Source organism: Kryptolebias marmoratus, linkage group LG8 (genome assembly GCF_001649575.2).
Source record: "Kryptolebias marmoratus isolate JLee-2015 linkage group LG8, ASM164957v2, whole genome shotgun sequence".
Taxonomy (NCBI): domain Eukaryota; kingdom Metazoa; phylum Chordata; class Actinopteri; order Cyprinodontiformes; family Rivulidae; genus Kryptolebias; species Kryptolebias marmoratus.
In genome coordinates this window covers 25,050,911-25,316,091 of record NC_051437.1, presented here as the reverse complement: position 1 = coordinate 25,316,091, position 265,181 = coordinate 25,050,911, and the positions used below count along the sequence as shown (strand labels likewise).

Below are 265,181 nucleotides of genomic sequence, written 5' to 3'. Positions count from 1 at the left end.
TCGTAGAAAACTCTCAACTTGGCCGGGAATGGTGTTTGGAATTTGATCTTTTTTTCCCAGAGGACCCGCTTCGCTTCAGTGTATTCACGTCGCCGCTTTAACACGTCTGGAGCATAATCGTGGTCCACTATGACTTTTCTCCCCGCCACTGTGAAGCCTTTCTTTTGCCAGGCTCGTTTTAGTACTTCGTCTTTTACCTTAGATGTGTTGAACTTGACTATTATGGAACGTGGGGGGGCTTCAGGCGGAGCTCTGGGCCCCAGAGAGCGGTGAGCTCTTTCTATGTTCAGGTCGAGTGAAGCCGGAATGTCCAGTTTATCTCGGAGTAGGTTGTCTATGAAGGCTGAGATGGACGGCGAGTCATCCTCCGAGCCCTCTGCAATGCCATGGAGCCTCAGGTTGTCCCTTCTCGATCTCCCCTCGAGATCCACCAGCTTAGCCTCGAACTCGTCTTGTACTTTACTTAGCTTGATAGCTAGCTCTTCGAGCTGCTGAATTCTGTTCTCCGCTTCTAAGATACACGTCTCTGCCTCTTCCAGTCTAATGTTCACATTCTTTATCTCCTCTTTAAGCTCTCGGAAGCCATCACCATTCTCTTGACGTGATTCTCTTAGTTCTTGGAGAATAGTTTGTAAGTTAGCTGTCTCGTTAGCTGAGTCGTTAGCCGCTAATGAAGCTTCCGAGTCCGAGAGGTTAGCCATACCTTCTTCGTCCGTTTCTTCTCTTACCGTTGATTTTCGGGACACCAAAGTGCTCTTTGATTTGGATTTGGGCATTCCGGCTCACTTTTATGTTTATTTTACATCCCGCATTTGTAGTTAATTTCTGCTTTTTTAAAAAATTGTCGGGGAGCCACCTGGTTAAGCTGTCGCCATCTTGCTTGCTCACCCGGAAGTCCTGATTTCTCTTTTTGATTCATTTTTTTAAAATCATTTCAGATTGTTTCACTCTCAGAAAAATGAGTGTTTCTGCTGCTGATTTTGACTTTATTTCACAAAACAAACTGCAATGAAATGTTTTTAATCTTGAGAAAAGAAAGAAATGAGGCCTAGCATTACTTCACTACGAGTATGTGTTGTAAATGACTCTCAGCTACTACCACACCAACTTTTAGCCAAATAATAAAAATTGACAGTTGGTTGTGGCAGCCCTCTTGAATTGGGTTGACTCCAAACGTGGATTCAATGATTACTTTTTGAAAGTTTGATTAATTCAAGTTGCAGCCGATCAATGAAAAATGATTTCAGTCTTATTTGTCATCTTCATTTTCTCTGTTTGATGGGTGGTTTTAGGTTGGCAGAAATAAAAAGATTTTAAAGGTATTTGGAGGAATAGAAGCTCCTGACACATTCATTCTGCCTGAAGGTTTATATATATATTTTTTTAAAGTGAATATCTTATTTGGCTTTTTTTTGTCACCAAAACTGAACTCGGGAATTGTTCGCATTATAATTTTTTTTAATGTTTACATTTTTCCTTCTCAGATCATCAGGAGGGTGAATCTTTCCTTGGTTCTGAGGACGTTCTGTTTTAAGAGTCAAACAGCCACGCCTGAGCTGTCAAACCCACTAATCCTCGGGTTTTTCTTTGTCTTTCTCAGAGTACGTCGAGAGCATCGGAGACGGAAAGACCGAAGAGTTCAAAGAGGCTGAGAGGAAGAGGATCATGGAGCTTGTAGACAACTTCTAATCTCTTTTTTTTTATTCCCGTTTTCCTCTCATGCACACAAAAAAATTGCCTTCAAACAAAAAACCATTTACATGTGAGCTCATTAAGGCCCAACACAGATTCATTCGGACTTAGCGAAAATAAAGTAACTTCCAGTATTCATTGTCCTCTTGGTTATCTTTTTATTTTGTTGCCTTACAGCCTGGAATTTTATTGGATATTTACATTGATTAAAAGGAACAATTCACAAAAAATAAAAAAGGCACCCCAGATTGTTGAAACTAAACAGTTCAACTTTGTTTAAAATAATTCCATAAAATATAAACTGAAACACGTTATGTGCAAATGTATTCATCTCCTTTGCTTATCTCCTTTGAAGCCACATAGTTAAAATACAAATTATCTGTGAGCAATCAAAGTGTCAAATGATACATCTGTTGTAACAGCTCCCAGAATCAACACCACTTCCACACCTTGAAGTAGTTAGAGCTTTCACCGAGCGTCTGCTTCATGGACGAGTGGCAGGAAAATCTGAGATCTGAAAGAAAAAAAAATCTTCCTCAAACATCAAGAACATCTCGTCTGAGGCAAATCTACCACCTCTCATCATGCTGCGAACACCATCCCCACAGTGAGGCATGGAGGTGGCAGCATCATGCTGTGGGGATGTTTTTTACTCAGCAGGAACTGGGAAACTGGACAAAGTTACAGGAAAAGATGGAGCAAAATACAGGGAAATTCCTGAGAGGAGCATTCTGGAGTCTTTCAGAGGTTTGAGGCTGAGACGGAGGTCCACCTTCCAGCAGGACAGTGACTGTAAACCCACAGCTGAGGCAGCACTCCACTGGTTGAAGGAAAACCGTTAAGTCCTGGAATGGTCCAGTCAAACCCCAGACCTCGGACACAAGCAGCAGCCATCCAACCTGAAGGAGCTGGAGATGTTTGATCATGAAGAACAGACAAAAAGTTCAGTGGTTTAATGGTTCAAGATGGTGGAGACGGGCCTGAAGACACTTGATGCTGAACCTGCTGCTAAAAATATAGTTTTCCAGATAATTTCCATATAGTTCTGTAAAAAATATACTCAGGCACCATTTTCCAGTTTTCTGCTTTTAAAAATAATTTAAAGTGAGTTATGTTCACTGTTTATCTTCATTAATCTGAAATGTATTTGTAGAATTATTAAGTTTTAATCAAATTAAAAATCCAATTAATTTCCATGTTGTAAGGCAACATAATGGAAAGGGGGATGAATACTTTTCAACCCACTTTGTTAATAATTTGAAGAGATTTAATAGTAAATACTGCATTAGCTTTTTTACTCCTCTGAAATCAAAGTGTTCAGAAAAAATAACTGAGAAATAAATTGATAATTTGAAGCTTTATTTAATTAAGCCGTTTTGGTCAAACGGGTGACAGTTTGTGGCAGCTTGTAAAAATCTAATGAAGAGTGGGCTGGAGCTGTCAGTACTTCTAATCACAGGGTGAGGTTCTGAATCCTGCAGAGATCTAAAAACTATCCTCCCTGTTCTCTCCCATGTACCCTGGTTTGCTTGTTGTTGTTTTTTTTCTCTCTTTTTTTTTTAGCTGTAAAATATTTTCTATTAAAACATTTGATACTAACCTCCCGATTGAGTCTCATTAATGTCACAGTTTACAGAGTGAGACACGCGCAGCATCCTGATGAATCTCATTACACTTATACACTTGATTACCGCTGCACAGAAGCACCGATGGAGACGGCGAGTCGTGTTAACAGCTTTCCTCCCAGCAAGAGGATCCTCGCAGAAAGGCAGCGCTGCTTCTGCTGCGTTTCATCTGAAGCCACCCACGGACGGATCCCAGCAGCCTCCCCGAGCTCTCGCCCCACTGCTGTTCGTCTTTGTGATGCTGCTCACATCAGTGTGGAGGTGTGTTACAGTACAGCTGTATACACAAACACATCGGCTCTTATTCTTCCCTGTTTTCAGCTCCAGACTCATTGTACCTTTGCTGGCTTTAAGCTTAGCAGCTCCAGAAAAACATATTCCAATTACTTTTGCATTTTAAATCAGCGCAGGCCTAACGATGATGATGTTTTGCATGAACATGACCCACTTAAACATCCTTTACCAACTATTTTTAACCCGATATAAATCTTGACATCGTTTTGACGGCACAGTAGTGTCAGATAAATTGCAGAGAACAATTTACTAAAAATATATATTGGATGATTTGTTTTTATCTGACTACAGCCAGCTTCATCATGGTAAGACTCATCCCCTGCTGTCACAAATAAGCAGCCGCTGGTGCAGCACTCCATCTGATACTTGACTTTCTAACCCCGCACTGCAGGGAAAAGGCTTCTTACTAAAATTGGAAAGCATCATCTAGATGCAATGTTTTTCTTAGCAAAGCTGCATCAAATGTTAGTTGTTTTGAAGGTATTACAGAAGGCGGTATTTGAATTTTAGAACCTTACATTATACGTCTGATTAACTGATTTAGTTTTGTTTGTATTTTTTTAGTAACAGGTTTAAATATAGAATGAAGAGTTCAGTAGTTAAAAACACTGGAGAAGGTGGGGATTATAACTGAGAGCAATCTTGAATCATAGATAGATCTTTCCTTATTTAAATGATATAACTGCTCATAAATACATTTGACATGTAACAAACGGAGTGACACCACGTGTTGTCAGAGAAGCTTGGTTGCACCCTGGCTTTAATTGGGAGGATTAAAGGATTTTAGCTTCTGTTTTACTTGTTTTAACTCTATCCAAAAATTCAATCTTTACCAAGTTTCAGCAAAGTCATTCCCCACTCATCATTCACATTTCTCTCTTTTTATATATTAATTATCATGAAACTGTTGGGTGGCCCGTCATTGTTTGTGGCTGGGGTTACTGTCATCTTGGAAGATCTGCTTTAGTAAGGGCTAAAGGTGATTATTCAGAGGAACTTTGTACAATTTTACAGAGACTCTTCTCTATAGAGAGGACAAATGAACCTAAACTTTTCCAGCTAACTGACCCTCCACAGCATAACAGAACCACCAGAGGAGATGCCCTGCCTTCAGAGGTCAGCAGTTCAGGTGTTTCCTTCTGGGTTTGTATGAACACAACCCAGACTGATGTACACTTTGTCTAAAAACAACCAAACTGGCTGAAACAAAAAAGAATGATATTGCCAGAGATCCTGGGTTCTAAAAGCACATTTCTGCTTCAGCAGTTTCATCTAAACAGACAAAAACTTTTCCTATCTCTGTGTTAAAGTGGTGCAAGGAGTCTTTTTTTGTGCCGAAGTTGTGTCCAGCTCTCATTTAGTCCACTTTGTTCTCTCTGGATCCCTGATCGGGATTCTTGGCAGGAAGCAGCAGCAGTGCTGGGAGGGAACAGAGGTTACTCTCTGACAGATGCCACATCTGCTGCCTTTCCTAAGTGTCTTTAGAAACTCTAATATCGCTCAGTAACAAGATGGTTCGAGCGGCAGGGTGTCGTTTGCATACTGTACTGGCGGAGGAGGCGCGGCCCCATGCATCTCTTATCAGTGATTATGACTGCAGCATGTTTAACAGCGGTCGTACAGCAATTTCACAGCCGAGGGGAAGGAGAATAATTGTATTTTCCAAATGACTGAGTGAAAACACTGCACCACCATGCTGCTGGGCTCATCTCTTGGTACTGAGAGGAGAAAGTACCGAGCCACTGATAGTGAGCGCAGGGATTGATAAAGTGGGCAAAATGGCCACATTGAAGCTTTGTGCAGAACATCTGAAAACGTGAGTTCAGCAGTAACATCTTTTTTTATAATTTGTACAAAGAGACAAGTTGTGTTTCTGGCTCCTGCGTGAATCTCTGGAATCTCAGGGTCAGAAGTTTTCTTTTTGTTTCAGGATCAAATATATGAACCTCTTAAGGACGTTTTGTGGATTTATCAGGTTCAAACAGTAATATAAATAAAAGCTTCATTTTAGCCCAATATCGGTAAAACTGACATTTATGGCTCTTTATGTTTTGGCTTGTGTCAGTTAGCTGTGGTGGCCATATTTAACTGGGTTGAATCCAGAAGTTAATCAGGATTACAGTCTGAGAGTTTTATGAAAATCCCTCCATATTTTGCTAACAGACAGACACAGCTGGCTGCAATAGTTGATGTCAAAGTTTTAAACACAGATCTTGCACAATTAGTTAGTTCTCATAATATGTGTTGGTGATGACTCTCAGCTACTACCACACCAAATGTTATGCTCAATATCTGTAAGTGTTCGCCATTTTTGTGTTTGCTAACATTGCTTAGCTGTAGCCATCTTGATGATTTAGCCTGATGAGTTATTCAGTGGTAGATGTGCACCTGATTATTACTTCCTGAGATTTTTAATAAAATCCGTCCACTGGTTCATGAGATATTTTGTTAACGCTACAGACAAACATGTACACAAAACATCCTTCGCCTTTGTCAAATGACGATGATAAAAGCCATACTTAATGTAGAGAGATCCAGGTATTTGACTGACGTATTGACACACGAACATCCTTATACAGACACAGGAAGCTTGTTTAATTCTGCTGACAGAGAAAGAAGGTGGTCTGGAGTCAGACAGGCTGTTTACCACCCTCTGCCTTCATCAGCATTCATGTAAAATAAAAGACGACGCAGTTGGAGATTCATCCCAACAATAATCACTGAATGGATTAGAATTCTAATGATAGAAGGTCTTAACTGCAAGAGGATGCAGATTTTTACTTAATAAAAACAGAAAAATGGGATGAAACACATTTGTTTTATCTTTTTATAGGCAAATGAAACCAAAGCACCTCATTACTTATGTGTTTTTATTTCTTAGTATCATTATCGCCTTGTGTTTTTATTAATGCACATGTTCAAACAGGAAGTAATTGATTACTGAGATGCAGCAGCTCAATACAGATGTTATTAATGGCAGTAGCACAGCTGTCCAGCTGCAGCAGCAGGCAGCTCAGCTGCTGTAAACGGTTCTTCATGCTGCCCTCTTTTCCTGCTGGAGAAAACACATTCATCTCCCCTGATTGTTCTTCTGCATGGAAAAATATGTAGCCTAATGACCACCACAGGGGTCAAATAACCACCATTTGTTAATCATCAGGGCGTCGCACCATTTTACAAGCAAAATATCAAGTATCGTCTGTTTTTTGTTTTGCATCTTTGTGTAAAAGTACTAGTTTTACTTTTACGTTTAAAAAAACATGCAAGACAAACTTATTTTTAGGTCCTCTGGAATAACAGCATTTGTTAAAAGAAATTAGTTAGGTAATCTAAACAGAGGTTTATCGTTCTGATTTTAGTAAGTTTTGTAACTTCTACAGAAAAGAATTGCAATGAAATGGGAAATGACATATGTGGCCATCAGCAGCTACTCAAATCAAAATAAAAGCAGAATGTAATCCATTGTTTTTTTGTAACAACCCCAACATTTCCTAAAACTTTCATCCAAATCTGCACTTTAGTTTTTACCTGATCTTTGCTAACAGACAGACAGACAAACCAACGAACACAACCGGAAACAGAACCTCCTTGGCGGAGGAAACCAGAGACAAGTTTTTAACAAAGAGGTTACCTGTGACATTGACCTTTGACCCCATGGATCTTGAAATCAACAGTGATCACCCTTGTCCCATGAAGTGTCCAGCTGTGGAGTTTAACCTTCTTGTTATACAGCTGAACTGTGACCTTGAACCTTGAACCTTGACCTTTGACCAGATCACCACCAAAGTTTAATCACTTCTTCCGTGTATCATTTTTGACATTTCCTGAAAATTTCATGAAAATCCGTTCATAACTTTTTAAGTAATCCTGTCGACAGACAGACAAACAAACAAACAGACGTTACCGAAAACATAACCTCCGTGTCGGAGGTAATAATTGAATTCATTGGTAGTGTTGGACAATTCAGTTTATTTATGTGATGCCAGTTTACAACAACCTCTACTTCCTGTTCTATTTTCAGAAACTCTAGGAACCACAAGTAAACCTGCAGTCTGAGAGCAAAGTGCTCTGTGAGGAAAATAAAGAACAATAAGATCTTTAATATAAGATGGAGCTTGTTTGTTGAGAGCTTTGGATGTCAGGAGGAAGGTTTCTGAATTTTACAGGGAACCAACAGAGAGAAGCTAAAACTGGAGAAATCTGATCCCTCCTCCTGACTCTCAACAGAACTCTGGCAGCAACAATTTGGATCATCTGAACATCCGGCTAATAAAGAACTACAGTAATCCGTCCTAGAAGTGATAAATGCATGGAGAAGTTATTCTGTGTCACTTTGGGACAAGATGTTTCTACTTTTAGTGACATTGTTCTGGTAGAAGGAAGCGGTCCAGGTAACATTTACAATGTAGGAGTTAAAATACATATCCTGGTCAAAAATCAAACCACAAAGCATTTTTGCAAAATACAACTTTTAAAATATACCCCAAGCACAGATTTTTGAAGGAATATGTTTCACATGGTTGCTGGGACCAAACACTGAGCACACATGAGGCAGATCCTAAAATGCTTGAATATTTTTAACTCAGAGTTAAACATATGACAAGCGACAGCTTGCAGGAAGTCCCAGGAACATTTAGGCAGCAACTCGATTCAAGTTATTTTAGCCGCTTACCAAAACATATTCAGTTACAGTCCAAGTTGGATGAAGTAATTGGCAAATTATGTAGGGAAAACTTTCATTTTTATGAATAAATTATTCATGTTTAACACTTTGTAGAGAATTCTTTGTTAGTAATTACTCAGTGAAATAGATTTCCTGATAGACAGATATCACATGTTTATCCCTAAAATCTCCACAACTAGTTTCACAGAATATTTGGGTCTAATCAGTTCTGCTGCAGACGGTTTATGCTTGAACACTTCAGAATTTATCCGACTGCTTTTGTCTCGTGTCACATCATCAATAAACAGTGGTGACTCTGTCGTTGGAGGACAGAGATGCCTATGCTAACGCTCTGCCTCCACTTCCCATCACTCAGCCACAGATTGATCTTTTATCCCTCCACACAAAGTCCTTTCAGAACCAGATCCACTCCAGCTTATAATGATTGTTTTTTTAAACAAGATAAAGGCTTATAAATGGTGTGCATATTTTTGGCTAAACCTCCTGTATTTGCTGTGATAAAATCTTCATCTTCACTTGGTTTTATGTCCGGAGGTTTTCTTGAGGTTTCTAACAGCTTCTGCTTTCTAGTTACATGTTAGACCCTTAATAAGCATCACTTTGAGTGTCTTCAAATTAAAACTGAGACTTTAAGTTTGATTCGAAGAAGTGTGACAATAACAACAATATAAGTCCAAACATGGTCAGAACTGACTCTGTCCGAAATTACAAACGTCTGTTTTATGAAGCAGAAACACATTTATCCTACAATATTCATTGTTTGACATTATAGCTTCAGCATTTAAGTCCATAGATTAAAAATTGTGCCACATTCACTTGTGATTTTTGTGTATAAAGTGACAAATGAAATTGGGAATTATTTGGTCTGACAAGGTGGACAAAATGTACTATAGATACTAAGTAAAGTGTAAAACTAAAAGCATAATGAAATGAAACATTCTTAGGATCACTAAAGAATATAGGCACTGCTACATACTTTTCATAAAGTCCAATAATCCTTGTCATGAAGTGGCTTGTCAGGAGGAATTTTTATCCTTTGCGGTTCAGTGAGTGACCGATGCTGAGGCTGCATTTCAGCACCACGGACAGAGAAACCCGAACTGAACATGCAGCTCAGAACAGGAAGTTCTGTCTGAAGAGAAAACTTACACATCCCGAGTTTATTTAAATTCTGACAGCTCTAATTTAAATCCCACACACCCACTCACACTTTAGAATAGGCCTAATGCTCGTCCGTGGAAAATGAAATAAAATATGTCAATGTTTTAATATATTTATTCCGAAGCTGCCTTTACATAAAAAAACGACTTTCCATAATAATCATGGATCCTGGTTAAGTTTAATGTTACAGGGTTAGGAATACGGTTTTTTATATCCCTCCTCTCATAATTGATATTCCCCGCTGCAAGCCGCGGTACGCTCTGTTGGGGAACAGTGTCCTTCCGCCGCATGTAGAGCCGACTGACGGGAAGCAGAGCCGCGGTGAGTCAGTCAGCCTGCTGACAAACGACGAGGCTGCGCCGACTTTTCCTCTTCTTCTTCTCTTTATTTCCTCCATCTGCTCAGGAGAACAGTATACCTGGATTTAAAAATAAAGAAACAACCAAACAAACAAGAAAAATCTCCGCCACGCGTTATTCAACCCGATGTGAAAAGGGGGAAAAAAAGAGGGTGAAAAGAAGAGAAAACAGCAAAGCAATGGGAGCGTTCAGGGTGCTGCTGGGGAGTTTACATTACATGGGACTCTGTATGCAACTTAGTGTCTCCACGAGGCAAGCTGGACACCGGGAGATGGAGAACCACATCTCTGGGAACGGTAGGTGTGAGACCCCGTTTTCTTTCAGGGAAGAACATCATAAAAAGGGGAGGATGGCACAGGTAATACCATCTGCTCCCAGGCAGAGAGGAGGAATTAGAGACAAAAGGCTTGAAAGGCTGGTGCTGATTATATGCCAACTGACTGTTCTGGATACCAAAAGTGCTCATTTTCCTTCTTATCACGCGCATAAAAATGAGTTTACGTATGTTCAAGGAGTGCATCAGCCTGGAATTCACCTAAAAAGAAAAGGTTTGGCATAAAAATGAACAATATTACAAACGTGTAGAGTAAAAATCTCCTGAGTTTAGTTATTGTGATATAACCAGATATGTGCAGCTGATGGATTGATGGTAATATTGCCTCGTTTATTTATTTATTTTAGCAGGTGAAATGTTTGAGAACCGGTTCTCATTTACAAACATGACCTCGTGGTGTCCCAAATGAGAGGTATACTAAACACCCTTTCCCTCCAGTTCAGAGCCCCCCTCCCTTCTCTTGCAATAGGAGCTTCCCTAAATGGCCTCCAGTGTTTTTTTGACTTGGCTACATCATGCAGTCTGACAGAGAGAATGTCCAAACCATCAGGATTTTCCTAGAAACTTTGGCTCAGCCTGCCCATCTCTACAGGTGTCACACTGGCAGGGCTAAGTTTGGCCAGACTGACAAAGAGAATCAGATTTAATCTTTTACATGTCATTGAAATGCCAATTCACTATACTTACCTCAGCACAACATACACATTTAAGATTGCATCCCTCCAACAAGACTTTAAAGAAGGAAACAAGGATGCAATGTAATCTGAATTAACGTCAACTTCAAAGTTGGTTACAGTCCCACCAGTGGTAAAATGTGATGAAAAAATATTTAATTGAATATTCATCTGTAATTTTTGTGTCATTTTGCTAACAAGTTGTAACCTTACATAAAGTTTTTTTATGTTGGGCAAAACTGAACTGTTTTCTAAATGTTGCATTAAGAAAACAAATATTTTACCTTCTGCGGAGATGGTGCATACAAGAACAGAAAGAGCCTACAACTATCTGTCTTCACCACAAAGCACTGCACCATGTTTTCATATATTTAAAGAACATGAATAGATGTCCAACTGTAATATAACAGACTAACCTCTAATAAAATGATCAAGCAAACCAATGTGCAGCCTAAAATCTGCTCAGTTGTAGTGGAAACGGCTCGACTGTGTTGGGCTGGGTCTTTTATAAGGAGAGAGTCTTGGGTCTGGGGTCCACACGGGAATGTTTTTTGTGAATCTGTGAAAATCTTTTTTGTTTCAGCCATGCGTCAACATGGAAATGGAGTGTTTGGAGCCCCTAAATGGTATTTTCCAGAGTGAAAACATCTTGAAACGCCACCCTTGTGTTTTTGTGTAGACAGACTAAACACAGCTTTTTAAAAACTATGATGTCTTAGACCCACCTCTAACTTAACCTACAACCCAAAGCGTGATAAATATGTGGACAGTGACAACATTAATGACCTACGTTGGTGTAGATTCTCAGTCATCCAGGACGTGACCGTCCTAAGTGGTGCAGTTGAAGACAACTGGACTTCTTCTCTGGATTCTTGAAGATATTTCTCATCCAAAAGGCTTCTTCAGTTCTGGTCCTGCTTACATTTGTGTTGCAGATGCTTGTTTCTCAACTGCAGCAAAACTCTTGTATTCACCACCCATCTTCTTCTTGTGTATACAGTTTAAGTCTTAGACTGTATGGGATAAGACCTCCAGTCTATGATACATATATATATACAGTGACTTGTAAGCTTTATGTGTATGCTTCATGTCTTGTTTCCTGTTTCCGGTGTATTTTTGTGGCAGCGTTACAGCACCACATACAGGCCTGGCATAGTTACTATAGCATTTTGCGTTGGTTTCTGTCTGTGTGGATTAATATTTGTTTCTAGAAACAATGCCATGTTTACTGGACTATTTTTTTTTTTAGAAACAACACCAACAACAACAAAAAAATATTGTTTTGGAAAAAAAACATTCCCATATAAACAAGGCCTTAATATACATCATACTGTTCACTGAGTCCTTGTGGATGTCTCTTCCCCTTTTTCCGATGGTTGGTGTCAAATATTCAGAGAGTTGGTGTCTGTCTCTGTTGTTTCATCTCTGGTCAGTTCTGAAGGTGGCTTTTATTCCAGCAAAAAGCTTAAGATTCCATTTGCTTCATACTGGCGATGCCTCTCATGGTCACTGTAAAGATGTCTGAAATGTCGGCTACAGACACTCCTTGCACACAGAATCATTTTGGAGATTGATGTTGTTGTATTTCAGCTTGTTTGCATTTATCATCTTCCTGTATGAATAATACCTCACAGCAGGCTGGTTTATCTGCAACATAAAGAATGCACATCTGCTTTTTCAGACTGAATAATGTGTTTGAAGAGATATTTCGTGTTTTGTCTTACAGTTAGAAAGCAAGAAAACAGGAGGGCAATAAGAGATTTAAAGCTCTTGCAGTGTGTTACCACTCATGTAGTGTAATTCCTAATTCTTAATTGAAACTCTAAATGGCCTTGCACTGTAATAATTAGCAACGCACGGAGCATATTACAGTGGTATAGAGTTAAGTCTGATGGGATTTTCTGATGGAATGCTGTTATAATGATTCACAGGGTGGGGATGATGAGGGGATAAACACACTTGAACTCGTGTAACACCTTTATTATTTGCAGAAGAAATGTTCCCATATTTTTCTGGCTTGTGTGAGGTGAGTCACATCACTCATACAGTGTAAGAACAGGGCCAATTTAAGAAGACTGTGAGACTTTCATTTGCTTTTCTGAGACTGTGTTGTAATTTTGGCTGGTCTTGCTGTTTTTTTTAAGCCCCCGAGGGTCATAATTCATCCTTTTTTTCCCACTGTCACTGCAGCAGCTAGAATAGAAATGTGAGGACAAAAAAAGTGAAGAATGAAAGAAGAAACTCTGTGGCTACAATCTACTTCTGCTCAGACACTTTTTTCTTAGTTGATACTTTTCAATTAACTCCCAATTAGAAGCAAGTGAGGCAATTATTCCACCCAATCAATTGCCTTAAGTATTCAGCGAAGGGTAAATGAGCCATTCTGCCAACAGGATGCTCAAACTTTCTAAGAAAATAAGAAAACAGAGACCATGCTAACAATTAGTGGTGGGAGTATTTAAGCACCTCACAATTTGATTGTGATGCAAGGGGTGTGATGCGATTATGAAACAATTATCGATGCATCTCATTTATCTATGATTATCAACTTTGTGAATAAACACTAGGAGGCAGCTGGTAAGCTTATGATGTTTATGTAAAACACTATACTTGAAATAGAATCTACCGCACAGCAACTCTGCAGACCCTCCTAAAGTAGCAGCACAGATTAACATTAACACAATCAGTTGTTGGCACTTGAAATTTGATTCAGAATCTTTCATGTCTGTCGATGCTGTGCATCTAAAAATAGATTAAACCCCCACCCCTACTAACATCATAAAAATTTCTATTTATCAGCTTCCATCATTAACTCTTCTTGCATCTCTCTAGATTAGAATATAAGGCTCACCTTTTTATGGGTTAATAAAAAGATAAACTTTTAGCTCACTTGACAGTTAAAACTAATAAATCTTAGCCCAGGTTTTATATCCTCACCCTTTTTTGACCCCCATCACCAGAGAAACCAGCACCATCCTGACTCCCATTATTAGATTGGATTTAAACCATTTTTTCTGATTTACCCATGCAGTGAATCCTTGCTGCCTGCTGCACAGCCTTAAAGGCTTCAAGCTTGGCTGCTCCTACACTCTATATCAGTATTCGAGAGGAATTGAATAGATGGATGCACGAGTTTAAATCTGGCATAGATGCAGCCAGTCTGCTGTGGTTAAGCCTTCTTTCCAACCCTCTCCTTATCAACTTAAATGACATTTTCCAAAAATTGGTATGTTGTATAATATGCAGTCTGGAGAAGGGGGACTAAAAGCAAACTGAAGCATCATGACATCATATTACCATTAGATTATTAAATATTTAACCACAGCCAATGCAGTATGGCTGTCAAACAGGCGGCAGCAGCTTGCAGGGTTTATTTGTGTCTTCTACTGAATCAAACACCAAATGTACCTGTCTGCTCCTCTTCTCCTCCCACTCTCTTTCAGTTCATGTGTAATGGTGGGCGGTGTGCTGACATGACAGTGGGCTCCCATAAATTATCACATCAGTGAATTCAGAAGAACAACTGTCATGAAAAACTCGGTGATGTGCACTGGTTTTCCTGTCCCACGTACGCTTGACAACATTGTTAACTGAGCCATCTAATGTGGACAACGATCCAAGAAGCATTAATAATATCGACTTTAGCTGCAATAATTATGCACACAGTTGCTTTGTCACATTTAAGACTTTTATTTGCATTTATCTAAATGACAGGAAACTGCAAAAAAGAGCAATGTTTGAGTTTCCTCCATTTGTTCCTAGGTTGGTTAGAATTCAAGGAATATCAACACAGGAAATAAATGGATTACTTTGTTTCACAAAACAAAATGTAGTAAACTTTATTACCTGATGTGAATTACTGCTTGATGTGAGTCATATTTGCATGAGTGAGTTTAGTAATGAACATGATGTTTGACCAGTAGATACCGGGGTGTTTGGCTCTGTTAATATAACAGACTTATATACTCAAAGAAATATGACTCGAGTCTCGGCCAGATACTAGGAGATCTCATCTTGTCAAATATAAAAACAAAGCCACATTTTGAAAACTTTAACTTGAGTATACATTACTAGCCATTATGCTAGACTAATCTAAGCTAATTAGTTCTTGGCTGTTTTTGAGCCAACTCTAAATAAAGGTTAACTTGTCCAAAAAATCTTTTTTTTCACTTTAAATTTTTACATATTTTATCTGGTAAAATATTTACCTCAAGACTCTTTCTGACAAAAGTGCATTTTTGAATTGGTCACATTATTCTTTTTTTGCTAGTAAGCAAAATTGTCAACATAATTGACATAGTTGTTCATTAATCCTAATCAGTGGATTCAAAGAGTTTCGTATGACAAACATAAGCAGTAAATCAAACAGTTAGAGCTGAAAACAATGTTGATTTGACAAAAGCATTTACTAAAATATCATGAGCTGTGTGGTGATATAGTTGAGTAAAAGCTGATATGTTTGGGAGCACAAGCATTCGATGTGCTTCAGTTAGGCCTAATTTGACCTCTGATTGATTGAGATTTTGTTAAGGATTTTAATTGCTCCAAGCAAACAACTTTCCATTTTGACATTTTGGGTTTTTTCTGCATTACAAATTTATAGTTTTAATAGATTTTTTTAAGCTGAATGAATGAAGTGAAACATTATGTCTGCTCTGTCTAATTCCATGGCTACTGTTAGTTTTCACTACCAACCTGTTATCTAGAAAACAGTCTTCTCACCAGCACTATTCCTTTTGTTCTTCTTTCTAAATTTTACTCCTTACAGCTAAATCCTTAATAGCACTTTTAGAGTTTTAGTCTCAGAACTCTGAGTAATGTCCTTGGTTAAATGGAACAAAAAGTCATTGCTGGCATGAAGAACAAGACATGACTCACTTTATCAATATTAAACCAAAACCACAAACTTGGATGTTGCATAAAGAAATAAATAGAGAATTGACTCTATACACCCAGGAGACACGTTTACTGTTTTCTTTGTAGTTTAAAAATCACCTGGCGAAGGTGAAAGTGATAATGTCTGTGTGTGCATGTTCATTTGTTTTTAGCATTAGCAAAATATCTATGAACCAGTAAACAGATTTTAATGAAACTCTCAATAAGTAATCAGTGAATGTACATCGACAGTTAATGAACTTTTGGAGTCGACCCCAGTCAAGATGACTACCACAGCTAAGCGACCTTGGCCAAAACAAAAATGGTTATAACTCAGTCATGTTTCCACACTGAGCTACATTTTAGTGTAGTCATTCCTGAGAGTTATCCTTATTATGTCAAGCTCTAACAGATCATGCAAGAACTCTTAATATTGGTTGAGATCCTGCAGAACACTGTTTGCAAGTTTTGACCAAAATAGCTATAATTTCATCCGTTCTCGTCATAAAATGATCTTAGCTTAAAAATCAGGCATGAAAGGAAGCATTCATTATGCATTCAAGGCCTGCTAGGCATTTAATTTATTTAAAATGTGTCAAATAATTTTAGTGTTCCAACAAGTAATCATATCAACACATATTAACTGAAAACTGGGTATTTATTTTATTAGCAGAAGCATTTTTGAGATGCAGTTATAAAACCATTTATTTTAAAAGCTGGTGGCTTGTTTTATCTGCAAATATAGGACTTTATTTTGCATTGCAAAGATAATAAAATGTCATATTTCCCAGATGTTCTTTCCGGTTTGTGTCGCAGACTAAATGTCATCAGACATTTCCTCCGTTTGCTGCTGTCACTAACTGTCCCACTCAGACAAAGACACAAATAGAAGAAGAAGGTAAGTGTCAAAACAGACAGGAAGGATGGGTAAGGAGAGAGGGACAGGATGACAGTTTTAAAGCTTGTTGGTGCTCAGCGGTGGGTAGAGCCGATGTATTTAGGTCCTGACCTCACTATATGTTCCACACTGAGAAGACAAGTGCTGCAGGGCAGCCTGTGATAAACTGCACAAAGGAGAGAAATTATTAAAGCAGCTGCACCTTTCCATCCCACAGTACACAGCTTGGTTTTCTCAAGACTTAAGAGTCAATTTTTCACACATCTGCTGGCTTTGTCTGCATATCCTTTTTTGGGAAAAGAGTACTCAAATCTGTAAGCCACGGCATCTCACAAAATTACCCGCTGCTTTTGCTGCTTTTTGCCGTTCACTACTCTGATTCATGCTGTAGTTTTGTGTCAGCTCTTACAGTTCAAGTATTAAGAGACTGTTTTTCTTCAGATGGCTGCTACAAGATGTACTCAGACATCCCATGGTATTTTATAAGATCGCACATAACGTTATTTTAACATTTCTCAACATAAGATGATCTTAGTTTGAAACTACTTCAATTAATTAATTAGGATATTGATGTAAATAGGTAATGTGTGCAGAAAGTGAATAATTTCTTTTTTGTTGTTGTAAGTTGGATCTTTTGTAGCGTTCAGGAAGGACATCATCTGAGAGGAAAACAGTTTGTCTTTATTTGTGACACGCCCGCTCAGTTATCAGTCTGAACCGGAGAAGAAACATGGAAGCAGTTCACATGTTGTACTCACTGCTTGACAATGTGGACTCAGACCTTTTGTGTCCTCCATCATTCTTAGCTCTTCTCCTCCATCCCTTGCTTGTCACTGTCGGCGGTGTTGCGCCTAATAAACCTGAATCCCCCCACCCCCGTCACAACGCTCTCCTCAGAATTGGCACAAACAAGCTGCCGGGTCAGCCGGCAGTCAAGGACTCTTCCTCTGTCTTTCTCCACAAGTGCTGTCTATTGCGTTTGTCCTTCTCTTTCTTGCAAACCACTTCACTGGTGTGTGTGAGTGAGTGTGAATTGGCTATACTTTAAAGGAAAAATGATTGCGGGTAGTTTTCAACAGATTGGTCCAAAGCTATAGTTTCTCTTAAGTGTCCTTCTATAGCCGAAACTCATCTCTGGGACTCATCGTCCAACTTCGTGTGTGGATGAAAGCTGACTTTGTGGGAAAGATGACAAAGGCAGCTTTGAAACAGAAGATCCAAACCTTTTATATTCAGTGTGAGTGTATCTTTGCATGGGTGCACGTAGTGAATGTTAAAAGATGGAGAAGGGGATAGAGTATTCCCTCTATTGCACTCGGCGTGATAATGTTGGGAAGAAGCGTTTGGCTGTGAAGACGTGTCTGAGAGAGTGTTGCTTATCTTCTATTAGACACATTACTGCCAATGTTACCATCAAAGTGGAAGGACACACACACTCTCTCAGAAAGACGCACAGATTCAGAGAGAGAGAGAGAGACAACACACACTTCTCCTGGGGAGGCACTTGGCAGGAGTCATCTGTTGGCGTTCTTACTGAGGGAGAAAAGAGAAAGAGGAGGAGGTGGGAGACGGGCAGAGAGGAGAACGTGATGTATCTCTGGTCCAGGATCAGTCATTTGCAGCCTGAAAGAGCTCTTCAGCCTCCAGCAGGCTGCCACATAATTTCATGAAGTGTCATTGTTCCCTGGAGAGTCTTCGATTTGTGCTATTTTCTTCAGACTTTGCGACTGTATCTTTAAGTTAGTTAGTGAGGCATTGATTACTCGAGACTCATATTCAGAAAATAGAGCTGTTGAAGTCTGTAAGTTGGTGCTATATGTAGTAAACATCTAATGCAAGAGTGAATTACTTGTGACACCTCACAACCCGTCATGCAGTCAAACAACAAAAACATCAAGATTTAAATGTCTAGCATTCCTTGATAGAATGCATATTGCCCGCCACCTTCATACCAGTTTTAGATTTAAGTCCTCTTCTGTTGAAAAAAAACAAGGTTGTCAAGATTTGTTCAAACTGTGAATATAATGTTATGCTCAACCTCATGCAATTTTGCTAGATGTGATGCAAAAAAAAGTTGTGAGTGATGTGTTGTGAGTGACTCTCAGCTTCTATCACATTAGATTTTAACTCAATATCTGTAAAATTGACTCAGTCATCTTCAATCAGGCTGACTCCAAAAGTTAATGAGTTGAAGACATATATCCAATTTGTTTTTTTGTTGTTTTTCTGAGAGTTTCAGTTAAATGTGTCCAGTGGTTCATGAGATATTTTGGTAACAGTCAGTCAAACGTACAGACAGGGGCAAAAACATTATTGTCCAGCTTTGCCTTTCGGCAGTGGGTGATAAATATCACACATTTATTGCACTTTGAATGAATCCAGCAAACACAAAAAGATGCATTCTGTACACAAATATTACAGCAATGCAACTACAGGGTTTCTTCATCTGTCACAGTGGTGAAGCTATAATTTGCATACGCCCACTCATATTATTGGCAACCATCTAATGTCTATGTTTTAGGCTGGAAAACACTGTCCATCAACACAAATATGAACATAAATGGGTAATTCAGCTGAATCTGAGAAGAATAAACTATTTATTTCTGTGATGAGCAGCTAAAATTCTACAATAAAAGAATAATCCTTTTATTTGAAAATATATTTTTTTTATTGACCCTCATAACAACACATTAACAAAAATCCAGGAAGAAGCTTGATGTCTCTAAAGTAGAATTATACTGGAAAGGCCAACCACAGCACAGTCTATGCTAATGTAACAAGAAATTTTTGAAGCTGTCTTGGTAGGTGCAACATGGAGTCCTTAGTTACTGCCAGCAACAGACCATGGATTTCTGAAGAGAACAGCTAAACAGAGCCAAAGAGTCAAATGTTTTGCAATAAAAAGAATATTGTATGGCCTTTTATAAATGAGCATCATGCATATTAGCTGATAAACCATTGAAAATTGTCTATGCTGTCAGAAAAAATGTTCATGACTCAATAATATCTGTGCTTTACCTTTTTTATTGGCAATATATATATATATATATATATATATATATATATATATAGAAATATATATTGAATAGAAATAGCACCTAGAAAGATGGCGGTCATGAATCTCACCTAACCATCGTTCCATCGTTTTTTATTTTAGTGCTTGCCTTCATGGGAAGCCACAGCCCTAACCAGCTCACTTTCCCTCCTGCGTCGATGACATTGACCTGCTGAAGAATGCTTTAGGCCGTACAGAGTCCAGCTGTCTTTGTGACTTCTTTCTCTGAATTATAATTTTTGTTTTAATCTTTCACAAACAAGTGCACTCTCCTGATCACAGCATCAGACTCTTAACCTTTTACTATAAATAAAAGTAAATTCTGCTCTATAAGAAGTGGCCTCGTGTTCTTTGAAATCAACCCATCACACAATCAGCAGGCTTCCTGACTTGGAGAAAATGACTTTGAAGATTGCTTTAATGTGTTCGCTTCCTGCAACGCCTTTCGTGTGGCTGACATCAAAAAAGCATTTACATTTTGATGATTTTTTTTTCCTATGAGCTGTTTTGTAGAGAAGCGCGGAAAGGTTATGATATGTATACAGCTCACAGTCAGTCAGGCTTTTTGGTATGTATGATACTACCTCTTCTACCCCAACCCCCAAATGACAATGTCCCAGTCAAAGTCCAGACCTTCAACCCACTGAAATGCTGTGCATCAATTAATTCCCCTAAACTGCAGCAAGGTTGCTAAAAAAGTGGGCTAAAATTCCTCCACAATGAGTCAGGAGACTGATAAGATTACTTAAAGCTATTTCTGCTAAAGGTGGTTCTATAAGCAGAACAAAATAGATTGTTCTGCTTATATTTGTGTCTTTTGCTTTTGGCAGCCAGTGATAAAAATGTCAAACAGTGGTTTGTTGCAGCTTCTCAAATGTGACACGTAGCTGATTTTCTGTTTTATACAACTGTAAATAAAATAATTGTGGTTTTAGAAATGTAGATAAAACGAGCAATTTGAAGCTCAGTGGCTAAAGAGAACTGCAGTGCTATTTATTGTGTTTCACAGTTCATCGGTTTACAAGATAACTTGATATATTTATTTAGAGGCAAATCTAATGATTTTAGTCCTAATAATGAAGATTTGCAACTCAGAAGAGCAAAACACTTGAGGACACTGTAGATATTTGTTAGGACGACAAACGCCATTTGGGGTCCAACCAACCATTAAAAAATCACACTGAGAAAACAGATTTACTCCTTTGGAGCTTGTTTTTGTATGTGAGTGTTTCATTCTACACTGCCCACAGGTATCAAGCTATCCAACGCAGCAGTCCTTTGTAAATATCATGCAGTGCCTCAAACATGGCCAAGAGCCCATTACTTGGACATGAAAGGCAGAATATGTGAATCACTGGCAGCAGGCTAAAGAAAATGACTGAATTCAAGTGTTTTTGTTTGTTTAAGCATGTGTTCAACCCCCCCAAAGGTACAAGAAAGCAGTGTATGCTGTTTAATTTGGCTCAACCAGCCCATATCTGGAAAGTCATTCATAAGCTACAGTCAGTCACACAGGCTTGCTTGTAGTAGAGAGACTCTCCAGCACGGTGTAATTAGAGCTGGTCACTGCAGAAATGCTGTAATGGATAACCCTGTCTGAAAATGGCCACGAGGCAGCACACATTATCGAGCACGCTGCTTGTGTGCAGGTTTGTGTGTCTTTCCAGGTTTACAGTGACGGCATTTTCTTGCTTTGCTTTGTTTAGTTTCAGTTTTTTAATTATGTGCGCGGTAATGAGTTTAGAGTTTGAAAGCCCTGTACCTTTTTAATCACCCGCTGCTGAAAGGCGAAGGCGGGCAATAATGTTTCTGCTCGTGTATGTGTATGTTTATGAGTCTGTTACCAAAATATCTCGTGAACCAGCAGATGAAATTTGATGCAACTCACAAAGCAATCCTGCAGATGCACATGTACCTATGATTAACTTGTGAGGTTAAACCAATTCAAGATGGCTGCCACAGCTAATCAACCTTAGCCAACACAAGAATGACTTTAACGCAAGTAATTTCACAGATATTAGATAGGATAATTTTAGTTTAAAACTCAGGCATGAAAGGCAACAAGCAGTATTCGTCCCTTTAAGAAAAGCCAGGGCTTTAATCATTTAGTTTTAGTGTTTAATATTTAGTAAATTCTTTTAGCAGAGCTTGACTTTTTTTTCTTACATCAGTGTGAAATCTCATGAAAATAAGTTGTCGTGTTTTAATATATTAGTTATCTTCAATCTGCAGCTTTTCCACTGAAAATACATCAACAATCTACAGTATTATTGAACTGTTTACAGAGGTAACAGCTGCTGAAATACTAGCTTGTATTTTTAATTTACTGATGATTTAAAGCATTCATTGGTAGTTTTGGCTCCATCAAGAAAATTCTAAAATATTTTTAATTAAGTTAATAAAATGTGTGTAAATATTTTATGCTTTTAAAAATTATTTGTTTATTCTTTTATCTAAAGGAGACACATTGCTTCAGACAGAAATGTTAAATTATGAGTTTCTGGAAGGTCGAACAAATCTTCCTTTTTTAAAAATTGCTATTTACAGTTTTTTTTTCCAGCTCATTTTGTTTTAAATGTCACATATTTGTCACTTATGTTAGTGAACACTTTGCTCAGAGAATTGTTGTTTCTTTAGAAGTTAAAGTTACAGAGATGATTTTATGTTGTGTTTGAATAAAACCAGACAGAAGTGAACTGAAATGGTAATCGGCTCATCTCACAGAGAGTCTATGTATGAAAAAGTTTTATAAAATGTAGTGAATTATTAAAAATGGTTTAGATATATTTTATTTAGTGGTTCTCCAAGACAGTTAAAAAGCAGCAAGGCATCCTAAAGCTGGAGAGCAGGAGCCATTACGTAGCTGAGCCCTGCTGAGAAAATTCTCCTACAACACAAAAGGTAAAGCTAAAGCAGCTCCGAGTTGTGCGTAAATGTCCCTCCGGTAAATTTCTGCCTGCATCTGGCTGTGCAGCTCAGAGAGGAAGAGTTGGGCCCACAGAGGACGCAGCTCAATATTGGAGCTTCTTGCCCTGAATATGACACACTATCAATGATGAGAGCATGCTGCATATCCAGTCCAATTGCTACCAGAGGGATGCTTTCACCATGAAACTGCTCAGTGCTGAAGCTATAACCCTCGACAAGGGATTAGTGATGAGAATATGTTGCATATCAAATCACCTTTTGACTGGAGGGATGTTTTGGGCCCGGAGTTGATGGGTCTCAGCAGTCCATTTAAACTCAGACTCAGACTTTCCTCGTCTCCTCTCGCAAGACTTTTTTATGCCTTGCAGACTCGCGGCAGAAGTCATTTGCTTTATTTTCAGTTCATTTTTAGCCATTTTTTTAAATTACCAGACAGGTTTTAAAAGGAACTATCAATATTGCTCCAGATCAGAAAATAAAATTTGGCATCTATTTTCTCACTGAGTTGTGATTTTTTTAAAATATAGTGCCAGTTTGCATTAAATTGTATATTTTGTTATTATTTGACACTAATTAAGGGTGCCAATGTATAAACACTATTCTGTTTGTGATTTTTGTCCATTTCCATGACCTGCAGCTTTGAAAAAGAATAAATAAATTATGCAAATCATACATCAAAATGTGCAGCTCAATTGGGACGTGAGCTATGGCTTTTTGTAACAATACGTTATGTGACATTGAGGAAGTTTGCAAAGAACTGCAAAATATTTCCCTGCACACGTCAACAGGATTTTAACAAAGCAAGTGAGAAAAGCCTCTTTGGAGCTCTACAGCTCAGGTAACTGTAGAAACTTTATTAAAAGTTTAAATGGGTCACAGAAAGTTGGACTTTCCATGCCTGAACTGGCATTTTGATATCTTTACCTGTAGTTTCCAGTTTCATTAATTTTAAAAGATTTTTCCATGGAATGTTCAACTCACAGTTGATGATGTAATATTAGCTTTTGAGTGGTCTAAATAAATAAAAAAAAACAACCTCTTATTCCTACAACTTTTCTATTACATTTGTAAATTATACATCCAAATGTAGGGTTTTTTGTCTTCTTTCACCCAGTGTCTCTCTCGGTGCTTTGGAACTCAAGGTTTTCTCTCAAATCCCCACAGAGTGCAGAAGGTGGAGTGCAAACCTAAGCTTCAGTAATCTTCAGGGGTTTTTTAGCTCAAAGTTTTCTTTTTAAAACTAGAAGTAAATGGTGTTTTTAACTTGTCACATCTCCTACAGAAACACTATAGGGACATCAAAATTACCATCTGTGACCAACAGAGTCTTCTGTTGCTCCGAATTAAAACAAATTTAGGATACAACTTATAGTTTTTGCACAGCGGATGTTTGTTTGAAGCTTACCGGTACTTTTTAGTCTGTTTCTGTTGTCAGGGAGTGAGACAGGTATGAGTTTACCATGGTGACCATAATGAGCCACTGACTGCAGTTTTAACATTTTTTATTTCATCTTTGTCTATTTCTTATAAGGTTTATGCATCAAAATGTAGGCATTTCTTAGTTCAGATTATTACAAATTTGATGTTGGAATGTTGTTCAGTAGCTGCGTTGGTTTCCTTCAAAATTTCATCAAAACGCTTCTAATTTAAAGAGACAACATAGTTTCCAGACACTCAGTCAATTTTAAATTGTATCAGTTTAACAAGTCTTCATTATTTATAATAAAAAAGCTGCTTGTTGAATGAAAAAGGCATATTGTAATTTTAATAGAGCGATTAACAACTAAAAGGGATAATTGTTACCTTTTCTTATTAAAATGTATGGGGGGAAAAACTATTTTAGTCAGTGTTATATTGCCATTAAAAAATTAAGTTAAACTGCAGATGAGGGGCATGATACCCACATGTCAACGTAATTACTGTCTCATTAGAGTTTAAAGACATATTTGAACAGCTAATTTGAAAATGTCAGTCTTTCTGGGTTAAATGTTATCGTGCTTGTAACAGTGAGCCCCCGATAAGCCGTGATGTCTCTCTATTGTCCTGAGATGCGTAACACGTCAAGCTCATTAGCTCATCCAAACTGGAGTTTCAGGAAGACAAACACTGCAAATGAAATCTCCTCCAAATGAAGCTGAGCGTCGCTGCTGCAAACAGATTACAGCCGAGGAGTTGTATTCCCAACGTCGGCTCTGATTAGACCCGCAGAGATGCCACTCACTCTGCTTTTAGAGAGAGATGTTGCCGTGCGACAGCTCGCCGTCTCGCAGGAGGCGTGATGTGTCGTGTTCCTATTAGATGTGACACTTTTTGCACCTGTTATTCCTTTTTAATCTGCAGTGTGAAAGCCATGCTCTCACTTCATTTTTCTGACTTCTCTTCATTTTTATTTTTTATTTTTTAGTGTTGTATCACACTTCTCTCACTATCCTTTTTCTCTTGTTTTTCTTGCTTCTCGTTCTGTTAATGTGATTGAGGTGTTACCAATGTGGGTGCTGCTAACATGTTAGGATAATCAAGCACTGATGCAGAGACGTACCTCTTACATGCGAGGTTTGGTTTTTAGTTTTTGTTAATTTAAAACTTTAATAGAATTTGAAAAGTGGAACAGGTGTTTATTTTCCCACTCAGCTCCTTGTGATGGTATCTTAAGTCCTGAGATGGTTTTAAATAACATTTTAATCAAAAATTATCTTTGCCTTGCTCTGACCTGAATGAGATTATTTTGTAAATTAGGTTTTAAATGACTGTATTAAACAACATTATTATTATCAGCCACCACATTCAAAACACATATTCCAAGATCCAAAGTGACCTACAAGATAAAACAGGAAGTGAAGCTTGCAAAGTGATTAACACCCAAACAGGAGTAAAACCAAACCAACCTCAGAGTATAACTTCTACACATACATTTTATCGGCTTGTTTGTTTTGTGTATTCGTTTGGCTTTGCTTGCTGGTTTTCCTTTCAAATAACATTCATTTAAAAATATGTAGAGCTATCAGGGTCAGTAATTAGTGTTTTTATATATATATTTCTTTGCTTAGGATATTGCACAAAATGTACCAGACTGGTTTATGTAAAAGTGATGCTAAATGAATAAATTGTGAGAAATATCAGTGGATATCTGACTCGATGATAAGTCCAGTTCCTGTCCACCAGCAGCACCACTCCCATCCCTAAATCCTCATTGTAAGAAGCCACTATTTTTGGTTTTCAAGTTTCCCTTTGATCATTACTAATAAGTGAAATCTAAACATATTGGATTCAGTTTGATGGGGTGTGTCATTATAGGAGCTTTAACTGTCTCCAAAATAAGTGAATCTTCAAAAAATATTATGAGTGTTTAAAATGTGTTTCTACCACATCTTACACTGTGCAATCAAGGGTTAGCATTAATTGCATTTCATAAGTAATTGCTTGTGTAATGCGCTTCAGAAACAAACTTTTGTTTGTTTTTGTGCCCTGGATTCCTAGAATTTTTAATTAAAACAACAAACCTGCTTAAACAAACTGAATAAAATCTGCTTCTGAACTAAAATGCTTGAATTTAAATCATCACACTGCATACAGTGCATGTACGGATTGCTTTTACTTTTTATTCTCTGTACTGCCGGTTGCTTCTGGATACTCTGATATGCATTTTGAAATGCTACATTTTCTAAAATGCAGCCCATCGCTCCAGAATCCCTGCAGCATTTCTTATTTATTGGAGGCTATAATGTTTAAAGATGAGATCAAAGATGTAAGAGAAAGGTGGATGGCATTTGCAAAGAGCTGATCTCCTGCAAGCCTATAATGAGCACACAATGAAGGATTGGACAAGTTTAAATTAATCTTATCTTGTGTTCTGACAGTTGTATAATGAGCTTAATGTAAAAATCCTCCAAGTTTTTCTGATCTCTCAGCATCTTTATGCTTAGTATCTAAAGGGCTGAAGTAATCACAGCAAAACTGTCTCATGTTAGCAAAAAAAGTCTTTATTTTGGCTTCTACGAATAATATGCTCAAACTTTTTTACAATCTTACAATAAGTAAGACTGCACTGCAAGTAAATCACTCTGAACACTATCTTGAACTGGTGTTTGCAAAACTAAGATAAGTTTTGAATTGCAGCATCTCAAACATTTTATCTCTGCAGCTGACGACCTTAGACTAGAGCTCTGTTTTATTTTACTCCATCAGATCAAAACTATAAAACCTTATTCACTGCTCATTTTTTACATTTTAAGAAAGCCGGATGATGTTCCTATGCAATAGTTTGTTACAGTTAGCAAATCTCCTAAGTAACACTAATCTTATAAATCGTTTTGGTGAGGTTAGGAACCGTTTTCCATATAAATTAGAATTTAAGAAGTCAGATAGATGAAAAAATATTAAATACATTAGTGGAGGTTGGTCAGACTTGTTACAAATCCAGTTCAGGTGAGCTGACCACCGATGGTCTGACACTCCTGTTCATGCTTGGAGGTAAATTGTGTGTTTTGAAATCAGATGTTAATAACCTGCACTGAATTCAGCAGGTCTGCTTGTGTTTCTGTTAAAATGATATTACATTCAGACATCTGAACCACATTATCATTTTGACATTAACAGAGCCATTTGAGTTCCATTTTTGTAGTTGGCTCTCGATAAGCTTAATTACTTAACAGATGCACTAAAAGAGAAATAAAGACACATATGCCATGATTAATGACTTCACAGAGCTCAGTGTCAGAACGGACTGAAGACTTTAACCTGTAAAAATCCACATTGTGCTGACAGCTGTAGGCTGGTCTCTGCACAGCTTCACTGTCAATTTGACATAAACTCTGAATTTTAATATGTGCTCAGGCTGTTGCCCTCTGATTGATGCGGCACAGTGTAGCAGACAGTGACCACAGTGGGTCTAAAAACAATTAGAACAATTAGTTATTAACGCTACCCTAAGAACTCCTAATGAGGTCCGAACAGTCTCATACAAATCATTTAGTTATTCTTTTATTTATCAGTAATCAGTTAGAGGCTAAATTAGTGTTTATTAAAGAATTCAATGCGATAATCTCTCTTTGTTTTGGCTTAGTTATTTAACATCTCTTGGTTTATAAAAAAACAACTTTTTGGCTCATCCTTTGGATGGGTGGTGTTGTTCACAGACAAAAAACGATGTAGCTGTGAGCATTGAATTCATCCTCTGCAATCCACAGGATGAGGCTTTATAGGTGAGAAAATGATTTTTATAAACCTAGAAGACATCCAGGCCAATAAAATACACTAAAGCCTCACAAACATCAGCATAAAGTTGGATGTTACTGTCTTGTCAATAACCTCCCCAATCACTTCACACTGAGAGGAGGAATAAATTAATTTCATGTTATTCAAGGCAACATCAGACCAATCAAGCTTGAATAATTATTATCAAGTCTGCTGATTATTATTACAAGTTTTTGTGTTGTTGGCAAACAGTGGAAGCTAATGAAGGATTTCATTTCTGCAAAGAGAGAAAGCACTTTGGTTTGCTTTTTTGAAGTGTACCTAAGATGTTCCACTCTTACTGTCATCTCTGCAGTCTTTTAACAATTAAGGTTTAAATGTTTAGAAAAAAACATGTTTTATGCCAAAGTTTTAAACTAAATTTATCCTGTGATGAAAAGGGATGGAATTAAAGCTGTTTTGATCCAATCTTGAAAACGACATTATGCATGATCTCATGGGATACTGTGAGATCTTCTCAGATGTCTCAGAAAATGTGTCCAAAATGACTCTCAGCTACTACCACCCTGAAATGAGCTCAATATCTGTCAATTCTATGACGTCACAGCCATTTTGTGTTGGTTAGGATTGAGTAGCTGTGGTGGCCATCTTTAATTTGGTTGACACCAAAAGTGAATATGTTGGCGATGCACACCCAGTGATTATATTCTGAGAGTTTCACTAAAATCTATCCAGTGGTTCATGAGATATTTTGCTAACAGTTAGTGTTGTTTTTAACAGGTAATGCCAAAGTTTGAAGCAGAGATCTTGCACAATGTGTAGTACTCAGACTGTGTGTTTAGAATGACTTCCAGCTACTACCACACTCAATTTTTGTTCAATATCTGTAAAACAAACAGAGCTATAACCCTTTATGTGTAGGCCAAGGTTGATTAGCTGTGGCAGCCATCTTGAAATGGGTTGACTTCAAAAATTAATTCGGTGTAGATGTAGACCCAAGGATTACTATTTATTAAAATCTGTTCAGTGCGTCATGAGACATTTTGCTAGCAGACGGACACACAAACACAGATACACACACTGACACAAGCAGAAACAGTATCGTCACTTTGTCTTTGGCACCGTGCAATTAAAAAAAACACCAACAGGCCTAAAAGCTTTCCAGCATGTAATGAAATCCAACTCTTCTGCCTCTTCTGTCAACAAAACAAACTCATATCTTCAAGCAGATTCACACTTTGTCTGTTCTGTTACATCTCCTGCCTCCATCTTGCAGAGTATTAAGTTCCCACAATGCTCTCCGTGTCCCCCTGTTTGATTACATTCATTCTGTGATGAAGCTAAGCGGCAGTCTGTCCTGTAATCTGTCTCATTCATCAATGCCAGCCTTAATAGAGGCAGAGAGGAAAAGGAGTGTGAGGAAGGCCTGTGGGTAAACCTCCTGTGACTAGCTGTATATCTGATGATGCGTGTGTGTGTGTGTGTGTGTGTGNACATATATACACTAATATTACAGGGGGTGGGGGGTATTAAACATTTATCTATATGGGGGCTTTAATGAACCTATATACACTTATTTGCACACACAATATACATACATATATCCACATATATATATTGAGCTATCCAGACAGCTAATAAAAAAATATATATATATATATATATATTGAATAGAAATAGCACCTAGAAAGATGGCGGTCATGAATCTCACCTAACCATCGTTCCATCGTTTTTTATTTTAGTGCTTGCCTTCATGGGAAGCCACAGCCCTAACCAGCTCACTTTCCCTCCTGCGTCGATGACATTGACCTGCTGAAGAATGCTTTAGGCCGTACAGAGTCCAGCTGTCTTTGTGACTTCTTTCTCTGAATTATAATTTTTGTTTTAATCTTTCACAAACAAGTGCACTCTCCTGATCACAGCATCAGACTCTTAACCTTTTACTATAAATAAAAGTAAATTCTGCTCTATAAGAAGTGGCCTCGTGTTCTTTGAAATCAACCCATCACACAATCAGCAGGCTTCCTGACTTGGAGAAAATGACTTTGAAGATTGCTTTAATGTGTTCGCTTCCTGCAACGCCTTTCGTGTGGCTGACATCAAAAAAGCATTTACATTTTGATGATTTTTTTTTCCTATGAGCTGTTTTGTAGAGAAGCGCGGAAAGGTTATGATATGTATACAGCTCACAGTCAGTCAGGCTTTTTGGTATGTATGATACTACCTCTTCTACCCCAACCCCCAAATGACAATGTCCCAGTCAAAGTCCAGACCTTCAACCCACTGAAATGCTGTGCATCAATTAATTCCCCTAAACTGCAGCAAGGTTGCTAAAAAAGTGGGCTAAAATTCCTCCACAATGAGTCAGGAGACTGATAAGATTACTTAAAGCTATTTCTGCTAAAGGTGGTTCTATAAGCAGAACAAAATAGATTGTTCTGCTTATATTTGTGTCTTTTGCTTTTGGCAGCCAGTGATAAAAATGTCAAACAGTGGTTTGTTGCAGCTTCTCAAATGTGACACGTAGCTGATTTTCTGTTTTATACAACTGTAAATAAAATAATTGTGGTTTTAGAAATGTAGATAAAACGAGCAATTTGAAGCTCAGTGGCTAAAGAGAACTGCAGTGCTATTTATTGTGTTTCACAGTTCATCGGTTTACAAGATAACTTGATATATTTATTTAGAGGCAAATCTAATGATTTTAGTCCTAATAATGAAGATTTGCAACTCAGAAGAGCAAAACACTTGAGGACACTGTAGATATTTGTTAGGACGACAAACGCCATTTGGGGTCCAACCAACCATTAAAAAATCACACTGAGAAAACAGATTTACTCCTTTGGAGCTTGTTTTTGTATGTGAGTGTTTCATTCTACACTGCCCACAGGTATCAAGCTATCCAACGCAGCAGTCCTTTGTAAATATCATGCAGTGCCTCAAACATGGCCAAGAGCCCATTACTTGGACATGAAAGGCAGAATATGTGAATCACTGGCAGCAGGCTAAAGAAAATGACTGAATTCAAGTGTTTTTGTTTGTTTAAGCATGTGTTCAACCCCCCCAAAGGTACAAGAAAGCAGTGTATGCTGTTTAATTTGGCTCAACCAGCCCATATCTGGAAAGTCATTCATAAGCTACAGTCAGTCACACAGGCTTGCTTGTAGTAGAGAGACTCTCCAGCACGGTGTAATTAGAGCTGGTCACTGCAGAAATGCTGTAATGGATAACCCTGTCTGAAAATGGCCACGAGGCAGCACACATTATCGAGCACGCTGCTTGTGTGCAGGTTTGTGTGTCTTTCCAGGTTTACAGTGACGGCATTTTCTTGCTTTGCTTTGTTTAGTTTCAGTTTTTTAATTATGTGCGCGGTAATGAGTTTAGAGTTTGAAAGCCCTGTACCTTTTTAATCACCCGCTGCTGAAAGGCGAAGGCGGGCAATAATGTTTCTGCTCGTGTATGTGTATGTTTATGAGTCTGTTACCAAAATATCTCGTGAACCAGCAGATGAAATTTGATGCAACTCACAAAGCAATCCTGCAGATGCACATGTACCTATGATTAACTTGTGAGGTTAAACCAATTCAAGATGGCTGCCACAGCTAATCAACCTTAGCCAACACAAGAATGACTTTAACGCAAGTAATTTCACAGATATTAGATAGGATAATTTTAGTTTAAAACTCAGGCATGAAAGGCAACAAGCAGTATTCGTCCCTTTAAGAAAAGCCAGGGCTTTAATCATTTAGTTTTAGTGTTTAATATTTAGTAAATTCTTTTAGCAGAGCTTGACTTTTTTTTCTTACATCAGTGTGAAATCTCATGAAAATAAGTTGTCGTGTTTTAATATATTAGTTATCTTCAATCTGCAGCTTTTCCACTGAAAATACATCAACAATCTACAGTATTATTGAACTGTTTACAGAGGTAACAGCTGCTGAAATACTAGCTTGTATTTTTAATTTACTGATGATTTAAAGCATTCATTGGTAGTTTTGGCTCCATCAAGAAAATTCTAAAATATTTTTAATTAAGTTAATAAAATGTGTGTAAATATTTTATGCTTTTAAAAATTATTTGTTTATTCTTTTATCTAAAGGAGACACATTGCTTCAGACAGAAATGTTAAATTATGAGTTTCTGGAAGGTCGAACAAATCTTCCTTTTTTAAAAATTGCTATTTACAGTTTTTTTTTCCAGCTCATTTTGTTTTAAATGTCACATATTTGTCACTTATGTTAGTGAACACTTTGCTCAGAGAATTGTTGTTTCTTTAGAAGTTAAAGTTACAGAGATGATTTTATGTTGTGTTTGAATAAAACCAGACAGAAGTGAACTGAAATGGTAATCGGCTCATCTCACAGAGAGTCTATGTATGAAAAAGTTTTATAAAATGTAGTGAATTATTAAAAATGGTTTAGATATATTTTATTTAGTGGTTCTCCAAGACAGTTAAAAAGCAGCAAGGCATCCTAAAGCTGGAGAGCAGGAGCCATTACGTAGCTGAGCCCTGCTGAGAAAATTCTCCTACAACACAAAAGGTAAAGCTAAAGCAGCTCCGAGTTGTGCGTAAATGTCCCTCCGGTAAATTTCTGCCTGCATCTGGCTGTGCAGCTCAGAGAGGAAGAGTTGGGCCCACAGAGGACGCAGCTCAATATTGGAGCTTCTTGCCCTGAATATGACACACTATCAATGATGAGAGCATGCTGCATATCCAGTCCAATTGCTACCAGAGGGATGCTTTCACCATGAAACTGCTCAGTGCTGAAGCTATAACCCTCGACAAGGGATTAGTGATGAGAATATGTTGCATATCAAATCACCTTTTGACTGGAGGGATGTTTTGGGCCCGGAGTTGATGGGTCTCAGCAGTCCATTTAAACTCAGACTCAGACTTTCCTCGTCTCCTCTCGCAAGACTTTTTTATGCCTTGCAGACTCGCGGCAGAAGTCATTTGCTTTATTTTCAGTTCATTTTTAGCCATTTTTTTAAATTACCAGACAGGTTTTAAAAGGAACTATCAATATTGCTCCAGATCAGAAAATAAAATTTGGCATCTATTTTCTCACTGAGTTGTGATTTTTTTAAAATATAGTGCCAGTTTGCATTAAATTGTATATTTTGTTATTATTTGACACTAATTAAGGGTGCCAATGTATAAACACTATTCTGTTTGTGATTTTTGTCCATTTCCATGACCTGCAGCTTTGAAAAAGAATAAATAAATTATGCAAATCATACATCAAAATGTGCAGCTCAATTGGGACGTGAGCTATGGCTTTTTGTAACAATACGTTATGTGACATTGAGGAAGTTTGCAAAGAACTGCAAAATATTTCCCTGCACACGTCAACAGGATTTTAACAAAGCAAGTGAGAAAAGCCTCTTTGGAGCTCTACAGCTCAGGTAACTGTAGAAACTTTATTAAAAGTTTAAATGGGTCACAGAAAGTTGGACTTTCCATGCCTGAACTGGCATTTTGATATCTTTACCTGTAGTTTCCAGTTTCATTAATTTTAAAAGATTTTTCCATGGAATGTTCAACTCACAGTTGATGATGTAATATTAGCTTTTGAGTGGTCTAAATAAATAAAAAAAAACAACCTCTTATTCCTACAACTTTTCTATTACATTTGTAAATTATACATCCAAATGTAGGGTTTTTTGTCTTCTTTCACCCAGTGTCTCTCTCGGTGCTTTGGAACTCAAGGTTTTCTCTCAAATCCCCACAGAGTGCAGAAGGTGGAGTGCAAACCTAAGCTTCAGTAATCTTCAGGGGTTTTTTAGCTCAAAGTTTTCTTTTTAAAACTAGAAGTAAATGGTGTTTTTAACTTGTCACATCTCCTACAGAAACACTATAGGGACATCAAAATTACCATCTGTGACCAACAGAGTCTTCTGTTGCTCCGAATTAAAACAAATTTAGGATACAACTTATAGTTTTTGCACAGCGGATGTTTGTTTGAAGCTTACCGGTACTTTTTAGTCTGTTTCTGTTGTCAGGGAGTGAGACAGGTATGAGTTTACCATGGTGACCATAATGAGCCACTGACTGCAGTTTTAACATTTTTTATTTCATCTTTGTCTATTTCTTATAAGGTTTATGCATCAAAATGTAGGCATTTCTTAGTTCAGATTATTACAAATTTGATGTTGGAATGTTGTTCAGTAGCTGCGTTGGTTTCCTTCAAAATTTCATCAAAACGCTTCTAATTTAAAGAGACAACATAGTTTCCAGACACTCAGTCAATTTTAAATTGTATCAGTTTAACAAGTCTTCATTATTTATAATAAAAAAGCTGCTTGTTGAATGAAAAAGGCATATTGTAATTTTAATAGAGCGATTAACAACTAAAAGGGATAATTGTTACCTTTTCTTATTAAAATGTATGGGGGGAAAAACTATTTTAGTCAGTGTTATATTGCCATTAAAAAATTAAGTTAAACTGCAGATGAGGGGCATGATACCCACATGTCAACGTAATTACTGTCTCATTAGAGTTTAAAGACATATTTGAACAGCTAATTTGAAAATGTCAGTCTTTCTGGGTTAAATGTTATCGTGCTTGTAACAGTGAGCCCCCGATAAGCCGTGATGTCTCTCTATTGTCCTGAGATGCGTAACACGTCAAGCTCATTAGCTCATCCAAACTGGAGTTTCAGGAAGACAAACACTGCAAATGAAATCTCCTCCAAATGAAGCTGAGCGTCGCTGCTGCAAACAGATTACAGCCGAGGAGTTGTATTCCCAACGTCGGCTCTGATTAGACCCGCAGAGATGCCACTCACTCTGCTTTTAGAGAGAGATGTTGCCGTGCGACAGCTCGCCGTCTCGCAGGAGGCGTGATGTGTCGTGTTCCTATTAGATGTGACACTTTTTGCACCTGTTATTCCTTTTTAATCTGCAGTGTGAAAGCCATGCTCTCACTTCATTTTTCTGACTTCTCTTCATTTTTATTTTTTATTTTTTAGTGTTGTATCACACTTCTCTCACTATCCTTTTTCTCTTGTTTTTCTTGCTTCTCGTTCTGTTAATGTGATTGAGGTGTTACCAATGTGGGTGCTGCTAACATGTTAGGATAATCAAGCACTGATGCAGAGACGTACCTCTTACATGCGAGGTTTGGTTTTTAGTTTTTGTTAATTTAAAACTTTAATAGAATTTGAAAAGTGGAACAGGTGTTTATTTTCCCACTCAGCTCCTTGTGATGGTATCTTAAGTCCTGAGATGGTTTTAAATAACATTTTAATCAAAAATTATCTTTGCCTTGCTCTGACCTGAATGAGATTATTTTGTAAATTAGGTTTTAAATGACTGTATTAAACAACATTATTATTATCAGCCACCACATTCAAAACACATATTCCAAGATCCAAAGTGACCTACAAGATAAAACAGGAAGTGAAGCTTGCAAAGTGATTAACACCCAAACAGGAGTAAAACCAAACCAACCTCAGAGTATAACTTCTACACATACATTTTATCGGCTTGTTTGTTTTGTGTATTCGTTTGGCTTTGCTTGCTGGTTTTCCTTTCAAATAACATTCATTTAAAAATATGTAGAGCTATCAGGGTCAGTAATTAGTGTTTTTATATATATATTTCTTTGCTTAGGATATTGCACAAAATGTACCAGACTGGTTTATGTAAAAGTGATGCTAAATGAATAAATTGTGAGAAATATCAGTGGATATCTGACTCGATGATAAGTCCAGTTCCTGTCCACCAGCAGCACCACTCCCATCCCTAAATCCTCATTGTAAGAAGCCACTATTTTTGGTTTTCAAGTTTCCCTTTGATCATTACTAATAAGTGAAATCTAAACATATTGGATTCAGTTTGATGGGGTGTGTCATTATAGGAGCTTTAACTGTCTCCAAAATAAGTGAATCTTCAAAAAATATTATGAGTGTTTAAAATGTGTTTCTACCACATCTTACACTGTGCAATCAAGGGTTAGCATTAATTGCATTTCATAAGTAATTGCTTGTGTAATGCGCTTCAGAAACAAACTTTTGTTTGTTTTTGTGCCCTGGATTCCTAGAATTTTTAATTAAAACAACAAACCTGCTTAAACAAACTGAATAAAATCTGCTTCTGAACTAAAATGCTTGAATTTAAATCATCACACTGCATACAGTGCATGTACGGATTGCTTTTACTTTTTATTCTCTGTACTGCCGGTTGCTTCTGGATACTCTGATATGCATTTTGAAATGCTACATTTTCTAAAATGCAGCCCATCGCTCCAGAATCCCTGCAGCATTTCTTATTTATTGGAGGCTATAATGTTTAAAGATGAGATCAAAGATGTAAGAGAAAGGTGGATGGCATTTGCAAAGAGCTGATCTCCTGCAAGCCTATAATGAGCACACAATGAAGGATTGGACAAGTTTAAATTAATCTTATCTTGTGTTCTGACAGTTGTATAATGAGCTTAATGTAAAAATCCTCCAAGTTTTTCTGATCTCTCAGCATCTTTATGCTTAGTATCTAAAGGGCTGAAGTAATCACAGCAAAACTGTCTCATGTTAGCAAAAAAAGTCTTTATTTTGGCTTCTACGAATAATATGCTCAAACTTTTTTACAATCTTACAATAAGTAAGACTGCACTGCAAGTAAATCACTCTGAACACTATCTTGAACTGGTGTTTGCAAAACTAAGATAAGTTTTGAATTGCAGCATCTCAAACATTTTATCTCTGCAGCTGACGACCTTAGACTAGAGCTCTGTTTTATTTTACTCCATCAGATCAAAACTATAAAACCTTATTCACTGCTCATTTTTTACATTTTAAGAAAGCCGGATGATGTTCCTATGCAATAGTTTGTTACAGTTAGCAAATCTCCTAAGTAACACTAATCTTATAAATCGTTTTGGTGAGGTTAGGAACCGTTTTCCATATAAATTAGAATTTAAGAAGTCAGATAGATGAAAAAATATTAAATACATTAGTGGAGGTTGGTCAGACTTGTTACAAATCCAGTTCAGGTGAGCTGACCACCGATGGTCTGACACTCCTGTTCATGCTTGGAGGTAAATTGTGTGTTTTGAAATCAGATGTTAATAACCTGCACTGAATTCAGCAGGTCTGCTTGTGTTTCTGTTAAAATGATATTACATTCAGACATCTGAACCACATTATCATTTTGACATTAACAGAGCCATTTGAGTTCCATTTTTGTAGTTGGCTCTCGATAAGCTTAATTACTTAACAGATGCACTAAAAGAGAAATAAAGACACATATGCCATGATTAATGACTTCACAGAGCTCAGTGTCAGAACGGACTGAAGACTTTAACCTGTAAAAATCCACATTGTGCTGACAGCTGTAGGCTGGTCTCTGCACAGCTTCACTGTCAATTTGACATAAACTCTGAATTTTAATATGTGCTCAGGCTGTTGCCCTCTGATTGATGCGGCACAGTGTAGCAGACAGTGACCACAGTGGGTCTAAAAACAATTAGAACAATTAGTTATTAACGCTACCCTAAGAACTCCTAATGAGGTCCGAACAGTCTCATACAAATCATTTAGTTATTCTTTTATTTATCAGTAATCAGTTAGAGGCTAAATTAGTGTTTATTAAAGAATTCAATGCGATAATCTCTCTTTGTTTTGGCTTAGTTATTTAACATCTCTTGGTTTATAAAAAAACAACTTTTTGGCTCATCCTTTGGATGGGTGGTGTTGTTCACAGACAAAAAACGATGTAGCTGTGAGCATTGAATTCATCCTCTGCAATCCACAGGATGAGGCTTTATAGGTGAGAAAATGATTTTTATAAACCTAGAAGACATCCAGGCCAATAAAATACACTAAAGCCTCACAAACATCAGCATAAAGTTGGATGTTACTGTCTTGTCAATAACCTCCCCAATCACTTCACACTGAGAGGAGGAATAAATTAATTTCATGTTATTCAAGGCAACATCAGACCAATCAAGCTTGAATAATTATTATCAAGTCTGCTGATTATTATTACAAGTTTTTGTGTTGTTGGCAAACAGTGGAAGCTAATGAAGGATTTCATTTCTGCAAAGAGAGAAAGCACTTTGGTTTGCTTTTTTGAAGTGTACCTAAGATGTTCCACTCTTACTGTCATCTCTGCAGTCTTTTAACAATTAAGGTTTAAATGTTTAGAAAAAAACATGTTTTATGCCAAAGTTTTAAACTAAATTTATCCTGTGATGAAAAGGGATGGAATTAAAGCTGTTTTGATCCAATCTTGAAAACGACATTATGCATGATCTCATGGGATACTGTGAGATCTTCTCAGATGTCTCAGAAAATGTGTCCAAAATGACTCTCAGCTACTACCACCCTGAAATGAGCTCAATATCTGTCAATTCTATGACGTCACAGCCATTTTGTGTTGGTTAGGATTGAGTAGCTGTGGTGGCCATCTTTAATTTGGTTGACACCAAAAGTGAATATGTTGGCGATGCACACCCAGTGATTATATTCTGAGAGTTTCACTAAAATCTATCCAGTGGTTCATGAGATATTTTGCTAACAGTTAGTGTTGTTTTTAACAGGTAATGCCAAAGTTTGAAGCAGAGATCTTGCACAATGTGTAGTACTCAGACTGTGTGTTTAGAATGACTTCCAGCTACTACCACACTCAATTTTTGTTCAATATCTGTAAAACAAACAGAGCTATAACCCTTTATGTGTAGGCCAAGGTTGATTAGCTGTGGCAGCCATCTTGAAATGGGTTGACTTCAAAAATTAATTCGGTGTAGATGTAGACCCAAGGATTACTATTTATTAAAATCTGTTCAGTGCGTCATGAGACATTTTGCTAGCAGACGGACACACAAACACAGATACACACACTGACACAAGCAGAAACAGTATCGTCACTTTGTCTTTGGCACCGTGCAATTAAAAAAAACACCAACAGGCCTAAAAGCTTTCCAGCATGTAATGAAATCCAACTCTTCTGCCTCTTCTGTCAACAAAACAAACTCATATCTTCAAGCAGATTCACACTTTGTCTGTTCTGTTACATCTCCTGCCTCCATCTTGCAGAGTATTAAGTTCCCACAATGCTCTCCGTGTCCCCCTGTTTGATTACATTCATTCTGTGATGAAGCTAAGCGGCAGTCTGTCCTGTAATCTGTCTCATTCATCAATGCCAGCCTTAATAGAGGCAGAGAGGAAAAGGAGTGTGAGGAAGGCCTGTGGGTAAACCTCCTGTGACTAGCTGTATATCTGATGATGCGTGTGTGTGTGTGTGTGTGTGTGTGAAATCAAAGCCCCTCTGACTGTATGTTTCCTTTTTATATAAAAAAAAAGCTTATTTAGTGTTAGGAGTGTGTCCGGGAATATTTATACCTTGGAAAGCAGGTGTAAAAGTGTGTTTCTCTGCGTGTGTACGTGCTTCCAATAAGCCAGTTCACTCATTTATCCACGCTGTCAGCCAGCCCCATGAGAGCCTCACTACACAACCTGCAGGGAAGAGGAGGAAGAGGAGGAAGAGCGGGAGAAAATCAGGGAAAGAAAGGTGGAGGAGAAGAAGAAGGGGGAGGTGTGACTTGAGGTGTGGAAGGGAATTTTAGCACTCTCTGCCAGACACTAAGGATCAGTTCCAGCTGTCCTGTCTACCAACAACCAGCCTGCACCTTCCACCCCCCCTCCTTGCCCCTGTTGCTGCCTTTCTGCCTTCAGCAGTGGACACAAAGCCTCTCCCAGCTCTGGCTTTTAACACTGCACATATAATGGGAGGCCATTTGGCTCCATATAAATGTGCGCTTTCAGTCAAACTGAACGAAGCATCTATCATTTCTGTGTCAAAAGAAGTCGCTCTTTTTCTCCATAACACCCACTTCATATGCCACAAAGGTTCCTTTTACAGTCCACTGACTGTAGTGACTCAAACTGTTTTCCTGTGCCCTTCTAAGTAACACAAAGATACAAATACTATACTACTGTGTATTTTAAAGATGTTATTCTAGATTCAGTATCCAACTGCAAAGAATGCTGGATGGTGTACACAACAAATGAATGATTTTCCATAACAAGAGTGTTTTAAAAAACTTAAGAATTGCTAAGAAGTGTGCTTTTACCTGCTCAGTGGTTCTGGGAATTGTGCTATACAGCTTATCAGGAGGTCCTACTGTTTTCCAATTCTGCATGGATAAAAGTGCAGGCTCGCTGCCAAGTTGGCACAGCCAACAAACTGCCTGTTACTTGGGTTGCTGGTCCTAACCAGACTGTGATCGATGTGCAGCGAACAGACTTTATGATTGCTCCGTAGAACTGGATGAACAGCTCATGTGACATTTTCTGCTACAGCTTTCAGATGATGGGGTCAGTAAACTCTGGTCCCTCGTCCTGAGGGACTGCTGGTTCCAGACACCTGATGGGTTTTGTCTCTGACATTTTAGTGTTTGGGGCAATTCATCCACAGGAGTGAAGCCAATTCCATTAACTTCAGCTGCATTTTATTTCAATATTCAAGTGCAAATAATAACACGCTAACTCATTAATCACTGTGTATCGTATGCTAATCCTAACAAACTGAATCCACAGCAACTAAATTTAAAGTTTAAACTTTAAAGTTTGGAAATAGAAAAAAGTCATTTTCTGCACAAATGCAATGTGAATGCTGAGTGCTTAATGAGTTTGGTGAACTTTGCTAAAGAAGGTCAAACTGAGTTGGTAAAACTAAAAAAAAAACATTAGCTCAAAGCAAAACTAATATGTTTCTTTTAGCAAAAAAGGCTAAAAGAAACATAACTCTAGCTAAGAGCTACAAGAAGCAAAAGACAAGCTAAAAGCTAAAAGTAGCTTAAGAAGACAAAAATTATTTCTCTTATTCAGAGAAAATCGGTTTTGAAGATATCTCTGTGTATTTCTACAGGAAAATATTCACAAATAAAGTTAAATATTAAATATTTTAAATAGTTACAAAAACCAAAGCAGCCATTTCTTGAATGAGCTGATTATTTTAATCTATGAATGGCTAAAACAGAAAGTAACCAGTAGTAGTTTTATGGCAAAAAAACGACTTAGAAATAAAAAACAAGAAAACAAATGCTGAAACAACATTTGCACAATTAATATTTCACCACTGATTTAAGTAAAATGGCTTCAAAAAGTAAAATTCTTAAGATTGTATATTTTAAATGTTAAATAACTATTTAAAAATCTAAAGATTTCTTGGTGTGTTGGCATACTATTCATAATAATAATAATCTAGCCTTTGCTCCTACCATCACTGATGCAACAATTATTCATTCGGTAAGAAACAAGAAAATAAGATATTTATTCCTTTTAGCTGTTTTTTTTAATGTACCAGTCATTTCCTGCCTTCTTTCCCCCCAATATAATTTACATAATTTAAACCCCTCAAGTTTACCCAACATTCATTTATTATCTGAAATTGTTTCCCCTTCATATATTTGTTTGAGTGCTTGCTTGTTGAGGATTATTTCGTGTTTGCAAGTACAGAAAACCAGCTGTCCAAAGTCAATCAGACTGTAAGGCTCAGGCTTTATTAGTACTCTGTTTAAAAGATCCAACACAGCAAAATGTAGTTAAAAAAACATTAAATGCTTAAGTGAAAGGCTGTGTCAACCTATTGAAGGCAGTTTAAGTAGTATTTTGTATTAAGTTTTGTACCCAATTGTAAAAAAATAATATTTTTGTCTTTATAATGAAAAGTAACCATATTTCATTATTTGCTTGTGCCTCTCTTGTTCACCTGTTTCTGACGTTTTTTTTTTGCTTGTTTTTAAGTAGTGGGGGAGTAATAACTATGTGATAGTTCCTAGATATTTTCTTTTTTTGGCCCTTTTTTTGCACTTTAAAGTGAGACAGAATGTCAGCGAGATTTGGAACGTAAATCTTAATTAAACAGTGGAAACAAAAACTATGACAGGTGCAGGATCTCAGCATTTTTAATGATGGGGACACTTCCCCTTAGAGATTTCCTGAGGCTGTGCAAACTAAAAAGTGCTGTATTAAAGTTAAATGTAAAGCTGTTTAGGATTAAGGTGAATATGAAGCCATTTTCAGTCTCTTTGGCCCGTCCTCCCTCCTTCAGTTCCATGTCAAGCCCAGCTGGGAAGCCTACCTTTAGCTGCAAACCTGGGGTGCCAGGGTTTATCTTGTGCAGCTGTCAATTCCTATCTTTCTGCATGTGTCTGTGCTGGAGAGGATACTCCAGGGTGCTTTAGAGAAGGGAGGGAGATTAGATACAGAGTGCTGATATCTTGCCCACTATGTGTCTTTTCCTCCGCGGCTGCTGCCTGACCCAGGAGAATAGGCTGGTGGAGGCAGCTTTTAAAGAGGCAGAAGAAGAAAGATGCTCCCTGTTGTGATTTCTGCAGGCCTCGTCTTTTCATTTTTTTCCTCTTCTCTTCTCTCTGACTCTATCTAACCCTTGTTCTGCTTTCCTCTTTGAAACTCTTGTCATTGCTGCACTGCTGCAGAAAACAAGCACACTGTAAACAAAACGGCGAGAACAATACTTTGCTCCATTATATGATTTTTAAAAAAATAAATAATATGAATGCTGATTCAGCATTCACACTATTCTATCCTGTTTTTGTTTTTACTTCAAATATTTTTATAATCTAATTACTTCTCCATACTTTGTGCTGTTTTTGTCATTCACATCTCAAACATTCACCTCATTCAGGAGATGTCTGCTATGACTTTTAATTTTTGTCATTTTTTAGAATATTTAACAATATTTCCAAATATTTATCCACAGAAACAAGTTAAGATCTCTTCAGTTCCTTAAAAGCATTGCTTGTTTTTGAAATCTGCCTCTGTATACTTTTTTTTTTTTTGTCTTTTTATTCTATTATTAGCTTTTAGCTACTGTCTTGCTACTTTTATCTTTTAGCTACCTTTTGATACTTATAGCTTTTAGCTTTATTTAACATTTACTTTTTAGCTAACCCTTTAATACTTTTACCGAACCGTTTGCAGTGTTTAGTTTCTAGCTAGCCATTTGGTACTTTTACAGAGCCCTTTGCTACATTTAGCTTTCAATTACAGTTTGGTTAGTTTTGGCTTTTAGCTTTTAGTTTTTGGCTAGTGTATGCAAAGTCCTTCAGCTCTCAGCATCCTCACTGCATTTTACAGAAAAAGCAATCACTTATTGTTATTATTATTGTTTATTCTTATTACTTTGCAGCTCACTAATCGGCCCTTCATACTGAGCATCACTGTACTGTTAAAACACAAATGTGTCTCTACATTTTGTCCAGTGGTTTCCTTGTGGGAGCTGCTATAGATTCACCTTGGAGATGGCTTTATTGATCGGATTGTCTCTTGGGGTGAGTTAAACACTCACTGCATTCGGTGATGGATTGCTTGGCGAAGTGATTTAATTGTTGTGTTTTTGTACACTGTAATGGTGGAAACAAGGAAATTAAAGCTTTCGGGAGAAGCCAGCATGGGAGGAAAAATACTGCTACATAACAACTGAGACAAAAGATGCTTAAAACAGCTCTAGATGCAGACATATGCACATTTTATAATGTAGCTGTGTACAAACAACAAGGATAACAAAAAAGATGCTAAATTAAACTGAACAGTAAGTGGCATTTGTCATTAGGCGATTTGTACACTATTGTCATCACAACTTATTTTTTATTGTTTTCTTGGCTTTTTTAATACTCTTCACACAGTTACCCATTGAATAAAAAAACGGCTGTCATTTTTGTTCATATTGTGAAAGCCTTTAATGCATTGATCTTATAAAAGACCTAATGAGGGATGACTTCTATCAGGGTGCATTTGAACTATTAGAGGGTTTTTTTTTTGAGCTACTGTGTTGAGGCCACTATTGTGCTTCCATCTGTTGTGTTTTATAATTAGCCTCAAGTGGCACTGATACACTGGAGTAAAGCAGTGATGGAGTGGACAGTTTTGGGCTGAATTTTTCCTTTCTCTCTTTAAAACCCTGCTGTTTGAAAGTGCATTTTGAAGGGATTTTTGATCACATGTCCTTTTGTTTCTCTGATGAGCTTCATTGCACAAATTAGTCGCTATTTAAACTGTTTTTATGATGTTATAATTTAGTCTTTATTGCTTTATTGGCAAACAAACAGAGGAAGTTAAGGGCTTGTCTATCAACACTTTTTTTTTTTTAAAGAGACTAGCTTTTACCTGACAACCTTCCAGCACTTGTTGCTATGGAGGATGAATGCACTTGTAGTAAAATCCCTTTGGGCAAAAGCATCTGTCAGGTGAAAGTAGTGTTGTGTGAAGAAAAAGCTCCTACCATACAGGCATAGGAACATGAGCAAAGACTAAGCATGTAAGTTAGAAACTCTTCTGCCTTTTCCAACCTTTATGAATGACAGAATGGTTCATAAACACGGTGGCATTTACACACAGCTGTTTAAACCTTCATATCTCTGTTTTATGGCTGGTTAGCTCGGCTCCTGCTGCACTGACCACAAACGCCCCGCAGGGCATTTTCATCAAGGCTTGTAGAAGTCATTAAACACCTCACAGTGATGTGTCTTTACAAATACTCCTGGAAGCTGAAATGCTGTTTCACGTGACTCAGAGGATTGAAGTGTGTTTTTTTGAGAAGGAGGCACAAAGAAGTACATTCAATTTGACAATTAGCTATGTTGTCACAGAAAACATTACCTTTATCTTCTCAAATTTGTCTAATAGGTCAGGTTACTTTCACCACATAGACAGCTAGGTTAAATATACAGGAACAAACACCCAGGATTCCTTGCAATGCATATCACCCGCCAGCTTTCATGACATAGACTAAGCTCATCTTATGATGAGAAGAAGTTATAGGCATTTGTAATTCTAATTCGGTATAATTATTACGAGCTGTGTTAGGGCTCAGAGAATTTGTTGTTGATGAGTGTCAGCTACTACAACACCAGCTTTGACCTCAATATCTTTAAAACTGACTGAGTTATAGTCATTTTTGTATTTGCTAAGTTAGCTTTGCAATGGCCGCCATCCAAAGGTTAATCGGATGTAGATGCCTATCCAATAATTACTTTCTGTGAGTTTTGTTAAAATTTATCCAGTAGTTCATAAGATATTCTGGTAATAAAATGACACCCAGATCATGTCTCCTGTCGTCTTTGTATAAACAGCTGGATGTGTAGAATGCATGTCTTTGGTCAAAAGATTTGAAAATGTCTAAGGGAAAATTGTTGTTTATAATCTCAAAAAGCTTGTCTTTTAAAGTGCTTTGAAATAAACTTCCTAATTATCCTACGCCCAAACTATTTTGCATGTATTATGCTGTGAAAGGACATTATTTCATTCTTTTGTTTGCGGGGCTGATGAAGGTTTTGTAGACTTATAAATAGGCAATAGGCACCACAAACTCCAGCTGTGTCTTCCTGCAGTGAATTCATTTGTGATTTCTCATTAGCAAGTCTTAAAAAAAATCCTTCATGTTTCAAAGAGACCAAACAATCCTGTGGATTCTGCTTGCTCAGGCTGGTTTGTCTTTGAGTTAGCTCAGGCTTTAAGCTTCTGGCAGGTTCTCTGCGCAGCCGATGGCAGCTGTTTACCGCTCAACTGTTTAGAAGCTCATTATTAGGGCATGAAGCTTGTTATGAGGCCATGGGAGAGACTCGTTACTTGCTAATTATTTCTGAGGAGCTGCCTGGCAAGTTTGGATGGAAATGAAATGTGAGGTACTCGGAGGAACACGGAGTACGTCGGGGGAGATGGATGCTGCATAGAGACAGAGAGAGGTCAAATGCTTCCACGTCTCTGTTGAGTCTTCATGAAAACATTTTGTGTTTAAGTTTAGTTTGTGGCTGTACAGATGTTGTATTCTGCCTTTTGAAACGTCATCTCATTGCTTTAAATTTAAATCTGCTGTTTTAAACTTGAATCAGGACTCTTCAATCAACAATGGTTGACAACATCTACAACTTGTGGGTTTATTTTCAATTTTAAACACATCGTCATCACCTCTTAATGGCATTTCATCTCGAAGACTTCAAATAAAAAAATATGGCTGTACTAAAGCTAAGTGTCTCATTAATAATATGCCCAGACCTGTGAGAAGTGCTAATGAGGTTATAAACAGAATAATAAAGCAGTTCCTGGACTAGACTGTCCCTCTTTTGTGCGTGGATGGAAATCAATCATGTCAATATATAAAAACACTCAGTGAACATGCAGGATGTGGAGAAGATCCCATTGTAAATCAAATAAATGATGCTAACAGGCTAACCAGTGAAGTTATATTTGAAGTGGCTTTTGAAACAGGCTTTTCACGCAGTTTGTCCCGTTATTTATTTAACAAGAAAATAACTTTAGGGTTCACATATGAGACATCAGATTTAAACTCAGCTCTTATCTCCTGTTTTTCAATTTAAGCCTTGGGCTTTGGTTTGGCTAGATGTAGACTTTAGCTACACTTTTGCTCATTTCTGCTTCTAGGTACTGTTTGTTTTACCTTTTAGCTACTGTTTTGCTCATTTTAGCTTTTGCTACTATTCCAGTAATTTCAGCTTTTAGCTACGGTTTTTAGCCTTTTAGCTTTTTGTCAGAGTTTTGATTGTTTAGTGTTTAGCTACTGTTTTGCTCGTTTTAGCTTTTGGCTATTGTTTGATTTATTTTTCTAACATCCTGCCAGCCTCTTAATTTATGCTTTGTTTGATAGGAAACTATACTTTTAAGAAGAAGAAAAAGCAAAAAGCATAGCAACCATTTACATAGACAAAACAATGGATTTATGCCTTAAAAAATGGTCTTGAGTCAACACTGAGGCTGCATCTAACTTTTACAAACAGAAGCTTAAAGTCAATCATTTAAAAAAAAACTGAACCATTCAAAACCTTTTTCATTTCTTCTGAATCGAAGCAAAAGAATAAAGTACGGTAGTAGAAAGTTTCAGTTATAAAGATCTTTTTAGGAGTGACTAGGAGTCAATCATAGACTGACAAATATGGCAAAATGCAAGAAATAAAGTCTCAGTCTTCTTATCCAGTGGATAAATATACATTTTAACTTAAACTCACCCTGCTTTCAGATCTGGCTGGGTTTACAAAAAATTAAAATACCATTTAGTAGATGTTCAAATTTATTCTGTTCCTGTCCCATTTCTTTAAATCTGATGATAAAGTAGACCAGAGTAATTATATATGAACTTTGTTGATATTAAAGTAAAACTTGTGTTGTAGAATGTGTGTGATGTAAAGCACATACTGCTCTGCTATTTATTTATATATTATTATGTGTGTATATACAAAGTTTTCCATTTGTGTTAGTTTGTAATACAGTACACTCTGCTACAAATCTCTGCAAGTTATATGGGTTTCTAATTTCATCCGTTCATATTCACACCTTCTGCATCCATGTGTTCATTCACAGTGACATGGAGTTACATTTGATCATGTATGTGTGTGTTTGTGGACCTTCAGCGCCCCTGAATCTGACAGCGTTTCTATGTGAGCTCAGTTTTTCAGCTGTTTTGGCCCAAATCCCAGCAGTCGGCCTGCCTCCCAACAGCGCAGGTCAAACACTGTTTTTCCTCTTAATCAAATAAAAAAGGTTAAAAGAAGAGCAAGGCTGCCTGAGCCAGAGGGTTCAAACAGAACACCAAGGACAAGCCTTTTGTGATTCAACAAAACACATTTGCCAATTCTGCACAAGAAATTATTACTGTACCACCCCTTAGTAATAATTCCCACACAGTAAGAGAAGGATTCAGAATAACTAGAGAAACTGAATTTTCTGCTAACATGAAGTGGGAATGTTTTCTTTAAATACAGGTTTTACATCTGGTAAATGTATTATTATTATTATTATGAACAATAATTCCCCAGCCCTGTCAGAAAGTCTGAGTACTAAATGATTTTGCTGAAATTTGCAGAAGCAGCTTAAACTGAGCTGTTGAAGCTAAAAGTAGCAAACAGCTAGTTCAAAGCTAAAAGTGATAAAAGGCTAGCTAAAAGTAGCAGAACAGTAGTTCGAAAGTAAAAGCAGCACATTAAGCCAAAAACAGAGTTTGTCTGTTGAAGCAGATTTCTGAAGGGATTGAAGAGATCTCAATGTATTTCTGTGGGGAAAGTATTTGTTAATAAAGTTACATGATTTAAAAAGTATATAAAGTATAAAAAGTCACAGCACCCATCTCCTGATTGAGCTGAACTTTTTGATATATGAATGGTTGTAATGCCAATGATTGCAAACAATGGATGAAAGAATAAAAACCATGGAAGCCATAGTGTGAATGCTGAATCAGTAACAAGAACAAAGCATCAGATTCTTATATTCAACTTTCTATTTCTCTAAGAAACAACAAACCAGCTGTGCCCCCTTAAGCTTCCTCCGCCCACGTCCACGTTCTGCCTCCCTCCCAGTCTTTTTCACCCACAGTCTCATATTAATTCCTGTTTTGATTCTTCCAATGTATCTGCCGCTCCGAAACAAACAAAATGTTGCTCTAATTAACACCCGCTCATTAATTCAATCTCTGGTGAAGATTTATTTTCTCGACGGTTGTACAAACACATAACCGAGTCTCTTCTTCTCTGTCCCTTTTTTTTCCCCGGCTCATATTAATTTCTCTCCGGAGTCGGACTCGACCGCCTCGCTGTAGCTATAAGCTCTGACTCCAGAAGCTGCCCAGGAGCTTCTGGGATCCTTCTAATGCTTCAGGGCAAAGAGAAGCAAGTCATCAGAGCCTTTTACAGCCTCAACAATCACTCTGTGAACATTAGATATGGTCGTTATTAGGAGATACAGCGGGTCCTAATGGTTCAATAACTGTTAAATAAGAATAAATGTGAAAAATTTGACTCTTTTTTCTCCTTAGTTTTTCAAGACATTTTTGAAGTGTTAAAAGTTTTAAAATCATCAAAACTAGAAAAAAAAGGTGTTTTACTGAAAGATAAATGTTCATTCTCATGTTCTGTAAATTAAAAAAAATTGCTGCAAAGGAGCTATTTTTTCTACATTAGCTGGCCAAAAAAAAAAAAAAAAAAAAAAAAAAAAGAAAAGTGTTGTTAGCGTCACAGCTGAACGGGAAAAGACTGATTCGTATTTCTGAGAACAGTTTCAGAGGATCTGTCTTGTCCTCAGCACTTTTTATGTCTCAGCCCTGAATATTATCTAGAAAAGGGGGACTGTGGGCCTCGTTGCTGGCTGCGTAATGTCAAATCAATACCTGGTGCGTTTCAGGTTTCACAAATGAAAAATACAAGCTGATTTGATCAATGTACAAGAGGGGTGTATGACTGTAGGCTTGTTCTGCTCGTGTAATACAGGAGAGATCCATATGGCAGGCTCACTAAGTGACATGAATCCATGAGTCAAGATGAAAATCAGCTCTCCTTTGACAGAGGACTGACACGTCTTATTGACTGAGTAACTCAGACTAATCTGTGGGTAGGGGTACGTGGCAAAAGTTAAGAAATTATCCAGATTGCATAGGACAGTGGTGTCTAATTTCGGTGCTTGAGGGTCACTATCCTGGCTGCATGTTTTAGAGGATTCGCCGCTTCAACGCCTAATTTGAATGAACTGTGATTAACAGGCTTCTGCAGGACTTGAGGAGGTAATTTAACCATTAATCAGGTGTGTTGGAGCAGGAAACCAACTAAAACATGCAAAGTAATGGCCCTCAAGAACCAGCAATGGACAGCAGTGGCATACAAAGTCGCTTTTGAATAATTAAAAAAAAAATTATAGTATATATATAAGTATATATATATATATATATAGTATCTGGTGTTTACTGTCCCTTTTATGTCAGATACTCTTGTTTACTTGCTTTGTAGTCATAAATGTCAGGAGTAATTTTGTTTTTACTGCACTGTGACTCAAAATTTTTATAATATTGTGGGTGCTAAATTTGATCAGGCTTCTTTTGTCACCTGTGCTGCTATAAATAGCTGCTGCTGTGAATAAAGGTTGAGTTTAATAACTGCTTTTCTGACTTTCTTCAAGCATCTTAGAGTTATATAACCTGTGATGCACATATCACTGTTACACTCAAAATAATTCCAACCCTGCAGAGCACATTTGTACCAAATCAACCCACTAGGAGTTTATATCTTTGAAAAACTGAAAAAGAAAATAAAACTGAAACATGCAGAATTTAGAAGTGAGAATACATCTACAGCCAAAACGGGTCAAATTTGACCAAACTAATTGGTGTTTTGGAGCACATTATGGGGAAAAAAAGCTAAAATATACTCACAAACGATTCAGTCACTTGTTTGGTATTTAGTGTACGTTTCTACCTGCAATTCATTTATCGCACTTTTAATTTCTAAAAGAATACCTGAAACTTAGTGTCACATTTACAATAAAGATCCTTCTCGGTTTGTTTCTATAAGCTTTAATTTTCATCTTTCCATCCTTTAGAGCTCAGCCTAAACTAAGAGCAGTTTTAGTTCATGGAGCATCACTGAAAGAAGCGATCTGATGAACTCTGTCTGCTCTGTGTGTTTTCAGCCATGTTTACAGAGGTGCCTCACGATATGACGGCTCAGAGAGGTCAGGATGTGGAGATGGCCTGCTCCTTCAGAGGAGCGGGAACGCCGTCCTACTCGTTGGAGATCCAGTGGTGGTACATCAGGAACCATCTGGACTGGACGGACCGACAGCCCTGGACAACTAACGAGGTCTGCCTTCTGATGTGAAATAAGTCACTATTTTACAACAACTGTACATAACCTCTAAATCTAACAGAGTGCTCTCTATTAGACTTTATTTTAAAGGACAGTTACACCATTTACTGACTGTTTATTTTAGCTTCAGGATTTATTGTAGAAATGCTGCTGTATGAAGCAGTGAGCAGTACACTACTGTAATGTACTGCTCATTCTCTGGATAGAGGCAATCCTTGTGATTGGTGAAAAAATATAAATATATATATTTCTTACATTTAGTAAATACAGTTTTATCATTGATGATAAAATGATTTAAGACATTTAGAAAAGCACCCGCAGTGTAATGATGCATAAATGTTCAAATTGCTTTTTCATCTTGTGTCTAGGAGTCACTTAGAGCAACTTTAGCAAACAGCAGTCCAACTGTAAATGTTTCTTTAATCCATTTATTTTTTTTGGACGTCTGATGATGTCCACTACAACGCATTTCAAGATGGCCACTACAGCTAATCAGCCTTGGCAAACACAAAACTGGCTATAACTCAGCCCATTTGATAGAAATTGAGCTAGAATTTGGTGTGGTGGTAACTGAGAGTGATTCACAACACATACTCTGAGTGCTTACAGACCATTTGTTTGTTTACTTTCTAGATGGTTCCTGAGGAGGAGACGCCAAAAGATGCCACAAAGATAAGTGTAAGTCTCTGCTCTGTCTGCTGTTATTTTCAAGGGAACGTTGTCATGTTTATTTTTGTCACATGATGAGATAAGACAGAAAATCCTTGTATTTTTTCCTCTAAATGATCCACAGATGTTTAGTCAGATGTAGCCCTCAGCTGAGTAGACGCTGCCGATCGAGCATTAACACCTTCGGCTCATCCTCGGCGGCTTTGCGGTATCGCAGTGTCAGCCAAAGAGCAGGCAGTGGGGGCTTGTGGGTGGTTTAGAAGCCTGCTTGAGAGGATGAGACTTGCAGTGCATCATCTTCAGATTCTAATAACCCCCCCTTCATCTTTATTGCTACAGTGCCTCATCCTTGTGACAAACATGGCCAAGGAGAGGCTGGAAAGTCAGCAGAAGATCTTGTTTATCCTCTTATATCCACAGAGCCCGGGCACTCGCATGGCAGTTAGGCTGTGTGGATATCTGGAATCTAATAAAAAGCAGGAAGTGCCTTTGACTCAGGAAAAGTGATTTAATATATTGACTTTTTATCTTCTTAAAATAACTGCAAAAAAGCAAAGGTAAACAACTACTGTACATCCTCTTTTTTTAAATTATTTTCTTTGTCTTCATAATTACAAAAATAAAATGAGTTCTACTTTCTAGCCATGGGATTGCTGTGTTTCAGCACATAAAAACAACCGCTACATATGTAAAGATTATGCACATTTGCACTGATCATTGGACAGAAACGAGCACAAACAAAACATTGAAGCAGCTCTCTTTGCGCCCAGCAGAGCGACTGCAGCTGATTCGCTGTAATGAAAGCTGCGACTGATGTATGAGTGTGTGTTTGTGTGGGTGGAGTCAGACACTGCAGGCTATGCAAGTGTAAAATTATAAGCTCTCTCTACATAAAAGACTCTGGCTCACATCCATGTAGTCAAACAAAACCGTGACAGATCCATACATCTGCAGACACAAACAGTGAGCATTAAATGCTAAGCTTGTATTACATTCAGCCACAAACATGTAGACGCATTTCAGATCCCAAACCTTCAGCTCCTTCAGGACATCACAGCTCGGACGTTTGCTTTTTGTAACTTTTAACAGTTTGGATATTTTTTTACTCTATTTACAATGTTTTTTCTTACAGAAATGCATTAAAAACTTTGTAGGTTCCTGAAAAGATTCCTTTGTGTTCCTTGAAAACTATTTCTGAATACTTGCTTCATTTTAGCTTTTAGCTACTGTTTTGCAAATTTTGGCTTTAAGCTATTGTTTGGCTAATTTTAATTTTTAACTACTGTTTCACTAGTTTTAGCTTTTAGCTACCATCTTGCTTTATTTTTTTACTTTGCTACTATTTTGACAATTTTATTTTTCAGCTACTCTTTGTATAATTTTAGCTTTTAGCTGTTGTTGTGGTAGTTTTAGTATTTACCGACTGTTTTGCTGGTCTTGTATTTTTAGCCACCTCTTGCTAGTAATAGCCTTAAGCTACTGTTGCTCTATTTGTAACTTGTAGATACTGTTCTGCTAATTTGAACTTGTAGATATTGTTTTAATAATTTTATTTTCAAGCTACCATTAAATTTAACTTTCCTGCCGTTTTGTTAATTTTAGGTGTCAGCTACTGAGTTGCTGGATGTTTTGCTAATTTTGTTTTACTGATTTTAGGTTTTAAATTTTTCCTTCCAAAATTATGCTTTTAGCTACTATTTTGCAATTTTTAGCGTTTGCTCTGTTTGTTTTACCTTTAACGTTCAGTGTCTGCTTCTTCAGCCATCATTCAGCACTCAGCATTCACGCATCTGCATTTTGCAGAAAAATATTTTTAAGTTATAAAAGGAAACAAGTTTTATTTTCTAGTCGTGGATTTTGCTGCATTTCAGCAGAACAAAAATAAAAGCTACACGTGTAAAGACGCTGCTGCACACCAACATGTACGGCATCATAAGAGGGAAGGTGGGGGACAAATGGAGTCATATTTATATCCCGGCGTGTCAGATCTCATGATGCTCCCAGACTCTCATCATCTCAAGAGCGTTACTCTGTGAACTTGGAAAGCTTTTACCTCCTAAAAGTGCTCTCTTCATACTTTCAAAGCTCCAAATAAAATTTGTTCAGCGGCACCTTTGTCTGACTGCGTGAGTGAGAGTGAAGCTGCAGAGTGTTTTCAGCCAATAAGAAATACTAAAAATAGCTAAATGTTAGCTAAAAACTAAAAGTAGGACGACAAATGGCAAATGTTTTTTTCTGACTCAGTTCAAATGGTTGTATTTTCTTGTTTTATCATGGTCAACTTTTCTATTTAGTCAAAAAAAAAAGCAGTTGATTTTACATTTTTTAATATTACAATATTAAGTCATGGTGTTATCATTGTTGTGAATTATTTGAAATAAGAAATATTGATATTTCAATATAATTCTCTTTATATTAATTACAAATATCTATACTATTGAAGATCATGTGGAAAGAATCTGGCGTCATGATCGACCTGGCTCAGCAAATGGTTGCAGTGTGAATAAATTCTGTTTCTCGTTTTACAGCTTCTCATTCCGCTTTTATGTTTTTTTCTCTTTGCCAGGTCGTGAAAGTTGTAGGAAGCAACATCTCCCATAAACTCCGTCTCTCTCGAGTGAAGCCCACTGATGAAGGCACCTACGAATGCCGTGTGATCGACTTCAGCGACGACGCCGGCGCGCGCCACCACCGCGTCAGGGCGTACCTGCAGGTCGTGCCGGAGAGCGACGTCCTCGACGCCAAACACAACAACTTCGATGCCGTGGATGACACCAAGAGAGATGTGGGGTTTGTCGACAGGGAGGCCCACGGCGGCACCAGAGAGCACAGTCACCACCAGAACCACGGGCACCACCAGGAGCAAGGCAAGCGGCCTACGTCGGCCGTCCACCACGGGCACAGCCACGGCGGCAGCAGTCAGCAGCACAAGGCAGGCAGAGAGCTGAGGAAGAGGGACGTGGACAGTAACCACAGCCACAATGACTGCAGCAACGAGCCGAGCTGTGCGCTGTAAACAACTGGTACACCTGAGTGAGACGACACAGAAAGGTTACGTAATGTTGGTCACAGCATAAAAAGCTATTCCTCTCACACAGAGCAGACCTGTAGGCAAATCTAGAAACCACTGAAATGTATGATATGACTTATTAGAAGCACAGAGGTGTGATCTGTGAAGGGAGTGTGGCTTTTTCTTGCTGTGCATTGGTCTGGGTTGGACTGCTCACTGTCTGTAAACTGCCTGTAAAGCCTGGCTTCCCAACATTCGGCAACAAGGGGGGGGGGGCTCACATGTAGATGTAGGCAGCTCCACTGTTTCTGGTATCAGCACCAAAAATAAACAAACAAAAAACAAGGAAACAAATAAGACTTTAGTTCTATTATTAACCAGTGCTTTGTTCCGCTCTTGTATTTTAAATACTGTAAATGACACATTTTTTCATCCTTTCACTGCCTTACTCTGTGGTTTGATGTAGTCTTGGAGGGGAAAAAAAGCATACATTATCAGAGTTTGTAACAAAATCTGTCCTCATAAAATAACTTTTTTTCCAGTCAGTAAAAAAGTCTGCCTAATTTTTCTCCAGAAATGTTAAGTTTGACTCCTGGGCTTTAAACTTGAAGCACTAGCTTAATAAATCTTTGTGCATACTCAGTAATGGATCTAAATTAGCTGTAAAAGCTGCACACACCCAAAAGTTGGCAAGTTATTTCTCCCCATGTTTGCTCTCAGGGGAGAAAAACTTTTCTCCCCTTTTCTTTTGCTTTCTTCAGCAGGAATTCTTCAAGGTCCCAAAGCAGCAGCAGCACTCATCAAGGACAGATTCAGCCTTCATTTATTTTGCTCTGAGTGAATACAGGAGTAGTTTAGAGAGTGAGAGATTTAAGTCCAAAATGAAGGCCTTTACTGGCTCCATTTCCCCCACAGCACTGTTGAGTTACAAAAACATAATTTTTCTTCCTCCCCCCTCCCTTGTGCTGCAGGTTCAATCCATTCTTAGTTGTTTAGCCTGAGAGAAATCTATTCATTTGCTCCATGTTGGCATTGGAAAGGCAGGAAAAGATTAAATCCAAGGCGCTAAATTAACAATTGGATTTGATGTGCCTCTGAATATTGACTCTAAATAAAAAGACAATATATGATGATGGTGGAATGCATACAGGACACAGTGCTGGAAAGAAGGATTTCCCCAGATCATGAAGCAAATGTTAATATCAGACAAAGACAACCTGCGTTCAAAATGCAGTTTTTAAATAATGACTTTTTTTTTATTAAGAGAAAAAAAGCTATCCAAACCAACCTGGTTCTATGTGAAAAAGTAATTGCTCCCTAAACCTATGAACTGGTTGTCCCCCCGTTGGCAGCAACAACTGCTATCAGGCGTTTGTGATAACAGCTGCTGGGCTTCCGATCATCGTCCTGCTGCAGAACCTGGCTGATGGACGGCCATTCTCCTTCAGGATTTTCTGCTGGAGAGTAGAATTGTGGTTCCATGGATGGTCCTGAAGCAGCAAAACAGCCCCAGACCATCACACTACCTCCACCATCATGACTGTTGGTATCATGTTGTTTTTCTCCAATCCAGTGGTAGTTTAATGCCAGGTAGAACAGGATGCACACATTCCAGAAAGTTCCACAGAATATTTTCCTAAGAGTCTTGGTGATCATTGGGGTGTTTTATGGTAAATGTCAGATGGTCCTTTGTGTTGGTTTTTGCCTTGGAACTCTCCTATAGAGACTATTTTTGCACTTTGTCTCTTTCTTCTTGTTGACTCATGAACTCTGACCTTAACTGAGGCCTGCAGAGCTTTAGATGTTGTTCTGCTTCTTTTGGGACCTCCTGGATGAGTCATTGATGAGTTCCTGGAGTCATTTTGGTCGGCTGGCCTTTTTCTCGATTCTACAAGTCTGGGTGCAAAACAGAGCCCCCCCCCCAAAAAAAAAAAAAAAATTTTTTTAATTTAAATAACAGCTAATTCACGATTTTCAATGAGGGCAATTACTCTTTCACATAAGACCAGGTTGGTTTTAATAGTTTTTTTTAATCTTAATAAATCAAATTATCATTTAAAACTGTATTTTTTACTCAGGTTGTGTTTGTTTGATTATTGTTTGTTTGCTGATCTGATATATTTCAGTGTGATAAAGAAGCAAAAACAGAAGAAATCTGTAAGAAGACAGAGCACTGTATGAATATATTTTTGGTAGAACAGTCCTGCTTTCCTCTCCCAGCTTGCCTTTGTTCTTCTCCAGCCCAGTGCCCATCTATTATTTGAATAAAAAAGCCTCAATCCTCTCCACTGCAAGCCTCTAATCCACTTTGTATATAGGGCTGTATAATATGAAACAAAGTTAGTGCATGTTTAGTAATTTTCTTAAAAATAAAAAAAACAACTTTTTCAACCAACATACGCAGAGGCAACATGTTTTTGTCTTGTACAAATTTGGTTTATTTTAAAAGGATGCATCATTGTCTTTTGTAAATATATTTTTTCTTTTACTTTAGAGGTTTTGTCTTTTCAGAACAGTTTTCTTTTCTTGCTTTCCTGCTCTCCAAAAGTGCTGTACAGACAGATGAATGACACATTTTCTTTACAGCTGCTCAGAAAAGGGGTTTCCCCTTATGTATCTTAGTACTTGCACAGTGTTTCTTATAAACTATTGTAAGTGGAGGGCCGCAAATAATGTAACTATATTTTAATGGCCCCACTGATGCAAGCAACTTGGTCTAAGAAGCTTCAAGAGGCCATTTGCTTGTACAACGCTCAAGTCTCGTTTGTAAAAGTAGGAAAGAGTGCAGAATGTGAAGGATGCTTGGGAATCTTTCCCTCTGAAAGGGATCAATTAGGACAAAGTAAATGGTGTTAACATGCTAGATAAAGCCTTGAGCAATGGGAGTGAGAAATGAAAGAAAATTGTTGTTAGAGAAACACTGATATTGACTTTTCATTCTGCTTTATAATAATTTTTATTTTTCAAGGCCATGAGTGGTTTTACCTCTCCGCTGCAGAGGAACAGAGAGGTTGGTTTAGTGCAGCGCGATGGTTACGTATGACTGCTTTCAATTTAATTTTATTTATTTAAAACAGTAATTTTGATTTGATGTTTTGTAAAAAAAACATAAACAAAAAAAAAAAAAAGAAAGAAAAAAAGAGTTCAAGAAAAAGAGGTAAAAATGACATTTCTTCTAGAATGTTTGGTCTCACATTAAGTGTATGCCTTTATCAAACGGAATAAATTGTATATGAAACAACAATAAATTTGGAGTTAACTTCTCATTTATGTGAATTCTGTTCGGAGTTTTCTACATCGACTCTGATTCAGCCTCCAGCTCCTGCTCCGCGTCTGTGTGCATTAAGGAAAAATAACGTTAAGCAGTTGACTGTGTGTAATGGGTGCTGTCAATGCCCCCTCCCACCGCNCCCGTCCCCTTGCCGCTGATGACTAATGGTGCTATTGTCAGCAATGGCAGCAGGATAAATAGCAGCGGCCCAGAATGAGATAAAGAGGAGCTGCACCGTGCTCACTAGCATTAAGCCAGGCCAGCTAAATACAAAACACGAGGCGATCTTGTTTCCCTACAAGCCTCATACGTTCATTACGGAGCAAAGAAGGTGGGGGAGAGGGGGGGCTTCAGGTTATCCTGTCATGGAGAGGAAGTGATAATGGAGGGAACTTTGTGTCTTCTTCAAATACACATGATCTCTCAAACCCTACAGCCATCTGATAACAGAGCTGGGCTCGTGCCGACCAGGTTTCCTGTCGCAGAGGACTTGATTTGGCTGTAGTTACACAACTGTCTGCCCTGGAGCGTTGTCTTGGGTGGGGTGGGGGTGGTGTTTTTTATTGCAACTACACGTCATCAAATTCCTAAAGAACCCACCTTATTGTTTTATTTGTCCTAGTTCTATAAAGTCCCATAAAGACCAATATTTGCGACATGTTGGATCATCTTTTGATACTTGAGATCGTTGTACTGTCTGCACCGATGGGCTGCCCAGTAAAAGTAACAAGTTCTGTTAGGATTATTTAACCATTAGCTTCATTCTTCTTATGTGGTTTGTTAAAAACAGAGAATTGATTCGGCATCATACTTTAAGTAAAATATTAAGGCAAGAGAAGCACAAACAGAAATCTACATTTCTTTTTTTAAAAGGGCTCACCTACACATTACACATTAAGGTTTAAAAATTGATATTGACAAGACATTAGTTAATTACACACAAAAATTTTTTTAAGTTATCTCTGCTTTATTTTTAAGCACACAGCCCTTTTTCACATTTCCTGTGGTTAAATGTGAAATCTAAGGATGTTCATTTAAAAATATCAAGGCTCGATGAGTCATTTCTTTGTAAAATAAAGAAATAACATGAAAAAGAATAACAAATAAAACATTTGCTTTTATAATATAAGCCTGTCGAACATTAAATGAGTTCATGCAGGAGATGTGTCAGCCTTCATGCTGGTTTTGACACCTGCAGCAAAGCTAATGTTTGCCTTTTTGTATCTCGAGGTCTGCATCATAAAGCTCCTGAAGGCTGCTTTTCAGCAAAGTTGTGTTTGTTTTCCTGTTAATGGAACAGGAGTCACTGATTCAGTGGTTCAATAAGGCGTCCGTGTCAGAGATGAGCCCGTGGCATCAATCACCAGCTGGTTGAGCTGACTGACCGGTTAACTGAACTCCTCCCTCAGCAGCTTCAGCACGTTGTCTGAGTACTCGTCTCTCGGCCTGCCCATCCCGCTCAGCTGGACAGGATGGAGGTCAGGGTGGGGCGGCGTGTAGGAGGACGGGCAGTGCAGCTCGTTCAGTGTAAACCAGAAGGTGTCCGGGTCCACCTGGATTAGGTGTCGGAAAACACTGTGAAGGAGAAATAATAATAATAAAAAAAGGTTATCTCTACAGAGAAAGACTTTTCTTTAATCCTGAATGACTCTCAAATTACAAGCTGTTGTTTTTAAAACAGGTTTTATTAATAAACTGACTTGACTTTAACCTTGTTCTGCAGATAAAAAGGCAAACTTTTTGTGGTAAACATTGTAGAATGGGACAAATTCTTGCTGATTTTCTTTTCTGGTGTATTGTGTGTAACATTAGAACAAGTTGCCTGTATATTTAGAATTAAAGGGCTGACATTCCTTAAAGGGATGCATCTCGCCTGACCTTCTGCTGAGACATGACAGTCACAGCTGTTTTCTTTAACCTCAAAAAGATTCCTGTGGGGATCTTTTTCCATCAGCAGCATTTTTTCAGTTTTATATATTTTTAGGAATATTTAAATCAAGTTACTTTTCCCCCATTTAACTTAATTAATCTGAAAGATTTATTGTATTATTGCCTTTAATCAAATTAAAATCCAGGTTGTAAGGCAACAAAATATAAAAGATAACCAAGAGGGATGAATACTTTTGCACCCCACTGTAGATGTCAACACATTTGCTTTCATCTGTTTAATTCAAAAGATTGGAAATTATGCAATTTCCTACTGTTTATTCCAGCTGTTTTATAGCAGCATTCTAAAAACATATGCATAATTATTATACTTAGCCTAAATATTTGCAGCATTGAATAATTGCTAGGGGTTGACACTCAAATACCTAAAAGCAGCAGCTTTAATGAACCGAGGGGCTTGAATCCGGTCTTACCTGAGACAAGCCTCCTGCAGTCTGACGGGCTGTCGGCAGCTCAGGTAGGGCAGACAGGCTTCACAAACAGCATCAAGGTCTGCTTCTCCTAACAAAACCAAACACAAAATGCTTGTTTCTTTTACACAGACATGAGAACATTTATTGCTGCATGTGGTGTTGGTCGGCCGGCCGCTCCTGGGATGGTTCACCGCTGTTCTGCGTTTTCTACATTTGTGGAGAACAGCTTCACTTAAGTGATTTTTTCATTGATTCATGGGTGTGAAACTGAACTTAACTCTCCGAATAGATCACAGTTAGTTCAGGATTTAACAAAAAGGGCAATTACTTGTTCACATAGGACCTGGCTGGTTTGGAATGCTTTTATCCCTTACAAAAAAGCATAAACAGAATAAATCTGTAGGTGTGTGTGTGTGTGTGGAGGGGGTGAGAGGGTTACAGCACTGTATATAAAATACCTTAAAGACAAAATATTTCTAAACTTTTATTTAAATGGCCAAATGAAACAATCCCAGATCTTGAAATGTTGGGGAAAACAAAGTGAGAAAAAGAGAAAGAATAAAAGATGAGAAATAGATGAAAGAGGAAAAAGTAGTCAAAGCCTGGACTTTACCTTTGCTAACTCCTAATGAGCCGAGAGAAACTGCTGAGGTGGCTGAGAAAATTTCACCGCAGGCTGGATTTCACACATCCCCAAGACTTCTCTTTCCTTTCCTCCATCCTTGTTTCCTTGACTCCTACAGTTTGATGTCCTCTGACACACCTGCCTCGGCTCCCTTATCAGCCATTCACCATATTTGTCATAACCTTTCCAGTTCCTTCTTGCTCAATCCACTTGACTTCTCTCCACTCTTTCATCTCCTTTTTTTTTCCATTTCCCCCCCTCTGTATCTCTCTCTTTCTCCGTCTTTCCCAGCAGACATTTAGCAATTCCCTAAGCTGAAAACTGGGCTGCCTTTCAAGCCTCATTTCAAAACATGTCTGTCTCCTTCTCTGCTTACTCTATTTACCGATTCAACCCACACTCGGCTTGAACGGGCCTGCTCGCTGTGAGTCAAGAATAAAAGCAGCAGTGCACATTTCAGAGTTAAATAGGATTATTTAGCAACCTCTTTTATCCTTTTTCTTCCTTCCTTTTCTGGTGCTGCACTTATAACCTGTAGCCCTTTGTGGAATCGAAGTGCTTGGAGGGGAGCGGAGAGGTAAGAAACACCAAAAAGAAGAGGGCTAGTTGCTGTTAGATTTGTGGAACTGCGGCTGAAAGTAGAACTGGGGTTGAAACGTATCGATGGCTTCAGTCAATCTGTGTTTCTGTCTTTCTCTCACTGTGGCGAAGGCTTGGTAATTGGCTTGCTGCAAGCATCCCAGAGGTAAGCAGCAGCCAAATCGGTATTCACACGAGTGAAGCTGCAGCCGCTCGCTGTTTCTCTCCTGCTCTTTCACATTCTCTTCATCGCCTACACCAAATCCCTTCCCTTCTGATAGGAAGGAAGACAGCTTCAAGTTCCAGACAGAAAAAAAAAATAAGCATAAAAAAAATCTTTAAAGCAGAAACTATTTTTTTTTATTTAGTATGACAGAAAAGACTGATATCTACACGGTTCCAGTCAAATGAGAGTTAGACTGCTCTGCGGTGGTTGTGTAGGACTATTTTTCCACTTTTTCAGCTTTACAAAGAGTGTACATCTTCATCTTTATCACCCGCCACCCAAGACCAAGCAGTAAGAATGTTTTTGTTTGTGTCAATGTCTGTGTGCTGAGAGTCATCCTTAAGACATACTACAAAATCTCACAATACAACATGAGATTGTTCATAATATCATTTACAAAGTTTCACCAAACATAACTCCATCCCATCTCATCATAAGAAGATCTTAGTCTAAAAGTCTGGCATGAATCTCAGTGGGGATATGCATTCTTTCAAAGAATGCTAGACCTTTAGTTTGGAGTCTGCTCTTTCAGTTCCCATCGGGTGTGAAAATGGACTCGTTAGGTGTGAGCGTGTCCTGATTTATCAGAAGTGAAGCAGAGGTGTTAGTTGGAGGCAGTTCCTGGATCAAATGCTTTAATGCATAGGTAGAAAAAGGCATTATAGGATTCTCACTACGCTGCGCTTTTCAGGAGGTGACAAAGCTCTCACTTTTTGAGTTTCTAAATGATGTGCAAAGAAAACCTGAGAAAAGCCATCAAGTGCATCGGCACAGAAGTCGTCTGTACCTGCATCCAATAACAGAGAAGAAGTCAGAGCAACTGACACATCGCTTTATATTATTAACACTCATCTTTCTGTTAAAGACCCAGCACTGAGGAATGCACATCACTTGCCTCCTTTAATGCCAGAGTTTTAATCTGAGATCATTTTAAGGTGAGAAAAGAATCCAAACTTTGAAAAATAACTTTATGTGTGATCTCTTGTAACATTACTAGATCTTAGAAACGTGTTCGCACTCAGAGAGGGTCAAGGTTGACTCTCATGCACAATTACATGAAGTTTTATCGCCCTTAGAATAGGTGTTGGGGATCAGCCTCAGCTACTACCACACCAGATATGAGCTCAGTATCTGCAAACTGACAGCTTTGTGTTCTGAAGGCCAGTTGACTGCGGCAGCCATCTTAAATCAGCTGTAGATGCATACCCACTCATGCCAGTGAAAGTCTCAGTTTCAGTCCAGCAACTCAAACACACTGCAGTGAAGAACGTGTTATTTTTTTAATAATATTTCAGGGATGTTTTCCCCTCTTCCCTGAATATGAAGATTTAGGTTTAATTAAAAGACCTGAGGACACTACAGTTCAGAACAGGCTCGTTAGGACAAAGCTGAGTAAAAAGGTTCTTTAAAAAAATAAGCTTATGTCAAAGAAGATTTTTTTTTCTACAAAAATCTAAAATTTAGACAGCCTAATTCCATTTGCACTTCAGTTTTCATCACCTGAATCTGCTGTTGGCTGAGCAAAGTCTGCAGACAGCCCTGTGACACACGGTGTCACCGGCTGCTAACGTTTCATCTGTCAGTGAACGCCATCACCCATTCCACCTCCCCGCTGGGAAGCTGCCCAGGCTGTTAAACTTAAATCCAAACCCCCATTTTATCTCTAAAACACCACTACTAAAATCCATTTTTTAACTTTTCTTCCTTAAACCATCGTGGTCTAGTTCAGTGGCCCCAAACCTTGGAGCCCAGGGGCTGCTGTCCTGCATGGTTCAACTGCTTCCTGCTTCAACACACCTGGTTTAAATAAATGGGTCAATAACCTGCTTCTGGAGAACAGGAGGACATGCAGAGAGGGCAATTTATTCATCTGTCAGGTGGGTTCCAGCAGGACAGTGGTTGTAGGGGACCTTTGGTTTAGTTTGTGTTTAACCATTACAAACCCTGACAACTACTGCAACCCCCAAAAAAACAGCTCATGAAAGAAAAGAGAGACGTAATGGTCATAGGTACTGAAGGAGAACACTATTTATAATCACAGCTTCTGCTTTTAATCTGCAGTATTAAAAGAGCCAATGCATAAACATTAAATCACCCTTAATATTATTCCATTAAAAACATTTTATCTTGTGTTTCGTCCTGCAGTTTTTAAATGAAACGTTCAAAATATGCTTTACATCAAAATGTGCAGCTCGATCAGGAATCCTGCATTATGACAGTGTCATAGTGCACTATAATACTGCACTATGACACTGTTTAAGTTTTAAGATTTTTGGAGATTTTTCCACTTGGAGTTCAACTGACAGCTGATGTGGTCACACCATGTTTTGTCCAAAAAGTCTAAATATTTCAAAACCTTTGCAAACAAACTTTTCTTACTCCCACAACTTTTTGGTACATAAACAAATTATACATTAAAACAGAAATTTGGTCTGAGTTCACCCAGTGTGTCTCTCAGTGCTGCAGGACTTCCACAGATTTTAGTTGTACTTTAGCTGAAAATAGTCTTGTCAAATCTGGAAGTGAAGGGTGTTTTTAACTCATAATCTCCTACAGAAACTCTGCAGAAACGTACAAATTTACATGTGACCATAAATGTTGTTATTCACCATTTTTTGCACAGCCAATGTTTGTTAGACATAATTTTCACTGTTTTTAATGAGCTTGGCAGTCAGGGAGTGACAGACACAGGTGCGTGGTGACCATAAGGAGCCACTGAAAGCAACCTTAATACTTTTTTTTTATCTTTGTTCTCCTTACTTTTTATAGAGTTTATGCATCAACATGTAGGCCTGGTTTTTAAGTGAAAACTGAACACACAAGCATAAAGCAAAGCAAATACAACAAGTCGTGTCTGAAGGTACAGCAGTTAAGTCTGTTTCAGGGACATCACTGCTTGATTACAAAATTAGCAAAGCTACAGGTTAACAATTACACAACTTAAATTATTTTGACACTGAGTCACTTTCAGTAAGGATTTTAAGTTGAAAAACTAAAAACTAAGTCAGACAAAAAGATTCCAACCGCAGCAAACAGAAATGAAAGTCAGTGGCATTCAGTGGGCTTTCTGTAGAGACTGGATTTGCTGATTGCACATTTAACAGCTTTTTGTTTTGCGCTGTTTTGTAGTGAAATGAAGCTTGGGAGAGCAGTTGCTTGGCAGAGGTTATTGTGTGTTCGACTAAGGATTCAGTGGCATCCTGTTGGCTCAGCTGGCTGGGGTTTGAATCCTCAAAGTCATCTTTAAAAATATGCTGAACCTAAAAGCTGCAACAGCCTGAGGGCATTTTCACTGATGGGTTTCTATTATGATTTATGAATGAGAGGGAATGGAATGTATAATTACTTTTTTTTAATAAAACTAAATCTGAAGGGATTGCTGACCTTGATAACAGGAACTGTTTTCTCAAGAATACAAATATAGACAAACAAAATATAGACTCAAGTTCATATTAAATGTAATGACGCAATTTAAAAGCTTCACAAACTACTTTTTAAAATTAGATTATAACTTTACATCTCAATAATAAAACAGAATATAAGAAATAGCACATATTGATTTAGGTTGTGACTCAAACGTGACACAACACTGCCACCTGGTGGTAGAAAAATAAAGTAGATGTTTTAAAATCATCATCAGGTCTGGATTCTTGAAAAATCATTTCCAAGCATTGTGATGTGAAATCAACAACAGAAAGGATACATTTTAAAGACAAACATAAAAACTGAATACATCTGAATAAATGTGCGCTTAAACTTAGTAACAACTTACTTTTTTTTACTTTCAGAATAATATTTTTGTTACTCAAAAGCTGAGATTTGCTCCCCACTGCCGAAGGCAAAGTCAGAACAATTATGTTGTTTTTTGTCCGTCTCTGTTTGTTCATTTGTTTGTGCTGTTAGCAAAACATCTGATGAAACACTGGATTTTATTGAAACTTTCAGAAAGTAATCACTTGAATAACATCTACAAATGAAATGATGAACTTTTGGAGTAAAATCCAGCCAGTGGTTCATGAGATATTTTGGTAACAGATTCCAACAGTTAATACTAAAGGTTTAAACAGCTGAGTAGCACTCGGACTATATGTCTCACCTACAACATAAATCAAAATGGCCAACACAGCTAATCAACCTTAGCCAACACAAAAATAGCTTACCTCCCTGAAGTTTACAAATATTGAGCTAAAATTTCATGTGGTGGTAGCTGACAGTCATTCACAGCACGTACTCCAAGCACTAACAGATCACAATACTGCATGTGATTACACATAATATGTATTTAAAGGTGTGACCAAAATAGCTAAAATTATATAATTTCTCAGCCTAAGAGGATTTTAAAACTCTGGCAATAAAAGTGAAAGGCAACATGCATCCCCTAGAGGAGTGCTAGGCCTTAAATTAAAATATGTAATAAAAGTTACTTAGTGGGGTTTTTCTAGAGAATTTTCCAATAAAGGAAGCACAATCCTTGTTCATGATTAGCTCCCCAGAGATTCCTTACTGAAGATCACAACAAATAACAGCTAAAAGTTAGTTTTATATGTGTTGTTTACTGTTAAGATACTTTTAAAAATGGTTTTATTGCATGAAATAGGTTGGTTTCTGTCCACCATTTGTGATCATTGTGATGTTTAAAACACTAGCCGGTTCAGTGAAAGTGGATGCTGAGTTGTGTTTCTATTCTCTTACCCAGATCCAATCTGTGGCACAGGGAGCCCAGGCCCTGCAGAACAGCCAGCTGCAGTTTGTAGGCCAGGGTGTGCGTGTAGACGGGCCCGGCCTTGGCGCTGATGGGAGCCTGCCGAGCCAGAGAGGAGCTCAGCTTGGGAAGGACCTCCTTAGAAACCCTCCTCCTCAGAAAGTCACCACATGTCTCACCCAGCGTACACAGCACCTGATGTGTGGTGATCAAATGTAAAGACATGTCCCAATGAAGCCATGTGCAAGACTATTTACGGGATAATCAATGTCAAAATCTGTTCATTTCCTTCTGTATAAATACTAATAAAATAGATACAAGTAGTCAGTTTAATTCAAATGAAACTTCTGCTCGGTGGAACGACTGGAGATAAAGTTAGAGAGGCCAGACTGAGATGGTTTGGACATGCAGAGGAGGGACATTGGGTATATTGGTAGAAGGATGTTAGAGACAAAGAGGAGTTATATGGATGCAGTTAGAGGACATGGAGGCAGTTGGAGTGGAGACAGAGGACACAGAAGACAGAGTGTGATGGAGGAGGATGACTCGATGTGGTGACCCCTGAAATGGGAACAGCAGAAAGAAGACGAAGAGAGTTTTGGAGTGGTTGAACAAACCCTGAAGGCTCTGAGGACTGCTAACGGGTCATCAGCTGTGAGTCTCTGGAGAAGGGCCGGCCAGCAGCGATGAGCCATGGGCAGCAGTTCATTTTCCCGCTCACTCAGCACATAAACACACACCTCCAGCACATCCAGCACCTTCAGACACAAACATACAGAACAGCCTTGTTCAACATCTTGTGTGTTTTAGATGATGGAAAACAAACTGTGAGACTCTTATTGGAAACAAAAAAACAGCTGCTTCTTTTCTAAACAAATATTTCTTCCTTGACTCAAGTGCCTCAGAAGAAACATTGTTTCTTATTTACGTTTCAATTGCCTATGATTAATTCATCACAGTCCACTGAGTTTACAGTCATGCTATTAGTTTACCAAATGATTACTTTGAAATTTATTGCAGGTACTGAGGATGCCCTGTGGATGCAATTCTGTTGTTTTGACTCAGCACTTGTTTAGAGGTTGGTTTACTTATTAACTCGTATTAGAATGATATGCTATAGAAAGATAATACGTGCTAAAATTACCTTGTTTAAAATGATTGCTAAGTGCTACCATTAGCAATTAGATAACAGCAATAAGCTCACCAAGCATACCTTAATGAAGGAACCAGAAACATAACATTTAATATAATATAATATAATATAATATAATATAATATAATATAATATAATATAATATAATATAATATACATTTGCTAACTAACTTGATACATGATCAGAGTCATCACAGCGTGGAAAAACAACAACATAATTTCAGAGTATGTATGTATTAAAGAGGCTATTAGACAATGGTAAACTATCTTTACTGCTTTCATTATCCTAAAAACTTCCTTCGCTACACTTTTCACTCCAAACGAAGTACCTTGAGTCGGAGCCTGAGGCTGGGGTCTGACAGCAGGTGAATGCAGCGCTCCATAACATCTTTAGTAATGCTGAGGTGTGAGGGAAGTTCTGGTTTTACATCAGGCCCATCAATATCCTCAGCATCCTCACACTCTGCAGGAGGAGGAACCTCTGAATCAACAGTGAATAAATGTTACAATTAGCTGGATAGGTTAGTGTTAAAACCCACAGCATGAATCCAAAACATTGAATTTGTTGCATCAATCATTCAATAATTCATATTCTCAGCATATTCTTTTATAAATATAACCTACACCATAAAACACAGATACAGTTTTGTTTTACCAAGGTCTTCAGTCTCCTCCACTTCTATCCCAATGCCCTCTGCCAACTCCTTCTGCTTCCTGTAATCCAGCAGAAACTGGCGAACGTCAAACTCTTCCTCTTCAGTGGACGTCTTAGAACTGGTAGACTTCCTGCTCCTGCAGCTTGAGGAGGAAAACCACCTCGCTAAAGGGAGGAAAAAATACCTATGTTGAACACTGGCTCAAAAAAAAAAAAAAGAGTTTTAAACTTTTAAAAAAATCTTTCAAAAACTAAACGTTTTCTGACACTTTCTTTATGCTGGTGTAGATTATTAACGCAACAATAATATTTAATCTGTGTTACCCCTGAGCAAAAGGGAGGGTGTCGTAGAGCCATTTGCTCCAGGCACGTGTAATAAAAATCTCACCCAGAGCCTTCATGAGGGCGTGCAGGACAGAACAGAAGAGAGCAGCTGAGTGGTTGTAGGTGAGATCCAGAGCCATCAGCACATCCTGAACTACGTCTCTGATCAGAGGCAGGAGGCTGCTGTCAGAGTGAGTCAACATCACGGTCAACACCCGCGGAGCCTGGACACAGAGACGGGACACAGTCCTCATTTTTACAGTAATACTGTGAATGCTGAGTCAGCATTTACACTGTTGTTTTCCTGTTTACAGTTTCTGATGTATGTTCTTTTGGCATAAAAATGTACTGAATTTTTTTCAATTCCTTTTAAAACATTGTTCTCTTGAAATCTGCTGTTTTGTTTTCTGAAGCTACAATTTTGCCTTTTGGTACCAATCTGCTACTTTAAGCTTCTAACTATCTTTTTCATACATTGAACTTTTAGTTAGACTTTTTTTTTTTAGCTATCCTTCTGCTACTTTTGGCTTTTAACTTCCCATTTTGCAACTTTAGCTTTTAGCTAGCCTTTTGCTACTTTTAGCTAGCATTTTGCTAGTTTTAGGTAGCATTTAGCTCATTTTGGCCTTTGGCTAGGATTTTCCTTCTTCCTTTCTCGTTTGCTTTTAGCTATTGTTTTTCTTCTTTAAGCTTTTAGCTAGCATTTTTCTTCTTTTAGCTCAAGTTTTACCTTCTCATTCAGTAGCATTCACACTGATTCACATTCTTCTAGCTCTTTGTGTGTGCATGTCTGTACCTGAGGATACTGACTGAGCCTCTGCAGGTTGACGGAGACGTCATTCAGCAGGTAGTCTGAGTTGTCACTGATCAGCTCCTTCAGGGAGGAGTAGCCACAGGCCTTACTGACATCCATCATGGAGCTCAGTGCTGCCTGGCTGACCAGCAGCGTCTCCTCTCCGGCTTTCTCCAGCACTGGGTACAGTGAGGTCATCAGCAGTGGACGGAAGTCCCGCCCTAGAGCCTGAGCGAAGCAGGCGATGCCCTCCAGTTGGATGCACAGCTGCCAGATGTTGCTGTTGAGCTGGTGGATTGTGGAGGTCGATGATGAAGGTGGAGCGGAGGCAGATGGAGAAGGAATCACCTGCAGAGAGTTTGCAGGATTGCTGGTGGCGTCACTCTTAGATATTGAAAGGAATCTGGAAGGGCTCAGCAACTGCAGGAAGAAACCAAAATATTAGTTATTTTATTTTTTAATAAAGATAAATAAACTTAAAACATAAAACAACTGGCCTTTTTTTGTTTAGCACACCACTGAGTAGTTTTTCCTGGTAAAGATTTTTATCATCATAAAACAGATTCATAACTTTATTTTTAAAAATTGTACTTCATCAAATGAATGTTTCAAATTTGAAATTAAAGAATTAACTTTAAATAAGAGCAAGATCACCAAATTCTAATAAGATCAATCTGTATCACACAAAAAGGATTTTTTTCCTCACTTTTTGTTATTTTACAGAAAAATGTAACAAATATGACTTAAAAGAGATGTCTAGACTCCTTCTACACAGACTGAATATTCCCTCTGAATATGTTTCCGCTCTTTTCATATGTTGGATTTTCTGGATTGGCAGCAAACAGCATTCTTATCTACAAGCTAACAGAGAGCTGCCCATGTGTTTCTGCCTCTCTCTGGTGAACGCATCGAGAGATTTCCTCTGCTCACAAATCCAGCCTTAAAAGTGCCGAGTCAGTCAGTTCACACCTTGGAGCAGCTTTCCTCTCTGCTCAGTCTGTTCTGCAAAGATTACTCTAAAGCACAATTCGCTGTAAAGTTTGGAGCATTTCATTTGGACAGAAACACGTGAGTATCAGCAAGTTTATATTTAAAATGTGCCGTGTTTTATAGGCTGAGCAGGTAGTATCACACTTCACTGGAAAATCTTTTAAGGCACAAAATAGGATAAAGAAATTAAAAAGAAAATGAGAATACATTAGTTCTTCATTAAAAACATAATTCAATAAATAGAATCATCTGTTTGCAGCTTAGGAAACATAGCTGATGATAATAATGAGATATTTACTGGCCAATATTTATTCAAATTCACTGCTGAATCAATTTTTTTAAATTTCAGAAATCATTTGACATTTTTAAAAAAACAAAAACATTTACTTTCAAGGCAAGTTTAAGACAAGAAGACACAAAAGTTTCCCTGCTGAGGTTTAGATTTAGAGAAAAAAATGCCTAAAATCCTGAGCATGCCTTGGTAAATCTCCACAAACCACAGATGATGCAGGACCCTCACAGAGGGATAATGTTACTATGTTACTTTGCTGTGGTTTGTTTTCGAATCCTTTTGAACCTGTAAGCCTTCACCTGCTGATCCTGATGGTCTCGGTCCGTCTCCTCACTCACAGTGATCAGGTGCCAGTTAGTCAGACTGGTGTATTCCTCCATGATAGACACCACTACAGCTTTAAGGTCTTCTTTGGAGGCAGAGCCTCCCTGAACTTCACTGTCCAAACACTGACTCTGCGTTGCCAAGGCGATGCCTGCAGCACCTCTGACCATCTCGTTTAGGACCATGGCGGCCTGCTTTCTGTATGCCGAAGACTGGCAGTACAAGTCTAACAGGTGATCAGTCAGCAGGTAGATGTTGCCATAATAACCTGGGCATACAAAGACAATTGCCAAATGTTGTCATAAATAAGTCAAATAAAACATACAGGCGGAAAATATACTTAATTTATATTTACAGATATTTACAACAGCATCCATTGCTTAAAGTTGTTTTTAGATGTACTTTATATTGATTTTAAATGAATTTAGATAAAAATAAAAATACATTTCATTCATAAAACCCATTCTGTGACATTTATAGGAGTATTTACACACATACCTAATGTTCGGCAGATCTCCATGAGTACAGAGAAGATGGTCTCATCTGTAAAGTAGAGAAAATGCTTCCTCTGTATGTGAGCAGCGTAGGAGTCATGAGAGCCTGAGCTTGTCTCGATGGTGTCAGCGTAACTCCTTTCCTCCACAATACGAACATCCATCACATCCAACTCCAGAACCTAAACATGACCATAGAGGGGACCTGTTGTGTTTTTACCTATTTCACAATAATTTAAGATAAACTATAACTTCTTGAAAACAAGAGTAGATAGGCTTCAAACTCTGTAAATGTCTATGTAATGGGTGGAGGAACTTTGCCATCATTTAGGGTCGTGTTAGTGTCGATATTTAAACATAGTAAACAATGTGATGTGGGTGGACATAAAGTCTTATGATGGAACTAAAATAACATTGTTAGCTTGTAAACAGAACATGTAGAAGTGTATTCTTAAGTATGAGATATTGAAGGTCAGAATCCAGTCCCATGGTTCTCATACTGTGGTTCTGGTACCACTGGTGGTCCTCTGGCTCCCTCTAGTGGTATCCATTTTAAATTTTGGTAGGTAGGTAGGTAGGTACATTTATTTATATAGCACTTTTCAGCACGAGGCGACTCAAAGTGTATCAACTATTCACAAGTTAAATAGTTGGTCAGAGGAAGAGCCACCTTTACAATCATACAATGTTTACATACAATAAAAGTGAGTAACCATTGCATGATTGGATTTTCTGAGGTGGTACTTGTAATAAAAAAGAGAACCACTGATCTAATCTAATGCTTTTGTTGTTACATACTTGCATCAGTGCTTTAGAGATTCTCTCCAAATGTGCAGCAGAGTTCAGCACCACAGAGACGAGTGGTCCCAGGACTTTTAGGTAACCCAAAAACACATTAAGGACAAAGAGCTTCTTCTGGTCGTCAGATGTTCTCATCAGTCTGGGCAGGGAGGTGGCCAAAGAGTGGAGATTCTCAGACAAGACGTCGGTGAAGTTCTGACTGGTAGCGCCACTGCTGTTACTGCAGTTCTGATTCCTTTGTGAGATTTGTCTGAGAACAACCTCACACCTTCAGAAAAAGGACATGAGCTTCAGTAAATGTTCTGTATCAGATTTTTTCACAAAGAACTAAGAATCAAAACAAACCTCTCTCTGACTCTAGGCTCCTCATCGTTGACTGCTCCCACCAGTGCTTCCAGCAGTGGCCCAACGCTCTCCTTCAGTGACTGACTGCATGTTGCCAGCAGATGGTCACCCAGCTCCACCATCTCCAGCCTTACCCTCCAGTGAAGGTGGGCCGAGGTGCAGGAGATGATCTTCTTCAGCAGCACAGATAGCTTCTCTGCTGTACTCTTCACCCATTCAGGTGTCCGTTGGACCACAAGCTGTCCGATCCTGCCCAGGTCTTCTGGGGGAGCCTTCTGGGACTTATTGGTCTGCAGCTGGGCATCTTCCATGACCAGCCCCACAGACCTGGACCAAACCTGGATACAAAAAATACAGTGTTGTGAGCAGTTTTTCATACCACAAGAAACTATGAGTGCTTTGTTGGGAAATTTATTGAAATGTTAGGTGTACAATTCTAACATGGTTAGAAGTCAATATTTAGTACATTCTACACAGCTTTAACTCTCTTAGACAAATGTTTTTTTTCCCGAATTATTTAATATCTTATTGAATATTGAATGTATGAAATGTTTAACGGGACAGATATTTGATACCTTGATGGCCCTGACTGTCACTGCATGGCCTTGTCTCAGGTCCCCTGTGATGATCCTGGCTATAGCTGTAGTGATCCCAGGTAAGAAGGAAGCCATGGTGCTGCCTACAGAACATCTCTCATCTGAAGATGGAATGATGTGTTCCTGAGTGCAGTCACAAAGCAGAATTAAAGTCTGAAGGCACTTCAGGGCAGCTGCCTGTATATCTCTGGATTTCTCCTTCTCTCCTAGAGCCAGCAGCAGTGATATGGCAGCACCCAGTCCAGGCAGCATGGCAGGTTCATACAGTCTGAAGATTATATCCCCATAGGCAGCATGAAGCAGCGCATTCAGACATGTGAGGACGGCAGTTTTCAGCTCCTCTGATGTGTCTGCAGGTTTCCCAGGGTCTGTGGAAGAGCAGAGGCAGAGACAGACCTCTGAGAAAATGTCCCGGAGGGTGTCCCAGCTCTGGACACAAGTCCTCTCCAGAATGTAGCTCATTGTCTCAGCCACAGCCTGCACTGTCTTTTCCTTCTTCGCTCCAGGGACTTTGAGGACAAATCGAAGAGGAAAGAGGACATACTCTTGGAGCTGCTGCAAAGAGGCATCGTGGATATCTTTTAACTGACTGCTCAGCGTCTCCACATTGGTCACAGTGGGCTCCTTGGTGAGCAGGACGCAGGCTGGGCGCAGGTAGGCAAAAGCAATCTTTGGATCATTAATCTGAGACATGGTTGGAGGCATCACAGCAGGGGCCACTTCTGTAGGGAAGCATGGAAAGAAGACAGAAATTACAACTTCTTATGCACAGTACAACTTTTGGACAGATATTATTTACATTTAACTCCTTTTATTATCGCTCAATGTTGAAGGCTAAAGAGCACTGATGTTTTTACCTGTGTCTGTCAAAGTTATAATCAAAATGGCTATAAATGCTACAGATAAAGCAAATAATTTTTATTTACATTGTAATCCCTCCAGTTTTTGAGACTGTCTGATTCTAAGAAATTGTGCAAATCAAAATGCACACTAATGTAAAGAAAGATGCACAATTTCTTTTTAAAAAATTACTACACTAGTTTGATTATGACACAAAATACATGACAACACACACAAACTTGCTTGGTAAACAAACAAAATCTGAATTGAAACATTGGTTGGTAATTGGTCTGTGTCGAATAAGAAACTAATTCTCTACATGTTAGCATTTCCCATAAAAAGTGGAGAATAAAGTCTGTTACCAAAATATTGATGGTGATGGTTTTTAGCTCATGATAAGTTGTTTTTCCCCAAAAGTTAAAAAATAAAAAAACATGAAAAACAAACGTTTAAATTATATTTTGTGAGAAACAGCAATCTAATCAAGGGAAAGATTTGAAGACTTGTTATCAATTTTAAAATGCTGATTTCAAAACAGGGAATTAATATCATGCTACTCACTTCTTGGTCTTGAAAGATGCCTGATTAGCTTCTGAAGCTAACCTTCAGTATGAGCAAAATAAAGAAGACGACCTATCTTCGCATTATTAGACATATCGAGAGTTGGCAATGAAACGTCATTAATTTTGTTTAAGTTTAAAAACGTATGTAAAATATTCCACACTGCTGAAGTTGCCGCTGAAGGCTGTAAAACAATCGTCATGAATCCGCGTCCACGGCGCACAAATGTGACGAAAGGAAAAATATTTCCGGTTATTTTCAGAATAAAAGATTAGAATTTTTTTATTCTTAACAGAAAAGGCGCTCTATATGTACTCGTTATGTACTCCCAGCTGGTTTTCTGTTAATACACATTTGGTTTTTAGTTTTATTCGGATACGTGATTATAGTAAAACGTTTTTGTTGTGTAACAAAGTACAGTAGTATTTCATGGAAAAACTAGAAAAATCGCAAAGCATTGCTCTCATCTTCTATTCAGTGGGAGAATATCAGCATATTTTAAATTAAATTAATTTGAATGAACGTCTCTTATAGACACACTTTTAGACAGAAATCAGTTAAAGATGGTTTATAAGAGTAACCTTGTTATTAATTAGCTTACACGTTAGCTGTCAAAACAGCATATGTTTTTGTTTTATTTTGAAAAGGAAAGTTCAGACGGGAAGTCGCTGTTGCTGCTTTGAACATGTTCTTGTTGTTTCTGCTCCGTGTTGTTTCAATTCAATTCAATTTTACTTAATAAAACAGCGATTTCTGTGGTTGTCACTTTTTCTGTCGCTGCAGTGGATGTCATAAAACTCCAGTAATTACTGAGGTAATGAAATTACTAATATTATATTCACAAATCACTGGTAAATGTTAGCCGAAGGAGGGCTAATACTAGCTAAAGCAATCTTCTGATGTTATGGTTAGGTTTCACAGTGAGAAGCTTTTTATTATAGCTTACTTGATGTCACTACAGGAGAGTCCTAAGATTCGTTTTTGAAAATAAAGACCATATTTTTGTTAGGAAGATATGTAAACGTTTAGGTCATCTTGTACCTAGCTAGCTAGACCTCTGTCGTCTTTACTGAAAAAATCTGGACATATACAATTCCTGATAGAAAGAGACATAGACCATTTAAACGATGAAATGTATTTTAATGTAAAAAAAAAGGGTGGGGGGAGTTACATTGTAGTTCTTCTTCACCTTTGATTTATTTGCATATGCTTAGTTCATCTCCTTTTTTAAATTTTCTTTTGTTTTGTAAGGGGTTCCATGCTGGCCACTCGTGTCCCACCCTGTTCCAGGTTGTCAGTATGGACGAAGAAAGCCTTGAGACTGCGATCGCTGCCTATGGTGCCCAGCTACAGCAGGTGGAGATGGCCCTTTCGGCTGGCCTGGACCCCAGCCAGCAGCCAGACCTGCTCAAGCTGAAAGAAGACCTTTGCCAGCTGATAGAACTAACCGAGGCCAGCCTGGTGTCTGTCAAAAAGAGTCGGCTGCTGTCCAGCCTGGAGGACAGCAATGAACTCCAGATAAACACCTCAGAGGCAGCAGCTGACACCAGCAGTGCAAATGGCAGTCTGGACACTGAGTTTGCTGCTTTTTACTCTGAGCTGGGAGAAAGTTCAGGCAGCAGCTCAGACGCCAGAGAGAAGGATAGAGAGGTGGACGGTGGGACAGCGGATTATGAAGAGGAGGAAGACGAAGACGAGGACGTGGAGGAGGAAGAAGACACACTTAGCGGCACCAAAGTAAGAGCACCGTACAGAACGGCGTGGGGGACGCTGGAGTACCACAATGCCATGGTGGTGGGAGCAGAACCCCCAGATGGAGAAGAGGCTCAAGTAAGGGTGCTCTACGTCTATCCCACCCAGAAATCTATGAAACCCTGTCCATTCTACCTGGAAGACAAATGTCTCTTTCAGGATAATTGCAGGTAAAGTGTTTTGTTTTGTTTAATTTTCTTGCTTGCTTGTTGCATTAGTTGAACTGACATGAATCTGCATAATTATAAAAACACTACAAAGTTTGTTTGTATCATTTTTATCATTAAATATCATTATTCCTGCACTTTTATTTTGTATAATTTGCCTTTACAATGAACGGTTTTGCCTGTGTTTAACCCAAACAAGAATAGTATTTTAGTAGGAGCCTCAGTCCGTGTGTGTTTTTTATTGTTAATAAATGTTTAACTCATCTGGATGTCAGTTTCGTGTACATATGGAATTTCTGAATTATTCTCTTAAAATTGAAGGTTTTCTCATGGCGAGGTGGTTTACGTGTCAGAGCTCAGAGAGTTCCTGGAGTGTGACCTCAGTAAACTTGAAGAGGGTTTGGCCTGCTTGGCTCGACATGAGGACGGAATCTGGTATCCAGCCAAGATAAAAGGTATTTCCCAAACTGTTATTAGTCTTTTTCTAAAATGGCTCTAACAAGTCATCAACATATAATTTTAATACATTAATTAGGCAGTTAATCCATTTTTATTTCAGATTTTTAACAATTTATGTTTTATTTTTTTTTTCCATCTTAGAAATTGACAGCGGTTTCTACACCGTCAAGTTTGACTCACTGCTGTTGAAAGAAGCTGTGGTTGAAGCTGACGGCATCATCCCACCTCTGAGAGAAGACGACCCAGTCTCCTCCGACTCTGATGAAGACGACACTGGATATGGAGAGGCTCTGGGATACGCTAAAGGTGCTTGGACGTTTTGCATTAAAAGAAATAAAACAAAACTACTCTGTGGGAAAATATACTTTGGAATGTATTCAGTTTTAAATGTTTCTTGTTTAAAACCTTACTTTCTGGGTTTTTTTTGCCACAGTTCTTGACTCTGCCCTGGAATCTGAAGAAACATTCAACAGTTCTAAATTTGGTGGCTGGGAGGCACATACCAGAGGCATCGGATCCAAACTTATGCTCAAAATGGGTTATGAATATGGGAAAGGTAAGAGTTTAAAGTTCTGAAGTCCCATCAGTCATTTCTGCTGTTCTTAAAAATTTTTAAAGAAACTGCACTGAAGACAAATAACCAAGTTTAGGTTATAAGGGAGAAGCTGGTGATGAACAAAAGGGTCTTTTCTAAAGCAAGTAAAAATTTTGATGTTATTAAAAAGCTAGCTTTAAAATGTATATTTAAATTCAATTTTTATTGTGTTGAAGAGGATGCTTTTTGTGAATTTTGCTGTTATTAGAAGCATTTTGCTGGGATTAGAATCAAAGAACAAATGTTTAGCTGTCAAAGTAGAATTAATTTTGCATAAATGAGAAATTTAATTTACAAATAAGTCACTTGTTCTCTTATAAATGAATAAAAAAAATGCAGTGTGTTCCTTTTCTTGTTTCCTCAGGTTTAGGAAAGCTGCAGGAGGGTCGAGTCGAGCCTGTGATGGCAGTGGTCCTCCCGAAGGGAAAGTCTCTGGACGAGTGTGCGGAGCTCACACAGAGACGCACCCAGAGCCGGACTGCTAAAAACGGCACACAGACCGCCCGTCCAAAACGGCGCAGAAAGCCTCGAGTCGCCACCGGAGAGCGCAAAACTGTCTTTGACTTTTTAAACCACAAGCTGGGAGACAGGAGCACAGATCCTGCAGAGGGGGGTGCTGCCGCGTCGTCGGCAGCGACGGGGGTGGAGGCGTACAGAGCGGGAAGAAACACCAAGAGGACTCTGAACGTGAAGCTGTTTCAGGCTGCTCAGAGGGTGTCCCAGACTGAGAGGGAGATCCAGAAACTGAGCGAGTGTCTCAGCAGGCAGGCAGGCAGGTCAGTTCTGGGACAACAAGGAGTTCCTAAGATTTCATCCATTTAGGTCTAACATTCACACAAAATGTATAAAAACTGTACAATAATCGTATTTGTTCCTCTTTTTTATATTTCTGTACATTTTTTTTTTGCAACCCAACTACTTTTAGCCATTCATCTATCAAAATGTTCAGCTCATCCAGGAAATGGCTGCAGCCACTATTTGCTACTTTTAGCTTTTAGTTGGTCTTTAGCTACTTTTAATTTTTAGCTACCTTTTTTCTACTTTATGCCCTTAGCTAATCTTTTTCTACCTTTTAGTTTTTAGCTTCCCTTTTTCATCTTTAATTGTTAGCTAGCCTTCTGCTACTTTTAACATTTCACCAGTCTTTTGCTATTTTTATCTTTTACTAGCATTTTCTACTTTTGGCTCGTGTTTTGCTTCTTTTAGCTTTAACAACTAAGTTTCAGCTTCTTCAGCAGATTTCATCAGTCATTCAGCGCTCAGCGTTCACATAGTTTTCACCAAAAATGCAATTGCTCTAGTTATTCATGTCATTATTATTCAGCGAACTGAAATATAGTCCCAACATTGTTTCTCTCCTTTAGCTCTACACTAGCAGCTCTAACCTTTAGCATAATTACTGACAGATTAGCAAAGATGCACAGCTTTCATTTATTAACTCTTACTAGAAAAGAGCGATGGGATTTGTGTGAAAAAGGAATTGTAACAGTCTGAGGCTAAACCTTTGCTTCCATAGACACCCGTGTCAGTACAAATCAGCTTTACCGGTCACGTCTCCCCTCCGCTTTCATATCTGTTTGTTGTTTGTGTTTACAAAGGGATGCATCCAGAGTCAAGCAGCTGGAAGAGAAGCTGTCAGCGGCCCGCCGCCTGTTGGCCCAGCAGAAAGCTCAGGAGCTGTCGATCCAGAGAGAGCACAGGAAGGCGGACACACACAAGAAGATGACAGAGTTCTGAGCTCAGTTTTTACAGTTTCCAAAAGACTTTAGTAATGAAAGGATCACTGCCTTCCTGAAAATAAATTATGGTCTTTGGTTTTGTTTTTATAACTGATTTTTTTTTAGTATAATTTCTCTTGTGCATCTCATTTCAGTTATAAGGACAGATCTCTCTTTTTATCAGTATGGATGATTGGTGGGAGTCTAACAACATTCAGAAAAAATCTGTTATTTGTTGTAAACATTTTTTTCTTTGCCGCTACTAAGATCTATATTGTACATTCTCTTGTGTTTCTAACTTTACAACTAAACTCTAGTGTAAAGAAATGTTTCTCTTCTCTTTTTTAAGTGTTCTTTTTATACTTTCCTAGAAGAATTTTCACTCGTTCCGGCCAGCGGCTCCTCGGGTTCTTAGTGCAGTTTACTCTGAGTATCATAGTGATTTTAAAATTACGTCCTCAGGATGTGGAAGGCACACCCACACCTCATATGGCTCATACACAGCATCTTTGAAGCTACAGCCTTAACTTCTTTTAAATAATACATTTTGGTAGTAGCTTGTTTGCTCACAAATCTGACATATACTTTTCTGAAGCAACTGTTTCCACCTGAAGTCTTTCAGATTCAAGTACTTAAACGGTTGGAATTGTAATGTTTGGCAGCTGTAGAGCCTTAATTTTGTTTGTTCTTAGTGTGTATAGTGACAGGGCAAGATTAAAAAAACTCCAAATGCTTGTTCATTAATGACTACCCCCCAAAAGAAACCAAACTCAGCTGAAGTTCAGGGTTAGCCAGAAACCATGCAAGACAGCTGAAGAAACTAAAGTCGATCAGCAAATCGTAACAACCTCACGAGCCCTAAAGGGAAAGAGATAGTACAAAACCGAAGCTAAGGCAGTGCTGACCCTAATGAGATACAGTTTAAGTGTGTTGATGGACCCTGGAAGAATTGAGGATAGCCACACTTGCAGAAGCCCTGAATCTTCCTGTCTACCCTGAGGGAAGCCCCGCTCGCGCGCTGTTCTGTTGAGTGGCAGCACGTTGACTGCTGGTGACCAGAGGGATCACATGGAATTTGCTGATTGTTGGGGAAAATGGCAAAATGCACTGGGCTTGTGAATTTAATGGGTTCCCTCGAGGGTCCGTGCTTCACGCCTTTATGAGCCCCAGGTCTAAGCTTATTGCTGCCGAGTCAGAGACCGATTTACTGTGTGCTGTTTGTAGGACGTCTCCGTGCGCCGCACACTCCTGAAGACATCCGTCTCACGTACGGATGCCAGCAGACCTGGTAGGAGGTTTTTATCATTAATCTGAACATAATTGTGCGATTCAGAAAGTGTGATTGAAAAGCTGATTTGGAGGCCATCTTGGCAGACATTTTACTTGGAAATTCTTTATCACCTGAGGATTGCACAGGTTACTGCAGGCTGAGCTTTCAATGATTTTTTTGAGGATGAATTACTGCTGTACATTTAACCTTGGTAGCAATACATAATACAGCCAAATAAACACTAGGCATTTACCTGATAAGTACCTGGGACTTGTACTGGTTGCATACCGGCCTCAGACCGTTCTATGTATCATTACATATCTGGTAGGTACCAGGTACCTACTTGGACCGGGTTGTATTATGACATGGCTTGTTTATGTTGTTCTAAAGCCATTTCTGAGGCTGGACATTTCAGTGTTTTAGGTCACAAAAGGAAAGTCAGAAAGCTGATGTGAAGCCACTCCATGGTTTTATTAGACATTTAGTTTGGTTTATTTGGATGTCATCCTGAAAGATGAACCTTCACCTGTATCTCAGATTGCTGGACAGCAGAGCAGATGTTCTTTCTGACCCACTTCTTTGACCCAGCAGCTACAAAACACCTTCAGCACCAAGCAGCCAATTTATATGCAGTGTCTGTTGTTTTCCAGACAAATTGATGGAAGAAATTGGTCCCAGATCGGACAGTGATTTTCTTTCATTTTCTCTGAGTCCTTTACCATCTTTTCTGTCTTTCTTCAGTTCAGCTTCCATGTTCTCTACATTTGATGGGGTTCAGATGGATTTCCTTCATTAAGTCCTTTGACATCTTTCTGATCATTCACACATTTGGTCACTTTTGGTGGAGAAAAGAAAAGTTGTGAAGTTTCAAACATCTTCCATTAAATTATTACTCTTCCTTCTGTGGACACTCAAAACCTCTGACATCTTCAATTGTTCCGGTAGGATTTTATCTATAAACTACACAGAAACAAGCACATTTCAGGGAATTTTAATTTACCATAAACATTTAATATTGATTAAATCAAGCAAAGTAACCCCAATAATAATTTTTAAAGCATTCTAAAACAAATAAAAAAGGCATTTTTATTTTATCACTATTGTTTTTCATTTATTTAATTTAAAGTTCTCTGTTTAGGTCTAAATGTACTCTGTCCACATGGATACATTTGCACAATGAAACTAAATGTTTAACAAAATATATTTGAGCCAACATCTTTTTTAATTAGACTTTTACATTTGAATTTGTGAATGGTGTGTAACAAGAGTAACATGGCAACTAACCCAGAAGCTGAATAATGGGCATGAGTGGACGAAGCTTTCATTATTTCATAAATTAGGACGGTGAAAAGGCTGGAGGCAGCATTTAGTATTTTACCTTTGGAAGCTGTTAATGTGATCCTGCTGTTCAGAGTCAAAAGACTGACAAACAGGAGATCCAGATTAGCTAAATTAACTGTTTAGAATATTCTGAAACAAAAGGCGAGTGCATTTATGAGCTTGTTAGCAAAAAATATTTATTGTGCGAAAGCTGAGTTAGGATTCATGTAACTACTTCAAAATACTTTTTTATTCATTTACTGTTTTATTCATTTATATATCAAAACATTCAGCTTTTGGGCATTACGGCTACGTCTTTTAGTTTTTGTAACTTTTATAATTTTTGATAAATTTAAATTTATTTACATTTTTCTCATTGAAATGAATGAAGAACTCTTTAAATCCTTTGAAAAAAAGGCTCTTTAAAACGCTTCTTCAGCATATTCACATCAGTTTTAGCTTTTAGTACTGTTTTGCTTTTTTAATACTGTTTTGCCAATTTTACCGTTCAGCTATTGTTTAGCCAATCTTACCTTTTAGGTGTTTTGTCAGATTTAGCTACTGTTTTGCATATTTTAGCTTTTAGCTACTGTTTACTGTCTTAGCTTTTAGTTTTTATTTTGATAACTTTAGCTTCTCTTCTGATTGTTTTAACTTGAATTTGATTTGCTTCAACAAATTTTAGCAGAGCACATTCAGCACTCAGCATTCATCCTGTTACCGCAATTACATTTCTGTAGTTGAATTTGTGATTTTTTTTTTATTTTAATTTTTTTTACTTTTATGCACTTAAATAACAGAAACTGTGGTTGTGTCCATTCATTTCCAGGCCAACTGTAAAACACATCTTACAGATAGTGTAGAGAATAGGAGAGAGAAATACAGAGAAATATTTTATTAAAAAGCAGCCAGTAGGATTTTCCATCATGGTCATTGTGTTCAAAACATTTAATCACAGGGTTTAGTCAAAGTTATTACACTGAAACATCTCTCCATATCTAAATGAATTACTAAACCCCTTGCATATGTATCTACATTGACCATAATTGAAATTAGGACTGAAGGTGAATTCTTAATCAAGGTAAATGTATTAACATGACATTTAGCTGTAATTTATAACTCAGTGACCTTGTGTGACATTTTATTTTGCTTTCTTTGAGGAGCCGAAGCAGAAGACCTTTATGGAGCTTCACCATCTGGTGTCATACTGTATCTAATTCACCTTTCTGTGAATTTAATACTAACATTATGCATATGAGATCCTTAGTGAAAAGCCTGTCTTATCATTTAATAAAAATTAATTTGTTGCCACCCAAAGACCATACTCATTTACAACCTGGTGTTTCCTTGGAGAACTAGTCGGGGGTGTCAAAAAAAAATATAGTCATAAATGCATTCATTCTTGTTCAAAGAGAAAAGATGTTGACTATTCGAGATAATGGCAATGTTTTTAGAAAGATGTTGGAAAATGTGTGCAGCTCAGAGTGTGTTGGAGATAATTTTTAGCTCGATTTAATGTCTATAGAATTGACTGAGTTGGAGCCATTTTTGTATTGCCTAATGTTGGTTAGATGTGTGTGGCCATCCTGAATTGGTGTAGCTCCAAATGTTAATCAGTTGTAGATGAAGATCCAATGATTAATTTCTGAGAGTTTCAATCTCTTCATGATATAGTTTTTCATTGCTACAAACAAATACATACACAGACACAATTAAAAACATCATTGCCTTCCATCAGTTTCACCTTGGTCAAAGTGTTTTCACATTGAGTAAAAAAGCCATTTTGTCCTCTCTGTAAATCTGCATAATAATCAATGCTTGGTCCTGTGCTGAGCCAGAGGAAATACAATAGTTTGTTGGCTGAGGTCAGAATCGAGGACGTAACTTTGGGTATTCGGGTGTAAAGTTTCACACTTTTTATTCCAATCTGAGTTTTTACTCAGGCAGAACAAAGATATTCAAGCACCGAAGCGAAGAGATGTTAATTAAGGTGTATTCCACAGCGTTACGTTAAACAGACTGCCAGTGAGCGAGTCGCTGTCATGTCTGAAACACACCCAGGACCTTCTCTGTGAAACTCCGAGAGGACAACCTGACCCAGTAACTTATACATATCATTTTCAACGAGACACAAGTCGGAATCACTGCGGTCCTGTATAAATATATAACAGTTCTGTCCAAACGTTCCACCTGCATGGTTTTAGCCACGATAATTAGCTGCAACTCTTTTTTTTTTACTGCCCCGAGCTAAATATATGACAGGAAGCCCCCAGTGAAGTTTCACTGTAGGTCTGAATAAATGCAGGGCTGTGGAAAAGTTTTAAACTTCTCTTCATTTCTTTCTGCTTTGCAATTCAAGGAGGCAGACTTTCTGCTGGTGAAGGTTATCAGTCATCCACGGCATGGTTTCATCAAAGGCAACTAGATGTTTTGAATTTCAGAAAATCTAAAAAAATGTCCAGTTATCTTCGATTGAACCTAATAGGAAAGACTTTATTTTAATTATCCCCCATTGCCAAAGAGTGATAATGCGTTTGTCGTTTATCTCAGCAATCAATGAACAGATTTAAATGAAACTTTCAGAAAGTAGCCACTGGATATACATCTACAAGTAATTAATGTTTGGAGTCAACCCAATTTAAGACGGCCACCACAGCCAACTGACCTTAGAAAACACAAAATGATAATAACTGATCCAATTTTACAGATATTGAGCTAAGATTTGGTGTGGTAGTAGCTGAGCATTACTCTAAAATCTAACAGATAAGATAAGATAAGATAAGATAAGATAAGATAAGATAAGATAAGATAAGATAAGATAAGATAAGATAAGAGTTATGAGTTATTAAAATTGTCAAATCAAATTGTTATTTTAAAAGTTTGACCAAAATGGCTATAATTCTGTAATTTCTCATGTCATGGCATGCGGCGGGTGATATGCATTTCTTCAAGGAGTGCTTCATTTCATCACTGCTGTGTTTTATATAACCATTGTATACTTTGTTTTCTGATGCAAAACATTAAGATGATTTTGCTTGTCATGAGAAAATTGTGACTCTATGAGGACATTAGTCATAAACATAATTTAGTTTAATGCTAAATCTTTTGCCAAAGGTAAATATTGACCCTACAAATCTGAGTGAATTCAGAGTGAACGTTGCAAAAGTCACCAGTGTGACCGTTATATTATAACAATATTGTGACAATTTCATGATTCAAAAACTTTAAAACTACTTGGTGGTGACTGTAATAGTTTTGTTTGTTTTGTTTGTTTTTTGTTTTTTTGCTGTTGTTGTTTTTGTTTTGTAGACAAAAGATGTTTTGTTGGAAGATTTGTTCTTCTCTCTGATCAGCCGTTACATGCATTTGCATCACAAAAGGCTCCAGTTTGTGGAAGCTGCAGGGCATAGAGCTCGACATTTTATTGTGAAAGTGTCTATTTTTAATTATTAGAAAACTAAGTGTTACATCCCAGGTTTTAAGTTTAGACTCTTTCCTGGGCTTCGGCCTCTCCTCTCACTCACATACAGTCTGTCTTCCTGCAGCGCCTCACCTCCCACGTTGTCTCCAAGCTTTTCCTTCAGCAGAGATCGTCTCCATAAAGCTGCCAAACTCCTATATAATAACAGGGCGAGTCTGACAGTTGCTAACACAAGCACTTTTACTCTGTCGTACAAGTTCTGCCATAATTTTCTTGTAGTCCATGGGGTTTGTGGTAATTATGGACCAAATTAAAATATCTCTGTGCAAAAAATTATTTTAAATCTAAACACTGTGAAAAATGGAAGACAAATTTTGGAGTCATCTTATAATCCTAAAATTTAAGATTCAACAATAATGTGTAATATCGCTTATATGACATTTCTTCACATTGGAATGTATGATTATTTGGTTATTTTCTTGAAATAATGTTACAAATAAACACATTCCTTAAACCTGCTGCCATGACACTTGATGTGTTTCAGGCTGGATTATTTTAACAATAAATTACTAAAATGTTTGTTTTCTAAAGAAAAGTCATGTGCTCCTTTATCACAAATCTTAAATTAAAGTCCTAGCATTCCCCAAAGGAATGCATATCACCCACCAGCTTTCATGCAAGACATATAAACCACGATCATCTTTGTCAAATCTTGTAATTCACATTAAGCACAATTCCATGCAATATTGCAAGATCTCACAAGATGACAGAAGACACCAAATTCTAGTTTAATATCTGTAAAACTGATTGAATTATAGCCATGTTTGCTAAGGTTGCTTAGCTGTGGCAGCCATATTTTACTGAGTTGACTCCAAAACCTAATCAGTTACATCCATGAGAGTTTCATTAAAATCCACCCCGTGGTTCATGAGATAGTTTGCTAACAAACAGACAAATAAACACAAACATGGGCACAAAAACATTATCACCTTTTCAGCTCCAGCAGCAGGCATTACATATATAACTAAAGTGAATTATTACAGATGTTTATTTATCAAGTAAAGAAAAAAAGTACATGTGACTTTTTGTGTATGTGGTCATTGAGGGGATGGAGTGCTTATTAAAAACTGTAGAGACTGAAACTAAATATGTAGTTGAAATAAAAATAAGTTGCCAAAAAAAACTATTTGTGTGTTTTATGCTGGAATAAAAACAAACAAAAAACAAAAACAAAACTCAATGTGTTTCTGCCCTTTCAGCAAACAGAAATCTCTCCCAGTGAGGAATTTGGACATGTTTTCACAGAAACAGGATTTTTAGAATGTCTTTATTAATCGTCTGTGAATGTTCATTGTTAACTGTGCTTTTGTCAAGATACTGAGACCAAAATTCAAACCTGTAAAGTCTTATTAAATTCTTGTTCTTCAGTTTCATTCTGTCACCATTTTCAAATTAGTCAAAGTCTATTTTTCTCATTTTTTATCACAGAGTGACAGTTGGAGGAAAGCAGCTAGATGTCAAGATGAAGTGGCACGGTGGGATATTTTCGCTCCTGGACTTTTGCCCTCATGAAGGATTTATATGCCCACGGGGATCAATGAGAGATATTTCATCTTGTTTCTCTGAGGAGAACCTTTTGATAACAACGGATAAAAGCAAAGAATTGTGACATGTAGTTCCTTTAAACAGAAAAAAAGATAAACTTTTCCTTTTGTTTTCTTACAACATAAGACAGCATGTCTTTCTGTCAGTTCTCTTGCTCCTTGATGCACAGAATCTAGATCATTCCAGCCAACCAAGGAGGAAGGAAGAGTCCCACAGATCCCAGAATGCACACCAGCACAAACATCCAGAGGAAAATCCTGTCAATGACCATCGCCACATACTTCCAGTCCTCCTTCACCTGGCAGAAAGAACAAACAGCACAAAGGGACATTTCAAATCTCAAACCAACTTTCTTCTTAATAGACAGCACTTTTTACCTTTCATTGAATTGTCATGAATTATGGATGCTTTTATCACTCTTCAAATGGTCACTCAGTTTTAATTTACAATGAAATTATAAATGTCTTGTTCATTTAAGACTGGCCTCCTCTGACTGGAGTTTGTCAGTACAATATAAGGAATCCATATTTACATTTTTAGAAATCTTTTTCTCTTTTACCTGATATTTGTGTGAATGCTGGCTCAACATTCATACTATTTCTTGCTTTTTATTGTTTGGTTCATTTTTTGCAGTCGAACTACATCTGCATACTTTCAGCTGTTTTATCCATTCATGCATCAAAACATTCAGCTCATTCAGGAAATGGGTGCTATGACTTTTTGTTTTTTTAAGTTTTATACTTTTCAAAATGTATAACTTTATTCACAGCTGCTTTTAGCTACGTTTGCTACTCTTAGCTAGCCTTTTGTTACTTTTGACTTTTTAGCTGACATTTCGCCGCTTTTACCCTTTTATCTACATTTAGAGTCTAGCTAGAATCTTGCTACTTTTGGTTAGTAGCTAGCATTTTGCTGCTTTTAGCCTTTAGCTAGTGTTCAGCCTTTAGCTTTAACAACTGTTTTAGTTTCGTCAGAAAATCTTAACGATGTCGTTCAGTACTCAGCATTCATGCTGCATTTTAACAAAAAATGCTATTTCTCTAATTGACTTTGTTTCCAAAACACTTGAAGATTAGTACTGCATCCATGCTGTCTTTACACAAATCTGATGCTTAATATTTTTCTGTGGCTGCAGTAAAAACTTTGCCTTTTAGTCTTTGCTGAGACTCACAGCAAAAAGCTACACAACAAACGGTGCCTTTAAATTATGCTGTGATTTGTCTGAAGGATGTTTGAGAAGACATTTTAAACATGTCGTGCATTTTCATTCAGTTTGGCACTGAAAGACGTGAAGTCTGTCTCATATTATTTTTTGCTAATTAAATATTTTACTCTTATCTATTTTTGGAAAATAAAAATACATTGTCTAGTACACTTGTTTTTGATTGGGGTTTAGTGGGTGCTAGGAGCTATTTTTGGTATTATTCATGTTATTCAAGTTTTGGGTGCTGTGGCTGTCTAAAAAAATTAAGGCCACTGTTTTGAAAGGTGAAACCAAGCTAATAATTTTCAAAGTTTTATGCAGTAGGCGTAGGCAAATAAGAACTGCCAGCAGCAGAAATTCTTAAAATCCAAATATTTATATTTCAGATGTGTTAGGGGCTGCGGGAGCTTGGTAGTTAGTGCTGTGGTCTTGTATTCCCAAGGCTTCTGGTTTGAGCCCAGGTTGCTGCAGAAATTGTCTGCTTGCTGTGGCGACTGCTGAAGAAGGGAGTAGCTGAAATAAATAGCTGTTCTGGAGATTACAGATCAGGGCTAAAACACAAAGGACTAAAGAGTATATGAATACTTTTGACCACAGACAGAAGAATGTCTGCAGGCTAACATATTAAAATATTAATATCAGAGACAGTAAAAGAAAACATCATACATTAGGCTACAAGAAGATTCTAACTCATGTCAGTATTTGAAAAAATGCAAACATCCTGATACTTAAACACAGACGGCTTCTATTTTGGCTACAGTTTAGTTAAATGACACATTTGTTGCAAGAATTTGTTTGCCATTTTACAAGATGAATCATGCCAGTGCTTCTCAGCCACAGTCACAAATCAGGGATTATATTTTTGGCCCCCAAAATTGTTTCAGTATTTAATCTCAAAGGTAGTCATTGCAAAGTCTTAATGACTGTGCAAAAAAATTCAGAAAATAAGGAACAAAATCTGCACAATATTTCCTCATATTGAGGGTCAATGATTCTTTAAATTCAAAATTTGCGAGGAAAATTTGTGACCAGATGCCAACTACTACGCACGCTTGCTTACCGACCATAATCAGTTTTACCAGACTACAGCCAGCTTTAATTACTATCATGTAATTAAAGCTTTCATATGGTTTTTATCACATTTGGCCAAATGCTTTGTTTACACTGAGTGTGGACCCGCATTTCATAATTACATATCAATATATCTGGGAAACTGAAACTCTTTCAAACTGCATTATTTGATTTAGTTCAGGATAATCTTTTTATGTTTGATTTCATACTTTGCAATAAGTAGCTTAAATCAGTTAGTTCATTTGCATACATTTTATCATTTTAACCTGACAACACAATTAAAATACCAATGGCCTGATGGGAAAATGACTCAAAAAGTGAAAAAGATAGGAGAAAACAGCTGGAGCTGGTTTTAAAAGCTCAAACCTGTGAATTTTCCTGAACTGTTGTCAAGAAATTTGAAATGGCAAAATGAATGAAGCAGAGATTATTTAAATGTGTGGCATTTAGAAACAGAATGAACACATTTTAACATGGAAAATAAAATGTGTTGACTCCTGTAAATGTCTAAAAGAGTCAATCCTCAGCTGAGGAGACTGTCCGTGTCACACAGATCATCATTACTGGAAATTCTCCTGAGAAGTGCCTCGGTAAAGCACACAGGAGGGCAAAAGTACACCGGGGATACAAAGCTGCACTGTGGAAAATGCAGAGTTTTGGAGAGCCAAAACTGGAGAGACAGTTGAAGAGCCATTTGAATCATATTAGTGCTATATATTTATTTAATCTTTAGCAAAAAGTGGAGACCGCAGACAGGCATTCAACAGCAAATATCATCAGAAAGTATGCATGTTTATCTTGTATTCCCTGGAAAATGATTTTGTTTCCAAACAGGCTCAGGTAAGCATTATTTATATTGTATTGTAGGCAGGTGGCCAGACTTCTCCCACCTTTTCCCAAATCACTCAGATACATTCACAGACAGACACAGACTGTACTCAGATACTGGAAATCTCTAAGATGATAAGTACGAAGTTATCTAACGTCTCATTTTAGAAAGAGTTTATTCAGTTTGACAAAGAAATAAATTGCCAATGTGACTGCTGTGAGAGCAAAGATTTTGCAGGAGTTTTCTTGTCCTCTCTCAGTGTAAGCTACAGCAATATATGCATTTTTTAAAGGTGTGTGTGTACACATGAAATTCAGTGGGACTACTTCTGCTGCCTCCTCTGAGTGACAGTTGAAGGTTACCAGTTCCTTGTGTTTTACAAAAAAAATTAATATTTTACTAAGGTCTCCAAGTAGTGTACAGTGCAAAATCTCTTTATACCTCAAAATAAACAAATGAATAAAGCAAATTATAGATGACACATGAATAATAGTGTGAATGCTAGTTAAACATCCACACTATTGTTTTTCTGTTTCATTTTCTCATACGGTTTCTGCAATCTATCTCTTTCTGCTTACTTTATGGTATTTTAGTCATTCATTTTTACCAAAATCTTCAGCTCAGTCAGGACATGGGTGCTTTGATTTTGGGTTTTTAAAAGTTTAATACTCTTCATACATTGATATCTCTTCATTTATTTTAATTAACCTTTTGCAGCTTTTATTAAGTGTTTTGCTACTTTTACTATAAATTAGACTTTTGCTACTTTAAGATTTAGCTCACCTTTCATTATATGTAGCTTTTAGCTTGCCTTTTGTTACTTTTAGTTTTTAGCTAGGGTTCTACCTCTTTTAGCATTAAAAACTCAACAAATTTTAGCAAAATCATCCAGCACTCAGCATTCACACTGCATTTTTGTAGAAAATACAATTTCTTTAGTTGCATTTTAATAACCTAAAATATGATAAAAAGGCAGATGTTTTATTTCCATAGATCTTTATGAATATGACTATTTGTAAACTGCTGTTTTTATTAAGACTTTGTTGGTAACTTTATTAGAAGTTAATTCTCCTTACTTACTGAAAAGTCTGCATCCTCTGCCCTGAGATGATCAGCGATGTATTGAACCCCCTCGATGGCTCGTTGCATAGCTGGTGATATTGTCGGGCTCGGACGATCTAACTGGGTGCTTGCATCTTTGGTGGACACTGCTGTTGGGGTTTCTGGTGAGTTCTCTCTAGAGGGTACTTTTTTCACCTGCTTTGGGCTCCCCTTTACCCCATTATCATGCAGACAGCAGTACTGGAAACTGTGGGAGCGACATCGAGGTTCAGATCCCTGAGGAAGCTGCTCCTGATGGTTGCACATTTGCTCTGCGCTGAAGGAACGACCGTTAAGGGCCAGCGTGCTGGGTCGTTCTTTGGAGGGGTTCTGAAGTGGAGCTAGTGGCAAAATTGGAGGCAAGGACAACTGTGACGCAGACATGCTTGCAGAGTTGTGTCTACGTAACGGTTGTTTCTCTGACAGGACTGAATATTTGCCAGATGTGGATCTGCAGAAGAGGTTGGCATTCAGTGGATGATCCTCGCTGCAGTCCTCACAGGAGGAAGATGGTGAAGAGGCTGAGCAGACGAGGATCCTTGGACTGTCAGATGGAGTCTTTGGGAGTGTATTATCTGTCTGGGTCATCTGTCTTAGCTCTGTGTCTAATCCTATCCAGAAGGCCTGTGAGTTGCTCGTTGTAGAGATCACGGTTGTTCGGTGCATCATCTCTATGAGCTTCTTGCAGTGCTGCTTTGCTGTGCCCGGTGGGCGTTTCATGAACAGGACTCGAGGTACCAAGTCCAAAAACACTCTGCGTACCCAGTGAGGCATGCTGTGTGTTTTTGGCGACCGGTGGTGTACGTTTAACACAAAAACTGTAATTATGATGGAAAGTGTGACAAACACCATGGTGAATAGCAGGTATTCACCAATCAGTGGAATCACTAGTGACGTAGATGGTATAATCTCTGTGATCAGCAGGAGAAACACTGTCAAGGACAGCAGCACTGAAATACATAGGGTAATCTTCTCTCCACACTGTGATGGTAAATAAAACACCAGGACAGTCAAACAGGAGATAAGCAGACAGGGGATGATCAGATTAATCGTGTAGAACAAAGGGAGCCTCCGAATGATGAAGTAGTAAGTGATGTCTGCATAGATCTCCGTGCAACACTCATACTTCTTTGTGTTGTACTTGCCCACAGCGTTCATGATGACCCACTCGCCACTCTCCCAGTAGTCCATCTGGTCCACATCACTGGCCATGCTAATCAGATCGATCTTGGCCCGATCGTACGTCCAAGAGCCAAACTTCATCTTGCAGCTTTGCTGATCGAAAGGGAAAAATGTGACGTCTATGCTGCACGAAGACTTATAAATAGCTGGAGGCGTCCACTTTATGTGCCCATCATGAAACAAATGTGCTTTTGTAAGATGAGTTACTGCAAAGTCACCGTCCGCACTACAGATGAAGAAAGGGACAAAGAGGGAGAAGCACAAATCTGTAAAATATAATTCACATTTTCTTCCAACAAAATCTGTGATGTGAGTTTGCAATTAGAAACACTTTGGATCGCTCAAGGTCTCTTCTTTCAACCACACCTCAGAGTGGACAAATAAACTTGGTTGTCATTTCAAAATATGATATGATTTGAATGAAACTTTAAGACAGTAATCACTGAATCTACATCTTCAACTGATTAACTTTTGAAGTCAACCCAATTAAAGTTGGCTGCCACAGCCAACTGACCATAGGCAACACAAAAATGGCAACAACTCAGTCTGTTTTACAGATACTAAGCTGAAATTTGGTGTGGTAGTTGCTGAGAGTCATTATCATCACACGCTTTGAGTGTTAAGTGATCATTGAAGACTGTTTTTAAAACTTAAAATCAGTTACGGATTATTATTTTTTTATGTATAACAAATCCTAATTAGTATGGTTCTAAAGACTTTTTTAGTACAACTGAATAAATATTTTGCATGCAGATATTGAAGAGAAGATGTTCTCTGTCCCTTAAATCTGTCAGAGCAGCAGGTTCTCTAAACTCTTTTGTTTTAAATGTAGTATGGATGTCTGTTTATTTGTCTAATTTCACTAAACCTTTCATTTCACGGCAGAGTTACTTTCACACACCTGAGCACCCTCGTTACCTTTCTTCACATCATATGACACCATCAACTGAAATATAGGATGAAAGCTACAGCACATAGAAAATCTGCCTTTATCTTTAAATTCAAATGTATCCTCGTCATTCGATTGTTCTAGACAGTTATTTATATAACAAAGTTTAAAATGTTGAGCATGAAATTTGTTTTCCATTTGCTATACATTGTCTTAACAATCATTCCTAAATAGAATTACTGACAGTTATTTAGCAATTGATGTCATGCTTGTTTCTAATAAAGATTTCATTTTGGTTAATTTCTTTAATTTAAAATGAATGAATGTGTATCTATGTCAGACACTCTCACCAGGGGCATTTTATCTGACGCTTGTTGAAACACATCCAATTCCACCTCCTCTTTTATTTCCCATCATAATGTGATACTTTCTATGGTGCTGAATTTTCTTTGTGAGCCTATCCATTAAGGCTGACCTTGTTCACATTTATTCCAGCTAAATTACTTTATGAATTTGGCACAAGACGAGATGTTTGGCACAACAGATTTCTTGTATTTTCCCCCTGCAGTCCTGCCATCTGTTGGAATGAAGTCATCAGCATCTGAGAAATACTTGACACGTGATTTTGTCTTTGAAATGGTGACAATTAGAAGCTTCTGTGTGATGGAGAAGAACTAATTATCGCCCTAATTAACGAAAGGCCATGCAGTGTGTCTGTATGTGTGTTACCAGAATATCTGTTACCAAAAATGTATCTGTGACTAAAATTTGAATGAAGCTAAAAAATATTCATTAGATGTACATCTACAGCTACAACTGATTAATTTTTGGAGTCATCCTGATTCAAGATGGCTGCCAACTGACCCTCAAAAATACAAAAATTGCTTTAATTTTGTCCTTTTTACAGACAGTGACCTAAAATTTGGTGTAGTAGCTAAGATTGATCCCCAATAATTTGAGCACTAACAGGTTGTACAAGATCTTTGTTTAAAACTTTGCCATTAGCTATTTGGAGTCAATTTGGTCTGTTTGTAAATACCTTATGGATCACAGGATGGATTTTAATGAAATTCACAGGAAAAGGAATGCTAGGCCTTTAATTCAGTGTAACTCACTTGTTGTAGAGGACAATATCAGGCCTCCAGATAATCTCAGAAGGTATTCGGATGGAGGTGACATTTTCATATTCCTCTGGGTTCCAGCGGAGTTTGTAATCGTTCCATTCCTGCAGGGAAACAGTAGTCACACTTATAGACTGCAGCATTTTATTTCACTGTACCGTCAGCATTGGTTTTGTCTCTTAGTGTCTTACTTGCTTAACCCAGACGTTTGTTGTCATCATCTGATTCTTTTCATCCTTTAATAGAAATAATAAAAAAACAGAATGAACTGTTTTCTAAATTAATATGTCAGTCAGAACCTGTTGGGATGTATTGTGTAATATGCTAGAAAAAACATAAATCATATATATATATAAATCATATATATATATATATATATATATATATATATATATATATATATATATATATATATATATATAGCAGCCAGTGCTTGATGCAGAAGCACACTGTTACTTTTCTGCTTTCTCCAGCTTTTCCACAGCAACATCTAAGACCCGGCAGTCAGTGAATACACTCTGTAGGAAAAGACAACTTCACCTGGAGTTGACACTCACCAGCAGGCATGTGGAACAAGCACTGTCAGCTAACTCAATGTCAAAAAACTGGAAAAATCATCTTTGTGGAGAGGAAAAGTTGCCTAATCTATATTCTGAGGGCTTCTCTGGGCAGGTTTGTATGGGTGTATTAAAATTGTTTCTATATTAAATCCTCACAACTAGAGTTGAAAATGCATGTGCTTGAAACCAATTGTCTGAAATGCAAATAGAACAAGCATGAATAAAGATGCTACGTTGGCAAGACCTAATGCAACGGAAACACTGTTCAACAGACAGCGCTGAATATTTACTGCCTGTGTTAGCTAACTTGACAACTAAATTTAATTTGGGAGGAAAAATATAATATATTTTTGTTCTGGTTTCATTTCCGCTGATTAGAGATCTTACTATAAATTTATTACTCTTGCTTGGTGTGGCTTTGAAAATATAATAATGAATCTACATAAATAGAATGAGGGTACAAGTGGAAATGAGTCCTTCATACAATTATGCTGCAAAACATCATCATAACAAAGAAAGAGCAGCATGCAGTTTGATGTGCTGAAGCAAATCTGCTGTTTTCATCAAGTTCTCAAACTGATGCATTTACAGTTTAGCTTCTTTTACTTCCTGACAATGACAGAATTGTGGAAAATTTGTTTCAAAAATAATCAGTTTATTGTAAACCACATCTATAGGCATGGAGAGCAAAGACTCAGACAGGATAGTGCTGATGTAAAATTCAAATCTCAATTGATTTCTTTGACAAATTAAAGAAGGTTACACACAATTAATGTTATAGGGAAAAGCTAAAAGTAGAAACATATATTTGGACTTTTTTTATGACATCCCATGCTTTTAATTGATGAAACCTATCAAAGCTGTGAGGTTTCACTCACCACATCAATTAGCTGGGCAATAGAAAGTCCAAAGTGGACTAACACTGTATCTGAAGTGTTCTTCACAGGCCGGGAGAGTTTGCTGTAATTTACAAACAAATTCTGAAGGAGCCTTTCCTCAGCATGGCCACGAGGTCCAACTTGGGTACATACTGCAGAAGAAGAAGGAAAAGAAGAGAATATTAAAAATGAACTAGATAAATTGCATTTTCTGTGAAAATGCAGCATGAATGCTGAGTGCTGAAATTTGCTGAAAAAGTTGAACGTGAGTTGTATAATAGCTGAACTTTCAATGTTAGTTGTAATATGAGAATAAAGAAGAAGAAGAAATACAAAGAGCAGAGGGACAGAAAGAAAAAGAAGACATATAGAAAAAGCTTGAGCACAAAGATGGAAGCATCAGAAACACAAAACAGAAGGAGACAAAAGGAAGTAAAAAATGACCAAAAAGAAAAATAAGGAGACAAAAAAGATGCATAGAAGAACAAAACAGAGACGTACAGAGAAAAAAACGAAAGCGAAAAAGAGGAAAAAGAATTCATAAGGAGACAAAAGGAAGCATAAGGAGATACAAATGGAGCAAGTACCTGAAGTAAGTTTCAAAAAGCACAAAAGTTTTGATCTCAATGCATTTCTAGAGGGTTTTGTACACAAATTTGAATATAAAAAAGATACAAATACCAAAAGTCACAGCACACTATTCCCAACTGAGCCAAACGGTTTGATATGTGATCGATTAAAAACACAAAGTATGTGAAAAAAGGTTTGATCATAGAAAACATAGGGGAGAAGCTATAAACAGGAAAACTAAAGATCTCAATGCAATAGAGAAAGCTTCAGTTTAATACCTCATACTGTATGTGCATACTTTGTACAAGAACCAGATATATCTGCATAGCCTTTTTGAATTGTGTCTCTGTTTTCATATTCATTTTTGAAATAGAATCCAGTATTTCAAATGGACGACGCATCCGTTAACAATACGTTCATCTGCAGTGAATTCAGCTGATGCAGCGAGGCCAAAGAATACAGAGTGTAATGTGAAAGTAGGGTGACCTCTATTATACAGGTGGGGTATGGTTACATGAGACAGTATCTGAGGGATGAGACGAAGTGTGGAGCGTGTGTGTGCATGTGTGTGTGTGTGTGTGGGTGTGTGTAGGGGAGCAGCAAAAGCAGAAAGATGAATCTGAATCGGAGGGCATCCATTGTGTTTCAGTCCATACGTCTCATCACTTCCTTTAGTATCCCTCCTCCCTCCATTTTATTATCATTGGCAAATGTACTCTTTATCTGGGGTCACTGATATTTTATTAAATTTGCCATAAGTACATATTTAAGTGTCTAGTCTTTTTTATTTGAAACTTTTGCGCAAAAATCTATTGTAAGGGAGCTCAGAGGCATTTTTATACGTTATTATGAGTTTAGTTGTGTGACAGCACAAGAAGGAAAACATTGCAGATTCATTTTTATGTTAGTTTTGTTGCATTGTCTTTGATGCTGTAAATAACACTTCAATATGCTCTGCTATGTTAACTTGCATTCTGAAAACTGGAATTCAGGTGTTATGATACTGTCGACCCGCATCTGCTGCCCACTCAATCAAAGCTGATGGACTGTCTCTTTCAGCTGACTGAAAACTGGCATCCACAGTTCTGAAAGGATTCAGATCAATACCTTATTAAATTGATATACTCGCTTTCCCCTCACTTCTTCTGGTCCTGTTTGAAACGGAATCTGTTTGACATGGTTGGACATTAGACAACCTTGAAATGTCACAAATCTTCTTTAGCCTTACTGAGTCAAAGTCACATTTGTTGGTGTATTTAAAGGCTGCAAAGTACAAAATCGAACATAAAAAGTCCTGAACTATAACAACTGGTGCAGTCTGAAAATAGTTTTCCAGATATATTGATATGCAATTCTAACATAGAAAAAACAAAAACCATGAGGAAGCTTGAGTCATGTGACTGACCTACACAATACTGGCAAAGAAGGTAAGCAAATATAGCGGAATCAGATAAGAGTAGAATGAATGTAAAGACGTTTAGATGGAAATATAAGAGTGAATTGTCTGCTAAGTGTGAACTAAAGAAAGATCGGGTAAGACAACTGTCAAGCATATCAGGGATCAAGCAGGGCAGTGGACTGCCATGAAGACAGAGGTCAGCGTTCAAACACTCTGCTTTTACTAAACTTCTGCTAGATCAGTGCATTCTTTTTAACTCTAGCCTAATGCTCAAAATGTTTATAACTCAAATCTGAATTTATCTTCAATCAATGATATGCTTTTAAGCTGCTCATAAGGTGCCTACTTGAATGGGGTAGTCTAGTTGAGGGTTAGCCCATAGCCAGAGTCTTGGCATTTCTTGTTTTTTTGTGCACACTGTCTACATCTTGTACCGTCACAGTGTTGAAACAAGCAGCGTTGGGAGTGTGAATATTATTTTTCAGATGTCTGCTACTGGCATTAATGAGCCAATATCTTAGAAAATACGTACCAAAACATCAAAACTGTTGGACTTCTCCACCCCAAACAGCTGCTCAATAGATGTCGCCATTGTTGATCTATTTTCAGTCATTTCAGCTGTTTCCGTTGGTAAACAAATGCACGGGGTAGTTGGGTTTTGGTCTCAAATTTTGCTGACACATTTTTATACATAAACAATCAATATGAGAAAAACGTTGTGCAGATTTTGTTTCTTAATTTATGGATTTTTTGTTTGTTTGTTTTTTGACTGATCTTCATGACTTTGCCTTGAGTACTTTTAATTTTTTAAAATCAGTTTTATTGCTTTAAAAGCAGCATTTATCAAACTTTTTACCCCACCATTGTTGCCTAAAATGTACACATTTTACTCATAAGCATGCATAACAAAGACAAAATTATGAAACAAACAGTATCCACAACTATTATACAATTTGTACCTATTTAAGACTATTAAAGATGATGAAAAATTAGAACAACCAAAGTTCTGGTGCAAGAATATTGACAAATGTAATTTTTTGCGACATTTTATACAAATGTTTTCAGGCAAAGCAATGTATTCCATTTTATTATTCAGATGTGACACAAACTAGCAACTAAACCCAAAACTGATTTCTTTTGATCAAAACACTCTCTCAGGCTAAGGCAGCAACAGCAGCAAATAAATTGCACACTGCTCTTTAACTAGTCTGATAAGAAATAATAAATCAAGGCTACGAAGCTTGAGTGACAGAGACTGCTTCTGCTCTCATTCAGTTAAAACAAAAACTATAGAAAACAAGCTTTTGTGTCCCCAAGGTTACATGTATTTGTCAGAGATTATGACTCATGCAGTGAATTCAGCCTGAAACAAAAAAGAAAGAAAGAAATCCTTGCCTTTTTAATGAATAGCATAAGGCTGCGACTGGATTGCACAAAGATGACTAAGATTAAGAGCTGAACTTGATTTTATTTCTCAGAAAGCAAGTCCCTCTGCTGCTTTAAAAAAAACAATTTTGTAGAATTCAGCAATTTCAGGGAGAATTAAAAAAAAAGTTCTAATAAAAGCCCAATATTTGTGCTTCTCAGTGGTATATCAGCCAAAACCAACAGTGATCAGGGACGCAGCAGTGTTAGTTCTGAACAATATGGATACTATTTTTTCAACTAAATGTTTATGTTAATGATATCTGAAAAAATAATAAAAGACTGATACAATACTCTAATATGACACAACAAGTAAAAGTTAAAACACCTCTCTCCTTTGTTCAATAAACACCGTACACTCATCCAAACAAAAATAAAAAACTAAATTTGATGCTGACAGATATTAAGTTTTCCATGGATGATACCAGTATACAACACGATTTTTTTATCAATATGTATTTTTCATATACCAATATTTGCTTCAGTTAAAATGTTTTTTTTTTAACAACATTTAAAAAAACCTTTACACTTAAAAATAATATATAGATGAGCATTCTTGTTTGAAAAACCAATTTGTGGGCAGCTGCATCTTCAGTTTCCTGTTTGGTAATTGATTACGTATGTACAGGCGTGATCGTTTGTTAAATTTTTAGAAATGGGCCAATATCAGTCTGCTGATTAAAATGGATGCTATCAGCCATGTCTGTACTGACTCAATGCCTGCACATACCTACCCATCAAAATTGGTTGGTCGATTAACTAGTTGGCCTATTAACCAGTTAAAATGGTTTACCAATTAGTCGGCCAATAGATTTTAATTACCCAACTGATTTTAATAGGCCAATTTTGGTCATTTTCAAATGATCAGGCAATCAGTCTTGGTCTATCCTGCTCAGTCAGTTGGATTGATTAATCTGTCTGCTGATTAATTGGTACATCTCTAAACTGAATACCCCTCCCTGCTCTCTGACTACTGAATATTTTTGCATAGTTTCTTATGTCGTAAAAAAAATCTGATACAAATATATCTGAGGGAAAACAACTTACCCCTTGGAGAAAGTGCAACAAAAACCAAGCACAAACATGTGTATACTTCCATTGTGGCTTCAGTAGTATCCAACTTTACAACTAAACTTCCTCCAACTTCTTCTATTCTTTAATCCTGGAGGTCAGTCATCCTGGAAGTGACCAAACCTTAAAAATCTGACTTGTCGCAACAATTCTTCCCAGACGGTTTAGATCGGGTTAAACAGACAGACAGAGAGGTTATGTGAGTCTGTGTGAGTTCTCCTGCTGGTTCCATTTATCCATCTTTTCAGCTGCCTTTCTGTCCCGTCACAACAAACTGAAGGACTTCTGTCATGAAACATATCGTTCCTGATCCAACTCTTAAAAGTCCCTCCTCGTTCCACTGGAGTCCTTCAACCAAGTGTGGCTCATCTCTCTCCTCTCCACCCTCCTTTTTCCACATCGCTCTCTCCCTCATCTCCCCTCCTCCTCCTCCTCACCTCATCTCTCTCTCTCTCTCTCTCTCTCTCTCTCTCTCTCTCTCTCTCTCTCTCTCTCTCTCTCTCTCTCTCTCTCTCTCTCTCTCTCTTACTCACACAAAAAACACACCTTCATCAGTGCATTCCTCCCACCTCTCTGCTTCCCGCTCTGCTCCAGAATGTGTCCGGTTTTTGCTTTTTTCTATTAAAAATAATGAACTTTTTTGACAGTCTTTGCATGTGTGTAAGGGAGAGGAAAACAAAGATCTTCTTATCAGTGTACACCTGAGCCGTGCAGTTTTTTTTATTTCCGGATCTTCTAATGCAGGCACAGCCACAGCTACCTGTCAAGGTCCGGTGAGGTAAAAAGCTCCAGTGAGTCACAGAAGCTGCTCTCTTCAGATTCCCCTCAGCACTGAATCCCAGGAGCACATCATCTCTGCTCCTCCCTCTTCAATCTTAACCCTACCCTGACCCTCACCTGCTGTCAGTTTTCTTTTCCTCTGTGTAATGTTTCACACACACAGATTATCTTTCCGTGAAGTCTCTCTTTGCCTTCTTAATAAGCAGAGTTTCTTCTAAGGCTGCCCATCTCTTTTTATCATCTGACTCTGAAAGGCGAAGGCGAACAATAATGCTTTTGCCCAGGACCATTAGCAAAATTTCTCATGAATCAGTGAAGGGATTTTAAAGAAACTTTCAGAAAATAGTCATTGGGTTGATGTCTACAACTAATTAACTTTTGGAGTCAGCCCAAAAACAGCTACAACTCAGTCAATTTTACAGATACTGAGCTAAAATTTGGTGTGATAGAAGCTGAGCACTGTCCCCAACAAATACTTTTAGCATAACTCATTGTGCAACATTTTTGCCTAAAACCTTGGCATTAACTAACGGAGTCAACAATGTTTGTCTGTTAGTGAAATATCTCATAAATCACTAGACAGATTTTACTGAAACTCAATCAGAAAAGTATTTGTACATCTACCCAATTGAAGATGACCACCACAGCTAATCAACCTTAGCCAACACATAAATAGCTATACCTCAGTGTACCTTTACAGATATTGAGAAAAAATTTGTGGTAGTAGCTGAGAGTTACAACACATATGTCAAGTGCCAACATGCCGTGCAAGATATTACATGCATAATGTTTTTTCAAGATTTGACCAAAACATCTACAACTTCGGCATTTCTCATCACAAGATGATCTCAGTCTAAAACTCTGTCATGAAATCCTGCAAGTGATATGCATTCCTTCAAGGAATGCTAGGGCTTTAATCCTTAAGATGCATTTACTTTTATTGCACTTTTTCTCTAGCATGTCATGTTTTGATGATACAAAGAAATAAAGAGAAGCTTAAAAACCCTTGACTCCACAGTCATGTTTACAGAAACCAGACGCCAACTCTTGAGTGATGATATTTTTCTGAAGGTGTTACATGATTGAGAGAAACAAAAAAAGGTCTAGGTAGAGGTTAGTTTTGCTGTCGTATGTGTTTTTTGTCAGATCCGCTCCTTTTCAGTGCACCGTGTGCCCACAGAGAGGAGTTCACTCCACAGTGCAGCGCACACATCCATTTCTTTTAACCAAAGACACAGATCTCTTGATCTGATGTTGGCTAGCACTGACCAGACAGATGAAGACAGTGTTCTCGCTGGTTCTCACAGATGTCTGTTTGTGCCGTCAGAGATTCGATTGCCGATTATTCAGTTGGACCGCTGACAGGAGTCTTGCAGTAGTTTGTAAGTGGGACAGCACAGCATCGGGGAGTGAGGGGCTGGAAGAGCAAATCTCACTTTCATTAAAAGAGCAGGAAGCACAAATAGGCCAATACAGCCTCTTGGCTGACACATAAGTTTATCTTACACCCACATGCGGACACACAAGAGCTCCCTCGGATGAAAAGAACCATCTGTGCTTCACTGCGTTTCGATTGATGAAGGAAGATCTCAGGTGGCAGGGGTCACTTTCTCCAGCAGCATCGCCTTAATAATTCAACTAGTCCTGATATTGGAAAACCTGCACTGATCCCCAAACAGATATTTTTTGACCTCTGCCTGAGATGGCCACAATTTAAACACACTTGTTGACCAATAGTGTAAAGCTTTGCACAATTAGGACAATAAATCACAGGTGACTATATAGACAAACAGAATTGCTGCCTGTCACCGCAGGGGAAGGGTAGTGATAATGTTTGTGTGTGTGTGCATGTGTGGTGGTGGTGGTGGGGGGCTGTTCATTTGTTTATACATCTAGCAAAATATATCATGAACCAGTTATCCAAGCCACTTTCTGCATCCTGAGATGCTCCGTACACCTGCCCTGGCACAACTCTGTTGGGTTACGTCAGGCTTCAGCTATCCCTTAAAACCATCATTGGATTATGAGGTGCTAGCACAACTGCCATAAGCATCACATCTGTCCTCTCATCCTGAACACAGTGAAAGCCTTGGCATGAAAACCAGGATGGCCAGTCCTGTTTCAAGGTCTTGATGACCAAGCTATGCAAAACCAAACTTACAGATCACGACAGATTTGGTTATAAACTGCAATGAACACCATTTTCTTTGACCCATTGTATATTTTAAATGTTTAGAAACTGTTATATATCAGACCCCATACCAAAGTTTCCAAGTTTATTAGAAATAGGATTTTACAGTAAATTATTTAACACAGTTCAATATTGCAAGTAGTCATCGTCAATGACTCCAAGGTTTTGGACAAACCCGTTTGGTTACATGTTGGTTATTTCTTCAAACAAGTTTTAATCTATAACTGGTATTGACAAAAATAATTTTATCTTCAACTGCATAGATATGCATGACAAAAAAGCTAGTGGTAGGTGAGATATAGATGTAATCATGCAGCAGGCAGTAGTCAGAGGGGGGATGAATCATTTGTGAGAAGAGTAGCATTTCTGATGCCCAGAATTGTGTAAAGCATCTGGTGTATTGATTGGAGCGTGTTTCAGCTGAAGGCAGCCTCAGTGAGGAGAACTCCCTGAAACAGCCCCAGGTTCTGAGTTCACCAGGTCAGCTTTCACTCAACGTCGCATGTTCCACCGTAGTGATTCACACAGCTTTCCCTTATCGGCATAAACCCACACAAACATGAGGAGGGTTCATCCCATGCATGCATAAACCTATTGCCCACTAGGGTTGCCAATATGATCTGTCAATCATGGCTACACATCACACATAAGCCCCTCTCCACTTTTCCTGCACTGTTTGCAGGAAATGAAAGAATTGCATGTTGCCTTAAAGGGATAAGAGAAGTCTTAAATATTAATAACACAGTTGTCACAGTTTTAGGTTTACTTGAAGAACAGAGCCAATTTGGATACAACAAGCAGCCTGAAGCAGTGAACAGAAACTGAAGCCATCCTGAATGTTGCCAGCAGTGGCAAATATCGACAGTTTTGGATGTTGACCATGAACCCACCTGCGACAGCTGCAGGGAAGAGGTGAGATGACCATCAACAATAATGGGGCCCCTGCAGCATCTGTTCACCACACACACAGTTTTGACAAAATATCCCTGAGTGCACAACTTTTGAAGATCACTTTGAAAGCACTTTCTTAAATATAACTCATCTTCCTTCTAAACCTAGTGAGGAATTTAATTTATAATAAAAGAACTTCCTGAAAATTCAATGCATAGTTTTATGCTGTTGCAACTGAGATCGATATAGTTTTTATGACAGTAAGAATCAAAAGACACAAACAATAAACCAAATGCTGCAAAGATATTTCAAGCTCATTAGAACCGTATTATGATAGGAGGTCATGGATGCAGAATCAATAAAAGTAATCATATTTATATTAATAGCAAACTATTTTAAAATCATTTCAGCACATCACATGTTCCGGTATATCATTTTCAGATAACATGCCTCACATTTTTTAAATTAATATTCCTTGTAAAAATATATATCAAACCCATGAAAGGGGGAAAAAGGTGCTGAAGCAATGTACAACATAAGAAAATGGCTTGTTTTTGAACAATATGCATGTAAACCATGATAGTAAATCTCCAAAATACTTTTTTATTCTAAATTAGCACTATGTAGCCTCTTTAAATGTTATAAAATGTGCAGATTTCTAACAGAGCTTGTTAGCAGGTACTAAGTCAAAACTATAATTAATTTAGTGGTTCTCAAAAGTTAAATTAAACAATGTCACTGACATGAAACCTGTTGTTTAAATAAGACTGAGGTGAATCAAATAGTCAAAAGTCATACATTTTAAAGTATCCATGTTAGGCTATCTAAATACTTCTTTATATTTGGTTAAGTTACACACATGCATATTTTGTATGCTTGCAATTATGTTACAATTAAAAAGACATTCACTGTATTAAAATGGTAATTTACCACAAGCTAATGTATTTAATGAGCTAATGGAAACTGTATGTTAAAACACAGCTACTGACAAAACTGTGTTGCCTTAAATCATTGTGCTTGGAACAAAACTAAAATTGGTTTTATTGAGATTAAACCATACCCACATCAGTACACTCTGCAGTCACTTGAGGGTTAGGGTAATACAGTAAAAGCAGTCAGTACACAATGGAAGCAGCAGCATTTAATTACTGTTGAATTGATCTGTACAGAAATATCCTCAGTTGCTGACTCAGAGTTTTTTATGCAGTGACATGAGAAGCTGACGTCAGCTGAGCTGCACAGACAGCTCAAAGTATTGGTTCTAACCTACCCAAAATAACATGCAGACTGTTAAATCTATTTTACTGGTTAAAAAAAAAAAGTTCAACCAATCAAATCAAAGTTCAACTGTTTGGGATCATTGTGACCCAGAGAAGAAGCAGAAATATTTTACTTTTTTTTTTATTTTTACATTTTCATATCATTCTATGTACATGTGAACACTTGGGGCTGAGCTGATTTCAAAGGGAAATAAGAGGCAGCTGTGTGCTTCCACTGTTCTTCCCAAAGGAACACATTCATTCAGTTTGCTTTGGTAGAGGAATGCCCTCCAAAGGGCTGATTTCACTTAAACGCTTTAAGTGACTTTTTTTTTCCAACAGGTTGCTTGGAGTGAGTTGTGTTTTATAAAAGAACCTAATTAGATTATATATGTTTAAACTGACCAATTTAACTTGATCTGAATAAAATAATCTGTCCTGATATAAACAGCTTAATCATAATAATAGTTTATAGATCTTATTTAATCACTTAAAAAATAAAAACGTCGATTTTAACTCTCCTGTTCTGTTTTACTGCTCATTTATATCTATGCAAGCTTTATTGGTTTTTGAATCATAGAAAGTAAACACATAAAATTGAAAACAGGCTTTTATCCAAGTTCTTTTATATATATTTAAAAAAACTGTTAAATGCAGCTACAGCATTTAATTTAGAACTCATGTGTTGCTTCTATCAAATCAAGGCAGTTTCAGTTGTCATAAAAGCAACAGACAAAGAAAAACCCACAAAAGGAAGGTTCTAGTGAAGTAAATATGAGCCCTCGTTCACCCAGACTATTATTCTGTATTCACAAATTGTTCTCGTTTCAAAGATAACCCATTTGTCTGTGGGAAAATGTGCTGATAGTTTGGTGGTACTGGCTTTTGTCTGCCCTTTGCTCCTAATTCAAACCAAAATGAACTAGCAACATGGCCAAAAATAAACCTCCAGTTTTGCTCACACATTAGAAAAGCAGTAATAAACATTTTCTTTCTGCATCATATCAGTGATATAACTGCAGGATGTGAGATATCTGGGGGATGTGTTTGGAGGATAGTGCTGTATGTGGAGGAGTTTGGTGTGAAGTCTCTGGTGTGTCAGCAAGACTGGTTAGGAAAACAGCTGAGAAGGCTCCTCAGGGAAAAAATTCAAAAGGCCCAAATTTTGGTTTTCTCCAAAAATTCTACCCAGACCTGCAGTTTATTATAAAGACTGCACCAGATGTTTTAAGATGTTTTATAAACAGTGCCTTTATATTTCATTTGTCTTTTATATTTTCAGACTGACAAAGAAAATGAAACATATCATATGGTAATCACTATATAGACAAATATAATTGTTGGTACCCTTCCAGCTCATGGAAACAAAGTTTCATTTCTTGTGAAAAGTGTTTTAGTTAAAAGTAATTGTCTAACATATATCTGCGTGTCTTTAGTATGTGATAGAGTAAACCAAACAATTAAGAAAATAAATGATTTTTCTTTTTTTTTATAAAGAAATGCTAAAAATAGTATGGACAGATTTGTTGGTACACTCTTTGCATTATAGTTATGTTTTAAACAAAGTGTTTGAACTTAGTATTACTGGCACCTTCAAGCCCAGTCATTCAACAGCCACTTAGTTTAATAACAAGGGATTAGAGACACAAATGAAAAACCAATGGATTATTGAAAATGTGTTTTTCAGTTGAGTATTTCATTGGAAATGTCTGAGCTGAAAATTTTAATTCTGTGTGCAATTAAAGTGTTAATGCAGGGTCCTTTATTTGCTTTTCAAGGTCGACTTTTTCCCTTAATCTCCAATTAAAAATGACACAATTATTTTTATTCATACTTTTAAATTATCACTAACTAAGTTGAAGACATCTGCAGATAAATAACTGTCATTCCGTTGATTGAATTTCTTTATAGTGAATGCTGTCTAACTAATTGATAAAAATCTGGATAACATTTTTTGAAAATTTAGTTTATTTGTATAAATGCTGCTACTCACACAATGATGGCTGGTGAAAGGCACCGGCTCCCAGCGACCTGGAAAAGAGAAGTGGGTAAAGAAAATAGATGGGCGAATGGACGGATGGACGAATGGACAGATGGACGGATGGATGGATGGATGGATGGATGGATGAATAAATGCTCCCAGACTCCACCTCACTTTTATCATAATATCAGAATTCTTGTTGCATTCTCCACGGTCATTTCTGTTGAGCATAAATTAGTGTTGCAGGAGGATTTTTTCATTTATTTTTTATTTTTTGGCAAATGAATGTTCTTCATAGGGGAGACAGAGTTGAATTAACGAGACATCACTAAAATGTCAAGTGGGTTAGCGGAAATCTCCGGTGCACATCAGGGGTAATTTGTCTTGGCTGCAGCGAGCATCCCACATGGTGACACCACGATCCTGAGCATCCTTACACGTCTCCAGCTCGTAGCGAGAGGCTTCCTCATTCATCACCAGTCAACTTGACAACATGACACGACGTGCCTGGATGAATTCTAGGACTGTTAGCCTCTGGCCCCTCTTGTAGTATATCCCACCATGTTTTCCAGTATGCATGTTTCTTTGTTTCGCATTTATCCAGCCGCAATCCATCAGTGACATTTTTGACAGAGGGAACATTTCTTGTTGACAACATGCAGCTTTGTCTTCTTAAATAGGAAGCTGCTCTGAAAAATGATATAGCTACAGCTTTATTAATGTGTTGTCTGTTGCTGCAATGGGTTAAATAGTATTACTCAGTTGTAGATGTACATCCAGTAAATACTTTCTGAATATTTCATTAAAATCAGTTCAGTGATTCATGAAATATTTTGCTAACACTTCAGACAAATGTACATGTGTACACACAGACACAGGCAAAAACATGATTGTCTTTTTGCTTTTGGCAGCAGGCAATAACTATGGTTTGGAGAGCTTTAAATAGTCACACATGCATATTTATTTAATCAGAAATGTGTGTAATACTACACATCTTGAGAAAATTAGGTATTTTATCTGCTTGTTCTTCATTTACTCCACACCCTCACTGATTATTCAATATGTTCCTTTTTAACACAGTCACAGTGTCTGTTGATTTGTGTTCAGTGACAGATTTTTGTTTTGTTTATTCTTGTATGTGGACATAAAAATACCTACACACTGGACTATTGTCTCTTACATGTCAGGTACAAGTCAGAAAATAGAAATTTACCTGTTGAAAAAGGGGAGTTGGACTGTGTAGAAGGAAAAAAGTCTTTCAGCCAGAAGATCCAAATTCATCTCTTGTTTGAATCTGTTTTTATGAAGACGTATGTGAAAAACCTGTCATGATGTGTGTTTTTACAGCACATTTTGTGTTTTCTGTCACTGCAAATCATGCACTGAAAGGGATGACATCCTGCAGCCTGGTTTCATAAAATACTGTTGTCATAACATGCCAAGTCATGTTAAGATAAACATCCTATTGTCGATGCATTTTTTTGTCATTTCACACCAGGTTTTCTGATAAATTTAATTTTATTCTGATCTAATCATCTTGCAAGTCAATGTAATGGTATGAAATGGTAAAATGTTGGAGATATGTCACACAAAGTGCAGATTGAGGTGCTATTCTATGTAATGCTGGTCTGACCAAGTATTTAAAATATTTATCTTTAAATTAATATTTTACTAATGCTTTCATCCATTCATTAAGGGTGTCAATGCATAAGCACTGAAACATCCTTAATATATGCTGCTTAAAATTTCTGTCATATATCTCATTGTGCAGCTTTTAAAAAAACATGCAAATTATACATCAACTCTACTCAACTCAGTTTTATTTATCTAGCACTTTTCAAATGCCAAGGTAACTCAGTGATAAGCAATACAAGCAAAAAACAAAGATAACATCAAAATGCGCAGTTTGATTAAGAATATTGTGCTATGACTTTTGTGGATTTAGACCAATTAAAATATAGTAACCATGAAGATTTTGTCAGCAGACTGTTTTTAAATTATTATTATTTTACTTATTGTGGTTTGTTTATGCCAGAAAAACAACAACCATAAATGAGGCAAAGTCAGCCCATTTCTGTGTGTCATGTTTAGCTCTGATGAATTTTTCATTAGACCTAAAGAACTGAAAGGATGACTTCATGTGGAGGGAAGGTTGCGTAACACCCTGGTCCACTAAACATTTATAATGCTTACATCATCAGCTGATATCAAATATGGAACAAAAGCATACCTTCAGCAGCTGGAGCACCAATAAACACAATGAAGCTCATAAAATCTTCTCCTTCAGAAGGAAAGAATGTACTTAACCTTAAGCAGCTGAGTTCCTCAGAGACTGAGAAGGAAGTCTGTGCACTGCTGAGCATTTTGGGCTGTCGACAGCCTGGGGCTGTTGTTTCCTGCTGTTTCCGTATTTACTTTACTCAGCGCTTGATTGGAGACTTACAAGTACAATAAAGCAAGCATCGTCATCATTTAAAACATCTTCCTGTTTGTTGTGGTGAGTGTACACTTTTATCCATTACATGAACTTACTGAAAGCTGTAAGTTGTCTATCATAGTGAAACGTTTGAATGGTTTTTCTGTGGATATATATTTTCAACATGAAGGCCTTGAACACAGATGGCTGGCTGCAGCACTGAATCACTCAGGAACGTCTCTTGGATCTCTGCCTTTCTTACAAATGAGTTTCATAGAAATAAGTGAGGTGACAGTTGAGTACATAAAGTGTGTACTTCCCTTAACAGGACTGTGTACCCAGGAAGTTGCCTTTTCGCATCCTGATTTTAACTTTCATCTTTATGTTTTTGGATATGTTTCCCTCGTTATTTTCCGATCTCTGGGTCACAATCCATCTCATTATGTTGCTCAAAATTCACCTAATTTTATAATTTCAGGACATGAAAGACCAGAGAAGAGTGAGGACCTGCGTGTGTGTGGGTGAGCGTGTGTGTATACCTGGTTTTTACCTTTTTAGGACTTACTGGTATAATTATCTATCTTGTCAGTATCAGCTGTCCTAATGGAGACAAAAGCCCATTCCCAATAGTGGAATGTCATTTTTAGGTAAAGGGTTAGGTAACTGAGTTTAGGTTAGGGTTAGGCATATATTCAAAATATTAGGTTTAGGGTTAGGCTACAGATGTGCATTTAAGGTAATACAAGTAGTAAGATTTTGTAATTGATTCTCTTTTCAATAGGAAACCAGTGCAGAGCTCTATGAACGGGTGTAATATGTTCAAATTTCCTGTTACCTTTGAGAATACAAGCAGCTGCATACAAGCAGCCCCAGCTACAGACCTTGGAAGTACTTGGTACACACCAAACTGTATTATGAACTGCTACCCAGGGAACAGCTTATTATTACTGTAAAATTAACCACAGAGGTATTTGCAGAACATATTTGATTAGAAAGCTTCAATTGCTAAATAGTTTCATGATGAATGCTTACAATAACACTGATGTAATTGTACTAATTTTAAAAAAGATTATAATTTAATTCCTGCACCACAATAACATCTTGCTTTCCTCGTAGTATTAACCTGCTGTGTTTAAAACTGTTTCCTGGAGAAGTCGGTAAATTATCTACAAACAAAAACAGAGTTATCAATAATTGGAAAAGTAACTGAACAAACTGTACCAACATTCTGTGTGGAGCAGAATGCTGTGTACAATCCTCAAAAGAGCTGCTTGCACTTGTTTTTTTTACTATCAGGCATGGCAGCTGCACACAAACTCATGACAGGTGGAATTTGGGGAAATAGACAGTAACAAATATGTTTTCATACACAAAACAAAATAATAGTTAGTAAAGATTATCTCAAAAAGACTTCACAATATGCTCACATACTCAGAACAAAATGCATAAAATTGTGTTTAGATTTGCCAGTAAGACTGTGTGTGCTCACAAAGGCAGAAATGTGCCTATGGATTTTAAATTTATAAATCAGCATGTATGCCTGGTTATAAACCTATTTTTCTGCAAAATACTGCAAATGCATGAGCCATTTAAAATGGATGTTCAAATACCATTTAATTTCTTATTTGCATAAAAATTAAGTATGTGCTACTGAATGCATCATTTAAAACAAAACAGCATCAAAAATGAATTGCAGTTTCACTGAATGCTAGGTTAGGACACTCGTCTGGGATAGTGGTGAAACAAGGCTTTTAATTTGAAAATCCCAGTCCTGGAATCAAGGAACACAAATAAATTTGAGCGAGGTTGGAAAATTAAAAGAACAAATTCTCATTTCGCTCAATTCTACTTAAAAAGCAGATTGCAGTCTAACCAGATGTACATCACACTGGTTTTAGTAATGGAGATTTACCCTCCAAATTTAGTGGGTATAGGTCATTTTTCAGTGTTCAGAGGGCATTAAATGTGAGGTAGCTTAAACTTTATCCTCTGAGTGTTAGTTGACTTTCACCTTGTTTTTCTGCCTGTATGATTAAAGTTGGAGCAACTCAGAGTTGAAGTGCATCAACAAGCCATCTTCATTTTATTTGGTCTAGATCATAAATAAATAAATAGAGTCTAGCATAACTTAGCCATTTGGGAGACTTGTCACAAAAAAAGAGCTTTGCAAGCAAATCTTACACAGATGAGCCTCAGAGTGTTTGCACATGGTCGTGCCCAGGCTGGAAATCTTCTGTGGTGCACAGTTATAAAGCTCCTTTTTAACCATGTTGGTTTTACAAATGTTTCACATTCAATCATTTACACAAACACTTTTATCTTCAGGCAACAAAGCTGATGTAGTGCAATTAGTTTGGTTTGTGGTGATGTTGCATTTATAGGAATAAATCTTTTTGAAATAATCAGTTTAGCGTGTGGGAAACAGCTGGAGGAGAAAGATGTCGAGGAAAAATGTCTTCTAGTAACTCGGCCCTCTGTGATGTGGATCCCAGGTGGAGCACTGCAGGAACTGTAGGTATAGAAGATGCTGTTCGAGTTTTTGCTGCCCTCAGCTGTATTGAGTCCAAGAGATAAAGGGAGTGAAACATTTTTTTTCTTGTTTTTTTTTTTTAGTTTGGTAACCCTATACAGAAGACTAATGATTGTGTTCAACAGTTTTCTTTTTTTTTTCTTTTTTTTTTGCTATAAAAGTCCACTTGGGACCAAACCATAATATTAGTTTTGCTGGAAATAATTTTGCTGGAGTCCCAGGTTGCTCTTAAAATAGATTAAAATAAATTTGTCATACTAAACCCTTTAAAACTGAAATGTTGGTCATTTAAAAGCAGCTTTGACCGTGTGACCAGATTTATATCTAGATCACATAATCACAAACTGACTTCAGCTTTTTAGGTGAAAAAGAGTCCAAAATCAGCACATTTCTCACATTATTTTAAAATCAGAATATTCAAGATGATATTTATGTCTCTCAAGTATTACAACAGATTTTAGCTCAATATCTGTAAAATTGTCTGAATTACAGAAGTTTTTTTTGTTTGTTTTGTTTTCTAAGATCAGTTGGCTGATCTTGAATTGGGTTGGCTCTGAAAGTTGGTCATTTGCAGAAGTACATCCACTGATTGGTTCCTGAAAGTTTCAAGAAAATCCATCCAGTGGTTTTATAAAAATGTTGCTAATTTATTAATTAGTTTTTGTTGCTGCCACGTAAGCCTTTGTTTTGTTTTGTTGTTTTAAATAAATTAGTTTTTTTTTCTTGGAGCTCATTATGAGTCTGCGTGTTGAGTTCGCCTCACTCACACCCAAAAGTTTCAATAAAATTCATCTTGTGGTTCATGAGATATTTTGCTAACAGACAGGCAGACCCACACACAGAGTCACAGGCAGAACATTACTGTCTGCCTTTGTGTTTAGGCGGCGAGAAATAATTACAGTGACATTTATTTCTCATGATTTTTTCTGGTTTTCACCAGCCTCAACAACTGTTTGTCATTTCTGCTATAAACTTGTATTGCCGTTGTTGCTAGGCAACATTGACATTGAAAAGCATTTCAACACCTTCAACCATGAAGACATCAAGGTTCAGACGTCGGACTAAATTACATACAAGCAGATAAACCCCAGATTTATTCACATGAAATGCAAACCTTAATATTTTCAGCACTAAATAAATTGAAATATCACCTGAACTAATTTTCAGGTGCTCTACATTTTCATTTTCTTCTATTGTTATCAGCCTTTCATACGCTGGAGGACTGCCCAGTTTAAAGAGCACCTTATTTAATCGCTTTAATTAAAAGGGGAATAGCAAAGTGCAGCTTGAGTGACTAATCCTGGTCCCCTGATGTCAAGGTTACCACCTGAGGTCGGCTTTACAAATACCTCAGCATTTATTTCATATATAAGAACTTTTTTCTTTCTCTTGAACCAAAGGAGAATTTGTTTTCAGGAAAGAAACATTATATATTATAAAATCATTGTATACTCATGCAACAGTTTCAGCCCATGTTTAGTGCCGATGGTATCAGCTTTGGTCAATCAGTCTATTTTTAGTCATGCAGATTTATATTGTGATGCATTTAATTTTGAGTGCTGTTGAAGCAAAGTCCTCGGTCTTTACCCACCTCTTAATTCATTTGATGAGTCTTGGGCTCTCATGTTGTCAGGCTCTTATCCGGCAGCACTTTTAATTTAATGGAAGTTGTTTTAACGGTGTTAAAATAAAGGAGACAGCTGTTTTATGATTCTTTTTTTTTAATCCAGTAAGGTGCCAAAATCCATCTTAAAATTTTACAGGTTTAATCTTTGGTGTTTAAGTAAGTGAGAAACAGATGACGCTTTAAAATTATACTGAAGGTGACAGAACATTAGGAGAAATAAAAACCTTATATTTGTGAACATTAAAAAAATACCACCTTCAAATTCAAGAGTTTAAAAAAAAAATTAAAGCACCTTTCAAACTATAAATCAAAGCTGGGTGTAGAAACAGTGAGAAGATGCTATCTCATCTGATTGCTTTTGTTTGGCAAACAACCAAAAGACCAATCGGTTCATGAGGCATAGAGGTTTGTGTTCTCACTGCATTAGCAAAGAGTCTCCTCATAAACTGGATTTATGTTCCTCCATCAACAAGATGCTTCCTTTTCACCGTTAAATTTATGGTTGAGCTTAGCTTTCTGCTTCCTGTCACCTTCTCTGCAACACCAAGAGTACGTGTGGTTCAGGAATTATCAGACTGTCATTCAGAGTACAGGAAGTCATATTAAACTCTGGAATATTTTCCTCTCTTGTGATAAAATTAGTTACAGAAAAGATAAAACTTGCATGGACATATACTTGGCTTACAATTCAAATTAAAGGTAACGCAGCCTTCTTAATGAGTTCCACAATGTTTTCAGTTTCAGGAAGCCCTGGCAAAGAAAACTACATCATAAATATAATCTACCTGGCAACACAACACAAATGTGGCAACTATAGATGTACAGCCAGTGATTACTTTTTGACAGTTTTATTACAATCCATGCAGTGGTTCATGAGATACTTTGCTAAAAGACTGACAAATAAACACACACACAGGTAAAAACATCTGTCCACCCATGCCTTTGGCAGCAGGGGATAAAAATGAGGTCAGTGACTGAATTGACTGAATCACCACATTTCTCTATTTATAAATGTTATCTTCATGATGTCACAGGGGAGCATACTGTTTGTTTCATGTTGACAATGTCAGGATTCATTGGACTTGAATAGTAAAAGAGTGATTCATGGAGCATAAAACTTCATTTTTCACAAATGGATTTGTCACAACAGAGTCCAGACCTCAGACCCCAGAGTCTTTGTAATTTGTTGAAAAATCCTTTACTCCTGTTATATAAACTTTTAGAGAAAACTTAAAGCCTCTCTTAATAGAAATAAGGGCTGTGATGTTAGATATGTTTATTAAAACTGCTCTACTGTGAATGTGTGATGGGGTTGTTGCTGGTTTTTTTGCCATGCGGTGTGTATTCACTCAGCACTCATCCCTGCAGGGAGCAGTAAACAATCAAAATATGTTTTGTTTTCATTTAAACGTTTTTGTCCACGTCAGTCATTTGTGAAGGGCAGATCATCTCATTCCTCCGATGCAGACACCAGCTGCGATAATAATTGCGAGGTGAGTACTTCTCTGTTGGTGGAGATGGAGAAAATGGATGAGATATTAAAGATAGATGAGCGATAATTGTGCTGCAGAGCTTGACAAGACTTTTTTAGCTTCCCTATTGTGTTGTCCCTCACCACCTACTGTGGTCTGAGGCTCACATCACAGCTGATGAATTTGTATGTTTTTGTTGAAAACCTAAAGCATGCAAGCTGTTTTGTCTTACATATATAATCAGATATGGAAAAGAAGGATTAGAGTTCTAACAATCAGCATCACTGTAATAGTATGAGTGCTGATTCAGCATTCACACTATGATGTTGGTGTTTTGATTGGGTTTTTTTTGTGTGTGATCTAATTTTTCATAGCTCATTCAGGACATGGATGCTCTCACTTGTGGCTCTTGTAGGTTTAATACTTTTTAGGAAATTTAACTTTTTCCCATATAAGCTTTTAAAATTATCCACATATTTTACCTCTTTATAAGCAAAGTATTTTTTATTATTATTTATTATGTGAGCCAACTGCTCCTCTCAGTCCAGACCTTGAGAAGTTGAGGGACACTTTGCTGATTATTCTTTCCCCAAAAACAAGCTCCGAGCAGTTCTGTTTAATCTGGTGTTAAATGATGCTGAATAATTAATTTACTTTGTTCAGACAGCATGAAAGATATACGAGCAGATAATCCATGCACACATCCGTTCCTGGGAATTCACAAATAGATTCTTTAAAAATCAGAATAACAACCAACAATCTAACAGCAGTTTGAGACGTCACAAGATGTCCCTGATTGTTCTCTGAGACACGATTTTCTCTTCAGGTTTTCCTGCCTCTTGGCTGTGAAACATTATGCTTTAACATGGCTCCTCTCACCAAAATGACTGCATTGTATTTATGAACAATTACAAAAGGACCTAAAGAAATCTTCCACTAAAAGCCAACACATTACATCTGAAGGAGAAGCCTACAGCCTTAGAATTAACTCCATTTCTTTTTGTCAAACAAATCTTTAACATTCATTAGGATGCACAGGTTTCAGGTGATTCTGCTCCTTCTGAATTATCTGTAAACTGTGAGCGCCGTCGGACTTCAGCTAAGATCTGACCCATGCTGTGTACGAACACATCTTTGCCACAGCCTTGTGGCATGTAATGTGGTGTTGAATAATTGGAAAAAAAAAAGACATTATCTGTTCCTGAGCACTTTTCTTTGACCTTTTTAGAAAATGTCATGAGATTAAAGAAAGGTGGTGGAATAAATTGGTAAGGACTTATAAAAAGAGCCACACTGGGATGAGAATTCAACCTCAGTAAGCTGTGATGCTCATCAACAACTGTAACACTTCAGATGTTATACAGAAAAAAAACAATAAATACTGGGACTAATGCACTCTCAGCACCTTGTTTTATGGAGGTTTAATACAAAGTAGATCAGAAAAATACAATAAATTTGATTTTCGAAACCAGATTGATTTTCTATATTTGACTTTCATGTTTTCGTTCTTATGATTTATGTGTTCAGTTTGTTCTTTGTTTCTTTATAAGATGTTCTAGTTTATTGTTTGTGTTTCCCTGTAATTTAGATTATTGTATTGCCTTTATCCCTTGTGTTCCCTGTGCCACTATCCACCTGCCCTCAGTTTAGCAGACTTTCAGTCAGCCTGCCACGCCCACTTCACCTGTTTCTCATTACCTGTCAGTCCCAGCTGTAGCTCATCTTTTGTCACTCACTTGCTGATGGTTCATTGCTTCCTGTTTTCTAGTTCCTGATTGTTCTTAGGTTTCATGCCACAATCAGATCAGCTCCTCCTGTCTTCCTCCTCATGTTCCCCTCTGTTTTGTAAGTTTATGTTATGAGTTTCTGCTGCCCTGTCAGACTTTTTGTTTTTGTTAAATAAATCAGTTTTAGGTTTTTTGAAAGATGGGTCTGTGCTCTGGGTTCATTTCCCTCAAACTTGATATGAAAATCCTTTTTTTATTGGGGTTGGAAATGAAAAAACTGACGAATGTGATCCACATACTCTGCTCTCATTTACCCTCTTTTTCCCATCATAGTTTTCCTGTATAGTTTCTTCACACCTCTTTGGACTAACTACTTCAGCATACTTTTAGTTATTTCAATTATTCTGATATCAAAACATTCAACTGATTTAGGTATGTTGTGGCTATGTCTTTTTTTGTATTTGTTACTTTCATACCTTTTTAAAGTATTTACATTAACTTAATGTTTTTTTTTCTCATAAAAATGTTTGAGGTTTCCTCAGATCCTTGAAGAACTTCAAGAAATCCTCTGGCTTTTATTTTTGCTGCCACTCAGATTATTCTGGATCATTTCGATCAGAATGGACCCTTCTTTAACACAAAAGACTATCTGACCCATGTGTAGGCTCTGAGTGTGCAGCTTTTCACACACTTTCTATCCTCATACAACATAATTGTGTCATAACCTTTAATTTGATGATTTTAATGCCTCCACATCTTCTCTGTATTGAGCTTGATCTCCAGCGCCCTGAATTATGCCACTTTAGAGCCTCTTCTTTTTCACTTTATCTCAACCAGGCCCATTTTTTTCCTCCAAAACTGCTGACTTGTTCTTTGACTTTCCACTTTCCATTTCCACATGTGACAATCAGGAATTGAAACAACCTCTGCCTCCTTCTAAAAGCCTCTATAACGTCAGACTCCACTGGCTTCACTGAAACTCTGTCATGTGAGTCTGAAGCACACATGTTGTTTGACTTTGAGAGAACTGTGGCTCATCTAAAGTACCGTGAAATTCCATTAACTCAACATATGCTAATTGTGCCCCGTTCCACCATCCTCTCCTAATCACAGAATCTGGTCCCCCACAGACACTCTTTAACTTCCACCAGGCTGTTAATTAGAGCTGGAAAATTGCCGGGGCAATAATCAAGACATCAGCAAATTATCAAAATTATCTGAAGTGCAGGGAAGAATAAGATTGTGGATTTAACTTTAGGTATTTCACCTCACATTTACAATATTTATGATGTTCTCTGTATTCTGTGTGCTTTTCTGTGAATTGTGGCTTCTCATATTTTCTCGGCCCATTCTAACATCAAAAAGTTGGAATCATTGCACACAGTAGATTCATATAGACCCACAATTTAAAATAATTTGAAAGGCTCTCCAACCTCGAGTTACCAATTAACTTAACATGCATGTTTTTAGTCTGTTGGAGTAAACCCATGTGTGAAGAGGGAGAACTTGTAAACTCCACCCAGAAAGGCCTGGGGCTGGGAAACAATCCTGCAACCTTCTCGCTGTGAGGCGGCAACTCTAACTACTGCACCACCATACCTGCCCTACTTCTAGAGTTACATTCCATTTTTCTCAAGATCTTGTAACCTTCTTGGGAAAATGTCTCTTTTTCTCAAAAAACACTAACAGTTTCAGGTCAATGTATTCTGGATTTTTCTTCCTGGAATCTGTCAGCTTCATCAGGGAAGGAATAAAAAGTCAATTGATGGTAAAACCTGATCATTTAGTATATTTAGGGAGTCAACTGGTCTAACCTTTTGGATGGAGGGGGCTGATAATGTTGCTGATCTCACACCTTCACCAGCAGCTGAAGGAAGCTCAGGTTATGCCACTGGCCCCGCAGGCTCGTCCATTATTAGACATTAAGCTTGACGGATGCATCATGTCGCTCCTCTGACCCTGATGAATCACTCTGAAACAAAACAAATCTGGATTCATGACCTTTTTCTGCTGCTTGAGTTCAATCGCTATGACAAACTAAAGCTTGTTTAGTTTTTCTCATTACCGTCACTGATAAACACTTCTTTTCATGGATTTTTATTTGTAAGATAGTTATTCAGTTGTTGTCTTACATTCATCGTTAAACTTTGCCATAAATATGATTGTTGATCAGCTGCAGTTCTTCTTCAGTAGACTTCAACAAGTATCTGAATGACTTTTGATCACAAGTTTATTTATTTCTGATTGAATTTCTTCCTTGAAGATTATGCTGTGACAATTTCCTTCCAAGTTTTAGTAATGCTTACAAATCTGTTTACAAAGACCCTCTTCAGCATTCAGTGCCATGAAGTTTACACAAACAATGTAAAAATTGCTGTTGTAAGCTAAAAACAGTTTCCTTTTATTGCCCTCGACCTGCATTTTTTTTCTCTTTTTTCTTTGTCTGCATTTTGTCAAAGTTTATTTAGAGTTCATTTCTGTGTTGCTTCCTCTGCTGAGAAGAATTTATTGAGTTAAATCTACTTGAGCTGAGAGATGTTAATGAACTCAGCAACTCTTCTCATTCTTTAGCTGCTTTCTTTTGTGTCCTAATCATTGGGAAAGCCTTGCTCAAACAAAAAAAGTGCAGTCCTTATAAAATACAGTATGGATTCGCAGTCGTCAGTGTGCCGTTTTAAAGTCAGTCTTGGACGTACAAAAAGCAAGTCTGTGGACTACAGACTTACACCAAGGTGTAAACCACTTAAGCAACTGAAAACATATCAAACATTTCAAAATGGAAAAGATTGTTTGACACAGATTTATATCTGCATGTCTCTGACTAATCTCTAATTAAAGAAAAGGGTTTGAGAGATGTCAGAGTAATCATGATTGGCGTCAGATATTATTAATCTTAAAGTATGAAATGAAGATCTGTCAGCTTCAATTTGTTGCTTTCAGTTTTTAGGACACCATGTCATTTCTACTTTAGTCAGGTGTCCCTTTGACAGTTTCCTAAATCAAGTTTCCACAAAATATTCATATTTGGTTCATGGAGTTAAAAGAAACTTTTTACTAAACAAAAATATATTTTTTTATTTTTTAGACAGACACAATTTACTTATTAGTTTTACAAAAATAAGTGCTGAAGCCTTGATAGCAAATTCAGAAGATAAATTGTACTTTTTTTTTCTTCCAGAGTGGACTTGGTTAGTTTCAATAAAATCCCTGCTTCTGTTTACGCAGCTTCTACAGTGGAAGAAAAGCACTTACTTTGGTTTCCATCCTGAGCTACCAGCAACAAATGAAAAATCACAAAAATATCTTTTATGACACAAATCTACGTAAGAGAAAGGGTTTGCTGACTTCCTGCATCAGAGCCCCCGTCTCTTCTCTGTTAAAAGGTTTGTGTCGTTACCAGCTCTCAAAAGAAATCTGATGCAAACAAGTCAAGGATTTGTTATTCAGAAACATCGGCTTGAAACTCAGACTTCCATCAAAGTTTTTGTTGTGTTCCTGAGGGATGAAATATCTCACAGAAGCTGACCTTCATGACTATTAGACAAACTGGAGAAATTACATTTTCTGCAAAATGGAGTGTGAACACTGAATGACTTTGCTGAAATTTACCTCTTTTCCTCCTTCTCAAATTCAAAAAAGGGTTAAAAACTAAAACAACTGGACTTCTATTCTGTAGTTAAACTTTCTCAGTTCAAAAAGCTTCTCAAACCATCTACAATGTGCAAATCTTTTGTATAACTCTGTACATCTAGACTTCAGAGCTGATTTTTTATGTTTACACAGACTTTCTGTCTCACCAAAGAAATGTTTTATAGCATTTTTCAGCTGGCTTTTTAAGCAACAATTTTCAATATAAGCTTTAATAAACCTTTTTGTACTTTAGCTAGGTAACAACAAAATATCCATTTAGCAGCTGAGAAGCTATAAATTCTCAGACACTTATTTATTGGTCTGTCTGTTACCGACATATCTCATGAACCACTGGAATCATTTTAATGAAACTTTCAAGAAATTATGAATTTACCTCTTTTCTCAGCATAATATGAGCTCAGTCTAAAACTCTTGTATGAAAGGTGAAGGCGATATGTTATTCTTCAAGAAATACTAGGCCTTTAATTACATATTTTAAAAAATATAATAACAATCAGAATCAGTTACTGCCAGTCTGTTCTGTAGCTCTGTATAGTCACATAGAAAGCTATGATGTCAAAGGACATATTAATCTGGCCGAAAATTAAACCAGGAGGTTGCTAGTTTGAACATCTTGATCTTTACTCTGATCCTTCTAATGCTTAGAAGGATTAAGTTTGTGTATCTGACTTCTGCCTTAATAAGTTAGTTGGGGGCTAGTACTGAAAGACAAGTGAGCATCGCAAATCTAAAACTAAAAAAAGGGGCTTTCACCAAACTAATTTGTTTTATATCATATTTTGTGACTGCTGATGCATAAATAGTGCTAAACATTAATCCTCATCAGTCAAAATGGTATTAAATGCAAATAGGTGCTCAGCTCTCCAATTATTTATGGATCTGCTCAAAAAGGTGCAGTCAAACTGTGACTATGCTGTTTAAACTAATATATTCAGCTTCTTTGTCAAGTCAGATTATACATCAATAAAACTGTCAGAATCTTCCCCCAGCCTGATAAATAAATGAACAGAGTTGGTTCTGATAAAAACCCTTAAAGGGAATTAAGGGTAATTAAATTCAGATTAATGATAAACTGTGTGCACTGAAGCAATTAGTCCGAGGTATTATCCCTCCTCAGGAAGCAATATCTGGATTCCTTCAAGTTCATTTTTTTAATATTGTTGACACGAAGTTGGAATATCATCCTAATAAAACCTGTCATAAATAATGCCAGGCTGAAGTTACACACTGATGCTCTCCATCTGCAGATAAGAACTGAGCAGGAAAAACTGCATTTTCTGCAAAAACTCAGAGTGAATGCTGAGTACTGGTGACTTTCCTGAAATTTGTTGAAGAACAAATTAGTCACTGAATTCTTAAAGTTTAAACAAGCAGAGCAGCAAAACCATAACTAAAGACGACAATAAGCAAAACTGCTGCTACAAGCTAAAATCAGTAAAACCGTAACACAAAACTACATATAATAGAACAGTTGCTAAATGCTGAAAATAGTAAAACTAGCTAAAAGCTAACCTTACCGAAATTGCAGCTTAAAGGTAAAAGTAGCTTAAGAATACAAAAATAGAGTAAGTTTGCTGAAGTAGATTTCAGAAAACAATGTTTTTAAGGAACTGAAGAAATCTCAATGTATTTCTATGGAAAAACTTTTGTAAATAAAGTTAAATCATTCAAATAGTATAAAAGTTACTAAAAGTCTTAGCGCATTATTCCTGATCGAGACAAACATTTTAATATATGAATGGTTAAAATAACACAGTGTATGCTGAAGTAGCTGGGTTGCAAAAACCATACTATAAGAAACTATAAATAGAAAAACAACAGTTTGAATCCTAAATCAACATTCACTCAATTACAGAAGCATCTTACCTCACATATATGTTTATCTCAGGTATAAATCCTTCTGTTTAATATATATTACTGTGATATCATATGTTTGCAGTCATGTTTACCATAAAGAGCTGTATTCTATTGAGTCTGATGTCATAACAAAGCAGTAAAGTAATACAGATTGCCTTCTGTCATCTTGCAAAGGCTTTGTCTGAAATGCAGCTACTATGTAATTGAGATATATGGTGGCTAATATGTATGCAACTAATGACCCCCACTCCCATTGTCATTATGTGTGTGTGTTTGTGTGTGTGAGTGTTACAGAAAAAGGAAGGAAGGTGACCTGTCTGTGTTTGCCCTTGGTGGACACTGAGGCACTGAGGACTTATTGCTGATGTTAACCTAACACCACACATAAATAAAGTGTTTACATGGAGACCACCAGACCTGCACACAAACACAGCTGAAATCAAGGACAAGCAGGTAACTTCCTTTTATTATCTGTAAATACAGAGTCAGAAAAATTAATCTAGGCTCCTTTAAAGAAGGGTTTTTTTTGCAATGAGTAAAATGTATAAGAGTAATTTTGTTTCTCATGTAAAAAAACAAATTGAAAGCCACTCAAGTGTGGTAAAATAATATAATGGGACTTGTTTTAAAACCTGTATTTTTATTAGTTTTCTATTTGTTTGCACATCAGTGAAACAACGTTATACCAAAATGTGAACATGCTACGTGTTCTGGCTTCTCATTTGTCAGGACAGTTGTGAGAGTCAGGTCAGTAATGGTTTCATTGATCGTTTGTTCTTCACATCCATCATCAAAGAGTCAGTGTTCAATTCCCGTCTAATGACTGTTTAAACATGGATCTCTCATCTCTGAGTGAATGTTGAACTCAAATATGCTCCAGGTAACTTAACGGTGTTCTTGCTGTGCTGATGCAAAGGAGCAGCAACTCTTTGAAAGATAAACATGGTAAACAACAAAACGCTGAAGTCTTCTGCATGCATTGCTGTGCCAAATTTGCATTTTCAATTCAGTCGATTCAATTTAAGGGTTCTGTGCACAATTTACTTCATAACAGATTAAAAATTTAAAACATGCATCTGCTGGTTGTTTTTGCTCTTTAGTCAGCACTTTGGGTGGTCAAGACACTTTCAAATCCCCATGAGCTTGAATAAAACAAGCGTTAGGTGCTTTGACTTTTATTAATGGACAAATCAATTCCTATTTGTATCACCCTTTCAACGAAAATCCTGTCTTCACAGCTCTTAGCAAATTAACTGCCCTGAGGTTAAGCTCAAAGCGTGGAGATCTTTGCTGCTTCACTCACATTCGCATGAAGGTGTTAAATCGATTGTTAAATGAAATATGTCAAATAAATTTAAATAAAATCTATCTATCTATCTATCTATCTATCTATCTATCTATCTATCTATCTATCTATCTATCTATCTATCTATCTATCTATCTATCTATCGATTCTTGGTTGCCATCTAGTGAAACCTTGTTGTCATTACACCATCCTGCAAATATCTGTTTAACAGCAAAAGATGGAAGCTTTATTATAAAAAGAAAATAGATAGAAATACAACGAAAGTCAACATTTTTAGTGATGTAAAAAGTTTTATTAATGAAGAAGATGAAGGTGCCGTTACATCATGGTGTTGAAGTTAGATGTACTTGTCTGATCTCCAATCAGTTGTTTGGTCATGATGTCAAAGTTAGAGCAGAAATGCCAAAAGGTTGGGGTCATGTTAGTATTAATTAGAACTGGACATGCCTAAACTGGGTAAAATCATCAATGGGTAAATGTCCCGAGGCCACAGAATGTCTTATTTAACCACTTAAGGTCAATCTTCAACTCGTTTATGAAACATTAAAAATAAATGACTGATTTGTGGACTTATAAAATGACTTTCTCTGTGTGAAAATAAGGCAATGTGTGTTAAGGATGGTTCTTGATTGCCCTGTTAGTTTTTTTTTTATTGCATTTCCTCATTTAGTGCAGAGCTGATATACCTACATGAATGATCAACGCACTGCAGGCTAAATACCATCACATCTGGGCAACAAGTCTGAGAGTTCCAACTTCAACAGTGTCTGTTGTGTGATACCAATGCAAAACCCAAGCACTGCATCAAATTTAGCCCCTAATGTTTCTTTACATGTCCAGCATTAAACATGACACATAAATCATGAACATGTTTGCCCAGAAAACATGTCCTGTTAGAATTAGAGAGCTCAGGCAGCATTTACATGCCTCTCAGAAACATTAAAACACTGCAGCTTGAAACCTGTCACGCATGCACGTCATGTTTTATGCACCACTTTGTCTGCCTCTATAGAATAAAAAAAGTACTGGAGTTGACTTTTTGCTGACTTTTTGTTGCCATTTGGTGTATAGCCTGCTCAACACAGTCCTAAAATCAATCATTTATCATGCCATGCAAAGGGGTTCACTGGTTTGTTGTCGTGGACATATCTGTTTTATTTAAGGGGAGTTTTTTGCACGCTGAATTATCAATGTAAGAAGCAAGCCTTTTCTTTTATTTACTCTGCAAGAATCTAACTGATAGCTAAGGGTTTGGCATCATAACACCTCAAGTCATTCAAAGATATAGAGGTTTTCAAGACATTAGGCTAAACAAGTGATAAGATTTTCAAAACTTTGCATTACAAACTCCCACTGTCTTTTTAAGTGGATTTTAAGTTATAAAGGCTTCAAATGCTCATACTATTTGGAATAAAAAGCTAAATGACAATCCACTTTTTTCTACTTATCCAAAAATTTGTAATGTAAAAAGCAAAAAGTAAGGATAGCTTGTAAATTGTTGGTTTATAATCATAAAAGGTGAGAAAACATAAACTTTTTGTTTTTTTATGAGGTCATATTTTTAATTATCTTCTGTATGAATCCGTTTAGCCTAAAATGCTCTGTAATAATGCACAATGAGTTAGTTGGCTAGATGGTCTAATGACGGGTCTCGTGTTGGCACTGGTCTGTCACCACCAGCCTCGACGAAGCAGACCTCCCTGACCTACTTCGTTCCTGGCCATCCCCTCTCCCCACATGAGAGCTCTCCAGTGAAGGACAGAGGTGAAGGAGCGTACAGGTCAGAGTCAGTATCTGATTCCCCTTCAGCTATAAAAGGTCTGACCCTGGCACAGAGTGATGGTCCGGCTCCACCTTCAGGCCCTGTTACACCTGCTAATGAACCTGTAAAGAAAGAAGGCCCGAAGAAGTCCTCCTTGGCCTGAGAGATACTGAAACCACTGAAGGAGCGCTCCAGCTCCTCATGGTCAACGGACGGGATGGAGAGAGACGTGTCGCTCTCTACGGCGGTGGCATCTTGCTGACACCTCTGCCTCCTGCGGTGTCTTCTGCTCTGGGAGCCACTCTCCCTGCAGCTCCCCCCTTGACCAGAGGTGGAACGGTCATGCACTCGAGCAGGTGGAGGAGGAAGACGGAATATGGTGGGCGACTGGTCACCTCCAGCACTGAGTGGCGATGGGGTTTTGGCCACGCTGCTGTCCCAGGCAGGTTGGCTGAGGGGGTGCTTCAGCTGGTGCTGCCAAGACGTAGATGGGCGGCTGTTGCTGCCAGATGGAGTATCCACTGACCTCGCCACAGATTGACCAAGTAAAGGATCTTTCTTTTCCAGAGACTCATCAGAACACAGGGCATCTGCTGAGGATGTCTTCACCTTCTTTTCCTCCTTTACTTCCTCTTCTCCTTCCTTCTCCTCCTTGGTCTCCTCTGGGCTGTGGTAAGGCGGGGCTGGATACGGTTCTTTGGAGTTGAAAAAGGCCTCTGTTTCTGAATGAGTGATGCCCATACGCTGTACGTACACGTTGACCAAGAAATCAAGTTTTCTGTCCATACAAACCACCTACAAGAAGAAAGAAAAACATGCTCAATAGAATTAAAGATCGCAGGCATCCAGTGCTGACTTTCAGCCTTGTGTTTTGAACATAGATTTCTTCAGATTCTTAAAATCTCTTGATTATATTATGAAATGTAGATGATGGGATATTCAAAGTTTTATCAATTTTGTGTTGAGGAACATTATTCTGAAATTGTTTCATACATTTTGGATGTAGATTTTTAACAGACTGGTGAATCTCTGCCCTTTTTTACTTCTGAGAGATTCAGCCTCTCTAACATGTTATTTTCATACCCAGTCCTCTTACTGACCTCTCGCCAGTTCACCTAATTAGTTGCAAAATTCTCTTTCAGCTGTGTCTTATTTGTACCACTTACTTTTACAAGCTTTTGTTGCTCCTGTCCCAACTTTTTCAGATGTATTGATGTCATTAAATTCAAAATTACATTTTTTCCCCAATAAAAACTAATGGTACAATTTCTTAGTTAAAAAAATTGATATGTTTACTTCATTCAATTGTGATTAAAATATGGATTTATGATATTTGCAAACCATTGCACTCAGTTTTTATTTGCATTTTAAACAATGTTCAAACTCTTGAAATTGTGGTTGTAGTTGAACTCATACATATTCTGGTTTTGACCCTGTTGATAACTTAGATTAAACAATCTTACCTGTTTTTCCACTTTGACTAGACGTCCCATCATGCTCTGATCGTCTGCAGCATCCGCATCAACTTTAGGACCTTTACCAACTATCTGGTCAACTCTAGTTTTAATTTAAAAAGAAGTAAGTCTTAGTTATTAAATGAATTATGTATATGCTCTGCCAGAAAACTGTGGATGTTTATCTTAAGAATTTTATAATGCAGAAATGCAGATGAGTCTTACATGAAAACAGATGAGAAATTAAAACACTTAAGATGATGATTTTTCAAAGTCCACATAAATGTGTTTGAAATGACAGCCTTTTGAAAAGTTCTGGTTTCTGGTGAACTGTGTGAATGCATGCATTATGAGACTCAGCAGAAACAAAGCTTGGACTGAGATGTATTTCATCTGGTGCCAAAATGCAACACTTGGCATGCCTTTGTTGTGGTGCTTCATGCTTCATTTCCATCGCATCCTACTGGGGAATCTCTCCCTCTGTCTTTACTATGAGAACAAGCAACTAGCACTTTAAACCCCTGTTGAGTGAGGCCATATGATGAGGCTCATTAATGTAAGCAAACTGCAGGAAATATGTTATGTTTACTTGATCAGTTGTTTTTGGCATTGTCTTGAGGGCAGCTTATGTAAATATACATATGGACTAAGCAAGCACCCTAAATAAGCTATAAAACAGCTGTTTAAAACATGTTCTCCTAATTCTACTGTTCTTTTTTAAACTTTGATTTCATCTGTCAGTATTCTGTTAGCTTAATGAGACAGATCAAGCAGCCCGAGCTCAAAAGGGGTCCATCAGTCAAAATGATGAAGTATGTAACTGCTTCAATATTTCAACTATGATGTCAGGAGAATAATGCTGATAATATGGTCATTCTAAAGGTGCAGTCTATTAACCTAACCTAGGACCTTCAGTGGACTTCTTATGGCGAGGTGTTGTTGGGGGAGGGGGCCCAACAATCATATCTATCCTGGCAAGGCACACAGAGACGATATGAGTGCAATGCAAAATGAATCAAGATGGGAATCACATCAGCTATGAAGAACAACTTCCAATATATTCCATACAACACAGCACATATGGTGAGTCTGACTTGCTTCATGGATGAAAAGTGTATGTATTTCACTGCTGGAATATATTTCTGGTGCATGTTAGACCTTCAGGGCATCAGAATTTGAGGATCCAGATATAACTGGTTTTAAAAAACAGATTGATGTTGAACACATTTGTGAAGGAGTAAACTGTACTGGGATTTTAGATAAAGCTGCTGATACTATACGGAGCTGAATACAACACATGTAGCTGGACAAATGAAACAGGCAAATCAACATGTGTGTATCCACTATGTTAGTGAACAACTGCTATTAATCACAACTGAGTCACTTTTTAAGCACTATTCTACTACTAATAAAATTTTGACATGAAGAAGCTTTAAATGTGAGCATTTACTTGCCTGGACTGCAGGTTTTTAATCCGTGATAGCATGTCCAGATGACCTGCAGAGTACTGTTCAATCACATCCATGACATCATATGGCCGCAAGCTCTCTTTGAACCTCCTCTTTGACACCAAGAACCTCATGACACTGCACAGGACAGGACCTCATTTTTATGCATTCAACACATTAAATTCAAACAAAAATCTAACAACTTTTTTTTTTTTACTTGTTAGAAAAGTACAGATGTGATGTTGCTTTATTGAAGAGTCTCTGAAAGTGTGACAGCAAGCCAACATGTATGTGATCCAGACACTAAAACTGAGTGTTTTCCTTCAGGAACTTTTTGAATGTCTATTTTTAGCTCGTTGTAGCAATTCAGGTCACTAGATGGAAGGAAGAGGACTTCATTATGAATGACCATTATGGAACTGCAAAAGCCAAAATCTTTCCAGCCATCCATTTTTATTACATGCTTTTTTTCAAAATAGTCACAGACAGATTGTAGGGATCCCAAACCCTTCTCAATTTTGTAGCAGGGGCCTCAAATGTGTCTTAAGATTGCAACCGCTGTATTTTGACACCTGCACAAGACCTCTCTTCTGAAAAAACATGAACAGATTTAAAACCATGCCATAATTTTTTTTTTTTTTTTTAAAAACAGGTTCAACTCTGCCTATCTTCATTTCAAAGACGCTGAGATGGATATGATGTGGGTAGAGGCAGACAATTAAATAATGTCCACATCCTAAAGTACAGTTTTGCACGCTGTGAACACATAAACTTATAATGATTTTCAAAAAATTGGTTGAGCAAAACAAACTCACACAGCTCACTGGTCATTTGGTTGCAAACACTCAGAATTCAGTAATACTGCAACGCAAAACTTGCACATTTCGTAACATTGAGTCAAGTTTAAGTCACCAACTAGTCTCCAAATAGTGTCCAAAAGTCGCAGCTCAGTGAGATACTACCTCAGCCAGAACCAGTTGTGCTCACTAACATTTACTGATAAGAATATCTGTACACTTTCTACTAAAAACCCAGGGGTTTCTGTGGAACCTGCAAAAGCTTGAACATGTTAACTATATCCAGTACTAAGTTTGTGTTGCTCTTAAGAAAAATGACCAACTTTAAGTAGTACAGATAAATAGCTCTGCACAATAATAGATTACAGAGTCAAAGAAAGCTACAAAGGCCAACAGTAAGGATCTACGCTGTCATCACTACAAAATAATAATTAAAAGAAAGAATCCTTACCAAACGGCTCTAATTGTAACTTTCAATCCTGGAGGTAATTCTTGGGTGAAAAACTCACAATGGCAGCTCTTATCATCACCCATTTCTTCTCCAGGAAGGCTGGCCTCTGGAGAGGAAAGACAAAGACTTTTATTAGAAATATTTCACTTGTTTCAGACCGACGAGCTTGAACAGTGGAAGCAAAGCAGGGCTGTTACTTTTAACAGTACAGTTATCATGTTGGTTTCAAGTCAGAAAGCCTATCTGTGAGAGCAATGAGCGACCAAAATAAAAAAACCTGTGTAGAGCAGAATTGAAGGATAGTGCTGATGCAATAAAGCTTTACTGAAACCTTTAATGATAAGTTCTCTCTTCCCACCACCAATTATTAAATCGGCATCGTAATTAGCACATTTAGATTAGCCAAAAGGCTTGTGAGTGAATTTTTAAAAGGTGTCAAGACCTGATTACAGAAATAAGCTCAAATCTGGTAGGGAAAGTGAGGTCTTTTCATGCAAAATAAAGCAGGGTTTTGGCTACCTTATATCTGGGTCAGTTTTTGGTTGTCTTGGCACCGCTTGACTTGAACCCACTATTTGCCTAGCCTACTTTTGCTGTAAAAAACAAGCTGTATGATCATTTGTGGGTTGTTTTAAGAGAAATATAAAATAAAATTAATCAAATAATTCCATGCTTGCCCTCAGCTAGACTCATGCTTTACAGCCATCAGTCACAACAGGGAAGAAAAAAAATACATTATAGAAAAAATTATAAAGGGGTTCGTCAAGTCAACAGATTTAGCATGCGGATTTATCAAACCAGGTGAAGCCAACGTGTTTTTTTCTTCTTTATTTTATCAATTCCTTCACAGAAGTCAACCAAAAATATCTTCCCAATGTCTTACTTATTAAACCTTCAATTGCTGCAAAAAGAGAGAGGGGAGAGACATGAAAAAGATTTGTTATGGGTTCTAGTTGAATGACAATGGCAGACAAATCTTAACATGGAAGCAGGTTCGATCCACAAGATCTGGTTCTGTCTTCTGGTTTTTATGCTAACTGTATAGGTTTAAATAACACGGTTAACCAAAAATCTACATATTACAGCTGAAACTGAAGACATGTCATGATAACTTGTCTAACCTGGAGAACTCTTCAGTCCAAAGTCGTCGTCCTGCATTTCAATCAGCACTTTAACATGTCATGAGGTGGAAGAAGAAAAACAGCTAATGAGAACTGGTTCAAATTGTTTTAAAAAAGCCAAAGCAATGATGAAGGACAGAAATATAGCTGTTGATAGTGATACAGTGGCCTGAATGATATATGAATGTACAGTATATGCACTGTATAGCTGCAGTAAATGATGGCCGGACACCTCGACATCCAAACAGGTGGGCCTCTGTTTGTTGTTGAAATGCCTCGGTCTTTGGACACTTGCAGGAGACCCAACTTGGAAATGTTCTCACTCATGACAACTGCTTTATTTACTTGAAAAAGACTACATCTATATGAATTAAGAACTAACCTCCTTCTAAAACACTTAAATGGTAAGTTTTTGATCTGACATGGAATCATGTACTACTCTGTTTCATGTCCTTTACCCACAGTTAAATTACATAAGTAGCCTATAGTATAAAATAAGTTTTATTTTTAAAAATGAAGAACTGAGACCTTTGTTAACACTGGAACTTTATTAAAAAGATTTGCAAAAGTAGCAGCAGCATCATAAACAGTTGTGTATCGCTAAAGCTTGTTGTTGTGTGACTCAAATATTAGAGTTAAAGCATTTTGATGTTTACTTTTATTATGTGAGAGATTCGAATTAATTTTTAAGAATATTTTGGTTTTACACGTAGTTTTGAACATGTTAGAAATCAGGCTTATTTGGATGCTTTCCCAGAATGAATAGGGTCATAAAAAGAGATTAACCAAATTGTGGGAACCTGTTACTTTCTCTGTAAAGTTTCCAAGTTGATGTTTGTTGTAAACAGGCGCTATACACTCACCCACCACTTTATTAGGTAAACCTGTTCAATTGTTTGTTAGCACAACTATTTACACAGCCAATTACAAGCAACTCAATGCATTTATGCATGTAGACGTTCTGAAGCTTAAAACAAGCATCAGAACAGGGAAGAAAGGGGATTTAAGTAACTTTAAATGCAACATGATTGTTGGTCTGAGTATTTCAGAAACTGCTGATCTACTATGATTTTCACACACAACCATCTCTAAGGTTTACAGAAAATGATATGAAAAAGAAGTGAGTGTCATTTGTGTGAACGAAAATGCCTTGTTGATGTCAAAAGAGAATGCACAGACTGGTTCAAGATGATAGAAAGGCAACAGTAGCTCAGGTATCTTCATTACAAACAAGGTCTGCAGAATACCATCTCTGAACTCACAACAACCTTGAAACAGATGGTCTCCTGCAGCAGAAGACCATACCAGGTGCCACTCCTGTCAGCTAAGATCAGGAAACTGAGACTACAATTCACAACATCAGACAATAAGAGATTGGAAAGACATTGTCTGGTTTGATGAGTCTCAATTCCCTGAACTCCAATGGCCTCCATAACCATCAGATATCAGTCCAATACAGCACCTTTTAAATGTGGTGGAAAGGGAGATTCACATCATGGATGTGCAGCAGACAAATCTTCAGTAACTGCGCAATGCTATCATGTCAATATGGACCAGACTCTCTGAGGAATGTTTCCAGTACCTTGTTAGATCTATGCCACAAAGAATTAAAGCAGTTCCGAAGGCAAAAGAGGGTCCAACCCAGTACTAGCAAGGTGTACCTAATAACGTGACCGGTGAGGGTATCTCTATATTGAGTTGACATTTATGTAGGTTAGATGTTGCTTTTAATCTAAATGTGATGCAAAATCCTGTAGCTGGCTTCTTTAGTTTACCACAGAAACATGCAGATTGTGTCCAACCTGTAACTTCATATTAACCTGCCAACTGTACAGTATATTTACAGGGTAGATCAAGTAAAAACAAATTAAGATACATCCCTGAAAACTTCCATATGTAATAATAGAAGCAAAGACCAAAATCCCTGCATATTCACAAAATGTAAAACAAAAATCTGTTAAAACAGTACATAATCTGACTCCTAATGCTGTTTATGTTTTAGTTAGCTTGTGTATTGTGTGGATCTTTCTTTTTTTTATGATTTACCATCTGAGTTTTGGCGTGAGGTGCTGCCCCGGACTTTGAGGGAGTGCTTCTGCCCTCGGTTCTTCTCGTTGAAGCTTCCGCTCTTGGCAAACTTGCTGGGACTTGCCTCGGCTCCATCCTCTGCTGCCCCCGGAGAGAAAGCCTTCCCCTTTACTATGGGAGTTTTGGAAGGACTGGGAAACATCTTGTCCTTTATACTGGCCTTCCGACTACACAGAACGAGCAACAAAAATACAATTTTCATGGATGTGACTTTATTACTGTACTGTATTTTTCACTTGAAGTACTGACTATCTAAAATTAAATGTGTTTAAAGTGTGTAACTTTCAAAATTTGCAGAGTTCAGCTTTGATGTGACTATTTTTCTTACCTCAGAAGAAATTTAAAAAGGTCAAAGTCCTACAGCGGAAGGAGCCATGTCCACATACGAGCATGGTAGAGCATTGAGTGGATCAGGCAAGCAGCAGGAAGCTACAAGCAGGCATGCATGGGAAGCAAAGTGGCACTGTGCATCTCAAAAGGAAGAGCTGTGGTCTCACTCTATGCAAAAAAATGAAAAACATAAAAAAGAAGAACAAAAATCATGCAAAAAAAAATTTACCCTCACAGTATTTGCTCCGACAGAAACTCAGAAATTGTTAGGTACTCAGCATTATGCACCTTTCCTGCTGAACAGAAGTTTACATGGGCTGATTTGGCAAAAAAGGCAGCAAGCAAATTAACTGCATAAAGACGTTACTAAACAGAAATCATAAATCAATGGTGGCAGGGACCTAAACAAAGGAGTAAATCTTCATCTTCCCTGAGAAATAAAAGGAAAAAAGTCTAGGCAGAAAACCTTTTCTGTTGATTTAATTTATACAACTTGTTTAAATTGCTGATAGAACTTAACCCATTTTAATAATGTTTTTGCCCATGTCTGTGTGTGTGTGTTTGTGTGACTGTCTGTTACTAAATATCTCATGAACCACTGGACAAATTTTATTGAAACTTGCATAAAGTAATCTCTGAATATAGATCTATGACTGGCAAACTTTTAGAGTCCACCTGATTCAAGATGGCTACCACAACTAAGCGAGCTTAGCAAACACAAAAATGCCTATAATTCAGTCAGTTTTACAGATTTTAACCTACAATTCTGTTGTGGTAGTAGATGGGTTTTAATAAAAGTTTCAAAAAGTAATCATTGGGTGCTTGTCTACAACTGATTAACATTTGGAGACAATCCACTTCAAGTTTGTTGCCAAAGCTAATCAACATTAGACTAGACAAAAATGGTTTTAACTCATTCAATTTTACAGATATTGAGCTAAAAGTATTGAGTGTTGTTACCAAGAAACATTGTGCATACATTATTTTCAAGTTTTGACCAAAACAGTTACAACTCTGTCATTTCTCAACATAAAATGATCTTAGCCTAAAACTCTGGCATGAAAGGCAACATGTCTATAATTTAAAAATTATTCATTACATCTTGATGTGTTGCTAAAATATATCTTATTTGTGTGACTCCTCTGGTTTTACTTGTGCTTAAAACAAGAAAAAAACAGGAAGGAAAGGAGAGAAACACATAAACTTGCAGTGCAGTTGTTAGTAACTGTGCAGCGACTATACCTAATAGTTCTCGGGCAGCACCCACAAAGTCTGTCTTTGTGTGCATTTTCACTACTGGAGTGGTGGGCAGTAAAGGAGACACAAAAAGATAAATCACAAAAACACAAGTGTGTGCCAATAAAATGATGCCAGTAACACTTTATAGATCATTTGAAATCTGTTTTACAGTCCTGGTATGATTGCATATATATGTCTTTTAAAAGGAAGCTCATAAAATGTTTGCCCAAATTGTTGTTTAGTATTTTTTTAAACAATTTTGCGCATATAAAGTTTACACAAAACAGAAAACTTTCATTTGTGATAAAGTGTTACTGCATTATCAATCATTACACGTGTTTTCTTTACCAAAAACAGTGTTGTAGAAAATCAAGCATGGCTCTTAAAGTGTTCCAAACAAACTTTCCTGAGGTGAACAGCTTGTTGGTGAATATTCAGGGTGACCAGGTGTCCCTTGTTGGACGGGACTGCACAGCATTTTTAGCTCTTGTTGCACATTTTGAGAAGACGTCCCACATTTTGGTGACAACACTGCAGAACTTGTTTTAGCTCCAACAAATGAGAAAAAGCAGAAAAAGCCCTGTTTAAGGTCAGTAAAGAAGCACAAATATGGATCAGGTGCAGATTGATCTAGCACCATTTTAGGAACCCACTTAAACATATTCTTTGCAAAGTCGTGAAGACCAGTCAAAAAAGAAAATCATGAAGAAAAAAAATCAAGATTTGCTCAGTATTTTTCCTCATATTGATTAATGTGTCTTTAATTACAAATTGTGCATCATGTGCGTTTGTTTACCTACAGAAACAGCTGAAATGACTGAAAGATTCTGGGAGAATGTCCTTTAGACAGATGAAACAAAACTGGAACTTTCTGGCAACAAGTCGCATCAGCTCTACGTTCACAGACCCAAAAATAAAACATACGAAGAAAGTGACACAATAACTCAAGTGAAATGTGTAAAAGGCTGGGCTATGTTCTGAGGCTGCGTCTGGCACAGAGTGCCTTGAATTCATGCAGGGTACAAGGAACTCTCAAGACTATCAAGGTTTTCTGGAACAAAGCCCAGTCTCAGTCACAGGTCATGGGTCGTCCAACAGGTTAATGATCAACACACAACTAAAAACACCCAAGAATGGACATATCTGATGCAGCCATCTGACCCCTAATCTATATAAACCCTATTGAACATCTGTAGAAGGCACTGAAACATCTGGAGAAGATCTTCTTCAAACCTGAAACAGCTGGAGCAGTTTTTTCATGAGAAGTGGGTCAAAATATTTGTGGACAGATGCAGAAATCTCAGAGAGAGTTACAGAAATCACTTGGTTCCCTCAAAAGATGCAACAAAATATTAGGTTAAGAGTACCGTCCCCTTTGTCAAGACCAGTTTCATTAGTTTCCTGTTGAACTAAAATTGATTTTCATTAGTTGATCTTTTTTTTTTTTACTTATTTTACTTTTGACAGTTTCAAATTATTTTTGTGACTCTTGTTGGTCTTTTTTTTTTTGACAAAAGTGTTCAAACTAATTTTTCTGGGTTTGTAGTTCCAGATAGCCTTCATTATGTTAGATTTCATACTTTGCAACAAGTAGATTTAAATTACAACTTCCAATGTGCAGATTTCATTTTAAAATGATGCAAACTACAGCACAGGGAAACAAAATACAGTTTCAACCAAGTCTACTTCAGTTGAAAACAACAACAACGAAAAGATAAACTGTTAAATTAGCAGCAGATGAAATAACCAGCATTACATGCTTAGTTTATTAAGCGTGCTTTGTTTTAAATTTAGTCAATCTGTTGATTTTAGACTTTTTTATCAGTATCATGTCCCACATGGACACACTCTTCCTCCCACAGTTGACTGGTTGGGATCTGGTCACCCAGTGAATATTTAGTACAGCTGCCAGTTTGGGAGTGAAGCCAAAGTGAGCTGATCTTTGTGCAAGTGAGCAAATGCATCATGATCATTCTTGAAGGAGGTACTTTCACTCAGCCACGACCATGTCTGCAACACACAAACCCATGCTCTCTCTCTCTCACACACACACACACACACACTCCCTCAAGAAGAGTGGCTCAGCAGCAGCTAAGAGCAAAATTGAAGAGAAGCCAAAGAAAGATGAGAAGAGATATAAAGCAGTCACAGACCTGGGAGAGGTTTCTGCCTGCGAGTCCTTCCTGTGAGAAGAAAAGACAGAAGATGTTACACAGTGCGAGTTAGCATCAGAGGATAGTCCTGGTGATTAAACAGTATCATTCAAACAGTTATGGTTGAGATTCTGCAGCACTAAGAACGAAAAACAAATAAGACAAGCAAAATATATTAGAAATTTAAACGAGACAAAAATGAATGAATAAAATAACGACCTATTTCCAGCATTTAAGTCACAAGATGTCGGTTTGTGGGAAAATAGAAATCTGTGTTCAAGAATATTACCACCTGGGGGCAGCAGCAGTTATAAAATTAACAGAAAACATTTACCCCATTACATATTTCCTGGTTAGGGACTAATATTTACCACTGAGCAACATTCATTTCAAATCAGCTGTATGTGTCTAAAAAATAGCCAATATTCAGTTTCTTTTAACTCTTTTTACTTTTGTTTTTGATCTAAGTGGTGCTGGAGGGAGCAGCTGAGGTCTGTGTCCTTTTTAATCTGTACTTTTATTTTCTATTATATTCTAATATTAACTTGTCGGACCAAACAAATTATTTGATCATTTCCATTTGTTCTGTGACACCAGCCATTTGATGGATTACAAATGTGTGTTAGTTTGTTACAAAGTGTTATCAAATTTCATTCAGTTATTTATTATCTGTAAAATACGATATTTAGTTCAATCTGGACGTTGATAACTGTCACAGCTATCTACACCTTTGAATCTTTATCATGACATTTTTGCTCTTATTATCATCTTCATACCTGAATGACTTGCTCTTCAGGTTCCTCAACAGGTCCAGCTGATTCAGAGGTGGAATAATTCTGGGAAAAGACAAATAGATTTTTCTCATTCTGTCAAGCCGGTTTTATCTACCTGAAAGGTCAAAGCTTGCCTTCGGCTCCTTTAAAGCTAATCTCATCTGGTTTGACAGATATCTGTTCTGATGGCTTTCAACTTTTCTCCTCAAATTACATCTGGAGTAAAATGGAACACCCACAGCTTTTAAGTAGAGATATTCAAATGATTGAAATTATGCTTGAAAGGAGAATGTGATTTGTGAAAGCTAAGTTGAAAGGGTTTTTTGTTGATTCAGGACTGAACATAAGTGGTTAATTCTTCAAACTGACAAAAGGGAAGCATGGACCTTTGAACTGTATTTCAAAGACATGAAGTGTCTCTGCCAGAGCTCATCTTCTGCAGATTGTCAAACGTTACATCAGAGCGTAATTACTCACAGACGCTGCAGCTGATTCAACACAAAAATACCTCTTCGTAATACAATCGTAAGATGATAGGTTTCACTTTTCTTCCAATTTTATCATAGCTGGCAAATTTGATATGGGGGAAAAAAATATATTTTACTGAAAATCAGTCACCTGTACATTGGAACCGCCACAGTCTGCTCATAAAAATCCCAAGTGCTCAGCAGGTCTGTACGGGAAAGGTTGGTAGCATAAAACCTCCAAGCAGCCTGAAGGGAAAAATACAAATCAGAATTTGGTGTTTATATAATGTTATATGATTCAGTTGTTCTGAGACAGATACCTGGATGAGGCCGGCTGCAGGGTTACGTCTCTTCTCAAAATGTTTCTGCCTGTGCTGCTCCTGGACTTTGAGGGCAAAGCCAGAACCTAAGATGCCCTAAATTAAAAAAAAGAGGAAGTCCATGTTTATTTGGGAGAAAAAAGAATAATACAATCTGAGATAACCAGTTAGGTCCTGCTTGTAAATGTTATCAGCTGTCTAAAAGATACCTCCGGGATCGGACAAATGGAAGAAACATTTACCTGAAGTGAATCGGGGTTTCTGGGGTGCAGGTATTTGGCAGTTTAAAATACCCTAAACGTAGGTATATTGTCCCTTCTCAAAGGATTTATATTCAATGTCTTTCTGACACCACAAACACTGACCTTTAAAAACTGGCAAGAAAAGTTTGGGCTGACTTTAAAATATCCCACAAACCAGTGAACAATTTTTAATGAAACTTTCAGAAAGCAATAGGAAATTCCATGAAAGTGCTCCAGACAGAAGTGGATGTAATGTTTCCAAGGAAGGTATGCTGTAGCATCGAGGATAAGCACTTAACAATCATCCTCATCAGCTATTTAAAAGCCTTTTTAACAGCACACAGTTTAAAGAATTCCTAACAACCCAATACACTCACAGCAGGAAGTGCAAAGAAAGCCACGCCGATCATACTGAACGCAGCTCCGAGCATGCGTCCATTCCATGTTTTGGGAACTTTATCGCCATAACCGATGGTGGTGAGCGTGATCTGGTGAAAGAAGTAAAAACCTCTGTAATTTTTTTTATTTGACTGCAGCAGTAGAACAGTAAACAGTGTAGGGCTACAGTGAATAAAACGAGCATCTCAAAACTCTTAGATGGAAAGAGAATACAGTTGATCCTTGAGGCGGTTTAAGTCTTACCAGTCCCCACCAAAGAGCATCAGCATATGTCTCAAACTCTTCATTTGACTCCTTTTCCACAGAATAGACCAAGAAAGAAGCCAAGATGAGGCACAGAAAGCCAATATACCAGGCTGTGATGAGCTCCTGCAGGGAAAAACAATACAGTGAGCATCAGGGAATCTAAAGTAATAAGGGGCTATCAAGGGTGCCTCGCAAAGATGGCAATGTAGCCTCTGCTGACTTGTAAAAACAACCATCCCGTAATAATATTAGACATCAGCTTGTGAGCCACATGCTCTGTGTGTTGTTTGATAAACCTCTTTATTTCCCTCGGCCCCAAATATGCTGCAGACTTCCTGTCCCTCCCTGTAAAATCACATACAAACATGCATGTACAATAAAGTTGTCCACGCCTTTTTATTGCAAGCAAATAATCTAATTTCAAAGCTCATCAAACTAAAACTGAAGGAAATGTTTCCTCTCCATGGCGGGACTCGATCTGTTACAATAAAAACAAATGACTGCAGTAGTTTTAACTTTAACTGTGTGTATAAATGTCAACACACAGTTAAACAGTCAGCTCGTATCCCATTTCATTTTGACTTAGGAACCTAATTTTCTTTATTATGTGACTTTGTTTGTTGTATAATACTGGAATAAAGTCAAGCTCATTATTTTTCACAGTGCAGATCTTCTCTGTAACCATTGTGGCATTTCCTCACTTAATGCAGAGCCATCAAAATCTCCATGATGCTGCTACAGAGGATCCAATGAGAAAGGAAGTCTTTATTTTGGTTTTGTGTCCTTCGTGCATCATAACTTTTGATCAAATCACTCTCTGATCAAACCTCTGATACATAAACTGAGAAGTGAAATAAGTGTCTTTTATCACCTTGCTGTGGGCATAAACTACAGATCCCAACAGTTTCCAGGTGCCTCCACGGCGGTCCATACGCAGCATGCGCAGGATCTGCAGGAATCTCAAACTTCTGATGGCCGAAGTGGCAAAAACATTCCCCTGAGATCCTGCTGCCAGTACAGACACTGAAGCGATCAGCACCATAATGTCTGGAGAGACAGGCAGAACACAATATCTGAATACAGAAACACATAAAAACTGGGGATATTTTATTCCAAATCCTATCAAATTAACTAAAAGTTACTCTGAACATTCTGAATACTTTTTTTAAGTCAACATTGTACACTTAAAGGTTTCTATGGAAACCATTTCCAACACTTTTATTTTAAAATAAAATTTTAATTCATATTCACAATACAATATCTCAAATAACTTATGACTTAGCATCAAACACTTAGGAGATACTATCTTGTAATTATGAGATAATATCTTGCAATAATGGCTTAGTGTCTCATAAACATCACTTTTTATTAGGACTTTCCATCCCAAAATCCCAAGATAATAAGATGTTAAGTCAAAAAATTGAGTTTCTTATAATTATGTGAAGCTAATTCCTAATTTTGAGATAGTATTGCACAATTATGAGAATATGAAATGCTAAGTCATACAAGAGAAGGTTACACTCTGAACAGACATTATCTTTATTATTTATATGGACATGTTTTCAGAGATATTCTGACCCACAGCAGCTTCTCAGGGTCATTGTGACAAAACCACTCTAATCATGACACATTAGTTCCAAATTTAAACTCAACAGCATAAGTCATATTTTGAGAAAGTATCTCATAATTGTGACTTAAAAGATCTTTGTTTTTTCTTCAGAGTGGTGGAAATGGGCTTTCATACTTTTCATGTATGAAAGGGAAATGAAGGGGAAAAAACAGCCACGTTTCTGTCCTCTCAAAAGAACAGGGTAAAAGAAATGACAGCCAACAAAACACAACCCAGACCTGTTTTCTCACCTATGACACAGAAAGGCTTTCTGGCAAATTTTAGCCTCCCCCTCCATCCTCTGTAACGACAGCAGCAGCCAGCAGCCCATATCCGCACAATGTACTCCACTCCAAACACCACGATGGTCACAATTTCCTGCAGAACAAATCAAAACTGTGGAGCTAAGTTGGTGAAGCTGATTTGAAGGTTGTAGAGAAGAAGTTTTCAAAGACACAGCTTCCTGAGGGAGGCCTTTAAAAAGTTTTAGGGTCAATTTAGAGCAAGTTATTATAATAGTGAATACTTTGTAAAATACACTTAATGTCTGTGATTTAGTTGAAGAGCTACATAAAACCACTTTACCCATTTCCCAAGGCTCAAAAACTAATACAGTAAATTATCTTGCACCACCTTTGATAAATGTATTTTTTGTGGTCAGATATGCATCAATCAGATTTATAGGGGTGTATTGGCTTGTCTGCTCGGTGAGCGTCTATGGGATCAAATAACATAATCAACATCCTGTAAGTGGGGGGGCTGAGGAGTGTGCAAGGAGGCAGCTTTTAACAAGATTTGTTTGAGTGGTAGCCTACATTCTCAGACCTTGAAGACTCCTGGAGCAGATGGTTAAAACGCATAAAATTGTACTTACCAAGATGTACAAGGCGTTCTCTGACTTGTCTTTGTGCTCTTTGATGGTAGCAAAGACTGAGAGTATAAGACAGGAGAAGACCAAGAAGAAGCTGGAAGATATGAGACAAAGTTTTTATCTCTAGTGAGTCACTGTTAAACTGGTCAAATCATGAATTGTACAGAATTGAGAAGTCTTACATAGGATCTACTGCAAAGTTTTTAATGAGAAAAATACATATACAGCTCATGTAATGTCAGGAAAAATGGAACCTTTTGACAATTACTATGATAGTCAGTCAAAACACAGATTGATGCCAAGCTAGTGGCATCAAGCTTGTCAAAACATTTGTCAGTTTATCAATCAGAACCCACTGAGAACAACTCCTTTAACAATTCCTACTAAGACAGTTACATGACTGCATACAAGTACATTGTAAATCTATCAGACAACTGTAGACAGAGAAGAAAGCTTTTCCTTTACCTAATGAATTAATTTTATCAATGTAATTTAATGTGTGGCTCATGAACATGTGTGAGCACATGCATCAAATGAGTTGTTAGTGTTTAGTGGGTTCTCACCATTAGCTGAAATAGCCACCAACCTGTGTCTGAGTGCAGAAGCTCATCAAGCAAAGTGAAAGTATTGTTAGAAAACGCTCTAAACCACTGTTTGTAGAAGCCATTAGCAGTAATGATGGTTATCTTTGTATGACATGAGCAGGAGAAGCTGTCAACCATTTCTGCAGGACTGAATCTGCAGCCCAGCTGCCTTCACTCAGTCCTCCTCATTCCCAGTACTTTTACTCCAGGTCTTCACTTATTCATCAGTCTGTCACACTGTATGCTTGCCTGCCTGTTCCCTGGGTGCTCCTTGTTCCTTGGTTTTCTTTTGTGTTTGCTGTGCTTCCCATTTGTTTTTTTATTTTGTTATTAAATTCCTTATTTTTGTTCACTGTCTTTGTATTCAAGTCTGCATCTTTGCTAATGTTACCATTCCATGACAGATTCTATAACTGCTTGTTAAAACTGTTTAATACACTATAATTTCTGATGTGTTTATTCATATATCAAATCAGTCAGCTCATTCAGGAGATGGGTGCAATGACTTTTGTTTTTTGTAACTTTTGTACTTTTCAAAAAATATTTCACTTTATTTACAATCATTTTTCCCATAAAAATACATTAAGATCTCTTTAGTTTCTTCAAAAACATTGTTCTCTTTGAAATCTGCTTTAGTATGCTTCTTCTTATGTTTTTAGTTTTTACTCCTTATGCTGTTTTACACCTATTATCTTTTAGCTGTCAGTTAGCTCCTTTGACCTACCGTTCTGCTCCTTTTAGCTTCTGTTCTTTCTGTTTCACAACTAAGTTTCAGCTTCTTCAGCAAATTTCATTCAGCACTCAGTATTTACACTGCATTTTCGCAGACAATGCATTTCCTCTAGTTTTTTTCTGTTGTTTGGTGAATTTGGTGCTTTCTAATCTGCAAATCTCTCAAGATTTCTGCTATTTCGAACTTTTATTACACATTGTAAGCAAGAGGCAGTTTTTGTCCAGTCAGACACTTCACACCTTGCCACTCCCAATGTTCAAATTTATCACTTTGACTTATTAACCCACTACCTAAAGAGCAGCATTGCTTGTGCGCAGTGGTATCACTGCTCAGAGATTGCAGTTCTGCATTATTTGATATCTTAAATAAATGTGGTCTTGTTATGCAGATATCGGTGATGTTATCAAGGTAGAAATTTCAGAACATCAGGGAAAGCCAACAAGAAATAATCTGAAACCCAAAACTTATAGGCTTCTGTAGTTACAGAAATAAAATGACTTGAAATGTTGTGGACAGAGAGGCTAGCTGGCTAAAAGTCTAATTGAAGAGCTTTCCTGACTCGATCTCGCCAAACTCATCAGCTCTGACTAATGAGGGTACTTGCTGTGATAAAGGACAGGGACAGAATTTGCCTCCTGAAGCAGTCAAACAATTAACTCCTCCAGATATTCAACTATCCATCAATTAAGCATCAGCCGGGTGAAGCTCCTAAAGATTTGTTTGTGCCTCTGCATTATCGAGTCAGAAGCATGGTCAAATATTTAAAGACCTGTTTTGGTTATCAGAATTTTCTTCTTGCAGAAAGTGAGAAGATTTGTATTTTTTTATGGATAGAAATAAAATAATACAGCCTCCAAATAGTCCATCAGAAACAGGACTAAGGAGTTTTGGTTAAAGCAAAACAACCCCATATTTTGTTTATACCATTAGCTTTTTTAATGGATTAATGAACAAAAACTAAAATTATTTTTTTTGTTGTTATTTAGGGTAGCTGTTTGATCTCTTGTAATTGTGTCTCCCTCTGCCTGTGAGCCCAGATAAATAAAATAATTTAGATACATTAGCAGTTAATATTTTACACTCACACGCCTGGTTTGGGGGGCTGCAGTAAATTAGTGGTCAGTGCCACTGTCTTGTAATCCTGAGGCTAAAGGTTTGAGTCCAGGTTGTGGCAGGAAAGACATCTGGAGTAAAATAATTGCCAAATTGTTCATGCGAGTTTGCTCAAGTGACAACCCCTGAAGAAGAGAGCAGCCGAAAGAACTTACTTTTACGCCTGATCAGTACAGTTAGACTGTCAAGTTGGGGTTCTCTGTAAAATGTATAAACCAGAATGCATGAGTTTGAAAATCACTATAACTGCACATACTGTATATTGTAAAATAGCAGCCTAAAAGATAATTTATTGATTGTTCAAGTAATGTTGTTGTTTTCTTTGAAAATGTAGATGTATGCTTTAAATTTGATGCCCTCCAAAAGTAGAGATCATCGTTATGCTGAGAAATGATAGACTAATAGATATTTTGGTCAAACCTTGAAAATAGGGTTAATATCTCATGGGATATCAACCATGATCTGTCAGCACATAGAGTAAATGACTGTCAGCTACTTCTACAACAGATTTTATCACAATATCTGTAAAATTCACTGAGGTATAGCCATTTTTGTTGAGGCTAAGGTTGATTAGCTGTGACAGCCAACTTGAATTGGGTCGACTCCAGAAGTTAATCAACTGTAGAAATACAGCCAATAATTACTCTGAGAGTTTCATTGAAATCCGTCCAGCGGTCCATGAGATATTTTGCCAACAGATGAACAAGAATGACTCCAACAGGTAATGCCAAGTTTTTAAGCAAAGATGTTGTGTTTAAATTATGTTGTGTCTCTACAATCTCTAAAATTTTAGCTCAATATCCAGAAAACTGTCTGAATTATAACCATGTCTGTTTCCTAAGGTTGACCTCACACTTTAATCAGCTGTAGATGTCCATCCAATAATTACTCTTTGAAATTTTCATTAAGCTCCATCCAGTGGTTCATGAGATCTTGTTAAAAGACAGATACACAAACACACACACACACACACACACACACACTGGCAAAACCCGCCCTCAGGCGATAATTTAACTAAACTAAAAATAATTTGAGAATTTTATCATCTATGAAACTGAAAGATTCTGTCCATATGTTGAAATCTGAAACCAATACTAAATGACAAACACTTTCAGTCCGTCCGGCAGATATGTAATGAAACAACCTAAAACTTTTAATCTAAATACAAATGAGTTGCTACTTTTTCTGGACCTTATTGTATTCAAGACAATAAGAATGAATTTAAAGTATTTAGGTCTGTTGGAAGAACTCATAGATCGTTATCCTGTGGTGTTTGCAAAGATGGGATGAATGAACCTCAGATAAAGTAGGTTTCTACTTCTGTAACCCTGTAGTGCAGCACAGACATGAGCACGCTCCTCGCCACAAAGCTCTATTTTTATATGCCATCTCTGGGACCACATTCCCAATAAACCCCCCTAAGAGGATAAATTTTATTCCTTTATGCAGATGAACAGTCAGATGCAACATCTACTTGTTGCCACAAAGGTCCAGAGAAGCAGGGGGACCGTAGATCACTCAAGCTGTCGTTACAAGCAGAAAAACTTGCATTTTCCTCTGGGCTGCAAGTAAAGAAACATTGATTTGTCCCGCTCAGCACAACTTTGCCTACCCAGACGTACTCATCACGCTAAATTTAGCCTGTGACAAACGAAGCGAGAACAAATAAAGAAGAAAATATTTTTACTGAGCGAAGAGTGGCTGCAGCAGCAGTGTGTGGTCAGCTCTGAGGGAGCTTTAGAGCTACTCATTGCAATGTCATGAAGACTGGTAAAAGAAATCCATAAAGTAAGAAACAAAATCCACCCATTTTTTATTCCTCATATCAATGATTATTGCATGCTTAAAATAGAAAACTTGTGAACAGCTGCCATCAACCAAGTTTATTGAGTTAAGTATAAAGAAATTAGTGCTTTGTTCACACTAAATGCATACCCACATTTCAGAAATACATATCAGTTTATCTGGAAAACTACAGGAGAGAATTCTTTCTAACTCCATCATTTGATATAGTTAAGGATTACCTTTTTAATGTTTGATTTCACACTTAGCAACGACTACCTTTAAGGAAGCAAAATAGAATTTTCTGAGACACTTATCCACCAGACTGTTACTCAATGAGCATCAGCTTAAAACTTTTACATTATTTGTTGTAACAACCATGTTTTACTGTTACCAAATTATCTCTTAATAAAACATTTAAAAAGCAGTCTATAGATGTTAGTCAGATTTATTGGTACCAAGCTAAAGTTTGATGTGGTAGTAGCTCAGAATCAGCATCAGTACATACTCTGAGCACAAACAAATCTGAGATCTCAAGTTTAACTAAAACAAATAATTCCATCCCTTCTCAACATAAAGATGATCTTTATCTAAAACTCTGGCATGAAGGTGAAATTCATTCCCTCAAGGTATGCCTGGGTTTTCTTTTTTTTTTTTAGAATTTCGAACAGCAGAACAAATTTCTAGAGTTCCTCCCAGCAGGTTGTTCCTCTCCTGAAACGAGGCACTCAGTCACATCTCTGGAGCCTGGCAGCCAACATCTGTCTGCTGCGATGTCCTTGACTCATTTCTTACCCAAGTTTCTTCTGGGATTTTTTTTTTGGATTTTTTTTTTCCAACATGCCAGCTCAGCAAAATAGTGTATAACTGGATCATGAACTCAATCTGTCTTCCAGAATCACTTAACAAAACTTCGTTTCACTGATTGATCACCAGCTGCAGTCTTTGTTCACTCTCCTCTCCTCGTGGTCTTTTTCATATTGTTCGTCTGTTCAGCTTTAGTGTAGATTTTGCTGTTGTGCTGTAAAGTAATTCAGGGAGTTATCAGAGCCTTTTGCAACCGAGTTCCATTTAAAAAGCTTAAATGTTTTAAATCCAGAGGAAAGTCCTCAAAATGATGTTGGACCAGAGAAAGAACTGAGCCTCAGTCTTAATCAGTTATTGAAGACAAAATGAGAAGAAAAGTTCCATAAATTGATTTTTCACACACATTTAAATCTGACTATGCAACAAAACACTCGTCTACATTTCCGGATCAAACCCACAAAAAGTCTCTTTTCCGCAGTTCAAAGTGTCACTATCAGTGTCACTTATCAGAGATAAAAACAAAAAAAAACAACAACAAAACAGATTGAAGCAGGCAGGGAAACATGACTGATTTAATCACATGATAGCTTTATAAATCATCAGACCAGAAGCAAAAAGCAGTAAGATAAAGTGAAAGAAGTGTGACTAGAAATAATGGATAAACACACAAATGGAGTAAATGGAGCCTTGATTGCTCTGTGAAAAGATTTGTTTTGCAGTAAAGATGAGATTCTCAGTCATTTTATATCTTTTTATGACTCAAAACCTGTTTTAATAAAATCACAATGTATAGAAAAAAACTAAACAAATAATAAAAAAGTCACAATTAAAAGGTCTGACCTGCTGGTATCAAAAACATGAAGGTGTGTGTGTGCACTTAAATGTGTATGTTTGTATATATACACATGTATGAATGTGTATATGTTTGAAAATATATGTATGTAGTGTATTTGTATACATGTACAATGTATTTATGTATTTGTGTGAATATGTCTGTGAACGTAAGCGTCTATGCTTGTAAAAAAAATTACATCTATGTTTAATAGTATACCTTTTATACAGCATGTCGTATATCTATAAGTATCATATGAAGTTATACATGTGTATATGCGCGTGTGTACATGTAAATATATGTAAAAATGACACTGTTCCAAACAATGTGCCAAATTTATATAAAGGACGAAAGGAAATCAACTCATATTGACTACTGAATAATGGGAAAGGGGTAGGGGTGGGGCTATATATTTAAAAAGCTTTTTCTGGCTCCTTCTGAACAGGAGAAGATGATATTTTAGTTTAAAAATATTATTTTGTGAGTCATTTTTATGAATTCATATATTCAACAAAAAACATTCATTCAAAAACAAAACTGGAGGCTAACCTCCCAAAGAGTAAAATAAATAGTGAATTAGCTTTTGCTGGCTGCTATAGTATTCAGTTAATATTTCAGAGGTAAGAGTGTGTTTTGACATTAAAACACAGGCTGACTTCTGTGGGTGATTCCAGGGGAGTCAGTGTGCTGCTCACAGTGAACTCCTTAATGCTGCGGCCATTTCTCCTCCTCTCTAACATACATGCAGCTCTGAAGTGGAAGGAGTCAGGCATCACCGAAGGGCACTTTGGAACTAATTCACTAACATTTCCAAATGAAAAAATCTGTGGACTGTGACTTGTGCAAATATTTTACTGATTTAGGCTATAACTCAGTCTATTTTACACATATTGGCCTAAAATTTGGTGTGGTAGTATCTGAGACTGATCCCTAACATATAATCTGAGGGCTAATAGTACAAGATCTTTGCTTAAAATTGTTGCTAACAATTAATTTGAGTCTACTCTGTTTGTCTGGTAGGAACATATCTCCTGAACCACCAGATGGATTTTAATGAAACTCTCAAGAAATAATTATTAGATGTACGTCTACAACAGATTAACCTTTGGAGTCCATTCAATTCAAATTGGCCACAACAGTCAACTGACCTTAGAAAACACAAGAAACAGCTATAATTCAGTCAGGTTTTCAGATTATTAGCTAAAATCTGGTGTGATTGTAGCTGAGACCCATTCACAACACAGACACCATATGCCACTCATTGCACAAAGCTTTGCTTAAGACTTTAGCATCAACTGTTGGAGTCAACCCTGTTTGTCTTTTAGCAAAATATCTCATGAACTACATGCTTGTGTAGATTCTCAGTCATCCAGGACATGGTAAATCCAAAAAAAGGTTAAAAAAAGCTGTTAAAACTCAACTCCACAATCAAAGGACATAGAGCAGCCAGAGTGGCCCATCGGTGAGTCGGACAAACAAGGACCCTAATGAGCCTCTATTGTTAGGAGAGTGAGAACAATTTGCAAGCAATCCAGCTTACATCACATCTCAACTTTAAAAGCTGAACTCCACACTCTCTATTTCAGAATAGAGAAAGCTCCTCGGATGAGAAGCGAAACGTCTTCAACTACAGAATAGAAGTCCAGTTGTTTTTGTTTTTTAACCTTTTTTGAATTTACCATGGCCTGGATGACTGAGAATCTACACCAGCATTGTTCTCTAAAATGCCTTTTTAGCTTTTAGCTTGCTAATTTTAGCTTTTACCCACAGAGTTGCTAAATTTTGCTTTTGGTAACTCTTTTTTTTTATTGTAGCAATTTTACCTAATTGTAGCTTTAATAAGATACAGTTTCGCTACTTGTGGCTTTTTAGATCGTTTTTGTCTAATTTTACCTTTACATTCTGATTTAAGTAATTATAGCTTTTAGCTACTGTTTTGCTGGTTTAAATTGTCCTGCTTCTTTTATCTTTTACAACTCGATTAACAATTCAATCTGCAACAAATTTTAGCAAATTCATTCAGCACTCTGTATTTGCACAGAAAAACAATTTCTCCAGTTTATATCTAGCATCCTGTTGTTTGATGGTTTGTGACTTTCCCTGATCCAAAGTCAGACCTGCTGGTTTCTGTCAGTAAAGAGCAAATATTTGATTGCACATGCAGGCTTCAGCTGTATAAATGTGGAGTCATCACTGTGCAGAGCCAGACTGCAATGTTGGACTAATTAGTGGAAGTAGAGAGTCGGTCGGGCCGGAGCTGTCCACACATCCTGGTGCTGAAACCATCAGCGAAAACCAGCGCGAACACGTGCCATAAAGACATGAAACCCACCAAGTCACATCAGTGTGTAAAAGGGAATGTTCTGAGTTACAGCAGAGTTAATGCAGGTTTCTCATGGTTTCCTATGTGCCGTTTAAACACATGCAGAACCAAACACACAAAACTCCATACAGGTCCTTCTAAAATCATGACACAGCAGGTGAAGAGACAAAACAGGCCGTAATGATCGAGTCAGAATGCCGATAGGAACCTGGGAGGCACTTACACATAAGCGTGGTAGATGAACGCCCATCCCCGCGGTCTCTCCAGCGCGTTGTAGAGGAAATTCTGGAGCTTCCGATAGCTGGCATTTTTCTTCGACGGTCTGGGTCTCCCGCAGGAGATGCTGGACCTGGGTCTGCTGAGGATGCTGCTCCGCTTTGAGCTCTCCGAGCCCGCAATGAGCAGCGCCCCGTCCCTGGTGGATTCGGGAGCGCCAGGGTCCAAGCCGACGAACCCGACTTTGTGCTTCTTCTCCCCGGCTTGAGTTGGGTAAACCCCGCCGTTGAGAGATTTCTGCACCATTCTAAAGTGGAGGCGGCTCTGAGGAGGATTTGGCCGTGCCCTTGCCGCGGGGATGCATCACCGGTGCTGAGGGGTGTGTGTGTGTGCGTGTGTGTGTGTGCTGCTGGTGAATGCAGTCGGTCCCTGTAGAAAAACCCTCTATTGCAACAACCGTGCGAAAATGCACAGCGTATCCTGTCTGCTTATCCCCTTCCGGCCATCTGACAGGCACAGCAGGCAGGGATGCAAATAAATAACACCACAATCTAATCGCTTTGGGCATCAGCAAATTAGAGGCAACCTGCAAGCATTTAGGCTGAATTAAAACGTAAAACTCATATCCTCAACATTCAGTCAGGATTCCTGCAAAGCTGCACTTTCTGGTCTGAACGATCCAGCTGCGGAATGCTGTCAACATAATTACAACTAGAAGAAAAATCTGCATTTCCTGCGAAAAGAATTCAAAGACTTAAATACATTTCAGTGGCAAAAAAAGTAAAATAAAGTTTAATATTTCAAAAAGTACAAAACCTAAAGTCATAACTATGATTACTTGAACAAGCTGAACATTTTGATCTACGATTGGCTGAAATAGCTGAATGTTTGTTCAAGTCCAAATAACGTAAAGAAGAAACTAAACAGGGAAATGAATCAGCATTCGCACATTTTGAGGGAAAATGTGTTTTAGTTCTAAAAATCCAATCTAAGATAATTTCTTTTCACTCAAGTTCAGCCCCAGAGAGAAGCTACAGTGAAAGCTTTTATTGGATGATGCATGATTATACAATATTCATAGGTGCAGCTTTCTTTAGTCAGATAAATGGATGCCAAAAAATATGACAAGATGTGTTTTTGGCTTGCATTCTCAGAGTAAGAGCAAACACCTGAAAACCATCTTTTAAAATCAGCTAGATAATAAAGAAAAACTATTATTCAGTCCTAAAACACAGCTGCACATTCCGGTGTTGAACAAGACATTTGCTGCAAACTGAAACTAAAACTGAGATTTTTCCACAAAGTGTAAAGCAGAACGTAATGTCGGAATCTGAGAAGGGCATTAGGTGATCAAATGACTTACAATAAAGTATTAGTAAGAGAGACGAAACGAGAAACCACCTCACATCTGAAGTCCAGCAGCATGCTTTGTCACAGTTTGCTGGTATGAGCAGAGGTGTGATAATCTTGTGTTCAGTTTCTTTTTAAGTGATGATACATGCATTAGTGTAAAAGGTTCAGATCTTTGGAAGTGGGGTTTGAACAGCCTCAGTTTGGAGAAACAGACTTTAATTATGACAAGACTGACGAGCTAAGGGCTAGTCTGAGCAGAGATAAGACTAAAGTGGATATGATCTTATGACAAATTCAAGCTCAAAAGAATCCATAGCAGTTCATGAGAACACTATTTTAAAAGTCTTTCCACCATCATCAGTTCATGTCAACAAATTTTAATTACTGCCAGAAGTGCAACAGCTACCTGCTGTTGTAAATACGAGTAAATATTCATGTAATGCAAAATAGATGGTAATCTAAAGGTTTATAGCACAGCGTCTGCAGGAACTGCTATGAAAAGTTTGATGCTGCAGGTGTTTTAAAGGGATCGTCTGATAATTTTTGAAGTAATGTTCTGTCAAATAGTTATCAGTAGTACCTTAATAACCATAACATCAGTCAGAACATGGGGTCTGGGGAGGAGGGCAAAAGTCTTTGTCCAGGCTAGGCTAATGGCTAACCAAAGAAGAGCTCATTTATTTTTGTAGTTTTTCAGGACCTGCACACTGATGTGAAAGAACGCTACATTAGCTAATATTAAACTTCTACACTTTTGCATGAGACTGTTTCTTTAGTTTGTCACCATTTTCCCGACCAAACAATGTCATGTTAATACGCAAGTCTACATGTTCTGAGCATAGACCGACTGAAAAAGGTTGCATATATGCTGATGGTACTGAGGACGTGAATATATCAGTTCACCCGATCAGCAGTCAGTGCAAAAGTTTCCTCAACATCTGGTGGAGTGACATTTTTCAGAATCATACCTTTGACACGAACAGTCTGTGAGCCGTATACATAAATTCACATAGAAACACCAACGTAGTTCGGCTGAGAAAACAGTGTGTGTAACAATGTAATGTTCTTTTACACGAGTTTTTGACAAAGAATTGTTTTTTAAACCTGAAAAGTTATTTTTAAAAACTGGCACTTGTTTGGCTAGCCATTAGTCGAGCCTGGATGAAGACTTTTGTTCTTTTTTAGTCAGTCCGGTCAGAATTCTTCTCTTTTTTTCCAAACTGAGGTTGTTCAAAGAGCTATCTGTAACAGGTAAGATATTATTGTTCATACCCTATCCACAGAACTCCACTTTTAACAACCTGAACTATCCCTTTTAAAGAAAGCAAATTAGGGGTAGGACAAAACAAGGTTAGTAAAACAGAAACAAACAACACTTAGATTTTCATGCTAAACACAACGTCCAGCGAAGGAACGCCACAAGCCAACAATACTCACTAAAAAAAAACACCATATCTGGAACATTTTATTCACTAACTTGTTAAGATTCAATTTACACAGATAACTTTAGAAAGATTCAACAAAAACAAAACAAAACATTCTTTGTACAGTTATTTTCAAGCAACATAAAATTGCAGCTAAAGGTATGTACAATAGAGAACGACATTAGAATAATTCAAACAAATGGATGGTGGGTTCACCCAGCTACACCAACATGCTGCAGCCATTAGCTGACCTGAACTGGTTAACACACAGAGATGACCGGTTTATGGTAACTTAAGCTGTAATGAAGGTTTACATTGCTGTGGTTCAAAGCCAGGCTGCTTCAGAAATAAATCGACAGATGGATGATTTGTGTAACAATTGTAAAATGAGACTATTCCAGCATGTTTGTTTCAAACCCGGCTGCTGTCAGATAAACAGAAAGGATCTACCTAATGAATGCAGCACATAAAGACATTTATGTTGAAAAGTTTTAACAGTCAAAAACAATTTGCCAGTGATGTTCTGCTCAAAACGGAGGCAGCATCTCTTTGAATGCACAGCCACACATACAAAATGTTTTATATACTATATTATTTCAATAAAAATAATCCGATATAATTTATAGCATTATTCTGCTGCTGTAATACCTGCCCCTTCCTTTTTCTCTAATATCGTTACAGTTTTTATTTACAAGAAACTCAGTAAACTAATGCTACTGAGTTTCAGTCATCTAACAGTCACTTTTGTTCACATCATCCTAAAACTGATTACAGTACTTTTTGTTAACACTGAATGAATCAATCGCTGTGCTTTTTTTCAATCCCTACAGTAAACACAACATTTTCGAGACAGCATAAAAGCCAATTTAAAAGTCATATTTTTAGTCAACACAAAGCAATCTTTGAACTAGAGCATTTAAATTAATATATTAAAAATTTAACAGTGATTCAACACCACAACCTGTCGACTTGGCTACTTGTTGAAAAACAATCTTGTTTAGTTTGTTTTTAGCTACCTTTGTCCTGATTCTCACTAGCTAGCTTTAGTTACTCCATCCCTTACATGCCCTGATTAATGCAACAGTTACCGACATTTTCAAAGTCAATACACTTAAATAAAAATACACAAGCAGATACATCTAAAAAAAAAGGCATGCCATTGGTCCTTTAAATACTGTTCAATATGTAGGCTGGAATGCTTTTAGACTCTTTAATACCTGATACAGAATATGAAAGTAAGAAAAATGTTCCTTCTGGACACAATAAATAACTATCCTTCATATAGTGCAGTAATACTAAACCTACAGTAATTGCACGAAAACCACATGCAATGGGCTGGAAATAAAAATGAAGAAAAAAAAAAAAACACAGCCCCCCTTTCCATTTTTTCATCTATCCTTCAGTCCCTACTTCCATCTTTCTGTCTATTTTTTGACTTTCTGCAACTACTCAGCCCACACATGAATCCCACCGTAACTCAAATCATCTACTTCACTTGTGGTCCAAACTGTGAGCCCTGGGGAACACCAGCCCCACAGCTACAGAAACAACACTTTAAGTTTTGCAGTCCAAGGCAAAGTGTGGAACAGCGACATTTAAGACAACAGTCAGCTACAGGTAGTTTGGTTAATCCAGTTAATAACAGAAGCTCAATTATGAGCATTAAAACTGAATGTTGCACCAGCTGTTAAGTCCAAAGTAACAGTTCATGACTAGTCTTGGGCCTCTGGTTGCACAAGTCTGTCTGTAGTTTCTTGTTTTGTTGTCTGAACAGTTTTGTTAGACCCGTGCTGAGGACTCTGGGAGAAACTGATGCTGAGATGATCCCTGTTGCAGACGAGGGGTAGAGTGGAGCAAAGTTTATTTTCTACTGGCAGCGTTCTTCCGAAGGGAAAAGATAAAAACTCAGACTTATAGTTTCTGTTATCCCCTTTTAATATCTTCCACTTCTGCATTGTTTTACTCTCTATGACGGATATTTTTTAGAGATCTCCATCTGAGGGCGGCAAGCACAACTTGAAGAGCCTGTTCAAAAACAAAAAAATTAAAAATAAATGAGGATTCAGGCTTCTTTATGACTGTAAATAGTGTCTTATTAATCAGAGTTAACTGGGAAAGGTTTCATACCTAGGAGCTGATGGAGGCATCTGGTCCATTACCTTGAGATTTTTAGCAGAGAGTTCAACCCTTGCACCCTGGTAGAAAAGAAGATTTACACATATAAGATCCAGAATGATCATTTAATTAATAACCTAAATGTTTAACCTTCCGAAAGATTACATGTGTTTATAATGTGTGTAATAGAAAAGAAAAAAAATGTATTCTAAGTTTAAATAGAAGCAGAAATAGAAATCCTTCTACTAAGTGCATTTAGTTTCAGGTGACTTTATTTTAGCATTAATGTATCCCTGGAGCCAATATACAAAATGTTCTTATTCAGATAAATTATTTCTAAAATTAGCTTTAAAAATTGTTTTATGCATGGATGGTTTTTTGTTTACATCTTTTGAATAATTTCAAATATCAAAATCCTATGAATATACAAATTTTATAATACTTTATAATACTAAACAACCCCCTGTGGAGCAGTATTGTTAACCTGAAATCCCCCGTGTCTGAGTTTTACCTGTTTCCTCATTATGTCCACGGTCTGCATGATGCAGCGCGGCAGGAGGCCGTGGTTCCGGGCCAGGATCATTGCCTGCTCCAGTGTCACACTTAGGGTACATCTGCAAAGAACAAAGCATTGGTCCTCTTAAATAAAGACACACTGATGGAGTTCTCTCTCTATAAGCAGGAAAGAATTAATAGATTCAGACAGGGAGGTCCAGAGAGCCAGGCTGACCTCTGCATGCCCGTGCTACACATGGAGATGTGGCAGGCTCCCAGGCGGTTGCACAGTTCCGAGGACACACACAGCACGCCGACACCTGACGGGTGGCCCTGGGCGCTCGGACGCATGTTCACATAGGACTGCATGAGCCGACAGAGGTCGTCCAGGGTGTTCAGGGGCCGCAGCAGCTGTGAGAGGGGAGAAAGTGGAGGATCGACTTTTAACAAGGTGATTCAATAACATATCTTATAATAAGCCATCTTAGCAAGTCATTAAAACTACTACTGAATGTTAAAATTAGTTTCTATCCACTTTTTATCAGTTCAGAAAGACAAATACAGCATTGTACAAGATGAAATAATTAGCAAAATGACAGCAGTATTAATTCAGGCTAAAGGAATACATCTAAAACCTTTTAATTAACCAAATAGCAAACTGAAATGTGATGCAAAGAATAATTGACTTGTAAGATAAAATCTCAGCAAAATAATTAAATCTAAACATCAAATGTAACACAAAAATGTTTATTTCTGAGGTCTTACTTCACACTGACACTATGTTCTACAAATTTTATATCAACTACAGTCAGTTTGGGACACTAAAGGTCAGGTTGAAATTAAATCAGTTTATAATGCTGATGTTTTGAGGTTAGTCAGAGTTAATCGGGAGGTCTTGGCAAGCTAGAGGGGGTTTCCACGGGACGGGGTGGCAAACCAGTTCATCTTACTTTGGAAATGCTTGGTTGAAGGTCTCTAACTTCAAGGCCCAGTATCTGTGCTTAGCATTTATATTCAGTCACAACATTTTATAAAAATGACTTGTATTACTGAGCAAGATATAAAATTGTGTGATAAAAAGACAAAAGGAATAACAGTAGAAGTAAAAAAAAAAGGGAAACACATCCGTGTATATTTACCTGGTCTATCTTCATGGCTGTGGAGTTTGAGTCTGTGGGGAGATTTGACTTCTCCAAATAGAAAGCCCTGCAGTGACAAAAGTATTTGGATTTATTGGTTTTGATTTTTAATTTACTTTAGAAATTATACAAATTTGTGTCGTGTGACTCAGTTTCTATGATAGTCAAGTCAGACGGCGTCTAGGCTACACCTCCTTAAAAAATATATACATCTGCTGCAGTTCATACTTCATCTGCTACTGATGCTGCGTTGATGGGAACTAATGCACATACAACCAGAAATCAGAAATGAAGACCATCTCTATAAGTAATGGGGGAAAAAAATCATATTTACACAAAATAAATGTAGATTAAACATAAGTGCATGTTTAAAAACAGTCATGGTGAGGGGTAGGTGCGCTCTTTCTAAGGTTTATTGTATCAGTTTAATAAATAAAAATGTAAGGGAAACTGCTAAGTGTTTGATTGCCTTTGCAGCACAACAGAGTGAAGTGTTTTTTTTAGTTTAAAGTTTTAATATTTAGTCAGTGGTAGTGAAGCAGCTGAGGAGCTGCGATGCAGTGAAGCACAGCGTACCGGAGTCTGCGGTAGTAGGCCTTGACCCTCTCCAGCGACACAGCATTGATGCGCTGCTGGAACTCCTCCATGTCAGTATAGTCCTGATGGGACACGCCTTCGGGACGCTCCAGAGCTGGAACAAAAAGTATGGAGAGATTTAGCTTGAGACAGAAGGGAGTACATTTATAAAATGCTAAACTTCATAACTTTCATCATTTTAAACCTGATATATGTGTTTTATGCTTACTTAAACATAATGTTGACACTGAATTAAACATTTGAGTTCAGACCCTTCATAAATATAAAGAATTGGCCTGAATAGTCTCACTCTGCAATCTGCAATATCACAAGGCACTTTCTCTAGCCTGCAGCCAGCTCTGTTTTCCAGTAGGTGGCGATGTTGCTCCACAGAGCTGTGCAACTCTAAAACTCAAGGCTGTGCTGCACTCTTATGTGAGAACAATATGAGCAATTTCATTGGATTAGAGTTCCAGTTAGCACTTATGTATGGGAAATTAATGGATATTTGGCAGACTGGCAAGATGCATAATGCTCTCAGAATGATTCTGATGGAAAAATAAAAGGAACGAAAGAGAGTGCAAAGGTGGGAGAGTCCAATAAAAGGCTTCAGTCTAACCAAATAAAAGCACCTAGAGCCATCAGCAGATATACACGTATCTAATGTAAGTGATTGGTTTAGAGTTTTAGATGCACTTCAGCTTAATGGTTTATATTATTTTTTTGTAGAAGACAGTTAGTATTCAGGAAAAGTCTAAAAAAACATTGTTTCAGTGCCGAAACGGAGTTAAACTACAGTAAATAGAAAGAACATCATCCTCCTGCACATGGCACAGATATTTCCATTCGAGCTGTCCCGGTCCGCTAAGTCTCACCTCTGGTGAAGAGGACAGTCTGGATCTTCAGGCTGCCTCCATTCTGCAGCCGACTGGGCAGCTCGCTGAAGTGACAGCTGTCCAGGTACATGGTGACCTTCAGGGCATGTCGGCTGCCCTCCACCTGGTAACATACAGGTGTGTCTGAAACACAGAGACAGCAGAAGAGTTAAACCTAGGAGATCTGGCTCAATGAATAACTTCATGGGTGAACATGTTGTTTTTTTGTAGGCAGCTTCACTTACAGGATATAGACAAATTTATTTAGCAGTGAACTATGTTAAAGTTGCCTGAACCACTTTTAACCTGCGTTTATGTCTTTGTTCTCCAATGCATTTTGCTTTAAACAAAAGATTTCAAAACAACTTATAAAGTCACAGCTACAGCAGTGTTGTGGATATGTTTAAATCAACAGCTAGCTTTAAAAAACATTCAAATCTATCTAAAAGTATGAAAATGTATCAGGAATGATGGACAGAGCTTGATTTCTGATTTCATGTGAGGCTTTAAAAGATCATGGTTTTGATAACCTTTACTTCTTTGTATCTTGCTTCAAAGGAGCAAAAGCTGTTTTAGATGTTGGTTTCTCTTCTTTACCAACCAGTCCTGTTTTTGTATCTTAGCATTTCAAGAACATGTGAGTAAGCCACTTTAATGCTGATTAATTTAAGTATAAAAGGGCTTCTAAACTTCAAAGATGAATCAGTTTTGTGTGTACAGATAAGAGAAAACTAAAAATAAAATTTAATTGTACTTGGTTACAAGCAGCATGTCACAAAAACACAATTTGATCCAATTTATTTAAGCGCATGAAAGAAAAAAGCCAAATACAGTCTGAACAAGTTGACTCACAAAGAGTTATTAGCTGAAAACCTGACATGCAGCAAGAGATCAACTGAAGGATGATGCATCTCAGGTCCTGGGTCTGATGTTTGATGGGGTTTTTTTCCATTTCTTCACATCAATTTCACCTACTTTACATCTGCTGTAAATAGTTTTCCTGGCATTCCACCTATATTTTGTCCACCATTTGTCCAGTGATTTAGGATGGGTATTTTTATAGACACCAGCAATGCATGTATCTTTTGACTAAAGGTCTAGCCTTTCTTGAAGGAATGCATATCGCCCACTGCTTTTCACACTAGAGATGAGCAATGATGGAGTTGGTTAAATCCTGGTTCAAATCTTGTAAATGATGTTATGTGCACTCTCCTGCAATGTTGTGAGATTTTGCATGACCTGTTAGCATTATCTGCAACAGTAGCAGGCAATAAAAACAGCTATTTTGAGCCTGGAGAAATATTGCTTAAAGGATTACAAGAAAGTCTGGCACCTTGAAAACGTAGTATGAAGAAATGAGAGGCGGTCTAAATCTTTTGCACATTACCAAATCCACTGTTTCAAGAGTAATGTTGTTAGATGGTGTATATATTTCTATATCCCTATAAACATTTGTACTTAATCTTATATGCAGTACATTTATATATGTATCGCTTACCACAGAAAACAAAGGTCGAGCAAAAAAACGTCTTAAATATTCATGATTTATAGACTAATCATACTAAAAAACATGACTAGAACTAACAGGAAAATCTGAAGGTGACCTGTGCTGATTTTCATAACATTTTAATACCAGTGACTGTTGACCGGTCCTTAGAAAATGGAAGCGATGAGCTTTACCGTGTGACCTTTGGGGTCACAGCTCGGTTGTAGAAAACCAATCAAGCCATAATCCTCTGGAATAGGTTGTGATGCTTCAGCCTGAACACACTGACCTTACACTGTGTGGGGGTTACATGTCTGTACCAATGTCTCCCAGCTCACTGTTGATGCTATTAGCAAATCAATACTGTCCAGTTTACTCTGACGCCATAGACCACCTACCTGCACTGCAGTAGTCTGAGCTGAAATGCAACTTCAGCAGGGAAGCTTGTTCAAAAACAAATTTTACATTAAATTATTATAAATCACTACAAGTCGGTCGCTGCTAGAGAGTATAAACACATTACAGCAACATGTTACAACATTCTTCTCTACACTTGTATACAACCTAGTTTCTGCAGCTAAGCATAAATCTAGAAAAGCAAATTTCTGCCTAATCCACATATTTTCCTGGTAAAATGGTAAGTGCCTGAAGTGCTTTTCCTTTGAGCAGCAATCTTTGCTGACCATATTGAGGCCGTTGAAAAGAGCACTGATGCAGGATGAAGTCATCTTTTGTGTTTGTCGGGTTTGAGATTTCAATGTGACCTGAGCACTTTCAATAAACACAAACACTGGAGGATATTAAAATGCTAAAGTTCACCAGGGTCTTAAACATCATGTAGACTGTTTTTGAACAAGCTAACAATGCTGACTTTAAACGACCTGGATGCATCATCACAGCCTTTCAGGAGGCATTATATCAATAAGAAAACTGGCTGTAACTCGAGAAAAAATACTAATACTGAGCTAAAATTTAGTGTGGTAGTAGCTGTTAGTCACTCACAACAATACTCTGAACAGGACATCTTGTGATACAGCAAGAGTTGCGCATAACGTCATTTTCAAGATTTGACCGAAAACACTAAAACTGTCATTTTATCCCAATATAAGATGAACTTAGTCTAACACTCTGGCATAAAGGTGGTGACCAATACACATTCCTTCAAGGAATTCTAGGTCACCAAATGTATTATATTTTGACCTTTCATGTCAATAGCTTCCATACATCCTTAAAACAGAAGTTTATTTGAAGCTGGTCAAACCATCCAGCTGCTCATTAGAAGCAATGTGGTCTGAAAAGGCAAAGTCCATCTTTGTTGATAGAGTCTCTTACTTGCAACTAGACACTCATCCTCCAGCTGCTTGAATAACACAGTGACTTTGTCCAAGTCTAACAGGGCTGCCTTGATGTCCTCCAGCATGGTGCGTTCCCCTTTCTGCCAGAAGAAGAAGAAAAAAAAAGAAGCTCTGAACTCACACCAGGATGAGAGTTTCAAAGTGCTGGAGACAGCTGCATACCTAAAAAGCCACACGACCCAAAGCTTTTGATTCAGGAAGTAAATATAACTGGAAATGCACAACATTTTGGTGTTTCTTAAAATTGCACACAATTTTTTTTATCAAATTATATAAATCTATGATCATATATATATTTTTTTACATTAAATTAAATAAAATAATTTTGTTCTCACCAGATGTGGAGCAAGTGTGGACTGAAAGTGCAGCAAAACACCAATGACAGATATTTGCTCCAGCCACTTGCGGCTGGTCTCCTTGCTGTCTTCTTGATACTCGCCAGCATTGTTAAACCGCGACCGCAAGGCTGTCAGCAACTGCTCGGCCAGCGTGCACAGGGCACCCGTCGCTGCCTGGCAGAAGATCACGTCCCGTCGCAGCTGCAGAGACGTGTCTGTCGTCATGGGGTGGAAGAGGAGACAGCCAGACATGTTAATGTCAGAAAGAAATAAAAAAAAGGATGAAAGGAGTCCTGAAGGAAGTGTAAGCAGCAAAATGCAAATAACAGGCTGCAAGTGAAGATATGTGAAGAAGGAAAAAAATGAACAGGACTTTCACTTGACAAGCTGCCACTTCAAAACAAACACAAAATGAAAATATTCAAATACTTTTGTGATCTTTTACAAATATAATTAAATCTTTTCAAGGATCATTAGGTGTCCTGTAAAACTTGATGTAAGTTTGTCTTTGCAAATAGCTCACACTGCAAGTCCTAACCATGGACTTGGTCATTTTTTGAAGCAAAAACATAAAACAGGCAACAGTCCTAAATCATAAAGTGACAGCTAAGATTAGTGCTTGTTAAAACTGTTTTCTCTGCTTTTAAACTTTTGTGATGGCACTTGTGCTATATTAATTAGCTGTGCATGAGTAAAGGACAAAATAAGCACACTGTGAGAAGCATGAATTGATTTAAGTTGATTGTTGAGAGTAGGCACACAAACTACTCTTTAAGTAATTTGTAATTTGTAGCAGTGACTGATAAGTGAAAGTGGGTGGGGTGGACCATGGAAATAGAACAGGAAGGGGTCAAATATTTCAAGAAAAATTAAATAATTACGAACAAATTTGAAGAGTTTCTGCTTATCATACCCCTCCCCAATAAAATTCATAATTTACGACACCTTCCCTGTTTTCTGGAAGAGCACGGCCTGCCTCTTCTGGTAATTTCATGAAAAATGTAAACCGAATTTGATCTAGTCTAACTATTAGTTGCTGCCTCGCCCTGAATACGAGCTGTTATCTGTTTTAGCACTGACCTGTACATTTCAGCAGAGCCAGAAGAAGCTGGTTCTTTCCATCTGTTGAGATAGAATGACAGCCAGAATAAATAATTGTTTGTTACTGTACAGTATATGATCATGTGACAAGAGTCTGATGCAAGTATGTTCCACTCACCATCCACAAATCTTTGCAGGCTTTCCACCAGGGTCTTGATTGAGTTGGGCAGGTTCCAAGGGTCCTCCTGGATGTTCTTGTAGATAACATAACGGCAGCGGGCAGTCCAGTCGTCAGTTTGACGAAATTCTGCATAAAACCACAGTGTGTGAGTCGGTTTTTGTGTCTACTCTCTCACACAAGCATAGAGAGACACATTACCCCAAACTGAACCAAATGTGTACCTGGCTGGCTGTGGTCAGAGTAAAAGTGTCTGGTCTCCTCGCAGGCCTTGGTCATAACAGGCTCTTTGAGGAGGCTGTTAATTGATTCAACCTGTATGAAAATAAAACACATTCAGAATTATTGGCTGTAAACTTCACTTTTCTGTGCATCAAGCTTCATGCCAATCTTTTAAACATTCCTCCTTCTACTACTGTCTTTATTTCTAAACCTTTCACATACATACAGACACATAACTCTGCTTCAGGCAAAGCTCTTTCAACACTAACACATGCATTTGCAGGCCTCTTAGCTGCAGTTTACATGTAAAGAACCACAGCAGCCAAATTGGGTGCACTCCTTACTGCCAAGAGGAGAACAAAAGATTGATGGATGTTTCCTACTATATTAATGTATCAGTGAAAAGCCTGTAAGTGTTTGCGTTTGGAGGAAAATGAGGAGGGAATAGTTAAAAGGACCCTCAACAGAGGACAGCTAGCTGCATGAACTCATCCCAGATGTTGACTGATTATTATTATTGAAATGATCTGTTCAAAAGTGTTAATGCTGACATGTATGTTTTTTTGTTTCCCCATCTTCGTGTTGTGTTTTAAATGACTTTTAGGATTAGGCTAACATTGGGAATTATTGAAGCACTTCTGAGAGTCAACATCTACAGAGGAACCGTAAAAATTATTGCACTAACAAAGGCATCTTTAAGTTTGCTGTTACACAGGTTTTTTTAACTTTTTATTGCCTGTCACAAAGGTGGTACTTGGAGAACTTTGAATTTTTTTGAAGTGGTATTTATTATGAAAGATTTGAGATCCACTCATGTAGGGTAACTTTTTGGTCTAATTTCTATTTAAAAAATCCAAACTGAACACCATAACTTACCTGATTGAAAAGATGCTCAAGGCAGCCATGCAGCTTGTCTTGTTTATCAGAAGAAATCCTCATATCACATGGCAGCTCATCCCCTAATGAAAGAGGAAAAAATGTAGACAGAGAAAAGACAATGCATTTAACACTTTTCATAAACTCTAACTCCAATCAAAGCATCAAAATAGAAAGAAAAAAATGCTAATTAGACATTCTAACAGAATCAATCTGAATTATTTAATGCCAATAAAACAAGGGAATAATAAATAGCAGACACATACTTGGCTAAAATAACAAAAATGTGGCTGTGGGGTTAGGAAGAGTTCCTAAAGCATCTAACCACAATCAACCCTCCAAAAAATATCTGTCTAGTGTTATATATAAAATGACCCCTTTGGCTTGAAATCCAAAACAAGAGAAAGCAAGACTGAATTAAATCGTTCAACTTTCAATTAAAGGACAGGCACTGATACAAGAAGTCCTCTGGGTAAACATCAGAGGACATCTTGACTGAGGAAACGAGCCATCTGTTACCTGATCCCATCTCGTCACTCCCCAGGTAGGAGCTGTTACTTCGCACACTGGTGTAGGACAGAACCGAGTCTCTGTTGCTGTTGCATTCACTGCACACACAAAAACAAAAAGCACAGCTTTAAACATGCATTATATAGCAGAGTTCATTCAGTTCTTAAACCACTGGGGAGATTCGGAAAGCAGCATCTTGTAATTATGTGGCTGAATAATCTTCCTGATTGTATATGGCCTTTTTGATTTACTATATGCGAGACCAAAAGTAATAAAGTGACTCTCACAACAACCAACACTATTTAGTTTACACTGAGGAGCATCCAGTAAATGTGGCTGTATTAGATTTCTGAACTTCTGACAAAAAATATATATGTTTGCATGAGACTTAAACTTATAAATATATATTGTTTTACACAAACAACTTTCACTGTGCACCCAGTGTGATCAAGATTACGTACTGGTATGCACACACAGTTTCTGTGACAGTTTTGTGAAATAACTGCCTGGCGTTTATAATCATACATTTACACGATTCAACATGATTACTGTGAGCATGTGTAGGATTTATGTGACTCAAATTATATATGGATTTAAGTGAGCACGCTTGAAATCCCCTCAGAGAAGTGCTGATTGATTCACAGCCCACGTTACTATGACAAAAGCCCAACTGTGAGCTCTGAAACAACATCAGTGGCTTCCTTTACTAATATCAGGCTTTACTGAATAAGAAGGTGGAGCAGCCAGGCCAGATATCACCTGCCCTGCAATTTTGTGGTTTCCAATGTGCACGAGTGTGTATTTGTGCTAGTAGGGTGGTGGGACCACTGAGGCAATAAAACTCTAGTGGGAGAGTTTGTATAACTTGGTTAATTCCCCATCTGGATATGTGCATCTGCATTTGGCTTGAAGACAGAGACAAACACTCTTCCAGGCTGTGTTTGTCCCCCACACACAAAAAGGTAATTTCCTAATTTAGTTTTGCAGAACTGCTGCCAAAAGTGTGAGCACCACTGAGACATTTATTTATCCTGCTTGTTGCCTGGATCATAAACCCAACACACACACACACACACACACAGATCTTGCTGACACTTTGAATAAACATTTACAACTCCAAAACAGATTTGAAAGCAATGTATTCATGCATATTGAGGCCTTGAACAGATCATTAACAGCTTTGTTTCCTCAAGTCCTCATTCCTTGTCACTGTATGTATTCTTGTATGCCAGAGTGTTAAACTGAGATCATCTTTTGATAAAAAGGGACAAAGTTGTAGCCATTTTGGTCAAACCTTGTACTTGACTATGAATGATCTCATGCAATATTGCTAGATCCTGCAAAATTTGTTAGTCCTCAGAGTATGTGTTGTGTTTCAGCTACTACAGCATCAAACTTTGGCTGATCATTGATAAATTTGAATAATTTATAACCATTGTTGTGTTGGCTGAGGCTGATTGGCTGTGACAGCAATCTTAAATCAAGTTGACAATACAAATTGTCTTTAAACTGGATTAACTCCACGTAACTTTTTTTTTCCCCCGAGTGAGCAGTAATGACAACCAAGACTGTTTGGCATTTTAAGTATTTACAGAGAAATAATCAGTTGGGATGTTGTCAGAAAGGTTGAACTGTAATCTGCCTCAGCTGGATCTGGATACACTCTAGATAAGTCAAGACAAAAGGCCAAAAAAGGGCCACAAAAACACAGGTCGACATCAAAGACAGAGATTTAAGACACACAATGTGCTAGGGTTTGGATCAAACTACTTTTTCCACATTACTCTCTTGCTCTCTCAAATAAAATCTGCATTTCTGTCTTTGAGTCACTTTTCTGTATAAAACAAATCCTAAAAGTTCTGCCAGCAGCTGTAGTGTTTTTAGGAGGAAAAACGCATCAAATCTGAGCACCACAGAGCCTGTGTGTGTAGAAATCAGTCTCTCTTGCCCAAATGCTCTTTTTCTTGCTGAACATAGGCAGTTGCATCTATGTGTTGACCTCAGCTGTGTTCTGTCACCACCTCTGACTTTCATATCTGATTCCCTCAGCAGGGAAAATAAAATAAAATCCACAACCACCGCTATAAAACACAGTAGCACGTTTTAGGTAGTCCAAAGGTTTATATTTCACTGAGAAGCCTTGTTTACTGCTACCTTAAAATGGCACATTTTCCACTACTGGTCTTCAAAATGATTAGTAAACAGCCTTTTGTGTGCGTGTGTTTATGTGTGTGTGAGAGTACTACACACAGAGCAGCTTGCATTTTCCTTTACATTTTATTATGATGAGGTCGTTGCATTTTACGTGGCGTGGCCTGGCTTTAATGACAGAGTGGGTTAGGAGGCCGCGCCCTGAACATTTGGCTCCATTACACACAAGGCCACCGCACCAACAACCAATAACTGCATCTTAGTGGGTGGTGGAAGGTGGGGCTTGGTGGAGCTCAGCCCAGTGAACTGTGCGCGCACAGAAAAGATCAGAATTAACTCACAACAAGCAAATTACATAACCAGATCTGACCTGAACATTTTGAAGCCATTTTTAGCCCTCAATCTCAGTAAAAATCCCAACATCTGGAAGCAATTCTAGTCTTCCAGGGGGGAAGCATTTTAACTTCCTGGGAGTAAAAAGGGAGTTTAAATGCTATTTTTATTTAACAGAGTCCACAGTTAGAAATGCAGGTGTTGTTTTTCCTTCTTTATTGTGTTTTATAGTGACCCTTATTTTAATCAAGTGTTTTAATACATTCACTTCAAACCTGTACAAAAATTAGGATGACTCTTATTTTAAGAGCTTCCCATGAGTTAAAAAGTTACCTGTAGGAGTCCCTGTAGCTCATTGTGTCGTGACCAGAGTCCTCCTGGTCTTCTTCGTTCACCTTAAAGCAAACTTTTTTAATGCCTCCATGCTCTACTTTATCCTGATCACAGCCATCCTCGCAGGGGGCCAAAGAAGGTGGCTGATTGGACTCATCAGCCGGGGGCTCTCCACTTTCCCCTTCGAGTTGTGTGGGTTCGGTGATGGACGATAGGAGGCTACAAAAAATAAAAATGAATTTGTTCTTAACAGTCTGATCAAAATTTAATTCTAATGTGCATTAAACCCCACAAAAACTAATCTGCTGTTGTATTTACAATAAAATAAACACACCAAGGTGAAACATACACATCTATTCATTCATACTGTCACACCCCTTCCTCAACAAGGACACACAATACATGGCTTTTTTTTCTTGATGTTATCCTGGCTTCACTCCCTGTTCCTGTCCTGGGCCTGGCCCATAAATATTTTGGGTCTGAAGAATGTTCCTTTTGTAAATCCTCAGCTTTAAATAAGGCAAAGAGCAGACAGACAAAGAGAAGCTGACAAAAAGCCTTGGGAGGAGGTGGTCTGAGATAACAGCTCCTAGTTTTTTCTTAATGTAGTCTCTAAATATCTCTGTAAAGGCAATGGAAAAAGTTTACACACAGTGGAATGACAATATTTGGTAAGGGAATTGGGAGGTTTGAGCTGAGAACATTTTCTGAAAAATTCAGCTAAAAACATTGTCTGTTTTTTCATAATTTGTGTCAGGGAGGTAGAAAAGGCAGAAAAAAGTAATTTAAACGTAGAATCATTTTATTTTTCTGATTTAACATCATTGTAAGGCTCAGCATGGGTGTGAGGTGTTATACTTACACATCTATTTGTGCCACATACTGCTTCATTTCCCTCAGGGCAACATCCAAGCGGCTGTACAAGTAAATGTAGGAGTCCTGCGTCTCTGTGTCTTCCTGTTTGAGCAGGAAACTCAGCCCACCCTCTCCATAGACACCCTGTCGTCCGTCCATCCCACCTTCGCCTCCATCCAGAGTCTCCTCTCCGCTGCCGTCCGCCTCGTCCACTTCCAGGCCGGAGCAGCTCCAGGAGGGAGCTCCCATACTGGTCACACAGTGCTGAGTGTGGGACATGGGGTTCAGTTGTGCTGCAGGACCAGGACAAAACAGGACAAGACAAGAGAGGAGCGGAATAACAATGTTACTGGCAAAGGAATGAAAAAGACTTTGTCTCGGACAATTAGATCTAGCCCAGATGTTGAAAACATGTGGAGTAACACTGTTGTCTGGTCTCCATTTCCACGTAATGGAAAACAACTCCTGATATGAAGAGCAATAACAGGATGCAAAACTGTTTTCCTGGGTTAAATGCCAAACTTAGCAGCAAAAAACAGACAAAGCCTTTAGACAGAATAAATCTGTGACAAATGCAGAGTGTGTAAATCCTAACATTAAACACATCCATCTTTATGTACAGTCCACACGTTCACTGCTGTTAAAGGAAGAACTGTTTTTTTTTATCATTTTTCTGACAGTAAAACTATGGACTGTTTTTTCTATACTGTTGGAGTTAGGTTGAGGCAGCAAAATGAAAACCAAAGTCGATCGTCTCAAAATGACAACTGCTGGGCAGATGTCTGTCAGGCAGCTGAAGCTTAAAAGAAAAATGAAGACAAGGCATCTTGGAAAAAGTAAGCAATGATAACAGTCTGCTTGTCTAGACAGCTGTATTGCATTTTTATCTTTGCTGAGAGTAGAAACAGCTCAGCAGTTAAACTCAAAATTCTTAATTAATACCAAACACTGTCATGACAAAGTTGGTCTGTAATGACAGCAACAAAGACAGATGTTTTATATCCAAACATACAGATTCCCAAGCTCTTTATCCTCTTGTTGAATTATTATTTGCTTATATTTCAACCACATTCTTCTCTTTTGTGTCTTTCCGGCAGCAGCAGTGAGTCAATTTCAAACTTCCTACACAGCTTTGTATTAATGTCTTTCCTCACATTATTCATTCATTTCTAATGTCAATAAACTGAGAAAAGTGTGAAGTTAATGGAGTCCTAATGGCAAATCACTCAGTGTGTGTTACTGTGAGAAGCTGTAGTTGATGTTCCTTTCTTGATAACCCAGGAATAAAAGGACATAGATGGTAAGTAGTAAAAACAATCACGGAGCTGGGTGTTATGTGGGTTAAGATGTATTATCATAGAACTCGAGGAAGCTTAGTTTAAGCTATAGCCATGTCACTGAAATAAAATTGCACTAATAATAATAATTTCCGTCAGTACTACCTTGGTCTGGGTCCATGCCAAAGAGAGAGTTTTTACGGCCAAAGCGGATGCTGAAAGTTCTGCCGGCTGAGGTAGTGCTTTTGGGGTAGGAGACCTGCATCAAGTTGATGTGGCAGTTTGGGGGAACAAAGTCCATACAGCCCAGTGGGTGAGCGTGGACGCCAGCCTGCCTGAAGGGGGGCCACACCTTGTTCCTCAGTTCTTGGGAAAACTGGGTAAAATAAGAGAAATCATTAAGAGCAGGGTAAAGGTGTAGTTTAGCACATATCAATGCAGCTTTAGTGCGAGTGTGGCAAAAATGATAATATGCTGTTACATAATGACCAACATGATAAAGACATATGATGTAGCCGCCTTAATTTTGTAGCCTGCTTCCAATGAACTAAAAAGAGAATGTGGTTTCTTTAGCAATGAAACAAACAAGAAGTTGGAGAAAAAAGATATATGGTACTTGGTTTTCAAAGTCTTTTACAAGTAAAACTCTGAAAAGTGTGACATGTATTTGTATTCATGCCCCCTGAGTCAATACTTTGTAGAACCACCTTTTGCTGCAATAACAGCTGCAGCCATCTTTGAGCTTTGCACATCTAGAGACAGTTTTTGCAAAATAGCTCAAGCTCAGTCAGACTGGATGGAGAGCTTCTGTGGACAGAAAATTTCAAGTTTTGCCACAAACTTACATTTAGATTTAGGTCTGGACTTTGACTGAGCCACAGATGAATATGTTTTAATCTAAATAGTTCCATTGCAGCTCTGTCTGGATGTTTTGTGTCGTTGTCCTGCTGGAAGGTCCACCTCCATCACAGTCTGAGGTCTGCTGAAGCCTCTGACAAATTGTATTCCAGGATTCCCTTCCCTATATTTAGCTCCATCCATCTTCCCATCAACTACCCCATCAACAGGTTTTCTTTATGCATTTCTTTCAAGAAGGGCTTTCTTTTTGCCACTCTTGCATAAAGGTCAGATTTGTCTGAAAACTTTGTTTTACAGCTTGTCTCTTGTTAAAGGCCCCCGTGGTCGGTTCTGATGAGTCTAACATAATAAAGTTTAAGCCATTTGCCTATTCTTTGTTTGAGGGTGACAACCTGCTCATGAGGCAGGCATTAATCTATTCAGTCCTGAAGCATCATGGGAACTGAAATACGCATATGCAGCATCAGATCACAATAGGTTAAGCAAATGTGTTAGATCCTGATATCAATAAATAAATTAAGAACAAACTGAGCTCCATATGAAAAATGTCAGAAGAGAGTCAGTCATTTCTGTGGGAAACCTACCACCCTTTGGTATGTAGACTTTGTCCATTTTAACAAAGAACATTGATAACACTTCCAAAAAGGTGCAAGATATCTGTTCTTAGATCTGTTTACAACAAAAAGTAGGGTTCCGTACCTGCTGATAGCTGCTGATCCGCCGCTTGATACTCTCCAGCTTGGTGTCACAGATTTGTCTAAACTCGTACTGCGGCATGGTAACGACCCGATCGTTCTGGGAGATGAGCTGGCTGCAATTATGTACGAAGAGGCTGTCATCACCAGAAAATGCCTCCAGGATCTGAAAAGACAAGAACCGCTGATAAGGAAGGATCACATTATAGCAAAAATTTAGAAACTTGATGTGGTCAATTCCAACCAGACTTTTTGCTGCTTGAAATGGATTTTCTACCAGCAGCAACACAACAAAACTGTGTTTTTAGTTCAGATAAACGTTTAGCTCTGAAGTAATAGTAAATGAAACAAGGAGCGAGGCAACAAAATTAAACCTAAATGCTGAAACCACATGAAACATATTGTCTACTCATGTTAGGCAAAAATAAGGTGAAATCAAAAAAAAAAATTAGCAAACAACTTCATGAAACCACAACATGCACTACCGAGGTGCATTGTGCCCAAAGTATCATATTTTAAATGTCTTTGCTTAGACAGACATACTGTACATGAAGTCAGGTTTAGAGCAGATTTATTATCTTGGTTATGTTAATAAAAAGTAAAAAGACAATGTAAAATAGTGTTTTTGAGACCAATTAGGTGGCATAATAGATGCTATTATTATCAATCTGCTGAAGGCTTTACAAGAAAAACAAATAAGCCAACAAAACATAAAAGGTACACAATAAACAAGCAGTAGACATGAAGTGGATTACTGAAACTGTGGAGCATTTTGAGACTGAAGACTGTCAGAATCTTTTGTTTTAGGTGTCTTATTATGGTAAGTGTTTTATATAATTAGTGCAAGCAACCATTTACACGAACAAACATTTGTAGTTTAAGAAATCCGATGGGTGGGAATAGTCCTGTGGGTTTTAGGTGGGGCACAGCTAAGTGTGAAATGGACAGTTTACTGTAGTTTTCTTATTCTAAACCTTTTATCTCCTCATAGCTACCTTAGCAGCCAGGCTGAAGCAGCCTTTGGGCTCCACAATCTTCTCCAAGACGTGACTCTTGATGCCAGCAGTGCTCACGTATTCGTAAACCACGCCGTGCTCCAGGTGGACATTATCAACCGTCAGGCTGACAAGAGGCAGATCATCGGAGAGGGAAAGTCTGCCCAGCCTGTGATCTGCAGATCAATTTAACACTTATTAGCTTAACACATTCAGCGGCGCTCCTAATCAAATAGAAATGGGCTTTATGTACAAAACAATTCTGCTTTTAAATGCTGTTTTAAAACACGTAAAACATAAAGAAATATCTGAACATTTAAGAAAGTGGAACCAATTCAATGAGTGATTTCATGTTTCTTACACGTTTTTTGGTGTTTAACAAAATCTTCTAGTTTTAGAAACAAATACAACAACTCAGAAATCCTTTTTTATAGCTACACATAGAAACATCTGTCAAATGTGCTTACCCTGCTAGAGTTGTGGAAAAAATGCTGAATTACCAACTACTGAAGATACTTCTCACTGACACAGTGACTGTGACCCAATTCTGAGCCCAACTAAAAATAAAAATCTTACGCTTTAATTAAATGGCTTTTACAGCAATATATTTGCTTTTAATATTAAGCTGGCAACTAATCTTCAAACACAGCAGCTACAGTTTAAACAAAACCTTTAACATAAAACTAAGTTGTTCAGATCATCCATGAATGAAACTAGTGGCCACAAATAATCTATGTATGAAAAAAAAATGCTATTATGAATCATTTTAGAGGGTTTAGCATCATGTTGCACCTGTTCCGTTGGTGGTGTTCTCCTCCTCGTGGTCTGAGCCGTTCTCCACCAGGTAAGACCCAAAAGGTCCCTCCTTCTTCTCACCTTCACCCGTTGGTCTCTGTAGCTCTTCCACATCCTCAAAAGCACGATACACCCAGTGACACTGAGAGGAAATACATGAAATTAGTCAGGCTGAGTACAATTTGTCGTGTTCAGGACCTTAGAATCAATTCACATCTTGGAAACAAAGAGCAGTAAAATAAGTCAGTCAAAAAAAAAACTGTCATAGGCATGATGATAAGTTTTAATTAAAAAATAACAGAATGCAAGATAAAGAGTTGTAAAAAAAAAAAAAAAAGTGACGAGATAAGACTGGAGTATGAAAAAAAATAATCAGAATAATGAGAAAGTCATAATTAAATTTATATTTTACAGGGTGCATACCTGGTGATCTTGGCTTCAACGTCTGTTTTACTGAAGGACAATAATGTAAGCTATTTCCATAAGCTTCAGGTGTTTAAAGACATTTTTTTAAGGTTATCACTCGGGGTTTGTGTTTGAGTCTTATTGTGAAGGGTTAAAACCAGTTCTATGCTTCACCTCAGACTAGTTCAAAGATGTTATTTTGTAGTTAACCCAGGAAAAGTGCATCCATAAACCTTAAATACAAAAATAATAAAAAACAAAACAAATACAGTTGGGTTCAGGGACACAATGTGGGGGTTTTCTCAACATTGTGACTTTTTTTGATAATATTATCCTCACTTTTTTCTATAGATTAATTTTTCTGTCTGTCAGTAATATTGACATGTTAATTTAAAAATTAAAAAAGACGGAACAACTTCTCAATTTTTTTTTTCTGAGAGGGTCCTAAAACTCTGTTGTATTTTGTTTTTGACAGGGCAGTGAAAACTAACAGAACTTACTTGACAAATGCAGGAGACCACATCCTGGTAATTTATCCTGCTGTTAAATGAACCGGGAAAGATTTACTGAAATCGGGCCAAAATGAGGCTGCTCAGCTGAGCATGTTCAGTAGGCTGAGGCAAAAAAGGGGATTGGTTGGAAGAGTAGGCAAGGCTGACTAAAACACAACAAACGCTGTGTTTTACACAGTATGGAAGACTCCCAGCTCTGTCTGCAGCCTTGTGAAATACTGCCTGGAGACACAAAGTGCTGCTAAAGGAATGTCAAAACAAGCAGAGAGCAGCTTAAAGTTTTGACGCCAGCCATGCGGTATAAAGAATAAAAAAAGGAGTCTAATCATGAGTCAGAGCTAAAGAATCTAAATCAAACATTCTTCTCAATAAAAACTGAAAAAAAAAAAAATCAATGATAAAAAGACCAGTTGTTGCTTTTTCTGCTTTTTTTCCCATCCAGGTAGGATTGTATCTTAAGCTAAAAAATTTAAATCACACTGCTCGTAATGTTATTTAAGAGATCATTAAAACACGTTACCAATGAAGCGAAGAGAAGAGATAAAATTTCAGCTTTTTTCCACTCTTACAAACATTAATGCTGTTTTTGGTAACATTACAGAAATGCCGGGGCCATTAAGGCTTTTTGAACTGTCTGATTTTTTTTTTCCAAAGCTATTTAATGTTGTTGAACGATCTGATAACTTCACTTACAAGGCTACAAAAATATATTATGATGCCATTCTGTGGCGTTACTTAGCTGGTAGAAAAAGCAAAGCACTTAGAGGTTTTCTTGTACACTAAGAGTCATAACAACACATTTAAAGATTGTAAAACCTCTCTGATAACAACGTGTTGACTGTGATGATGTGTCTTGGTGGAAAATTACTTTATAGAGTGTGTCTTAAGGGTTCTCCCAATGAAAGACAGACTTGTGCTATAAAACCTGCTCTTCAGTAGAAGGGATAGGTGTTCTTGTATCCTCTCACCGCTTGAGGAGGTTCCTGGTGTGTGTTGTGGGCGGTGAAGTGCTCCAGGACCTCCTGGTAATCACTGTGAATGACATTATTGCCGTTGACTTTCAGAACAACCTGGCCCGGCTGAAGACCGGCGCCGGCCGCCTCCCAGCCTGCAGGGGGTCAAAACAGTTTTCAATGATTAAGACATTTTCACAGGAAGCAATTAGTCCAGAAGACCCGTCATCAAATACATTGATAAATGTTTTACTCATGTTTAACTTTAGCATTAAAGGCCTACCATTCCTTGAAGGAATGCATATCGCCCACCGCCTTCCATAAAAAAAGAAACTAAGATCATTTTATGATGAGAAAAGAAAGAGTTGTAGCCTGTTTGGTAAAACGATGAAAATAACAATAAAAGCAAAATCATACGATATCATGAGATGTATAAGCTTTCAAAGTATGCATTGTTAATGACTCTCAGCTACCACCACATCAAACTTTAGGTCGATATATGTACATTTGACTAAGGTACAGCCATTTTTGTGTTGCTTAAGGGTCAATTAGCTGTGGTGGCCATCCTGAACTGGGTTGGCTTCAAAAGTTAGTTGTAATTGTGCGTCCGACGATTACTTTCTGAGAATTTCATTAAAATTCATTCAGTGGTTCATAACATATTTTGCTAACAGACAAACAAGGTTAATGCCAACAGTTATTGCCAAAGTCTTAAGCAAAGATTTTGAGCTCTAATATATTGAGCTCGAAGTATGTGTTGGTAGTGACTCTCAGCTACAACCACACCCAAAACTTAGTAACTGAAAAACTGACTGGCTTGTAGCCATTTTTGTGTTTTCTAAGATCAGTTCGCTGTGGCAGCCATCTTGAATGTTAATCAGTTGTAGATATGCCTTCAATGATTACTTTTTGAGACTTTTAATAAAATCTGTCCAGTGTTTCTAAAACAACAGACAAATGAACACATGAACAGACAAAAAACATTTTGCTCTTTCACCTTTAGGGGGAGGAGATAATTTACAAATCTGTAGAAAAGTGTGATTTTGTTTTTTTGTTTTTTAGGAGGCCAGTCATTCACTGCATTCAGTGTCATAACTTGCTTTCTGAAGGTTCAAATTGCTTTACAGCCTGGAAGTCCAATCAACACCTCCACCATCTTCCTGTCCGATCTAAAAATACTCGCCATGGCATCACTTCCACCCAGGGTGCCAGCACTTACCCAGCTATGGGGCTACTGGGCGAAAGTTACAACGGCACATTGGGCAAAAAATCTAGACAGTTTATTTTGAATTTAGGTGGAAACACTGCACCTCAGACACCAACTGAGAGCCAGAAGTGACATAATGCACTAAAGAAAAAGAGAGAAATGGAGAAGCAGAGCAGAGAGAGAAGTGTAGTTAGAGGGAGAAAGAAGAGAAGCCTGAATACAGAAAACTAAAACCAAGGTGTCACGTTCCTTAGCTGCACTATTCAGTGAGTCCTCTTTTCAACATATTCATTCTCCTGCCTCCCTCTTGTTTACACATAACTTCATCCACCATTTATCTTGTCATACAGTAAATCTTTTTATTCTATTTTAAGTTTAAGAAGTACAAACATCTCTCTGTGAGGAGAGAGTAAGAGGAATGAAAAGATTATATATATATATATGTATATATGTATATATATATATATATATATATATATATATATATATTTTAAGTCTGATCCAATTTCAGTTTCTTCTTATACTTCTAGTTCTGATAATAAAGCACACATGCAGCTTGTGAAGATTATACAAAAGTCTGTTTTTCTGAAGTCAAGTTTTTAAAGTTTGTCTGTCAGAGGTTTGAACTCTGACTGCAAGTCGTCTGGCCAACAGGTGGTCATAAAACCCCAATAAAAGAGCAACTAAAAGCAGAATGTAACAGGTGTTGGGAGGCTAGAATTACTTCATCTTTACTTTAAATTCACTCAGATTTTTGGAGGCTATTCATTTAACACATTTACTCTGAAATAAGAAAAAAATAACAAAAGCTATTTATGAATACTTAATACTGAGTAATATTCTAAACATATGTTATGCATTCTGAGAATATATGAAAAAACACACTGCAAGGTTAAAAATAATAAATTGGTCACAGGTTAATGACGTACGTAAAGACTGTTATTTTTCCCAATAAATGCACTGCATAGTTATTTCCAAGTAAATGACAACATTGAATGTTTCAGTTCCTATTCCGTTTCATTCTGGCTTGACGAGAAAAGGAACTCCTAGTTAGAAAAAAATATATCGTAATTATTCTGAAGTCTATTTTGATTTAAATATTAGGTTAGTTTACAAAACAAAAGCACCTTTCTTCCCAACACTGAAGGGGACAGGCAACTATGTTTTTGCCCATGTCTGTGTTTGTCTGTTAGCAAAATATCTCAAGGAGCAGTGGGAGGACTTCAGTGAAACTCTCAGAAGATATTCATTGGGTGTACATCTACAATTGATTAACTTTTGGAGTTTTGACCTAAATAGCTACACCTCCATTCGTTCTTAGCAGAAGATCATTTTAGTCAAATCTCTGTCATGAACGGCGGTGGGCAATATGCATGAAGGAATGCTAGGCCTTTAATTTTTAATTATTATGTTCTTTCTAACATGTTCATATAATAATCTAAACAAAAAATCCGTCCCAACCCCTGGAAAAAGGTAAATTGTTGTGGCTCCAGAGGAAGGTTGAACCTTTTTCTCACCTTTTCTGACAGCGTGGACATGAGGAGGCGCAGATCCCGAGAGTCTGAAGGAGAGGCTATCAGGGTTGTCAGGAATCTTTACGATCCTGGAGGTAGAAAGACAAGTCCGATCAGCCTTTTGCTTTGTGTTTACCATACGTGTTTGCTTGGCTGATTGTGCACGCCGCCTCACTCCTTGGCTTTGGTGGCGACCAGCAGCCGCAGAGAGCGACGCATGCAGAAGGCCTGGCTGATCATGGTGTCAACCTCTGAGAACGACCTGAGGAACAGCAGGTCCTCGTTGATGGTGTAGACCTTTCTGCCCACCTGAAGGCCGGCCATCTGGAAGGACAGACGGACAGACAGGAGACAGAATGCTCTTATTTATAGGTCGCAGCTTCTTCAAAGAGCTACAGATTTGAACCACGCTTGGTTCACAAATTGCCAGTCTTGTACCAAAGTGACACCACAAACATTGTGTTCTGTTTGGTTCAGATGAAATATGATTCAAGTGTTTGCCTGACAAGTGTGGATTACCCAGAATGAAGTCATTGTTGTTGCCTCCAAGGAGGAGAGTAGAAACAAACAAAGCACAAGAAATAAAATCAGCGTGTACTAAAAAGAAACAAAAAAGCTTCAGTCTGCTCAGTTTTCTCAAGTATTTTCCAGCCTTTGCATGGAGTTTTTTATAGCTGGAAAGCATATCAAGATTGGTTACTAGATATGATTGTACTGCATGCTATTTGATGCCTGGTAGATCTGCACACATTTCCCAACTAAACTCTTGTTTTGCTACAGTTCTGTAAATCAGACTACAGACATGTACGACATATTTTTCTCCTCCTGTGTGGTTGTTTGGTTGTCTTCAGTGAAAGCGGGTTGCAAGTATGAGAAAATGCAGCAATGGTTGCACAAACATGTATGCTCAACGAGTGACGCACTAGCAGCTGTACACAGTCATATATCAGCTTCTGTAACCCATTTACAAATGACACGTTGCACCATAGCCTGTTGCATTTTGTTAAATGCAGTCATCTTTCACATCTTCAGTCACGTTGTGAGAATAATGCTGCCTCTGTCTGTTTGCTGTGTGAGTCCAGTGTCCCGGGCACAGATCCGGTGGGGTGGCCTTGGCTGAGCCAGACACTTCAACTCTGGATAGCAGCCCAGGATGGATGTAGGAACGACAGGGAGGAGCCACTGCCATTTAGATGAGGAAGGATGTATGTGACTACACAGCATGGGTGCCGGTCCACACGTGACTTTCTATAATGGTATCATATAGTGAAAGAGCTCAGTGTGTGAGTGTGTCTCTCGGCCCTTTTCAGAGCCCCATGGGAATCAGCTGAGCTTCATTCACTGTGCTGGCACACAGGCTGCGCCACAACCAGCAATCCTGTTACTGCAGGGGTCGGAGGAGGTGAACAACAGACTAACAGGAGGAAGAGGAAATGAAGAAAAGGGAGCACCAAGGAGCCATGCATGGAGGGCTTAAAGTTGTGTAAGAAGGTAGAAGATGGTTACAAAGATTATCCTGAAAGTTATTAGGGACTAGAGCAATGTAAGAAAAAGCTGAAAAACGTTAAATAAAAACAGACACTATGAAGAAACCTAAACGACAATAATGGGAGAAAAACTGGCCACCACTGAGTGTTCATACAATGAACCCCTGATGATCCATGATGATGTGCATCAAAAAAATCACAGCATTGAAAGAGATGCAGCAAAAAGCATGGTGGCACTGACATTTTATGAAGAACATGTGAGTCAGTTATATTGTTTTTACCATCATTTTCAAATAAATAATGACAAATAAACACACAATGCTACAAATACAAGCAAAATATCTGTCCGTAAATGTTATATCATTATCTTGCAGATAGTTGATGTCTTCAGACCCCACAGCTGGATACTGTATCCCACTTTCATATCTCTTGTCTCCTTTGCACACAGACTGTTTCAGCTCTGTGACTACCTCCCTCAGAGGTGTAAAACAGATGAATCCCACCATACCTCTCGGGTTGTTTCATAAATTATATCAAATCAGGAAGACAGTGTTACAGGCCTGGCTTCAGTGTTGTGTGAAAGGGAATACAGAAGGAGTGAGGACATCACCCTGAGTTTTCAGGTAGAAAGATGCTAAATAGATAAAATAAACAATGTCCAGTGTTGGTTTAATTAGCTGTAAAAACTTTACCTCTCTAAGACAGAGTCAAATCAAATGTGATAAAATGAGAAAAATGGAAGTAAAATAACTGGTTCATTCTTGTTGTGTTGACGAAATTATATTGAAAAAACTGTTTGTTCAGGTGAAACACCAATCTGGAACTGTAACCACAGGTGTGATAAATTCATGCAGCTAAGACTAATCGGTTTAATTAAAAACCGGCTATAATGTGTCTCGGCTATATTTAAACTGCCCTAAATGAGTAAAGATGTGCATGCGTGCAATTTGTCTGAGGGTAATGTGAGTAAGCATAGCGATGACTTTGCAGCCAATCGGAGCAAAGTTCCTCCAAAAAGGAACAGAGGGAAACTGACAGCAGCCGTCAAAACAGTGGACAGCCATTACCTAGTGGAACTAACACCCTTTGGCGGGAAGAACACACATTGTGCATATTTGTCTTCGTGTGTGAGCTGACCATTACCTCAGCATGTGAGCCCCTGGTGACAGATTTCACCACAATGGCTTTGTTTTTCTCCTCAATCTCAAAGCCATAGTCCTCCTCCTCAGGGTGAATCTAGCACAAAGACAAAAACAATAAAAAAAAGAAAAAACACCTCATTAGTCACACATTTACACAAATAACTGATTGTCAAACCCTAATGTTTTTATTGTTCTAGCATCACAAGCAAGCATTTAGCAATTTCCCCTAATGATTGTGTTACATTTATTTTGGATTACAAAAAATAGCCTAACTCTTTCCACATGGAACCCTTAAGGATTCACTTAAAAAAAGATAATGGTGGTCTCATATTCAAACAGTTCACACACCACTAGAAACCCCTTTGTAGGTGGTGATTTTCATCGCACATCAGGTGTCTTGCACGTTATTGTGTCCACTGGTCCCCATATACTATTCCCCTGTGAAGCGAGGCTTAGTAAAACATCATCGCTGAACCCATTAGACGCTTCCATTAGTTAGGCTGCTGGGCCATCTTCCTGCTGCACAGTCCTGATAAGATGGCAATCTCTTTTGTTATATAAGAAGAGATGACTGTGGTAAATAAAGAGTTCCTGCACTTCAATTCAATAATGGGCAAGAAGGAGGGGAGGGGGGGATTAGTTCCGCTAATCAGGGAAAAAGCCTTTTCCACTTCTTGAGGAAGGCCAGATAGCACGCCTACTTCCCACTCTGACATGAAAAAGGATGCTGGTGATGCCTATTGGTTTCCGTAAGATAATAAACAGTCGGGTTCAGCTTCCAGAATCAAAAAGTCTGCTGGATTCAGAACATACACTGACCTACTTTCTAAAGTCCTAACATTTACAGTGAGCTATCACATGAAATATATGAGCAAACTGCACCACTTATAGATACACTACTTTGGTTTTATCATACCAAACTAAATTTTAAAAATGTATCCACTGATTCATGAATTATCATGAAGCTTTCACTATTAAAAGTAGTAAAAACTTCTGATTTATGGCTTTACGGTGAAAGAACTCAGCTGTGTGTTTAAAGTTACAGTTAAATTAGACAAATACACAATTTGTAAAAACAATAAATAAAATAAAATTAGTGTTACTGCTGTTTACAAATCAGAGCTACTGTATTCATCCCGACTTAAACTACAAATTTTATTCATTAGTTTTATCTCATCTTGGCATCAGAAGAACAAAGACCTCATTCCTCATCAATACAGTTGATTATAAAGTGATTATGTTCACAACAAAACACTTAAGGATGCGCACTGATCACAGCAAACATTTATTGTTGTCAAAGTGGCACCTAATCTGAGAGAGGATGAGAGAGACAAAAGGATGGTGAGGGTATTACACACACACACACACACACATTGGTTGGAAACAATGGGTTATTGTGTATTGAGGTAAAAACAGTCCACAAGCTTCTTTCTACTTATAAATGCACAATTGGCAACGAGTTTTTCTTCTCAGTTTTTTGTTTTTCACAGTTTTTCAGCCAAATACTTTGTTTGTGTGTGTGTGTGATAGCAGACAAAGCAGCCTAATTCAGAAGATTAGCACATCTGTGTGCCACGTTTGTGTTTGTTGTTCTTGAAATAAATTCACTCTTTTTATCATCAGCATGTTTTCCTCAAATAAAAATTACAGCATGAAGCTACTTTTCTCAGCAGAAAGTGAGAAGTCTTGTATTCATGTGTTACATTACAAGTGAGTGAACGTGGAAATGTAAATATGTCAGTTTTAGCTCACCACAAGGGACTTGGCTAAGATGTTTTCAATGAGTTTGAAGTCATTTCGCTGGAGCTGCTTGCTCTTGGTGCCGGTTCCCTCGATTTCTTCATCAGCGTAGAAACGGAAGAACTGTGACTCATAATTAAACTCGCTCTTCTCCAAGACTAAAGGAAAAACGCACACACACACACATGTGAGGACAGAGCAGCTGCAGAACACAACACAGATTTCATCACACGTGAATACTTTTCTATTCGTAATCCAAAGTGTGCTGTGGTCATGCTGGAAATGCTGATGTGTGGGCACAGGAGTTCGTAAAACCAAAAAGAGTGTAATGTGAAGTCAGTGGTTAATTTGCTCATTAACTGATGATGTGAGTTAAAACATCTGGAGCCAGATCACATCTGGGTGAAAGACAGTGACTGTCGGGGATGAGAAGTGTCTCTGGAGGACAATAAATATTCTGTTGTGTGTTTCAGAGGCTATTTGCAAAAGGCTGAGCGTTGTTTACCACACGGGGCACCGGAGACAGGTGAGAGCATATTATCAATGCTTCTCCAAACAAAGCATTTTTAAAGCCTGAAACAAATCCACCATTTAGCCTACCATCCAAAGAATAACGCTCAATTCATAATCATGTCTTTTTGTATTAAAAATAATTGTCCAATGAGGTCTGTTCTCCTCAGAAAACTGGACTACACCACTGTAGTATCACATAACATTGCATTATTTTCAAGGTTTGACGAAAACAGCAACAACTCCATCTTTTCTCAACACAAGAGGATCCCAGTGTAAGACCCTGGAATAAAAAGCAGAAATCAAAATGCATTCCTTCAAGGAATGTTAGGCCTTTAGTTGTCAAATTGTGTTTTTTAGTTTATGTTTTTCTTGTTATGTTCTTAAGCACAAAAGATATTACACTACTTCGATCAAAATTATTTTCACTTCTGATGGGTGTCAAGTTATCAAACTGTAGCACAAGCAGACCAGCACCAGGTGCAAAAAACCCCAGAAATATACATAAAATAACAAAGCACTGACCACAGAAAACCCAGTCAGTGGTTTACCAACATCACCACAAATCATATCATGTTTGAGGCCTACTACAAATACCATTTTAAAATATTTTACCACGTAAGACTAAAATAGAAGTAAATCCATGAGGTAGATGAATGGAATTGTGACATGAAGCACAAACATGTGCAGATGTAACACATGTAACCGAGTATGTTTCCTAATCCCAAATGAGTTTTATAGGTGTGTGACTCTTCCAGGCAACTGTGAAAGAGGGCCTGTGTAGGCAAATCTGAGCACCAAAGGTACTCAGCTGTTCAGAGGTTAGGAGAACATCTGCGACGCAAAGATGAGCAAGAGCCTTCACAGCTTTACTACACCCCAACTCCACCACACCTCCACACACACTGCCTCATGCCAACACAAACCATTTCTGAATGCCACTTATTTCCTCTGAGTCACAGAGGCTGTGGCCTTATAATACTTTAACACCACCTATTTAACTCAAGGGAGTGCTAATCTGGAAACTGTTAAAGCTCAATGACACACATTTCCATATTTATGCACACTGCCAAATCATTATTTGAATGCAAATAATACCCCAGTGTGAATATAACTCCTAAGGTCGATTCTTCTTCACATTTAAAAAGGCTGTGGCCAGGGTTTAGTTGTTTTTGCAGCGTTTTTATAAAAAAAAGCTATAAAATATAAAACACTTATGTAGGTATTTGCCCAGAAATAAAAAAAGATGTCTGAGAATCTTATAACAGCAAGCCCAAAAGCAATTTCAAATGTTTTCTTTGAGTAAAACACAAATGCCAGCGTACTGACTGACACAAATTATTTCTTACAAAGGACAATCTGTCTTAAACTGAACAGTATTTTGAATTAATTTTCATATCTGTTAACACAAAATAGAGTTGTGCCGGAGGGGAAAAAAGTCATTATTTGCATTTGCAAATGCCATTTTGGTTTTGGATCATTTAACCCTGTCACATAAGAAAGCTAACGCAGGAAATATGACAATGTATCTGGTTTTGTTCTTTGAATGCTGAGTTGTCTGAACCTGCTGCAGATTTTTCTAACAGTGCACACAGTAAAGTTACAAAGAGCAAGCAAGAACATAAAAAGATAAAAGAAAGCTAAAAAAAATGTTTAACAACAGTGCTGAGGAGCAGATGTGCTGACTAAGGTTTTAAGAAAGTGACTTGGGCGGAGGTGAGAAGTCCAGACAGGGAGAGAAGACAGAGGTCATCACCTTGAATAAGACTCAGAACGGAGGGAGAACAGGTGACTGCTTCGAACAGATGGTAGAGGGTCAGTTGCATGTTCAAGTGGAAGCGAAGGAAATGTCATTAAATAAACTGTCTTGGTGTGGTTGTGTTTTATATGAGAGCAGGATTTGTAAGCCTTCAAGCACATCAGAGCAGGTTCATATATTCATGGTATCAAAGGGTCCCAAAGTGGTGTCACGTGAAATAATTAAAAGCAAAGGTCAACACCTGTAAACCTGATTGAGTTATAGACATTTTTGTCTTTTTAAGGTTACTTGACTGTGGCAGCTATCTTGAATCGGAATGACCCCAAAAGTTAATTAGTTGTAGAAATACATCCAGTGATTACTTTCTGAAAGTTTCATATATTTGCCCAATTATTGAAGGAGAATCAGAAAATTTCAAAGCTTCAGTTTTTCAGCCTGTAAAGGGAAAGCATTAACTGCCGTCACTGTATCCCTTCTAACATAATTCAACACTAAGTCCATTAGAAGCTTCTCACTTTACGCTTAATATACCAGACCGATGATACGGCTGATTCAATTATAGGTCTTAACCAGTGGACATGGTTCAGTGGACTGACCCAGACGGTCGTGTAGAAAAGCCAAACAGCTCTGGTTAGGGTACACTGCTAAGGCTGTTTGCTTTAAACATTCTGGGCTGGAATCAAAATCCGGTTCACTACAACGTGGTCAGTGAGGTTACAGAATTTAGACTGGTTATGCAAATTTACGTTTTACTGCTTTCTTTTTAACATATGACAGCATAAGAGGAGCAAAGCCAGTTTTAAATTCTTGTGGGTTGACGGCAGAACTGACTAGGGGCAAATTAGGGCCAAAATGATGCAATACAGCAGCGCCGAAATGAAATCACTGCACAGACATAAATGAAAGAACACAAGAACACTAATGAAATGTAGATGTTTTGAGTTGAAAAGAAAGAAGGGTAAGTTATTAAAAGCAGACAAAAGACAAAATCTTTCATGTCAAAATGAAGTCAAACAATAGTGTCTTTAAATAGAAATAAAGTTGAAAAAAAATCTTAGATCTTAGTGTGTGTGTCAGTAAAGGGGAACTAAACTGACCGTGGTGCATGAAGCCGCTGTTACAGAGCCCCACACCCAGCGTCACAGCATCCTCTCGGGTCGAGCAGTCTCCCTGGGAAACCACATCAATGACGCACACAATCAGTCAGTCACAATGCCTGTTTACACCTTCTCATGCACGACACACTGCCTGGGTACGAGTGGTGATCTCTAAAAAACACTCGTTTATAGCTGCATCTCCAATAAAAACAGGGACGAGGCTGATTCAACATATTCAAATCTGTTTACCTGAACAGTAAATCCAAACATGTCACAACTGGCTGTTTTATAGATTAACTGCCTTATGTTTATGTAAATATGGCAAACAGCAGAGCTGATTACTTATTACTGATTACTTATTTCACTTCTTTAAATATGTTGCTAAAAAAGCAACATACTTACAGAAGAGTTTAAATATAGATAAGTGCACTTTATGTCGTTTTCTGGAGGGAACCTCTCGGCTATAAATTATAGAAATTTATGCTTCCAACCCTAAACACTTTAAAGGGAAAGGTTTAAATTGCATTTTCATGACTGAAAAATAACCAAAATGCACATCTGTAGAATCAAACTACTAATAATTTATTTAAAAAATAAATAAACACTTCTTTTTGATGTTTCTGTAACACATGCTTACCTGTGAGATTAGCCAATCCACCAGTTTGCAGGCAGGAACAACAGACTTGAAGGTTTTCAGGTGGTAGTCTCTGTCCCTGTAAAGAAGAAACCAAATGTTTAACTAGATTAACTTAGTGTTTATTGCAAGCTGTGTTAAAAAATAAGATACATAGCTCTAGTTAACTGCTTCTACATTTCATCCAAATCTTACCTACATCTCTACTGACTGAAGGTCTGAATCATTCACTCCAAACTGGAGGCTATAATCTATTTTTTTGATATGTGCAATTCCAAATTAGTTTAAAAATGTATTATTTAATGTTAATGACGCCATGCTGAAGTTAGCAAAAGGTGGAACTGTGTAAGCATAGCACCCGGACAGTTTATGGTGTGCACATATCAGAGACACATTAACAGAAGGCTGACTGAGACATACAGCACTTTCTGCATTAAAGACCAGTGTTTGGAAGTATTTTGGCTTCTATGAAGTTAAAGGGAAAATGACATTGACAAGAGCCACGCTATATACGAATTATGTACATGTTTCCACCTGGAGGAAGAAGGAGAAAAAACAGCTAGCTACTAGCTGCCGCTATAAATGAGAGGGAGCAACGTCAAGGTTTTCAAAATCAATTGCAACTTTTATTACAAGGGATTAGTTTCTGCAGGCGGTGGTTGAAAACCAGGGCTTGTGTGCAACGTTTCACAGTTTGGAGCCACAACAGAACATGATCATCACAGCCACATTTTAAAACGGGACAAAAAACAAGGTCATGGAAACACTAAAAGAAAGCAGATCAGATAGCTCCAACATGTGATGGATGACATCTACTGCCACAGAATCTTATGACACTGTACTCAGCATTTTGACTCCTTTTGATCTTAGAGTTCCCATGATCTTGCTTGAATGAAAACTGTTTTATGCTGCAGTGTAGAGCTAAATATTTTGTTGTTGTTGTTTCTTTTTTTTTTAGGTCTGGGAGATTCTATGCCTAGGATTTTCTTTAAAGTGTGATTTTGGATGCATGAAGATGAATCGGTAATAATTTTATAATCATATTGCTGCAAAATCTAACTGAATTGTAAGGTGATAGAGATTCCCGCCCCAACTCCAAAAGGCAGACTGTTGTTTAAAGACAGTGATGATTTGATAACTGGAAGTAATTCTGCTGAACATCTGAGCTTCAGCTACAGTTCAGATATTACCCCTAAATGACTGACTTTAAAAAGTTGCTTTTTTTCAGGCTGTGGTTTTAAGAACATTTTGCTGTCATTGTTTGTAATTAAAACAACTTGTACAACTTCATATGAGCAGCCACTGTATCCAAGTCAGCTGAACAAATAAGATGTTGTATATAGTAAACTAGCACGTTTAAAATAATAAAAAAACAATATCTGTTAAAATCTAATATGGATAGATTTGCAAAACAGAAAGTAATCCTAAATAATAATAATAATAAATGAAAAAAATCATCAGCTGATGAGCAATTTTCTTTATAAGTGAACTCTAAAACCGATTAAATTAGCAGTGGTTTTGTCCTTCTTCAAATTTAATAAAGCAGAGACAAAGTTAATGATTATTACTGTTATTTATAAATCAATGTCACACTTAAACCTTTTAATTAATGGCTGCTACAATACCAGTAGCAATAGACTGAGAAAGGAAGGCCGTGTTACATAATAACTGGCAGGCAGGCAGAGGAATCGCCTTTGTGTGGTAATAAGATTTGTCCTTGAACCAAAAGCTCTTTGTTCGCTCTGATGGCAACCCTGGGCTCTTCAATCAGTGAGCAAGAGATGAAGGAAAAGATAGAGAGAAGGTTGGAGAGTCTGTGTAAAAACACTTTGTGAAGTGGAAATATTCCCTTCAATTTCACATAACTAGTTTCAGTTTAGGAATTACAATGGATGATAGATTCCTCTTAAGGTGAAGATATAATTTAATATATTAAAAGATTTATGTTTCAAATTTGTCTATCAAAATCTGTACGGCTAAAGACTTCAAAGAATCCTCATCTAGAATGATGTTTTAGAACAACAGAAAGTTAAATTTATACATTCCATTCATACACAGAAGGGATGAAGAACATTGTAGTTATACCGCATGTGTGAGCAAGAAAATGAATGTGCAAGAAGAGAGAAAAAGCCAAAGGAGAAATAAAGCAATATAAACGATTAAATTATGACTTTTCTGCACAACCACTAAATAAATGACCTGGAGTAACTCATTAATCTATTCAACAAAGCCATAACTGAATGCTCGCAATATGTGGGTCTTTTAAGAGCTTTTTTCATATTGAAAGTCATGAAACCCTGACAGAGCTAACCTGCGCTACGTGTTGAAAAGAATGAACCTACAGGAGGTTAAACTGAAAGAAAGAAACACATTGGAGGGCTGTCACTCCTGGTGGAGACACAGTTTGTTCAGTCATTACAGAAAGGGTTGAAGCAGGGTGAATGCAACCCCCCCCCCCTCCATGAATATGCATTTATGCACCTGGAGGGCAGACACATTAGCATATGAGGGAGAAGGAGTAAAAGAGAGAGCAGGAGAGGAGAGGAGGGCAGGTGCTTACTTGATGACTGGAGTGTGGAGGCTGTGAAGGCGGCAGTAAAGCCTGACGCCCTGAAAAGACAAGAAAACATGGCTGCTGAGTCATAGCTCGTACACACCTTAGATAAACAAGTACAGTCATGAACAAAAGCTAGAACTTAAGAGTTTGAAAAGAGTTACCCTGAGGCTATCATTTCAGGATAGAAATGTGAATGCCATCACTTCCTACCTCCAAATGCTAGAAAACATAACCGCCTTAATTTATTTCTGGCGCTTAGTAAAAGGATTGTAAGTAATGCTTCTGACAATATGGATAAATACAAAATTCTTTTCAAAAATCACATATTAAAGAAATGTTTTAAAACTGCAAGCTGTAAATTAAAGATGCATACATGAGGTAGACCAGTGTTTCAGGGCTGGGACCCAACTGGTGGTCAAACGTGCAGATCTGCCAAGTTGATGTCTTTCTTGTAATCATTTCTCTGTATAATTTACCCCTCAGACATAAGACTGTTGCCCTTTAGTTTTTGTGTTTCTTACACGACACAAACAAGGAAACCGAGAATTATATTTACCTTCGACATGATGTCCTCCATCTCACTGCGGGCCTTGTAGGTGCCATCATCGTAGCGGAAGCGGTACAGCACTTGCTCGTTCTTGAACTGGTGCTTGTCAGACACTGAAATATCAGAAGCAGAAGAAGAAAAGGTCACACCAGATGAGCTCCAGTTAGAACAATGGTTTATACCTTGTAACAAATTGTAGATGTCTCATTTCTTGTGTGACTGTGGAATATTTAAAAATAAAAAACAACAACAACAGCAGGACTGACTGAAGTCAACTCTTCCAAACAGAAACTGGTTGGTTCCACCACAACAAGTTGGCATCGACTCTTATAAGCTGCCGGTTCTCAGTCTAGACTTGAAATGCCCCCATAAAACCAAAAGGAATGCAATTTTAAAATCAGTTGTTGTAAAGTGTCGATTGAGAGATTTTTACGTACATAAAACGATTGCTGAATTCTCCTTGGAGCAAAGGGAATGTCAAAAGTGTAAACATTCAAGTATGAACAGATGTGTTGAAGTGACTCGAACGAGCACACCTAGTTGGACAAAATGTACTCCAAGATCAACGGGGCGAGCTGTCTGTCATTTTTTGTTATGACACAAAACCCATGATTCCTTTCCAATGACTAGCTTGTGACGCCTTCATTTTGCCTTCAAGGCCTGAACCTCTCCAGTTTGCCCACGTCTTCTTGCTATCCCACAGAGTCCTCCGTGTCATTATTGTTTCACTCTGGGGTTGTAAGCTCCTGTCAGCGAGGATCTCTGGGGATTTTCCACAGGTATTAGGGAACATGAACACCGGGTTTCAGCAAATTTTCTGAGTGCAGCGTGTATAAACATCCTGGATAACTGCATTCATACATTATTTATACGTGTGTGTGGGTGTGTGTCAGTTTCATTTCTTAATGCATAATTCAGGAAGGGGAACCTGTGAGTGTCACACTGAAAGTCAAAAATCTGGAAAGTGGAAATAATGAGACCTTTCAAGAAAAATCAAGACCAGACTAAGAATTTTAGGTCATGGCAGGTTCTGCCATCCCACGCATTGGACTTGCACACAAAACGAATTTACAAAAATTCAATAAGAAAGACAAGACACTGGTTGAAATGCTAAAAAGAAAAACAGAAAAAGCATGATGAGAGGAGATAAAAAAGGGCATATAAATTAAATAAAATCTACAGAAGACAACTGAAGAAAATCAGGAGTAGGTAAGAAGGCACAAAAGACAGAAATGAAGATTTTATTTTGTCTCACCGTGATGAATAATGCCATTTTCCAGTAAGGCTTGTCCCAGGTTGACTCCCTCATCAGCATTACTGATCTCTCCACTTTCCAACAGCCACGACACAAACTCACTGAGGGAACAAGGCAGAGAAGCATTGATTAGGCCAGACTTTATTTCATTCTGGGTTTTTTTATACTTTTTACATTTACATCCATCTTTGATGTGGGGTATCTTTGTTATACTGTTATGACATTTAATGTAAGATTTGTAAAACTGCACAACGTTTTGTCACATCGCAATCAAGTCTACACGCAATGAGAAGCTACAACAATGGGAAGCAGAGGGCACCATTTAATTAATTAATCGAATGGAAAGTGCTGTAAAACAATCATGTCAATGGCTGTGTTGGCAACATGTGGCTGATATAGATATAAACTTAAAATATCTAATTTATTATGCTTATAGGAACACAAAAGTTTTCCTTTTTAGACTATTTTTTAACAGAAATCTCTTCTGGATATCTATGAATTACACTACACATAAAAAAAATCAGTTTGAGAATCATAATTGGAAAGTCTATACCTCTGAATTGTTGTTTATGGTGTGCCTGTGGTGAGTTAAACCAAACGGCATGATGGATTCTGGGTAATATGCTGCAAAATAACTTACCTGGGAAGTATACGGTTTACCTGCAGGTCTTGTAAGCAAAGCCTACGGTTTTCCGCAAGGCTATTTATACAGGGGCCGCTTACTCTTCCAGAATGAAAGGTGTTATAGTATTTTAATGGCTCGTTCGGACCACCGGTACAGGTGGCACATACTTTACAAATTATCTTCCCCACAAATACCCCTTATACCTGCTTGGACACACACACACACACACATCCATATTTGAGCCCTTCAGCTCTGCTGTCTTGTCTCGTCCGCTGAGCAAATGTTTGAGGGAGAAAATGACTTTCTGACGCTCTTCGTCTTTCACGTTTCTGAATGAAATCACTTCCTCGGATAATCGCACACAGTGAATTGGAGAGAGTTGGTGTTTCAGTGTGTGTGATCTTTAATTCTGAAACTAAACTCACCAAAGCTGAAATCATTTTGAACCATGTGTGAAGGGGAAATTGGTTTGTGTGTGTAGATTTGCTTTTCACGAGTCATGAAACAGATAAATAAATGTGTGTGACTGCATGGCAGATCTAAAGGCGTGAAGGCACCTGTTTGTGTATGGATACAGTTCAGCTGCACTGTGTGTATGCTCATGTTGAAGCTGTGGGCACCTTGAGCAATCTGACACAAGTCCTTTTGTCTGTCCGAAGCACAGAAAAAACACTTTGTCATAAATAATAACACGCTTCCAGCAGCCATCCAGGTGCATGCTTTGAGCTGTATAAGTTGATGTCGAAGTTTATAATGTGGACAGTGTGGATGTTTTCAGGCTTCACACATTAGAGTACGGCACAAAACCTAAGTTTTTAAACTTTATGTGGCTAATTTATTTACAAGAGCAAGATTTAAATCTTCCTTAGAATTAACAGTTGAGCAGGAAATGAGATGGAGATTATAATTCTCCCTGCTGAGAGTAAAAAAATGCATTAAGAGCCTAAAGCAAAGTGAACAGAAGCTAACCCAGAAATGAACTGGAATAATCAAGACTTAAAAGCAACTGTTCTTAGCCCGAGGGGTACTCACGACATAAAAGGTATGGGCAACTAAATAAAAAGCTATAAGTTTTGACTGTATATATATTTTAATTCCAAACACTGGTACAACTCACAAACATGTTATCAGTGATCTAACAAAGGCCATCTTTCAATGTGGATGACAGACACTTGTTGAAATTAGTTTATAGAGTGAACAGGGTGATATCAAACCGGCAGTCAGCATCTCCGTTTAATGCAATAATAATGATTCAAACTGTGCCTGTTGGTAATTTAATCTGAAAGACAAATGCTCAGATAATGAAGGGCCCACTCACCAACAGGAAATGAATGATAGTGAGAAAAGTGGGAATTGATAAAAACAGGAGTGGGTGGGAAAAGTACCAGAAGGGAGAAAGAAACGGGAAAGAAAAGACTGTCAAACAAAACACTGGAATTTGAACAAACCCCTGTTCTAAAGCTAAATTTATGTCTGTAACTCTTTGTAAGATAAAATATGACTTCCTTCTGAGAACAGAAAATGATCTGACAGAAGAGAAAAATGAGTGCTGACACAAATATGCATGCACACTAAAGTAGGAAGCAGTTAATATAAAATGTACAATGACCTGCTCCTGTCTTTAGACGGTGGTAAATACACTATTTTAATTAGGTTAGACTGTTGTTAGACCTCGGTGCAGCTTTTAATATGGTCAACTAGCTTATATTAAATCATACAACGTACTATATATAAATCATATATTACATCAGGTTGGGATTCAAGCTACTGTCCTTCAATGGTTCACTTCCAAGTTATCAGGTAAAGCTTTCTCTAATAGTTTGGAAAATTTCTCTTCCTCAATTGTGGAGGTCCTCAAGGATCCATCTTTTAGCCAGTTTTGTTTATTTTGTGCATCCTTCCTTTGGTTCAGATTTCTTTTAAACACAATATTTCATTTCATTGTTATGCAAACAGCACAGATTTATATGCCCTTAAGCCCAGATAAACTGACATCACTTATGTCAGTTCTGAACTTTATTAAAAAGGTAAAATGCTGGATTGCATCTCCCAAATGGTATCAGGAAAAGAGCTCTTGTGTTTGCATTTATCCACTGGCTTCCTGTTAAACACAGCAATGATTTGAAAATTCTTGATTGTGCCTTTGCTGTAGTCCCTCATTACAGACAAGAGGATGTAGGGATAAGCATTTAGGCATTCTGCCAGGACTCTGGGGGGGGAGACTGGGTTCCAGCTCTTTTGAAAGCCTGCTGATCTTATGTAACTTTTTGTAAAGTTTTCCGTGTGAACAGCAAAACGTTCCCGCCACATTCTTGGAACCTGAAGAAATCAGACACTGGGGAATCAAAGACACTCACTTTCCCATAAAGCACTTGGGCACAATGCTGAGCTTCCTGCGTCTATCCTTGATCAGGTGCCTGTTCTTGGTCATCATCATGTGGTAGAGCTTCTCCCCCTTTTCTGCTATCATCACGTAGGCATCTCGCTCCATTCCCAACTTCAGACCTAAGAGAGAGAGAGCGAGAGAGAGAGAGAAATAAGCCAGATCCAAGAGATTTTGTCACATTTACTTAATTTACAACCAATGGAGTCAGACACTGTTGGGGTAAAAGTTGATTTAAAAAAAATATGGGAAAGGAAATGAATGTGCAAACAAAATCTTGGCCAAGAAAAATAAAGCAGATCTAGAGATTTCAACTTGGCCAAGGCTATTTAAATTCATCAAATCCAAAAGCAAACGCAAGTCACGGTGCTGTTAGAGGATATAAACGAGCCTTTTCATGGACCGTCTAGTTATATTGTATTGTACAAAAGGCTTATAGTCAGAAACAAAACATTTGCAGCTTGGATCTGCCACAAGCCTCTGATTCTAAAGAGTAAGTGAAGTTCAGGGTGGTTTGGATCTTGTTTCAGTGTTGATTTGTTAACAATTATTCCTCTAATGTATAGCAGAAAATGTGAGGACCTATTGTGGTTCTGGCTGGCCTAGTAAAACCACTTCAGTGTTCAAGCTGCTTAATCTCATCGTGGGCTTTGATGAACTTCTGAACTGGACTCTGAGACTTTCTGACTCAGGCAACTCAACTCTGTTTCAATGGGACTCCATAATCTGCTCAACTCTGCTGAGCGGCACATCAAGCTTCTCAACTCAAAACTAAAGTACTCAGTTTTACAAGCCATAATGGGCTTGATAAAGTTCAGATTTTGCATGTGCAAAACTTCAGCAATAAAATAAATTACACTTTTAGGTTTTTGTAAGGTGTTTACACTTTGAGTCAATCTCTTAAAGTCTCAACACACTCACTCAACCTTTTGGTTGCTATTGCACAAATGACTGCTTCTGACATAGTTGTAAAAAAAATGGCTTAATCTTCCACTCAGTAAGAACTCTGTCTCAATTTCTTGCTTCCTTTTCAAACATGTAATTTCCAACTTCTTTGAAACATCTACGGTTGCAACAGTCATTTAAATTATTTATTTAATTCAAATGTGCTCCTAAGTCAATAAATAAATACATTAAAATGTCTGAAAACAACTAAAATGTATATAAAATTGAGGAGTTATTTCAGAAATAAATAAAGACTTTGTAAAGCTCATTTCTTTAACAGTTGTTGAAACTTAGAACTTAAAAATTTAACTAGAGAAATTGCATTTTGCAAAACCACTGAATGTTGACTGCTGAATGACCTGCTGAAGAAGTTGAAACTGAGTTGTTAAAGCTAAAAGAAGCAGAACACCAACTCAAACCTAAACAAAGTAAAACCCCAGTGAAAAGTAGCTTGTGTCTTACTATTTTCAGACAGCATAAACCTCAACCTTTAAAGAAGCAAAAACTAGCTAAAACTACAAAGTGTCAAAAAGCTTGCAAAAAGCTACGAGTAGCAAAAGACAAGCTAAAAGCTAAAAGAAACATAAATTACAAACATCAAAAGTCATAGCACCCATCTCCTTAATGAGCTGAATGTTTTCATATATGAATGGCTAAAATAGCACAAACTCTGCAGAAGCAGGTAGATTTAAAAAAATAGCACTGTGAATACTGAATCAGCAGTCACACAATTATGTATTTAACCCATTTGAACATTTGAGTGAAGGGGTGGGAGCTTGACAAATTCTCAGAGAGGGGGCTTGCATCAAAGAATAAATGTTACACAGCTTTTTTCCAACCCCAGATTTCCCAGTGAGTCTTTAAAGATCTCCACTGGCACACTGCGATGGAGGTGGGGTTGTATTACACTTGGCAGCAGCTGGAGTAGACTTAAACAATAAGTGTCATTAAACAACAGACCGGGGGCCCCTCCAGCGAAGAGCCTTCTGGTCCAGCTGTCAGAGCTCGTCTTAAGCTGCCCCTCATCTTCCTGTGCTCACTGGCACGAGATAAAAACGTAACACTTTATCTGACCTGTGCGTTTTCCCTAAACTTGAATAAAAACAGTGATAAGTCACAACACCACCAACTGGCAGTTGCTGAACAACAGAAGTCCATTAGGGGGGCAGCTACATGAGGGGAGCCATGTGTCAAACACAGGAAAGAAAAACTTGAAGTAACACATAGAGGAAAATCAAAGAGTGTCTTAAAAAGTCATAATGCATGTAATGCAAAAGGTGTGAAGAAAGTGTCAAGATTTATTGCATTAAAAACTCATGTTATTGCATTCTAGACAGGAGTTAGGTGTTTAAAGAAAGGTAAGAAAAAAGAAAGTATATGACAGAAATTGTAATGAAGGAGGAGCGAACCGAGAAACTGCGATCTGTGACGGATCTGGCATCTGTTTGCCTCAGGTCGATTTCCGCCGGGTTGAAACTTAACACCACAAGCTGCAGCACACTCCTTCTGACTTATTTGTACTCTGAACCCCTTTAATCAAGACATGAATACTGATCAAACCAAGCTTAGATCAAATTTCACACTTACAAAAGCAAAAAATATTAACTTCAATAATGCTACAATTAGAATAAACAGTTTTTCTTAGCTTAACTGCAGCTGAACTTTTTGCATTTTGCCAAATCCTTTTTAAATGAAATCTTTCAGGATCAAGTTTTAATTTTTTGCCATCAATGGACCACAAATCTGGCCTCAGCCTTTCACACTGTCCACTGCACAGAACATAATAAAGACAGATGGCAACTGTGGAACAGGTGGGAACTGATTTTGAGGTAAAAGATGAAAGTGAAAAGTTGAAAGGAAAACAACTGAAGGAGAAACAAGGATATCAATTTACATTACTAATCTTAAACTAGTAAAATTAGTGCTAAAGCTACACTTGATGAATTAATGAAGTGTAGCTTTTAGTGAACTTTTTTCATATACAGATCATACATGAAAACATAAGGGTTATCATCGTCTTCTCCTCAGTGTGTCTTTCATTGGTATTTGTGGTTTTGTTTTGTTTTTCTCAAAATCCTCCAGAATGCAGAGAGCGTACAGCCAAGCTTCAACAGACTTTAGTTATATTTTGGCTCAAAATATTCTCTTAAAACTGGAAGTGAAGGGTCCTTTTAACTTGTCTCTGATGTAAAACTTCACATGAGTGACCATCAGAGTCTTCTTCTCCTCGTGGTTTAAGAATTTGTCAGATCTGACTTACAGCTTTTGCACAGACACAGTTTGTTTGAGGCTTAATTTACAGTTGGTTTCCTTCTGCCTCTTACGTTTCCTCACAGGAAGTAGCAGACAAAGGTATGTGGTTACCATGGTAACCATAATGAGCCTGTCTGCAGCTTTAACATTTCTCTTGACGGTTTGTACATCAAAATTTTGTCTTTTTTTTGTTTACATTTTTACTGAATTTGTTTGTTTTTTTTCAATTTCACATACGGTATATTACTTGGGTGCTTGAAAAAACTGCTAAGGATGCATATGCAATACACTACATATAGATTAGTTTAGGCAAATGTTTTTAGACTATCAACTGTTTGTAAATGGGACAACAAGAACACTGAATAACCAAACACTTTTTTCTGCACAGATGGGTTTTTTTTAATTGAATAAATGAATTGTTGAGGCCACCTTTCACAGCATGAATAAACCAGACAGACCAAAAAACATCATGAAACCAAAAGTTTCTATTTTATAAACAAGGGCAGCCAAATCTGTTCAAGGTTTGCGGCTTTAAGACAGAAACACTCAAACCAGTTCAGAAGTAATGCACAATGGTTACCATGTACGAGCTTTGCCAACTTGGTAGGTTTGTACCAACATGTACGAGAAATGTAATAAGTTCTCAGTTTGAAATGAAAAGTGATTATTTAGGAGTAAAGTGCAAAATGACAGCAATATAGTAGGTGCATTCCTGGAAATGTTCTAGCATCATTAGATGGTGGTAAAAAAATTCATCTTTGCAGTGCAGTAAATAAATGGAGTAAATAATAATTCCCAGAGTGTTGGGGAGCAGGCAGCAATAAAGTTGTATGACATAAATATTTAATCTCACCAGCAGGTTTTCTTCTAAAACCTCTTTGATGTTGAAATGGCTTTCCAAGCAAGATTACAAAAAGAGAGAAAACTAACTGTGGGTACCATAAAAAAATCATTACTTACTTTCTCTTTGCTCCCGTTCCCTCAAGATGGCATCCAGCCACTTTTGCTTGTCCTCTGCATTTTTGGCCATGCAGACAAACCACTTGTTCTTTGCTGTGTTGTGGATCTTCCAGCCATTCGTCACTGTGTAGTTGTTGCTGTGATAGTCAGCTGAAAAGCAAATTAATGACTTTAAGAAAAGAGAAGGTCAACATGGAAAACCCTAGGACACTATATTCAGTCGTTATGTGCTGTAGCCTTTTCAGGCTTTGCTAATAAATTCTATTTTAAACCACCTTGCTTCTAAAACCCACATTACAAAGGCTTTTTTGGAGACCAAGAAACTCTTATGTTGGCTTTGTGTCTTGTTTTGTTTTCAATTTTGAAGGCAAAAACCACACATACATTTACAACATTAAAGGACTAGAATTCCTTAAAGGAATGCCTTTCATGCCAGATAATTAAATTAAAATGATCATATAGTGAAAAGGGAGAAGGTTTTCGAGATCCTGCTATATGTGACAGCAGAGTACATGTTGAGGATGACTTCTAGCCACTACAAAACCAAATGTTTTGCTCAATATCTGTAAAATTTATTGAGTAAGAGGCATTTTTGAGTTGTTGAATTTTAATTAGCTGTGGTGGCCATCTTAAATTGGGTTGACTCCAAAACTTAATCAATTGAACATGTACATTTAGTAATGACTTCCTAAGAGTTATTCCTAAGAGTTAAAATCGTTTACCAGTTGTCCTTCTTTATCTTTAGCAGCAGGGGAATATAAAAGCTGACTACAGATTTATGTAAAGGAAATCATGACAGTAATCAAACCAAGATGTTAACATTAAAGCCATCTCTGAAGACAATTTAAAACCTCAAAGATGGCTTTAAAAGCCAATTAAACACACCAACAGGGTGCAACATAAAAGCAATAAAGGACCATTCTTTCACTGACTCATCAAATTCTCTCCTCGTACCCCGTTCTCATCCCATCATCCATTTAGCTGCAGGTGAGCAGCCTCTGAATAATGAATGGCCCCTGGTAATGGGGTGCATTAGTCTCATGCTCAAAGGTCGTATAAATAGATTTGATACTTTTGGTCCCACTGGGAGCAGCTTCTGCTTTTCTGAGAAAGAATGAAACTGCATGGAAACACATGCAGAACAAATGTGTTCAGTTTGATCTTAGCAGCTTGGATACAGAAGCTCTAAAATCTTCAGTCAGGCAGAATTACAGGTGGATTATTCAAATTGGGTGTCAATAAGCTCAATTCATTTTATCATTATCACAAGACAAACAGTTTATTAACTAGATGCACTGTAAATCCTTTGCTGTTTGATTTTGAATACAGACACCTTCGTGCTGTAACCAAAAGCACTTGCTTTGTAAACTACCAGTGGCAAGCAGGGTGTGTCATGTCAAATTAAAAGTTTTACCACAAACTTAAAAAAAGAAAAAAAAAGGCTGTTCATTGTTCTTAGAGAAATCTGAATCAGTAGGTCAATGCTTTCCAAAGATCAAACCTGGCCTTATAACCCAAATTGGTGCATTTTTCATTTTAAACAGACACACCCTTGTTCTACAACGTTCACACTTCGTGATCAGATAATCTGTGCTCTGAAAGTGGGACCCCTGAATTCTGCAAATGAGGCTTGTTTTTCTTTGTGGTTTCCCTTTCAGCAGCCTAAATGTGACAGCCGGCAGCCAACACAAGTCATGTGAGCTTGCAGAAATAATCTACCAGCATAGAGAAGAAAGAAAGAAAGAAAAGAGGAAACATGTGAGAGAGAGGAACAACACGCACTAAGCCCAGCAAAGTCTCATAGCAAACCACAATAACAAAAATGAGCCGAGTGAAGACCATATCAGTATCTGCCCACCGATGGCTTGTTGATCTTTGACCCATTATCTCAACCTCAATCAGAGCACATCAAGTTCATTGCACGGTTTAAGGCTGCTTTTGCACTTCAGATCAGCACATCAATCCATCACTGAATGGCTGACATCAAAAAGTACGTGGCATTGCGAGCTACATCCTGTTGGAAACTGTGATACTCCACCCAAACTGTCAACAACTACCTGATTCAAATCCAACTAACGGTGTCATTTTTACACCAGTGGTTAAGGCAGGTATTTGTTGACAGTTTGGGTGGAGATTTTAAAAAAAGTGTCTATTGTATGCAAATGTTTTTTGCCAGACTCTGTGTGTTTGTCTGCAGCATCAGCAAAACACCTCAGGAACAGATTTTAGTGAAACTCTCAGAGAGTGATCATTGGTGTACATCTACAACTGATTAACTTTTGGAGTCACCACAATTCAAGATGGCCATCACAGCTAATCCACCTTAACCTACACAAAATAATGGCTGTACCTCAGAAGGTTTTACAGACATTAGGCAAAAGTTTAGTGCAATAGTAGCTGAGAGTCATCTACAACACATACTCTAAGCCCTAGTGTGTACGATTACCAAAGATATCATAATATAAACTGAAATTGGGCATGACATCATTTTTAATGGTTATTCAAAATGATTATAACTGTCATTTCTCAACCTCTTGCATGAAAAGGTGGCCTGCTATATGCAGTCTTTCAAGGAATGCTAGGCTTTTCATTTTGCATTATTTTACTCTCTAAATAAAAATACTGTAAATGATCGAGAGATTGCTCTATACAACATGACAAATTATCAGAACCTCGTGGACAACGTTTAAATAAAAACCCTGCAGGAGAACTGCATGCTTGAACATAAAAATACACAGTCTCTAAAGGTAATGTGCTCCTGAGCAAACACAAACCTGTTCCATCTTCCACATTTTCCACCTCCATCACCTCGGTGTTGATTCGGCCTCTGAACACATAGAGGGGCCCGTTGATAGACTTGGTCCTCTTGCTAGACTTCTTTCCAGAAACCCTTGGAAAAGATACAACACTGTGGTTACGCTGAGGTGGGAAAACATCCGTTGATGCCAGTGCCACACTGTAAAAAACAAAAAACAACAACTAGTCTCTGTAACGTACACACATTCATACAGATGCAGGTGTGTGAGCAAGACATGCGCGTAGGCGTTTCTTTTTGGCTAAAATCAGTCAATATTAACAGGAATGTAGACGTCTGCACTGATTTTTCCATGTCTGGACTTTTTCAATAAGTCAGCCAATGAGGGCAAAAAAGGTTTAAATGATCTCTTGTTTTCATGTCATTTGACACACAGTTAATGCAGTTTTCTGAATGTTGCATTTCTCACCTGGACTTCCTTTTACAATAAACTAAAAGGTTGTCAAAGAGGAAGAAGACACGTTCCTGGATGTTGCCTGCTGAGATTTTGAGGAGATTTCCATGAAGAAGCAACTCTGTGCAGATATCTGTCAGGTTGGTTCCCTAGGAGAAAAAAAAAAAAGAAAGAAAAAAAAAAAATTGAAATGCCTGTCTTCACTGTCATGTACCGCAGCCACAGTTTATTTTACCTGAATTGAGCGCAGAGTTCTGGAATTGCAAAGAAAACAGTGTTGTCTGTATCATAACCTAACTGAAACAATATGAGAAGTCAACTTTGACACGGAGAGCAACTTGTTTTCATTCTTTTGTCAATGGTAGGAAAGCCTGAATACAACTGACCTTATCTGTTATGGGTGAAATAAATAAGCCTTATTGGCTGACTATATAATAATGTCTAACTATTGGTTGAACTTCAGGACCAATTTCAATTATTATTTAGGCAATTGTTTTTTTTCAGCTCGAGAGCAGAAATGAATTTCATGGATAAAAACCTTTATTAACACATTGTAGCTCAAACTGTGCCTTCAACGTATCAAAATCCAAACGAAGACATTTGAGTGGATTTAATTTAAAGTGATTAACAGCAAGCATGAGAAAACACATGGCCCGCTAAAGCTGTTAAAACAATACAGCCAATAAATTAGATAATAAAGGCAAAAGACGACTCATTACTCATAGTTAAATGGATCATTCCTCCCCAAATCATCCCGAACTAAATGCATCCATGTGTGGCCTTAAGACCACCTCCCCCTTTTTGACTTGAAGAGTACCCATCAACCCCCCACCACGTCCCCACAGATCAGATTTGGACTTGTTTCTGACATGGGTCCCCCGGAGACCCCTGATAGGATCCATCCTCCACATCCACTTCGACAAAAAAAATGCTCTCCAATTATTCCCTTTTTTTTTTTCTTTAAGGTGGCTACCCAGTGGGATGGGGGAGGGGCTCACATGTCACACAATCGATTCAACCTCATGGCAGCTGCACTAAGCGGAGGTAGCAGTGGAAAAAAGCTTGTGGTATGCTTGAGCCTGCACACAAGCACTCATATATTGCATTACGTGTCTGCAGACACACCTTATGGTCACTTAATGTAAATGAACGAACAGATATGAATGTGTGTGTTCATGCATGGTGTAATACAAGCGCAAAAAATGTGTTTGAGCTTGATTCTGCACCACTGGCGGTCTGCTCCATTTAGAGCTGAAGGTGATTAGCCTTGGAGAGCGGCTGGAGAGAGGAAAGACGAGCGAGACTAATGCTGTTAGGGTGAAGGCTCAACGTGGCGGGGTTGCAGGGTCGGTCTAAAGTGCCTTCGTAGGATTCTGCTTTATTGTTGGAACAAAAAAAACATTCAGAATTTGGAGAAAAAAAAAAATCAAGCAATAGTTTATTGCAAAGTAGTACCAATATGATTGGACTCAGTTTATTGACTAATATATTTTATATATTATTTATGTTACACATTTATTCTGCTTTTTTTCTTAACATTTTAGCAACTATTCTATTTATTACTAATTACAACTGATTGTTTTGAGTTTGAAAACCCTACAATGTTTGATTAAAGTTACAGTTTAAGAAATATTCAATTTAAAATGGAAAAAATTGACATATCTTCAAAGTAGAAGCAGAAATAAGTTAGATTTTCACACTTAACAAAACACATACATAAGACAAGATAAACAAACTAAGGGCCACTGAGCTGATTGAAGTTTGAACCAAGGAACATAAATAAACATACATGATTGATTATTTGTTTAAAACAAGAGCAGAAATACTCTGCATAATCTTTAAATGTCAGCGTATCGGAGTTAAACAACCATTTGCTGATTTTATTGTCTTGGAGGACATCTATAAGAATTCAATGGTGACTTCTTGTAAAGGAAAATGGAGGCAGGAGTCTACTTTGGCAAGCAGACAATGGGATGTTCTAGTGGGGCCCACTCTGTGCTCCGGTTCTTTAATTTTACTTTCATTTTGTATGAAAGGTCCCAGCCTTTAACACTCTAGATATGTGAGACTCAAGCTCTGCTTCTTAGGTCTATTTTAATTGGGCAGTAAGCCTGTTGGCATCCCCCCTCAGCACCCTGTGTGGGTGGATTGTCCCATTGGTGCCCACTAAGACAAGGACTCTGTTGTGGTGGGTGAGGGAGGCGTGAAAAATGCAATGGACCCTTCACTCGGCTCCCAAGCCCCGTCTGTGGTTCCTATAGTCAAAGCCAGTGCTTCGGCTAACTAAAGTGTAGTTAAGATAGATGGGAATCATGGAGGTGAGGTCTTTTTACAAAACTACAGCTGTTTTCTTTCATGTTTCAGTTTGCAGGGAGCCATGCTTCATATAGGGGGCTCTAACAAATGTGCGTTTATCAAATCAAAATTTGTGATTTGACTGTCACAACTCCTCTTGATGACGATCACCCCTCTTGTTCTCACCTCCCAGCCTTCGATGTGTGACTGCAGCTGTTCTAGAGCCTCCAGCTTCTCCATCTGCCTCTTGGTCTCATTGATGTTGGAGCAGACAGCCTTCATGGCCTGCAGAGCCTCCTCCACTGCAGGGTAATCTGCATGCTTCTTAGGGGTCCTTTTGAGCAGCTCCTACATCATAAAAGAGGAAGTTTAAAAAAACAAAAACTGTACAACTATCAAAAGTTGGCAGGTTAAAAACGAGATGTTTAAGTATGTGACCTTTACCAGCTCAAATCCTAAAATGCCACCAACACTTACAGCAGACAGGGGGCCCGACTAACCAAGTTTATAAATGAGTCACTGGCATCGACATAATACATAATGACCTTAACTTGAACATGCTTGTTCAGTTTTTACTGTCAAGCAGGCTTTGATATGACAAAAAGGGGTTTCTGCTCAACAGAAGGCGTTACAGTACCTTCAGCAGCAGAGGGTACTTGCAGATCCTCTGAATGGGAGTGAGAAGGTAACCCTCCAGAGGAATTTCTGTGCTCCTCTTTCCTCCAAGAAGCATGCAGTGCTTTAGAAGAACCAGAAACAAATAGTATTTCAAACAATTGTGGATTTATGAATATGTATTTAAACTAACCTGACTTTTGTGCGTAGGCAGAAGAAAAAGGACAAACAGGAAGTTTTGTTTTAGCTTACTTCCTGTAACCATTTGAAGCACATTTGAGCCACAGTTAGGGAAGTGAATGGTGGAGTTTGATTCATGATTGATAGAAAAAAAAAGTTCAGTTACAGAGTAACTGACTCACAGTTTTGAGCATTTAGAGATTTTTCTGCAAAAGAGAAAAATCTTTTGTGTTTGTGTTTTTAATTTTGTTCAACATAAAGCTTGAATTGCCTCGATAGTCAATTTTAATTGGCTTTATCCCTTTGTTTCAGTTAGACATGGTTATAGTTGTCATTTTTAATTTGTTCCAGCTGTCATTTGCTTCTACCTCCAACCTGAATCCTCTGAGCAAAAACTGAGCTGTAGCATGATTTCTATTTGTTAGATTTTTTTTCTGAACAAGTTGGTCAACTTGAATGTAGACTGAGACCCAGAACAAATATTTCAGATTACAGAACAAATATTTTGCTGATTTAAAACAGTCAAAGAATCACTCTCTCTAATTTAGATGCATGATTATGTTGGACTACTGTCAAGAATTGTGAAAAATATCCACACCTTTCAACTAACAAATCAACGAGAAACCATTAAAGTGCATCTTCAATCCTCTGAAGAAATAAATAAACTTCAACACAGCACCAATTGAAAGACGGGAGTTTTCTTCAGAAGTCTATGGGGAAGGGGGAGGGTGTACTGTTCCACTCATGGTTTCACTTCACCTTGGATTTTGATTTAACGCTGCCTGTTGGTATACTTTGAGCTTGTGGGATAAGAAGAAAGATCAAAAGCAGTCATGCAGATAAACCACTGGAGTGTTCTCTAGTGGGAAGCAAGGCTGCAGATCACTTTAAAGCATTATAATAATCACGTGGCAATTCCCTTTCAAGTCTAAACAGAACAGAGGAGCCTGGAAAAGCATTTCTGATGAAAAGTAAAGCAAAGACACTTTTTAATTCCACATATTCCTGCTGTAATAATTTCTTCTCCATGGCATTTTATTCTTCCACACCCCCATTTCTACTCCAGTTTTTTTTTTGCCAGCTTCCTTTCTCTCATCTTTGTCTTATATGTAATCTTCCAGCCTGAAGCCATAAGTCTCATCGCTCTGACCTTGTTTTGCTTTCACTTCCCTTCTCTCATCTCCTACAACACAATTAACACTTCAGTTCATTGTACAACTTCAGAAGCTCCGTTCAATGTGAAAATCAATTAACATGGAGCTTCACACTAAATCAAAATCTGAACAAAAATACAAAACTAAAAATAAACCAGTGGTGATTCATTTTGGACCATAATAGATAAAAACATATACTTTTTTATTCACTGCAATGCTAAAAATAAATAAATAAATACTCATTGCAAAGTCATAAAGACCAGACAAAAAAAATCTAAGAAATAAACAAAATCTGCACAATATTTTTCTCATATTTATGGTAAAGTCTCCTTAACAGAATGCCATGTGTAATGTGACTCAAACTTCCATGTGGTTTTCTGCGGTTTCAACTGTGTGCTTTGTTTATAGTGAGTGTGGACCCGCACTGAATATATCTGAAAAACTACTACAGTAAACACTTTCAATTGCACCATTTGATGTAGTTTATGTAGTTTTTAAATGTTTGGTTTCATAATTTGCAATGAATACCTTTGAGTTTTGTTTAAAATTTCTAAAAAGAACCCTTGGTACTATTTTGCTGGTCGTTGCTACACAAAACACAAGACCTCATCCAATTCCTAAAATGACACTGAGCAGATCAATTAGGTGATTTAATACACAGCCAGATGTTGTAGAGTAATTTTATTTTGGAAACATCAATATTACTCAGGACCTAACTAATTAACATCTACCAGACTGGGCCAGGAGAAGCATAAGGCTAACACACTCCCACACATCATCATTTCCAGTCCTGCGGATCAGGACAATGTCATGGAAGAAACTCAGACAATGACAAAACATGAAGCTCAGATCTCATCGCCAATCCCAAAAAGGCTGCCAACACTCCACAGCTGGCTGAGCTGTAGATGATTTCAATAGATGGGGCCCCACTTAACGGTCCCTGTCGCCATTTTAAGTTCATTGTCCGGTGCCCAAAGGTTTGGGTGTCAAAACACGGAAACAGCTGGCTGCGGAAGCACCACAAGTGTAACAATACAAAAAAGTAACCCTGATGGCTGTTGCATCCTGTCCCCACAGGAAGAACCTGCAGACCTTGTTATGGTTTCTGTCTTTTATTCCTGTGTTAACATGGAAATGAGGGTGATATGAATGACAAAAAAGAAGCAGCAGCATGGATAGATGCCAAATAAAAGCAAAGGGGAGACACACAGGAAGAATGAAATGTAGGACAAAGAAAAAGAAGAAAAAACTATATATAACACGAAGATTATAAAACATAAGTCCAACAACGACGCTGAGAACACAAACAAGTGTGGCATTAAATGATGGAAGGATTGAGTTTTTTTCATAAATAATTATAAAGAGAAGAGAGGAACTCTTTTTGTTTTTAATGCAGTGATTGAGCCATACCATGACAAGACTCACTCTTACTTTTTGGTATTTCACACAGACCAAACAGAAGCTGCTCAGCAGCAAATTCATTTGGAGGAGAAGGCCTGCACTGCATTTTAGTTACAGCAGCATGTTCTGTGGTGCCAAACTCTCCTATAAACGAAGAGTTGCAAGCTTAGAGACGTAACAGTGATGCACATTTGGACACTGATGTGCAACAAAGCTGTATCAGTTTTACTTTGGTGAAGTCATAATGGGAAAACCTAAGAATTCAGTGAGACTGCTTAAGAAGGATGTCTATAGTAAAGAACAAAGAAGCTAGAAGAGAAGAACTGTCTTACCAGTAGGAAGGCCCTGATGTTGGGGATCTTGTTTAGCTCTATTAAAAGCCGCAGAGCCTTTTCGTGGTTACTGCAGTACTCGCCATACACTGAGAAACTCTCCTTCTGCAAAAGAAAAAAATAACAAAATACACAGAACTTTATATCATGTTTACATGCTGTTTTAAATACTTTCATACCAGGCTCATGAGAAATGAGGATTTGATATTAGACCTTTTCTATGGACTGGTTTTCTACGTTAGAGCTCTAATGCATTTATAGTTCAGATTCAGTCCTTGTTCTCAAACTTTTTTAATGTATTATAATATGATGACAACTCTCTCAAACCGTGCAGAAGAAGCTTTGTTGATGTGCAAATTTTTATTTTTGATTACTTTTGCTTAATATTCTATTTTAGGTCCAGCACCCACCGCAGTGGTATTTGGATGTGCGTGTTTTCTTATTGTTTCATCTTGAACTTTGATGTCAGCACAGGGTTGTGGAAGATTACAACAAAAAACAAATACACACATGCCAAGATGCAACACTTCCTCATTTTTTTCTGTTATCAAAGCATCACACTGTGCAAAAAGACAAAGCAGCAACTACTGCAGAAGCTTTTGTTACAACATGAAATACAATACCCAAGCCTGTGAAAATACAATGTAGATGCATTATTGACGCAGGACAGAAAATGCACACAGCTGAAGCTACACCTATGTACCTTGAAGGGTATTATCCATTCCTAACTATGGGTAACTATTGGGATGTGAAACCATATGCACTGTGGAGCTTCATCTCGAGTTCTAGAAACTGAAACTGTCATTTGAAACAGTGTCATAAGTGAAATCTAAAACTGCAGGTGCTTGGTTGTCACTTTCAGTCTCAACTGAAGTCTTGCTGCATGAAAGCATTGGCTTTTAAAGGAAAAAATTGAGTCTAAAAGGTGTTAGAAAGTAGGAATATTTTCATGAGTTCCTTAAGTTGACGCCTGAAAAGTTAGTACCTATTTTAGCATCTGGCACAGACATTAATGGTTATGCACGGAGGTTTCCTTCCACACAAGTAAATGTAACAACTACAAAATGCATATAGCTTAATAAAAATTGTGTTCCCTTGACATAAAAGAAATGCCTTTTGTACACGTGTAACACAAGTGAGCAGCGAAAAGTAAACGGTGGGCAGTGTTTACCACACAGACAGGAAGACAAACACACCCAAAGCCATGTTTGGGAGGGAAACCCAGTCCAAAACCACCACTGGAAGCAGCAGCTGGGCTGGCATATGGTGTGAAGCCCCAGATACTGACAACACATCGCACAGCTAGACAAATCATTTTGGCCTTTATGTAAATATGTAACAAAGTTACAGCAACAACAGTCTGGAAACAGACTAGAATTGTGTTTTACTTAAACAATAGATGAAGGTAATTGCTAAAAAAAAACAGATGTTAAGTAAGTCACTTTGGCTAGACAAAATGTTTGATTTGATTTAAATTTAAAGAGACAACTATGTAGATTAATTATAAAAGGCACAGCAAATAACAGCAAATTTACAATTATATGTCTCAAAAAAATGAGCAATTTAGCAAATGTTCCATATCTTCTGAGTAGGCACACGTCCAGGATTTGCAGTTTTGTGTCTTCGAGCAACTATGTTTTACTGAAACAAACATTCAGAAACTTTATGGCATGCTTTATGAAGTAGATGTTGGAAAAGAAAGTACATCATTTAATAAGTTAAAACAATTAATGCTTGGTTGCCTTAAAGTCTTACTCTTGTCAAAACATTCTCTCCAACAAGATGCCATTCACTACTTCTGAACACAATGCACTGTGCTTGTGTACTTTTGTCCAATTCTGTAATAATAATTAAAAAAGCCTGCAACAACAGTAAAACACAAAGTTCTACCTTGGATAGAGAAGTTTGGATCCCACACAACTTCTGGAGGTTGTGTGTCTGTGAGCCAAAATGATCCAAGTTGCACTAAAACCAAACTGAGGACTTGAGCCAGTTAATTGTTTTGGTTGGGTCATATGACATCTAAATGTATCTGTTTGTAGTTATAATACTTCCAGATAAGTTCAGCTACTAAAATAATCCTTTCAGCTCTTAAGCAAATGAACTTTTCTCTTCACAAAAACAACAAGCCTGTTTGTATCCATGTTTACGCATGAAGGTCACTCCGAGGTATTTCCTTTCCTCAAATGACAACAACTACAGAGTCAGTTCAAGCCATTTTAGAGAAGCTTGTAAGTCCAACCAGAGCCAAAAAAGTGACACTTTACTTCTGCAGAGTAATGTCTCAACTCTAGGACTACTCTGAAAGACATCATTTGTGCTCAGAATAGCTCAAAGGCTTTGGTTGTTCCTTTGATAAAGTTGTAAGTCTTTATTTAAATTCTTCATCATTGGAATGTTGTCCCAGAGGCTTGGATGAGGGGGTAGGATCACACACAAGGAATCACATCATGTCAAAACATACCGGGTGTAAATCAGAGAGTTCAGAAAATATAGAATGACATAACTGTTGACTGGTGCAGACAGTGGTCATGTATACGTTCCCTGAAACAGGAAATATAGAAGAAATCCCTGCTTTCTTTTTGCCTCAATATGAGTATTATGAGCTTGTAACAAAGACTTTCAGTGTATCTGCATTTAGTAAAAAGAAAAAAAACTCATTTAGGAGTTTTAACATAATTAGGAAAATGAATACAATTTTGTTAAAATTGAAACACATTTCTTTTTTATCTTATAGATTAAAAAAAACTGTGTCAACATCTCTCTTCATGCAAATGTAAAAAAAAAAAAATCTGTCTCCTGTCAAACCATCTTGGCAACATCTGACTATGAATAGCAATGAATCTTTCTGTGATCTTGTGGAACAATGCAGGAGGTTAATCAAATCCCAGTCATGGTGTTGACCTCTAGTGGAGGTCAAGGGCCACGGCTGGAGGGCGCCAGACGGTACCAGCCCATTGGCTGAGGGGTGTCAGCGGTGAAAGAGACAAAGGTCATGGCTGGTGAGGGAAGTGTAATGGATACACAGGAACAAAGTTCTGTGTGGGAAGCTCAATACCTTAATAGAAAAACATATAAAGCCAGTGTTGAACGCAAAAGATTTAAAGTTTCTGTTTCTTTTACACTTTTATGTACTGAATGTCCTCAGGTGAAGTCTGGTAAAAGCACAAAGTTTGTTCTCCGTCCTTTTTTTTGGTGCATCAAACAGAAAACAATTAAACAAATGTAGTTTCTCAAAAATACACAAATAAATAAATAAAAACCAATAAATTCATGCAGAAAAAGAAGCCTTATTAAAAATACACAAAACCCAATAGAATTTATTATAAAGAGCATCAGTTTGCTGTTCCAGTCATCATGTGTGAGAAATAACATTGGAGATCTTGAGTTAATGTGTTTTGTAAAGTCTGAATGACCTTTCCTCTCTAAAATCTAATCTGTTCATCTTTGAGTCAAAGCTGACGTTTGTCTCAGATGTAATGAAATTCCCTCCAGGTGTTCTAGAGATATCACATTCAAAAGAAAGCAAAAAAACGTGAGATCAAATTCATTGTGACCTTTTAGCAACCAATTTTTGCTAAGTGAATGTTTGTGCTGAATTTAAATAACAGTCCAGAGAGTGTCACACACAAACTGTACAATCTAACTAATAATATTAATGTCCCTGGTACAAAACAATTTATTGCAAATTTTTCTTTATAACAGTTACTTTGGTAAGAAATACAGGCGCTTTCCGTTCAGTCTGCCCTTTCCCTATTTGAAGTCTGAGCACAGAGCGATGGAAAAACCACGTTGAGCTTCTTTAATTGATTCTACGACCTGACACTTGGCCCTGCACCGTGACAACTCACACATGTGTAAAGGTACATTTTAATGAGCCAATTCTGCAAAAGCAATTAAATGCCACTCATGGCACAAACAGGTACCAGATAGGTTGTTACTGATTATTTAACAATTAGTAACTTTCAGTCTTGTTTTTTGGTTGTTCAGAGATTTCTCCAAAATCTTGAAATCTTTTGGTGATAATATGAACTGTAGGTGATGGGTTATTCAAAGTCTTTCCATTGTTTGTTGAGGAACAATATTATGGAATTATTTTAAGATTCAACCTCAGCCCATCTTTAATTCTGAGAGATTCAGCCTCTTTAAAAAGCTCTTTTTATACCCAGTCATTTTACTGACTTGCTGCTAATTAACCTAATTAGTTGCAAAATGCTTCTCCAGCTGTTTCTTATTCGTACTACTTACTTTTACAGCCTTTTGTTGCCCCTGTTCTAACTTTCTTTGAGATGTATTGCTGCCATCAAATTCAATATTGCCTTATCTATTCAAAAAAATTGTACAATTTCTTAGTTTCAACATTTGACATCTTTACTGTGTTCCATTGTGAATAAAATATGGCTTTAAGAGATTTGAATTTTGCACAGCTTCCACCTATTTGAAACTGGGGTTGTAAAACTCCAGGCTGCTTATAGCCGTGTTCCTGCCATACTGTCTTGAAGGCTGGTGGAGCATACTGATGGTGGAATACCAAGCTGACATATTCTGAGCCTTAGTGAAAGTGAACTGAAGATAGATTATTACAGAGGGACAAATAGAGAGAGAAAGAAGGAGCTTGAGATTGAGTGCTACCAGCAGAAACATTGTCCCCTCGCTGAGTGACACACCATCTCTTCCTCCCCGGACACAGACCCTTCTTTGTTTGTTCCTGGGGGCCATACGAGTTCAAACAGAGGGGAGCTGGGAGGGCGGGGTGGGGTTGTGTGTGTTGGAGTAGCAGAACGGAGAAGAATCTCTGTACAGTGTGATGGAGTGGCAAAAAGAGGAGATGGAAGCACAAACTGACTAAGAAAGATGAAGGGAAGGGAGAGCATTTTGCAACAGGATGCAGGCCTGTAAGAGAAAGGAGGAAAGGGAAAAAGGTGGTCCGTGATGCTGTATGGGAGAAGAGGAGAGGAGATGGGAGGGGTGTTTCATGTGAGAAAGAGAGAATTAAAGGGATATTTTCATTGCAGGCTTTGCACAGTTTTCCCTGCATCTGTGGTTACGGGTAGCCCATGAAAAGAGTTTATAAGTTTTTTGTTTTTTTGTGTGTGTGGAAGTGGAACTCACGCATACCACAGCTGATAAATACACTCGGGTGCTGTTTTATGTACTTCTCTGTGCGTTAAGTACTTACAAACTGGAGGAACACATGGCCCAGTGCATGGTTAGGATGGGGTTCGGGCTGCAAACCGGTCTCCACGGCAGACAACACCTCTTTGTGCAGCTCCAGGATGTCCTCAATGTTTGAAAACAGGATCTATATAAAAAAGAATAATGTAAAGGGAGGGGGGTTCAAAGGAAGGAAGACATGAAGAGGAAGGGTGGAAAGAAAAGAAGGAAAGGGGTAAATAAACATTAATGGATTAAAGATGTCATCTGAGTGTTTTAGTGCTGAATTTAATACATTTAACAAGCAAGTCGTACCTTGACATGTTCAGGTGAGAGACACTGTTGGTCATCTGGGGTTTGTCTGATTCTCTGCAAAAATGCCTGAGGAGGAAACAAACAGTGCCCATGAGGGTTGGGTCTGATGCAATAACATTTAAGGGGGCATAAGAATTGCACATTTTGAGCAACTTAAGAGGCGTCTGGTTTGCTAAAAACAAAACAAGACAAGCTTTTAAAAATAAATAAATGTACCATAATGTTCAGATATGAGTACTCTAGAAATGGAAGTCCAAACTCTGTCACATATTTGCTTATAGCCATTTTTGTGTTGGCTATTGTTGATTAGCTGTGGAAGTCATCTTGAATTGGATTGTCTTTAATGATTACTTTCAGCAAGTTCTATTAAAATTCATCTCGTGGTTCACGGAAATATTTTACTGACAGACAGAAACACGCACACAGAGGCACCTTTCAGCGGCAGGTGATGAATATTCAATATATTTGCAGTTTTGAGGAAATTGGTAGAAACCCTATAGCAAATACCACCTGCAAGCTTATATAATGTGAAGCTTTCTTTCATGGTGCAAGAAAACAGCATCCCAGTTGTGTTATTGTCCTTTAGTTGCCACCAGGGTTTCCACTTAATTTTTAAAAAAACAACATGTTTTTCACCTCATCTGCTCCGGAGGAAGCCAACACACCTGAGGATTCAGCTGTAAGGCAGCAGCTAAAATAACCGCTTCATTGTTGCAGCGTCTATACTCTCCACTTCACCAAAGATGGCAGTAATAGACTCACGTCAAGCTGAGGTCTGCTTGTGCATGCAATTTTGTGCATTCCTGCCTGTCAATCAGAATCTCGACTTTGGGAGAAAAAAAAAAATGAGTGGTAGAGAGGAAGTGAATCTGCAAACAGTTTCTTTAATTTTATCTTCCCCATTTTTCGTCTCTCACACTCTGTTTGACAGCTATAACCTCCATCGGTCTGTCTGCCTCATCTCAGGACGCCAATAATGTCTTGAAAAAGACAAAGGGAAGGAGGTTTGCAGCCCATAACAAACCCATAAACACTCTTACTCCTGAATGCTTCTTCATCTGGCAGGCTCATGTTCTGTCTGCATGGATTCAGTGCCTGGAGGCTGAAAATCAATAGTCTGCCATGTGTATAAAGGGTGTGGCAAACCCAAACAGCACTAGTCAGTGATGATTTGTACAATGATTTGCAAGAACTAAAAACTGATATTTTTTCCTCAAATTTTTCATTACATTAACTGTTTTGTACTGTATTAAAAAGCAAATATTATGAATGTAGAATGAGTGTAAATTTAGCAAAGCTTCATCCAAACAAAGAAACTAAAGACACTTTTGCATATAAGAGATAGTTCCTATAACCTCCATCAAGCTGTTTCTGTTCAAAAAGATCTGTTCATTTGTCAAATTCATTACTGTTTTAAAGCAATGCTTGCCTATTAATAGATGGTTTGAAAAAAAAAATGCCTCTGTTTAGAGGAAATATAAGATCCAAAGAAATGGGGAAGGAAAAGAAAAAGATACCTGACAAACTGACCAAACATGAGAAAGCACAAAAGTGAGACATTTTGGATCTTACTTTTTTGTCAAAAAGCAATATGAAGTGTCAATAAAATTTTTTTGCACACTGGAGTTTTTTTAGTCAACCCAAAAGTTGCTCTTAGTGATGAGAGTAAGCCAAGACAGCTGCATGACTGATTGTTGCTAGTATTTATCTTGAAAATACACTTTAAAGTTAAAACTTTAGACTAATAATGTGCCGCTTGTCCTTGTGCTGCCAGACAGCTTTGATCCATCAGAACATGAAAATGGGATCCGTGGAGGTCCTTTGAGGCATCAACCCATTGGCAGTGGATGTTTTGGGTCTCGTCGGGAGTCTCAGGCTTCGTCCAGCACATTCCACAGATGCTCGATTGGATTTGGATCTACGGGGTTTGGAAACCAAGTCAAGACCTTGGTGTCTTTTTCATGTTCCTGAAGCCACTTCTGAGCAGTTTTTGCAACGTGGCTGAGCATTTTGTCTGAGAATCAGGGAGACCTGAGAACGGCCTCTCTAAATGTTAGTCATCAAAGAAGTCTTGGTACAGACCAAGGTAAAGTTCTGTAGAAACACACCACAAAACCAATAGTTAAATTATCAAACTCTTGTAGAAGCTGCTTATCATACTAATGTTTCAAATGTAAAAACTCCATAAACTTACATGCCCTTTATTCTGCTTTTTCAGGCAAGCACCCATAAATTGCTAACAGGACATTGTAATGCAACAAAAACAATTATAATATTCACTTTACCTGACAGAGAATTTATTGGTGTAACTAATTGTAGTAATCTTGATCAATTTGAGGGTTTTTTAAACAACCTTTTGCAAACTTTATGCCTCTTATGGGCCTGCTAACTTACTGTAAAGTCACAGGTTTCTAATGAAAGACCAACAGATTTGCTCTCAAGATAGAACTCCCACTAACCATGCTGTAATTTCTTGTAAGACTCAGTAGATTTAAGGAAGTTTGTTTTGATTTTTTTTCCTTTTTTACCGGCTTTTACGAAGGTTATTTTGGATCTAAAAAGCAAAAGGTCTTTGGGCATGAGCTGCAACCGTTCTAATTAAGACTAGTATTACAGGGAAGCAGAAGTTGTCGTGTTCTTGACTGGTTTTGTGAGGGAGCTGATTGCGCTTGTGGCTTACACTAAATTAAATCTCCCATATGGCAACTTGTGTCCACATTGGTGGAGTCAGTCATGTGCAAGATTGCTCTGTGACAGAAGAGACGAGAAGAGGGAAGAAAACAAGCTTTTCCTAAGGTTAGTAATGAGAGGACAGAGTGGGAGTGGAGAGGAGGGTGTTGGAGACGGTAAAAGATAGGGACGTGAAGATTAACCAACTCTTACCATTTCAAGGATGTGAACAATGCATTGGTAGAGCAGCCATGTATTGATGTAGTTTTGGGATTAAATTTAGATGAATTGGCTTTTGTACTGACAAAATATGATCAGTTTATTAAAAGTCAGCAAGTTGGTTTGTTCTTACACACAGACATCCACGATAAAAAAAATTATATCAAAGTTAGTGTAGTTATGTTTGTGTGTGAAGAACAGAGTCCATGTCATTTCTTACAGCAGACAGCTCTTCTAGCTGCAGTTCCTGCTGTTTAGCTGTATTGTTTTCTCTTCAGCAACACCTACTGTTGAGGAGGAAAACTTCAGCAGCACCGATGTAAACAGCAACAAACACTCTGAAACTGTGCTTAAAGCAACATGAATTAACTACTATTCCAGTTAACTTTTTGGCTAAAAAAGTGTTAAATACATCTTGTGCTGGTAGAATTGATCATTTTGCACAAAGCCTCATTTTTTGTGTTTTTTTAATTGTTAGTCAGGTTTTATTAAAGTATTTTACAATTTTAAAATAAGACCTGTTTATGAGTGGCTATCTCAATAATTGATAAAGGATAGTTTCTTTGATTTGTTGCCTTGCATTGAATCTCACTGTGTTGAATCGAAACATATATTGAACTGCATCATATAACATTTAAAAGTTAGTCGTACTGCTTCTTATCAATAGTTACTGACCATCTTTAGGAAACGGAATCATCAGCATTGTATAGAGATACATATTGCATCAGCCACAGACCAGAGATGCACAACCCTAGTAAAAGATCCAAAAGATGAGTATAAAAAGGTGGAATTTGGGGGGGGGGGATGCTCAAAGTAAAGTACCTTTAGAATCATGGCTACTGTTTGTACAGGATTAAAGCAAATGTGCCACACAGATGTGGTGATAGTGAGCTCAGCAGGATGGATGGTGAGAAGGAACAACAAAGAGTTGCTTTATGTCCAGGTCTGACCCAGGGTTGTGTTGGTTGTCTTCATTGTTCCATCACAAAGCTCACAGGTTTATTTGGAGAGAAAATTGGAGGCTTTCGCTGTTCACCAACAGACACTGGTTGGTCTCAGCAGAGCAAAACATAAACCAGGAATGTGCGCCATGCATGCCCACGTTTACTCAAACACAGACCTTTTACAGTCTAATATTTTGAGAGAGTGGTCAAAAAAGTAAAAAAAGAAGGTTTAAAAAAAAAAAAAACTCTTTGCGTTTAATTGGAAAGTTGCTGGCATTTGATGGACACCGGTTAGCAGTGCTTAGAAAGACAAGTAACAAAACTCAGGCAAAATGCAGTCAAGACTGCTTTTAATGTTCTGTTTTTTTTTAGCATAATGACCAGCAGTGAAGCTCACTTCCTGCCAAGATTAACACCAAAGTCAGTTTTGTTTTGCAGAAGTGAGCCTGGACCCTGATTTGTTTTGACTTTCTTCACAGTCTAAATCTGCAATTTGACATGTGACAAGATGTCAAAACTTGCAATGGAGGGGTAATTAGGTCTGACTTCTGATAACAAGCTGCGAATGACTTGTTGAATTGGCTGTGTGCACAAAAAACCAAAGCAAGCAGATGTGATTGCACTTTCAGTACAAATTATGCTTATTTTGTATGGAGAATACAATACCTCAGTACGCACAATGATATAAATCAAGATGTGAATATTAAGGACCTATCCTTTCCAGAACAACTAAGCCAGTTGTTATAGAAATAAAAGTACATAATGAATAAGAGTAGTTTTCCCACCGGGAGCCCTTTTAGAGCTAATTACTTCTTAATCAACCTGCTGAGAGGCAGCAGGATGCAGCTTAGGGCCCTTGTTTACTTTCATCTCTCCCTCTCAGGTGACCTTTTCTGACATCAGCGTTTTATCATCGGTAAGCCAAGTGTGTCCAATCATCTTTAGTCGAGGATCAGATATTGCTGAATAATGTCTAAAATCTAAATCGGACACCACACAGCTGGTTAGTTTGAATAAAATGAGCTAAGTAGCTACAGTGTGTACTGTGGAACTTGAAACAGTGCATCATAGACCTCAGTGGAAAACAAGCACAGACTGCTGTGAAACCTGGAGTTCATGGGTTGATTTTGTTTTGGTGAAATAAGAAAGGCCTCCTCTGAAAAGACTTGGAGTTACACATTGACAACAAGGTCCATTTCCTCTTTAACTCACAGTACAAGCAAACCAGCACTTTCAAAAATTATTCAAAATTTAGACTTGTATAACTGCTTCGTCCTCAGTTTACCTTTAATAAAGTCTGCCTCTGAGGAAGTAGCATGTTTTTCAAGTCTCAATATAGCCCACTGTCTAATACAATTTATACTGACTGAGTTGTTGCTGAGTCCATGTATTAAATGGACGCCATGAATTGGTGTCCATGACGCCACAAAGTTTGCAGTCATGCAATACATTTTTTTAAAATTTCCCTTTTTCCCAAACTCTGAACTGTTAATTGATAGTAAAGTGATCATTTTTAATAATTGTTAGCAATTAAATTAATAATTATTATCATACTCTTTGCTAATTAAACATCTATGTTATTAAAATGCTGCTAATTAATTTAATTAGTTGAACAAAAAGAAAAGTATTTTCTTACATCTGTCCTAACCTTTATGCAATATGATGCTGGCATCAAAATTAAAACACAAACTATGATGATTTGATTTTTAACTAAATTTTGTGTCCATTAGATAATTCTTACTTTGTTTTTTTCCAGACTCCTTTTGGAAAACAGCTTCACATATTACAGCCTTTCTTTCCTTACAGCTCAAAGTGCCTTGTTACCATCCAGTTTCTAAAAATAGCAACAGCATCAATCAGTGCGATAATAATAGTTGGTCAGAAGGGACACAAATTCATTTTTTGATACCCTAGGACTCATAATAATGAGTGAGAGAGTCTCAGGGAGGGCTCAGCTGCAGCGTGAAGCACAACAAAGATATTACACATGATGGTCTCTTGCCAGAAGGGTGATGGACTGTAAGGGGAAACCGCTCGTGATGCAATCCCACCGGAGACAAGTAACAAAACCATGAAGCTCCTTATTAGACCACAAAGCAGCTGCCAACTACCAACACACATTTGCAAATATACCAATGACTTTTCAATGTGGTAAGCCCCAAAAGGTTCGGTATCCTCCCAAAGAAAGTACTTAAAGGTTACATGACCTAACCTTCACATTGACATACTTTAAAATCTTTAACATTCTCAGCTGAAGAAACGGAAGTTATCAAAATACAACGCTTATTACAGTAATTCAGTTTTTACCAAACTAAGCTATGAAACAACCTATAAATAAAGCCAGATAACGGAGCTTGTCACAGTTAATCATATATATAATTAGTTATCAGATACGCAAACACTGACACATGACTGAAGATCTATCCAGTTATTTCACTGCTCAGAAACTGTTCAGCCTTAATTTCTTCTTATTGGCACTAATGAAGCTGTACACTTAAAATCCAATCACCCACAGAGATATTGTCAAATCCTCTCAGCAATAAGCAGGAATTAGCAAAATGTCAACCCTTCGTAAGATTTCTTGGCTTGGTCTCAAAAGACTGACTGTGGGGAGTCAGTCTAAAAATGTCACTGCAGTGAAAGATAACAATTATATTTATATTTCATGATTCACACACAGTCAAAACTTAACGCTCAAATTAGATTTTTTCCTAAACTAATAAGTTTTAGGCTCTGGCCTTAAACACAGAATAAATTAAGGAAATACACATCGACTGCCACTTTATCTGCCAGAGCTTAAAAGCTCTTTCAGAAAACCGATCCACAAAATGGCCACAAAGACTAGGCCGTCATGTTGCCTCTGACTGTTCACAAATCATCGATGGAGCCGGCTACGTCCCGCAGAGATGTGAGCTTTCAGAAATGAAGCGAGCATCGCAGAACCAAAAGAGGCGTGGAACAGAACTCAGATACGTTGACGTGAAGCAAAACGCATTAAACGTGTGACGCACAACTTCTGTGTATTGTTTTCAAAACATGATGAATTAACTCAGTTTAGCATTTATTTTAGATTTAACTACTTTTCTAAACTGAATGCAAAGATTGCTGTGTCATCATCGATCTTCCCTTGGTAATAAATCTGTTTTTTGTTGTTTAATCCCATGACAGGATGGTCACATAGACCATATATCATCACTTCATCACATTACTGAGCTGCAAAACCAGCTTACCTTTTCACATGTTGATCATTTCAGCTTCATGCTGCCTCGCTTTGTGGCACAAACCCCCCTTACTGGCTCTGTTCATTCAGAAGTCACACTGAAGCAGCCAGAGGGTGTCTAAGTCATGGCCTGAGGTGTCTTGTGAAAGAGCCTTTTAACTATCATCCCATGTTGAGTATGTGTTGTGAATGACCCTCACCTACTGCCACACCAAATTTTAGCAATATATCTATAAAACTGGCTGAGTTCTAGCTATTTTTGTGTTTTCTAAGGTCAGTTGGGTTTGGCAGACAGCTTGAATTAACTCCAAAGGTTAATTAGCTGTAGAAATACATGCAATGATTATTTTCTGAAAGTTTCATTAAAATGCATGCAGCGGTTCAAGAGATATTTTGACACAGACACGGGCAAAAACATTCTTGCTCGACTTTGCCTTTCAGCAGCAGGCAACAATGATGCAACTTAAACCGTAAAGAACAGTTTTATTTGGCTGGAACTTCTCAGAATCAATTAGCTCTTTACACATTTTTCTTTTTTAGCATTATCACTACCTCACACCCCTTCCTCAGCCCTCAGTTTAATACGGTTGTGCAACGGGTGTTTTCACACATTAACCAACAAAAGGTTTTCCTGGACGCAAGTCAACAAGTTCAAAAAGCTTACAAAATGTAAAATGTTCAGGCAAAAATCCAGCCACATTACAAAAATTACTCTTCAGTTCACAGGGAGGGAATACAGCAGCGATCAGGTCAGATCATAACAGGAGAACTTTGTTGTTAATAATCATCTGCAGTATATTTGTGTGATTTAAACACTACTTATTGTATTTAAAGCTGCTTCTGCATGTTGTCAGCCTGGCATAGATGATCCCAGTGTCAAATAACCAACCCCCCAAAGGCAATATGATAAATAAAAATATTTCAGGAAACGCTGAAATAATTTTTGAAAAAACTTACTGAAAGCAATTATTGATATATATATTGCCTACTGTTCTCTCTAACAGATTGCATTAGATGTTTGTTTAAATTTTTGCCATTAACTATTTGGAGTCAACTCTGTTAGCGAAGTATCACATGAACCACTGGACATATTTCATTGAAACTTTTAGGAAATAATTACTGAATGTAACTCAACAACTGATTAATGTCTGGTACCAACCCAAATCGAGATGGCCAACCACTTAACCAATCTTACAAATCACAAAAATGCCTATAACTTGGTCAATTTTACAGGGACTGAGTGAAAACTAGACGCGGTAATATGTAAGAGTCATTCACAACACATACTCTGACTCAACTTCTGGCAATATCGCATGAGACCACACATAATGTTATTTGACCAAAACTGCTACAACATAGGTTGATCTTAGTTTAAAACTGGCTCGAAAGGCAATGGGTGATAAGCATTCATTCATAGAATGCTAGGACTTTTTGTTGGACGTATTTAGTACATGCTCAAGCAGCTGTAACACTTGTCAAAATTATGTAGAAATGGGACATTTTGCAGCTTTTTGAAAAAGGAACATCCGCTGGCTGAAGTAAGGCTGGGTATTCTAACAGAGCTGACTCATCAGTGTTTTAATTGCAAAAAGATATGTGCAAGAAATGCTGAAGACGTATTACAACAAAACAATACTGCTACATTCTGCAAGCAGTATGCACGCTTGGTTCTGTGTGGCATGCAAACAGGAAGTGAAACCGGTGCAATCACACAGAAAGCCAAAACCAAAACTTTTTTTAGATGCCCAAATCAATGAGAAGAATTTTGTTTCTTTTCGAGGAGACAGTGGGTGTTGGCAAAGGAAGGAAAATAAACAGTAAGCAGAATGAAGCAGTGCCTCGCAACACAAAAGCACCAGATGTCATTTCTGAAAAGGATGTGTGGCTTTTGTGAAAAAGGAAGTTTATGAAACGATTGACTGGTCACCAACTTCACTGTGTTCTATATAAAGTGACAGTTTAGCTTGCAAGCGAACTGTGCAAAGAAAAAAAAAAAAAACACTGTACCGTATCTTTAAATTCAACTTTTTGGGTCACAGCTGTGCTGAGCCACAAATCTGCCCAATATCTGCGACTATCTTATACCCCAGACAGTAAAATTTATGTTCAGTAACAACCGGACGTGTCTCGTATGGGACATCAACTCAAACAACCAACAGCCATGGTGTCAATGTGAACAGAGGGGGTTTGATAAATGATGAGGTTTATCAGAGCGTAGAGGAGACAGACAGTAAGGTGTGAACATACAGATGGACCATATGCTGGCCTGAGCTTAGTGTTCGCTTCACCGGACAGGGAAGAGGAGGAGGCCTGCTGACTTCCTGTCTGCTTTGTCTGCCTCAATACACAGTCTCTACCTGCAGCTCCTTAAACTAACAGAGCCTGCGCCACATTGAAAAAAAACCCCTCATTTGAACAAGAACGTTTTGTACAAAGCATTTTATTGATTAGCTAATTATCACCTGCCACCAAAATAGTGTGTTAACAAAAATATTTGAAAAACCAGTGGACAATTTTTTATGAAAATTGCAGAAAGGAATCATTGAATGTACATCTGCAATGGATAAATTGTAGGAGCTGACCTGATTCAAGATGGCCACCACACCCAACTGACCTTACAAAACACAAAAATGGTTATAATTCAATTAATTTTACATATACAGAGCTACGATTTGACGTGGTAGTAGCTGAGAGTCATTCATAACATTTACTCTAAGAATGACATTTCACAATATCGCACAAGATAACGCCTAACATTTTTTTTAAGGCTTGACTAAAACGGCTACAATTCAATTATTTCTCAACATAAGAAGATCTTAGTTTAAAACTCTGGTATGAAAGATGGCGGGTGATATGCTAGGCCTTCAATTACCATCAAGGTTTAAAACTTAAACATGAAGCATTTTTTATGTAAGAAACTCTACAAAATCATAATTACACAAACAGAAACCCGCAGGGAAATAACAGAGAGAAGTAAGGAAATGTCACAACTGACAAACTGGGTCAAGCTGCAACATGGGACTAACACAAAATCTGTCGAGCCGCTCTTACACAGCTTGAAGGGAATGTTTTTTTAAGGGGTCAGCCCAAGTCAGGAGCAGAGGATGCATTTAATTAGATTTGTTTACTTTAAACCAACGTCCCCCTTAATGGATATGGACTAATGAAAAGATAAATGTCTGTGAGAACCCGATGACATGGGATCATTTAGAAGATGTGGATGTGCTGTAATGAACTGCCCTTCAACAAAAGGTGTCTCGTTTACAGAAAAACAATAAAGTGCCATAATTATTCATCTTAGTCACCAGCAGAATTAACTGAGGTTCTGTAAAAAGAACCAGACAACGAACAAAGAAATATATTTACACACTAAATGTTCAGATTTTTGTTCATGAATTATTTTATATAATCGACAAAGGATTTAACAGGATTATATGGTTCAGGAAAAACAGTGACATACGTGTCAATCCTATACAGTTACTCTCATGTCCAGCTGGTAACACTGGCACAAACATACCGAGACGTTTCACTGGCCTGATGAGTTTTCACAGAAATCAATTTTGTTTGAAAAAACCTAATGCAAATTTAAATGTGAAATATGCTGGTGTAGATTCTCACACCAACGTGAAATACATATACTCTGACTCAACACGAACGGATGTATACAAACTTTACATTGAGCAAAATAAGATAAATAAATAAACAGTTAGCAGAATTCAAATGTGACCAAGGTCAAATGAAGTTATTGACAAGTATTTTTGCCAATCAGAGGGCTTGCTCACAACATATAATAAGACCCGACCCAGAAGCTAAAACACAGCAGTGAGTGAACATCCCTGCCTCCGAAGCCCTGCGTAGTGAGAGTTGAACTCCCGAATTAGCAAACCGCTATGAGAATTAATGCTGAAAATGATGAAGTTTCAATGAGTGACCTGAAACTATCAATAATACCACAAAGAAGCAGAGCAGTGATTAGCAGAGGCATCAACCACTGCTGTTTTCTGTGAAGTTGTTTGCAGTTAGAGCAGCTTGGTTATGTTTTTGCCTAATGTTCCTAAAATCATATGAAAATACAGAAAACACAGAAACAGCTGTTTTAAAGTTTGGTCCCTCGATGTCCCTGCAATTCTGGCCCTGGCACGAATTTTGTCAATGACCTCTGTCCTGCTGCAGGATTCTTGGCACAACACTGCTTTACTTTCTAAATATCAAAGCAGTCATCTTCTTTGTGAGCATATGTATCTAATTCCAGCATGTTTTCTGTAAAGAGGGCAAAAAGATTGTTAATGGGAACAAACCTTGACACACACACACACACTCCTCCCCTTTTTTTTTTTTTTTTGCTTCTGGCTACATCAGCATTCAGCAACAATGCTGGGCCATCTCACTCAATTCAGATATCTCACAAGAGAGCCTGTATATCAAGAGCTAGCTCTAACACTTGTCAAGGTTTTTCCAGCAGGCTCTGAGAGGCCCTTTTCAATTCGCTGCAGTTCCCACACCTTCTGAAACAACTCTCAAACTGAATCAGAGACCCACGGATCCAAGATTTTCTATGCAAGTTCTCAGGTCACCAGTCTCAAACTCTCTACCCTTCCCAAACCAAAGAAAACAACAACATGCTAAGAACAATGACCCATTAAGCATCCCTCCTTTTAGAAAGGGGATTGGGGTAACCAGCCACAAAGAGAGACAGGGCAGTTTTGGAGAAGGAATGAGGCCATTTTGGGGCTGACATGGCATGAAATTGAATAAATAAATGAAGAAATCCCCTCTTTGTAGCCAGAGCACAGCAGAGCCAGAGAAAGGCCCATGACGTTGCCACAATGAGGGACCCCAGCAAACCAGAGCAGACTTTTTTCCCCCCTGAAGCTGTAATTTACCTCTCGCCTCAACTTCCCAAAAACTCCCTCCACTCCTCCTTCACCCACCAGCCTGTCTCTAGCTGTCCTACAAGAGAAACTCTTTATGGCAGACCCAATCACCAAAACACAAAGTTGTCTTTGAGCCTTGGCCAGATTTTTTTTTTTTCCTCCTCATCTCACTCACTTCCACGTTGAAGGACTTTAAACTTCAAGGTTCTTTGAACTGCTCACATGGGTGGAAACTAAACACTACGGGGGGATGAGACCAGACACTTCCTGTCTGAGACCTCCTCCTCATCAAGCCCACGTCACTCATGTGACGTTAATGAATAGATGATATACAGGAACTTTGTCACAAATATCCAAGTTTTACTCTGAAATCAAAATTATGAGGCTTACTTCTTTCAGCCAAATTGTTTCACTGCTGCTATGAAGCAATTACAGTTTCTACAATTGTCTGGTTTTGTTGCCAACTTGGCACTGGTGCATATAAAAACAGGACCAATTTTGAATTCTCACTACAGGCTGTTATCATTCACTATATCTCAACTATATCAGGTTGTTTAGCATATTATCAGTTGCAAGGTTCCTTTCAGTTATGTCATTTTAATTGAAAACATGCAGAAAAGCACAGAACATGTATCCTCACACCCTGGCACAAAAAGAAGTGGAAATGTAGCTGAAAACAGTGTTGTGCATGAACACGTTCAAATAGGAGTGGCAATTTTTTTTCTATGAATTTAGAACCTACAAAGCTGTGTTTAACTCAGGAACCTGAACTCAGCACGGCTCTTTGTAGTAACATTAAACAACACTCTTTTCAGGAGTTAACATTGAACTGTTAGAGCCTGCCTTTTTAAGAAAAATATTTGATTCTTTTCTGCATGAAATACAGGTTTGTTCTATTTTCTGCTGTGCATGTCAGACTGCTACAGACATATCTGTGTCTTGTCTTTGTGGGGATCAGGTAGATAAATTTCCTGCTTTTTCTCCTTGCAACAAAACTTGACAATACAAGTTTAAGACTGATGCCTAAACTATCGTTACTGAAAGCTTACGCCACGTTGTGCCTACATGAACAGTTATTGCACAGATTAAGCAAAAGCATACTCTAACCATAAAGTGAGTCCAGATCTCAACACGAAGACTTGTCATAAAAGAGATTAAGAAAAACAAAATTGAACATAAAAAGAAAAACAATAATAACCAAATGGGAAATAGTTAATGTTCAGAATGTGAATTGAGCTCAGAATTTTGAAGTGCTGAATTATAAACATGAATCAATTCAGTTTTAATAAGTGTAAGATGTAGTGCAACAATGAACTAGGTCTTGTTAGGGGTGGGAATCTCACTTATTTGCTTCAAAACATCTTAAATCCTTAATTATATTTGTCACTTGCAAAAGGGACATATTGTCTTAATGGAGATCGTTCAGCTCAGGTTTGCTGGCAAGTCTTCTTTTATTATGTGGCTTCTTGTTGACAGGTGACATGTGGTGATCTGCAGATAACATCATGGACCAGATTGCAGGGACCATCTGGAGGTTTGGTCGTGTGCGTTTTTTGGTGCTGATAGACGTAAGGATAACAGAATGAATCACAGTGTGGTGAATATGGTGTTGAGTGAGCCATCAGAGCAGCGCCGGCCTCCAACCGACCCGAGACGAGCTACAGACAAAGAGGTACGACAGCTAATTATTTAAGGTGGACCTGATTATACCTGCTCATAAACGTTTCCAAGAAAGCATTTCAGTTTTTGCTTTAATTTGTATAACTTGAGCAAGAAAATTCAAAATAAGAATGTCACACCTGGCATTCAGCTGGGCAGACATAAACAGTCTGCACAGCTTTGGAGGAGATGAAATGGTGGCAAAGAAAAATTAGTACCCAACATTTCGCAATAATGGTCATTTGGAAAAACGGGTAGGAAGATGATACAGAACATACACTGTTTAAAACTCAAACAGCGTTCAACTATCTCACTGAGAACTGCATGCACAAAAAGCAGCAGGTTAAAGAACTTTTCTTTTCACAAAAATATATATTGTTTTATAGCTCTGAAAACCTTGATGCAGTCACTGTTGTACCAACACTGGGTGACACTTTTGGTATCATTTTTACTCACAATATTTCAACCCTGCCCAAGCAAAACACACAGGAAAAGCTAAAATCTTAATTTAAGTCAGATGTGATCATGTGGTGAAAAGACAAAACAGACCTTGTAATGTCAAAATAAAACAAGGTCTATACAGATATTTATCCAGCGAAGGGTTCTAAAAATAACAGCTGGACATGGAAAACAAGCTGTTTCATTAGGTTTATGGACAGCTTGTGAGAACTAAATATTTACAGCATTAGCTCACATGTTAGTGTTGAATTAGTTAACAGAAAATGCCATTGCAAAACAAATGTCAAAATAAAAGCCTTTCTGCAATAAAGTTCAAGACAATACCAGTAGCTATCATGAACACTTAAATACAGATTTTGCATAAGGTTAAAATAACAAAAATTGATAAACTTTAATACTTGGTCATGAAAGAAAATGTTTATTTTAAAAATAAAAATTTTAAGTCCACATAAAATCAAACCCTATAATTAAGAGTTTTTTGCTACAACACACCAACGTTGTAATTCAATCTATTTCTATGGAACAGTATAGCAAAAAGACAGTACAGCAAAGTTCCTCTTCTGGTTATTTGATTTGCCGGCATTTTTTCTGTCAGGCATGTATACTTTCACTCTTGAAAGGCAACACGCATCTGGTTGCATTCGAGAAAGCAAACAAAGCACCGTAAGCTCGCTGCCCCGGTTCATAAACCAACTTGCAAATCTCTTTGGAGTGGCTGTGCCAAGTCCTTCTGCAGATACCCATCCATTCAGCTCATTCACAGCGCTGCACTGGTACTAAACCCTCCTTGAGAAAGTAGTTGTCCAAACTTTGTCCAGGTCCTGATCTCTGAGGGGACACTGGTGAGCTCATATTTCCCTGCTCTTACAATTCAGGCCAGGCTGAGTGACGTATCGTATGTCAGCCTGCAGAAAAACACTTAGCAAAGTTCTGCGTTTTTTTACATGTTTACTGTTTGCTGAAGTAAAAAGGAAACAACACAATGCATCTGAAAAGTCTCTCTGATCTGCATTCTTCACATTGCAAGATTAGATATTTCATACACAGAGTGAATTTATGATATCCTTACTGATGCACACCTCAGACTTCTCTTTGCAGAGTTCTGAATAGACACACTTCTCTAACTGCAAAGTTCCTGGTAATCAAAAACAGAGAACCTTCATAAATAACTGCTTATGCAAAATTCAGTTTCTACTGTACTAATTTACAACTATAAGAATCTGCAACCATCCTTTGAAAGGAGCCCCCCTTTCTCTTTTACATTATGACTTTGGGTCAAAATGGTTCAGACTTGTTAGGGTGAATTCCTAAAATTCCTACTCCTGTCTCATGCCTTAAAGAAATGGCTTATCAACACACATGACTATAAAAAGCACAAAGATTAAGTTAAAAACTGGCAATTACCGCCATTGCTCTGTAATGGCTTAGACTGGCAAAGTACTTTCACTGCAAGGTACCAATTGTCCAAAGTTAAGGGAGGGAAGCCTTTTTAGACAAAAATGTCTTTTCTTTGCCTTCATTTTAATTGTCTTTCAGCATACAATAATTATTTAGGCATGCAGGTTGCAGTGGGTTGCAAAAGTACTCGTCCCTCTTGGTCTTCTGTTTATTTTGTTGCCTTACAACATAGAATTTAAATGGATTTTTAATTTGTTTGGACTGTAAATAACATTTCCATTAAAAATATGTCAGATTGATGAATGTAAACAAGGATAAAAACTTATTTTAAATAATTCTAAAACATAAAACTGAAAAAATGGTGTGTGTCTATGTATTCAGCCCCATAAACTCGATACTGTGGAGAGCCCCCTTCAGCAGCAGGTCCAGCTTTTTGTCTGTTCTTCATGACCAAACATCTCCAGATCCTTCAGGTTGGATGGCCCTGCATTTTGCTCCATCCTTTCCTTTAACTCTGTCCAGTTTCCCAGTACCTGCTAATGAAAAACATCCCCACAGCATAATGCTGCCACCTCCATGCCTCACTGTGGGGATGGCGTTCTCAGCATGATGAGAGGTGGTACATTTGCCTCAGACATGGTGTTCTTGATGTTTGGTTTCATCTGACCACCGCAGCTTCTTCTACATGTTTGGGAAAGAAATTCCAAACAGTCCAGCCATTTCTGTAGAAAAGCTGCCCCATCAGGGTAATCTTTTTCATCCTGGATGTTTCTCTGATTAACACCCTCCTTACCCGGTCTGTGAGTGGATTTAATGGAGCTCTGAGATGTTCAGGATTTTTTTTTAAAACCCTTATACGTAAAATAGTTTTTCCTCATTTAACTTTATTAATGTGGTATTTTAGGGGGAAAAAATCCAATTAAATTCAAGGTTGTAAGACAACTAAATAAAAACATTACCAAGATGGATGAAAACTTCTGCAATCTACTGCATTTAGGCTCCTGAGTAAGATTCTGTGTCTTATCCACTGAGAATGAAGAAGCAGAGTGCTTAAAGCCCAATAATAAAAGCGCTAACAAAGCCCCAGCAGACTGTTGCAAAAACCTAAAATCTGATTGTACGCATCTATGTTTGCATGATTACAGCGATTCTGAGACTACAGAGAGCAGAAACCACCAGCAATGTGGCAAAGATGAGAGTTAAAATCTAAAACTATTTATACTCCCCAGCCAAGAGAAATTTGACGCTGGTCTTTCCCACAGAGTGGGGAGGGTACGAGAGGTGAAACAGAGGAAAGAAAAAAGAGAGAGAGGGAGAAAGGAGGAAAGAGGTAGAGCTTGTAGAGGAAGCTCAGCGCTGGGTTCCTGCACGTCCGTCTTCCTCAGCCTCGGCTGGAAAGTGTGCTGCGTTTGTATGCAAACCTGCACACACATCATCCTGTTTGATCGGCCCGCATTGTCTAAACTGCAGTACGGGATGTAAAAAAAAAAAAAAAAAAAAAAAGAGTCAACAACAGGCGAAAACAAGAAAGAAGTTTTAGCAAATGTGCCATTCCACATAACAACATATTTTTTAGGTTTATACCAACAAACACAGACCAGAATTAGAGCAGTAATCTCATTTGTGTGTGGCCCAAAGCAAAGGTCACAGGAGGCAGGATTTCCAGATGTTTCCTATTATCCCACAGCACCTTCCTGGTCACTCAACTCTTTTCTGTCTCTCAACTCTCAGCCTTTAAGAGGGGAGGTCAAAATCTGACGGATTTATTGGCCACACATTTTCAACTGTTGTTTTTACCGAGCAAGATTCACCAAGACATGGGTCATTGTGGTCAGACAGAGAAACATCCTGGGCATTTAAATGTGGCCAACAACCATATTTTTTGTGGTTTCGAAGGAAAACCCCTCAAGCCTAGCAGGTATGACACCAGTGACCATATTCCTGTCAGATAGCCTACATTCTTGTGGATCCTGTCAGGGAAAATCCAGTTGGCTGGATTAAATCAACAAAACACTATAAAAGAAAATCCATCGCTAATAAACCTTGACACTAAAAGGCACAAATATGGGAACGTGTCACAACAAAAGCTTTAAGAGAGCAGTTATCACCAAATAACTTCAAAAGAGATCAGCTTCCTTTCACTCGGCTCTAAGAGTTAATTGATTTAGAGATTTGGAGTGATAACACCAAGCAAAACGAATCCTCTAATCTCTGTTTTCACACCCCCATCCCCTTCTCACCTCTTGTGCTCTCACCATCCCGACATGTTTCCCTCTTACACTGTAGATGAGCTTGTTGGAGCTGGTAATTGCCAGGGGATGAGAGACATGCAGAACAGCTGAGATGCCAAAACCGGATAACCGTTGCTTTTGCATGTCAGAGCTCTGATCAAGTGTCAACTACTGTTCTGTTCGCTACTTTAGCACGTCAATCCAGCCAATATCTGCAAAATTGGCTCAGTTATAGCCATTTTCATTGATTAGCTATGATAGCCATCTTGACTTGATTTGAGTCCAAAAGTTAACCAGTTGCAGAAGTACATCCAATAGATATTTCCTGCAAGTTTCATTCAAATTTGTCCAGTGGCTCATGAAATATTTTGTTAACAGACAAAAAAAAAAAAAAAAGCGTTGCAAGTAAACATGACACCTTATCTGAATTTCTTCAAATTGACTGCAGCTGAGGCTCAATCACGTCGTAGTGTTAGTTTCACATCATCAGATTTTACAGGCTTCTCGAAAATTCAGCATGAACGATGGGGCAGCAGCATCTGCAAACCTAAAAGATTTTTTGTGTTCTCTACGTTTCTAACTTTCCAGCGAGCACATCGTTTCTCCTACCGCTTTCTGAAAACACACAGGAAAGGCAGAGATACACCACAGATTCTAAGGAAGGTTGCGAAAAGGAATTTGGGGGAAAATGAGGCATCCTCTAACCAAATATCAAATCCGATCTGAGAAAAACACAACTGTCACAAGACAGTTTTGTGCTTTGGCTGACTCGATTTCATCTCCCATCTTCGCTTTAGCTTCAATATTCTGTGGGACGACACATCCCAACACAATCCTGAACCAGACTTTATCTTTACTGAAACCATATGCTGCGAGCTCCCACAGCTAGACTTCCCTTATCAACACCACAGTGAGCTGCTTGGTGACAAACCCTTGGCTCCCACTGACGGAAAGGCAGCAGGCTTGGCTGGACCCTCAACAGAGAACATGAGGGAGGGGATTTGCAAAGGATTGGCAGTGGTCTGGTGGCAGTGACTGATTATTTATTTTTCCTCCTGGTTTTGAATGTCCATGTACAACTAAAGAGTTGCTGTGTGAAAATCTACAAGTCAGACCTTTAAAACTCTTCAACACTGAGCAGCAGAAGACTGATGGGCACACTTGATTTTTTATGATCCTACTGAGTGTTTTGAGGTATGACAAGTTAAAAAAAACACTTTACTTCCAGTTTTGAAGGGAATACTTTGAGCTTAAAGACATCTGAAATCTGTGGACGTTTGGGTGTTCACTCTGTGTATTCTGGGGGGATTTCATAGAAAAACTATAAGTCCGATAGCAGCAAGAGACACACTGGAAGAAGACAAAAATGTCTACAGTTTGAGTTGTAATTTGTCTAAGTACCAAAGAGAGTTGTGGAAGCATAAAAAGTTTGTTTGCAAATGATTTAAACATTTTAGAAAATACAAAAATTTAGAGTGACATCATGATTAATTGAACAAAAAACAAAAAAGTTAAACTGCAATTGTGTAAAAACTGTAAAACATATCAACAAGTCAGTTCAGACATGTAAAGTCCAACTTTCTGTGACCTATTTAAACTGTGACTGATGTTTCTATTGTGAGGTGTGTCTGAGATACAGAGCTCCAAAGAGAGCTGGGTTTTCTCATGGAATTCACCAAAATCCCATTGACTGCCATTGTTTTTGTTTCCCCTCAATGGTTATGCAAATTATTTTCTAAAGCAAGCAAAAGTCATAGAACACTTTTCTTGATCTAGCTGCACATATCAGGGTATATTTGGCATGTTTTACTTCAAAGCCACAACAACAAGATCGTAATAAAGATGCTTCATTGCTGGATGCATTAGCACCCGTACTCCAACCAGCAGAGCAAATTCTCCACAGTTATGACTGCAAATAACATGAGCTTCATGTTGACACTCCCTTTGAAATAACTGCCATTCTATGCAAAGATCTGGGCGATAACATCCTTTAATCCAGACTATTTTCACCTCTCCGAATACAAACTGAAAGGCTTAAAATTAAAGACACCGAATCATGTGATGACATGAATGAGCACAACTGATGACACTGACAGCTTTCAGATGTCCACAAGAAAAGCCTCCCAGACTTCTCCGATAAATCTGTGGGGGATTTGTCATTGTTGTGCCAGAAATGGGTTCAGGAGGAAGGAGGTCACAGCGTGTCCCTTTGGAGGCTGGTCTGTCTTGCAGCAGATGATAAGCCTTCACTCACTGCGGTGCAACCGAGAAAGGAAGCAGCGCCATCCAAACCATGCTGGGATTCTACAAGTGGAAAAACACTCATTCATATGCGGTTGCAGGTTTTCAGGTTCTCTTTGAGAAACAGCAAGCCTGAGATCAGGCACTATCTGCGTGACACAAATCTACCCGGAGCCAGAACTTTGAGGAAGTTTCTTAACATGTGACAGCGCGGAACAAAGAAGGAACCAACATCATGTTTCAAACACAAATATCTACCGGATGTCGAGAACCGGAAAACGCAAGGAATCATGAGAATGTTAATAAGAAACAGGCTCTAATCATGGGTAAGAATGATAACAGTCAGTGGGTGCCTTTGAAACCAGCAGGGTGCCAAAGCAAAGTAACCTAAGGGCATGTTTGCTCCAGGGCAGTAGTTTCTAACGTTGGGGTTGGGACCCCACACAGGGTCGTGAAACACCAAGTGAGGGGTCATCAGATGATTTCCAGACATCAAACACGATTTAGAATTATTTGCTAATAGCATACTTTGAATAATTGTTAAAAATCTAAAAAACAGAAGTCATAGATGGTTGAGAATTTAAACTACTGTTGAGGGTGTTTTATTATATCCTTGTTTGAGCGTTTTATTAGCAACGTTTGTACTCTTTAAAAAGGTACTCATTGCAAAGTGTGAAATAAAAAAATAAAAAAAGAGGGTTATCCTGAACTATATTAAATGGTGCCATTTTAAAGAGCTCACTCTTTAGTAGTTTTCCAGATACATTGAAAGAGATTCTTAAACGCGGAATCAGAAGAGCGTAGAATCTCATAGAGGACGTTAAGGTGGAACTACAGGAGTGAATCTGCTGCTGAACACGGAACAAAAAGAAAGGATGAGTAAGACAACTGATAAGAATAAATATCGAGGATCAAGCAGGGCGGCGGAGCTCTAAAAAAAAGACAAGAGCTCAGCATTCGAACACATGCGGCTTCTGCAAAACTTCTTCTGAACTGGTAAGTTTATCGTTTCAGCCTATTTTAAGTCGCTTCGCTTGTTTCTCTAAGTAAACAGACACACGTGGCAGCTGACATCTGGTTCCAAATTTTTATTTAATTTCCAGTTTCGTGACCTTGCAATGAGCACCTTAAACCAGTAATAGTCAGGGTCGCAAGTCTCTGTTAATTTGTGGGTGAGAGGGTGAAAGGTTTGGGAAGCACTGCTGCTGTAGGGGTGAGTCTTTGCAGCTGATCCTGACCTACAACTCAGTTTTTTTCCCCTGTGCAACAAAAGGAGCTGTTATTGTTGTATTAGAATAATAAAAAGTACTGTGCTGTCATGTTAAATACAGCCAGACCGGAGCTGACATTCCTCATGTTTTGGCCACAGCTGGAGGCAGAAGCCACCTGCAGCAGAAAAAGATGGCAGAAGATGAAGGGGAGCAAAAATACAAATTAAAGTGACAAGCAGAAGTGACGAAAAGAGCGGCCGGTTGCAGGTGGGAAGTCAGTGCGTTAATGACTGAAAAGGATGTAAAATTACCAGGATGTTCATTCATAATACAGCAGCCTGTACACAATGAGTGAAAAAGGAAACTGTGCTAAAATGGTCTCCCATCTGTCTGGTAAATCCTCCTGAGTATTAGGGCTGCACGATATTAGAAAAACTGGCGATGTTTAATCCTGACACGTCTGGTTGGGTTGATGATGTCTTTCTTGTAGCAAAGCTTGATTTCCTCTTACATTGTGAGGAAAATGCATTTGCGGGTTGCAAAGCAGAGTTGAGCGTTTTGGCTTGAATGACTGAACTCAGAGGGAACAAGCTATGCTGGCAATGTGGAAGAACCCTACACAGCCACAACAGCCTGGCAGCCTCCTCCTCCTCGCCAGCTTGGTCACACACTGCTGTGGGATGGCGTACCCCCCATTTTTCAACCAGTACTTGTTGTAAGTCAGCAATCGAGGTTGTTCTTCGAACAGTGTGCCCGAGCTGATCCAACAGGCGGTAGATGAGGCTGAGGTCAGGAATCCAGGCGGAGGTAGACTCTGATGAAGACTCGCTCTAAGGGGCGAGTCTGGTCCCAGACTGTGGGGTTATGGTAACCGGGCACCTGGGGTACCAGAAGCTCAAAACGACTCAATAGCAGCAAATATTTGGCAAGTTTCTACATGGGCACAACCTACAGGCTTCAGACAGAAAACAAATCTTACTTTGTGTTAACTTTATATTGTGTAGCACTACTTGCAAATCCTCCTGTGTATCCATTTCTGTGTTAAGCCCTTTAAACCTGAGCTTTAACTCAAGGCAGAAGTCAATAAACCCACTGGAAGTTTCTTGTTTTGACACTAATTGAGGCTCGGACGCAGCGTGTTGGAGCTGCAGAGCGCAGACACCTAATCAGGGCTAATGAGGCTCGTGAGGAACCCGAGCCTTGACAGCTCGCGGTACAAACGTCAGAACTCAGAACTCACCGACTGGAGAAAGAGCAGCGTCCGGACATAATCCCGCTCCGTGTTCAGAATCTCGTTCAACACGCAGAGCCGGAGCCGCTGCTGCCGGTCCGAGTCTTTGGCGAGCTGGATGCCGTTCCCCTGGTGCCCTTCGTCCTCTTCCATGATCCTCACAAACACCCCCACCACCACCTGAAAGGGTCCGGGTCCGGACGGTCTCACACTGGGGCAGAAACTCGCGTGTTTCCCTGAAGCGTCTCTGCTGCTGCTGCTGCTCCGGGGCTGGTTCTGTTACTCCATGGCGCACAATCCGGTGATGCTCGACGCACCGCTGGGGACAAAAGTTCAGCGAAAGTACCGAACAAGGAGCCCGAGGAGGGGGGAAGCTGGGCTGAGCCGCAGAACCAGCTGAGAGCGAAGCGAGGAGGAGGAGGGACCGACTTCTCCGAGCGCATACAAACAAACAAACAGACGTCTGTACCCACATCCCCTCACACGTGACCAAAATTAACCAGCTTCTTCATGGTCAAAACAACTCCTCAAAATATCTTTTAAAAAAACAAACAAAAACAAAAACACGGACTTCAGCTTGTTAAAGAAAATTAAACAAAACGAATGCGTGACATTTGCGGGGTTATAACCACTCCATGCAACCGGTTAGAAACCGAACCCAGTGTAAGTTAACACCGAACCGATATATTTCATATATTTTGCAGAAAATATATACAAACGGAGACGTCAGTTTCTGAGGTTTAAACGTTGGAAAGAGGTCCTATTCATGCTAACAGGTGATTTACCTGAGCTATTTAAAATTATTATGATTTTAAAATCTTTCCTAGAATGTTAAACTCTTAATTGTTAACCATGTTTAATATTCGAGGGCTGACCTTTCATTTAAATAATAATAATAATAATAATAATAATAATAATAATAATAATAATAATGAAATTCAGCTGGTTTAGCAAATGTGAGAAAATGGCGCCCTCTGGTGGTTAGCAGCGTAGGTGCAGCTTTCAAACAGGCGCTGTTAAATAAAATGTCACTTTCTGCCTCCTCAGTCGGGACATTAAAACATTTATAAATGCCCTTTGCCTCTGTTTGTTACCAAAATAGGTCATGAACAGCTGGACGAATTTTAATTAAACAATAACTGGATGTACGTCTACAGCTGATTAGAGCCGATTCAAGATTCAACTGACTTTAAAAGAAAAAAAAAAATTTGCTAAAACACAGTTAATTTCACAGATATTGACCAAAGATCTGGTGTGGTAGTAGCTGAGAGTCATTCACAACACATATCCTAATAAGTAACATTTTGTGCAAGATCTTTGTTTAAAATTTTTGCCATGAACTATCGGAGTCGACAGCGTCTGTTGGCAAAATGTATCAAAACACGAAACGAATGTCAATGAAACTTTCAGGAAATAATCCCTGTATATTCTTCTATAACTATAATTAACTTTTAGAGTCAACGTTTAAGAATGTCGTGTTGTGAAAGACAGTCATTCACAACACGTACCATGAGCACGACATGTCATAATATCATGAGATTATGAATTACATTATTTTCAAGGTTTGTCCAAAGTCTGTTTATTTTTATAAAAAACAGTGTTTCTGTTTGACCAAAACCCTGTCAATTCTTTTGAGATCTCATCCAGACTGCTGTATATCTGCTGCAGGCCAACATGTTCTCAAATATTTTAAAAAAACCTAACATTTTGTTTAATTGTGGCTCCGATTAGAGCTTTAAACTTCTGAATTACTGTTAAAAAGTAAGGCTGGTGAGGAAAAATAAAAAATCAAATATTAAAAAGTGGAGAAATTAAAATGTCAATAATGGTTTTAATTGATGCATGTTACATTCAATACCCATTGTGTTCCTCCCACACATAATTACAAACATACATTCTGTTTGCCGTCTCAGATGCGGAATGCAATGGACAACTTTAAATGCCTTACGCTATCATATATTTACATATTCTTCCACTTCTGTACATGGCAAGTCCTTAAATACGATCAAAACATTAGAAGAGTAACAGGATACAACGTGTGACTGATTGTGTGTGGTTTCTTTGAAGCATATTTAATGTACTTTCCTTCCAAAAAAGGCATGTGCGTACAGCACTGTCATAAAAAGTGAGTCACAATTAGACATGATAGGTTAAAAACGCCACAAAGCCTCTTCTTCATTCATATATCACAAGATAAAACTCTTCCTTCAGCAGGGTTCTTCGTCCAAAATGCACAAAAGTACAAAAAGACATGTAAGGTAACAAAAAAAAGGAAAATAAAATTAAAATGTGCTCAGTGCAATAAGACTTTCCAATATATCCTAGAAGCTAAGAGGTGTTTGCCCTGTCCCGTGTCTGTGATAAATAAATTCACATTGTTACAGGCAGACAGTCAGAGGGCTTACATCAAAAACAAAAAGGTACAGTGAATAAACAGTAGTGGAAAAAAAAAAAATCATAAAAATAAAGTTAGACAAATATTTGTGAAGGCATTTCTAACCTTTACTTAGCATAACTGACAGTTTAAATATTCTCTTTATGGGTAAAAAAAAAAAAACAGCTTGTAGAGGACTGTGCAAAGTTTCAAGCCACCTGTTAGTTTTTATTTTGCTTGAAAAAAAGCCCAGACTTTATGGGAATTTCTAAATAAGTGCTGAGAGATTGTTCCTGAAGCTTTTTAAGTGTTTCCACAAGTTCTCTTCAGACATTTGCCTGTTCCTTTTAAACTTATTTTAAGTCCGGTCCTCAAAACTGACCATTTTCAGAGAAACTGTGTTTGTTAAACCAATGAAGTTTGACCGATGAGTTAGTAAAATATAAAGAGGCTCCTAAATCTAACAGATGAACTGAGAAGTCCAACATGTTTAGTTAGATTTACCAGTAACAAAGAAAAACATAAGTTTGAGCTCGAGTTTAGATGCTTGTTTAATGTTAAAAGGATTCAAATGTTGGCGTTAAGTTGGTGAAGAAGCAAAAAGCCCATTTCACTGAAAATAGGTCAAAAATAAAACAGCCAATATCCAAAGAAAACAAAACCTGGATCAAAACCAGTTTGAACTTAGTCTACTTCTTTTAAAGCAAAATATAAAATGAGGTGGTCCCAGATTTGCACAGCACTATATGATGTTAGCTACACCGAACATTTTGGCCAGTGAATCCGTTTTTTAGATTTTGTTTGGAGGAGTAAGACACTTAAAACTGCGCTACGCTTCTGTTTGGTACTGGCAGAGACATCAAACCTAAAATACGCCTTCAGTTGTTTGAGATTAGCCCTGCAAACATTAAGTGCAAACTCCAGGAGCTCTGTAACAGCTCTCGCTATCAGTAAACCCAAACATTAGGAGTAAACCCATTTTATCGTTAGCTTGATTAAAGGGGAAACAAAAACAGAAATTCTATGAAACAGTATTATTATCTTGAAAGTCATTTGTTTCTAAAGTGACAAAATTCCATTTTTAAATGCCACAAGCAGGATTTCTGGGGTTCTGTGACCTCTTGTAGTGTCAGCTGAACGGCTAAACAAACACACAAATAGCCGTGTACACACACACACACACACACACACGCGCGTAGTGGTGGCTGTGTAACAGGATGACCATGCACAAAGCACACCTATGAAAAATGACACCCATATTTAGTAAATAAACACAAAAATCATTCATCAGCTGAAAAAAATATATAAAGATCTGTGAGTTTGTGTTTGCTGCTGAAATGGCCAAATGCGTGATCACATTAGGAAGACTATAGCAGGTGTTGGCAGGTGTCTGGATGTGAAGAAGTTGTTGGAAACTAGATTATGGGTTTTGGCGATAACGGAAAACATCGTAGTGATCCTTACATGTTCGTATGCTTGTCAAACAAAAACCAAAACAGATTCAGACACATCCTATATCACCAAACCTCGTGGAAAATACTCACATCCCAGGGTTTACAGAACAACCTTCTTAAAAGTTCAAAAGGCCAACAGTGTTACTAATGTATTGCATTTAAAGACAAGCAAAAACTCATTTTTTTTGCCACAAAGCATAAACCTAAACAAGGAGAGAGACAGCTACTGCTAAACTCCAGCCATTCAGATCTCCAATAAGCAGCTGTAGTACAGAAATGGATGTTATTTTTCTACCTTGGCATGGTTCTTGACACTTTGATCTCAGAGTCAAAGGCAAACAGTGTTGATATATGTGTTCATATAAATACCAAAATAGTACAGTATAAATATAAAGATTCTGTGTGTGCATGTGTGCACGCACAGTTGAAAATGGTATCTAAGTTTAGAATGAGGGTGTGTGTGTGTGTGTGTGTGTGTGTGTGTGTGTGCGCTCGTGAGCCAGTGTTAGGACAGGACGGAGGTGAGGTGAGGGGAGGGGGCAGGGTTAGAGGTGAGGCTTTCCGTCCCCAACCTCGTGGAAGAGTGAGGTGTAAAACTCGGGCTCCAGCTGCTTGTTGCGGTAGCGCTGGACAATCTCCGTTATTTTATGTTTTCGCCTCACATGAGGAGGGTTGTACAAGTCACTCTCCAGGCGCTTCCGTCTGCACACGTTGATGACGGTTTCGCGCACAAGAAATCCTGAGAGGAAAACGGAGAAAAGCCATCAGCTTCCAACAGGAGCAAATATCAAGAAACAGCTTGATGCTTTTAGGGAATGTGGATTACTTTGCACATAATAATCGTGTATTTATTGGGACAAACAGCCATTTTTTAGTTAAGACTGATTAAATGCACAGAAAAGCAATCGCAATAAAAGGATTTGCTTTTCAAATTAAAATCTCACCCACAGATTTGACGTGATGGGGGTAAAATCTATTTTTCGATGCATCTTATTGAAGTCATGACAGATTCTGAATCGATTTCCAATCGATCTTGTTGACTTTAATCTGAGCTGCCATTTTAAGAGCGTCAGCAGAGTATTTGCTGCTCAGTGCAGTTTGTCCTAGTAGAGCTACCGTAGCTTCCTGTAGTTAAAACAAGTTGCAGTAAAGTTGTTTTCACATATTCTTCATCATATCGTCACTGAACCCTGAAGAATATGTCTGCAAACATTAGCTGAAGTTATCATACATGGTTGTCTTTAGTGATGACTTAGAAACTTTTGATTTGTGTATAAATTTCCACTGATAAACAAGATGCTAACTGGGTTAGCTTTTCTATGGCGTTTTCATTGTTAAGTTAGCATCTACGCTAATTGTTAGTCAGCACCTGTGATAAATAGCTATTCTTGTCATGTGTTGTAGTACTTTTTATTAAGAATGAAAATATATAAATCAGTGTTCATTAATGTAAAGTAAGCCACAGTGATTTAGGTTTCAAGATAATCAAAAATGCATCATTAACTGATTCATAAACTGATCATTTCCTGTGATGCATTCAGATCTTTTGATTGTTTCCTTTTTGGAAACAAATGTTTTAAAGAAGTGGTGGGGAAGGACTGGCATGTTAAGTCAAAGAAATCCATCAGATTTGTTACCTAGAGCTCGGCGGCTGACAACCATTCCGTCCACAAGAGGAATAACCATGCCAAATTTGCCTACAGCTCCATGCAACCGGATCCTGAAAAGTCCCGTCTTCAGAGGGTGAATGAAGATCAGAGGAACGTCCTTTTCCAGTAACCCCGACCTGCAGCAGGGACAACAAAGGGAGAAGTGTGACAACGCCTGTAAGTTATTTCCCACCAATCTATGCTTATATATTTATGCTTGAAACAGAAATGACTCCACTGACTCATTAACAGAGGAGTAGTTTTGCCATCTGTGCAACATTCCTGCTAATAAACTAACGTTAATAGTATCCAAAATAGTTTAATCTTTGTTGGAAGTAGGAAAAGAAAGAAAAACAGTCTGTTTTTGTTTGGTATTGACAGAGACGTCAAACCTAAAATACACCAACGGTTGTTTGAGATTAGCCCTGCGAACGCTAAGTGGAAACTCCAGGAGCTCTGTCACAGATCTCACTGTCAGTAAACCCAAACATTCAGAGTAAAGCCATTTTAAATTAGCTTGATTAGGAGAAACAACACTTTTAACAAACACTTTTTCAAAAACTGCTCATAAATATAACTATTTTAGGCAGTGTAAGGAAGAGTCTTAGTTGATTTACTTTAATAAAATATCTTAAGAGCAAACCTAAACTAAAGGTGACAAAAGCAACTGAACGTTTTACAAAAATTGCATTTTCATGAAGGACTTTTCACCCAGAGAACATTTGCCACTTCTCTGCCACGCTTCTTTTTTTTTGTATGCCTGCTTTTGCACACACCGCATGAACACTTCCTGTTTTGCAATAAAGGTTCGAGCACAGCTTTGCAAAACAGCTTTTTTTTTCTTCTTCTTCTTCTTCCGTTTTGCACCTGACCACGGCAGGTTGTTCAAACCGACAAAGTGTTTTGAGTGTTAACCTTCGAGTACCTGCAGGAAGTGCTGTTGCTCAGGCTAGCCTCTAAACCCGTACTCGTTTCCGCCAAAAGATCAGTCAGCGGGAAGTTCTCTAGAGACACAAAAACAAACGTGCACCATTTGATTTAGCTCATGAACAAATTGTTTACTGAACACCCATTTTACACTTCAGGCTATGAGAGTTTCGAATCACCACTAGCACTCAGTGGTGCCCACGCAGTGCAGATTTTAAGAGTATGTTCATACCAATATCATCAAAGCGCTCCACCCAGACTACAAACACCTTGGTTTCAGGACCCAACTGGGTGTAAGATTTTCCAGTCGATGACCTCTTTGCCTTCACCAAAGGACTCAGCTACAACAAACAGATCAATTCAGTGAATTTAAGAAAATTAAAGACAAACACAAAATCGCATTTAGTTATTGGATAAGCAAAGCTTCACCTTTTTGGCCGACTCCAAGTTCTCAGAATGGTTGGGGAACAGCTCCAGTGTGAGATTGTGTTGTCTAGGTATACCAGGCATGAGGTCTGTGTTGGTGTCTGCCTCCACGGTGGAGTCACTGTGCACTGATGACTCCTCTGCAAAACAACAAAGAGCAAACTACAACTGCAAATCCTTTTTTAAAAAGACATCTGTAAATTATTACTGAAGATAATGATTACACACCTGAATTCTCTATTAGAGATGGAACAACAAAGGCTATCTCAGACAGAGCATCAGCATAGTATAAAACCTTCTTCTCGCCGTTGAACACCGAACCACCCGTGTCCTCAGGAGTAGCTGCTTCTTCTGCAACAACATTGATTTCGTTACAGCACTGCTAAAAACAAATGCCATATTAGAAATTTGTCCAAATCCACCCTTACATGTAGTGCAGGAGTGTCCATAAAGATTACCTGCTTGTTGTATGTCATTGGTGTCGAAGCAGGAGTTCAGGGACCAGCTGGTATCTAAGTGTCCGGTCCACCCCGGGTGGCGTCCCACGTCTACAGACCAGCCCAAAGACAACAGGAACTCCAAAAAGTGGGGCTGGACGGTTGCTGATGACTCCACGTTCCTCAAAATCTGATCACAAAGAACAGATTCATTAATAAACAAAGATACTTACAAACGTAGTGAAAGAAGCAAAGGGGGGATATGTTTTAAAGCATATAACAACTTTTCCAAAAGTCTTCTGACCACTCAAAAAAAGAAGACAATTTATTTGGATAACTGAATTTAACACAAACACAAAGCTGACATATTTTGCAGCTAAAATATGAAAACTTATCATTCATACAACTTCAGACTCAGTAGTGAACTTCCTGAGGTGCTCAGCAATACACCGGCAAAACCCTCTGATGGTGTTATTAGGTACTGCACAAAGCACATACGTTCAAGGACTCACTCATTTGATACTAACTTGGCTACATGAACTGGTTTTCTTCATATTAAATCAGCACTGAAAAATAATCAGTGTCTATTCCCTCACCTCAGAGCTGCTTTTCTGTCCAGCCCTCACATAGAAAATAAAAACAGTGTCAAACGGTCGACAGGGAAGCAAGTCCAGGTAGCTGATGTCATCAAAAAATCCTGGCAAGGATGAGTCCAGGCCAATGAGGTGAGGAGGAAGACGACTGTTGTTGGGTTCCTAAGAAGGAAGAATAAATAAACTTTAATCATGTTAACATTTTAGTTTTTTTGTTTGTTTGTTCTGCAGAAATAAATACAAAGAGAAACCAAACCTACAAGTGATTATAATATAAGAGATAATCTAACTAAAGAAATAGCATTTTCCAGGAAAAATAAAGTGTGAATGTTGAGTGCTGAATTACTTTGTTGAAGAAGCTGAAACTGAATTGTTAAAGCTAAAAGAAACAGAACACTTGATATAAGACAAAAGAAGCAAAAAGCTACCTAAAAGCCTAAAGTAGCATAATGCTAGCGAAAAGCTAAAAGTAGGGAAAGGGTTAGTTAGAAGCTGTGGAAAGTAGCTAAAAGCTAAATGTAGCAGAACAGCTAAAAGTGAAAAACTGCAAAATGATACTTCAAAGCCAAAAGTAGCTAAAGGTAACAAAACACTAGCTAAAAATAGTAAAAGGCCAGCTAAAAGGTAAAAGTAGCAAAATGTTAAGGAAAAACTAAAAGTAGCATGAGAAAACAAAACAGAGCCAGTTTGCTGAAGCAGATTTCAAAGAGAAGCATGTTTTTTATAAGAATCAAAGAGATCTCAATGTATTTCTGAGGAGAAATATTTGCAAATAAAGTTTTTTTTATTATAAAACCTCCTATATTCTGAATGTTTTGGTTTATGTATGGCTTAAATAGTACAAAGAAGTTGTTAAATTGCTAAAAACATACAGAAAAAAATGAAAACAGTAAAACAGTAGTGTGAGTACTGGCTCAGCATTTACACAATAAACTATTAACAAGTTATTCTGACAAACCTTCAGTGCCTCCAGAGACAGAAAGCCAAACTGTGAGAGGAAGAGGCGTGCTGTCTGGAACTCCTGGAAGGGCGGAGGGGGTTTGCAGTCCGTCTGTGGGTCGGGGAAAGGCTTGGACTTCAGGATTTCCTCGCTGCGTCGCTCCAGACTGTTCTCATACTCTATCTGCTTGGTCATCAGAGTACGAAGCTTGTCGTGTTGAATTTCCAGCTGGAATGGAGATTGTGTGATTTAAAAAAGGTTTTTAAAGCATGTTTGATGAAAAACAGCAGAGAGCATAGATTCTTTTCTAATCCGCACAAGAAAAGGCCCGCATCCCAGAAAGATCTCACCCCTCCAAGCTGAGTTTGGGAAAGAACTACCGTTTAAAGCCTACACAATCCAATCCAGTTTTCCTGGCCCTTCAAAAAGGTGGCTACAGAATGAATTAAAATCATCTATTCCTGCAAGGGCACAGCACTGGATTAGCAAAGCACCCAAAACGATTATCCCCAGACTAACAGACTTCACCCCTTTTTTGTGAGAAAACACCCAAGTGAAATGTTTTTTGTTTTCCTGTCCAACAACTCACGTGGGTTTTATTACTCATCAGTGAACTTGTGGCTTTTGAATCATCCTCATAGCCCATACATCCCACCTGAGTTTGTACAATAAGAAATGATGTAAAAAATGAGTTCTCATAAAGCTATATTCCAGCCGTAACTGCAAAGAAGAGCCCTGAGCCACCACACATCTGGATGCAGGTTTACAGTTAGCAACAGGTTTCTCACCTCCCTACTGACTATATCATCCAGGTCAGGAATGCTGACATCAGCTTTGACAAGAGGGATCTTATCGACCTCTTCTGGGAAAGGCCTTTGCTTGACGTTGTACTTGATGCCCACGCCGTTGTTGGGTGTCGGACGGCCCTCAGGAACAAACATCTGTGAGGAGGAAGGATCAGATTAACAGACATAAAAACTGAAGTTTTACACAACTCTGACGTAACATTACTTCGAAAGGTCCATTATGAAGTAATCTACAGTGACATCTCACCCTCTGATTGGCCCGAGCGCCTCTTGGTTGATGGAAGAGCTGCATCGTCCAGGCGTGCCGTCCAGCTGTCCCACGGATCAAAACTGTCACCGATGGACTGGGGTCTGGGAGTACACATGCTTTCAGTTATCAAGAAATAAGGTGAATAATTCTACATACTTAATGGATAATACAAACCACTAGTTATTTTCTAAATCTATCAAACTGTTAGGGCACTCACTCTGCTCATTGCCAAGCGGTTGTTCCAGCATCGCAAGGATAACAGAGTTGTCCAGGACGAAGTAGCGGAAATTGCTGACTCCTGTGGCACTTAGCCTGGCATAGCGGATCAGGGTGTCCTCATTCAGCAGGCTGCAGGTGGACGCTGGTCCACTGGGAGAAGGGAAGGACCCCAACACCTGCATGATGCTGGGAAACACCACAACAACACAAGAAGGGACATGAATTAGAGAAAATCTGGGTCAGGCAAAGCAACACGTTTTACATTCCAACAGGCTCAGTTCAAAATTTGTAGAAATAATGATTCAGAATAATAAAAAAAACATTTTATGTATTTTTTAAATTGTATATATTGTATTTATTATTGTATACAATATTTTCTGAAGCATCAGGCAATGTATATAATCTTTGCTGGCTATTTAGGATCCAAAGAAGCATTAATGTGCTGAAGCATTTTAAAAACTTGTAAACGAGCAAAAGGTGCAAGACAAGATAATTATCCATGTTTAAAATTAAGGAACAGATGCTAGAGCTGGAGAAGTCCTGCTTGCTGCAGTTTCCCAGTTGTACCAGTCAGTCATTTGCTGCCTGGATATGATTCAATTCATGGTGGCAATAAGTTGATGTTAAAATATTTGCCTACAGGCTGAACATTGTTTTGACTGATTTTATGCAAAACGACGAGTGGAAGCTTTTACATTCACAAACATTTATACTTCAGTTTTAAAACATACCAACAGCAGTCATTGGTTTTCGCAAAAACTTTTGAAGTCTCACCAGGATAACGAAGCCTCAGCAGCATCCTTCACCCTCATTGAAGCTGGGTTGTGCTCCTTCTCTCCTTTATGACGAACTTCCTGTTCTTGACGAGATTTACTACCAGAGATTCCTAGTTCCACTATTTCCAACACTTCCATCAAACAATCCTAGCACAAAAAAAACATTTAATAATCAAAACACACCTCTAATTTTATGAATTCAACAATTATTTAAGGTCAAATTTTCCATCGGTCACTTGCCTTCTCGTCCAGCATGTCGGGGTGCTCTGTGAGCCACACACAGAGGAACTGGAAGGCAGCCACAATCATGGAGTGAAGGTCTCTTGACTGAAGAGGAGCTGGACGGCTACACTGGTACACAATGTAGCCACAAATGGAGCTGACGGCACGTTTACGGTCTGAAGAATCCACTCCCACCTTTACCTGATTAAACCAAAACACAAACAAAATGTGGCTCTGATGGATCTGAAACATCTTATCTGATGTAGTTTAGTTTATGTCACTTAATACAATCTGTACAACTTTTATGGTTTAACACAGTCGTGTCCGGTCCTGGTCCTGGAGAACCACCATCCTGCATGTTGTAGTTGTTTCTCTGCTCTTCAGCATGTCTTCAAGTTCTGCAGAAGTCTGTTAATCACTCATTCCATCAAATCAGGTGTGTCACAGCAGAGAAACATCTAAAACATGCAGGATAGTGGCCCTCCAGGACCAGGACTGGACACCACTGAGGAGCACTGAAGAGCTATTTACTTGGGACTGAATCACCAAGGATCCATATTAGTATCAGATATGAACAGGCTGTGTGTATTCAGTGTCTGCGTTACCTTGGCAAGCCCAGCCAGCAGCTCCAGGGCAGCGAGCGAAATGCTCATGTCTTGTCTCCACTGGGAATTGAGCCTCTGAGTGACAAGGTGGATGCTGCGCACCAGCAGGCCTGCCGCAGTATCTGGAAGAGCTAGACCATATAACACCCCGAAATACCAAACACCGCAAAAAACAATAAAAATAAAAAACCAATGCAGAGTTAAAGCAACACAGCTGAAATATTCCACATGACATGAGCTCAGGGGGCCCATTTAGTAAAATATTTCGTGTTAAAGACAACATGCATTAAGTCTGAAAACATCAGAGGATACAACAATAAACAACCTGTTTAATTGTAGGAAAATAAACTGAGTCAGGACTGAGTGATGTCAACACAAATTTTGTATGAAAAGGCAAAAACATGTGATTATTGTCTTTTAAAGCATAAATTGAAATTTAAGTTAATTATCCTTTTCTAATACAGATTTACAATTATTTAACACAACTAATTATCAAGTCATGTGGTCATGGCTTAATGAGGTATAAACAGAGAAATGAGCTCTCATAATTCACCTCACAGCCCCAAATGCTTTCTCAGTTTAACCTACTGTCAGTGTGTCGTTAAACCATAAAAACAGAAAAAATAACTATATAAATAGTGTGGAAAACTTACTCATGTAAATATTTCATAAATTTGATTTCACAGGAACACTGCGAGAGTCCCGTCCCACTTTCTTTCTGTACAGTTTTGTGTAAACTGTGCTAGCAATTCAAAATAAACAACATCACTCAGCCCTGCACTGAAAAGAATAAACATTTGAATCACTTTAATCAAAAAGAATTGTATTTTTTACAAAAATTCTAGGAAAAAAGGAAATCAGCAATCTGGTATGGGGTCAGGAGATAACAGCTTCAACTGGGACTGAAAATAAATATTGTAGTATTCTAATATTGAAACACTTACATGTACTAAAATACATGTACAGACATAAAATTTGTGTTAATTATTAAACTTCCCCCATGGACATGTTTTAATACTTTTATTTATGGTTCTGATTTTCTAATATTAATGCTGTCATCATTCTGGCCTCATACAGACAGAGAACCTCAAACAGTTTGTTAAACAGCCTCACAGCAAATAACTAAATCACCTACAAAGACATTTTACCCAGCGCTTCTTAACTCTGCATACCACTTTAACCACGTTAGCTACAGAGAACAAACGAGTTAGTTTATCAAACTGCATGCTGTGTGAGCACTTTTAATTCTGCCTCCAGCCTGTTAAGCATCATCTGACCGAAGCAACGTTGTTGTGTTAACCGACAGATCAGTGGAGCAGATGTACTTCTCACCATAATCTCTGAGCAGCGCCTGTGCAGGACGTTCAGAATCTGGACTGGTGGCCTCTGTGCTGCCTCCGCTGGTGAAGCTGACGCCACTGTTGGTGCGACTGTGATTCTGACCCCTCAGCATCACGTGGCTCCCGTCGATACTGCCCTGAAACCACAACAGAGCAGCAACGTTGATGTCCCGTTCGCATCCAGCACTTTTAAATTTCTCATCGTTTATCAAAGAATGGGAGTGATCGGAGCCTTACGGTTTCAGTCTGTGCCCCTATGGACTCTAACAATGCTGAGTCTTGCACAATATTCAGCATTGCACCTAAGAGAGAGAAGAAAGTTAACAACAGAAATACTGTATACTTAACATTTAAAACAGGCCAGTGTAAATACTGTAAATACTGGGAATAACCAGTAGCAAAGTAACCAGACAGAGTACTAGAAGATAACAGATACCCAGGATGAGCTGTGTGTTAGTGGGGTCAGTCTCAGTCTGCAGCGCTCCTATGAGGACATTGACAAGACGTAGCCTCAGAGACAGGAAAGACACGGGCTGGTCATGAGGCCACCCATCCTCCTCATTAAACTTCCCCTCCAACAGAACCTATAGGACACAAAGCACAATTATTTTTATAAGTTATAATTATTCAAAGCAACAAGTTATAATTCATTCTAACCCTAACTTGTATAAAATCAGCCCTTCAGTAACCCTTGCATTAAAAACCAAAAAGCTCAAACAGACTGTAAAGCAGTTACCTCTGATTTGATGTTGCCAAAGTGATGCGGCAGCGGCAGCATGGCAAGAAGGATGTTAATGGAAGCTCTCCTCAAGTCAGTAGGATTTACATAGATCTTGAATTTGGACAACTCCCTAAAAATAATATAGACAGAAAGAGAAATAAGTGATAAAAAGAAACTATAAGAAAATATGGCTAAAAGAATATGATTTTTCAGTAAAAAATAGCCCATAACATCTTAAAAAAAATGATAATTTAGCATAAAATTTTTGGTGCCGCTTCACAAATTTATAAAGGCTTTATTAATGCTTTATAAATAGGTTATTCAATTAACAATAATTAATAAAAACACCCTTACATTGAAGCGGTGTCACTATTTGGCAAGATCAACTACCGTACTTTTATTCATTCAGGTAAAAGTAATTTACAGCTAGTTGCTCCTGTTTCCTTTAACTAAATAACTCTAAATACCAAAACAAACTTTTATCTGCAGTGCTTTTAGTGCTTACATGCAAGTAACTTACTGAGAAAAGTTTGATATTTGAAATCTAAATTATGATGAATAAAAGTACAGCACTTGATTGTACCAAACAGTGGCCATAATTCAACGTTTGAACAGTGTTTTATAAACGTTTGTTAATGTCTTATACACTCACAAATACCATATTTATAAAGAAGCCATATTGTGAAGCGACAACCTATTTTTAATTCTTAAGTGAGTGAAAGAGACAATTTTTTTATGATTTAAAAATAAAAAATCTGATTTTAAAAGCTACCTGTCTGGCACAATTGTCTCCAAAGCAGCTATGAAATAGGGCACGACAACATTGATGCCTTTCAGGTCAGTACAGAAGAGAGAGGAAGAGTTGAGAATGATAGAAGCCAGGACTGGTCTACAGATGAAATCGGAAATCTGGAGACCCTGAATCAGAACCATGTAGAACCTGCAAACAAAGAGGAAGAACAGAAGAACACCATTTAACCTCCTGGCAGTAAAATCGTACCACCGTATCTATGCTGATGACACTGGCAGAAATATAACTTGGCACTGTATTGAAAAAAGCTTTACTACCTGGACAGGTAAACGGGAAGAATTTCCTCTCCGGTTTTTTTGCTACAGAAGATGCGACAGAGCGTCCCGCAGGCCTCGGCCCGCCCTGCCTCATAGCTCTCGGGGAACTCATTGATATCAAACAGTGGGTTGGGCACCATGGAGTCCGTGGACATTTGGGAACCCTTGCGTCTCAGCTCCAAACCCACCTGAGTGGCTATCGCTGGAGGAGGTGTGAAGAAAAAGAATGAAAGAACCCTAAATTGTTATGTGGTCGATCGTGTTCGTGCACGCACAAGAAACAGGCAAACACAGACGTATCTACTGTATGTGAACAATAACAGGTAACAGCAGAAATTTAAAATGTAAAAACAAAAACAAAAAAAAGCAGACATTTATTCACTGATACAAAAGAGAAGACATCAATGATTCCAAACTGACACTCACATCCTTTGAAAGCATTCGGTAAAGGAAACTCTGACACAAAGAGTTTGCCAGTAAAGCTCGACCAACAACTGTTACATACATGTAGTGAACTAGAGCTAAAATATGTTATTCACTTGCATGCCCACAATGCAAAGTCCCTGTGTCAGCTTCCTTGATGTTGCAATTATATGACTGTCACTTAAAAGTACAGATCATTCAATTCATGCACCGAGGCACGAAAGCAATAAAAATCACAACTCAAGTAAACGGACAACGCAAAAAAAAAAAAAAAATTACAAAAATCAAAACATTAATGCTGAAGTTGAGGGGGGTCTGAAACGCATAAATCCAGATTAGCATAAATAAAAGGAAACAAAAAAATAAAATGATGTGGCATTATCAAAAAACTGGCAACATTATGGCTGAGACAAATGGTCAGTTGGTGAAATCCATTTCATCACCTTTAGGGAAAACGCTGGTAAACTTTGATGTATGACAAAGAATGGGGACATAAAACGATGGCGATAATGGCAATGATCATGAGGAATTCAACTGAAAAGCAGGAAGATTTGTCAGGAAACGCAAATCAAGTGAGGAAAAAAAAAAGCTGCCATTCCTACTTACAAGATTTATAAGAAAGGAGAATTTGGATAAAAGAGGCTGCAAGATAACAGAAATAGTGGAGAGACACAAAATCAAAGCAGATCCAATATTTCAGGATCAATTCATAATCAGGCATGAATTGTATTTTTGTTCTCGTCAATACATGACTTTTGACCCATTACAACTACTGACATTAATCAGACATGGTAGACACGTGCAGGACATTACACCAAGAAGAGAAATCTAAACAGAGAGCCAATAATCAGCCGAATATCTTCTCAAATGATGACTGTATGTGTTGTCATTAACTCCTCTAGAGATGACTTTCCAAATGATAGGACTATAACAACCCCTTCATATGTAAATTTAGCCTGATCAGCATTTAGTCAGGTTTAGATGCAAATAAATTAGGATATTTCCATCTGATTCCATGTGGCCACTTCTAACCAAGCCCTCCGCAGACAGAAAGGCACAACAAAGTTTCAGAGAAAAAGATGGAAAAAGGAAAAAATATCCCAATAAACACAGTAAAAAAGCAATAACGCCACAAACACGTAACTCCACAAAAAAACACACACTAATGAACAGCAACTTAACACACACTTGCTCATGCATCAATTAAAAGTCCATTATCCAGTATCTTCGCCTTCTTACCGGTCATGCTGGGGTCTCGGCTGAGGCCGCTGTGGAGTTTACAGTGGACCAGAGCGGCGTCGAAAAGCCACTGACCAAACAGGTTAAGGATGCTGTTGACCTTTGGCCGTGCCGGGGCTGGCAGCGGCCGGGACTCCAAACTACTCTGGTTGGGGCTGGACAGCAGGGTCGGGGAGGACGTCGGCTGCTGCTGTTGCTGCTGGGACGCTTTGGTTGGTTGACTACTGCTGCTCTGCAGGGTGGGGAGAGGACATCGAAGTGAGTTTTAAACGTCTTGACCATTTCAGCTGAGAGGCTGTTCACACCTGGTTCTTCAATGCGTTTTTAGCCATGACTGTACACTAAATACAGGTCCAAACGGCCTCAGTGCACGCTGAAAACATTTTTACTCAGACCCCCTTCAAACTGCTTTTTTGGTTTGTTTTTAGGTTTTAAGGTTCAGTCTCAAACTAAATGTCAGTTTAATCAAAACAGTTTACAGGACGTTGTATGGGTGAGTTTCTCTTTGGTTTAATGTTTGTTCTGATTGTTTTTAGAGCTGGTTGGACCCACTGAGGTCACTGTAAGATATAACATGCCGTGTCGACAACAGTCTGAGCAGCGGTATGTCACTTTATGTTTAACTAAATAAACAAGGAACAGTTTTATGGGTTAAAATCTTCTGTTTTTGCTTTGACACAAAGTTAGGTAATCAAGTTTATTAGTCTAAAAGACAACTGAAATAGCTCTGAATTGTGTTAATGTCAAAATAATAATATAGTTCAGACGTCTGATTTGTATTGTAGTTTTCACAGAAACATCAGCAGTCCTGCTGTCACATCTGACAGCCCAATAAATGATGCCCAATCGCAAAAATGTTTTAGGGTACACACTTAACCAGAGCTGACCACTTCCTGTCCAATCATCAGAGACAGATTACACACGGCACATACCAGATCACAAAAACATGATATTAAAAGAAGTGAAAAACGCTCTGATAGAAAAAGTTAAAGTGTTGACTTGTTTGTAAGTCAACTCCTAACAATACAAACAAAATAAATGATGCAACAATAAAAACGAACTGAATGTCTTCACTTTGAAACAATCAGACTTACAGTTGAACTCTTGCTTGCAGTTTTAGTGACCACTGCATGGCGCTGCTTGCGGCTGTGAGGGGGTGTAGTATTGGTGATAGAGGGCGGCGGGGACATGCTCATTCTGTTTACTGGGGTGGGAGGGGCGCTGTCGGCTCTGGGACGTGATATACCTGTAACAAAAAAAGCCAAGCAAGCAGAGTAAACACTGTTTTCTCTTAAAGCTGGGGTCGAATTACTCAGAGATGATGATGTGAAGAGATCAGAAAACGATTTGGTGGAAGAAGCTGTGAGTTAATCAGGGAAGGTGATCTTCATTTGTAAACATGCAAGACAATGGTTAGATATGAATCACCAAGAATCGGTTAGCATTAACACTGATTGACTCTTTATGCCTGAAGGAGGCCCCTTGTTGGTGAGCTTGTAGTTAAGTTTGAATAACTGGGATGTATCATTTTGCTGAGTGACAATACCCCAAGTTTTTAAAGTTCCAGTGTGCAACATTTAACCTAATCTAAGGCACAAATGCAATATATTTGTACTAATGCAGGAAAAGGGGAACTTTGGTGTTTTCATTACATTAAAATAAAGCAAAAAAAATACTTGTCACATCACCCTTACTCACTACAGTAGCCCCAAAGGGACAAACCAGATCTGCTGCACTTTTTGTGACCACTGTAACTTAAAGGGTGTGTGGGTGGGGTTAACTGCACACTTCTCTTCAGATGCTACACACTGGACCTTTAACTGATGAACACCACCAATAAATAAATAAATCATCTGTCCTGAGTATCTCATTATATGATGCATCAGCTGGTGTTGGTACCATGAGAGAGCAGCACTGGACAAAAAGAGAACACCCTCTCGCGTACATCTCTCTTTTCAACAGACACACCTACGGCGTAAAGAGAAAAATACATACTGACATGCTTCTATTCAAATGTTTCAAATATATATATATATGTCTATAAGTCAGAACCGCAATTTTCATTTTATACAGGAACAGTGTCAAATGATTACTGGGGAAAAGATAAAGTTTACCATAAATGATCTAAAAGTAAAAACTCCCATGTTTTGTTTAGTTTGCTCTTTCAAACATCCAGCTTTTCACAGAGAAGTTAATAACTACAGTGTTAACATACTGCAATGAATCTCTTGTGAGTAGAAAACAGTCAATGTTTTTAACAATTTAATTAGCCTAAAAGCCTATTTCCTGCTGTTTCCATCCACCACTGCAACAGTATATACAACAAATGTGTTCTTGGTTTTCTAATTTGATTTATTGTGGCCATCTGATGTTTTAGAACAAGAAATCTGACTGTATTTACTGTCCAGTCTCACACAAAGAGTGAATATTGTGCACACTGTGATTCTGTCACTTTGAAATGAGGAACATTCATGAAAAACTGGACAATTTCTGAATGTCTTCATTTTAATACACTGATGATGCAAACTATGCCTAAATAGGGCCAAATATTCACGCCAAACTAATATTTCTGTTGTTAAATCATCCACATGCATGCTTTGATTAAAATATACTTTAGGACAAAAAACGTTAATCTAACCTAAGTTCATTTTTACGTCTTATTAAATGGAGACTTCACTTGTACAGTGAGATCGAGATCTTACTAGCTTGGAAAAATCACTACATGAGATCTTTTATTCTCGTTTTTAATCAAATAATTCTGACATTTAGAGCAAATATCTCTCTTTAAATTAGTTTTGAGTATCATATGACTGGGTTTTCAGCATCTTCTTACCCAGGAAAGCATCCACTAGACAGCTGATGCCCTTCATGGCCCTGAAGAAGATCTGGGGTAGCTGTTTTAAACATGGGTGCAGTACTACTTCATGGGGGATTCCACTCGAGTTCAGAAACTGTTCTTGAAACTTCGGAGTGGTGCTCACTATCGCAGGGTTGCTCAGGTCCACTGGATTGCTACAAATAAAAACAAAAATATGACGCACATTCAAGATTTGAGTAAAAAGCTTATAGATCTATGACTGAATGAACAGGAATGCCTTAAATAACAAGATGAGTGATGGGTAAAATCATACAAAACAAAAGGTCAATTATTCAGAGTTAAATATAATAAAATTTGTTTAAAGGAAGGAGAACATAGACAACTTCCTCTTCCCCTTAACAAACGTGAACAAATAAACTGTCATTTCAAGCTATTCTTTCTTTCAGTTTAAAAAAAAAAATAATAAAGACTTTTATTGAGGCGTTATGCACCCGATCATGTGGAGAAAGCGATACCACGTCTGTGCCACACAATCGTTGTCCATCTCTAAAGGAATCAAGTTGGCGTCCTCGTCAGGAACTTTAAAAGGTGGGAAGGATGGGCCGTGAGTGAACCGCAGAAGTCTGTTTTGTCAAAATGGGACAAAAATACAGACGTTATTACACTTAGTAAATAATACTGAGCCACTGTTAGGGCAACTGTTCATTTAATACCGTTTGGTTTTTCTTTAGTTTTTTATAAACTGATTTTTCTTATAAATAAAACTCAGTTAGATGCAAAATTCCTTCAAAACTTTTCCCAAATGAAGCTGAACCTGATTTACTCTTACCTTGAGGTTAGACCACAAGTTACTCTGCTCCACTGCTCTATAACAGGAGGGTGATGTCTCCAGTTGGATAGCATTTCTCTCGCTGTCTTCCAATATGGCGGCGTGGGAAAGCAGCGCGCGCACGCGAGCAGCCACACCTCAAACAGCACTGCCATCAGTTTCTCTGCCAGCTTCTCTGCTACCCCGACTAAACACAACAAGCACCATTGGATTACCGTTAGTCATCAGCACTGATTATGAAGAAACAAGCGAGCAGATACTTCGGGAAGAGGCTTACCGCCGACTGACGGCGGTGCAAGCAACGTGTCGTTGATGCGAAGCAGGAAGAGCAGCAGCACCTCCCAGGTTTCCCTCACCATGGAAACAGACTCTCTCGCCAGCTTCTGGACTGCTGTCAGAACCTGCTGGCAAAGCCTGATGTGGTTCAGACTATGTTGCTCAGACCTGGAGGTGAAAACAGTCAAGTTTGAAAAATGCAATACGGAAAAAACGAGCAGCTTCTGTTGATCATCTCTTGGCATAAGCTGTCACCACTGCACATTTAAACAGCAGACATTCTAGGAGGCATCTATAGTTAAAATGTAAGTGCCAAGAAATATTTCTACATACCTTGGCACGAAGACGTTGTAGAGATGCTTGAGAATAGTCTGGACGTACATATTGGGCTCCTTCACCACAGGCTGAGGCATTGAGTCCCTGGGTGACACCAGGGCCATCATCCAGTCCGTGTACACGTCCACACACAGCTTGACGGTGTCCCCCTCCAAAGGGAGGGTCAGGCCATAACAAAGCACCTCCATGGTCCACTTTACCTGAGAACCAGTATTAATTTTTCAGATTGGAGTGGATGATTTATTGAAGCACTTGGGTTTGCAGAAGATTGCAGGGGCTGTTTACTATCACATGTGAAGCTAAACATATTTTTAGTAGCATACTTTTGAGATAATGCCATGCTATGTTGACAGTCAGAACTATCTCAAGAGGGTCATAATGAAGAGTTTAGCACTTCTGATCCACAGTGGAAAAACAATAAAGGCCAAAGGTTTATGTTAGGATGATGACAACTATAAAAAAAACACTGCTACTCTCTTTAAAAGCCTCTTCGTCTCTTAGTCAATAAAAAACAGGCCAGATTTAAAAGAACACCAGATTATCATTTTGTGACTTTAACATCAGCCTACCTGCATAAATAACTGACAGAAAAGGCAAAGCATGTTTTACTCTATTATATCTTAATCCAAATCTTTATAAAGTCACAAATAGAGTTAAAAAGTCTTACTTTTGCACACCTAAAAGCTCCATATTTATATTAAACTTTTAGTATAAAGCACCACAGTAACTATGTTTTAATAATTGACTGAAGTATTGCATAAAGCCTCAGGGTTTTTTGCCCTTCTGAATTTTATCCCCAAGAAGAGTCTTTAAAAGAGTTGCAGCACTTCTGTTGCTCTGTGCACCAGAGAAACATTACCAAAATATTTTTAACCTTCTCTCACGTTGCTGTCTGACATACGCTGTCAAATTATTAATTGAAGCTGCTGCTTTACTATGAACTTCGCTGAACATGAGCTCAAAGCGGTCTGTGTAAGCAGTCGTTCCATCCCACAGTTTTCAACACACAAGGGTGACTTTTTAAAAGGAGATTCCTTCTTGCACAAAGAGACCCAAAACTGTGTCTGTCTTTAAATAGGCAGGCTTAATGACAAACGCAAGTTGAATCAGCCTCGGTCAAAATCCTACAAACTGACTCAGGACAAACTCAATGAAAAAAATTCAGTAATATCATATATTGTTAGTTGCAACACAGTTTAAAACCTGCAGTTTACAAAGCTTTTATGTAATTAAATACGCAAAACAAAAGACATAAACGTGGGCACTTAAGTTTTGGTAATTCTGACTAATTTCGAATGAGAAGCTGAGGGTGAACTGTGGTCTATTCTGTGTTTGTGATGCACAAACTATTTCTGTAGCCTCACTCTTGCCTTTACATGAAAGATTAGCTACAAAAGATATATCCTTGAGCAAAAGCCATCACAACCCAAAGGAATTTAGCCTAATGGAAGGTAAATGGATGTTGAGACGATGAGAAAAACACTTTTAACTCAATGTCAAGTCTATTTCAACACACATACTCATTATCTCTTTAGTGAAACACGCTGGTGATCATACTCAGCCTTTATTGTAGCACAGGGAACAGGGAAGCTGCTTGGTATAAACTGAATAATGAATAACGCAAAATGCAAAACGGTTATTTTCAACGTTGTTTTAGTCTGCACACTTCCTCTGGGTGATTTGAATAATTGGTTACACAATAAAAAGAAAAAAGACCAAACTCAACACAGCACTGTAGTTTGACCCAAAATCTCTAAATCACTAAAAAATGATTTACAGAAAAGATATGGAAGCTGCTCCTTTCTCTCTCTCTTTTTTATTTAGTTCTTAAATGGAGTAGGAAAACGGAAACACCACAAAATAAAAATGTTGGTGTGGAAATAAGTGTGGAAATTACATAAATTAAGATTTAACTTATTTTAATATTTACTTGTAAAACATTCAAACTTGAATTTACGATTAGCATAAATTTTAATTTGTTGTTTCTTACAATTTATTGGATATAAAGTGCCCAAACTTGGCTCTATGTAAAAGATTTGCATCTGGTTGTAAGTTGTGAGAAATGCATCACCCAGTAATTTGATAACACACCAGAGGCAGAGCCATCTTAACTGGCTTTGCCTGGTAAATATACTAAGGTAGTCACATGGAGAAGGGCTTTCAAGGCCAGTGAGATTTCCATAAATGGAGGCAGTAGCTTGGTAGGAATTACTTCAAATGATTCAACGTTACAAAGCGGACGACTTTCTTACCTCTTTGTCCGTTTTGAGGATGTTGTCTGTGGCGACGGGGCTCACAGCCGTGCCCAGGGGTTTGACCACAGCATTTGCCACCTCTGTGCCCACGCTGGGAGGGTAGGTGTGCAGGACGCTGAGGTGGCCCTGGTCACTCTGCACCACCAGCTGCAGCGAGCGCCACTCGGAGTACATCCTGCCGAAGTCTGTTGCTCTCCGCTCACGCCTCCTGCCTCCCACCTGCAGACACACAGAAGTCATTTTAACACTGAAGGTCTTTGTTTGTTTATCCAGTCCAGTTCAGTTGTTGCGTTCACCTAAGAAACGCCCATTTCTTAACTGATCTATGTTTTCTATGGAGAAAAGAAGCTGTTCAACTTTAACTAGTTAAACAGGTTTTGTTTTTGTTTTTTGCAAATCTCACGTGGCAAAACATATCAGAACAAAACACATGACAAGAAACATCAGAAAACAATAACTTTGCATGAGCAAACAAACTAATATATTCGGATATAGTTTTAATAACGTCAATAAGAGAACGAGCTAAACGTTGCTGGAGCTCCCTACAGTAACAAGTTTAGAGAAAAGATTGTCGCCGCTTACGTTTTGTCCTTACTTTAAAGTGAAAGTTGCCTAAAAGCTATAAAATACCAGCTGGGTGTTGGTGTTCTGGAAGCTTAAAGTAACTAAAGAAGTCATTAGGATCGTTAGCAAGCAGAGGGATCACAACCAGGAAACGGATCTTAGATTGAGTAGCTCGTTAGCGTTAGCTAGCATAAAACCTTCTTCCTTATTAGCTTAACTTAGCTGTACGGTTGCTTAAATGTTACAATGCTTTCTTACTGAACAAGTCAAAAGCTATTACTAGTAAAGACCGGTGGCTTTATAGGTCCACATATTATTTGTTTGAAACTACGTTGTATTTAATTTTACGTTACGAGCTAGCTCGCTCTGCTAGCCTCTTCGTTGACATTAGCTCGCTGTCTCTGCAAGCTAACTGCCCAACTTTGCAGCACTACTATCGTGTGTTCGCGGGCTAATTAAGCTGTTGTTTTTTCTCTCTTTACCTGGAACAACTGGAGACGTTGTCATAACAGAGCTCGGAAAAAGTCGCAGGTTGTGCTTTCTGTGAAACCCTGGTCTAAACCAAAACAGCTTCCATCTTCGCAATGTCAGGGTTCGATGGGCTAACGGTGGGGAAACAGAATCAGGTGTTGTGTCGAAAAAAGCAACCCGGTCGCGGGAAGCGCATTTCAAGGCTTTTGTTTTTCGCTAATGACGTGAATTCACAATCATAAATGACAAACTGACCTATAGTTTTCAGAACATTTGATGATACAATTATCTAAAATTATTTTTAAATGATATACGGGTAAATAGTGGGTTCCTGGCGTTGTAGGTTGCCAGGGTGGGAGCCTCTTGCTATTCCTAACCAAAAAGGAGTTTCAGCTACGAACACTTCCGCATATATAATCTAAAAAATACTTTATGTTTGGATAACAGTAACTGTAAGAATTATTTACTTATGGAAAGTGATGTTTGACTTTCACCTAATTTATTTTTTAATAAAACTGCCTTGAAATGCCCATCCCACCTCAGGGGTCCTTCGGACGGAAGGGGTGCTCTTTTTCGACACAACACCTGCGGTTACCGCCCCCTAACGTTGGCTACAGCGAATGTGCCTGAAGGGAGACGCTTTGAGGAAGGAAAAACATTTAGTAAAACGAGATTTTATAAAGGTTTTGATTGAGTTTGACAAATTCCTTAAATTATATGTCTATGTGTTAAATTTTAGTGTTAAAAACTACACTTATGAAATAAACCCTAAAGAAGAAACAAACAGGAAAGTAGCTACAGTTTTATATTAGGTTGATTAAAACTGATTTTGTTTTTTTTTCTTCTTTTCCATCTATGCACATTATTGTTGGGACACAGTTAGAACCAGTTCAATTATTATTATTTATTTATTTTTGGCTCATCCCCCTTAAAAAAACATGTTTTTGTTCTTTCTTTAATGCAATTGCATACACTTGAGATGTGTTTGTTTTTTCTGGTCACTTTCTTGATATTATCTTTGCCCTGCAGAGGGAAGCCTTGAGACAGAGAAGCTGTGTCCTCACTGTACATTTGCTTGATTGTGTTTACATCTAATTAATATTCTAGATCTAAAAGAAGGTACTCATTACAATTCAGAATAAAATATATTTAAAAAAAGCTTGTCCTTTATTATATCAAACGGGGCATTTTTGAAAGAATTTACTCCAGTAGTTTTCCAGATGTGCAACTGTGAAATGTGGGTATGCACTCAGTGTAAACAAAACACTCGACTTAATTAGCTGGGGTAAACAAACGTACGTGGTAGTTTGCAGGGTTCACAAATTTATCTTGCAAAGTTTTAATTTAGGGACACATCGACCAATGATATCATTAACAAATTGTGCAGAAATTATTTACTTTCTCAGCAATGATTGTCTTTAACACAGAGGTCTTGTATGGTGGTTTTGAATACTTATTTAAACACTTGTTGAGCACAAAACTGTAGATACCAAAATATCCTGGATTTGTGTGTGTTTTGTGGATCAAGTTAGAAAGAGAAATTGCAGAATGGTGTTGCCAGAAATTGCAAAGAGAACATAAGAAAATTATATAAGAAAAAACCAGGAAAATTATATTTTTAAGATTAGGCTTTAAGACCAGTTTAGAAGTTTATCTGGTAAAAAGCCTTCATGCGTACCAGGAGGGGAGCCCTTTTTGGTTTAGTTTTTAATCTTACTTAGCTTTATCTAGGATAAACAGAATGTAGTGGTACATAAGACTACAATATAAACATTTGATAAATGGTTTTTAATGAAAGCATGTGTTCAATTTAAATGGAAAACAACAAAAAAAGAGTTGTTTTTTGCTCTGGATGCAGTAAAACATCAGTAAGACAGTAATGATCCTTACAGGAGGGGGCAGCAAATACAGGCTGTGAAAAAGTAACAGTCTAATAATGTAAACTACTACATATCTGTGAACATTTCAAGCCATTAATTCTTGTTCTTACATAACTTTTGGTAAATAAATATGAATAATGGATTAATTCAGACATTGCAAAGTTACTCTCCGTTACAGATATATGTATCATACAGCATGTCTCTGGTTTGTGTCTAAACATGTGACTGGTCTGTTTTAAAAGTTCAATGTAACGCTGAAGATCCACTTTAACGTTCCCCCTGCTGCACTCCAGTGTACACACACACAAGTATTCAATGCATGTTATTGAGAGACAACTCATTTAAATACAAGTTTACAAAATTATTTATAGTTAATGTGTTTCAGATGTTCTCGCTGCCTTGGCAAGAGTTATAAAAAAAATACTGATTTGGACACATTGCGTACATATGTTGTAAAGCCTTTCTTAGAAACAAGCCAGAAGTCCCAACTTTCCCTGCTCAGAGTCTGCAAACCAGACCCAACAAAGTTCCCAACATGACCTTGAAAATGATAAATCTTACAACAGGTGAAAACCAGATGAAGTAGTAAACACAGAAGAGAAGGTAATACTTTTGTGTTGCAGAGTTCAGCCGTCAGCATGTGGCCTGCATCGTCCCGCAACATTCTTATATGTCTATAACTTCCACATGAGCGCTCCGCGGGCCAAACCACATCTCTGCTGGATAATGTTCACGGAGGGGAGAGGCATGCAAAAGAATTCTGGATGGAAGTCGGCGTTCTTCTCGTCATCTTCCCTCCATGTTTGGTAAGGTGCATGTGCAGTCCGGGGCGGTGCTATGACTGGTAGCCATATGCTAACGCTTCTAAAGAGAGGCGGGAAACAAAAAAACAAGAGCTGAAACATTTAAACCTCTGGGAGGAAGAAAATAAGGCAAGGCAAATTTATTCACCAACAAGGACATATAAAATGATTTAAATGGGACATAATATATTAATAAAATGTGTAAGAGATTCATTTGGAAGTAGTATTTTGAAAAATCATGTTTTATTTAAAGGGATAGTCTGGTAATTTTTATTGAATAGTCGTGAATAGTTAGTACTTATCAGTCATAAAGCACGCAGCATGGAGAAGAGGTATTTGATAAAACATCACTTCCAAAATGACAGGACTATCCCTTTAAATATTTATCATAAAATAACAAAATCTATGTATTTTTTAAGGAATTCTTCTCATAATTAGACAAGCAGACGTGGGTTTCCAATTAACTGTCTCTGCAGCTGAGTTTAACCAAAAAAAATGGTTTCTACACAACACTCATCGATTACGAGTGGAGATGCTTGGAAGTTCTGTTTAGAGAGGGAAATATAGTTGAAGAATCGGCAATAAAATCAAAAACTTTTGGATGACTTTATAGTTTGCAACAAAACCTTTATATCGATTTACCTCATTAAACCTGAGGTAAACCTGTTATCCAACTTCAGCCAAGAGAGTAACTGCAGGTTCACCCACATGAGTTTCCAAAAGTGCTTCACTGACCTGAGTGAAACTGAGCCGTGCAGCAGAGCCCGTCTCCCCTTGCCGTCTGGTAAATGGGCGACACACACACTCTGGCAGAGGGGGGGAGGTGCGTGAGTCGTGTTGACAGAGAGTCAGGTGGCAAATAGAAGGAGGAGCGCTGGTCCCGGGCAGAGCTTTGCTGAGCCTCCCAGGTGAGCCAGTAGCCCCTCAAACCGTCCACGCCGCCCTTCCAGTCGACCTGCACCGAGTCGCTTCCCACGGTGGTCAGCTGGAGGTCCGCCAGGGCTGGAGTCACTGGATATAAGGAAACCTCACAGAGGTTAGCCAGGGCATACTTCAGGAGGAAAGACAGCAGGACTAGAACAACAGAACAGACTTTAAATGATCCTAGATTCAGCAGAAGCACAAAACTGATGTTGAAGAAGTAGGACTTATATGAAACTGCAAGAAAATGTCTCAAAATTCAAATTTAGAGGGGGAATAAAAGGTTGTCACATTAGGATAAGTGTGCAGTGAACAGATCATGCTTGACTGTTTTGTCTTGTGTAAAGCTCACCTTCTTGAGTACAAGCTTTGACGGACATTGCCTTCTCCTTTCCTGATGCGTACCGGGCGCTAACTGTGACCAGGTACGTGGAGCCTGGTCGGAGGTCTTTCAGCAGGGTGGAGTTCTGTGTCCGGCCCACTGTGACCGTACGGAGCTCTCCCCTGGGCAGGGCGGAGTACTCAACGTAGTAACTTGTGACTGCCTCTGGCTGAAGAGGACCCCAACTCACCCGGACGCTGGTTTGCCCGGACTCAGAGACCGTTACCACACCTGGGCTCACCACCTCTGCAGCATAAAAACAAGAAAAAAAAGTCGGAAAAGAAGGAATAATGTCAGAATTCTTTTTATGGCTCTAGATTTTCCGAGCAACTATAAAATTATAACCTGAGAGAAGCAATATTTTTCCTTCTTACTTTCCAAACTATCACATTAATGTTGAATCTGAATAAATAAAGCTTTTCTGTTTATAAATTAAGACTGACTGAAGCTTCAGGAGCACAAAGCAACTGTTTATTCAGCCATTAGAGTTCAATGCACTATTATATATAGCCAATAAAAGCAGCAAACTCTTCAAACTGAAAGGTTAGTTCTAGTAAAAGTTTGCACATTTTTACAACCATGAAAATATTTAAAGGCAAAGATGAGCAATAATGTTTTGAGTCTGTGTGTTACCAAAATATCTCATGAACCACTGGATAAAACTCAGTGAAAATCACTGGATGTATATCTACAACTGATTAATTTTTAGAGCCAATCAGATTAAAGATGGCTACTACAGCCAACAGACCTTAGAAAACACAAAAATGGCTACAACTCAACCTATTCTACAGATATTGAGCTAAAGCTTGTTGTGGTAGTAGCTGAGTCGTACACAGCACATACTCTGAGCGTGGTATCTCATCATACTGCTTGACGTTGTGCTTAGTGTTATTTTCAAGGTTTGATCCAAACCGCTTCAACGCCATCATTTCTCAACATAAGATCTCAGTCTAAAACTCACAGAAGGCGGCGGTTTTTATGCAGTTTTTCAAGGAACATTAGGTGTTTAATTTGTGTTAATACCAAGGAATGTAAACAGTGATGTGTTTAACAATACAACAATAAAAGGGAGACAGTCTAACCTGGTTTTGTTTTGAAGGAGACAGAGAGAGCGTTGAATGCCAGTTCGTTGGACTCTGGAGTTAATTTGACATTATAGGTGGTGTCGGGCTTCAAGTCCGTCAGCCTGATGCTGTTGGACTCTGCAGGCTGAGTAAGTCTCTGGTAATGACTTCCACCAGTGCTCGGACTGGTTCCACTTCCACCGCCGCCTCCGGCCCCTCCCGTTGAAACCTGACCAAAGCGGATCTCATAGTAGCCCGTCAAACCGGACAGAACGGGTCGCCAGTGGAGCGTGGCGGCGTTGGTGGAAACGTCTCGGACTTGGAGGCGTTCAGCTCGGATAATCTCTGTCAGGGACACGGGGAAGAGAACGGATGTTATCGTGTGCAGGGATAAGAATGGCACAAGAATTCACTTTGCAGGGACAGAAAGAACTGTTGACAAGGAGCAATGCAGCACAGCACACAGCTAACATTGTTCTAACTTCAGCCAGACTTGAATTTCTAAATCCGTTCACAACCCTTGCAATAAGACTACTCGAAATAGCAAACTAAGTGAGGCCCTGCAACAAAATAACTAACGCCACAGAGGCATTGATGTCTGTGTTTAAATCACTGGGCTCTTACCAACGACAGGCTTTATTTATCCTGTGCATCAAGTCTTACAGATGCAGCACATACTGTATGAAGTGCCTCTTCTGAGTATTATGGCATTTACCTAACCTAGTCTGAGAAATGGGTGATCTCCCCAGTCTGTATTTATAAATATATATATGTATCATGTCTGGAATAGTTTTGGAGGATGTAGAAAGAGATGTTGAATCATTAATCCATTAATAGATCAGACTATCATGTTTCACATGCAGACGGGCTCTCTCAGTGTCCCGACTTCCTATTTAAACTCTTGAGGAGCAGGAGAGGAATTAAGGGGAAGCACAGAGGAGGGTCATACATCTGGAAGAAAAGTGAACATGATCGTAGCTGTTTGGAATAAAGGATGGCAGATTTATACTGCCTTTGGTTTTATCAGTCTCTGACAACTTACATTTAAAAATGATTTCTTATGTCATGATTTCACGGCCGTTTATGGTGTCAATGTGTCATGTTTAATTAGGTTATTAGTAGTTTTTGTGTATTTTAACTGGCGATAAATGAAGTCAAAAATATTCTGTGGGTCAGGAGCGAAAACATTTGGGAACCACTGATGTGCTCTTTACTGAGTTGTTATATATGATAATTATTCTGGCAATATATGTTGCAGAAAAATGCACATTAAAGATTATAACTAATAATTTAAAATTTACATTTTGTGATACTTTTCAGCCTTTTTTCTGTTTTTTAATGTTAACGTTTGAATTTGAATTCATCATTTAATCATCTTTCATCAATGAACAATAAGAAAAATAAACATTGACACATTTCAGCCAAAACCGATCTCTAAACCACACAGAAAATTTGGATGTATCTGAAAAATGAGGCCAATGTTGAATTGTCTTGCATTTTTTACTGATTACCAGCAGAGGGCGCACTAGAAGATGCAAAATGTGTTTCTTTGTGCAGATGTCAGTTAGAAAACTATCAACTTTTAGGTTTACACTTTTCCTAAACAAGCCTTTCTTCTACTTCTTCTTTTTAGGTACATCAAAGCTGCAGAACAGGTGTTTGTAGATTTGAAAACTTTACGTTCATATTATTATTATTTTTTTTTAAAAAGACTCCAGGGAGGTAACAACCAAAGTGTTAAACTCGAGGTTTCAAACTGCAAGTTAACGGATAATTTTGACATTGCAGTGGCGCCATTCATCCTTGATACCCAACCCGAATCCCACTCACCAATGATGGCGTTCCGCAGGTCATCTTTGATGATGCTCATGTCATCAATGTCCACAAAGTACAGGTGTTTTTCCACAGGGGGGGTCACCACCTCCCTCAGCACCTTGTAGTTGCTGTGCCCAGTGGAGACCACGAGCACTGCTACGCCCTCCTTCTGCAGCTCGGCCATCGGTCCAGTCACATCCCCGGGTTTCACCCCATCAGTCATCCACACCAGCACCCTCGGCAGCCCTGCTCGAGCCCCGTCCTGCGTCCCGGGCCGCAGCACCAACTGTTGCGCCATTTTGAGCGCTTCCACCGTGTTTGTGTCCCCCCTGAGAGGCCTGACGTTTTTCAAAGCCCTCTGCAGGCCATTTTGGGTGACGTGCCTGTTAAAGCCGAACTCGAGGCGTGGGTTGGTGCCCACCTGCAGGAGTCCCACCCTCACTTGGTCCTCTCCCAGCGAAAAGGGGAGGAGGAGCTCAGACAGGAAAGAAAGCATGCGTAAGTGCTCGTAGGACGTCACGCTCCCAGAAGAGTCCACGAGAAACAGGACGTCGCCCTCACAGCAATTCAGTACTGTGGAAAAAAATAAAGATTGATACAGTCATCGGTCAGGAAATATGCACTGGCTTTGTGTGCTCATCTGAGAACGGCACACAATTTCCTGCAGAATTTCTTTTCGCTTCTGCAGATTTTTTTCCACAGGTCTCTTCTCACACAACCCTCTTTTTTCCCCAAAACCACTCTCTTGGAAAAACGCTCTGATTACGATATATAGAGTATTATTGTCGGCATGAAAACCACAGCAGCCGAAAATCTGAGGCAAATCCAGGCAATTACCGTGTCTACAGGCAAAACTCAAAACAAACAACGAAACCACACTTTGTAATAACTTTAGAGAAGGCAACAGACGCAGTGCCTTTTATCAAGCTCTCATAACTCCATTAACATTTCAAAGATTTTTATCAAAACAGAGAAGAAAGAGAGGCGGAAAACAGTAGTTCTTTGTGCAGGAGGGGGTGAAAAAAAGAAGGTGGTCCAAGGGGAGATAAAAGGTGTTAAACAGAGTGTAAGGTGGGGGTGGT

General features: G+C 38.1%; 9 protein-coding genes across 18 annotated transcripts in view; 3 read left to right on the top strand and 6 right to left on the bottom strand.

The window, feature by feature from the left end:
- The window catches only part of ctnnbl1 (catenin, beta like 1), a 54,960-nt gene extending 52,422 nt beyond the window's left edge, over positions 1-2,538 (top strand). Inside the window, exon 16 of the mRNA XM_017411167.3 lies at positions 1,601-2,538. Within this exon, the coding sequence (XP_017266656.1) occupies positions 1,601-1,689 (89 nt within the window). The 3' untranslated portion in view covers positions 1,690-2,538. The remainder of the gene's footprint in view (positions 1-1,600) is intronic.
- A 7,133-nt stretch (positions 2,539-9,671) lies between these two features.
- Positions 9,672-57,212, top strand: LOC108233016 (V-set and transmembrane domain-containing protein 2-like protein). Its single transcript, XM_017411177.3, has 4 exons — positions 9,672-10,111; positions 50,204-50,373; positions 51,013-51,057; positions 53,615-57,212. Exons 1-4 carry the CDS (start codon positions 9,994-9,996, stop codon positions 54,062-54,064), a joined length of 783 nt encoding a protein of 260 aa, XP_017266666.1. The 5' UTR covers positions 9,672-9,993; the 3' UTR covers positions 54,065-57,212.
- A 274-nt stretch (positions 57,213-57,486) lies between these two features.
- tti1 (TELO2 interacting protein 1) lies at positions 57,487-74,197 on the bottom strand. Its single transcript, XM_017411197.3, has 14 exons — positions 73,990-74,197; positions 72,568-73,310; positions 71,993-72,330; positions 71,645-71,915; positions 70,851-71,028; positions 70,328-70,620; positions 68,750-69,166; positions 68,018-68,177; positions 67,630-67,794; positions 67,304-67,455; positions 66,439-66,579; positions 65,812-66,016; positions 59,690-59,777; positions 57,487-58,904 (listed from the first exon to the last, which is right to left on the bottom strand). The coding sequence occupies exons 2-14, from the start codon at positions 73,291-73,293 to the stop codon at positions 58,718-58,720; spliced, it is 3,321 nt and encodes a 1,106-aa protein (XP_017266686.1). The 5' UTR covers positions 73,294-73,310; positions 73,990-74,197; the 3' UTR covers positions 57,487-58,717.
- A 456-nt stretch (positions 74,198-74,653) lies between these two features.
- zgpat (zinc finger, CCCH-type with G patch domain) lies at positions 74,654-79,007 on the top strand. 2 transcript variants are annotated; one of them, XM_017411228.3, is made up of 7 exons: positions 74,654-74,803; positions 75,241-75,911; positions 76,230-76,363; positions 76,509-76,673; positions 76,801-76,923; positions 77,327-77,738; positions 78,561-78,699. In XM_017411228.3, exons 2-7 carry the CDS (start codon positions 75,289-75,291, stop codon positions 78,697-78,699), a joined length of 1,596 nt encoding a protein of 531 aa, XP_017266717.1. In that variant the 5' UTR covers positions 74,654-74,803; positions 75,241-75,288. The 2 variants fall into 2 exon arrangements, with proteins under 2 accessions (XP_017266717.1, XP_037832726.1); XM_037976798.1 differs by lacking the exon at positions 74,654-74,803 and having other exon boundaries at positions 75,289-75,911; positions 78,561-79,007.
- A 6,675-nt stretch (positions 79,008-85,682) lies between these two features.
- On the bottom strand, positions 85,683-99,936 carry chrna4b (cholinergic receptor, nicotinic, alpha 4b). The gene is made up of 6 exons (XM_037976833.1): positions 99,573-99,936; positions 95,132-95,283; positions 93,885-93,929; positions 93,688-93,797; positions 90,481-91,909; positions 85,683-86,594 (listed from the first exon to the last, which is right to left on the bottom strand). The coding sequence occupies exons 1-6, from the start codon at positions 99,622-99,624 to the stop codon at positions 86,469-86,471; spliced, it is 1,914 nt and encodes a 637-aa protein (XP_037832761.1). The 5' UTR covers positions 99,625-99,936; the 3' UTR covers positions 85,683-86,468.
- Positions 99,937-123,567: 23,631 nt separating this feature from the next.
- On the bottom strand, positions 123,568-149,925 carry LOC108233164 (potassium voltage-gated channel subfamily KQT member 2-like). 3 transcript variants are annotated; one of them, XM_017411436.3, is made up of 18 exons: positions 149,452-149,925; positions 141,058-141,148; positions 140,435-140,561; positions 139,446-139,621; positions 138,572-138,697; positions 138,307-138,417; positions 137,688-137,783; positions 137,519-137,613; positions 136,904-136,963; positions 136,128-136,157; positions 133,978-134,031; positions 132,364-132,572; positions 130,318-130,365; positions 130,080-130,097; positions 129,197-129,302; positions 127,955-128,086; positions 126,510-126,603; positions 123,568-125,841 (listed from the first exon to the last, which is right to left on the bottom strand). In XM_017411436.3, exons 1-18 carry the CDS (start codon positions 149,748-149,750, stop codon positions 124,990-124,992), a joined length of 2,724 nt encoding a protein of 907 aa, XP_017266925.1. In that variant the 5' UTR covers positions 149,751-149,925; the 3' UTR covers positions 123,568-124,989. The 3 variants fall into 3 exon arrangements, with proteins under 3 accessions (XP_017266925.1, XP_024860672.1, XP_017266928.1); XM_025004904.2 differs by lacking the exon at positions 133,978-134,031 and adding an exon at positions 127,403-127,471; XM_017411439.3 differs by lacking the exons at positions 130,080-130,097; positions 130,318-130,365.
- A 2,305-nt stretch (positions 149,926-152,230) lies between these two features.
- prex1 (phosphatidylinositol-3,4,5-trisphosphate-dependent Rac exchange factor 1) lies at positions 152,231-233,618 on the bottom strand. Of its 2 annotated transcripts, none has more exons than XM_017411373.3 (40): positions 233,226-233,618; positions 210,860-210,925; positions 210,570-210,692; positions 205,391-205,495; positions 202,346-202,447; positions 201,895-202,056; positions 199,429-199,562; positions 198,979-199,160; positions 196,205-196,354; positions 192,021-192,168; positions 189,039-189,139; positions 187,793-187,896; positions 187,240-187,289; positions 184,683-184,758; positions 184,046-184,118; positions 180,692-180,837; positions 178,941-179,033; positions 176,486-176,634; positions 176,314-176,399; positions 173,605-173,744; positions 171,717-171,861; positions 170,925-171,100; positions 169,934-170,095; positions 168,542-168,752; positions 167,107-167,392; positions 166,245-166,463; positions 163,437-163,525; positions 162,918-163,000; positions 162,044-162,134; positions 161,820-161,948; positions 161,681-161,722; positions 160,598-160,815; positions 160,240-160,342; positions 157,422-157,565; positions 156,547-156,661; positions 155,971-156,037; positions 155,067-155,242; positions 154,848-154,950; positions 154,349-154,416; positions 152,231-154,246 (listed from the first exon to the last, which is right to left on the bottom strand). In XM_017411373.3, exons 1-40 carry the CDS (start codon positions 233,367-233,369, stop codon positions 154,204-154,206), a joined length of 5,004 nt encoding a protein of 1,667 aa, XP_017266862.1. In that variant the 5' UTR covers positions 233,370-233,618; the 3' UTR covers positions 152,231-154,203. The 2 variants fall into 2 exon arrangements, with proteins under 2 accessions (XP_017266862.1, XP_017266866.1); XM_017411377.3 differs by having other exon boundaries at positions 198,979-199,094; positions 233,226-233,617.
- Positions 233,619-235,027: 1,409 nt separating this feature from the next.
- On the bottom strand, positions 235,028-257,401 carry LOC108233111 (Ral GTPase activating protein non-catalytic subunit beta). Of its 6 annotated transcripts, XM_017411334.3 has the most exons (32): positions 257,246-257,401; positions 256,197-256,418; positions 253,942-254,144; positions 253,610-253,776; positions 253,333-253,519; positions 252,995-253,126; positions 252,519-252,697; positions 251,585-251,653; positions 250,780-250,931; positions 249,686-249,917; positions 248,024-248,225; positions 247,728-247,895; positions 246,971-247,085; positions 246,671-246,818; positions 246,472-246,536; positions 246,227-246,371; positions 244,895-245,025; positions 244,308-244,490; positions 244,066-244,214; positions 243,290-243,477; positions 243,070-243,173; positions 242,805-242,957; positions 242,606-242,671; positions 242,035-242,244; positions 241,080-241,238; positions 240,505-240,673; positions 240,275-240,397; positions 240,050-240,186; positions 239,853-239,961; positions 239,619-239,697; positions 238,682-238,830; positions 235,028-237,783 (listed from the first exon to the last, which is right to left on the bottom strand). In XM_017411334.3, the coding sequence occupies exons 2-32, from the start codon at positions 256,371-256,373 to the stop codon at positions 237,590-237,592; spliced, it is 4,644 nt and encodes a 1,547-aa protein (XP_017266823.1). In that variant the 5' UTR covers positions 256,374-256,418; positions 257,246-257,401; the 3' UTR covers positions 235,028-237,589. The 6 variants fall into 6 exon arrangements, with proteins under 6 accessions (XP_017266823.1, XP_037832912.1, XP_037832909.1 ...); XM_037976984.1 differs by lacking the exon at positions 251,585-251,653; XM_037976981.1 differs by lacking the exon at positions 257,246-257,401 and having other exon boundaries at positions 244,895-245,016; positions 256,197-256,373.
- A 1,600-nt stretch (positions 257,402-259,001) lies between these two features.
- vwa1 (von Willebrand factor A domain containing 1) overlaps positions 259,002-265,181 on the bottom strand; it is an 8,876-nt gene continuing 2,696 nt past the window's right edge. The window contains exons 2-6 of the mRNA XM_017411178.3: positions 264,115-264,672; positions 262,303-262,629; positions 261,191-261,466; positions 260,653-260,928; positions 259,002-259,978 (exon numbers count right to left, since the gene is read on the bottom strand). Coding sequence (XP_017266667.1) covers positions 259,950-259,978; positions 260,653-260,928; positions 261,191-261,466; positions 262,303-262,629; positions 264,115-264,672 — 1,466 coding nt within the window. The 3' untranslated portion in view covers positions 259,002-259,949. The remainder of the gene's footprint in view (positions 259,979-260,652; positions 260,929-261,190; positions 261,467-262,302; positions 262,630-264,114; positions 264,673-265,181) is intronic.

What these genes read in the sequence shown, in the direction of transcription:
- LOC108233016 (XM_017411177.3), top strand. Translation starts at nt 9,994, where the DNA reads ATGGGAGCGTTCAGGGTGCTGCTGGGGAGTTTACATTACATGGGACTC. An exon ending in AGCCCTGGACAACTAACGAG is followed by an intron (nt 50,374 to 51,012) that starts GTCTGCCTTCTG and finishes TTTACTTTCTAG; the next exon opens with ATGGTTCCTGAGGAGGAGAC. An exon ending in AAGATGCCACAAAGATAAGT is followed by an intron (nt 51,058 to 53,614) that starts GTAAGTCTCTGC and finishes TCTCTTTGCCAG; the next exon opens with GTCGTGAAAGTTGTAGGAAG.
- tti1 (XM_017411197.3), bottom strand. Translation starts at nt 73,293, where the DNA reads ATGCCTCCAACCATGTCTCAGATTAATGATCCAAAGATTGCTTTTGCC. An exon ending in GGAGGAGACTGAAGACCTTG is followed by an intron (nt 67,456 to 67,629) that starts GTAAAACAAAAC and finishes CTGTTGATTCAG; the next exon opens with AGGTTCCTCCTCCTGCAGAG. An exon ending in CAGTCCTCAGAGCCTTCAGG is followed by an intron (nt 66,017 to 66,438) that starts GTTTGTTCAACC and finishes ACCACACATCAG; the next exon opens with GTGCTGTGTACGCTGGGTGA.
- zgpat (XM_037976798.1), top strand. Translation starts at nt 75,289, where the DNA reads ATGGACGAAGAAAGCCTTGAGACTGCGATCGCTGCCTATGGTGCCCAG. An exon ending in GTATCCAGCCAAGATAAAAG is followed by an intron (nt 76,364 to 76,508) that starts GTATTTCCCAAA and finishes TTTCCATCTTAG; the next exon opens with AAATTGACAGCGGTTTCTAC. An exon ending in CTCAGCAGGCAGGCAGGCAG is followed by an intron (nt 77,739 to 78,560) that starts GTCAGTTCTGGG and finishes GTGTTTACAAAG; the next exon opens with GGATGCATCCAGAGTCAAGC.
- chrna4b (XM_037976833.1), bottom strand. Translation starts at nt 99,624, where the DNA reads ATGGAAGTATACACATGTTTGTGCTTGGTTTTTGTTGCACTTTCTCCA. An exon ending in TTGCCCAGCTAATTGATGTG is followed by an intron (nt 93,930 to 95,131) that starts GTGAGTGAAACC and finishes TTTCTATTAAAG; the next exon opens with GATGAAAAGAATCAGATGAT. An exon ending in CAAACGTCTGGGTTAAGCAA is followed by an intron (nt 93,798 to 93,884) that starts GTAAGACACTAA and finishes GTTTCCCTGCAG; the next exon opens with GAATGGAACGATTACAAACT.
- LOC108233164 (XM_025004904.2), bottom strand. Translation starts at nt 149,750, where the DNA reads ATGGTGCAGAAATCTCTCAACGGCGGGGTTTACCCAACTCAAGCCGGG. An exon ending in CTGCAGCCGGCCTCATCCAG is followed by an intron (nt 137,614 to 137,687) that starts GTATCTGTCTCA and finishes TTTTCCCTTCAG; the next exon opens with GCTGCTTGGAGGTTTTATGC. An exon ending in GTTACAATTAGAGCCGTTTG is followed by an intron (nt 128,087 to 129,196) that starts GTAAGGATTCTT and finishes TGTCCTGTGCAG; the next exon opens with TGTCATGAGGTTCTTGGTGT.
- prex1 (XM_017411373.3), bottom strand. Translation starts at nt 233,369, where the DNA reads ATGGAAGAGGACGAAGGGCACCAGGGGAACGGCATCCAGCTCGCCAAA. An exon ending in CAGCGGCTTCATGCACCACG is followed by an intron (nt 180,838 to 184,045) that starts GTCAGTTTAGTT and finishes TTTTTCCTTTAG; the next exon opens with TCTTGGAGAAGAGCGAGTTT. An exon ending in TGGACATAATGAGGAAACAG is followed by an intron (nt 154,417 to 154,847) that starts GTAAAACTCAGA and finishes CTTTTCTACCAG; the next exon opens with GGTGCAAGGGTTGAACTCTC.
- LOC108233111 (XM_017411334.3), bottom strand. Translation starts at nt 256,373, where the DNA reads ATGTACTCCGAGTGGCGCTCGCTGCAGCTGGTGGTGCAGAGTGACCAG. An exon ending in ACCGCTTGGCAATGAGCAGA is followed by an intron (nt 243,174 to 243,289) that starts GTGAGTGCCCTA and finishes GTGTACTCCCAG; the next exon opens with ACCCCAGTCCATCGGTGACA. An exon ending in TGTCAGCCGCCGAGCTCTAG is followed by an intron (nt 237,784 to 238,681) that starts GTAACAAATCTG and finishes TTTTCCTCTCAG; the next exon opens with GATTTCTTGTGCGCGAAACC.